The sequence below is a fragment of the Nyctereutes procyonoides genome, unplaced genomic scaffold (assembly GCF_905146905.1).
Source record: "Nyctereutes procyonoides isolate TBG_1078 unplaced genomic scaffold, NYPRO_anot_genome, whole genome shotgun sequence".
Classification (NCBI taxonomy): Eukaryota; Metazoa; Chordata; class Mammalia; order Carnivora; family Canidae; genus Nyctereutes; species Nyctereutes procyonoides.
The window spans coordinates 196,684-452,046 of record NW_026575033.1 but is presented as its reverse complement, the minus strand read 5'-3'; the positions used below and the strand labels follow the sequence as shown (position 1 = coordinate 452,046).

The window sequence follows — 255,363 nt, the reverse complement described above, 5'->3', positions numbered from 1 at the left end:
CATAGGACATGCTGTTATTGGATTAACCAAGTAACTGTACTTCAAAGGCAATCCAGCATCTTTGGCAATATGCCATCCTACTCAGACATTGTGATGGCTGCTCTTTCTAATGCACCCAACCTGCTGTATCTACTGATGAGCTGGTAATAGGGCTTGTACTTGAGCATCCTGATTACCAAGAGGTGTAAGTGACCTATGAGCTAGAGCATGAAAAACAGTGAGAGCTATCTTAGGCTGTTGCAGGTGGACCCAAATGTCTTTCCACATATTTTGCTTCCACAAGGGTTTATGTACGATCATCTACCCCTTAGCTTTCCATTGTCCAAGCCACAGGGGTTAATCCCTATAGAACAAACTAATCGTCGATGCAAAGGGTTAATGGCCAGAGGTCATGTGTGATCACCAGCCAGATCATTCTGCATCAACCCCACTGGCTGATGCACTGGCTGCTATGTGGGAGGTTTACCACATGTACACTGCTAGGAGCTGATATTCTGTGAGGATATATTGGGCCTCTGCCCCCTAGGGGCATTCTCCCGTTCTGTGGTCTCTGCCATAATGTTTGACAAATACCTTCCAGAGTAGTATTTTTGCTTTCTCAAAGGCAATTGCTACTTTGATCCCCAGTCCTACACATGCCCTTTCTTTACCAGGTGGCATAAGGGATGGAGGTACTGTGCCAGGTATGCAATTGAAGTTCTCCAAACCCCCAAAATCCCTACAAGGGTTTACACCTTATTAATCACAGCTTACCATCCCAAACAACTCCCAAAACCTTACAGCAGTGTCTGGGCCTTGAGCTTTCTGTAGGGTCATTGCCCATCTTCTCCCTCATAAGTGTTCCAGCAAAGCCTGTAGGGTGTCCTGCAGCAAAGGCAAATCTTTACAGGTTAACGTGATACCATCAATGCAATGGGCCCATTGTACTGATGTGGGGAAGGAGAACAGGGACAAGTCTCAGACTACCATCCCATGACATACTGTGGGACTATGAAGGTAGACTTGGGAAAGTACTTAAAAGGTTCATTATTATCTCTCCCACAAGAAGGTAAATCAATGTTAGTTATCAGAAACCTGTACCTGTCAGAAATATTTTTCATGAATTTCCTTGAAGTGAAGCACTTTTGTAGGAACAATTTTGCCAAAGCCTCAGAGCAAAATAACTGTCTGTAAATGACAAAAGCCTTTAAATGGCCATGGTTAAAGATCTAATGAAGACTTACTATTTATGACAGTTGACAAGGGAACTCCTACAGCAGTCTATATTTTAAAAAGCCTTCCTTCTCTCCTTTTTTTTTTCAGTGTCCCAGGGCAATGTTTTGGTTATCCTCTAGAATGTTTACATTTCAAAAACATGATAAGATTTCCAATTTTCAAGAGATAGAGAAAGAATTCAAGTTTTCTCCTAGGAGTTTTGGGGTACTTGCCAGGTAAATTTTTCTTCATAATAGGGGCCAGAAGACATTAGGTATTTTATCTGTTTTCTCATCAATTACCATAACATCCTCCTCTTCATTTTCATCACTTTGTCAGAGATTCTACCTCTTAGCATCCTAACTTTGTCACAGTATCCAGATCTTCATCTGAAGAATCAATCTTAGGCCCTCCTAGCTTTGTAGAACACATGCCAAGGCCTCCAACTTCTTATCCTGCTCTCCCACCTGTCTGCTAGCTGTGAAGCTAGCAGAGTATTAGACACTCACACATCCTTCTCTAATCTCGGCTATTCTAATTTTCTTTTGTTTATTTTTATCTTTAGAGAGAGAGCATGCATGCTACCGGGGGAGGGAGGGGGAGAGGGAGGGACCGAGGGAAAGAGAATCTTAAGCAGACTCCACTCTCACCATGGAGCATGACCCCAAACTTGATCTCACAACCCTGAGATCATGACCTGAGCTGAAATCAAGAGTCAGACGCTTAACTGACTGAGCCACCCAGGCACCCCTCTGCTGTTCTAATTTTCTACTTCAAGTCTAGCCTCTAGTTGGGCATTGGTAGCCACCAAACTCCCCACAGTAGAAACCAACCCACTGTAGCAACTTTGAACTTCCTTTCTCTTCTGCATTTTTCAGGTATCCCCATACTTACATGGTGGTCCACAAGCATCTGACATATACACTACCCTTCCTCCCATAAAGACCCATGCCCAAGTTGAGACTTCCTCACAGATGCCTCACTCTCAAGGCTCATTTCTTCTGTCTTCTGACTGGCTAACCAATTATTGTGGTCACAATTAGCTCAGAGCTTTCTGCATGTAATATGAAATTGTCCCCATATATAGGAGGCAGAGAGAGACCAAAGAAAGAGGAGGCCACTCCAGGTTAGTAGGTTGATAAGCAAAGGAAGTTAGGCTTGTCTTGGATGGCATTAAGATAAGTGGATCCCCAATGCCTGCCAAATTTTTAAAGTTTATTAAGAAGCCCTAACTAAAGAAAGAACCCAGATGTTCATCAATAGATGAGTGGATAAAGAAGATGTGGTCTATATATAGAATGGAATATTACTCAGCCATCGAAAAGAATGAAATCTTACCATTTGCAACAATGTGTATAGAACTAAAGGGTATTATGCTAAGCGAATTAAGTCAGAAAGACAAGTACCATATGATTTCATTTATACGTGGAATTTAAGAAATCAAACAGATGAACAGGGCAGCCCGGGTGGCTCAGCAGTTTAGCACTGCCTTCAGCCCAGGGCATGACCCTGGAGTCCTGTGATCAAGTCCCACATCAGGCTCCCTGCATGGAGCCTGCTTCTCCCTCTGCCTGTGTCTCTGCCTCTCTCTCTGTCTCTCTCATGAATAAATAAATAAAATATTAAAAAAAAACAGATGAACATGGGGGGAGGGAAGGAAAGATAAAATGAGATAAAAACAGAGAGGGAGGCAAACCAAAAGAGATTCTTAACTCCAGGAAACAAACTGAGGGTTGCTGGATGGAAGGTTGGGGGTGGGGGGCAGAATGTGATCACTGGGTGATGGCATTAAGGAGAGTACTTGATGTAATGAGCACTGGATGTTATATGCAAATGATGAGTCATGAAATTCTACCCCTGAAACTAATAGTACGGTATATTTTAAATAAATAAAATTTAAATAATTTTTTAAAAGATGCCCTAACTGGGTTCAGTCATGTGTACAGTACAGGTAAGCTCAGTACCACATCATATCTCAATGTTATGTCCTTGGAGCAGCGTCTGGGATCAGGAAAGGCAAGCAGAACCCACATTCCAAGGACAGGGGAGGGGATGAGGAGTCTCTGAGTGCTGTGAGTGAAGTCCAGCTCACAGGTGAACCGGCAGCCACTACTTTTGGATGACTTTCCCTATCACCCTCTGAGGTAGGGATCCTAGTACCTCCTGAATGCTAATAGCATGGCAATTCTCCAAGGATGAGAAGATCTTACAATAAAACATTTTTTAGAGTATTTGTCCTTATAACCATGTTGCAGAACTAAGACTCCATGGCACACATTTGGGGAACTACAAATAAGTAGAATTGTCAAAAAATCACCTTTCTGTGTTTCCTCTTCTCATACATTAATAATCATAGTTGAATAATCTGATTCTATGTGGCTAAGTCCAAAGAAGCCAAGAAAATAAGGATATTTAGGCAGCTATTTGGATCTTTCCAGTTCCCAAAACCTCCAAACCTAAGTGATCCTCTGAGCTGCAGACTTGATGTCTATTGCTTTTCAAATTCACCAGAAAGTTACTGAGTGCCTTATTTCCTATTATTCTGTAGAAATAGTTTACATGTTGCATTTAAAACAGAGCTTATAACCAACATGAGATTTAGTAGAAATAGCTTGACTTCTCTGAGTTCCTAAGAAAATTAAGAATTCAAATCAGTTCCTGCAGCCTCTCAAATTTTTTACAACTAGAGCCTCTGCTTCATGCTTCTCTTACCTGAAGGTGACTACTCATTGTCTGCCTCCCCACTGCTACCCAGATACCCCAACATTAATAAAATGGCTTTAGAACAAATCACAAGGAAATCTGGTTCTAAATAGTGCTTATGAAAATGGAGCAGTTGATGGTAATATTCAATTAAGAGAACATCAATAAATTTTTTATATAAACCCCATCCCAAAAGGTGGTCAATCATACAGGTCTCCTTTAGGTTGTAGAAAAATGATAGAAAACTGCCTTTGGCAACTGATTTCTTTTCCATATGCTAAAAGTTATCTGTTTGGTTTACTGGACTGATGAGCTTAAAGAGCTTGCATTAGCTCATATTAGCTCAGGATTCTCCAGAGACACAGAACCCATAGGATGTTTAAATATAGAGAGATTTATTTTAAAGAATTAGCTTACAGAGTTGTCAGGACCGGCAAGTCCAAAATCTACATACAAAGCAGACCAACAGGCTGGAGACCCAGGGAAGACTTGATATTACAGCTTGAGTCCAAAGAGGTCTGGAGACAGAATTCCCTCTTCCTTGGGGGACCTCAGTCTGTTTTCTCTTCAACCAATTGAATAAGGCTCACCCGCATTATGGAAGGCAATCTACTTAAAGTCTATTGGTTTAACTGTTAATCATGATGGAAAAAAAATGCTTTCACAGCAACATCTAGACTGGTGTTTGATAAAAAACTGGGTAGCATGACCTAGCCAAGTTGACACATAAAGTCAACCATCACAGACCTTTCAGAATTTTCTAAGAGCTAAAAGCTTGCATCAGAAATAAGATGGAGTGATTGAAATGAGACCAGCTTTTTTTTTTCTTCTATGTGGCATGTCTTTCATTGCTTGCTGAAGTGGAGCTGAAGGATGCCCCTGGCAGAAGATCTGGTTCACAACCCGTGTCAGACCCAGCCCCTCGTGAAAGCAGAGGCTCCAGGCCACAGCCCAGGGTCTGTCTACTCTATTCTAAACTCAACCCCAGTTCATCTTTCCTGCCCACATAGGGAGGGAGAGAAGTAGAAGAAAGGTGCTTCTAAGTTGCCACATAGGTGTTGATAAGCTCCCACAGACATTCTGAGAAGAGGCGGTTGGTATTAGAGATTCAAACCACCTATAATCATCTAGACTAGTAGGATTTCCAGTCACTTGCTCACCATAGAAGCAATGCTATTCTTCTTTCAAATGAACCACCTCTTACATACTCTTGATGATAGCAACAAGACCAAGTAACTCATCACAGAGGACTGGAGACCATCGATAAAGCCTACCATTTGTTGAACTGAACTAGAAAATTTCCCAAAGAGATCACAGGTGTTTGGGTCCTAGAATGGGTTTCTGGGAGTTAGAAACTGGCATTATGATGTCAACTCTGTTCTGTTGAACAGTCTCTCATTCCACTTAGCTAATTCAGAATCCTGGCATCTACAGGGGTCCTCCTGCAGGCCTGGGGTGCTGGGAGAGATCAAGTCTCCCTCCTTCCCTTTCTCTGCTCTAGCCCTGTCACACTCTGCTGCTAACTCCCCATCTATCAGGCACCAAAGGTCATCACCACTTCCTGCAAGTTCCTGCTGAACCTCAGTTTTTATGAAGCATGGCCACTGTGAATATACAGAACCTAGAGGTGCCAAACCCCAGAGTTTCAGAGAGGCATGGGGGGATAGGCTTTTGAGCTTTTACTCTCAGTCCTTTCTCTTCCTTGGGCCGGAGGTGTATCGATGAGCTGGGTTAAGAGACAGATGAGAATGACGACACATTGTACTGTCCTTCCAATGACTAAGATTTTTGTACTGGACCAACCTTTGCACACTTCACTCTTTTTTGCCTGAAAGGAGATGCCTCCACCCAACCTTCCTTTTGGCCTGCCCCACCAGTTAACCAGACATGCCCAGGCAGGTCCTACTGCTGAACACAATTTAGGTTCAAGCTGGAAGCCCTGTCATGTTCTCAATGTGTTCCTCTCTCCTTGTGTAAACACAACACACACAGCAGCTACATTTTAAAATACAGAAATAATTAGGAATGTGGTTACCTTGAGGGGATCACAATTCAATACATTGTTTGTAGAATGAATTTACATCCCTGTTCATAAAAAGCTCTATTCAGCTGTCAATACTTCTATATTACTAGAAGCCAGCAGTTGGCTGGGACATTCAACTTTCTGTCGGTAAACGTGCACTTCAGGTGGTCTGCCTTATAGCATACCTGGCCTGTGCTGACCCATCCACACTCCCACATCCCCTTCTTCCCAGGAACAAGAGTGATCCTTTGTCAAGGGGTAGCTATGAGACATTTGCCCTTTAATCTACAGATCTGAGCCACAAGAGCAAGGCACCCATTTTAATAAATGTAATAAAACTACCACATAAGTACTTATAAAGACAAGGTAAAAGTTCTTGGACCATAAAGTGTTAGAGTCAGAGGGATCTTAATGAACACCTTGTCCAGGGCCTTGACCTTCATTGCACGTTAGACCCACCTGGGAACCCAGATCACAGTAGACCACTGGAGTCACTCTCTGGAGGCCTGGAAATGGGTATGCACAGGAGGGCTAGTGATCTGGTCAAATGGTTCTCAAGCCCACTTGTTCTTTTTTTTTTTTAATACATTTATTTTTTATTGGTGTTCAATTTACCAACATACAGAATAACACCCAGTGCTCATCCTGTCAAGTGCCCCCCCCAGTGCCCGTCACCCATTCACCCCCACCCCCCACCCCCCTCCCCTTCCACCACCCCTAGTTCGTTTCCCAGAGTTAGGAGTCTTTATGTTCTGTCTCCCTTTCTGATATTTCCCACACATTTCTTCTCCCTTCCCTTCTATTCCCTTTCACTATTATTTATATTCCCCAAATGAATGAGAATATACACTGTTTGTCCTTCTCCGATTGACTTATTTCACTCAGCATAATACCCTCCAGTTCCATCCACGTTGAAGCAAATGGTGGGTATTTGTCATTTCTAAAAAGTCCACTTGTTCTTAAGAATCACCTGAGGAGCTTAAAAAAAAAAATTAACTTCTAGGACCTATCCCAGACTTATTTGGGTGTGAGGTTTTTAAAGCTTCCAGGATATTTGGCAATCAGTCAGGTTTGGAAACCATTGCTCTACCCAGCTCTAACACTGTCCTGAGGCCACAGATACGTTAAATGTCTTTGCCCCAGCAAATACAGTCAAAAGATAAGAAAGCCAGGACTAGAATTCAGTTTTACAGTTCTCAGTTTGGCATTATTTATGAAGAAACTATTAAGCCTTTCTCTCTTTCAACCTGGAAAGAAATATCTACTTTTATATTTTAGGTTTCACAAAAATGTTGAACTATGTTTTGTTTCATTTTTTTTCCATTTCATCAAAACCTCCTTACACCTAGAAAATGCTTCAAAATGAGTTTTTTTCAGTAGTTCATAAGGAAAGTGCTTTCCTAATTGCAAGAGTCAATCACTAAAATCAAGGGCAGTGAAGGAGGATTGCGGACTCTCCTTTTAAAATGATATTTTAAAAATATTTCTTCTGGGGCACCTGGGTGACTCAGTTAGTTAAGTGCCAGCTCTTGCTCTCAGCTCAGGTCTTGATCTCAGGGTCACAAAGTCAAGCCCCACATTGGACTCCATACTGGGCATGGAGTTTACTTAAAAAAATTTTTTTTAAAATATTCTTTCATTTTTCAAGAGAATTAAGGTATGGAGGCACCTACTACATGCCAATCACCATGGCCATATTTTTGAGAGACTTAAAGTATAAAACATGGCAACAAAGGGCATATTTATTTCATGGGGAAACAAGCAAATGAAAGGAAGCAATCAGGGGCTATGGCGTCAGGACTATGATAGTCCTTTGGAGTAGGTAGAGTGTGAAGTGGACTGTTATCAGAGAATGCCTCGCAGAAGAAGCAAGTCTTGAGAGGTGAACATGATGTTTCCAAATCCCATCCAGTCCTAGGAGTAGGGAAAAAAACACCTGTTTTTTGTTTTGTTTTGTTTTGTTTTGTTTTTCTTATAATCCTGTAGTTTGGGGATCTCTGGGTGGTTCAGTGGTTTTAGGCACAGATCCTGATCCTGGAGTCCTGGGAACAAGTCCCACATCAGGCTCCCTGCATGGAACCTGTCTGTGTTTCTGCCTCTCTCTCTCTCTCTCTCTCTCTCTCTCTCTCTCTGTGTGTGTGTGTGTGTGTCTATCATGAATAAATAAAATCTTTTTAAAAAAAATCTTGTAGTTTGCTGTTTCTTTACACTAATTGGGGTTTTTGTTGCTTCTTTTCCATGGTGTTTTTTTCCCCTGATTTGTTTGTTCGGGATTTGTCTTTTACCCAAGTTGTCCTTTGCTCAGTCAGAAGCGAAACATTTGGCACACAGTTGCAAAGCCTGCGGGGGTTCCATAAATTCTTGGTGCCTGAGTGATGCCAGGTGGCCTTGACAGTGATGATCTCATCTAGGTAGCCTGAGCCCAGTGTGTCCTTTTGGAATGTGCTCCCCCTGCTGGTCACCTCTAAAAGTTGAAAATTGGTTTTGCGACAGCACTGCATTCCCACAGTCGAGTGCACTTCGCAGACCCAAGAATGTGAGCTTGGCAGAGTAGTAAGAATTTGGGAGCTGAAGAGCCATCTGGCTTAAAAAATAAAACTTATTCACACACTCATTCAAGTTGACTGCCTTAAAGCAAATCTAGTTCACGTGGGCTCTGGGAAGGAATGGGCAAAAAGAGAAAAATCTGAGTCTTTTTATTTTCATGTTTGCCCTCACAATAAGACCAGTAGAAGGATCCCTGGGTGGCGCAGCGGTTTAGCGCCTGCCTTTGGCCCAGGGTGTGGTCCTGTAGACCCGGGATCGAGTCCCACGTTGGGCTCCCAGTGCATGGAGCCTGTGCCAGTGTCTCTGCCTCTCTCCCTGCCAGTGTCTCTGCCCCTCTCTCTCTGTGACCATCATAAAAAATTAAAAATTTAAAAAAAAATTTAAAAAAAAAGAAGGCCAGTAGAGTTTAAGTCAATTTCCCAAAATGTGCCTGCTTATGAGCAATAAAGGATTGACCCCCACGGCATCTACAGGGAATAGTATTGCCAGAGTTAGCAAATATCCAATTAAATTCGCATTTCAACTAAAAAATGAATCATTTTTTAAGTGAGTATGTCCTATGCAATATTTAAGACATACAAAAAAATGATTCATTTTTTTTTAATCTGAAATACAACACTAGTGCGAGCCCTGTGTTTTATCTGGCAACCCTAAGCAGGAGGAGAAAGCAAGATGACGAGAAACGTCCGTCCAGAGGCAAAGAAGTCTCTTAGATGAATACTGCCCGCGGTCCCTGGGTGGCGCAGCGGTTTGGCGTTTGCCTTTGGCCCAGGGCGCGATCCTGGAGACCCGGGATCGAATCCCACATCGGGCTCCTGGTGCATGGAGCCTGCTTCTCCTTCTCTCTCTGCCTGTGCCTCTGCCTCTCTCTCTCTGTGTGTGTGTGTGACTATCATGAATAAAGAAAAAAAGGTGAATACTGCCCAAATGTAGTAGTGGACCAAGACCCTTTAATTTCATTCTCTTTCCTTAGAGCTGGAGACAGGCCCCACACTATCGTATCTGTCAATTAACTAAATGCAGCTTGTCCTGTTTTTCTGACTCTGCCTGTTTCTCAGGCTGTAATCAAGCGGGTCTCTTGTTAATTAACACATTTCACTTCAGCGGCCAGTGGCTTTATTTCCTAAGGGGACACTTCAGCAGCCACAGTAAGACGGCCTATAAATATACTAAGTGCTTTCTCTTGCCATTCTCATTTCTGGCCTCCCCAAGCACCCAGCTGCCCTTTACTGAGCAGATCTGACCCTTTGCTGTCTCCCCGGAGTGAGGGCAGACAAAACTCCAGAATCTCCACTACCGATTCACCTCTTAGGGGAGCTTCCCAGTAGAATTTGCAGGCAAGCATTTGCCAGTTTTCTCCTAAATGTCCCTTGAAAGCAGTTTTTCATTCCTTTACTCATTGTTTACATCCCCTTATTTATATACAAAATGCTGAAAGTCTCAAGCCATGCTTTGAGCTCCTCACTGGGTTGTGGCATGGTTCACTCTTGTACACCTTTCTGGATCAGCAAGAACTAAGTCGGCCCTGCTGTAAATGAGATCAGGAATTCAGGCTGTTCCTTTTCTTTCTTTCCTATTTGTTTCTTCAGTGAATTTTTGTTATTTTGAAGTGCTGATCCCAGACAGATATGTTCATAGTCATGCTGACTTAAGATGTTGGGTTTCATAATTATGTAAAATACATCAGATAGAAAGAGACACATGACCAAGCATATAAATAGAACACTTACACCATAAGGACAAGGTCATTCTCATGTACCCAAACACCAAACCTGGCATCTCACAAGACCTGAAAATTGGGGGAGATGAACACAGTTGTATTAATTTCACTGAAAAAAGATCAAACTCTACATTTTTTCACAAACTCAGATCATCATTATTACTAACTTGAAGCCGTTCTTTGTGGATGAGACAGACTGTGTCACCTGTAATGTCTTTTAAATCCATAGCTCCCCTTCCTAGAAAACAGCTCAATTCACCCTGGAAACACAGGATAAATATAAATGTATTGGGGCATGGAGAGGGCAGAGTCCTATAAGCTTCCCTAACATAGATTGTGTGACTACCATTTGCTCTCTCTCTGGTTTCATTCCAAAGGCTCTTGATAGAACAAATAAATTCTGTCTAAAATAACAGTTGCTTAGAGACTAGACATGCTTAGGGCATTGGGATGCGAAAGCACATTTGACAAAAGCAGCAAGACACCTTGTTTAGAACCTGCTCACTGACAGGATCTAGGATAAAGAGAACTGGGTTCGAGACTCATGTTGGGATAGTTGCAAACCCAGTAACTTCAGAATCAGGAGGGCTTTCAGTTTTTGCTCTAGAACTGCTCATTTTTCCCAAAATGTTGTTTCCATTAGACTACCCTCATCATCAAGGGCTCCCTAAGGCATATTGATAAAGTCCAGCCCCTGTACAATCCCACCTTGACAACTGGAGTGCTGGCTACTCCCTGAGAGAACCTGTCTGCTTTGGCTACCAGGCTTCTTTCTCTCCCTGGAACACTGCCAAAGGAACTCCTTTGGTCATTGCAGGAGCTCTTGCCTTCCTCTTTCCTCCTCTCACATTGCACACATTGCCCTACTCCTCCATAGTTGTCCCAGGTTACACAGCCTTCAAAATCTACTTGCACTTGCTCCCCTCAAGAGGCACCCATCATTCCACTGCCTAGAGCTCACTTCTTCCTTGGTTCCTCTGGTGTCTGCCCACTGACTCAGTGGTGGACCAGGTATAGCCTTTGACATGGCTTTACATTAATATTCTAACCTGGGGTGATGTATTTCACCTCCTCAACCAGGTCGAAAGCTCTTTCAGAGGAAGGACCTGGTATGGCCCTACACATATATCACAGGCCTCCAGTAAATATTTCAGAGTAAATAAAATATTGGAGTATCTGCTTTTGGCTCCCTAACTGAAGACTGAGGAAGCTGGTGACCAAGAGAGTAGTACTTCACTCTTGAGAAGAGGTAAAGTCCCACAAAGTTAACCAAGCATATTTGTATGAATAATATCCTTCATGGCATACATGTTATATGTCATATATGTTATGCTATATGTGGTATAACTTTCATGATAAAGGTGAAGATGACTCAAATGGAAAAATCTGTCTCACCCTAAGATTCAAAAACAAATGTAAGAACTTCAGAATGCAATAATTTTTTTTCAATCACCTATTAAAAGGAAAATGGTATTTTTTTAAAAAAGATTTATTTATTCATTCATTCAGAGAGAGCGAAGAGAGAGGCAGAGACACAGGCGGAGGGAGAAGCAGGCTCCACGCAGGAAGCCCGACGTGGGACTCAATCCCGGGTCTCCAGGATCACACCCCAGGCTGCAGGCGGCGCTAAACCGCTCTGCCACCAGGGCTGCCTGGTATTATTATTATTTTTTTAAAGGATCTATTACCCAAGATAAGCCACAGAGAATAAACGCTGTAGTAACCTAACATTTTGGGGAGCTATATCCACAAGGGGAGAAAACATGCCCTGTGGCATATCCCCATGGCCTGATCTAAGCCTCATGCAGGCCTTTTATCTACTTCTGGAATCACCCTGATCCACTCTGGTCATGGCCTCTAACAGCCTCAGGCAGGGCCAATATTGTGGTATTGGGGCTTATTTCTGAAAGCAGATTTCCTTTTTGCAGGTTGTTCATATGCCAACCTCAGGGTTTCTTATATATGAAGAAATGAGGAAACAGTGTAGCGGTGTGCTTGGCTGAAGTCTTGTTTTGTTTTTGTTTTTTTCATTTTGACTCTGATCCAGGCGCCCTTGTAGGTGGAGAAATGCAGCCTCGTCATAGCCTGGCGTGATGAGTGGATACAGGTGTGTGGGGACTGCCCGTGTGCGTAGGATAAGAATCCAGGGAGAGGAAGAAGACAGTGGGCAGAAGTGGCACTAGTTGACCCAGATGGGAGGCAGGAAGTGAACCTTCCTCTATCCATTGGCACCTGGATCCACTTTGCTGGATCCATTCTTATTCATATCCTTGAGCCAGCTGGTGGGAGTCCCTTTACGGAGAATTTTATCTGCAGCAGGAGGGGGACCTTCAGGGCAGCAAGAGTGATCCGTAAAAAAGGCCCTAACTCAGCCACTCTTTCTGCTTCCCTCCCACGTTTCACGGAGAGTGAAAATTGATAGGAAAATAATCTGAATAATTAATCCTAAGAAATAAAAATCTTGCCATCTTTTCTTTAAACTTTTAAAGCACTTAGAGCCTATACCATTTAGTGCTAAATTCTTTTCTGGCTTGGGTCATTTACTCTGGTCTATTCATTAATTTTGCCTTTCCAACTCAAGTGTAACTTTCTTGAGGGCAGAGAATGACACAATTTTAGTACCACTTCTTCCCATCACCCTATGTCTAGTACAGTTTCACGTTCATTGTGTGCATTAATCAATTACAGTGAGCTAGGAATAGTTATATGTATTATGACAGCCTATCCCAAATATGTAATATTTACCAATGAGAACAATCCTACAAGAGATTCTTGGCATGGATAAGGCTTTTTTGAAAGACAGGAAAATCCAGCCTCAAGCGGAAGCTGCTACCAGAGTATTTGACTTGAGAAGGTGTCCTTTATGGCTAGTTCAAGAGAAGTCATAGAATTGGGTGAAGTTCAGAGTACATGGCCTGGAACAGGACGGGTGATAGTGTCTGGGGCCAAAAAGAAATGAGTTTGTGTTTCTGAGGGGAAATCCAGTCCATAGTTCTATCAGGTGGGGACTACTCCAGGGGCCTGCCTCACAGATACCTGGAGGACATTCTCCTCAAGAAATATAGGGATGTCTGGACTTTGGGGCAAGGTGATGAGCAACAGCAAAGCAGCACCTGGAGTTAGGGTGGGTGGGTGTGGAGCGGCCCCATTCGTCCTCTTTGGTAGAAATCACACTCCAGGATACCTGATAGCATCAGAAGCTGCCACATGGGCCAAGACTGGCCCCTGACAGGAACCAGGAACTCTGCAGGACCAGAGAGATGCTAGAGTATCTGCCAATGTTCTCTTTTGTCCAATTTGGTAGTGACTAACACCACTCCAAGCTTGACACCAACAAGAATAAACAGCAATCTTCTCTAGGAGGAGTTGTTAATAATTTACTGATTTTAAACTCTATGCTATCATCTCTCCATAAGCCCATTCCTCGCCTATTCCCCTAATCAAGTAAGTATGAATCTGAGTTTGCTTTGGAAGCTTGAACTAGACTTGAGGTTGGGGGTATTTCTGTAGCTGTCCTGCTTCTCTATTCTCTACCTGTTCAAAAAGGTAGAGCAGGAGCTAAAAGAGGTGAAGGTGAGCAAGCAGCCACTTGTAAACCCTCCCTCTTGGATTCCCAGCAAACAGTGGGAATTTCAGCTGCAGGCAGATTTTGTTTCTCCTTAGCCCTATCTTCAAATTTTTCCTCTTAAGAGCATTCTCCAGGGGAGAAGGAGAGGGAAAGGACACCACACAGCCTTTGCCAGGGGTTCACAGTTACTTGAGTTTGGACTAGAATTTAATGTCCCCTCCAACTCCAAAGAACCTGTGATGTGTATCTGCAAACCAGATGTCACCCCGAATTCTCCTGTCCCTTGCCGCTTAGAACTCCTTGGTGCTGCCCAGCCCCACAGCGGAAGTGTTGGGGGGTGGTAGGAATCTGACTTCAGAGTGTGCCGTTTTGGAAAAAAAAGAAGGCAGGAAGGAGGGGAGGATGGAAAGCAAGAGGGAAGGAAGGGAGGAGGGATTCCCAGCATTGGCCAGACACGGAGAAGGGGATGCAGGTGTTGATGTGACCCCGGCCTGCGGCCTCTGTCCAGCCAGGCCGCCCCCGACGGACCCGGCACCGCGTCCTCGCGTCTCTCCTCTGCACTCCCGCCCCACAGCGTTTCCGGACCTCGGTTTTCTATCCAGACCCCGAAGCGCTTCAGCCACTCCTCACAGCTGTCTGGGCCATTCCCGAGGTCCCTCTGCCCACGTCGGCCACGGGGGCCTCATCGGCGCGCACCCCCAGCCTCCCACCCTCAAGCTGCCTTTTACAAAAGGCCGGGGCCCCGCAGGGAGCACCAGCTGCCGGGGCCGCCGCCCGCCCGCGCCGGTCCTCCGGCCGCCGGCGGAGTCGTCCAGCCCCGCGGGTGAGGGGCGGCGCGGCTCGTCCAGCGCAGGCCGCGCCCGGGGACCGCACGGCCGGCCCGCGCCTGCCGGACTCCCGCCTCCCGGGGCGGCGGACCGGTAGGATCGGGGGCGGGGCGGGCGGCATTTAAGGCGGGTGCCGCCTCCCGGGGCAGCGGCTGGCGCTCGGCCGCGGGAGGTGCGCCTGGGCTCGAGGAGCCGCCGCCGCCGGACGCCCGCCCTGCCCCGCCCTGCCCTGCCCCGCCCTGCGCGCCCCCGAAGACCCCGGAGCCCCGGAGCCCCGGAGCCCGCCCGCCGCCGCCGGCAGCCTCGCCATGGGCAAGGTGCGTGCGGCCCTCCGCCTGCCGGGGACGTGCGGACCGGGGCGCCGGGGGAAAGAGGAAGGCCCGGCGGTCTTTATTCTGCGCTCCCTCTGCCTCCTGCTTGGCTCCCCGCCCGCCCCGGGGCTGGCCGGGGTGAAGACCCAAATCCGGGGGTCCAAGGCCGGCTCCGATCCGGCGAGGGTTACCCGGCTGCGTGAGGGTCGGTAAAGCCCGCTCTGCCGGAGACTGAGGCTCACCGAGCGCAGGGGGCACGCCCCATCCCAGCAGGGGCGCCCACGCCGGCGTGCGCGGTGGGTAGCGAGGTCCCAGGGAGACCCTGGGGCTGCTGGAGGGGGGGCTTGTCTCCAGCTGCAGGAGGGCACTGCCCACCTTCCCTGGAGGAGAGGCCCGCAGGACTGTGGTGAAGAAAGGAGAGGGCTTGGGTGCTGCTATTTGGAAATGGGGAGCACCTCTCCACAATCCACAATCCCGAGCGGAGAGAATGCAAGCACCCAGGAGACTCCCTTCCCCGTAGGCCCTGACTCACAGACAGAAGCACTCCGCACCTTTTCAGAAAACCCATCTTGGATCAATATTGCACCTCTGCTTTTCCTTTCAGAAAACATTGGAAATTTACTCCGTGGAGCTCAGTGGAACAAAAGACGTTGAGCAAACAGACAAGGAGGATGGCAAGGAGAGGTACAGAGGCCTGAAGAACTGCTTCCACTCCAAAAAGGATCACCATACGGAGAAGCTGAACAAAGAATTGGATCTGGTCAGTTGATGTGGTCTTTTAGCCAAATGGTTGCACTGAGTCCTGACCTTTCCCCTGGAGAACTTGCCCCTATAACCTACCTCTTAACAAAAGTAAGATCAGTCTCAAGGATTTGAAAATCCCTGTGAGATTTGTTTCCTTGTTTAAAACAAATGGTGTGATAATATCTGCCCAGGGGTCAGGCCTTCTGTGGGATTCCTGCATTCTGGTTGTAGGCACTCCCAGCTGGAACTCTAAGGAAAGAGCCTCTGATTCCAGTCTCCACAGGCACAGCCCAGACCTTTCTCCTTTCCTGGCTGCTTTGTGAAGATACCAGTAGCCAACTGCCAGTTTTTAGCTGATAAGGTAAAACTATTGGAGCTGGAACCATGCGGCAGGAAAACCAAAACCACTAACCCTTGCTAGGTGTGTGGCTATGTATGCCCCGTGAGAAAGAATCCTTTCACTAGTAAGAATACTGGGCTTGGATTCACAGGACCATAGGCTCAATTAAGTTCCGCCTCAGGGGTTGGTAACTAGGAGCAAACTACCAGCTTCAGTTCCTTGATGCAAGCTCCATTTTCTTTATGTAAAGTGGGAAATAAACAGTTTGCATGGGTGAGGGAGAAAAGTGAGGAAAGAGTAAGAATATTTTGTAATTTGTGCATTTTGTGATTTAAGTTATAATTCATAATTTTGTGATTTATGGAAGCCTGATGTTATTCCTGTTAAGGAAGAACTTTGGAGCTATTAAAGCTGGTTACAGGTTCAGTTCTGCCTCAGAACTGAAATGTGACAGGTTATGTTTTAGGAATGTCAGGGGAAAACTTTTACACTCAGCTCAAAGTCTTACTAGATTGTCCCTGCAGTTCATTGCAGACTTTGAAACTCTGTTATTGTTGGAGCAGATAGTAGTAATATGGGTTCATGGGAGCTAAGAGAGCCAATTGTTAAATATTCAGGAATTTGGCAAGTTGATTGACATTGGGTTAGCAGCTTGGAATTTGGCTATGGTGAGAAATCAGTAAATGCTACAGATCAGAGCTTTTCATTTATTTTCCCTGAAGAGCTTGTTAAACGTTTAGCAGCACAACACTGGGCATTTGCCCGTGTATGTTCTGAGAAACATCTAAGAACACAGCCCTGAAATTGGACAGACCTGAAATCCAGTTTTATTGACATTCATTTCCAATTTCGAAAAATAGGAATTAAAAGTGGTGCCTACTTGTTGGAGTTGTTAAGAGGGTTAAATGACATAAAGCAGGAGAAATAGCACCGGATAATAGATAGTGGTTCTTATTTCCTACGTATCTCTATCATTTAGGATTGAAGACATATTTAGTCTTCCTTGAAATTGCCACTTATAACACGAACATATATCCATTCTATCATATGCCTATTTATTATGAGGAGACTCTCCCTTCTTTGAGCATTTTGTGAAGATGTATAATATAGACAAATAAATTTCATAGTGTTAGCCAGTGTTACCTTGCTTCTGTGCTGAGGGAGGAACATCTGTCATTCTTTCCCAACATTTGCACAAGAATCCTGTAATTTAATTCGTGACAGCAAACTGGGATGCCCTCTGGTACATTCGAACCTCGAGGAGAACTAAAGGGTCCCTGGCTGCAGAATGACCATGACCATGCCTGGCCACAGGGTGATACCTTGAGCTATTGTACCGCTGGCCAGCAGAGTGCGCCACAGGCCCCCACCACACCCACCAGCCTCTCCCCCCATGTTCTCATCCCCAAAGATAGGGCTAACGGAGGAGGACCCTCTGCCTCTCAGTACAGGCCCCTTCAAGTCTGAGCCCCTGTTTGGTATTGCTCATCACCCTCAACTAACCCCCGAACTCAGATCTGAACTATCCAGATCACTAGTAGGTGGAGAGCAGACAGGTGTGCTAGAACTTGCCTGTGTTGGAGATCAGTTTGAGATGAAATGCATTGCTTTGTTTGTAAAAACTAAAGACAGCTAATATGTGGTAAATGGCAAATTAAGTCTGAACTCAAGGGATGGCCAGGAAATCCCCTGGCTGGTGAATCAGAAGAGCAAGCCTCTTCTGTAGCAAGGCTCTCTCTTCTCTCACTGTAATAACCAGCTGGCACAGAAAGTTTTCTCTTTCCCTTACTCTCTGGCCCCCTCCTATCCTTAGTGCTACTCTCAGTTTTCATGGGCTGGTCAAAGCTTAGAGTTCAGTGTTTTGGAGTTATTAATGCACTCTCTTCTTCCTTTCATGGACTCTAGGATGACCACAAACTCAGCATTAAGGAACTGGAAAAGAAATATGGTACAAACATCATTACAGTAAGTCATCAGGGGCCTGGGGATTGGGAGGAGAAGCCCTGGGACTATGCCAAGGGCTGTACAAAGCCATGTGCTTAGGGTGTATGGACAAGTAGATAGCATCTTTAGGATGAAGCAACAACTTTGAGAATGCCAGTCACCCACACACCCAGCATGGGAGAGACCCATGTGTGAACCAAGGCCCAGAGTCAAGCCCCTCTGCTGAGCTGGACACCTGGCTATGAACATTTATTTTGATTGTAACTTCAGGAAAGCTGTGGTTTCCCCAGAAAGGCTCAGAAACTTCCTTATGGTCATGGTCAGAGGTTACTTTTAATCCCTGTGTCCAAGAAGTATAATGGTCTTATCAAAGAATGGGGAAAACCAGTGTTAAAAAGTGAGTATCCAGAGTCACAGTCTAGAACCCTGCTTGTCCACCTCTTCCTCTGAGAAGGAACAATGACTCTGGGGCATACTGTTGTGTTCTCAGGCATCTAGCAAATTCCCCTACCACAGGAAGACTGCTTCCTTATGTGAATTTGAACTCAAATTAAATTTCACAAGTTTTGGTGTCTTGACATCAGGAGATTTGGATACATCTGTTCAACTCAGCAAAAAGACATACCATGTGCAACGCACAAGACTAGCAGTGAGGGCCAAAGAGGGACAGGTGATCCCTGGTCTTAAGGAGTAAGCAGTTCAGCAGGGGAGGCAGGTGTATAAGGGAGTATTATAACATCCAGTCTGTTCAACTTATATGGCAAAGAGAGGTTTAAATGGTGTGCTGAGTGAGTGATAGATTCTGACCAGAGGAACCAGAACAGGCTCTCTGGATGGTGCAGCATTTGAATCAGGACATAGGAGGAGGATTTGGACTTACGTGAGCAGAGTGCCCAGGCGACAAGAGAGGACAGAGTACATTTGGAGAGCAGTATGGGATTTCTAGGAGCTAATGTGTGTGGAAAGGGCAGAGAAGGGGGAGAAAAGGAGATTGGGGAGAGGTAGTTTGGGTGAAACCATCAAGCGCTTCCATATCAAACTAAGGAGTAAGGACTACATTAGTTATATACAATTTCTAAACAGGCAAGTGATTTTAAATAAGATTGGCTTTCAAAAGGTAAGATATACAGATATAAGTAGGTAGGTATATGCAGGTATAGGTAGGTAGAAGAGATAGATAGATATAGGTAGGCAGGTAGGTAGGTGGATAGATTTTTTTTTAACCTAAGGTAGAAGATGGAAGGGTCTAGAAGAATGAGACAATAACCTGGGAATATAAAATGAGGAACTAAAATAGGATAGCAGCAGTAAGATAGGAAGGGAAAGGGACAGATTCAAGAGACATTTCAGTGAAATAACTGATAGGACTTTGTTTCACTGGGTTTTTTTTTTTTGTCCACCAGTCCACCCCCACCGCAACCTCCGACACTATCCTCTACTAAGACACCTCGTTAAAAAACTCTGTATGTCTCGATCCTAGATCGCCATTGGTGTAGAGAGAAATTGGGGTATTAGAGATGGTGCACATCAATATAAATAGCGCAATAACACATAAACAATCACACAACTATCTACATAAAAAAAATGAGTGGATGATTCATCGCGCTATATATATCCGTGATTACAATTCGCAGCTTCAAATCACTACTAATACACACACACACACATCATGCGCCAAAAAATCAATCACAGTACTACTCTATACAGACAACACATTGCACATCTTCCATAGTGATCTCTCAATCGTCTCTCACCTAGTAAACCTCCTCTATTATCAAACTTACATTTCGATCAAAAATAGCTTTACCATTTCTTCTCTACTGCGACGCTACAGAAAAAACATCAAAAAACGATAGATGTTCTAGATATATAAGCACATTTCTGTAATAGCTTTACAACACACAACACCGCTCACCCAACTACATATCGACGATCTAATGCGACCACAATCTTATATTTATATATATATAAGTATTGGGGTAAAATTGAAAAGAGAGATGGTAAAGTTTATTTAAGTGATATGATTTGTTGATGTTAAATGTCAAAATTTCATTTGTGTTAGAAGGGTAGTGTTCTTTATTATGTATTTTTGTTTATTTAGTAGAATTTTTGAGTGGGGTGGATTTTATAAAGGTGGTTGAATGTATTGGGATTATGTGACGAGTAAAGGATGAAGAGTAATGTATGAGTATTTTTTTGTATATGGTGATATTGGGGTTTGGTATAAAGATTGGTGTTTTAGGTTTAGGGGTTTATTAATTATTGTTAGTTTGATTTTTATTTTTATATTTTAGGTTTAGTATATGTGAAATGAATTTTGTTTGAGTTAGTGAGATGATTTTTCTGGATAGTTACCGCATTGCCCTTAACTGTAGCAATTAGCTTTTTTTTTTTAAGATTTTATTTATTTATTCATGAGAAACACACACACACACACACACAGAGGCAGAGACATAGATAGAGGGAGAACCAGGCTTCCTGTGGGGACCCAGTGTGGGACTTGATCCCAGGACCCTGGGATCATGACCTGAGTCAAAGGCAGGTGCTTAACCACTAAGCCACCCAGGCGCCCCGGTGATTAGCTTTTATATTTCAAATCCTCCTTAGCCAAGTTACATATCTGGATAAATCTCCAAGAAATTAAAATGCCTTAGCAGAGTATAATATAGTGGCTCTGGAGCCAGGTTGCCTGGTACCATTTATTAGCTGGATGATTTAACCTCCCTGTGCCTCAAATTCCACATCTGTAAAATGAGGCTAATAATAGCACTTTCTTCAGAGGGTTATTTTGAAGAGTAAATAGCAAATCGATGGAGTACATTGCCTAGCTGATATTAAGCATTAATATTAAATATTCTTTTTAAAAAGGTGAGAGTTGAGGGAGGTGGGGCATCATCCACTTTTCCCAGGCCCTCCTACCCTCAACCTGCAGAAAAATGATGTCCAATCTGAGGGAAGAGAAATGTCTAATTTCTATGTGTTTTTGTCTGGCTTTCTCAGGGTCTCTCCAGCACCCAAGCTGCTGAGCTCCTGGCTCAGAATGGGCCCAATGCCCTCACTCCTCCGAAGGAAACACCAGAGATCATCAAGTTCCTCAAGCAGATGGTGGGGGGGTTCTCCATCCTTCTGTGGATAGGAGCCATCCTGTGCTGGATTGCGTATGGGATCCAGTACTCCATGAATAAGTCCTCATCCCTAGATGATGTAAGGGGGTCTTCTTCCAGGGTTTGCTAAACTAGTAATGGGAAATAACCATAAAATAAGGCTGTTAGTGGGCAGAGTGGTGGGCTGTAATCAGGAGTCTACATTGACCAATCCCTGTGCAGGTTTGGGAAAATCAATAATTTTACCAGCTGTAAAATAGAAATTATACCTGACTTTTGACGTCTCAGAGGCAGCATAAGCATGAATTTTAAAGAGAGAGAGAGAGAGAGAGAGAGAGAGAGAGAGAGACAAACTATAAGTTCCTAAGGGAAAAAAAGGTCTATATCCATGTGAAATATTTTGGGGTTCTCTCTTCTCGAAGCTACTTGTGTCCCTTTAACATGGGGAGCATCTGTGACTACTGATAACTTAGTACCAAAACAAAAAAACTGAGCTGACCAACATGATGCCAAGAAAAAGAAGCCAGATGCAAAAGGCCACATACTTTATGATTCTTTTGGTCTGATATGTCCAGAACAGGCACACCCTAGAGACCAAAGGCAGGTCAGAGGTTGCCAGCACTGGTGGGAGTGGGGAATAATTGCCACTGGGCAGTAGTGGTCTTATTGGGATAATGGAAATGTTCTAAAACTGGATCGTGGTGATTGTTGCAAAATTATATGAATTCATAAAAAATCATTGACTTACATACTTTAAAATGGGTAAATTTTGTGGCCTGTAAATGACACCAGCATACCACTGCCATGTCTCTCCTTCCCATGGAGAGCTCTAGCCCAAGGACCTGGCCCATTCCTCATGCCTAATGTTTTTCTGATTGATGCTCTCCTCCTTACCCAGGTATACTTGGGCTGTGTGCTTGCCTTGGTCGTTATTTTAACTGGAATCTTTGCTTACTACCAAGAGGCAAAAAGCACCAACATCATGTCCACCTTCAACAAGATGATCCCACAGGTGAGTGGCAGCCATCCCTCTCTGGTCTCCACATCACTTCAAATGAAGAAGCATTGGATAAGGAGGAGAGTGGGGCCTCTGAGGCAGAAGGTCTGTGCTCCACCCCCTATGCTATCTGAGAAGTCTTAGACCATCCTTTTGAAGCCCTATTTCTGCACAGAGTTTTGAGATGATCAGAGAAATAAGATACAGGAAAATGCTTAGTCGAGCAAAATAGGACAAACATCAGTCGCTGCACAATATTTTCTATTACTGCTCTTGAGCTTTGGTGAACTATTCAAACAAAAGTAATTCAGGTGCTTCCAAGAGTGACCTGTAGAAGTTTGGGAATATTCCCTGGTAGCCAAGGAGGTCAACTTGCAATTTGTTATCTGTGACCATTTTTGCACCCATTTTGGAGCGTCTTGGCATGTTGCCTCAAATTACAGTCAGGGACGCCCCCCACTGCTCTTGTCTTCCTGCCAGACCCCATGAAGGAGGCCTCTAGGGAGATCTTGCACCACTGTCAGCACAGTGCAAACACCATACTGCCCTGGCCCATAGAGCTGCCTGCTGGAGAGGGTTCTGGATGGAATCATCCATGCTAAGAAGTGGGAGATCAGCCTCCTACTCCACGAAAGTTTTCCTGACCCGAGCAAGAGTATTAAAACCCTTTGGCTCAGCCATCAGGGTTCTTCCTCAACATCCCAGCCAAGATCACTCATGCTTAATTGTCTGTCTGTCATGCTCAGGACTGTCAATTTGCTGTATCGGCCCACAGAGTTTTCTGGTTTGAAGAATATCTCCAAGAGTTCTTCCTCAAAAAGGAGATAGTACTTAGTGTCTTCTGTCCCCAAGTAAAAGTTTTTTGTCACATTGTTGCCATTCTGACAGCTGTGGCTTCCATCCCTGAGATGTGGGGGTGTGTGGAGGAGGGTTGGGGTCATTCCAGGATCTGAGGCCACCGTCACTGTTTTCTTTTGCAGCAAGCTTTTGTCATTCGAGATTCGGAGAAGAGGACAATCCCTGCAGAGCAACTGGTGGTGGGGGACATAGTGGAGATTAAAGGGGGAGACCGGGTCCCTGCAGACATCAGGTTGTTGTCTGCTCAGGGGTGTAAGGTAAGCATCATCATGGGGTGCCCCAAAGAGCATGCTGATAACTAGTTGATGTTCTGTTGTCCTTTTAGATCTCAGTGTAACTGGGACAGGGAACAAGATGCCAGATCTGGAGCTTTTTTTTCAAAATTTCTTCTAGGTAGATAACTCATCTCTCACTGGAGAATCTGAGCCCCAGGCCCGCTCCTCTGAGTTTACCCATGATAGTCTCCTGGAAACAAAGAACATTGCCTTCTATTCTACAACCTGTCTTGAAGGTAAGTCCAGCTGGTTCTCAGGACCGTATGCCCCACCCATATCACTTCTCCCCCCACAGGTTCTTGTCTCTTTACCATCTCTTGCTATAAAGCTTTGCAAGGACAAAACGTGGAACTAAAGAGTCCAGAGAACTTTGTAATGTGTACTAATTGATCATGTAAACCAGCAAAGAGAGGATTGGAAGCAGATCCTCGTAGCTGAGGATCCCCAGAATAAAATGTCTACTTCACCTGTAGGCACAGCAACTGGCATGGTCATCAACACAGGCGACCGCACCATCATTGGTCAGATCGCCTCACTGGCTTCAGGAGTTGGAAATGAGAAGACACCCATTGCCATTGAGATTGAGCACTTTGTCCATATTGTGGCAGGAGTGGCTGTCTCCATCGGCATCCTTTTCTTCATCATCGCAGTGTCCCTGAAGTATCAGGTTCTGGACGCCATCATCTTCCTCATTGGCATCATTGTGGCCAATGTGCCTGAGGGTCTCCTGGCCACTGTCACTGTGAGTCCATGATGCCAGGTGGCCTGTCCCTTGACCCTGTGAACACGTGGCATTCTGCTGTGCTGGGTAGCACTCACCCATACACTTCAAATCTCCTCCATCTTCAAAGGGACAGTGCCTCACTGTCATGGGACACAATGGGACATCCTGAATAGATTGTTCCTTAGAGAGACAAAAGACATTGTGATATTGCTAACATTTTTAACTCTGTCCTAGAAAACTTTATATTTTCATTTTTAGGGGTTCCATCTGCAAATTGCATGTTATCTTTCTCATTAGGAGCTAGAAAAGACCAAAAAAAAAAAAAAAAGGAACTATATAAGACAGACTCAAACCACCACTTACAGATTTTTAGGAAGTCTGACACCTTCTCTACATTTTCACATTCTTTGTTTTTTTTTAAAGATTTATTTATTTATTAATGAGAGAGAGAGAGAGAGAGAGAGAGAGAGAGGCAGAGATATAGGCAGAGAGAGAAGCAGGCTCCTCGCAGGGAGCGCGATGTGGGACTCGATCCCCAGATCCCGGGATCATGCCCTGAGCCAAAGGCAGATGCTCGACTGCTGAGCCACCCAGGAGTCCCAAATTCTCACATTCCTTAAAAAGAAAAAAGAATCCTTGGCCATTTATACAATGGAGGAACTTGGGCGCATTGTTTACCTCCTACATTTTTTAAAATATTTTATTTATTTATTCACAAGAGACACAGAGAGAGAGGCAGAAGCAGGCTCCATGCAGGAAGCCTGATATGGGACTCGATCCTGGGACTCCAGGATCATGCCCTGAGCCAAAGACAGACGCTCAACCACTGAGCCACCCACGCATCCCAGCCTCCTACATTTAATAAAAGGATTACGACATATGGATAGGGCTTTATGTGGTTTATCAGCCACTGGGTGAGCTTCACTGTATCTGTAACTATACCTTTGTCCTGAAACTAGTTTGGCTTCTGCTGCTTCTTTGTTATGGAGCCTGAGTTCAAAATGTTGGTTTTTCTCAAAGCTTCATCCTCTCCCTCTCTCTCTAGGTGACTCTGTCACTGACAGCTAAACGGATGGCCAAGAAGAACTGCCTGGTGAAGAACCTGGAAGCGGTGGAGACCCTTGGCTCCACCTCTATCATCTGCTCAGACAAAACTGGGACTCTGACCCAGAATAGGATGACCGTGGCCCATCTGTGGTTCGACAACCAGATCTTCATAGCTGACACCAGTGAAGACCATTCAAGTAAGTCTTCTGGAACATTCAGTGTGGCCTGAAGCTGTGGACTCGAGCAGAGGGGGCCAAGGAGAACATGGCAGCTTTAGTCTGCAATCCCAGAGAATTGTTTGAATAGTATAGATATTAGGCCCAGCATCCACAGCATCCACTGTTCTGTTTTCCAGACCAAGTCTTTGATCAAAGCTCTGGGACCTGGGCCTCCTTATCAAAGATAATAACATTGTGTAACAGAGCTGAGTTCAAACCAGGACAAGAAAGTGTCCCCATCATGAAGGTAAAGCTTCAGTATCACTCGGTCTTAAATCACAGCCAGTTTGAAATTACTTTCTTTGTTCTGATTTGATGCTTGATTGAAATCTCTCCAACTGAGTAAAGTGTGTTCTAGTAAGAGCAAGTCTGACTCACAAGACCTGCAGAAAATTTTCTTCACTCTGCCTAGCTTTGAGAAATCACAGAGATGTCTACAAGTCCTCAGAACATTGATTGAGGTCTATTGAAAATTTTGTCTCATTCCTGAAAATGAATGTACCTTTAAGTTACTTTCCTTACAAGCTAAGTAGATATAATCAAAGTTTCTCTATTACATAAATTCCATTCACTGAAGTTTAAAATATAACTGGAAGGAAATAGAAGGATTGACCTTAGAATATATTCCTCTTGGCAGCAGATGCAGTTCTAAGGGGCCCTGGAATGTTAGAATATACAAAAACAAACTTTTCTTCCTTCTCTCCTTCCCTCCTCCCCTTCCTCCCTCCTCCCCTCCCCTCCTTCTCCTTCTGAGTCACTGAATCTATCTTCTCCTAGCTTTTCTATATGCCATCTGTTTCCTTCATTGACTTTTTCTCTTTTTTATACTTTTTGTTTGGTTTTCTTTCTTTGACAGCTCATCAATTCTCTTCTTGGCCCATCACTTCTCTGTCCATATCGTTTAAATCCTTCTCTCTAGTCCTGATTTTTTCACCCAAACTCCTTGGATCTCCAATTAGCTGTGTGTTCCCACTTGAAAGTTTTGCCATGTTAGACTCTTAAATCATATTTGCCACCTTCCACCTGTACGCAACCTGGCTCTAAATCACTATCTTGTCCCTTTTCTATTTTCCTATGACATAACCACTTTATGGTCATCCCAGCCAAAACTTTTGGGAGTAATCTTTAACTTTCTTCATTCCTAATATCTAGTGAATCACCGAGTCCTTTTATTCTTGCTTCAAATAACTATATAATTTTACTTTTATGTTATTGCCAGTACCTTACATCTAACTAATTATACCAACCTCTTGATTGTCCTCTATGATTCCAGTCTTTCCTGCATACCAGTAATTTTCCTTAAATACTTTATTAGAGGAACTGCTTCACCTAACTTTGCTCAAAAACTTTCCATGCATCTGTTTTATGCTTCTCGAGTTTTAGACCTTACCTGACTTTCAGAGCATCCCCCAAGTCCACCCATATGTCCAGCACTTACAGTGGAACACTTCCACTTCATGTCTTCATTCATAGCATTCTAATTTCCAGAAGGCTTTCTTCTGTTCCTTTGTCTGTCTTACCCATCTTTCAAGACTAATTCATAGCTAGTATTTTCATGCAACCCTCCAGGTCTCATAGAGCTCTATGTGTTTTGAATTTCCTTAATGCCAATAGGCAGCACCATTCAGTTTAACACCTCCACCATGGTTCAGTCAGTGGCTAATTGTGGTGTGGTTGCTTTTTGAGTTTAGGCTACATGCTGGCTCATTGAAAATAATTATAAAAGAACAGATTATATTGCTACAAATATTTGTTATCTCTTGATTCTCAGAGAATTGTGGTTGGAGATGCCTCAGAAACTGCTCTTCTGAAGTTCTCAGAGGTCATTCTGGGTGATGTGATGGAAATTAGAAAAAGAAACCACAAAGTAGCTGAAATTCCTTTTAACTCGACCAACAAATTTCAGGTGAGTTTTCCCTCACAACCAAATCTTTGTTATCAAAGAATGGCATTTCTACCTCTAAGTGTTCTTTTAGTATGTATTTTGAATGATATTTGACTCCAAAAATACAGGAATACAGGGACTGGGCATCTGGTATGCCCAGAACAAGTTTCCTTTGCTGGCCTCTTTCCTTTGCCAGAAGTAGGTAAAGAAAAACGAGAAGTGAAGACCTTGTCAGGGCCTGGCTATTCCTATGAATGATTGATTTATATTACACCCTCCAAACACACACACACACACACACACACACACACACACATACACACATGCCACCTCCACCCCCACAGGTAACTTTTGCACAGGTGAGGGGCAAAAGCCACATCCCAAAGGATAAATGAAAAGTAAGAGAATGGGGAGAACTAACATTTACTGCTCCCTTAGTCTGTATCCAGCACTTTACATACATTCTCTTTTAATCCTCATGATAAGCCTGAGGTAGGACTAATTAATCTCAATTTCTAGGTGAGGAAACAGGCCCTTAGGAAATGTTGATGTGACCAGAGTTATCCAAGCATCTAAGTGGCACAACCAATTTTCACATTATCTCTTCAACTCCCAAGGCCATGCTTTCTCTACCACAACACAGAAGAACAGTTTAGCTTGGGCCTTGTGAGTAAACATTGCCCTTTGTGAAGACCAATGAATAGCCTCTCAGGTGACTGTTACCAGCCACATTGCTTTCTAGTTCTTCCCCATGTAGTTGACAGGGACCTCCTTTCTACCCATTGCTCAGAGGGAAAATGGCCATCATTGCCTAGCTGTCTTCCCTCATTCTAGGCTGACCAACAGTCAAATAGCTCCATCCTCCTCTCATTTGTCCATGATGGGACAAATGAGAGCTTGTAGCCCAGTTTATTGCTGCAGGTAAGACTTCCCAAAGACTCCAAAGCTGAGAGCAGGATGTTGTGACTTGGTCTTTGCATAACAGGAAAGTATATAAATAAGGTAACCATGCTTGTGTAAAACTTTCCTGTGTTTACTGACACATTTTGTTTGGATGGCATTTAGGATTGGGAAATAACTGTATTGCAAACATCTTTGTGGATAACAAGCCAATGAAGAATTATAGTTAGCCAAATAGACAACTAAAAAACGTATGAAGTCAAATATTAAAGCCAATAAATCAGAAGTCTTACTCAAAACAGAAGTGAAAATAGATTGAGTAACGATCCTAAAATAACAACAGTAATGTTAGTTATTATATGCTAATTTCCACATGTAATCCATCACTCAATTCTCTCAACTCTACAAAGTAAGGAATGAGGAACTGACGTACAGAGCATTATCACACAGCTAGTAAGGGCCAGAGCCAGGATTCAAACAGACCCAGGGAGTCTGTGCTCTTAAGAGGTAGATTGAATGGTCTTCTAATCAAGACTAAGATTCAGAATCCTAGAAGTAGGGTTCCATCTACTCTAGTAGAGACTTTCCTCATCATGTGAGAATGAGAAAAAAGTAGGTTCCATGAGGCCTCATGTACTAAATGCTGAGGGAGAAAGTAGGCTACCCAGATTTGGGACTAGATAGAAGGATTTGTGTGGGTTACTACAGAAGAGGTCAAAGAGCCTCTTTGAAAGCTGTCACTGCCATTTTATATCTACATATGAGCAACATTCAAAAAAGAGTCTTAGAGGTCATGGCCTTGGAAGATCCCTGGGGTATCATTCAACCAAAGGAAACAAAATAGAAAGAGGAATAGCAATTCCCCAAACTGAGACCGGCCCATAGAAATATTTCCAATAGTGTGTGATAAACTGGAAAATTAGGACAGTATTTTATAAAGTTTTATGTAAGGATGAATGTATTTAATTTAAAAGATTATCCTTTATATGCTACCAGATTAAGGCAGGGACTCTGGAACCTACTAGCCTAAATTCAAATCCCAGCTCAGCCACCTATTATGGCATAACCTTGCACATGCCAGTTAACCTCTCTGCACCTCAGTTTCCTTCCTTGTAAAAGGTGATAATAATAATACCCACAGCCTTAGGGTAGTTTTGAGAATTAAATGAGTCATATGTGAAGCACTTAAAAGAATATGCACTATAAAAATGTTTATTATTCTTACTTTTTAAGTGTTCAAATAATCTATCTTTGAGAAAATGATAGTGATAATAGATGGAAAGTTTTGGTTTGATTTTAGTTAGTTGGGGTTTTTTAATGTGCTTACATGGCCATAAAAAAAAAAAACAAGCTATGTTTGCCCTCTACTTTTTAATTTTTTATTGTGCTCCTGTCTGGTATCCAGAAGGCTGAGAACTACTGATTTAGAATCAACTGATAGGCCCAAAATGGTAGTGTTGTTTTTTGTTTTTGTTTTTTTGTTCAGTAACTGAGTTACTAAAACTCAGTTTCTCTTTTAAACACTCCAGCTTCCCGAAATTCCTTTTGAAGGCTTAGAAGAGCACCTGGTATATGAAAATGGTTTCCATAAGACTCGGCCATTTTATATGTTTTTTGTTTTGTTTTGTTTTTTTCAGATTTTTTTCTCATTACCTTATTAGGATGATTCTGGAAGTAGAATCAGTAGGTGAGAGGATATTGATGTTAAAATTGTGTTATTTACTTTGTAACTGTCCTGAAAGCCTGTGAGAGTGTCCACTTCCTACCCCTGCCTGAGCTCAAAATAGCCTGGGACTGAAAGGGTGCTATCCATGACAGGGAGGTGGAGAAAAGAAGTGAGATGAGGTGCCTCACGGCCCCCTGACCCCCACAGGCATCCTCAGGAGATCTGGTTCAATACACATGACTTCACAGGGTGACAACCATATCTGGCCTCCCCAAAAGCAATGAGTTTCTGTTTGAGAGATGAGATTTACTTACTTTGTATTCAAATTCAGGGTGCCTCTCTGAGCTGGACCGAGTCTAGATCTCTGCATATTACTTGACCTCAAAACAAAAAGGATAGAATACGCCTATAGTGAACTCTCCTCTTCATGTCAAGGATAAGTAGCCGCATGAGAGAAAGGATGTCTTTAAGTTTCTTGTAATATTGCTAATTAAGAGGTCTGTCTGGTTCAGGCCCCTGTAAGTAAGGATGGCGTCATTATCTGATGGCAGGGAGTACCTAACACGCTCAATTCCTTCCCTCTCAGCTCTCCATACACAAAACGGATGACCCCAACGACAAGCGCTTCCTCATGGTGATGAAAGGGGCCCCTGAGAGGATCTTAGAGAAGTGCAGCACCATCATGGTCAATGGCCAGGAGCAGCCTCTAGACAAGAGCACAGCCGAGGCCTTCCACACAGCATACATGGAGCTGGGAGGCCTAGGGGAGCGTGTGCTGGGTGAGCTCTTGGTTGCAGAACCCTTATCTGTTACCTTGGGTGTAAGGCTCTAGAGCCTTATGCCAGGTCAGGGCACGAGAGGAGACAGGCTTGTTATCTAGCAGAGTGGCTACGGCATCCCTGTGAATCATAGGAAGAAGAATATCGTAAACAAACATATGAGGATAAACTGGGCCTTGCACGATAATTCTTGAAGGGAGGTGAGGGAAAATATTGGCAATAGAGGGAACAGCATAGGCCAAAGCACAGAGTTAGAAGTGGATGGGATGTGTGCACACATTATAAGTGGGGCAGTCTGTTGAGTTTTACAGGTAGATGAGATGGCATAGTCCCAGGAAATGAGCAGGAAAGAGATTGGAGGGCATGCATGATGAGGAGTGCCTTGTGTGGGTGAGGAACTGGGGTTCCATCCCATAGTCAGAGAGAGTCACTAAAGACTTTGTGGTGAGTGGACCAGTCAGAATTACAGTGTTTTCTAAAGGATAATTCTTGGCAGCAGCAAGGAGAGGAGAGGCATGGGTCTCAGGAGGAGGTGGTTGCCCTCATTCAGGTAAAAGAGGTTGGGAATCTGATCCAAGGCACTAGGAATGTGAAGGAGGGGGTCAGACACAACAGACTTCGTGGAAGCAGAACTGGTAAGATTTAGCCACTAGTCAGAGGAGAAAAATAAGTTTAAAATAATATGGAAGTTTCTCACTTGCTTAGTAGGGACAGTACTACCAGTAATAGAGACAGGGGTTGTCAGAGGTGGAAGGAACCACAGAAATGCTGCCATGGTGGTAGGAGCCTAATTGTGATAACTTTAGTGATCTCAGAGGGTATGTTCTGTCATGAAAACCCAATCCTGGGTTGACAGAATGGGACCTGTGAACTACAGAATATGAATTCTAGGTAACAGAAGTTCACAGTTGATGATAAGGCTCATTAAACATGATAAAGGTTCTTGCCAATAGAGATGGAATCTGTGGAATGTGTTTCTAAAGGATATTTCAGCTTGTAAGGCAAATGAAATAATTAAATGAGGTGATAATGCTTTAAGCATGCCTTAAATAACCCACAGCACCAGCTCGTGTTTTCAATGCAGGATTGATACCCATCTGACAAGAATTGCTCTAGGAACCTGGTGTTTGACCTCTCAGACTCTGCCCTGTGCTTTACTGAAGTGTGTAAGGCAGTGGGACATGCTGATAATAAATTTGATATAAAAGCTGATGAAAAAGTCATGTGATCTTGGGAGTCCCACCAGACAGAGGAATCCCATCCACCTTAACCTGTTTGAAGCAGATCCCTTCTGAATTACAAAAAGTTCTCCATTCCAAATGGCCTTTCTCTCATACTTACCTTGATTAAAGACAGCTTCGCACCATCCCCCTGGTACCCTGGATTCTTCCCTTGTTTTTGCAGTAGCACATGCTGTTTTCTGTGCCTCAAATGGCCTTCCCATCCCCAACCCTCCCTCCCTTCTCCCTAGAAAATGTCTAACTCTTCTCTCAAGAGTCAACTCATACGTGACCTCCTCGCAGAAGTCTTTCTTGATTACCCAGGTGGCTCTACTCTGTGACACTCACTGTGCTTTTTTATGCTTTACTTCTTTATGTCTTTGTTGTCACACTAAACTGAGATATCTTCAGAAGCAAAGGCTATCCCTTCTTGGTCTCTATATCCCCAGAACATAACAGAGAATCCAGTGGACACACAGTAAATTACTTTTGGATGAAATATGTCCTTCCTAATTATAGCATGCATTATGGAATTGAAAGAATTAAACAATTCTGGAATACTCTCAAGTATTAGTAAAATAGTAAAGGAGTATGTGAAAATGTTTTTCCTTTTCTTTTGTTATTTCTTATCCTAACTTCATTGACTCTCAAATTCACATGCATTCCAGGTTTCTGTCATCTCTACCTGCCAGCAGATGAGTTTCCAGAAACTTACACATTTGATGTAGATGCCATGAACTTTCCCACATCTAACCTCTGTTTTGTGGGGCTCTTATCAATGATTGATCCCCCTCGGTCCACTGTACCTGATGCAGTCACCAAATGTCGGAGTGCGGGGATCAAGGTGGGAGTTATTTTCCTCTCTTAAGAAGTCCTCCATCTATGTTGTATCCTTCTCTAAAAATATCATAGGAGATAGTCAGTATTTAAGTCTCAGGTAAATATCATAATCCCCCACCCCCTTTTAACTCTACTTTCACTATACTAAAATCCTACTAACTGACCAATAAAGGCAAAATGTGTCTATGTGGAACAAACCACAATAGTAACTGCAGTGAAAATGCCATGAGTTGACTTAATCTTGCCCTAGATATGATAGATAATAAAAGGTTTTATTACTTAATCTCAAGGTTCAACCTTCAAAATCCATTTGTCTTTATAATACCAAAGCCAAAATATTGATTCCAGTCCATGTTAATATGAAGACTGTTGAAGCAATATGGGGCTGTCTCAAGTATACATCCACTAGCCCTTTCACAGGGAAAGAGCCTCCTCTAATGTCAGAGGAAGAGATATAAGCAGCTCGGAAGTAAGGATAGATCCAATGAGGTACTTCTGTCTTTGATCTAAAGATCAAGAACTGCCCATAAGGGCAAACCACAATGATTCACCAATCACATTCTACCAGGTCACAATAGAGTAGGTGATACTGAACTATCCCTGCTCTGTCTGGCCAGCCGAGTTTCTCATTGTCCACATGTCTTTCTCATTGTTTGCATTCTAGGTTATTATGGTTACAGGTGATCATCCAATCACAGCCAAAGCTATTGCCAAGAGTGTGGGTATCATTTCAGCCAACAGTGAGACAGTGGAAGACATTGCAAAACGCCTCCACATTGCTGTGGAGCAAGTTAACAAACGGTAAGCACAGAACCAATGTAGCAGAAATTAAAGTCTTACCCAAGTCCTTATCCTTGTTGGCCCTAAAGAGCTGTGCTGTTTGGAGCAAATCTCCTTTTTGCCAGGCACTCTCTCAGGGTAACGCTAAACTGTATTTGTACCATGAAAGTTACCCATGATGTATTCTGTATATGAAATTTAAAAACCCAATGGAGTAGATCTGAAAACTTCAGCACCAAATTTAGAGTGAGGAAAAACTGAAACAAAATTTATAAGAAATTACTTGTCATTGATCCAGTTGTATAATTAGAAATATTAAAAACCCTCTGTGTTTGGTGCACTCCCCTAGTGCACTCAAAATATTATTTATTCAGTTGCTTCATGATGTATAGCTATGTGAACATGCACTTCTCTTTTTTTATTTTGTAGTAAATAGAATGAAAGCTTCCTGAGGAGAGATTCAGTTTTTCCTTTTGTCTCCTGATTCTTGTAATCATGTCCACCCTTTAGTCCATTCATCCATTCATTCACTCATGTATTAATTCTTTCAACAATTAATTATGTTTTTCTTGTTGTTTTAAAGAGTTTATGTATTTGAGAGAAAGAGAGAGAGCACAAGCAGGGGGAGCTGCAGAGGGAGAGAAAGAGAGAAACAGGGATCTTGACCTGAGCCGAAGGCAGATATTTAACTGACTGAGCCCCCTGCCCCCGTGCCCCTCAACAATTACTTGTTGAGTGCCAACAATATGCCAGGCACTGTCCTGGACACTGGAACTATAGTAGCAAACAGACCAGACACAATCCCTGATCTTTGGGAGCTTTCCATCTAGGCAAAGGAAAAGAAAAAATAAAAACTAATCGTGATATGATAAGTACAGTGAAATACAATGAAGGACACACAGAGAACGAGGGTTCAAGCAGTCAAAGGAGTCCAGAGTCACCTGGACTCTTGACAACATAAATGATAAAGACTCCAAAATCTCAGTGTAAAAATAAATGTCATTGGCTTTATTATAATTTCTTGAATGCAGGGAAAAAAGGAGAGACCAATGAACCTCTTGTAGTTTACCCCAAGCATTTATGCCTTTTAGAATACGGAGCTGTCAGTCAATAAGTTATTAGCAGGACAGCAAATTACCAGTTAAGACAACCAAACAGAGTTATATCATAGCCTCTGAAAACAACAACATCTGAAGTCTAAGAGTATTCCAACACTCCTTTGTGTAAACAACACTCCTCAACAAAAACTTTTTGGAACTTTTAAAATTCGTTTTGTTTTTACAAATAATAGGGTAATACATTTTTGTGCAACTCACCTAACTGAACAAGAGATGGCATAGATTCTTTTGTGAATATTTTCAGTTATCTACTTTATCAACTGTAGCTTCGTGATCATACAATAACTGTACTTTTTGCCACTGTGGGGAGAAAGGACACACCCTTTTCTTCTTATCTTACTTTTATAATTTTTTTTACCAGAACACAGGGATACCTATAGTTTGAGTCAAGTGCTAGGATTCTGGTTTTTAGCACCAACAGGAAAACACATACCTAAAAAAGCTTAAGACAAACAAATGTAAAGAAAAAGCCATGCAGTGTGTTTTAAGTATAGTCTATAAGTTAAGATTTGAAAGCTAAAATGTAGAGTGTTAGTCAGGGGAGGTAAGGTGAGATATGCCCATTCCTGGCAAAGGTGGAAGACCTATGAAGACCTGAGGGCAATGGAGGGCATGAAGGGCTGCAGGGGAGAGCCAAAGAGGAGGGGAAGCCCAGCAGCACCAGCTGCACCTGGCCTTGCAGACCAAGTTAGGAACTCTGGGGTCTGCTCCAAGTGCAACGGAAAACCTCTGAAAATGTTCTAGCAGGGAACGACACAATCAGATCTGCATTATCAGTAGTTTCTAGAACCTTACTTTTATCGGCAGCAGACAGTAGTTCTCATCAAAGAGGACCTCAGTAATAAGTTGTTCTCCCTACACAGCATATTGTGCAATAGACACTACAAATCTGAAATAAGCAACATCAAAGACTTGTTTACCCATGTGTGTTGGCATAAGCTGGTTCTAAGACCCAAAACATGAACAGGAAGGTTTTTTTACCCTCCTTTTACATCTTGAGTAAAATATTGCCCCAGGAATGTTCCCACCCATTCCTGCAAGCAAAAGGCTACTTGGCTTATTCCTATCATACAATATCAGGAAATGGCCTTACTGTTTAGCTTCAGTGTTCTGTGTCTTGAAATGGAGACCAGTGTCCCCAGAACTCACAACCCCTATTATCCCACTAGAGTATTAGGTGTCAAGGACTGTGGGTGCCAGGTAAAGTCAAAGAGGCTTCAGCCCACTTCCTGCCCAGAACAGTGTTTTAGCCTAAGATCCGACATTTGGCCTCACTCAGTCCCTTCTGGCCCTTCTAGGGATGCTAAAGCTGCTGTGGTGACTGGCGCAGAGCTGAAGGACATGAGCCCAGAGCAGCTGGATGAGCTTCTAACCAACTACTCAGAGATTGTCTTTGCCCGGACATCCCCCCAGCAGAAGCTGATCATCGTAGAAGGGTGTCAAAGGCAGGTAGGTGGACAGCAGTGCCCAGAGAACCTTCCAGGTCTGTCACTATCCTATGGGGGAAATGCAGGGCTGAGATCTGGATCCCAGATCAGGGCTAAATCACTTTTTAAACCTCTCATGAGGGGCACCTGGATGGCTCAGTGGTTGAGCATCTGCCTTTGGCTCAGGGCATGGTCCCAGGATCCTGGGATCAAGCCCTACATCAGACTCCCTGCAGGGAGTCTGCTTCTGCCTCTGCCTATATCTCTGCCTTTCTCTGTGTCTCTCATAAATAAATAAATAAAATCTTAAAAAAAAAAAACACCTCAAGACAATTCTTTGCCTGTCTTCATCACCTTATGTTTTTACCCTCTCAGGGGGCTGACCCTTTACTCTCCTTTTAGAGAGCCCCTCCTGCATGCAGGGCTTTCTGACAGTGAAACTTTTGGTACTATGGTAGGTGTGGGTATAGAAAGATCTGAAAATGTAAGATATAGAAAAAAAAATGTAAAGACATACAAGATATAAGAGATCCACTTTACTTTTTTTTCCTGGTTAGAAAGCCTCTTTCAACTAGCATCTTCTTTGTTTTGTTTTGTTTTTTAATTTAAATTCAGTTTGCCAACATATAGTCTGACACCCAGTGCTCCACTTTAGCCTGCTGTACACAATGGTTTTAATGGAGCACATCTTTGGAGTTCATTGTACTTATTTCTGGGATTTCCCAGCTTTATCTTTTCCCCCAAACAGGCCCTTGTTTCAGCTCCAATTTTCCCTACATCCTCCAGAGGGAAGGGAGACTGTGTTGATCTTGCACTACCTGTGACCCCTTGGACCTGCTGACTCCTAGTGTCTCATGTGTCCCCACAGAATGCAGTTGTCGCCGTGACAGGGGATGGAGTTAATGACTCTCCAGCCCTAAAGAAGGCAGATATTGGGATCGCCATGGGGATAGCAGGCTCTGATGCAGCCAAAAATGCAGCTGATATGGTCTTGCTGGATGACAACTTCGCATCCATAGTCACAGGGGTGGAGGAAGGTGAGTGAGGTCTCTAGGGGTCTAACCAAGACAGGGGTCACCTGAGAGACCAAAAGCAAGTCCTATGGCAGCAACATTTTTGCCTAGGTCGTCTGATCTTCGACAACCTGAAGAAGACTATCGCTTACACCCTGACCAAGAACATTGCCGAGCTGTGCCCTTTTCTGATCTACATCATTGTTGGGCTTCCCCTGCCCATTGGCACCATTACTATCTTGTTCATCGACTTGGGCACAGACATAGTAAGTAGCTCTAAAGGGAACAGGACCTGATAACTGTCCCAGGTGATGTAAACTTCCAGGGCATTACCTTCAAGGGCAAGGAGTTAGGCGAAATCAGTGCTCCTCAAACTTTGATGTGATGGGCCCAGAAGTCCTGCATTTCTAACACACTTTTAAGTGATGCCAATTCTGCTGGTCCACCAGCCACACATCAAAGCAAAGGACCAGAGAGATCTGTCAAATGTTTGGAAGTTAAAACCACTTCACTTAGTGTAAGAGCTTTTCAAGACAAGAGTTCTTTGCCCTCCCCCCAAAACGTGCTGTTGGTCAGTTTCAGCTTCCATGCCTCCCTCTCCTTTGAGAACATAGAACTATCCATGAATAGCCCCTGTAACGCTGGGGCCCAGTGGCCAATGTGATAACCTACAACTGCCCCCTTGTCAAGTAGAAGAATCTGTGACCTGAAAGCCCCTCACCAAAATGCAATTAGAAGTAGCAGTTATTAAGACCTGATCAGGCCTCACACTGATGTACAATAATGTCACCTAAGCCCTCCCTCTTCTGGTATGTATCCATTTAGGAAACTATCCACATGGCAAAGGGGAAAAAGGCAACAGGGACGGAACTGAATTCACAATGAGAATGCTGCAAATGGCCGCCTCCTACTCTCTTGTTTTGTATAATACCCAGGCCATCAACACATTGCAGAGAGGCCAAAGATATTCTTATTTAGAGGGGAACTGCAGTCCTCATGGTTTACAGTCAAATCATTTTCGGGCTCTTTCAAGTCACTTCTTTTTCTCCACAGCAGTGCTTCTTGCAGTGTGGTCCAGGCATCACCTGGGAACTTGTTACAAATGCAGATTCTCTGAGCCCAGCCCAGACCTTGCGAAGGACTGGAGGTGGGGGGTGGGGCCCAGCCATCTGTCCTTTAACAAGCCTTCCAGGCAGGAGGATCTGTGCAGGAACTGGTATGATCCAGTGGCATGCCTAAGAAAACATCTGCCCCAGAAGGGAAAAGTGTTTTATAGCTAGCATCTTTAAAACTGCCAGCACATGGTGATAATAAAAAAGCAGATTGATTTTGAAAGCCAACTGTTTTTAAATTCTTTAGAAGCAATGCACCCCTATTGCATACACCCTAGATAGACCAGTTCCATAACCTGCCCCACCCCTCACCACAATCCACCAGCCTCACTGCCCAACCTGAGGCCTCCTGTCTATGCCACTGTCATTTTCACTCAGCTGATACAACACAGTGTTCCAGGGCTAAGTCTCATGGACTGTCTCCTCCTCTAGATCCCTTCCATTGCCTTGGCCTATGAGAAAGCTGAAAGTGACATTATGAACAGGAAGCCTCGCCACAAGAAGAAAGATAGACTGGTGAACGAGCAACTTGCCATATACTCTTACCTGCACATCGGTACGATGAGAGCATCTCTGACCTATCAGACAAGGGACCACCCCAAGAATTCATTCCAGTCCATCAGAAACTGTGTTTCTCCTCGTGGGGCAGGGTTGGAGATGGGAGGAGGAACTGAGAGGAGAGTGAGCACAGGGGCAATTCCTAAGTCCTGATAGAACCTCTGCCTTTATCTTTCTTGTTCTTTTAGGCCTCATACAAGCCGTGGGAGGTTTTGTTGTGTATTTCACTGTGTATGCACAAGAGGGGTTTAAACCCAGTATTCTCATTAACCTCCGGGTGGAATGGGAAGACAGCAACGTGAATGACTTGGAAGACAGCTATGGACAACAGTGGGTAAGAGAAGGAGACTCTGCCTTCAGCATCCCCCATTTCTGCCCTACTCTCACTGCTTTGCCCAGACTGATACAGAACTTTCACGCCCTGGACAGCCTTAATGAGAGAGGATGTGAAAGTTTTCTCAGTTAATAGGGCTGTGTGCCCCTTTGTTACGTAGGTTTGGCCTTTGCCAGGACTCAGTCTCTGCTTTCAAATTTGATGCCTTGAGTTCACTTTCTTACATTGGCTTTGCAGTTGTGTGGAAGAGTAACCAGTCCAACAACACCCACAGTAGGGCCAGATCAATTAAGTTAGCATCTTTCCCGACTCAACTGAGTAAAGAAAAAAAAAATTCTTTTCAGACACTAGAAGGTGAACTTTTGTCAATCTTGGTGAGGTGGGGAGAGAGTAAAACTTTACAGAACTACATTGAAATCTTTCTGCAGTTTTCCCTTTGGGGTCTCATGGTCTCCTTTTTGTCTGTTGACAGACATGGTACCAGAGGAAATACTTAGAATGGACGGGCTATACAGCTTTCTTTGTTGGCATCATGGTCCAGCAAATAGCAGATCTAATCATCAGGAAAACCAGGAGGAACTCCATCTTCCAGCAGGGTCTCTTCAGGTACTGCTCACATCTAATATCCTGGGTTGAATCCTGGGCCTTCTGCAGGAATGGTTGGGTATATAACACACAAGGCTTTGACTACACTGGGTGTGTGGTCCTGTGACTGTGTGAGTTCAGAATCTGTTTGCTTTTATGTTTCTTGTAGAAATAAAGTCATCTGGGTGGGAATTGCCTCGCAGATCATCATTGCATTAATCCTGTCCTATGGACTTGGAAGTATCACAGCCCTGAATTTCACAATGCTCCGGTGAGTTCTCCTTCAACAATGAATAGGAAAGAGCTAGCCCTGTTGTGAGCTGTCACAGCTTAAATAAACATCAGGATTCCAGAGGGTCTTTCCTCTCCAGACTTTCAAAAGAGGTAAAACCAAGTCAGTTCTAGTTTAGTCAGATTTTGACCCGCTAGTTTTGTCAGAAGAGGAAATGGATTTTCTAAACCTCACCGTCCCATTTCTATCTTCATCCACTAGGCTGCTTTAAAGGCAGATGTTGCTTCTACCAGTCCCAGTCCAGTTTAAATAGAAGCTTTCCAGTTTTACGTTGTGTGACCCAAGGGATGTACTTTTCTTTCCAATAGAGCAGAGAAAATGAACAAGAAGCCCTCTGCCCATTGGCAGGGGCTCGGCCCTTTCTTTGGATCCATTCAGACTTACTGTCCTCCCTTCTGCTTCCAGGCCTCAGTACTGGTTTGTGGCTGTGCCATATGCCATTCTGATTTGGGTGTATGATGAGGTGCGAAAACTTTTCATCAGACTCTACCCTGGAAGTAAGTAGTAATAGGACTTTTTGAGACTCTGTTTATCTACTTCAACAGACTCCTGATTTCTCATTGACTTTTTTCTACCTCTACAGGTTGGTGGGAAAAGAACATGTATTATTAAGACCACCTTACTTCCCAGGCCTCCCAGTTGCACATTGGGAATGTCTTTCGTCTTCTGGCTGCATCTGAGAGACTGCTGCAGTAGAGACATATCAAAATGCAGAAAGAGAAGGCAGAGAATAGTATGAAAGATACTCACTGAGCTTTTGTACTTTCAAACAAATTCAATTGTTGATATATGATTTGCATCTCTCTATTCATCTCCTTGTTTAAAAATATGTGAATTTCACAGGAAGAATGACATATTTATATGTATATAAAGTTCACTCACGTTAAAGAGTTTTGGGTAATCCAGCCACCTGCTCAGACCTCCCTGCTAGATAAGATTGCTCAAACCTCCATTCCATACCCTATTAAAAGTCCAGTAACCTTCCTAGATTTCTGTGAATTCCCAGAGAGCTTATAATTTCATGGTCACCTTGCTTATACAAGGTGAATTCAATGGAAGGTTTGCAGGAGGTGGAAGTGATGGCAGGTTTACATCACAGCAACACGGATGACCTGTTCTGACTCTCAGACATCTTTCTTAACGGTCCTCAGTCACCCAGTTCCACCCCTACCCATCCTCCCCTCACCACCTTGTCAGTCCCTTGGTGGTGCCCTCTCTCCTCCCAGCTAGACACCTCCCTCCCTCCCTCCACCCCTGCCACCAACTCCAAAACTGAGCCCCACGTCCATTTTGCACATCCCAGCTCCAAATGCTCTCCCAACCCAAAGGGGTTTTCATTTACCAGGATTCAAGCTCAGTAGGGATGCACTGGGGTTTAAAAGAGTAATATTTATTAGTGTAAAATGGTTGCAAAGCACTCTTCACCAATTTTATGTCAGTTATGTTTCATGCTTTAACTTCGCTTTATTCACAGGTGACACATCCATGTTAATAGTGCCCAGGAGGCCTCATTTTTAAGTAAAAGATGTTTTATAAAATCTAGTCTGATTGTGGTATTTTAATCAGAGTTTTTCTAGAATGCAGAGCATAGGCCACAAAAAATGAGACATGATTTCAATTTTGTTGTTGTTGTTGCTTCTTGCAGCCATTTTCTGTGGAAGGTCTAAATATACAGGATTTACCTTCTGGACACCCCTCTCCAACATCCCCACTATGTGTCCTAAGTCTGATGTGCCCACATTGTTAAGTCAGGATTTCTGGGGGAAGATACACCTCTCAGCTGCAGCACTGGGGAAAGCAGTCAACACAAAAGTTGACTTGACAGAACCTGAAAGTTGCATTTGGTTTAACTTTTCCGTTCATTCCCTGGCCTACCCCATCACCTCTCCTCCATTACACCTTTAGGCCAGGTCGGTCTGCTGCTGGTGGCTCTAGGCTGGCATCTCTGGGACAGGAAGAGGGGAACACAGAGCCACAGTTCTCTGCCATTTTCTCAGGGGTCACACTGAGAAGCATGAAAGAGGTCAGGGGCCACTACTGTAACTTTATGTGAATAGATGATAATGTACAATGTGTGTTGTAAGCAAAAATCGTATTGGTGTGTCCTCAAGGTCTTTCATCTCTATTTTCAGCCACAATTATCACAGGGCTAATCTCACATCAGTAGTAGCAGTGAACTGGGAACCCCTTCCAGGCAGTGACATCATGGCCTTCTCATTCCAGTCCTGACAAAGCAGCTAATGTGTTCTAAACTTAAACTAGGAATAATTTGTCCTCACCCTGTTTCCTGCCAGGCTGTCTGAGTGCTCCTGGCTGTGACGGTTGGCAGCTCTTGGTCCTGCCAGAGCCAGCCAGGGGAGGTTATGAATATAACACAAAGCTCTGAGGGGCTGAAAAGAGTAACATTTGAAATGGAATTTTCTTCACAGAAGGAATCTTGTCTGTAATAACTTTCATATTGTATATACATACTCTTGCAAGAAATTGACACTCAAACATTTATAAAAATGAACACATAACTAATTTAAGGAATCTTATACATGAGACTCATATATCAAGTAGCTTTATTAAATTATAGAAAGAATAAGGCCCTAAAGTCCCATATCAGAGGTTGTTTTGTGTTTTGAAGGGACTACTTCATTGACCCATTAAGGAAGGTCTAGACACATTTTAGAAATAATAACAGAGTTAACTTTAATTGCTATGGCACAGTAACTCAGGGATATGAAGATGAGGCCAGATTTATTGAGTCTTTTTTTTTTAAGATTTTATTTATTTATTAGAGAGAGAGAGAGAGCAAGAGCAAGGGGAGGGGCAGAGGGAAAGGGATGAGTAGGCTCCTCTCTGAGCCTGACACGGGCTCCATCCCAGGACCCTAGGATCATGACCTGATCTGAAGGCAGATGCTTAAGCCACTGAGCTACCCAGGTGCCCTGAGGCTTTATTTTTTTTAAATAATCTATGTTTTATTCTGATCATAAAACTGCCGCTGGTTTTAGAAAATTTGGAATATGCAAGAGTAAAAAGAAAATTTAAATCACCCTAAATTTCACTACCTAGTAATATAACTAAAAAAAAGAATAGCTATTTCCCTGGGGCTTTTCTAAACATTTATTTCTTTTTAGGCAAAATTGAAATATAAAGTTTTCCAGTCTGCCTTTTTTACTTACCACAGAATATGTGATTAATGAATGCACAGTATTCCACATTGAAAGCATTTTAACCATATCCCCATTGTCAGGTGGTTTGTTTATTTCTGACTATTCATCTTTTTTTTTTTTTTTAAATTTTTTTTTATTTATTTATGATAGTCACAGAGAGAGAGAGAGAGGCAGAGACACAGGCAGAGGGAGAAGCAGGTTCCATGCACCGGGAGCCCGACGTGGGATTCGATCCCGGGTCTCCAGGATCGCGCCCTGGGCCAAAGGCAAGCGCCAAACCGCTGCGCCACCCAGGGATCCCCCTGACTATTCATCTTTTTATTTAAAAAAAGCTGCATTTTGTCATTAAACCTTACACTACATCTCTGATTATTTTATATTGATTCCTCAAAATGGGATGGAAGGTTAAGAGCATTTTTAAGGCTCTTGATACACATTACCAAGTTTATTTTCAGATAAGCTGTATCAATTTACATTCCTATCAGCAATAATAAAATAAATATTTATTTTGCCTGTCATAAAGATATGAAAGATCCGGCAACTAGAGATTTTTATTCCTTCAACAAAGATGTACAGAGTGACTGCTGTGTAGTCTGAGCACCCAGAGGGGGACGAGACAGAACCATGGATCTGATATTCTAATGAAGGGGCAGAAAAACAATGTAAATGGTAAAAAGGCTTTAAAAGACATAATGAGGCTTAGATAGTAAGCTAGAAGGTGGGCAGGTGCGGTGAGCCTACTTTAAGTGGAGTGGTCAGGAAAGTCCTTTTTGAAGAGATGAGTGAGAAGGAGAAGCCATTGTCACAAGCAGAGAGAAAAGAATTCTGGGAGAGGGGGCACAGTGAGGTGTGCAGGGACACAGAGGACACAGACAACAGGTTCATTGCACAGCTGGAGAAATAGGCAAGAATCTTATCAGATAGGGTCTCATAGTTCCTGTGAAAGAGGTTGAATTTCACTACAAATACAATGTCACATTATTGAAAATTATTTTTTTGAAAATTATTAATAAGGGCAGTGGCTCACTCCAGTTTACATGTTATAATCACTTTGGCTTCTGCATAGAGGACAGGAGGAGAGGAAGCCAGGCAAGAATGGATGCAAGGAGATGAGATAGGCAAGAAAAGCTATGGTTTAGACTAGGCAGGTGGCAACAGGTAGGAGGACAGTGTGTGAAGCACCTGGCTCTTGTGAATATGTGTACGTACCTTCAACTAGAAAAATAGACTTCCACGGAAGAATTTTCTAAGGGAGGTTACTTGTAGATGATCCAAATCAGGCCACTAGAAAGGCTGATTGACTCTGTGATTATCAAGATGAGGGAAAGGAAAGATATTGAGGCAAGGACCTTCCTCCCAGGAGACTTCTTAAATAGAACAAGATATACACCTAAATGCACATATGCTAGTTGCTCCTGACTCTACATTTATAAAGAGTATGTAAGGTTTCTACATTCCTTCATTCTGCCATCATCATTCTACTTGTGGAGTTTAATGTCTCTCAACAGGAAAGTAACAACAGCTGATATTTATTAAATACCTATTACGTTTGGGCACAGTGATAGCCTCCTAAAAGCATTATTTCATTAATGCTCACAACGACCAGACCAGTGAGTAGTGTCAACCTCACCTTACAAATAAAGGCACTGAGACTCAGGGTAACTTGCCCAGCACTGTGGATTTCTTCTGCTCTACTGAACAGCTCAATTTTAGGATCTGTGAAGTGATGTAGGAGGAATTTGTGCTTCCATAGCAAACATAGCTTCCAGCCTTCAGTGGTTATATAAGGTTACCAAGAACCAACAGCAATTCAAAATATTCCTTGTCTATAGGTATGTAAATGAACTCCATCCCATGAGGTACAGTGCTGCTTCCCCTGGAACGGCCTGGTTTATTCCTTTTGCACAATCTTCTGACATTCCATGTGTGATTTTTTTTTTTTTGTCCTCTGAACCAATTCTAACAAGTTCCCGCATCTAAATAATGAGCCAATAAAATCTTTAACACTAAGATGGCAGAAGAGTGGGGTCCCCAAGTCACCTGTCCCCACCAACTTACCTGGATAACTTCCAAATCATCCCGAATACCTACGAATTTGACCTGAGATTTAAAGAGAAAACAGCCAGAAAGCTACAGAGAGAAGGGTTTTTGCTTCTAGCAAGGTAGGAAGGTGGGAAAAAATAAAATAAAAAAGAATCAAATGGGGGAGGGGCCCTGCGAGGAGCCAGGCTAAGGCTGGGTGGTGAAAGCCTCTGGGACAGGAGAGCCCCGCCCCGGAGAAGCGGGAACTTTAAAAAATCCGCCCCAGATTCTTCCCGGACAGAAAGGCGCTTAGCAGGGAACTCGGGCGGGATCCCAGGAGGGGCAGTGGAGCTCCTGGGTTCCCCAGGGACACTAATAGAGGGAGCGCGCCCCGAGGAGAGCGCCCCAAACACCGCGGGCTGAGCACGGTAAAGGGCTGGAGCTCACAGCTCGGACGGCTGCTCCGGGGGAGGGGGCTGCGCCCTGCTGCCTTCGGGAGCCCCGGCCCGGGAGCGCGATTCCAGCGGCGCAGGCCCCAGAGCCCAGGGTGCCGGGGACACAGCCCAGGATCCTGCACTCCCCCGGGACAGGCGGAGGCGGGGAGGGCACAGGACAGCGAGGACACTCCTGCTGCCGGGCGCCCCCGAACTGTGCAGATGAACCCCCCCCGCCCCGGGAGCATCCAGGCCAGTGAGGACTGGTAGCTGCAGTAGTCACTGCGGGAGCTGACTCCAGGGCTGGAGAGCTGACCACCGCCAGTGGTGTTGTTCCTCCTGCTGTCACCCTGTGCCTGGGAGGGTCGGGGTTGCCAGGGAACAGGGACCTCCCGGGATAAACAGCTCCCACTGAACCCGGCACCTAGCGGGGGGCAGGGCAGCTCCCCTAGGTGCACACACCTGGGAATCAGCACAGCAGGCCCCTCCCCCAGAAGACCAGGGGAAGAGAAGGTTCTTGACCAAGCAGCGCTGGAAAGCTCCAGGGAAAGTCGAGAGATTTAGGGTATATAAAACTAGAGGGTACTCCTCCCACTTCCCCCCTTTTTCCAGTACAACTCGTTTTTACATCAGACTAAAAATTTCCAATATTTTTTCTCTTTTCCCACCTTAACTATGATATTTTACCAGTCCCTTTAGACTTACATATTTCTACAATTACATGTCTTAGATATATTTTCCACTTCTAGATTCCCTTCAACATACTCAGTTTAATTTTGGGAGATATACGAGATATATTTTTTTGTTTTGTGTCTTTGTTTTCTCTGCCTCATTTTGTTCTACAATGGTGGAAGTTAATACCTTCTAAAACATGACCAGCATGCACCCAGAACCAAGTGGTATTACCCTGCTGGTTCATTCTGTAAGATTATATTCTCTCTTCCTTCCCATTCTTCCCCTCTCTTTTATCTTGTTTATGTTGTGGTGGTCAGTGTTGAGGCTCTCTACAAGTATTGCTGGTTTATATAAATTTGGGACTGAGCATCTTCTAACATACAGAAATTAATACACTCAGAATCAAGAGGATCACCCTCTAGGACCCCTCAGGTAGACTACATTCTCCCTTGGCTACAACTTTTTCACTACCACCATTTCCCAGTCCCCCCTCCCCTTTTTTCTTCTCTCTCTCTCTTTTTTTTCTTTTCTCTTTTTTTCCTCTTTACTTTTGCTTTTTTATCCTCTTTTTTGGGGGATTATTGGCCTTTTATTATTTACTACTTTGTTTTAAAATTTGTTTTTCACTTTAGTGGTCCTTTTGTTTTATTTTGTTCTGATCTTTGTTTTCATTTTCTGGTTTCTGACCTCATCAGAATAATCTCGGGTGAAATTTACTTAGCTCATGGTTGATATTCTTGACTCAGCCCACTCATACAGTCACTCTGCACTGAGCAAAATGACTAGAAGGAAGAACTCACCACAAATGAAAGAATCAGAAACAGTACTCTCTGCCACAGAGTTACAGAATATGGATTACAATTCAATGTCAGAAAGCCAATTCAGAAGCACAATTATAAAGCTACTGGTGGCTCTGGAAAAAAGCATAAAGGATTCAAGAGACTTCATGACTACAGAATTTAGATCTAATCAGGCCGAATTAAAAATCAATTAAATGAAATGCAATCCAAACTGGAGGTCCTAACGATGAGGGTTAATGAGGTGGAAGAAAGAGTGAACGACATAGAAGACAAGTTGATGGGCAAGGAAGGAAGCTGAGGAAAAAAGAGAAAAACAATTAAAAGACATGAGGAAAGATTAAGGGAAATAAATGACAGCCTCGGAAGGAAAAATCTACATTTAATTGGGGTTCCAGAAAACACCGAGAGGGACAGAGGTCCAGAAAGCATATTTGAACAAATCATAGCTGAGAACTCCCTAATTTAGGGAGGGAAACAGGCATTCAGATCCAGGAGATAGAGAGATCCCTCCCCCCAAAATCAATAAAAATCATTCAACACCTCAACATTTAATAGTGAAACTTGCAAATTCCAAGATAAAGAGAAAATCCTTAAAGCAGCACTGAGACAGGAGATTCTTAACTTATATGGGGAGAAATATTAGATTACCAGCAGACCTGTCCACAGAGACCTGGCAGGCCAGAAAGGGCTGGCAGGATATATTCAGGGTACTAAATGAGAAGAACATGCAGTCAAGAATACTTTATCCAGCAAGGCTCTCATTCAGAATAGAAGGAGAGATAAAGAGCTTCCAAGATAGGCAGAAACTGAAAGAATGTGTGACCACCAAACCATCTCTACAAGAAATATTAATGGGGACCCTGTAAAAGAAATAGGAAGCCCAAAGAAATAATCCACAAAAATAGGGACTGAATAGGTATTACAATGACACTAAATCAATACCTTTCAATAGTAGCTCTGAACGTGAATGGGCTAAATGATCCCATCAAAAGACACAGGGTTTCAGACTGAATAAAAAAGCAAGACCCATCTATTTGCTGTCTACAAGAGACTCATTTTAGACCTAATGATGCCTCCAGCCTGAAAATGAAAAGTTGGAGAACAATTTACCATGCAAATGGTCCTCAAAAGAAAGCTGGGGTAGCAATCCTCATAACAGATAAATTAAAATTTATCCCAAAGACTGTAGAAAGAGATGAAGAGGGACACTATATAATACTTCAATGATCTATCCAACAAGAAGACCTAACAATCATGAATATTTATGCCCCCAATGTGGAAGCTGCCTAGTATATCAATCAATTAATAACCAAAGTGAAGACATACTTAGAAAATAATACACTAATAGTAGGAGACTTCAACACAGCACTTTCTGCAAATGACAGATATTCTAAGCATAACATTACCAAAGAAACAAGGGTCTTAAATGATACACTGGACCAGATGGATTTCACATACAGAACTTTCCATCCAAATGCAATTGAATACACATTCTTCTCAAGTGCACATGAAACTTTCTCCAGAATAGACCAGGTACTGGGTCACAAATCAGGTCTTAACTGATACCAAAAGATTGGGAACATCCCCTGCATATTTTCAGACCATAATGCTTTGAAACTAGAACTAAATCACAAGAAGAGATTTGGAAGGATTTCAAACACATGGAGGTTAAGGATCATCCTGCTAAAAGATGAAAGGGTCAACCAGGAAATTAGGGAAGAAATAAAAAGATTCATGGAAACGAATGAGAATGAAGATACAACCATTCAAAATCTTTGGGATACAGCAAAAGCAGTCCTGAGGGGGAAATATATCGCAATACAAGCATCCATCCAAAAACTGGAAAGAACTCAAATACAAAAGCTAACCTTGCACCTAAAGGAGCTGGAGAAAAAACAGCAAATAGATCCTACACCCAGCAGAAGAAGAGAATTAATAAAGATTAGAGCAGAACTCAATGAATTAGAGACCAGAGGAACTGTTGAACAGATTAACAAAACCAGGAGTTGGTTCTTTGAAAGAATTAATAAGATAGATAAACCATTAGCCAGCCTTATTAAAAATAAGAGAGAAAAGACTCAGATTAATAAAATCATGAATGAGAAAGGAGAGATCGCCGCCAACACCAAGGAAATACAAATGATTTTCAAAACTTATTATGAGCAGCTGTATGCCAATAAATTAGGCAATCTAGAAGAATTGGATGCATTTCTGGAAAACCACAAATTACCAAAACTGGAACAGGAAGAAATAGAAAACCTGAACAGGCCGATAACCAGGGAGGAAATTGAAGCAGTCATCAAAAACCTCTCAAGACACAAAAGTCCAGGGCTAGATGGCTTCCCAGAGGAATTCTATCAAATGTTTAAAGAAGAAACCATACCTATTCTACTAAAGCTGTTCGGAAAGATAGAAAGAGATGGAGTACTTCCAAACTTGTTCTATGAGGCCAGCATCACCTTAATTCCAAAACCAGACAAAGACCCCACCAAAAAGGAGAATTATAGACCAATATCCCTGATGAACACAGATGCAAATATTCTCAACAAGATACTAGCCAATAGGACCCAACAGTACATTAAGAAGATTATTCACCATGACCAAGTGGGATTTATCCCCGGGATGGAAGGCTGGTTCAACACTCATAAAACAATCAATGTGATTGATCATATCAGCAAGAGAAAAACCAAGAACCATATGATCCTCTCAATAGATGCAGAGAAAGCACTTGACAAAATACAGCATCCATTCCTGATCAAAACTCTTGAGTGTGTAGGGATAGAGGGAACATTCCTCAGCATCTTAAAAGCCATCTACGAAAAGCCCACAGCAAATATCATTCTCAATGGGGAAGCACTGGGAGCCTTTCCCCTAAGATCAGGAACAAGACAAGGATGTCCACTCTCACCACTGCTATTCAGCATAGTACTGGAAGTCCTAGCCTCAGCAATCAGGCAACAAAAAGAAATAAAAGGCATTCAAATTGGCAAAGAAGAAGTCAAACTCTCCCTCTTTGCAGATGACATGATACTGTACATAGAAAACCCAAAGGACTCCACCCCAAGATTGCTAGAACTCATACAGCAATTTGGCAGTGTGGCAGGATACAAAATCAATGCCCAGAAATAGTGGCATTTCTATACACTAACAATGAGACTGAAGAAAGAGAAATTAAGGAGTCAATCCCATTTACAATTGCACCCAAAAGCATAAGATACCTAGGAATAAACCTAACCAAAGAGGTAAAGGATCTATACCCTAAAAACTATAGAACACTTCTGAAAGAAATTGAGGAAGGCACAAAGAGATGGAAAAATATTCCATGCTCATGGATTGGAAGAATTAATATTGTGAAAATGTCCATGCTACCCAGGGCAATTTACACATTTAATGCAATCCCTATCAAAATGCCATGGACTTTCTTCAGAGGGTTGGAACAAACCATCTTAAGATTTGTGTGGAATCAGAAAAGACCCCGAATAGCCAGGGGAATTTTAAAAAAGAAAACCATAGCTGGGGGCATCACAATGCCAGATTTCAGGTTGTCCTACAAAGCTGTGGTCATCAAGACAGTGTGGTACTGGCACAAAAACAGACACATAGATCAATGGAACAGAATAGAGAATCCAGAAGTGGACCCTCAACTGTATGGTCAACAAATATTCAACAAAGCAGTAAAGTCTGTCCACTGGAAAAAAAAAGACAGTCTTTTCAATAAATGGTGCGGGGAAAATTGGACATCCACATGGCAGAAGAATGAAACTGGACCATTCTCTTACACCATACACAAAGATAAACTCAAAATGGATGAAAGATCTAAATGTGAGACAAGAATCCATCAAAATCCTAGAGGAGAAGAAAGGTAACAGCCTGTTTGAACTTGGCCACAGCAGCTTCTTGCAAGATATATCCATGAAGGCAAGAGAAACAAAAGCAAAAATGAATTATTGGGACTTCATCAAGATAAGAAGCTTCTGCACAGCTAAAGAAACAGTCAACAAAACTAAAAGACAACCTATAGAATGGGAGACGATATTTGCAAATGACCTATTAGATAAAGGGCTAGTATCTATCTAAAAATAGATCTGCCCTATGACCCAGCAATTGCACTGCTGGGGTTTACCCCAAAGATACAGATGCAGTGAAACGCCGGGACACCTGCACCCCGATGTTTATAGCAGCAATGTCCACAATAGCCAAACTGTGGAAGGGGCCTTATTGTCCATCGAAAGATGAATGGATAAAGAAGATGTGGTCTCGGGCAGCCTGGGTGGCTCAGCGGTTTAGTGCCCCCTTCAGCCCAGGGTGTGATCCTGGAGACCCAGGATCAAGTCCCATGTCAGGCTCCCTGCATGGAGCCTGCTTCTCCCTCTGCCTCTCTCTCTCTCTGTTTCTCATGAATAAATAAATAAAATCTTAAAAAAAGATATGGTCTATATATACAACAGAATATTACTCAGCCATTAGAAACGATGAATACCCATCATTTGCTTCTACATGGATGGAACTGGAGGGCATTATGCTGAGTGAAGTAAGTCAATCAGAGAAGGACAATTTATGTGGTTTCACTCATATGGGGAATATAAAAAAAAGTGAAAGGGATTATAGGGGAAAGGAGAGAAAATAAGTGGGAAAAATCAGAGAGGACAACAGAACATGAGAGACTCCTAACTCTGGGAAACGAACAAGGGGTAGTCGATAGGGAGGTGGGCGGGGGGTTGGGGTGACTGGATGACAGGCACTGAGGGGGGCACCTGACAGGATGAGCACTGGGTGTTATAGTATATGTTGGCAAATTGAACTCCAATAAAAAATATACAAAAACAAATAAATGCATATATAGAAAAAAGAAAAAAATCTTTAATAGTTGTTCATTCTATAGCTGTAGGCAAGCCATAATTTTACCTTTTCTTTGAAAAATATCCTTTCACAGTGAAAAGAGTGGAAGAAAACCGCCATTTGCTCCTTCCAGGGGCTCTTAGCCTTGGTGCAGTTCAACATCTTCAGACTCCAGGTATGCTAATCTCACCCAGCTAGCTGCCCAAACAAGCTCCAGGACCTGTCTTCCACTTTTGCCTCATTGGTGCTGTTTTCTCCGCTTCAGACCAGATCTCTGGGCAGACTCCTTCCTCCCCTCTGACATACCAGAACCCAACTCAGGGAATTTTATCTTCTTGGTCCAGAGGCTCTAAGATAAAGTTTAATGGAAATTTAAGAGGAAAGCCTGATTCACCTTAAAGGGATCAAAGCTCCCCTCTACAGGGTTGTAAAGATAAATTGAGATAGTGTGGAGAAAAGCACATGGTAAGCCTGAAAGTACAGACATTAGGTTTTTTTTTTCTTTCCTTTTTTGCATTTTATAGTTATAACATGGAATTTCTTCCTCTTGCTTTCATTTTTCAACAAAATCAAGCACCTGCTAGGTAGACAGCACCACGCTAAACCCTGGGAGGAAACTAGGATTGATCAGTGTGGTGCTAGCCTCAGAGGAGCAAAGAATACAATAGGAAAGGCATGTCTGTAAACAACCAGTGGCTCAAGGGCAGGGTTTGAGGCAGGCAGCAGAGGCACATGGTGTCGGTGTCATAAGTATTCAGGAGACCACCCTCGGCAGGCTCACTGAGGCTTCAGCAGGTAGGATTTCAATGACAGAGGTGAGGGAGAGCATCACAGGTAGGGAAAGGAAGGAGCAGGGGTGAGAGGTGGGTCCCAGTGGGTCCTGGAAGCCAGCTCCCTACGAGGTAGATTTCAAGCTACCTGGGTGTAGTAACTAGAGGGTAGAGAGACACATGTCTCCTGGCCCCTGTGAGCCTGAGTCTAGTATTTTGCCTGTTAGCACCTCTAGGGTCTGCAGTATCTGTGACCAAATCCCCACGAGACAGAAAAAAAGATTGCCTACGAGAGTAAAACTCAAATGAACACATCCAGGGCCAAAGCAGAGATGATAGGCTTACCTTAAGTAAGAAAACCCATGCTAAAGCCTGTCAGTCAGAAAGCAGCTGTCCACAACAGAGACAAAGAAAAGGAACATTGAGGCCTGGTTGCTATGTGCTCTCATGCCTGTCGGGAGGAAGGGGCCTGGTTCCATTGAGCCAGGCAATGGCATCCCTGGCAAGTCTCGTCCTAACATGGGGACAGGCATGTCAGGCCCACATTGTGTCACAAAGCCACATCTTCTTCTTCTAATTCCATGCTCACCTATCGATTTTCTGACTTCTGATGCAACCAGAGGAAGGCCTGGCTGGGGAATATGGAGACCTCATGCCCCCAGCAGTTATTTCATAATGTAAGTTCATTAAATCAGCACCTGGTTTACATACTTGAGCCTCTAGGACAACAGTCATGCTGGAATGAGACTCTGAAGCTGTCAACTCCCCAGGTAAGATTAAGGGGGCATTTGCCCCTGACTGATCCCTGATCATTCCCTTTAATGTCTAGGGTGGGAAAGCAGAGACTGGTCCCAGAGGGGAGTGGAAGGTGAGTCAGGTAGGCAGACAGTGGAGCCCTTGAGTGCCTACCTCTGGAGTCAGGACTTCATTCAATAGGCAGTGAAGGATGAAGAAGGCCAAACTCTTAGGGATCATAAGGATTAAATAAGCCCACGTGTGTAAAGTGCCTGGAAGAGTTCCGAGCACCTACTAGCAGATCAAAAGCTATTGGTTGACCCCATTAGAACTTCACAAGTCCTTATTGGCCTACAAGGCCCTATGCAATGTACCTTTTACTTCTATACTGAGATCTGTTAACCTGTTGATCTGGCTCCTTCAGGATGCCAAGTGGTCACCAAAGGCAGGCCCTTGAGTTAGCTGCTCCCTCTCCTGGAAATGCCTTCTCCTAAACACCCTAGACTTCTTTCCCCCCCACCCTTCCCAGATCTGCCTGATGACTATAAACACCCCTCACAACCTTACCCAAACACTCCCTTCCCCTTTCCATGCTTCATCTTTCTCCATAGCAATTTTCAGCATCTGTCATGCTCCATGTTTCACATGCTGATCTGTTTGATTACTTATGTCCCATGGACAAGCCCTGGGATGTAAGCTCCTGGTCTCCTTGGTTCATTGCTAAGGCCTAGAAGAGTGCCTGGCAAATAGTACATGCTTAATAAATATTTGAGGAATTAATGAATGGAGGAGCTTGCAATCAACAAGGGAATGAGTCAAGAAAACAGGCTTAGAAACAGAGCATGAGAAGGCCTGTATTCAGAAGATAGGAGAAAAGGGGAGGGATTCAGAAGGTAGGGAGAAAAGGAGATTGTTCACACTGGAACAGTATCCTGGGCTATGGCATCAGATAGAGCTAGTGTAGATGTTCCCTGCCATTTGTTACATTACATGGCATTCTTTGAGTCTTCATTTGTCATCTCTAGAATAGGGATAATGATAAGTGCCTCGTGGGGCAGCTGAGGGAATTACCTGTGAAACACAATGCCTATGAGGCCCTCAATATCTTTCAGTTGCTACTCCTCCTTTTTTCACTTTACAGTCACCAGATGTAGATCTATTTTTTCATTAACACTCACATACATATATAATTTAAATAAATCGGGTCATATTATGCCTTGCATATTATACTTTTTATATGTAATCTTTTTTTCTCATTTTAACCATTAAGCATAGCTGGCACACAATGTTACATAGTTTCAGGTGCAACTTAGTGATTTGACAAGCTTATTCATCATGCTATGTTCACTGTAAGTATAAGCTACCCTCTGTCCCATTACATGATTATTACATCATTGACTGTATTCTTTATACTCTGCTTTTTATTCCCGTGACTTATTCATTCCATAACTGGAGACCTGTATCTCCCTCTTTCCTTTACTCATTTTGCCCAATCTCCTTCCCCACCCATCCCTCTGGGAACCATCATTTTGTTCTTTGTATTTATAGTTCTGATTCTGCTTTTTTGTTTATTCATTTTTTAGACTCCATTTATGTGTGGACACATAGTATTTGTCTTTCTCAGTTTGACTTATTTCACTTAGCATAATACCCTCTGGGTCCATCCATGTTGTCTCACATGGCAAGATCTCATCCTTTTTATGACTATGTAATATCCCGTTGTAAATTTATACCATTTTCCTTATCCATTTGTTTGTTGATAGACAGTTAGGTTGCTTCCATGTCTTGGCTATTGTAAATAATGCCACAGTAAACATATGGGTGCATTTACCTTTTTGAATTCGTATTTTCATTTTCCCTGGGTATCCAGTAGTAGAATTAATGGATCATATGGTATTTCTATTTTTTTAGTATCTCCATACTATTTTCCACAGTGGCTACACCAATTCTCATTCCCACCAACAGTGCACAAGAGTTCCTTTTTTCCCCACACCCTCACCAGTACTTATTGTTTCATGTGTTTTTTATTCTAACCATTCTAACAGGCATGAGGTGATATCTCATTGTGGTTTTGATTTACATTTCCCTGATAGTGATGTTGAGCATCCTTTCATGTGTATGTTGGTCATCTATATGTCTTCTTTGGGAAAATGTCTATTCAGGCCCTCTGCCCTTTTTTAAACCAGATAGTTCAGGTGTTTTTGCATTGAATTGCATAGTTCTTTATACATTTTATATATTAACCCCTTATCAGATATATCATTCGCAAATATTTTATCCCATTCAGTAGGTTGTCTTTTTGTTTTGTTGATGGTTTCCTTTGCTGTGTGAAAGCTTTTTATTTTTATGGCATCCCAAAAGTTTATCTTTGCTTTCATTCCCCTTGCCTTAGAAGACATGTCTAAAAAAATGTTGCTGTGGCTGATGTCAGAGAAATTACTACCTGGGTTGTCTTCTAGGATTTTTATAGTTTCAGGTCTCACATTTAGGTCTTTCAACCATTTGAGTCTATTTTTGTGTATGTTGTGCAATCTTTTTTTCTTTTTTGCTTGCTTCTCCTTTACCTGCACTCCAGGTGACCTATATTATCAAAATGGTATGGAGTCTTTCTCACTTTTCTCCATGCTTATATAACCATAAAGAAATAAAAGTAGTAATAACATAGTATTAACTTGAAAGTACTCAGAATGGAGTAAAAGTAAACTTTACAAATGTAAAAAGTAGCAAATATAGGTAATGCCCTAATTTCTGCATTCATTTGACTTCTTGGCCTTTGAGAAAATCTTCTGTAGGCTATCCCAGGGGTAGCAATCTGCACATGCTTTCCTTTAAGAGAATAGAAGATTTCTCTAACTATTCATAGCCATAGACATGTCCTCTAGTCCTTTTTGGGGGGTGGGGAGAGAGGTAGTATTTTAATTCCAGTGTAATTAACATACAGTGTTCTATTAGTGTCAGTTGTATGTCCTCTAGTTCTTTTACATTCCTCATGGAGCTTATTCTAATTTTAGACAAATAACAGGATCGCAATGCTTACCAAATAGTGAACAAATCAGAAAAGAAACTGGCTGAGTCCAGGAGTGTGTTAATTGATTGATGAGTAGCTAGTAGTCATTAATGGCCATTATAATTTGTAATTTGAGCAGAGAAATTATCTCTCTCCTCTTCATTCTCAAACTTTGTAAAAAGCAGTCTCCCCTAGAAGAATATAGACTTCAAAATTTTACTTCCAGGTATGACTCCCATTTTTCCCCTGCAAAGAAAGTATTTGTAATGCCTTTCATTTATAATTTTATGAAAGTTTCCATTGAACATGCAAAGAAAGTGAAAAAAATCTAAGGTGCCATAAATGTTTGGTATTTTTTTCACTCTGTTAAAATACACCTTTTCTCTAACATATTCCAATAAAAGAATGGGAGGCTGTCTTGGGTCAGTCTTCATAAAATACTTGTGAATTTTCATTATTTGAGTACACTCTGCTTATATTTTCACACTATTTCAGTCAGTTCCCTTTGTTAAAAGGCAGCTCTCTTGCATTTCATTATGCTTATACCTTTTGGAAATGGACACTTGCACATTTTATCTTGTTTTACCAATGGATCTACAAAAGGATCCTTTGTTTAGGCTGGTTTGTTTGTTTTATATACTGTTTTTATTTTTCAGCTTTCTGAAAAGAGGAAAATACTCAAAAATAAAATGACAGTGATTAAAAAAAAATCTCTCACTGCTTCTGCTTGCCCTATCCTAAGTTCCTTGAGGTCTGACTTTTTCTCCACTGGGACAGCTCTCATCAGGTCTGGTGACCCCTTCTCAGTCCTCATTGTACTCAGTCTAGCATTTCATACCATATTCTAGAAATTCCTTTCTTTTTTATTTCCCTGGCTCTGTGTTCTTCCCTGAGCAGGGTGGAAAGGGGACATGTGGATGTGATATCACCGAACAATTGTGACATAAAATTGGAAGTCAAAAAGCATTTAAAAAGGCAGTTTGTAATAGTGCTAATAGATATAGGCCCTGGAGTCAGCCTACTTGGGCATCATCAAAGCCCACCAACTAGAGAGCACCAGGAACACGCTTGCAGTCAAACAAGCAGGGTTAAGTTAACTTTGCTGCTTCAAAAGAAAGAGCATACTAAGAAAATCATGGGGCTCTCAGTGAAGTAGAACTTGGAGGGTCTCATTTTAGGACCTGGTTCATCCTGGGAGAGTCTAAGGAGGGTCTGGGGGAGCAAAAGTCAGTTTTGATCGGATGCCTTCAAGAAGCAAGGGCAAATTGGTATTTAGGTATCTTGATAATTTTTATCTAGGAGAAGGGAGAATTAAAGGGGACTAAAGCCATCATGGATAAAGAAACTCATGTTAGCTGGAAGAGAGGGATATATTTAGTTATTTGTAGTTGCAGAGCATCCTTGTCTCTTTATAGGATCGCACATGAACCAAGTAGTTTATTTCCTCCCTGTTCCACCCTAGGCACAGAGTGGATGCATCTGAGTCTTGGTTAGAGTCTATGAAAATTGTTCATATTCAGTTGGGAACATTGTGGCCTGGTTGTCAGTTGCCAGAGCTGTTTCCTTACCTACTCAGTTTGAATTGATTTAGCTTTCTCTCTCTGTACTTCAGTTTCCTCCTCTATAAAATGGTAATAATATTATCTCACCTAATATTATTTTTTTAAAGATCAGAAGAGTTAATACACATACAGTGATAAGTATTGTTCATCGCACATAGTAAGCACTGAATAATTCGTAACTACTATTATCAATGTCATTCTCATGGTGATTATTATCACAACTTTCCACTAGCTTAGAGATGACTTTTCCAAAGGAAAATATTTCCAAGCTGGAATGATTAACTCATGTGAGCATGCACATACACACACACGATGACCAGAGCAGGATTTTTCTGATTCAGCTCTCTCAAGAAGCTGCTAAAAAGGCAATGTTGGTTTAGATCTGTTAAATAAGAAAGTTATTCAACAACCTTGACAAGAGTTACATTACTCATAAAGTTCAACCCTGAAGCAAGGGGAAGAAGGCCAAGGAGTCCTTTTGGGCCCTGAAATCCTCTAACCATCTTTGCAAAGTACCAGTCTCCCCAAATCAACATGATCTGAACCTAATAAGAACAATAATAAGCACTAGTGCAAATTGCTGCAGACTGTTAGTCATCTAAATATATGCCAGGATCTTCTGTATTAGGAGGTAATCATATAATTTATCACTCAAACTGGGGCACTTATGAAAATAAAATGAAGTACTATTAATACTTGTGCTGAGATAAGAGGCATAAACTAGGATGTTCTCAACTAACTGTGATGCATGGTCACCCTGTGCATCAGGTGGTATGACCTGGCAGAAAAAGCACAGGTCTGGGGCCCAGGACTCTCCATCCAAACATATTCATGGACAACTCATTTGATCACTCTATACTGCAATTCCTTCAAATGTAAGAGAGCTATGATGATGAGCCCTCTTCCCAGAAGGATGACTTGATGATACCTCATTAAGTGTGTGATAACACATTTTTAATGTTATTAAACATTTTATATAGGAGTTCTGAGAATCTGGCCTCTAAATAAATTCCTGAAAAAATGACTTATTCTCAGAACCAGCAACCTTGCCATCCTTAGCAAGTTGGGATCAAATAAGGACAGAATGTAGGGCTTTCTCAGGAGAAAGGCACCTCCTCTAACCACCAACTGTTCAAACAGCTCCCATGGGGGCCAGTCTAGAAAGCTGCTCCAATCTTCAGATACTAAACCAAATACTCAGACTATCCCCAGAATGGTTAGATTCTCAATATGTGTTCTGTTTTTATCACCTAAAAGTGACAGATTTGGGGCAACAGGGCAAATCTGTACTGTTTATTCCTTAAAAAAAAACAAGATTTATTTATGAGAGAGAGAGAACATGTGCAAGCAGGGAAAAGAGCATAGGTAGAAAGAAAGGCAGATTCCAAGCTGAGTGTGAGCCTAATGTAGGGCTCCATCTCACAACCCTGAGATCAGGACCTGAGAAGAAATCAAGAGTAGGCTGCCCAACCAACTGAGCCACCAAGGTGCCCCTGTCTTGCCCTTTTAATTAATCTAAATTCTCCAGAAGGTAGCAGCTCTTCTACCTATATATTATTCATTTAGCTCTTTCATAAGTAATAATTGACTATTTCACAGTGCATGATTAGAGAAAAGGTGTTGAAGGGTGTTGCAGTCACTCTGATTATTAAACAGAATGGACCCAACCCAAAATTTGTGATGTAAAAACTGTTGATTCTATACACACACCAAGAGGGTATGTAAGGGTTTGTTACTCATGTAATGAGACTTCTGGTCCCAAGCAAGTCCAAAAATAGCTTTTGAGAGCAGAGAAAGGATAGTAGCTTGGGCTCGTACTGTGGTAGGGGTGGGGATAAGTCAAGGGTTCCAAAAGAGAGAACATTCAAGCTTTCTTATTATTTTTTCCAAATCTGGGACAGAAAGAAAAGATATGAGTGAAGCTTAAAAGTTGTCAGCAAACATCAAAAGGAGTCTGACTCCTAACTACATTGTCTGAGTCAAGTCAGCTCAGTGGAACAAGGAGAACAAGCATAAAGAAACAACAGGGACACATCTGATCAAGGACTCTTATCCAAGCAAACAAAGAACTCTTAAATTCAACAATAAGAAAATAATCCAATTAAAAAGTGGGCCAAAGATCTTAACAGACACCTCACCAAAGATACATGGATGGCAAATAAACACATGAAAAGTTGCTCCATGTAACACATCATCAGGGAAACGCAAATTAAAATAATAAGAACCACTATATACCTATTAGAATGGCTAAATTCTAAAACACTGACACCAGTGAAGATGTGAGCAATCGGAACTCTCATTCGTTGCTGTACCATATTGGAAGACTGTTTGTCAGTTTCTCAAAAATTAAACATACCCTTACTATGTGATTCAGCAATTACGCTTTTTGGTATTTACCCAAAGGAGTTGAAGATTTATGTCCACACAAAAACCTGCACATAGCTGCTTGCAGCAGCTTTATTCATAATTGCCAAAACTTGGAAACAACCAAGATGTCCTTCAGTAGATGAATGGATAAACTGTGGTACCTCCAGACAACTGAATATATTATTCAGTGCTAATAAGAAATGAGCTATCAATCCATGAAAAGATAGAAATTTAAGTACATATTATTAAATGAAATAAGCCAATCTGAGATTACATATTGTATGATTCCAATCACCTAACATTCTGGAAAAGGCAAAACTATGGAGACAGTAAAATGATCTGTGGTTGCTATTGAATGAGGATGGGGAAGAGACAAATACGCAAAGCACAGAGGAATTTTATGGACAGTGAACATATTCTATGATATAATGATAGATGTATATCGTTATACATTTGTCCAAACCGATTGAATATGTAACACCGAGAGTGAATCCTATGGTTAACTATGGATGATAATAATGTGTCAATGTAGGTTCAATCTTGGTTGAAAAGAAAAAATGTGCCATTTGGTGAATGATGTTGATAATGAAGGAAGTTATGTGTAGGGGAGGAGGTGGTATATGGGGAACCTTTCTCTTTCTCTCAATTGTATTGTAAACCTAAGACTACTTTCAAAAAAGAAAAAAAAAAGAAGCAGTATTGCAGACAACACAATTCTAGAAGCTCTATATGGTGCTGAAAACTGTGCTAGGCACTGACTACAGGATTTTCTTTAGTGTTTATTATTTGCCAGACACTGTTCTAAACACTTTTATATACCTTGAGAGGGAGATACTATTATTATCATCCCATTTTGTAGATGGGAAAACTGAAGCAGAGATGGTAAGTATGTTGCCCAGGTACACATAAGTAGCAGAGACAGGAATCAGACCCAACCAGTCTGGGTCCACAGTCTGTGCTCTTAACTACTGTGTGATACTCTCATAAATGAGGGATCAGTCAACACCTATGAAATACAAAGATATTTATTCCAATTTCTTCTACTTGAAGAGAACACACTTTCCAAGAATACTTTCCATAGTGACTTTTATATATTAACCTAAAAACCTCAAAAATATGTGAATAGGCTTATATAATTTTTACAATTCCATTCAGTTTTGTAGCATCAGAGAGAATTAAATGGGGGGTGGAGTATGTTTACTACTACATTTCTACTTTGTAGGAAGGAAAACCATGGCTCTAAGAAGTTAGGTCTGGACTACATACAAAGCACTGCAGCCAGACCTCTCCAGAACCTCTCATGCTTCACCTGGACCAACCTCTGAAAGGTAATTTCAGGTTCAATCAAAGAGCAGAGCTGGCAAAATTGTGAATGGATGGAGCGCTCATTTGCCATATCTTACTCGTGTAATGTGAATGCTAACACAGTCTGGCCAAGGGATTTTAGGAAGCAAAGTATAATGAGAAGGCTACTGTAGTTTCCAACACACATTCATCTTTACAAATGCTTACATGCTTACGAATGCTGCCCTTGGCTACAGCCCCAGATTCTTTCCACTCAGTAACATCCCCAGGAACATGGGAGGTCAAGTGTTATTTAAGAACAGCATTAGTATCTGACACTTGTTAACAGTCGACTGTTAACAAAGCCCTTTCTCACTTAATTCTCATCATAAACCTGAGAAATGATCTGGGTATTTTAGAGATGAGGGGAATGAATCTCAAATAGATTCCCTTGCCTAATGTTACACAGCCTTCTGGTATAAAATATTTTTCATTACCCCAGTGAATTCCTCATTCAAAATTCTTTTTTTAAGATTTTATTTATTCATTCATGAGAGAGGCAGAGACATAGGCAGAGAGAGGAGTAGGCTCCATGCAGGGACCCCAATGTGGGACTCAATCCCAGGACTCAGGATCATGCCCTGAGCTAAAGGCAGACCTTCAACCGCTGAGCCACCCAGGTGTCCCCTCATTCAAAATTCTTGAAAGATGGAGAGACTAAAATAGAAACCTTGGGAGTCAATGAGAGCCCATCTTAGTTCATGTGCCTTAGTTCAGAGATCCCTCTGTGTGTCAGGCATTGTGGGAGCCTCCTGCATGCATTATTTCAGTGAACCCTGTAAGCAGCTCTGCAAGGTAGGGACTATTATCATGCTCATTTTCAGATGAGGAAAAAGAACTTGAAAAAGTAACATAACTTCCTCCAAGGTCACATGGGCAGTAAGTGTCCACAGAGCCCTTTGGCCAACCTAAGCCTTTCTACTATCCCTCTCTGCTTATGTGGTGTACAGACCCATTTCCTTGGTAAATAATATCCTGGATAGGAAAATCTCCAGGCTATGAGGATAATAGCTCCTTATTCGGGAGCTAAAATCAACAACTGAAGCTCTTCTATCCGTTGCTACCAACTCCTCCCCAAAAAGTAAAAGAGAGAGAAAGCAGTTATATCATTTCTCTGATTAACAAAATTCAACGTTTTAGCATAGCCTACAATGCTGTGAATGATCTGCCTTTGCCCACCTCTCCGGCTTCCTTTTGTACCATCTTCCTCACCCACTACCACTAATAGGAAGGGTGTCAACACACGTTTCAGGGGATAATATGGGGGCCATCTTTAGGAAAATGCAGTCTGCCTCAAAAAAGGAAGACTAGGGGCACCTGGGTGGCTCAGTCGGTTAAGCATCTGCCTTTGGTTCAGGTCATGATCCCAGCGTCCTGGGATAGAGCCCCAGGTCAGGCTCCCTGCTCAGTGGGGTGTCTGCTTGTCCTTCTCCCTGAGTTTCCCCCCACCCCCGCTTGTGCACACTCTCTCAAATAAATAAAACCATTTTTAAAAAGCAAGACTAATCCATGTGAAACAATTAAAGACCAATAAAAAAGAGAGCAGAAACAGACATTTCTTCATCCAGATGGCCAATAGACACATGAAAAAAGTGTTTAACATCACTCATCATCAGGGAAATTCAAATCAAAACTACAATGTGATTATCACCTCATACCTGTCAGAATGGCTAAAATCAACAACACAAGAAACAAGTGTTGGTGATGATGTGGAGAAAAAGCAACCCTCTTGCACTGTCCCTGGAAATGCAAACTGGTGCAGCCACTCTGCAAAAGAGTATGGAAGTTCCTCAAAAGGTTAAAAATAGAACTACCCTATAATCCAGTAATTGCACTACTAGGTATTTACCCCCCAAAAATAAAAACACTAATTCAAAGGGATACATGCACCCTGATGTTCATAGCAGCATTACTTACAATAGCCAAATTATGGAAGCAGCCCAAATGTTCATCGATTGATGAATGGATAAAGATGTGGTATACATGTAAACAATGTAATATTACTCAGCCATAAAAAAGAATGAAATCTTGCCATTTGTAACAACATGGATGGAGCTAGAGAGTATAATGCTAAGCAAAATAAGTCAGTCAGAGATGGACAAATAACATATGATATCACTCATGTAGAATTTAAGAAACAAATGAGCAAAAGAAAAAAGAGAGAAAGGCAAGAGACAGACTCTTAACTACAAAAGACAAACTGTTGGTTACTAGAGAGGAGGTGGGGGGGATGCATTAAATAGGTGATGAGGATTAAGGAATACACTTGGGTTTTTTTTCTTTTTTTAAAAAAAATTATTCATGAGAGACACAGAGACAGAGGCGGAGACAGGCAGAGGGAGAAGCAAGTTCCTCACAGGGAGCCTGAATGCAAGACTCGATCCTAGGACTTGGGATTATGCCCTGAGCCAAAGGCAGATGCTCAACTACTGAACCAGCCATGCGTTCCAAGGAGTATACTTATGATGAACACTGGGTGATGTATGGAAGTGTTGAATCATTATATTGTACACCTGTAACTAATATAATAACACTGTATGTTAACTATACTGGAATTAAAATAAAATAAAAGAGGGCATAATTGAGTGTTAAAATGGATGGTTCAGACAACTGCAGAGATCTTGATGTTGGTGGGAAACTGGATTCAGCCCTGGTGGGGAATGTTTGAAGGAAGTACTGAGGTTTTGAGAGCAACTTTATATAAAAATACAAGGATGAATTATGACATTTAATACACTGTTTTCACTAAAATGAGATAGGGCAGTGAATATAGGAATGAGTACATTGGTTTCTAAAAACTTTGGGATGCCTGGGTGGCTCAGCGGTTGGGCACCTGCCTTCAACTCAGGTCATGATCCCAGGATCCGGGATCAACTCTTGTATCCGGGCTCCCTGCATGGAGCCTGCTTCTCCCTCTGCCTATGTCTCTCCTTCTCTCTCAGTCTGTGTCTCATGAATAAATAAATAAATCTTAAAAAACAAAACAAAAAAACTTCCATCAATTCTGATGTGAATTTTATTTGCCCTTAAGATGAAAGGTGAGGGGTAAAATATAAGATAAAAAGAGGACCCCTGAAAGGAAACAGGAGAATTAAATTTCCTGATGAGAAAAGGGTGATAAGTGTGACCATATTGTGACTCAGGCTACACCACCACAGCCTCCACTGCCATTCTTCCATAGTTTCCAAATATTCCTTTATCACAGCGAGCTTAAACATCCCTTCATTTATTTATCTGTCCTCTGAAGTAATAATTGAAACTGATGTCATGTGTTAGAATCATACCCAGTGTTGTGAATTGCATCAAAGACATATCTGACTTGAGTATGGAGAGGATGGATGGCATTTAGAACACAGAATGGCATCCATAAAATACCATAATGAGACAACATGAAACTAGAGAAGAGTCACTGCTTCTTGAGCTTTGTATGAAATATAAATATTTCATATTTTATTGTATTGTATATTTACATATTTCATATTGTAAAATTCTTTTACAATATCTGAGAGGAGGGATACAGAGCCTTCTATCCATGAGAAATGACCAGGTAAGGGTTTGGAAGAGCAGAGGCTACAGGCATGTGCCTATCTATCCCTCTGGCCAGGGCTCCTGAGGAAAGGCTCAAGGGGCAAGACTGTCTTAGAGCTAATAGTATAGTGTACACAATCAGCAACTATTAGAGTCTGAAACACCAGGTCCTATTTTTCTATTTAAAGTCATCTGCAAATGCAGTTCCCTTAAAAAAAAAAATGCAGTTCCCTTCATCTGCTTCACCACAGAGTAGACACAGATCTTAACTTGGACTGACTGCCCCTTGGAGATTTTCTAATCGTAACAACATCCATCAATGCAAACAAACAAAACCACTATAAACATGGGTGTTGCTTCTCCCTCGGTGTCTATAGCTTTATGTTTCCAAAAGAAAAGTGCAGATGCATATAGCAAGAAATGTAGGTCTTGGAGTGGAAGGAACTAGGGAAATATACATAAATCACTAAGTCGTAAGTAGTGTCAGCTATGTAAGGCAATCTATCTCTTTGTGAGCTTCACTTTGACCTCCTATCAGAACTTCTAGGGCTTGCGCCTCTGCATTCCCCTAACCTCTCCAAGGGATTCTTAAGCACACTTAAGTCTGAGAATTACCAGATAACCTCTGCTGGCTAAATTTGGGCTAGTGGTGTCTAACCCAAACAAACTCAGTCAGAAAAGTAGCCACTTACCCTGACAAATGCAGATGGAGAATTCTCCCAATTAACGAGTAGAGTCCTGAACAGAGCATAGGAGGAAGGAAGAAACCAAACTGCAAATTCTGTTTGTTATGGGCTTAGTGCCATCTAGTGCATTTTGAGACTATGTCAAGCTGGTTATTGCTACGTTGGTGTGTTCTCCCTATTGCCAGCTTGTGTTCTGACATGCCACGTGAGCATTTACTACTATATTTCTACTGAGCACATACTGTGTATGGGGCTCTGTGAATGTTGTATAATAAATTATTTTAATGAAAATATGATACTTTCAGAAAGTCTAGAAGAAAATGTTAAATCCAATGTTTTATTGAAACAAAAGTCGAATCAAAGTTAAAATATACTTGATAATTTTAAAAATTATAAAAATAAATTTAAAAATAATAAAATGTAGAATATCTATCTCTGTATCTGTGTTCTGAGATGGCACTATACCAGTGGTGTATACATAGAGATAAACATGTAATGAGTAAATCAAGGTTCATGATCCTATTCATCCAAATTACTGGGATCTCATGTTTTCTTTGCACCTCACTTTCTCCCATTCCTATGCGATTAACAACAACAAAGCTGAATTTTAAAATAGAAAAGAAGGTAATAAAGGTTATGGAAAATAATGAATAAAATAAAAATTTAGCTTGAGGAAAGATTTTTAACCAATACTCAAAAATTGCAAGTCTTAATGAAAATTCCATAGCAAATAAAATGCTTTGGGACAATAAGAGATATCATAAACAAAGTAAAAACAAAACAACAACAACAAAAAATCATAGCCTAGAAAAGGATATTTGCAATGGAATCTAGAATAAAGAATTGCTATAAATCAATTAAGAAACAACCCAAAATGCAAAAAAAGTCCAAATGACAGATAAATATGAAAACTCATTAGTCATTAGAGAAATGTAAATTAAGGCCACAAGAAGATAACGTGGTACAGCCACTGAATTAGCAAAAAAACAAAACAGCTGCTAATCCAAGCATTTGCATAGGACATTCATACACTGATGGTGGGAGTGAATAGGTAGGCTAAGAGACAAAGAATTCTGTTTATCTTGTATACCTTTGGGTGGAGAAAATATCTCCCCAAGTTACCCAGAGTACATATGTGCTTTCAGGTAGGCATGGGATTAAAAATGTGCTATCAAAGTAGTCTAGGAAGCCAAGACATTAAATTAAAGTGGTCCTAGATCATCATGACTTGGGATACCTAAAGGAAGCAAAAATGAAATCTGAAGAAATGTATCCTAATACAGGCCTCACAAAATTCCCATAGATAAACACTTTCCAACACGAGCTTAAAAATCCAAAATTACAAAACACGTGAGGAAACATATCACCATGAATAAGAATCAGTAAAAATTTTAAAACTGCATATTTATATCTTTCAAGAATATCAGAGAAAGGAATTTTGGGGTTACATAACAGAATAATTGTGCTTAAAATATTCAAGTAATAAAAGATGGAATAAAAACATGAGAAAGAAACATAATACTATCCAAAAAGATCAGGCAATTTTTGAAATAAGATATATATATATATCTAGAATTGGATAAAACAGGTATTGAAAACTTAAAACTCAGCAGTCATGTAAAATAGCAGATTAGATCCAGTTGAAGAGAGAATTGATTAACAGGGATAGATATTTGAAGAGAGTTCCCAGAATGCAGCAAAGAGATAAAGAAATGGAGAATATGAAAAAAAAAGTTAAGAAAGGTATAGAATGAAAAGGCCTATTTACTATCTAATACAAGTTCCAGAAAAAAAAAATAAGGAAGATATAATACACAAAGAGATAAACAACCAAAAATTTTCCAGACCAGTAAGATAATACTCAGATTGAGGAATTACAATCCCAAACAATAAATATATATCTACACTTTGATATTATAATAAATATATAGAATGCCAGGGGCACCCGACGAGCTCAGTCAGTTGAGCATCCAATGCTTCATTTTGACTCAGGACATGATCACAGAGTCATGGGACTGAGCCCCTTCTCAGGCTCCATGCTTGGCAGGTGTCTGCTTGAGACTCTTTCCCTCTGCACACCCTCTCCCAGATTGCATGCTCTCTCTCTCTTCCTCTAAAAGAAAGGAATATATCTTTAAAAAAACAAAAGTAAAAATATATAGAATGCCCCCAAAAAACCCAACTTACCCATAAAAAATGATAACTGGATTTACAGAAAACTTCTCAATAACAATATAAGTCAGAAATAAGCATGTTATCTTCATAGTCTGAGAAAAAAACTGTCAATTTAGGATTTTATGTTACTAAATGATCATTCAAGAACGAAAATGAAATAAAAATACATTTTAAACCAAATAAAACCTGAAAGCATTTGCCACTAATATATCTCCTCTAAAGACATTTCTTCAGGGTGTCCTTAAAGAAGAAAAATCCTAAAAGGAAGTATGAGGAGGAATAATCAAGGAATTGCCCAATATGTGAATAAGTGGCCAAAATAACATAGTAAAACTAGATTATCCAGATTAAATTAGATTGTTTGTTAAAGTAGTTGGAGGATACATGGACATTCATAATTCACTCTTCATTCCTTTTTTGGGACTAAAATATTGTATAACAATTTTTTTAATAGTGAAAGGAAGAGAGTTCCAGGCAGAGGTCCTGAGAGTAGAAAGAGTCTAATCTACTTATAGAACTGAAAAAGGCCTGTGTATCTGGGACATGATGAGAAGTGGTACAACATGAAGCTAGAGAGGTAAGCAAAAGCCAAATCACAAAGGCCTCAAAGGCCATGTTAAGGATTTGTCAGAGCCAACAGGAAGCCATTAAAGGAATCCAATCAAAGGATTTAAACAACCTAAATTGTTAAAAAGATAATTCTGCCTGCTGTATTTGAGAGGTCATGGTAAGTATTAAGTAAGCATGTATCACTGTATTTTTCAGTGGTCCTGAATTATCCAAAATTTATTCAACTTCTGAGATTATCAAAGGCAAAATTCTCTCCAGCATATCTGGTAACATTCAGAGATGACTCCTCTGTACTGCATCACATTATACTCATAGTGTAACCCACTAAGAACCCCTATGCAATGAGGTTATTATTCAAATTACAGTATTGTTAGTGGAAAAGAAGATTGCCACTACATAGTAGAACAGTATTGAATGCAGGGAGAAATGTAAAGGTTTCAAGGAAGAGCAGCTGGTTTTGAGGATGATTCATGGAAGATAAGACTGTAAGTTAACAAAGAGGCAGGAGCGGGTATTCTAGATGAGACTATAAAACATTATTCACAAAACTGTGTAAGAATCAGCATGTTCCAGGGCAACTTGTGCCTCCATTGGTTGAACACCTCTTGATTTCCACTCAGGTCATGATCTCCAGGTTGTGGGATCCAGCCCAGTCACTGGCTCCACACTCAGTGGGGAGTGTACTTGAGATCCTCTCCATCTCCCTGTGCCCCTCCCTCAGGCTTGAGTGCACACACTCTCTCTCTCTCCAATAAATAAATAAATCTTAAAAAAAAATCAGTATGTTCCATGGGAATTTTGGCTTGATCAGTACTTTAAATTCCATTATGGATTAGTAGTAGAAACCACTGGATGAATAGTATGGGGATAGATTAAGAAACTAATACTTTCTCCTGAGGGCAACAAAGCACAAACATTTTTGAGCAGTGATGAACTTTTGAACATATTTCTATTTTTCTAAATGTATACGGTAAAGAGGGGCTGTATGCAACCTTTCACTCTTCTCCGCTTAAGGCAGCCTGCCATCTCCAGGTGCCTCCTCTACAATATATCTGCCACACTGCTACCAGACAACTTCACCCGCAGTCTACTGCTTAAAGGGTACAATCCAAACTCCTTAATACAGCGTCCAAGAAATGTTTCACCCTAATATTGACCCCCAAATGCCTCTCTGTAAAGCTCACTTTAAGGAAATTAAGAATCTGAGAGCGCGAGAGAGCACAGCAGGGTTGGGGGCATGGAGAAGGGACCTCTAGGGTCATGACCTGACACAGAGGCAGACCCCTAATCCACTGAGCTACCCAGGTGCACCACTTTAAGGACATTAACGCTCTGACCAACTGGCCAACACATTACATTATGAAGAGGCTACTGCACCTCCCAAGTACTCTCCTTGGTTTATGCCATCCTTTCTCCCCAGAATGCCCGATTTTCTGTTTCACTCCTTAGTCCTGCCCAGGTTTTAAGGTCTAGGGAGGCTTTTCCTAGCATGGTAGGTCATACTGATATCTCTCAGACTGAAGAAATCTTGCCGTCTCCATCCCTCCTCTGCAGGAACAGAGACCTCTGCACCCCTCAAGCAGGAGCTGTCAGTGAGCGCATTCTCAGCACCCCCACTGCTCCCGGCTGTGCCTTGTAGACCATCATGCTCAACAATGTCAAGGACAACCAGACCTTAGTCTGACATTATGAATAGGCTCTCGGCAACGGTGGGTACTGATGAGCTACCCTCCCCCGCCTCCCACCCGCCCGAAGGTCACGGTTACTGAGCCCTCTAGGGCTCTAGGCTTCAGGCCCAGATACACCAAGACGGATTACTTCAGTATAAAGCATTGTTTGCTACCTGTGAACCCAACAACAGTGTACACAATAATATGCGAAATCTTAATGTCTATGCGAAGGGCTGAGGTGGTGGGCTTTCGGAAAACGGCAAAGTAAAAAGTTTCCCCCCCACCCCGCGGCGTCCTTTCTGAACCTGCGCAGTGCAAGGCAAACCGCAAACGCCCAGCCCCGCCCCCCGGAAGACCCGAGGGCAGCCTGCAGTGGAGGCGGGGCTCACTTCTGATTGGCTACTGGGAGCCGCCAGCCTCTGATGATTGGTGGCTGCCACAAAGGATGCCGGGACTGGCACGTGGTACCGGCCCTCGGAGCCTAAAGGGGCAGACATGGCCGCAGAAGGTTCCACGGGTTGGTTCCCCCTGTCTTCCTATCGACAGATGGGGAAGAAGAGTCGGCCCTGGGGTGCTGCTGAGATTCAGTGCACTCGGTGTGGAAGACGGGTGTCCAGAGTGTCCGGTGAGGACGTTGAGGGTGAGCCCCTCGGGCCCTGCCCCGCTTTGGCCACCGGCCCTTCACCAGCTCCATCCCCGTCAGGCTGCTGGGTGTGGAGAGTGAGCGAGGCCTACCTGAGGACTGAGAGCCGAGGGAGCTGCAGTGTCGGGGGCTGTTCGGTTGTAGCAAGATTGGGCGGGAACAACTATCTCGTCTCTCAGGGCTACCCTCAGGGCAGCAGAGACACCCACTGCGGTCGGTCGAGTGGGCTTCGTGCCTCCCCAGAGCTCTCTCTACTTTGCACCTGCTTCTCTCTTTTCGTTGATTCTTTTAGGGGATGGTGTAGGAGCTCTCTTGAGCACTATTTCAAAGACTTCCCAAGGTTCACGGGTTTGTGAAAGAGTAGATTAAAAATGTAGCACATTGTCTTGTGATCCAGAGGTAATAGAATTTGATTTCTTGTGTAGTTTTTGTTGTGAGAGTAACAAGCAGACGACTTTAAAATCTGGATTAAGAACAGATGTTTGGGATTGGGAGGGAGGCATTATTGCTCAGTTTGGCTTAAGACCTCATTTGAGAAACAATTCGTTCCTTCTGTGCGTCTTGTGTTTTTCTTTGTAGTCAAGGGGAAAAATCCACTGAAGTCCTATTGATCTAATTTAAAATCTACTCAAGTGAAAACACATTCAAGTTACTTTGATTTAAAATGCCTTAGAGTGCTGAGTCTCCGACCAAGAGTTGTTGAATTTCTAACTGCAGCTGCTGAAGTCCTATTACCACCCCTGCAACTGGTTAATGTTCATACTTTCAAAGTGAAAGTTAATTTCCTCAGTCCCTCCAAGAGACACGAACCTTTGTAGAGAAAGTTAATTGGTTGTGTTTTAGGGTGGAGAGCCAAGTTTCTCCTATCCTTTTTTTTAAATCACTGCTGTTATATAGAAAATCTCTATTGTTTGAATGAAATAAGTTGTTTAGAACAGAATTTTTTTTTTTAGAACAAGATTTTTAAAAATCACTCTGGTTTTTCCATATATTTGTATTACCATGTTCAGAAATACTCTAGATTGGTGCTAATGCATATAAAATTGTGAAAGTGCTTTGTAAGCTATTCACCACAAATTAGATTTGAACAGTATCAGAAATCTTATAAAGATAAAACAGCTAGATAATTTTTATTTCTTTGGTAATATCTCTGGAATTTAAGTAGAACTTTATTTTTTTTTAAGATTTATTTATTCATTCATGATAGAGAGGCAGAGACACCAGGCAGAGGGAGAAGCAGGCCCCATGCAGGGAGCCCGATGCAGGACTTGATCCGGGACTCCAGGATTGCGCCCTGGGCCAACGGCGGGCGCCAAACTGCTGAGCCACCCAGGGATCCCCAAAGTAGAACTTTAAAATTTAGCTTGGTCATAAGCAAGTCAGATATTTCACTTGGCTTGAAAACTAAAGCTTTTTGATCAAAATAATGTATTTCTTACAGATCAGCAAGAACACTAATATTTTTGCCAATAAAAGATGACATTTAATAGTTTTCCTTTTTTCTTGCAAAGTGTTTTAAAGTGACAATTTTTTTAATTTTTTTAAATTTATTATTTATGATAGAGAGAGAGAGAGGCAGAGACACAGGCAGAGGGAGAAGCAGGCTCCATGCACCGGGAGCCTGACGTGGGATTCGATCCCGGGTCTCCAGGATCGCGCCCTGGGCCAAAGGCAGGCGCCAAACCGCTGCGCCATCCAGAGATCCCTAAAGTGACAATTTTTTAAGTTACATACTTAAATATGTTCATTACAATAAACTTCAAATTCTACTTAGAGCATTAAAATCTTGATACTAGGTTTTCACTCAAGATTATGATATTTCCCCTCGTAAATGCTAGGTTTGTGACAGTGATCTTTATGTGGGTCATTGTGTATGTGTGACAGTAGTAGCGTCTGACTTTTCTCCTTGCCAGAGAAGGGTCTTGCCAGTGTCTCATATCTTCCCTTCTTGCTGTCTTCACAGGATTGGAAATATAAATTAGTAGAGGCAATAGGATCAAGTAGAAAGAATTTGGGACTTGGAAAGAGAGCTGAGGAGATCCTTGGGTGGCTCAGCGGTTTAATGCCTGCCTTCGGCCCAGGGTGTGATCCTGGAGTCCCGGGATAGAGTCTCACATCAGGCTCCCTGCCTGGAGCCTGTTTCTCCCTCTACTTATGCTTCTGCCTCTCTCTCTCTCTCTCTCTCATGAATAAATAAAATCTTTAAAAATAATAAAAAATAATAAAATCTAAAAAGAAAAGGAAAGAGAACTGGGCTGGAGTCTGGATTATACCGTTTACTTACCCATATCACCAAAATGTTTATTCATTTCTAAGCTGAATATAACCTTCCCAAGCTTACTTAGCTGAGATATTTACAAACATCAAGTGAAGTATGTCAGAGCATTTTGTATGATTATAAGATATGGCAAATTCAAAGTTTTATAGGCACCAAACGCCAAGTTAATGCAAACAATATTACATAGTACTGCCTGGTTTTTGATATTTTTTTTTCCTTCTCACTTAACATAGTTTCTCCTGACTTTTGTTTAATAATTCCTACATTTCTTTGGGGTATTTTTAAAGATTTTATTTATTTATTTGAGAGAGCGAGTACGAGCCAGGGGGAAAGGCAGAGGGAGAGAAAGAAAGGGAGAAGCAGACTCTGCACTGAGCAGGGAGCCTGATATGGGACTTGATTCCAGGCCTGTAGGAGCATGACCTGAGCTGAAGGCAGCTGATTAACCAGGCGCTCCTAATTCCTACATTTCTAATGAAACTTGACATCTTTTCCCATACTTGAGAGTCCTCTTAAACTTTCCTCTCTGATTAATGCTTCACATTCAGTGCTAACAAAATGTTAAAAGTTTCATTCACAACAGAATTTCATCAATAGGTCACCACCATGAACTTCAGTGTGGACATACTTTTTGTGAACTGTGCTTGTTAATAACTGAAGAATACAGCACAGTTATATGCCCTGATTGTGAGGTAAGTTTTATCATCTTTCATCTTCAATACATTACAACCTAATGTTAAAGGTAAAAATGTTAGAAAACATACTTCTAGTTAGAACCTAAAAACTTTCATTTTTGTTGCTCTTAAAGCAAAAAAGCTTAACAAGAGATAAAGCTTTTCTGATTTATTGTGTAATTGCTCAGAATGATCAAGAAGAGTACTGAGTTGAAGTTCTATACTAATCAGCCTACATATTTTTTGACTCTTTAGAGACTTCTGTGGAAAATTGCCTCTTTTTTATTTTTAATGAAGTATATTCCTTTTAAATCCACACACTTCTTTACCACACCAATACCATGCAAAGAAATTTCGAACTCCCCTGACCCTCAATCTTTGTCATCAAATCTACATTTGTAGGGATGCCGTAGTTTAAAAAGAGAAGGAAAACAGTGGCCTAAAGATAGCTTCAGAGGCACTAAAAAAATACAGTTGCTCTATAGACCCATAATAATGAGAACAGATCAAAGATTTAAAGTAAAATTTAATGAACATCCTTTGCATTTGCTACAAATACAAATGTAGTTCAATTTCTATAGCATGTCCCTGAAAAGTTATCTTAATCTCTAAATTCTTAATATTCCACTTGAGATATCAGATGATGATTTGTATGTATCCATTGTCTGCTGTGTCAGTGAGAAACAATACAGAGGCAGAAGACCTGGAATGCCATCCTTGTTCTGTCACACTAAGCCTGAATTCTCTCATTTGTGAGAAGGAAACAATACCCGCTTTTCTTATAGGATTTGAGTCAAATTTGAATTATTTAGAAGTTCTTCTACAGGCTTCAGGACCATTAAAATGAGTATTGACCCATGATTATTTAGGTGTGGATTAATTGGTTTGTAGGTTAAACATGGTAAAAATACATATGCACACATTTATATGAATTTGTTAAGGTTTTATTATAGCAGAAGCATTTATATATTAAAAGATGTCTGTTTTGGAATTACATACTTTACAAATAGTGTCCTTTATTATGGAAGATTCCCTTCTCCTGTATTTTTTTTTTCTTTTTTTTTGGTCTGTGGATTCCTCAGATGTGGCTTGACTACATAGTTAAAGAGGGGGCCTTGTCTCCTGTGGTTGTAATGGAAGATCCCTGACCGATCAGGACTTGTGGTGGGTAGAGAATAAGGAAAGGGGAATAGGCAGGAAGGTAGAACTGTCTCTGTACCTATCCTGTTCTAATACCCCCCAATACAGACAAATTTATTAGAATAGTAACTTTTACCATTTTTGGCAAATGATTTCATGTTTAGTGGTCTTAAATCATCATACTTGTATTATTTTGGAAAACATCCATACAAATGCCTATGGTATGTATACAAATACTGGTTTTGATTTTAGAGTTGTGATACATCTTTTGTATCATTTTGACTAGGTCTGACTCTTTGGAGGATCTGTGATTCGTCTTATCCTTCCCTCCTCTCTCCCTATTAGCCCAGGGAATTGACAAGGGACTCTAATTGGATACTTTAGATACACTAAAGCTGATCACTATTTTTTTAAAAGATTTATTTGAGAAAGAGATCGGGAGGGCACATGAGTGGGGATTGGGGGAGTGGGAGAATTAGGCTCCCCCATGAGCAGGGAGGCAATGTGGGGCTCAGTCCCAGGCCCCAGAGATCATGACCTGAACCAAAGGCAGACATTTAACTGACTGAGCTATCTAGGCACCTCTGCTGATCACTGTTTCAAGAAACCTCACTAAAGTTGTTACCACTCTTTTATTTTTAAAATTTAGGATTTTTGCTGTTATCTAATATTTATTTGAAATAAGAGCAAATAGAAGTCTAAATTAGAATGAATTTATAGAATATTTCAGTAATGTAGTTTATTTTTTTTATATTATGTGCTCCTTTCTAAAAAGATTTAATACCTATATTCACATTAGACTTAGGTTTGTAATTATCTTTAATGTTGAGGACGTACATAATGTTGTTTATTTCAAATTTAAGCCTAAATGATTCCATTCAGAATTAATGGATGTACTTTGTTCTTATTTCTCAGGTTAGGTGAATATGGATTTATCTGTCAGTATTTATCTTTTGTAGTTGTAGGGTCTTTGAGAACATCTGTTCTGTGCTTTTGATTGATATTGTTACTAAATAATAGCCATTCTGCATTTTGCACAGCAAAATGGCAGATTTTGTTCAGAGGATCATACTTAGGTATCATTCCAGAAATACTGATACTGATTTTTTGGACCTGAGTCCAAAATATACCGTGTGAAGAGGGAATCTAATCAATAGGTAATATATATTAAAATCCCATGTGGATTGGAAATGTTTTAAACATGTGAATTAAAATGTAAACTAGAAAATAATTGTATAATCTTGGATGAGGAAGCCTTACTAAACATATCTGTCTAAACTTGACCACATTTTTTCATTAGCAGTTAACAAAAACAAGCAGAAAAACCACCAGGAAAAACTTAGATGACAAGCTGTGAGGGTTGGGGAGAGAACCTTAATTTTGTATACTACATGTTAAGAATCTTTTAAGTCCATTGTATTTAATATTTTCTTAAATTTTTTGGAAGAGATGTTCTATATTAAATCTGTTGTTGGTAACATTAATCTCTTACTGTGAAATGCCAAAACAAAGGGGTATAAATGAATAGGCATATAGAAATTAAGGTTTTAGCCCCCAATTTTTGGGGGGCATTCTTTAAAATAGCATTTGGTCCAATGTGATTGGTTAAAAGTAACACTTTCCCCCTAATTAATAATGCATGACCATCTTTGGTATGTTATACTTAAAACCTTGACAGAATATCCTCTCCTTCACCAAAAATGTGTATTTAAATGGGAGGCTGTAACATTTAGTAGTCTGCTTTATTTTTCTTAGCAACATTAACGTTAATTAACTTATTTTCCTGAGTCTCCTAGAGTTGCTTTTTAAAAAATTTTGTATGTGCAATTTTAAATTAGATCAGTTGATAGTACTACACAGAAGAAAAAAAGATGCATTTTTAACTCAAAATTGAGTTCACATTAAATAACAATTAATATGCCTAATGTATATTAGGTGAACTTAGCTGACTTTTAAACATTGGCTAATATCCTAAAATTACTTTTTCCTACAATTTAATGTCTACATAATAAACATTGTACATTAAAAAAAATAAACATTGTACATAATGCTCTAATTCTTAACTGATCCCTTAACTAAAAACATTTGATGGTTTTCAAAATTTTTCGCTCTGTCTTTATGTAATCCTCAAAACCACTCCGATGAAAAACATTTTGTGAGCAAGTTCTGTTAATTTCTAACTCTAAAATGAAATCCATGTTTGAATTTGTCATATTTATTTTTATGTTTGGCAATTTGATGGGCAAGAAGTAGGAATCTCCTTGCTTTAAACTGCAATTCCCTGATTACTAGTGAAATTGAGCACTTTCACATGTTGTCTTATCAGCTTCCTTATCTTTAGTAGATCTCTTCAAATCCTTTGCGCATTTTCCTTTTGAATTGTCTTTTACCTAATTTGTAAGAATACTTCATGTGGTAGGGATATTCATACTTTGTCCTGTATATCTTAACTATTTTCTTCTAGTCTTTCACTTTTAATTTTAGCCATTCAGAAATTTTTTTTTTAGTTATTTTCCCCCCTTCATGGTTTCTAGGCTTTCTTTGATTAGGCAGACATTCCCATCTCAGTTATATATTATTTTCCATATTTGTATCATGTTAAAGATATATATATATATTTTTAATCATATTGTAATCTATTTTCTATGATGTCAGGTGGGTGTGTAACTTTATTCTTTAGAATGATTAGCTGCCTTTCTCATACTGTATTGAATAACCCTTCCTCTGTTTTAGTTGAAATACCCCTTGTCTTCTCTGTTAAGTTCCCATATATATGTGGCTCTGTTCTACTCATTTATTGTCCCAGTACCCTAGTATTTTAACTATATTAGCTTCATTATCAGATGGGATAAATCTCTACTGAATGGTATGTTAAAATTTTTATAATTTTTCCATAGTATACTTTCATATGAACTGTAGAATTGCATTAAAATTTTTGTATTTCATATTAGATGTATTTTAGGATATTAAATCTTTGTCCCTAGGAACTTGACATGATTCTCCATTTATTCTCTTTTCGTTATGTGGTCCCAATAAATTATTTGGTTTTCTTTTCTTAGAACTTCTATTTTTCTTATTAAATTTATTCCTAAGTTTTGAACATAACTTAAGATGTCATTGTGAACATTTTATAGATTTTTAAAGTATTATTACAAGTATTTCCTTGAGAATGGTGGTAGAATGTTTTTTTTAGAATGTTTTAATTAATGTTCTATTTAATAGTTGCCAAATTAGATTTCTTCAAAAATTAAAATAGGGTAAGAGCATCATACGTGTTCAGTTTTTCTTTGATTTAAAAAGAATTTATCTCTGAATGGCACATTAGTTGTTTGAATCCTGGGTAAACAATTTATTGAATGACTTTGTTTTTATTCTTATTTTGTCCTAAGGTTGCTACAACTATAAATATGAGACAAGGATACTACCCAACAGATGGATGTATTAAAGAAGATTCTTTTATGGAAAAACTGCAGCCAAAAAAGTATGTTCTGTGTGTACTTTATTTTAGTATTTGAAGCTCAGTGTATTCTGAAAGGATAATTTTAGCACCATTGATAAAATGTTATTCAGAGATCAATGTTTCTAGCCCATTGTTTATAGAACGCTCTTTATTTTATAAATTTTAAGTGTAGTTGACGTACTATTACATTATTTTCAGGTATACACCATAGTGATTCATCTTCTCTGTACGTTATGCTGTGCTCACAAGTGTAGCTACCATCTTTCACCATACACTATTACAGTATTGTTGATTATATTCCCTAATCGGTACTTCTTATTCCAGTGACTTATTATTCTGGAAGCCTATATCTCCCATTATAAAGTGCTCTTTTATAATTTATCTGTTAATGAAATGGAGAATCCAGCTCCTAAAGAAGCATTAGTTTGTCCTTAATTTAAATGAGGGAAAATGCAAGATAAAGCTGACAAGGTCATTCCAGCATAAGTTATTGGTGCTGGCTAAGAGTAAGGTGTAGCTTAAGAAAGGTATTGATTCTGGGATCCCTGGGTGGCGCAGCGGTTTGGCGCCTTTGGCCCAGGGCGTGATCCTGGAGACCCAGGATCGAATCCCACGTCGGGCTCCCAGTGCATGGAGCCTGCTTCTCCCTCTGCCTGTGTCTCTGCCTCTCTCTCTCTCTCTGTGTGTGACTATCATAAATAATAAATAAAAATTAAAAAAAAGGTATTGATTCTCAAGAGTATCATGAGCATGATGCAGTAGAGTACTTTGGAAAGAGGTGGTTTGTGAGGTGACTGGATTGATGAAAAGTGATAATTTTGGGATTCTTTTATTCATTTTTCCTTTCTTAATAGGACTTTGTATATGTATATATTAATAAAGCTCTTTTTGAATTAGTAATGCAAACTTTTTTTTTAAATTATCACAGCTAGAAACCAGCACCTGTGTTATATTTTATTGCACTTACTTATTTATATATGTCTCCTTCTGCTAGTCTATAAGCAAGCCCCTGTAAGGGCATAGACCACATTTTACTGCTTTCTACATTTCTGGTGTTAGACACAATAAATATGTAATAAGTGCTTGTTAGATGAATTACTATGATGTTTTGACATTTGCTATGGTTTTTCTGAAATCGTGTTTCAGTCCTAGGTAAATTTAAATTTAGAGTTGGCTATGGGATGGATGGCTAATAGTAAAAAAATATATAGTTTTACTTTGCAACTTAATAAGAGTTAAAGAAACTTTTGATTAATTCATTGAGGCCCTACTCAGAAGACAATTATATTTTTGTGTAGCCTTAACTTTTTAAAGCATATTTAATATAGTAATAAATTATGTGGGAGATATGGGAGACTTTCAAGGAAAAATCTCATTCGAAACCTTTCAGTTTTGTTAATGGCTCTGAGCATCTGTAAATCACCCCATTTCCTCATATCTCCTTTAATTTGCATGCTGCATGCAGACTATAATTTCCACAATATCTTCCATATCCATAATTTATCTTCCATTTCTACTACCCTATTAATTTATTCCTTTTGACTACTTCCTTAGCACTTCCCTACTCTTCCCTGCTCCATGCTTCTTCATTGCCTACCTAAATTCCAAAAAATTTTTAGATTAAAATTCAGTGGCTTTTCACATTACTGCTACAGCTTCTCTTTCCACACTTAAAACAGATGCTTAGAAACTGAAAGAATAGTTACAGTTCTGTTTAGGTAATAAGCTACTTAGCTAAAGTCTGGCAACTGGTTATTGACAGAACCAGTGGAACTCAGACTTAATTGAATGCTAATCCCTATATTTGTATTACACCAGACATTTCCTCCATAAGCTCTGTATTAAATGATTAGAATAAATCTTTAGAAATCTTTTTGGCTCCATGTAAGTCAGTCAACAGATTTGAGTACCTACAGGAGTCCAGCAGATGACTTACTGGATAAGGTACGGTTTAAACAATGAGTGGTATGAATTGTGGCAGACGAAAGAAGGTTCACCCTCTCCAAAGGAGGTTGCTCCTTTTCAGCTCCAGCCAGTTATTGCTGTATATTAAGACCAACCCAGTGTTGCCAATCTTACTTTTTATTCCCCCAAGAGAATCTAGAGGTCTGCACTTCTACGTGCAATTTTCTGCTTATTTAAATCTTACACAACTTAAACCTGATTGTGTTCTTGTCTAAATATATATAATATCTAGTGTGGTTATAAAGTGAGATTTCACTTTCATAAGTAGATGAATCCATCTGAAATACCCATTATTTTACAAATTACTCGTTTTTAAAATTTTTTCCATGTCAAGTATACTTATGTTAGAAGCTCCTGTTCCCTAATTTCAATAGAGTTTGGTGGGGTTTTTTTTTTAGAGTTTGGTTTAAAATAGTTGTTTAGGAGGTGGGGCAAGATGGCAGAAGAGTAAGGTTCCCAAGTCACCTGTCCCCACCAGCTTACCTAGATAACTTTCAAATCATCCTGAAAACCTACGAATTCGGTCTGAGATTTAAAGAGAGAACAGCTGGAATGCTACAGTGAGAAGAGTTTGCACTTCTATCAAGTACAAGTTGTTTTTGGCCACTCTGAACTAAGCAAAATGACTAGAAGGAAAAACTCCCCACAAAAAAACCAGAAACAGTCTTCTCTCCCACAGAGTTACAAAATTTGGATTACACTTCAGTGTCAGAAAGCCAATTCAGAAGCACAATTATAAAGCTACTGGTGGCTCTAGAAAAAAGCATAAAGAATTCAAGAGACTTCATGACTGTAGAATTTAGATCTAATCAGGGTGAAATTAAAAATCAATTAAATGAGATGCAATCCAAACTGGAGGTCCTAACAAGGGTTAACGAGGTAGAAGAATGAGTGAGTGACATAGAAGACAAGTTGATGGCAAGGATGGAAACTGAGGAAAAAAGAGAAAAACAAAAGATCATGAGGATAGGTTAAGGGAAATAAATGACAGCCTCAGAGGGAAAAATCTACGTCTAATTGGGGTTCCCGAGGGCGCCAAAAGGGCCAGAGGGCCAGAATATGTATTTGAACAAATAAAGCTGAGAACTTCCCTAACTTGGGAAGGGAAACAGGCATTCAGACCCAGGAGATAGAGAGTTGCACCCCTAAATCAATAAAAACCGCTCAACACCTCGGCATTTAATAGTGAAACTTGCAAATTCCAAAGATAAAGAGAAGATCCTTAAAGCAGCAAGAGACAAGAAATCCATAACCTTTATGGGGAGAAGCATTAGAATAACAGCAGACCTCTCCACAGAGACCTGGCAGGCCAGAAAGGGCTGGCAGGATATATTCAGGGTACTAAATGAGAAGAACATGCAGCCAAGAATACTTCATCCAGCAAGGCTCTCATTCAGAATAGAAGGAGAGATAAAGAGCTTCCAAGATAGGCAGAAACGGAAAGAATATGTGACCTCCAAACCACCTCTACAAGAAATATTAAGGGGGACCCTGTAAAAGAAAGAGGAAGTCCAAGGAAACAATCCACAAAAACAGGGACTGAATAGGTATCATGATGACACTAAATTCATATCTTTCAATAGTAGCTCTGAACGTGAATGGGCTTAATGACCCCATCAAAAGGTGCAGGGTTTCAGACTGGATAAAAAAATAAGACCCATCTATTTGCTGTTTACAAGAGACCCATTTTAGACATAAGGACACCTACAGCCTGAATATAAAAGGTTGGAGAACTATTTACCATTCAAATGGTCCTCAAAAGAAAGCAGGGGTAGCCATCCTTATATCAGATAAATTAAAGTTTATCCCAAAGACTATATATAGTAAGAGATGAAGAGGGACACTATATCATACTTAAAGGATCTATCCAACAAGAGGACCTAACAATCATGAATATTTATGCCCTGAATGTGGGAGCTGCCAAGTATATCAATCAATTAATAACCAAAGTTAAGACATACTTGGATAATAATACACTTATACTTGGTGACTTGAATATAGTGCTTTCTACAATTGACAGGTCTTCTAAGCACAACATCTCCAAGGAAACAAGAGCTTTAAATGATACACTGGACCAGATGGATTTCACAGATATTTACATAACTTTACATCCAAACACAACTGAATACACATTCTTCTTAAGTGCACTTGGAACTTTCTCCAAATAGACCTCATACTGGGTCACAAATCAGGTCTTAACTGATACCAAAAGATTGGGATCATCCCCTGCATATTTTCAGACCATAATGCTTTGAAACTAGAACTAAATCACAAGAAGTTTGGAAGGATTTCAAACACATGGAGGTTAAGGACCATCCTGCTAAAAGATGAAAGGGTCAACCAGGAAATTAGGGAAGAAATAAAAAGATTCATGGAAACGAATGAGAATGAAGATACAACCATTCAAAATCTTTGGGATACAGCAAAAGCAGTCCTGAGGGGGAAATACATCGCAATACAAGCATCCATCCAAAAACTGGAAAGAACTCAAATACAAAAGCTAACCTTGCACCTAAAGGAGCTGGAGAAAAAACAGCAAATAGATCCTACATCCAGCAGAAGAAGAGAATTTTAGAGCAGAACTCAATGAATTAGAGACCAGAGGAACTGTTGAACAGATTAACAAAACCAGGAGTTGGTTCTTTGAAAGAATTAATAAGATAGGTAAACCATTAGCCAGCCTTATTAAAAATAAGAGAGAAAAGACTCAGATTAATAAAATCATGAATGAGAAAGGAGAGATCGCCGCCAACACCAAGGAAATACAAATGATTTTCAAAACTTATTATGAGCAGCTGTATGCCAATAAGTTAGGCAATCTAGAAGAATTGGATGCATTTCTGGAAAACCACAAATTACCAAAACTGGAACAGGAAGAAATAGAAAACCTGAACAGGCCGATAACCAGGGAGGAAATTGAAGCAGTCATCAAAAACCTCTCAAGACACAAAAGTCCAAGGCTAGATGGCTTCCCAGAGGAATTCTATCAAATGTTTAAAGAAGAAACCATACCTATTCTACTAAAGCTGTTCGGAAAGATAGAAAGAGATGGAGTACTTCCAAACTTGTTCTATGAGGCCAGCATCACCTTAATTCCAAAACCAGACAAAGACCCCACCAAAAAGGAGAATTACAGACCAATATCCCTGATGAACACAGATGCAAATATTCTCAACAAGATACTAGCCAATAGGACCCAACAGTACATTAAGAAGATTATTCACCATGACCAAGTGGGATTTATCCCCGGGATGGAAGGCTGGTTCAACACTCATAAAACAATCAATGTGATTGATCATATCAGCAAGAGAAAAACCAAGAACCATATGATCCTCTCAATAGATGCAGAGAAAGCACTTGACAAAATACAGCATCCATTCCTGATCAAAACTCTTGAGTGTGTAGGGATAGAGGGAACATTCCTCAGCATCTTAAAAGCCATCTACGAAAAGCCCACAGCAAATATCATTCTCAATGGGGAAGCACTGGGAGCCTTTCCCCTAAGATCAGGAACAAGACAAGGATGTCCACTCTCACCACTGCTATTCAGCATAGTACTGGAAGTCCTAGCCTCAGCAATCAGGCAACAAAAAGAAATAAAAGGCATTCAAATTGGCAAAGAAGAAGTCAAACTCTCCCTCTTTGCAGATGACATGATACTGTACAAAGAAAACCCAAAGGACTCCACCCCAAGATTGCTAGAACTCATACAGCAATTTGGCAGTGTGGCAGGATACAAAATCAATGCCCAGAAATAGTGGCATTTCTATACACTAACAATGAGACTGAAGAAAGAGAAATTAAGGAGTCAATCCCATTTACAATTGCACCCAAAAGCATAAGATACCTAGGAATAAACCTAACCAAAGAGGTAAAGGATCTATACCCTAAAAACTATAGAACACTTCTGAAAGAAATTGAGGAAGGCACAAAGAGATGGAAAAATATTCCATGCTCATGGATTGGAAGAATTAATATTGTGAAAATGTCCATGCTACCCAGGGCAATTTACACATTTAATGCAATCCCTATCAAAATGCCATGGACTTTCTTCAGAGGGTTGGAACAAACCATCTTAAGATTTGTGTGGAATCAGAAAAGACCCCGAATAGCCAGGGGAATTTTAAAAAAGAAAACCATAGCTGGGGGCATCACAATGCCAGATTTCAGGTTGTCCTACAAAGCTGTGGTCATCAAGACAGTGTGGTACTGGCACAAAAACAGACACATAGATCAATGGAACAGAATAGAGAATCCAGAAGTGGACCCTCAACTGTATGGTCAACAAATATTCAACAAAGCAGTAAAGTCTGTCCACTGGAAAAAAAAAGACAGTCTTTTCAATAAATGGTGCGGGGAAAATTGGACATCCACATGGCAGAAGAATGAAACTGGACCATTCTCTTATACCATACACAAAGATAAACTCAAAATGGATGAAAGATCTAAATGTGAGACAAGAATCCATCAAAATCCTAGAGGAGAAGAAAGGTAACAGCCTGTTTGAACTTGGCCACAGCAGCTTCTTGCAAGATATATCCATGAAGGCAAGAGAAACAAAAGCAAAAATGAATTATTGGGACTTCATCAAGATAAGAAGCTTCTGCACAGCAAAATAAATAGTCAACAAAACTAAAAGACAACCTATAGAATGGGAGATGATATTTGCAAATGACCTATTAGATAAAGGGCTAGTATCCAAGATGTATAAAGAACTTATTAAACTCAACACCCAAGAAACAAACAGTCCAATCATGAAATGGGCAAAAGACAGGAACAGAAATTTCACAGAGGAAGACATGGCCAACAAGCACATGAGAAAATGCTCCGCATCACTGGCCATCAGGGAAATACAAATCAAAACCACAATGAGATACCACCTCCCACCAGTGAGAATGGGGAAAATCAACAAGACCGGAAACAACAAATGTTGGAGAGGATGCGGAGAAAGGGGAACCCTCTTGCACTGTTGGTGGAATGTGAACTGGTGCAGCCACTCTGGAGAACTGTGTGGAGGTTCCTCAAAGAGTTAAAAATAGATCTGCCCTACAACCCAGCAATTGCACTGCTGGGGATTTACCCCAAAGATTCAGATGCAGTGAAACGCTGGGACACCTGCACCCCAATGTTTATAGCAGCCATGTCCACAGTAGCCAAACTGTGGAAGGAGCCTCGGTGTCCATCGAAAGATGAATGGATAAAGAAGATGTGGTATGTGTATACAATGCAATATTACTCAGCCATTAGAAACAACAAATACCCACTGTTTGCTTCAACGTGGAGGGTCCTGGAGGGTATTATGCTGAGTGAAATAAGTCAGTCGGAAAAGGACAAACATTATATGATCTCATTCATTTGGGGAATATAAAAATTAGTGAAAGGGAATGAAGGGAAAGGAGAAAAAATGAGTGAAAATATCAGTGAGGGTGACAAAACATGAAAGACACCTAACTCTAGGAAATGAACAAGGGGTGGGGGGAGTGGGTGGGGGGGTTGGGGTGACTGGGTGATGGACAATGAGGAAGGCTCTTGGCTGGATGAGCACTGGGTGTTATAGTATATGTTGGCAAATTGAACTCCAATAAAAAAATTTAAAATAGTTGTTTATGTGTCAAGGGATAAGTCTGTTTTAAAATAATATATTTTCTTCCTGATTTAATATTTGGAATAGGAATTGAATAATGGACTCCTAAGGGCTTATGCATTGACATGTTTTCAAGAACACGAATATTCATGTTCCAAAGGAATTGAACGTTTAAAAATTTAACTTGTCAGTTTTCTTTTTCTCTATAAAGGTAACATGGGACCTGAGTGGCTCAGTGGTTGAGTGTCTGCCTTTGGCTCAGGGCATGATCCGGGATTCTGGGATTGAGTCCCACGTGGGGCTTCCCACAGGGAGCCTACTTCTCCCCCTGCCTATGTCTCTGCCTCTCTCCATGTGTCTCTCATGAATAAATAAAACCTTTAAAAAACAAAAAGGTAGCATTCAAACATCATAGTTCCTTTTATAAACTCTTACAGGCTTATGATTAACTTATTCAGCAAACACTTATTAAGAGCTTACTGTTAGCCAATATGGGGATATAAAAATAGGCAAAAACTCTAGCATGGGTAGGTAAGAAATAAAACTAATTTTTTTCTTTGCAAGTTAACTTTCCTAGTAAGTTCATTACCTTTTTGTAAATTATCCAGGCCTATGAGCACATTTTTTAAAATAGCTGGCATTTGTGTGTAAGTAATTGAGCTTAAAGACAGTTCGGTGACTGTCAACATCTCTACCAAAAAATATCAATCGGGTAAGGAGAGGTAATGAGATTAAAGACAATTTATACTGTGGGATAAATTTTTATTTATTTTTAGGGATTTGCTAAGAAGCTGAATTTGTGGTAAAATAAATTTATATGGCAGTATATTTAGCCATAGTTTCCCTCTCATTGCATTCATAGATGACTGAGAACCCACTATACATGTATGTTACTATATGTCATCACAGGAATTATTTTTGATAGAGTAAAAATCAGAATAGAAGGTTAAAACTTATATTAATGTGGTATTTAAAATAATGTACTTGACACTTTTCAGGACAAAGAATTGCTCTCAGGACTTTAAAAAGACTTCTGATCAGCTAACTATTGGTTTAGAACATGCAACATCCACACATGGAACTATTTTGAACTCATCATCTATAATGGCGGTATGAAAAATGTTATTCATGAAGTAAGGTGAAACCAAACATTTTTACTTGTGTCTTGTAGCTTAACTCTTCTCTCCTCTCCTCTCATGGTCCCTATAACTGTAGTTTTTTTTTTTTTTTTGGAAGCATAAAGGTAAGAGGTAGACCTACACTCTTTATTTGAATCTCTTGTTTTCTAAATATGCGAATAATCCTTATTTCTTCCTAAGGCAGCCCATTTTCCCTTTGACCAACTGTGTTAGTGTTCTTAACATTTAATCATACGTAGCTTCTTCCCTTTAGGAAGGGAAACTTAGGAAACTTCCCTGAACCTAGTTATTGAATCTAGATTATGTGAAACTTGTGTGAAGTACAAGTTTCTAAATTCTGAATGCAATTTTCCCATTTTAATCGCAGCCAAAAGGCCTAATGACATTCACTGTGAGGATGATGATGTTATTGTTGGAAGATTGAATTTTACCTGTTACTATAACTTTAAATAATGTATTATTTTAAGATTAGAAATAGAACAAATTCCAAAATGCTGTTATTAAAGAGACTTTTAGTGAGCTAAGGGAGAAGGGAGAAAGTGCTTAATCTTGCTTTTACTTCAAATTTAAATTTTAACATAGCCAAATTATAATCTTCTTTTAAAACTTAAATTTTACATGTATGTGCATTTACTCCCATGATAAATTTTTCAAGATAGTTTTAAGTTGGAAAATGGTTATACAGAACATTCTATTTTTTCTAAAAGACCTCTTAAAAAATCTGGAATACTATAATCTATAATCAAAACTCTAAAGTGTTAATGGTTTTTAATTTCTTGATAAATAGAACTAAGTGTCATTTTTGTTTTCAGACTTCTGTGGTGGTCTGTGTTACTTTTGTAGTCAAAATTGTAGCTTGATATTTTTGCAACTGATGTATGTAAGCATCTATTTTTATGTTTTATGTTTGTATGTGGACTCTCTTCCCCTTCTTAGGAAACTAAAACTGCAGAAGAAATTGATGAAGCGTTGAAGATAGCAGGCTATAATTTTGAACAATTAAATGTTGCTGTAAAAGTAAGCATTTTAAATGACTCAATTCTATAGTAAATTAAGGCATGTTCTTTTTAAATGTGCATATTTAGATGTATATCACTGAAGTTAGAGTTTAGCACTAGGTTATTGAGCATGATAATCCAATGACAGAGAAACATACAAAAGAATGGAAAACTCCTATAGCCTGCTAGGATTGGTCTTGCAGCATTGTTTTGCTAGCAGCCTACTGAAATTGGAGCACTAGTAAAGAACCATGATTTTTTTCTTTCTGTGAGCTGAATTTTGTTTGGAAGTATCGCAGATCATCTTTCTAACAGTGCTCATTATTTGGCTGTATACCCTTACACAAAGAATCTTACTTTCTTTCTTCCTTTAGTTCATCTCCCAAAAGAGAGACTCATTTAGTGACAAAGAACAACCTCCTAAGCACCCAGCAACAACAAATTTACAACAAAGGCAATCAAAAGATTATAGCTGACATAGGAGTTAAGACCCCAACATATGAATTTGGGAGAGGGGTGGACAAAATACAACCCATAACAGTCTGTTCTCTAACCCTTCCCCCACCCCCGCCAGATTCATGTCCTTTTTTTTTATTGTGTTTATTTATTTATTTTTTATTGGAGTTCAATTTGCCAGCATATAGCATAACACCCAGTGCTCATCCCATCAAGTACCCCCCTCAGTGCCTGCCACCCAGTCACCCCCACCCCCCGCCCACCTCCCCTTCCATCACCCCTTGTTCGTTTCCAAGAGTTAGGAGTCTTTCATGTTCTGTTTCCCTTTCTGATATTTCCCACTCATTTTTTCCCCTCCCCTTTATTCCCTTTCACTATTTTTCATATTCCCCAAATGAATGAGACCATACAATGCCTGTCCTTCTCCGATTGACTTATTTCACTCAGCATAATACCCTCTAGTTCCATCCACGTTGAAGCAAATGGTGGGTATTTGTCATTTCTAATGGCTGAGTAATATTCCATTGTATACATATGCCACATCTTCTTTACCCATTCATGTCCTTCTTATATGCAAAATACATTCACCCCATCCCAACCTAGTCTTAAATCTATTCCAGCATCAACTGTAAGTCCAAAAATCTCATCTAAGTATCTTCTGTATATCAGGTATGGCTGAGACTCAGGGTATGATCTATTTTGGGACAAAATTCCTCTCCAGCCCTGAACCTGTGAAACTAGATAATCTGTTTCTAAAATACATTGATTGGATAGGTATAGGATAGACATTCCTATTCTAAAAGGGAGAAGATGGAAGGAAAAAAGGGTCACAGATCTCAAGCAACAGTTCTTTGTCATAAAATGCAAAGATGTGGAATAGTTAACATTTTAATTCAAGTATGTTTAATATTACATATTAAGGTTTTTTTTCAATTAAGGAATACAGCCAGAGAGAAATTCAGCTCTCCAGAATGACTCTTCTTGTAATGATAAAAAGAAATAAGTTTAGAAGACTTAGTGGACTTTCTAGGCCTTTTCGCCAGTTTATCAGTGCACAGTGCCAACAAAGATGTGATCTTCCTGACAAATACTGTGATTTAATGTTGAACCTTGTAACTTTATTCCATTTTTATCACCTAATCTCCTTTTGTGTGGTTACTTTGAAAATTCCAAAAAGTACCTTTTACTTTTAAAATCATTTGGACAGTACAATTTCTATAAAATAAAAATACCAATTTAGATCTTTGTATTATGTTCTTTCCAGATGCTTGAACACATACACAACCAAACAAAAGAGGAAACGGTCAGTCTTATAGAGGTTCTGGAGAAACAATTTGATCAGCTTTTTACTTCTCTTGATTCCAGGTAATAAAAATACAGACTCAGTGAAACTGAAGTTTTTAACATGAACTTGTCACTTTGTTTCTTTGTGTAGATTGAGTACTAAGTAGCTTTTAAATAAGTTTGGAAAGTAATGGGTAATCCCCACAGACTGATGTCTACAACTTGAAAATGAAGAACAATTTGTACATTTTCAAAAAATTTTGGCTATTTGCCATCTGGTCCTATAGCTAACTGTTATTTAAGCTTCTTTCCTAAACAGCACAGAAAAATTATTTTCAAAATCTGCATGTTGTAGAATTTTGCTTACTTGGGAAAATGCAAACGTGCTTTTTCTTACACATCATTCCATCATTTTTTCATGTGTTTAATTTGCATCAAAGCAAATAATACTCTAATACTTTCTAACACTCATTTCTAAACAAATACCACATAATTGCATATATATCACCTTAAAATTATTTGATATATTTGATCTTTAATAATTTTTAATTGTATTTTCAATTCAAGAAACATCATAAAAGTTTTGACATGACAAAAGCAATATATTTAGTAGTGGTAACTTGTCCATTTGACTCTTAGTTCTTTTTCTTTTAATCCCATTAGGATTCTGCCAGTGAATTGGTTGATACTCTTTATCTTCCATATTGATACCATCTCACATATGGTCTTTAATTATAACGCTTAAGTTAAAAGTTATGTGCATGCATTTTAAACATTTTTTATAGCAGTAAAATATGCATAACAAAAATTATTTTAAGTGTCCAGCGTAGTGGCATATGATAATTTTATGTTTAACTTTTTGAGGGAGCACCAAAGTTTTCTACTGTAGCTCTACATTTTACATTCTCACCAGTAGTGCATGCATATCCTTACCAACGTTTCCTGGAGTTTTTATATAATCCTGTCCTAATGGGTATGATAGAATCTTGTGATTTTGATTTGTGTTTTCTTTTATGTTGAATATTTTTTCATGTGCTTATTTATTGCTTATTTACATATCCTCTTTGAAGAAAAGTCTTTTCAAGTCCTTTGGATTGAATTATTTATTTTATTCTGGGATTGGAGTTCTTTATATGTTAATGGATATTAATCCTTTATCAAATGTGTCATTTTCAGATATTTTCTCCCTTTCTGTGGGTGCCTTTTCACACTTTTGATAGCATTCTTTGATCCATAAGTTATTGATAAAGCTCTGTTTATTTTTTCTTTTGTCTGTGCTTTTGGTATCCTTGTCAAGAAATCATTACTGAATCTAATATTATGAAGCTTTTCCCCCTATTTTTTCTTCTAAGAGTTTTACAGTTTTAGCACTTACACTTAGGTCTTTGATTAATTTTGAGTTAATTTTTGTATGTCATGAGAGAAGGGTCCAATTTCATTCTTTCCCATAGGGATGTCCAATTTTCTCAGTACCGTTTGATGAAAAGATGGTCTTTTCTCAATGGAAAGGTCTTGGCATGATTGTCCATACTCAGTTAACCACCTAAGTGAAGGTTTTTCTCTGGGATCTCAATTGTATTCTGTTGATCTATAGATCTGTCTCCTTAAAGTTTTAAACATATAAGATCATGTCATCTGCAAAAATAAATAATATTACTTCTTTTCAAAAAATAAAAAAAAAATAAAATAAATATTCTTTTCAATTTGGATGTCATTTATTTCTTTTTCTTTCCTAATTACTCTGGCTAGAACTTAGAATTGTATGTTAAATAGCAATGGCAAAAGCACACATCCTGATCTTGTCTCTGGTCTTAGTGAAGACCTAACAGCTTTTCCTCTACCTAGTGTACTGTTAGCTGTGGGTTTTTCACATGTGGCCTTTGTGTTGATAGAGTTTCCCTAAATTCCTAGTACATTGAGTGTTTTTATAATGAAAGGGTATTGAAATATGTCAGATCTTTTTTTCTGCGTTGATTGAGGGCATCATGTAGGGACTTTTACTTCTTTCTGCTGTGGTATATAACATTAATTGATTTTAATGTGTTGAATCATCCTTGCATTCTAGGAATAAATCCCACTTGGTCATTATGTATTATCCTTTTAATATGCTGCTGAATTTGATTTGCTAATCTTCTGTTGAGGATTTTGTATTGATACTCATAAGAGATACTTATTTGTAGTTATCTTGTAGTGTCTTCATATGGCTTTCGTAATGCTGGCTTCATAGAATGAGTTAGGAAGTATTCCCAACCTTCAGTTTTTTAAAAAGATTTCAGGAAAGTCACCATTAACTCTTCATTAAAGTTTTGGTAGAATTAATGAGTGAAGCCATCTGGCCTAGGGCTTTTCTTTTTTGGGAGGTTTTTGATTGCTGATATAATCACCTCGTTATTGATCTGTTCAGATTTTCTGTGTCTTCCTTACTCAGTCTTGGTAGGTAGTGTGTTTCTATGAATTTGTCCATTTCATCTAGGTTATCCAATTTCTTGGCGTACAATTGTCCATAGTACTCTCTTCTAATCCTCTTCACTTCTGTAAAATCGATCATCATGTGCCTACTTTCTTCCTGGTTTTAAGGAAGAAAGTCATTTCTTCTCTTTTTGTTAGTGTAAATAATTCTCAGTTTTGATTAATTCAAAGAACTAACCTTTTAGAAGCCAACTATAAGAAAAAAATTGGAAAGGCTACAAATACATGGAGATTAAACAACATGCTATTAAACAACCAGGAAATCAAAGAGGAAATAAAACAATATATGGAAACAAATGAAAATTAATACACAGTGCTCTAAAACCTTTGGAATGTAGCAAAAGCAAGTCCTCAGAGGGAAGTATATAGTAATACAGACCTACCTCAAGAAGTAAAAAAAATCTCAGGGTGCCCAGCTGGCTCAGTCATTGGAGCATGCAACTCTTGATCTTGAGGTTCTAAGTTCAAACCTCACATTGGGTATAGAGATTACATAAATATAATATCTTTTTAAAAAACAAGAATTTGAGAACTGAGAAAAATCTCAAACTAACCTTTTTTTATTCTAGAAGTCATTTATTGAAAAGATTTTATTTATTTTATTTATTATGTACTGTTGGATCCTGTTAGCTAATATCTTGGTGAGAATTTTTGCATCCATGTTCATCAGGGATATTGATCTATGATTCTCCTTTTTGTTGGAGTCTTTATCTGGTATTGGGATCAAGGTAATGCTGGCCTCATAGAATGATTTTGGAAAATTTCCTTCCATTTCTATTTTTTGATACAGTTTCATAAAAAAAAGTTTCATAAGAGAAAGAATACCTAAAAATAGGTATTATTTAAATTTTTTGTAGAATTCTATGTGGAAGCCATTTGGCCTTGGACTCTTGTTATTGGGAGATTTTTGATAACTGCTTCAATTTCTTTGCTGGTTATGGATCTGTTTAGGTTTTCTGTTTCTTCCTGTTTCAGTTTTGGTAGTTGAAGTGGTTCTAGGAATGTATTCATTTCTTCCAGATTGCCTCACTTGTTAGCATATACCTGCTCATAATACTCTTACAATTTTATTTCTGTGGTATTCATTGAGATCTCTCCTCTTTCATTGGTGATTTTGTTTGAGTCCTTTCTCTTTTTGTTGAGTCTGGCTAGGGGTTTATTGATCTTAATTCAAAGAACCAGCTCCTAGGTGATTTATCTGTTTTACTGTTTTTTTTTGTTTGTTTCTTTTTCATTGATTTCTGCTCTAATCTTTATTATTTCCCTTCTGCTGGATTTAGGCTTTATTTACTATTCCTTTTACAGCTTTTTTAGATGTAATACTAGGTTGTATATTTGAGACTTTTCTTGTTTCTTGAGAAAGGCCTGTATTGCAATATACTTCCCTCTTAGGATCTCCTTTGCTGCATCCCAAAGGTTCTGAACTATCATGTTTTCATTTGCATTTGCTTCCATGTATTTTTTAAATTCTTCATTAATTTCCTGCTTGACCCATTCATTCTTTAGTAAGATGCTCTTTAACCTCCATGTGTTTGTGGTCCTTCCAAATTTTTTCTTGTAGTTGAATTCAAGTTTTAAAGCATTATGGTCTTAAAATATGCATGGTATAATCTAAGTCTTTTTGTACTGGTTAAGACCTGATTTATGACCCAGTACATGATCTCTTATGGAGAATGTTCTGTGTATGCTTGAGAAGAATGTATATTGTGATGCTGTAGGATGAAATGCTCTGAATATACCTGTGAAGACCATCTAGTTCAGTGTGTCATTCAAAAGCCTTGTTTCCTTCTGGATCTTCTGCTTAGATGATCTGTTCATTCCTATGAGTGGGGTGTTAAAGTCCCCTACTATTAGTGTATTATTATCAATTAGTTTGTTTAATTTTGTTATTGGTTTATATATTTAGCTGTTCCCAAGTTAGGAGCATAAATATAGTGTCTTTCATCTCTTGTTACAGTCTTCTGTTTAAAATCTAGTTTGTCTGACAAGGATGGCCATGCCAGCTTTCTTTTAATGTCCATTGGCATGATAAATGGTTCTCTACCCCCTCACTTTCAATCTAGAGGTGTCTTTGGGTCTAAAATGAGTCTCTTGTAAATGCCCCATATTGCTGGGTCTTGTTTTTTTAGTCTATTCTGATACCTTCTATCATTTGGTAGGAGCATTTAGTCCATTTACATTCCAAGTAATTACTGAAGGATGAATTTAGTGCCATTTGATCAGCAACCTGTAAAGTTGCTGTTCCTGTATATTGTCTCTGTTCCTTTTTGGTCTTTGTTACTTTTGGGCTCTCTCTTCACTCAAAGGATCACCTTTAATATTTCTTGCAGGGCTGGTTTAGTGTTCAGAAATTCCTTTTAATTTTTGTTTGTCTGGAACTTTTTATCTCTCCTCTATAGTCTGAATGACAGCATTGCTGAATAAAGTATTCTTGGCTGTATATTTTCCCATTTATCATATTGAATATATCATGCCAGTCCTTTCTGGCCTGCTAGGTGTCTGTGAGCAGATCTGCTGATAGTCTTATGTGTCTACCATTATAGGTTAAGGACCTCTTGTCCCGAGCTGCTTTCAGGATTTTCTCTTTATCTGTGAAATTTGCAAGCTTCATTAATTCTGTGTTGAGGTGTTGACCTATTTTTATTGGTTTGAGGAGGGTCTGTGCCTCCTGGACTTGAATGCCTGTTTCCTTCCCTAGATTAGGGAAGTTCTCAGCTATAATTTGTTCAAATAAACCTCTTTTCCTTGTCCCTCTTCATCTTCTGCGACCCCCATTATCCAGCTATTTTATATTATGAAATTGCTGAGTTCAGTAAGTCACCATTCATAATCCAGTAGTTTTCTTTCTCTCTTCTTTTCAGCTTCTTTATTTTCCATAATTTTATATTCTATATCATTGACTCTCTTCTGCCTCATTTATCCTTGTTTTTAGAACTTCTGTTTGGGACTCCGTCTTGGTAATACCATTTTAAACTTCAGCCTGACTTGATTTTTGTCCTTTTATTTCTATAATAAGGAATTCTTTAGTGTGTTCTATGCTTTTTTTCAAGGTTACTAGTATCTTTATAATCGTTGTTTTAAGTCCTGGTTCAGATGTCTAACTTACATCCATATTGATTAAATCCCTGGAAGTGAATATGCATCCTATTCTTTGTTTTGGGGTGAATTTCTCCATGTCATCATTTTGTCCAGAGAAGAATAGAAGAAAGAAAAGATGACAATTAAAAAAAAAAAAAAAAAACAGAAACAAAACCATACAAATCAAGGAAAAAAAAAAAAAAAGGAACCAAACCAACAAACATTAAAACTAGATCCTGGATGTGTTTTGTTGGATCCTGCTTGTTAAATGAAAATAAGAAAATAAGAGAGAAAAACTATTTTTTAAACGTGTGTGTATGTATATATAATAAAATACAATGGAAAGGAACAATTTAAAAAATACGTATAGCATATATATAAAAATTTTTAAATAGTAAGAGAAATTGAAAAAATAACTCAAAAAATAATAATGAAAAACTTAAGAATAAAAAAAATACCATGAATGCTATATACTTCTCCCAGAGCTGAAGTTTTACAGCCCTCTATGATCAGTAAACTTGGTGCAGGCCAGTTGTTCCTGCTGGTATTCTGGAGGGACCTATGCACTGATTCTCAGGTGCCCTCACCCTGGTGGATATGCTCCTCCCTTGCCAGGGGGCCTGGCTTAGTGTATGTAAGTGGCTCCGGATTCCCCTGAGTAATGCTGTTTCATTCCCTGAAGGCTTTCTGCACTGATGGGAGGGACAAAAATGGCAGTGCCCCAATCTCTAGCCCTGGAGCTGAACATTCATGCCCTTTACTCTTCAGTGAGCTGTCATTGAAAAGCACTCAGTTACTCTTGCCTCCCTGGTTTCCATCAGATCTCTGTGTTCACCCAGACTATGAGCATTTTTATCTCAGGCACTTGAGTTTCAAAACTCAAATTTTACAGACACCTGTGCCACAGACTCATGGTGTTCCTCCTGGTGAGGTAAAGGAGGGTTCCTGCCACGCTTCTGCCTTTTGCTGGACCCCTGCCAGGAAACTGGTTACAAGACTGTGCAGTAGTTTGCAGTTTATGGTAACAGAGAACAGAAATCCAGCACCTAGACTCACCTTTTCAAAACCAGCTTTCATGCTCCTATGCCTGCAAATTCTGCACACTCAGACACCCCGATTCTTTTTGTAACCCAAGGGATCCTGAGATAATGCTATTCCACCTGGGATTCTGTCTCACCTGAGCACTTTTAAGCCAGCGATGTACATAGCAGACTTCTGAAAGTTACATTTTGTGCTCTGCTGCTTTTAATACTTTGCAGTAGCCTCCTTAAGCATGCTCCCTCCCCTCTGCCATATCCTCCAGTATAACACCCCATATTCAAGTCTCTGCACCTCTTACCTTCCAAAAAGTGGTTGCTTTTCTTTTTTCTCTTTGTAGAATTGCAGCATTTCTTTTCTCAGATCTCTGATTTCATAGGTATTCAGAAGGATTTGATAACTGTCTAGCTGTGTTTGAGAGAGTAGAGATACTTAGGGCCCCCTACTCCTCCACTGTCTTAAGTCCTCTCCCATGTCAATTTTTAAAATTTTTGCTTTTCATTTGCTTCAATATATTTTCCTAGTGATTTTTTTTGTTTGACACACCCATTTGTGTTTAGGAGTATGTTATTGAATTTCTACATATTTGTGAATTTTCCAGTTTCCTTCTGTTAATGTTTTCTAGTTTCTTTCCATTGTGACCAGAAAAGATATTTTATAAGCTTTCAGTTTTTTAAAATTTAGGTTTTAAAAGACGTGGTTTTTGACATATGATCTAACCTGGTGAGTGTTCCTTATATGCTTGAGGAAAATGTGTATTCTCAGTTGTTGGGTGGATTTTTCTCTTTATGTCTGTTAGGTACAATTGATCTGTAATGTTGTTTAGTCTATTTTTTTATTGATATTCTATATGGTTTTTCTATCTGTTATTGGAAGTAGGAAGTAGGATATTGAAGTCTCCACCTACTATTGTAGTGCGTTTCTCCCTTTAATTGTATATTTTTGGTGTTCTCTCAATAGGTAATTTTTTTCTCTTGTAACAGTTTTTGACTTAAAGTGTATTTCATCTAATATTAGTATAGTTCTCTTTTGATTACTGTTGGCACAGGATGTATTTTTCCATCTTTTCACTTTCATTCTATATATATCTGTATATCTAATGTGAGTATCTTATAAACCCTAAATATATGTTGTCATTTTTTGAACTCTAGTCCTCGACTCTGTGCCTTTTGATTCTGAAGTTTAATCCATTTAGTTTTAAAGTAATTGTCAATAATGAAGGACTTTTGTCATATTGTTTTCACTATGTTATAGGACTTTTTTATCATTTGGTTCCTCTATTACTACCTTCTGTTCACTTTTTTGTAGTGACATCTTTTAACTCCCTTCTGATTTCTTTTTTTGCATATTCTGTAGTTTCTTTATGATTATCATGGGTGGATTTTTAGGGGGATTACATATATTAAGTTATACCAGTCTATTTTGAATTGATACCAACTTAACTGAATTGCATGTAAAAACTCCTTTTTATCTCCTCCTCCTCTGTTTTGTTTTCACAATTACATCTTTTTTATTTATTTATTTATTCATGATAGTCACACAGAGAGAGAGAGAGAGGCAGAGACATAGGCAGAGGGAGAAGCAGGCTCCATGCACCGGGAGCCCGACGTGGGATTCGATCCCGGGTCTCCAGGATTGCGCCCTGGGCCAAAGGCAGGCGCCAAACCGCTGCGCCGTCCAGGGATCCCCCATTAACATAGATTTAAAGTCATTTTATGTATTTGTCTTCTAAATCCTGTAGAAAATAAAAAGTGGAGTTATAAACCAAAATTACAATAATACTAGATTTTATATTTGCCCGTGTATTTACCTTTACCAAGTACAAGTTACTTTTTCTCCTTTCATTTAACCTGAAGGACTTTGTTTAGCATTTCTTAAAGGACAGATATATTGATTATGAACTCCCTCAGCTTTTCTTTAAGTTTTCCCTTATTGTTTGATGAACAGTTTTGGTAATTTTAAAAGTCTCAGTTGGCAGGTTTTTCCCTTTCAGCACTTTATATTTTATTTTAATTTCTTTAGAGAGAGAGTGATCAGGGAAGGGGAAGAGAGGGAGAGGGAGAGAGAGAGAGAGAAAGAGAAAAAGGGACAATCCTAAGCAGGCTCCACACCCAGTGCAGGGCCCAACATGGGGCTCAATCTCATGACCCTGAGCCAAAATCGAGAGTCAGACACTGAACTGACTGAGCCGTCCAAGCACCCATTAATATTTTAAGTATGTCATCCTGTTGCCTTCTGACCCCCAAGGTTTCTGCTGAGAAATTAACTGATAATCTTACTAAGGATTCCTTGTGAGTGACAAATTGCATTTCTCATACTGCTTTCAAGATTCTCTATTTGTCTTCCAAGAGTTTGATTATATTATTTCTCTATGAGGGTCTCAAGTTCATTCTACTTAAATTTCTTTGAGTTCTTACACTTGTAAGTTTATGTATTTTATCTAATTTTGGAAGTTTTTAGCTATTGGGTCTGCAAATAATTTCTGTGTACCTTTCTTTCTCTCCTGTTTTAAGAACCTCCCATAATATATATGTTGTTTTTCTTGAGGGAACCCCTCAAGTATCTTAGGCTCTGTTCTATTCATTATTTTTTCTTTCTGTTCCTCAGACTCTGTAATTTCAGTTGTCCTAGCTTCAGATTTACTAATTCTTTTTTATTCCTGCTCTGATCTGCAGGTGAATCCCTCTAGCGAATTTTTCATTTTAGTTATCGTTCTTTTGAACACCAGAATTTGTTTCATTTTTATAATTTCTGTGTCTGTTGATATTCACATTTTGGTCCTTCATTGTTTTCCTAATTTCCTCTAGGTTATTTTGCATGTTTTCCTTTAGTTCTTTGAGCATACTTTAAGCTGTTGTTTTAAAGTCTTTAAGGCCTATATCCCTGCTTCTTCAGGGATGGTTTCTGCTACTCTTGTTTTTTTTTTCCTTTGAATGGATCATGTTTTCCCATGTCTTTGAATACCTTTGGTGTTTTGTTGAAAATTGGGCATTTGAAAACACAGCCACCTCTCAATCATTGCCGACTGGCTCTCTCCAGGGGCAGTCTTTCATTGAGTGAGCATGCTCTTGAGCCTTAGAATCAGCCTCAGGTGAAGACTTAAGGTGTTCTTGAATCTTTTCTGAACATGCATCTTCCCTGGGCTTGAGTATGGTTTTCTTGAGTATGTTTTTTTTTTTAATTCCCTTATATACACAGCTACTTTTAAATTTATTCATTTCCGAAAGAGTCTCACCCAAGCTTTTGGAAGCCTTGGATATTCTACAATATGTCTTTATGATATCTTACCCAGGGATCTATTGCTTTTAGTTTTCTACAACCTTCCCAAGTACTGCATGTTGCTTTTTGCTGCCAGAGCTCCAAGTTAGGTGAAACAGAGTAGTTCCTCAGACATCCCAGAGACAAGTGAGAACACTGCAGATAAAGTCTGCTATGCTCCCTCTGGTTTGACAGAAGGAATTAAACCAAGATTATAGCATGCTAAGGAGAGGGCTGGACAAGAACAAAATACTGTGGAATTTCCTACTGTTTTGAATGTGGCTTTTTCTTGATTTTGCATTTGCTTGGTTGTATGCCTTTGTTTATTGTCCAGAGTTTCTATAAGATTATTTTAACCAATTTTTGCTTTTTTTTTTTTTTTTTTGACATCTCCACTGGGTAACAAGGCCTTAGAGTTACCTAGTTTTGCCATTTTGCTGACTTCAATCCGTAAGCATAAGTTTTTAGAAACCATACTAGAACTTAACAAAATAACCATTTTCTCACCTAAAGAATGCTTTCAGATTATTTACACGGTTACTAAAATGGTTTTTGGAATATCTCTTCGCCTTCAGAGCCTATGTCACATTCTTGTTACTCTTCAGTATGGCAGGCAAACGCTCCTTTTTTTTTTTTTTTTGAGACAAGATTGGATTTTGAGGAAATAATAAAGTCATTTGTTTGATAATGAAATGAGTAAGTTACACACTGAAATTTTTGGTACAATTTTTTTTAGTTGCCTTAATAAGGTAATTCCATCAGAGGCCCAGAAAATATTTTGAGGAATGAGGTACAAGTAATGAAGGAGTTGCTAATTGCCTAAGTGATTACTTTAAAGATTATAGGTAATTGATACTTATGTTCTGGTTTGGTGAAATCTTATTTTAAAATCTCATATTTATGTAATTTGTATCCGTTGATAGAATTTTAAAATGTGAAGGCACATCTTTATGGGAAATGAATACAAATTGTCTTTGAAATGGCATAAGTGATTACAAGATAGGATTTCTCTTTTAGGTGGAATCATCTAGAATCTGTCTGCTGTAATCTATGACAGCTTAATCTGTGACAAACTTATATCCTTGTGCTTTTTCTCTAGTTATCATTGACTTGAATGACTTTTTAAACCATGTTCATAAGCTAGTGAAATTACTCTTGATATCACTCAGTTGCTATAAACTCACTTTCATATGAGTATTTATGAAATTCTGTAAAATAATTTTGGGATCTTATATGAAGGAAAAAGAACCTGTGTGAAGAAGTAGTAAGAAATACAGATGATTATCTATCAAGTGTAATAATGGCTAAAAGCTACATTGAAGAGAAAAAAAATGATTTGGCTGCAGCTATGAAGATAGCAAGAGAGTTAAAATCAACTCCTTCTTTAAGGACTTATTGTGACCTGAATCAGGTAATTTTGATCATAATGTGAATTATTTCTGAGGTCTGTTATTTTACATGGCTTTGGAATATGATGTTTTAAGACATAAAATTTTTTTAAGATTTATTTATTCATGAGAGACACACACACAGAGAGAGAGAGAGGCAGAGACACAGGCAGAGGGAGAAGCAGGCCCCATGCAGGGAGCCCGATGTGGGACTCAACCGCAAGTCTCCAGGATCAGGCTCTGGGCCGAAGGTGGCGCTAAATGGCTCAGCCACACAGGCTGCCCAAGATATAAGAATGTGTTTTCAGATTATCCTAATTTATCTTGGCCTCAATTTATTTATTTATTTATTTATTTATTTATTTATTTATTTATTTATTTATTTATTGGTTTTTTTTGGCCTCAATATAGAGTCCTTAGTTGTTTGAATTCTAAGACAAACATTAATAAATTTGTTTAGCCTTTTATTATTTACCAGTTAGGGAAATGGCACAGTAATAAGGTCTTTATAACAGATGATCTAAGAGCAAGTAGGATGACATTGAGTTGGAATTTGATGTTCCTAGGGCATTTGAATAAAACTAAATGGAATTCTCTTTTTATAAACAATTATATATGTCTCATTTAAGATTTCATGCAAGGTGTTTTTTTTTTCTCTTCTCTTTCTGCTTCTCCAAATGTGCAGGTCAAGAGATAGAGTGCTTCCCCTATGTTCTATCACCTAATCATGTGCCTAGGGAGCACATATGGGAAAAATAAAAACATGTTTCTGATGAGACCATTTGGCATGACAGTGTTAACCATCAATCTTTTTTTGCTGATTTCTACCTTGCTCCCTTGGGTTATAGATCCTGCTCTATTGTCTTTAAGTCCTCATGGCCTTTTCCCATAGATAATCAGGTGTTTGGGCTGAACTGAAGTATAAAATAGAAGCCATTGGTATATCTACTTCCAAAGTCTCCAAGTAAAGAGAGAAGAGTTGGCTACCATCTTACTTGGTCAGACTTCTCTCCAACCATAGTTCTAAAAACAATAGTCATTTCCTGTGTATTACATATGAGACATTAGGAGGTGTAAGAAAGTAATAAGATTTGGTATTCACCCTAGTTAGGTTTATTAATATGAAGCAAAAAGACGATGGAGGATAGCAATGCAGGTACAGAGTGAATCTGATCAGAATTTTCTCCTATTACATAAATATATCCCATTTGTTAACTAGACAACAGTCTATTAATTTTGTTATCAATTTTTATCTCTAAAAGATTTTAAATTTCTTTGGGGGGAAAATCATAACTTACTTGTATCCCTTCCTTTGGGTGCCTAAAATTAAACCTTAAACACAATAATTAGTGAGACACCTAAAGGCTGTAGTTTCCTTCTTAAATTTTATTTTGTTTCGACATTTATTTTTTAAAAATTCCCATCTGAGTAATGCCTCTCTTTTGATTCTAGATTATCTGTACTTTGAAATTAACATTTGAGAGTGAATTGTTACAAGTTAACTCTCTAAAACTAAGGAACTCTCCCAGGTAAGTAAATTGTAATTCAGGAGAACCTAACAATTAAGTATAAAAGTGTATTAGAGGCTAGATTTATTAAATAATAAGCAATTATAAATTGAAAATTTATGTCACAAATGTGTCCCAAATTAGCAACCATGTAAAGTAAGAATAATTTATGATAAATTAGAAAAGAATGTTGTCAGCTGACTTTTAGAGAAAGTAATAAACTTCTATTAGAGCACTTAAAAATATTCTTTTAGAGTTTTTAATGTTAGCAACTTTTATTTAGAAAAAGTAATAAAGTGGTATTAGAACATTGACTTATATGCTCGTGTTTTAGGTTGAATATGAATTGTAGTGAGATCATCTGTATGTTCAACAATATGGGAAAGATTGAATTTGAGCGCTTAACAAAGTAAGTATAAGTATGGCAGAATGGGCGGGGGGCACCCAGGTGCACAGTCACTTAAGCATCCAGCTCTTAGTTTTGACTCAGGTCCTGATCTCAGGGTTTTGGGATCAAGCCCCAAATAGAGCTCTGCATTCAGCTTGGAGTCTGCTTAAGACTCTCTGCCCTTCCTCCCTGCATGCACACTCTTGCTCTCTTAAATAAATAAATCTTAAAAAAAAAAGGCAACATGCCATTAATTTCTGACAAGGTCTGAGAGAAAAATTACCTAAGAGACAGGAAAATTGATGTGTAGTATAGTATGTATGATTCAAAAACTGAAATAACAAAAAGGGCAAAGTTTTCTTTCATTTAAGTTTGTGTAAAATATTTAAGAATGAGAATATCTAGAAAGAATCAGTATTAACAAATATATATGTGAAAGTTATCTTTGAGATTCATTCATTCAGCCAGCGTTGAACACTGATTTTGTGCTCGGTACCAATAACCTTAACATTGTGATGTGTGTCAGAGAAGTTGTGATATGTAGAGGATGATACATGTAAACAGTAAGATGCATAATTGCTATGATAATTTATGCAGAATTTAGTGGAGATATAAAGAAGGGATTAGACAGTTCTTTTGGGGGTAATAGGAGACTTGGAAAAAGGAGAATTTTATTTTATCTATGAAAAATGAGTAACAATTGGAAAGGAGGCCAAAAGGGAGGTAGGCATCATAGCAGAAAGAAAGGTATGGGCAGTGAGATAACATGCTACATTCAGTGAACTGCATTTATAATTCCACTTGGCAGAGGATGCATATAGGTTAATCCTAAAGATTTTGTGTGCTGTGCAGCAGCCTTTGAACATTTATTTTCTAGATCATGTTATCCAGTGTGGTAGCCAGTAACCACATGTACCCATTTAAATTTAAGCATCAATCAATTAAAACAAAATTAAAAGGAAAAATTAGAGGGGTGCCTGTCTCAATTAGTTGGTAGAGTGTGTGACTCTTGATCTCAGGGTCATGAGTTCAAGCCCCATATTGAGCATAGAGATTACTTTTAAAAAAAGGAAAAAATCAGGTTCTTTGGTTGCTCTAGCTACATTCCAAGTGCTCAGTAGCCACATGTGGTTAGTAGCTATCATATTAGTGCCCCACATTTTCACTATTGGACAGCACAGCTGTACGCAGTAGAAACCACTAAATGACTTTCAACATGAAAATGATAATAATTAGGTTACATTTTAAAAAGATAACTCTGGTGACCTTTTAGAGGATTGTTTGGAAGAGTATGAGGCTAGAGGCTGAAGGATCAGTTGGGCTTTTGTATCAATAGTCTTAGCAAATGATGAGAAACCAAACATAGGTAGTAGCACTAGAGAGTAACAGATACAACAAATGCTAAATAGGGAAAACTGATAAAGCTTATTAGTTGTTTGAGCATGATGAATGAGGAAAAGGAAAGTATCCTCAATGATTTGCAGGTCTGGCTTTGGTGATTAAGTTGATGGATTGTGTTATTATTCACTAAGATTGAGAATACAAGAAGAAAATTTAGGAGTGGAGGAATAGTGGACCTGTTGGTTTATTGTTGTTTACCACGTATCTGGGGAAAAATGTACAGAGAGCAGTTAGCTGTAAGTACTAAAACTGAAGAAGAGGTCTTGAACTTGATTCTGGGCTTAGGAGTATACTGTCAGAATATAGATGCTTTAGAAACCCTCAAAAAGAAAGTAAATTCATTCACTTGTAGGTGGTATGTCTCTAGGGGAAATCATCCCTCAAGAAGCATCCACATTCATTTCCTTAGGTGACTGACTAACCTGAGTTTGGCCCAGTGTCTTAAAAGGTCAAGAATAGACATGAGCAGATGTACTCTTAGCCAGGTAAACTATAAGGCAAGTTTATAAAACTGAATGCCAGAATTCCAGTTTAGTCAGAATGCCAGGCCATTAATAGACAAATGTAATTGCTGTATGGACTGGAATTCTTGTGTTGGCATTCTTTTCCAGTATCCAAACAGGCCTAAGAAACCAAATTATAAGAAATTGCTTTGTTGGGCAGCCCTGGTGGTGTGGCGGTTTAGCGCCGCCTGCAGCCCAGGGTGTGATCCTGGAGACCTGGGATCGAGTCCCGTGTTGGGTTCCCTGCGTGGAGCCTGCTTCTCCCTCTGTCTGTCTGTCTGTCTGTCTGTCTCTCTCTCTCTCTGTCTCTATGAATAAATAAATAAATACTAAAAAGAAAAAAAGAAATTGCTTTGTTTGCAGTGTTGTTTGCAATAAAGGGAATAAGGTTAGTCAAATAGCTTAGTAGCATTAGGCCTAGATAGTACATTCCAAATATGTTTCTTACCTCCAGAGGACTAGAGTACCAGTCCTTTGGCTCAAGTCATTTTCCCCTAAATATGGAGCCCTGTACCATATTCATCTTTGTTACTTTTGTGCTTCCATGGATAATCATGAGCCTTCCCAATGAGTATATCCTTTTAGATATTTTGATAACTTGAATATGATTACTATCAAATATTTTTATTATCAAAAGCTATTCTCTCTTTTAGACTGCATTGATCTTGTCTTGATTTTAAGGTTAATTTATAGTAGTCTTAAGTTTTTTCCTAGTTTTAAGGGAATGTATCACTCCAATCTACTTCTACTTATTATATGTGGTACTTAAACAACAGATTTGCCCAGTAAGAGCAGGTATTGACATATGTCAAGGACAGTACCCTGGAGAAATACTAAATTTTAAGATTGAGAAAGGGTAACCTGCAAAACACAACTGAGAATGGAGTAGGCAAAGGTTGAAAAACAAACAGGAAAAAGTGGTGTTCTAGAAGTCAAAGGAGGAGTTTATGAGACTGGAGTCAGTTGATAGTGTTAAATGTCCCAAATCTTGGGCAGCCCGGGTGGCTCAGTGGTTTGGTGCCACCTTCAGCCCAGGGCATGATCCTGGAGACCTGGGATTGAGTCCCATGTCAGGCTTCCTGCATGGAGCCTGCTTTTCCCTCTGCCTGCGCTTCTCTCTCTCTCTCTCTCTCTCTCTCTGGCTTTCTCATGAATAAATAAATGAAATCTTTTTTTTAAAAAAAATGTCCCATATCAAATAAGAACTATTATAAAAAGAAATGTTTAGTTTGCAAAGTTGGGTACATATATGTATCCTCAGAAAGTGGATTCAACGTGTATTTTACTTATATTCAAAGCATACCTTTTCTTGGAAGAGAGAGAATATGTATCATTGCTAAATATAATTGGCTTTGTTGGCTATTTCTAAAACACTTCTTAAATGATCTGTGATGGGGCAGCCCCGGTGGCGCAGCGGTTTAGCGCCGCCTGCAGCCCAGGGCGTGATCCTGGAGACCCGGGACCGAGTCCCATGTCGGGCTTCCTGCATGGAACTGGCTGTGTCTTTGCCTCTCTCTCTCTCTCTGTGTGTGTCTCTATGAATAAATAAATAAATAAATAAATAAATAAATAAATAAATAAATAAATAAATAAATAAATAAATAAATCTTTAAAAAAAATGATCTGTGATGAAGCTAAACCCAAAATGGGTTAAAAAAGCCAAGCTTTTTGAGACTCAGTCTCATATCTTTAGTAGAATTTCTGTACTTGTAGATTGATAGCCTAAATCTGTGTTGATATGTGAAGAAGGTAAAAAAAATATGGAGTAAACTTCATAAATAATCAACTGTGGGTTAGTGGCTACTGAATAATACCCAAAGGATTGACTAATGGTGATTTTTAGGTGAGGCAGAGATTTTAACGATTTGCTCAGGACTACCCTTCACTGTTTTCTATATTTTTAAGCCAGTGAATTAAAAAAATAATCATAAAATAATTTAAAATGAGATAGCTGAGCCAAATAAAAGTGCTTTTGAAAATCTGTAGTCACTGTTCTTTAGGACTAGAAGACTGTGACATGATTGTATCTTTCTTCAGCTTCATTGATTATACCTCTTGTTGACCTTTTAGAACTCTTGGCTTGCTTAGGGCTGGGAATGGGCAACAGTTTCTTTCTGGGTAGTGGAAATGTTCTAAAATTAGATTGTAGTGATGGCTGCACAACTGTAAATTCAGTCAAAATTAATGAATTTTATGCTGTGTAAATTATACATCAATAAAGCTATTTTAGGGTACCCGGGTGGTACAGTCAGTTGAGTGTCCGACTCTTGGTTTTGGCTGAGGTCATGATCTCAAGGCCCTGAGACTGAGTCTAGCATGGAGTCTGCTTGAGATTCTCTCTCTCTCTCTCTCTCTCTCTCTCTCTCTCTCTCTCTCTCTCTCTCTCTCTCTCTCTCCCCCTCCTGCTCATACTCTCTCAAAATCTTTAAAAACAATAAAGCTATTTGGGATGCCTGGGTAGCTAAGTGGTTGAGTGTCTGCCTTCAGCTCAGGGCATAGTTCTCAGTCCGGGGATCGAGTCCCACATCAGGCTCCCTGCGAGGAACCTGCTTCTTCCTCTACCTATGTCTCTGCCTCCCTCCCTCTCTCTCTCTCTCGAATAAATAAAATCTTTTAAAAAGTAATAAAGCTATTTTAAAAATACATCTGAGGCACCTATACAATAATTTTACCACTTTATATGTGTCACAGTATTAACTATCATGTGGGAAGAAAATGGCTTGAAGGTAGATATTAAAAATTTATGAAACAACTTAAAGTAGCCATATGCCTGTTTTTTTTTCTTGCAAATTTTTGTTTAAATGTCAGTTAGTTAACCTGCAGTGTAATATTGGTTTCTGGTGTAGAATTTAGTGATTCATCACTTACGTACTATGCCCAGTACTCATCACAAGTGCCCTCCTTAATCCCATCTATTTTTTAAACAGATGTGATCCCCAAAAAAATGAAGTGGGACAGAATGTTCAAAAGAAATATAATCATAAAAAGGAATTTTCTTGTCATGATACATACCCATTGCGAGAAAAGAAAAAGGTTGACATGTCTGTTCTAAGTAATGAAGCCTCAGCCCCTTCTTTGCAATGGGAAGCCAGTGATGTGCATTTAGAAGCAGAAGACTTCCAGCCACAGAAAGAGGTTGTTGCAGCACCATCCCCTAAAACCATTGCTGTTCTGCCTCAAATGGAATCTACCCCTGATGTGATAATTGAAGAAATTATTAAAGAAAACCTGGAAAGTGAGTGAAAATACAAAAGCAAGGAAACAATATATCTGTAATTAGAAACTAAATTAGTCCCTGTACTTAACAGAAACCTACTGCTGTTGTCTTATACCTCATTATGAGTTAACACCTATTGGTCCCTTGCCCCTACTTTCATATTTTCCAAAATTAGGATAATTTTGTAATCTAACCTCTGAGATGTAAATTTAGTATTTGGTTTAATTGAGGTATTTGATTTTTTGGTGTTCCACACATAAGCCTTGTAAAAAAAAAAGACAAAAATACAAATAGAGATATTTGTAGAGCAATCTCATGGCTTTGTCCTTAAATTTAAGAACAGATTCTCCTAAATCTTCATTCTGAGATATGATCTGTTATAAAGTGAATTAACATGAATATAATAGCATCTGTTTTGTAACATTTCAATGTATTCCTAGCAGTTGATTAACGACCGATTCCAGTATTCTCCCCATTAACTACTGCTGTGTAGTTAGTGTACTGCCAACCTTAAGAACATGTTCAAGTTCTGTTTTAGGATTCTTCCACCCACTTCCCAACCTGTTTCAATGGTTGATTCTCCAGAATGACCTTTTGAATGCAAAAAAAAAAAAAAAAGGACATGTTTTCAGTTGTTTCCATTGTATTATTATTGCTGATATCTCAGTGAGTTAAAAAGTATGTCATATCTACTGATAAAAGGAGTCTTACCATTCCAGTGTTTTGTCAACTCAAGTACAGCTTTTTAAACAATAGTGTGCCATTGTCAACCTAATAAAACTAGTACGTTTGCCTTTATTTCCTATTTCGATGAAGCATGCTTCACACATTATCTTGTGGAAACACCTAGAGATCCAAAAAAGCCTTTTTCAGAAAAAATAGTCTTTCCCTTTTGGATCAAAAGCAGGTACTTTAACAACTCTGAACTTGATGTTGTGGAGTTTGCTGTATGTAAATAACTGTCATGTGTGAAGGCAGTGAGTAAAATGAACTTTACTGCTAACTAACACTTCTTCCTTTTTTAATGTTAAAAGTTTTAGCTGTTACTGGCAAAAATATTTCTGAAATCTGTAACACTTCTTTCAGCTGTTTCCCCACTTACACATATTTATCTCTTCACACCATCCTCAATATGGGTATTTTTCTTTGTGATCTGTATTGGATAGTTAAAATGATCCATTTGTTCAGTTTTTATCATCTGTTTTTACTTGATTGTCTCCAATTCCACTCCCCCTATTCTTTGTGTTTTAAACATTTTTACTAAATAAAACATCTACATCATTCAAAAATTATATATTAAAATACTGTGAATTCTTCCCTGACCTGTCCAATTTCATTCAGTCTCTCCCTCCCTTCCACAGTTTCTTTATGCTTATACAAATATATACATCATTTTTCTGTTTCTGTACACAAAACATAGCATACCATATATATTGTTTTGTTCTTTTAATTACCTTTTAAACATTGTATTCTGGACATCTTTTCAGTAGCTACATTTAGCTTCATTACTGCTATATACAAAACATTTTTCTCTTTTATTTGACCCCCACAACCCTACAGCCTCCACCAAAACACACACATCTTCCTCTAGGTGGTGCTCAATATATTGGCTTTGCCTAGACATTTTTTCACACTTCTCTAGCCAGGTAAGATTTATGCTTCCGAGTGTCTATGAGCTAATTATTGGTTCTTTGGATATAGTATAAGCAGGATTTTTGGGATATGCAAGAGACCTACTTATTATCAATAGAGCTCTGAGTTCCAAAATGTTCATAAATAAACTCTGATGTTTTGTTATGATAGAGTTACAGCATATCTTGACTGCTACTCCATGTAACATACTGGGAAGTAAAATATTTGCAGTTCAATTTGCTAAAGAGTTTAACGTTGAAAGTGGGATCTATTTGTTTTATTGGTCTGGTTATTATTTTGAGTTTGGACTCTTGTGAGACTTAAGTATTCTAGAGTTTTCAATGCCACAGGACACTTAATATTCTTTTTCCAGGATTTTGCATTCAGTTTTCATGAATTCTTTCCTAACTTAAAATATATTAATGTGGTTTAAATATTCTCATCTAGGTTCTCCAGAGCTAGTTTTTGTAAGCCATGTAATACATCCTTGCCACTTTTACATCCGGAAGTATTCACAAATTAAAGATGCAACAGTATTGGAAAAGAAGGTGAATCAGTTTTGCAATAAGAGTTTACACCTTGATCCTTCAGACATTTTGGAGCTAGGTAATGAAATATTACTCCAAGCTACAATATCAAGTTTATTTAAGTATTACAGTATTTGGCCAACCCACATAGACCTTTTATAATACAGACTTGTATTCCAAGCATAAAAGTTTTAAAGTTATATAACATAATTTTATTTAGGTAATTTAGCTAAATATTGACTGCTGAGTGAGGTATATACAAAAACTCCCATAATGGAGTGAAAGGAGTTATTTTTAAATTACAAAATCCTTCATAGGTTATGTAGTTTGTTTCTTCGTCTCCAGGGAAAATTGACCTGTAAGATGGTTCCTTGTAGTGTGACTACAGTCCCCTGCTACCCTGCTATCCACATGTGAATACTGAAGATGTCATTAAGCACTTAGATGCAGGAGGACAGTGGTGTCTGTTTCCTAGGGCCACTCAGAAGGTAGTTGGTAAACTTAGTCCACCCTAATTCTTAGGGTATGCCCAATTTGCCATAATTTAGGCTTTTATTGCAAATGCTTTCCTTATAACACATTGAATAAATTCAGTTATACTCTATAATAAGATAAAGCTATGTGTTTTATTTATTAATGGAGTGAGAAAACTGGTTTTTTTTTAAAGATTTTATTTATTCATGAGAAAAAGAGAGAGGCAGAGACATAGGCAGAGGGAGAAGCAGACTTCCTGCAGGGAGTCCAATACAGGACTCCTAAGACCTCAGGATCACTCCCTGAGCCCAAGGCAGACTTTCAACCACTGAGCCATCCAGGTGTCCTGAGAAGTGTAGTAGTAAACTTTTATGTCTACAAATATTTCTCTTAAAATTTAATACATGCCCTAGGGAGTTCAGCCTAGATTCAGAAAATGTTATAAAAAGCCAAAAAGTCATCCTTTGTTAAATTAAGAATAATTATTATTTCAAGGTAAATGACTTAAATACTCATTTATATTTTGAAAAAAATGATAAGGGAAGAAATGTGATGTGATGCTTTAGGAGGATATCCTCTTGTTCCCTTTTCATACCTATGCTCTTCATTATAAAGAACAGCAAATGTTTTCCATAGGCCTTTCTCTTACCTATTGCAAAAAAGAATGGTTTAATAGCATGTAGTTTAAAACTCAGAGTATTGCTTATGTGGTATATCAACATAAGCGAAAAGTTGATGACAATCTTTAGACCACATAAACATTTTCACAGAGCTAAAAATTAAAAGGCTGCCCTAATGCACCTCTCTCAGCAATCCTGTTTTTATTAGCATATATAGAGGGGATTTATACAACATCCCTCTGTATATAATCAGTGGTCAGGTCTACCAATTTATTTCTGATAGGTAGCTTAGTTATTAAGAGGGTGGACTCTAAGACAGCCTGGATTCTCCTCCTGCCTCTTTGCCTACCTGCGTGATGGAAGCCCTATCTCCATAGTGTTGTTGTAGGGAGTAAGTAAATTCAAACATAAAATACTGAGAACATTACTGAGCTCATAGTAAGCATTCAATTCAGGCCTCTTTCTTCCTTGACCTTTTTTTCCTGATTATTAATTTTTAACTCATCTGATATGTCCTCTGCTGCTAGGTCCTTGGTTCATCTTCACCTTCTCTGAATATTAATTCTCTGTATATTAATGTAACTTTGGCATGTCATATACTGCCTCTCATTATTTCTTTACTTTGATTCCTCTTTATCAAGAGAAAGTAATTGAAAGTAATTGTTTCTTCCTTTATGCTACTAAAGTATGTACAAATTTCAGCATGTATATATCTGTATGCATATATGTGTATATGAATGGGATAGAAAGTCTTTATTGTAAGTACAGTCATTTACTTGCCTATTTTCCTTTCTTGAGCTTCCTTTATGGCAAGGTGGTCTCATTCATCTTTGTTATAGTTCATAAAATATAGGTCCTCAATAAGAGACTGCTAACTTTGTTTTTACCTCCCTGTTTACCTATATAACAGGAACTGCCACAATATCCTACCTTTATATTTTTCATAGCACTTGATATGTACTGTGTCATCAGTAAATGGATGAATTAAAACTTCTTAGTGATGTAACTAATATACATGTTCATAGATTAGAGCTTATTAGATACTTTTCTCCGTAAATACTGATAATGATTTGTCTTCCTCATTAGGTGCAAGAATATTTGTCAACAGTATTGAAAATGGAATGTGGTGCCGCGGAACTATCACTGAATTAATTCCGATAGAAAGTGAAAATATTAGTAAACTTTGTAGTTCAACCAGATTCTCAGTCCATGAAGTTGCACTAATACAGATATTCATGGTAGATTTTGGAAATTCTGAAGTCCTAATTGTTGCAGGGTATGATATTTTATAGTTATTACATTTTTCTGGCCTGTTTGGAAATATTTGTTATTAGATGAGTGGGATACTAAAGAATAAAGGAAATTGGGAAGGGGTAGAGAGGAATAATTTATCATTCTTCTAAGGTATATAGTTCTATTTTTTATTTTGCTCTATTATTTATTTTACTAATTACTAAATTAGTAAAGTATTATCATTTATCAATATTACTACATGAGGAGCTTGGAAAAGTAGTGGATCTTTGGAGGTTTTTTTGGAAAAGAAGCTTTTTGATATGTCCAAACTCAAGTACTTTTCTATGTTGCTTCAAAACTAGGAATGATGCACAAAAATACTCTTTTAAATAAAGTTTACAGTTAGCTGCAGTATGATTGAGTAGAATTTTAAATCAGATTTCTGTAATTTCATTAGTGCATATTAAAGTGGGATAATGTCTAACCCTAGGTACTCAAAAATATTTCTCTCAGTCTTCTAGGAATATAAAACAAAAATCATAAATAATAAAAATAAAAATATTTCTGCAATAAGGACCAGTAATAACTATAGAATGGTCACTAACTAATGGGCATAGCTTTATAAATAGATTTCTGTTTGGGGCCATCATTATCCCCCTTAAGTCTAGACTTGAGTAGATACATAAAAGACAATTCAGATAAAGTCGATTGAGATTTAATTCTATAGATAAAATAGGGTCTGTGCTTATAAAACATGGATTAAATCTATGTAATAGGAAAGTATGAATTAGAATACAACTTTCTAGAAGATTTAGCTTGAGAGTATCCTTAGAAATGCATACCTTTTATGGGGAAAGCAAGTTTGGGTTTCAAGTATTATTTTCAATAAATATTACTTGAATTCTTCTAGAGTTGGTGATACCTATGCAAGATCAGAACACATTGCTGAGCAGCATATAGTACTAAATGACTTATGCTTAGTTCTAAGGAAGTCTGAACCATATATTGAAAGGCTGCTGAAAGACATCCACCCATTAGCACTGCCATGCTCATTGAAAGACATTGTTCCACAGAATTCAGTAAGTGAGACTTAAATTATTTCTTCTTTGGGGGCTAAATGTCCCAATTTTAGCTATGTATTGCCAGTCAGATTGCAAAGTGTAGGTTTAAGGCACCAATTGTTTTTGCATAATAAATAATCCATGCCAGTAAAAAAGGAAATTAACTTCAGTTTTCATAATTGTAAACATTCTTAATGAGAAATTTTTTTTTTATAAATTAATTTTTATTGGTGTTCAATTTACCAACATACAGAATAACACCCAGTGCTCATCCCGTCAAGTGTCCCCCTCCGTGCCCGTCACCCATTCACCCCCAACCCCCGCCCTCCTCCCCTTCCACCACCCCTAGTTCATTTCCCAGAGTTAGAAGTCTTTATGTTCTGTGTCCCTTTCTGATATCTCCCACACATTTCTTCTCCCTTCCCTTATATTCCCCTTCACTATTATTCATATTCCCCAAATGAGTGAGAACATACACTGTTTGTCCTTCTCCGATTGACTTACTTCACTCAGCATAATACCCTCCAGTTCCATCCACGTTGAAGCAAATGGTGGGTATTTGTCGTTTCTAATGGCTGAGTAATATTCCATTGTATACATAAACCACATCTTCTTTATCCATTCATCTTTCGATGGGCACCGAGGCTCCTTCCACAGTTTGGCTATTGTGGACATGGCTGCTAGAAACATCGGGGTGCAGGTGCCCCGGCGTTTCATTGCATCTGAATCTTCGGGGTAAATCCCTAACAGTGCAATTGCTGGGTCGTAGGGCAGGTCTATTTTTAATTCTTTGAGGAACCTCCACACAGTTTTCCAGAGTGGCTGCACCAGTTCACATTCCCACCAACAGTGTAAGAGGGTTCCCTTTTCTCCGCATCCTCTCCAACATTTGTTGTTTCCTGCCTTATTAATTTTCCCCATTCTCACTGGTGTGAGGTGGTATCTCATTGTGGTTTTGATTTGTATTTCCCTGATGGCAAGTGATGCAGAGCATTTTCTCATGTGCATGTTGGCCATGTCTATGTCTTCCTCTGTGAGATTTCTCTTCATGTCTTTTGCCCATTTCATGATTGGATTGTTTGTTTCTTTGGTGTTGAGTTTAATAAGTTCTTTATAGATTTTGGAAACTAGCCCTTTATCTGATATGTTATTTGCAAATATCTTCTCCCATTCTGTAGGTTGTCTTTGAGTTTTGTTGACTGTATCCTTTGCTGTGCAAAAGCTTCTTATCTTGATGAAGTCCCAATAGTTCATTTTTGCTTTTGTTTCTTTTGTTTTCGTGGATGTATCTTGCAAGAAGTTACTGTGGCCAAGTTCAAAAAGGGTGTTGCCTGTGTTCTCCTCTAGGATTTTGATGGAGTCTTGACTCACATTTAAATCTTTCATCCATTTTGAGTTTATCTTTGTGTATGGTGCAAGAGAGTGGTCTAGTTTCATTCTTCTGCATGTGGATGACCAATTTTCCCAGCACCATTTATTGAAGAGACTGTCTTTCTTCCAGTGGATCGTCTTTCCTCCTTTGTCGAATATTAGTTGACCATAAAGTTCAGGGTCCATTTCTGGATTCTCTATTCTGTTCCATTGGTCTATGTGTCTGTTTTTGTGCCAGTACCACACTGTCTTGATGACCACAGCTTTGTAGTACAACCTGAAATCTGGCATTGTGATGCCCCCAGCTATGGTTTTCTTTTTTAAAATTCCCCTGGCTATTCGGGGTCTTTTCTGATTCCACACAAATCTTAAAATAATTTGTTCTAAGTCTCTGAAAAAAGTCCATGGTATTTTGATAGGGATTGCATTGAACGTGTAAATTGCCCTGGGTAGCATTGACATTTTCACAATATTAATTCTGCCAATCCATGAGCATGGAATATTTTTCCATCTCTTTGTGTCTTCCTCAATTTCTTTCAGAAGTGTTCTATAGTTTTTAGGGTATAGATCCTTTACCTCTTTGGTTAGGTTTATTCCTAGGTATCTTATGCTTTTGGGTGCAATTGTAAATGGGATTGACTCCTTAATTTCTCTTTCTTCAGTCTCATTGTTAGTGTATAGGAATGCCATTGATTTCTGGGCATTGATTTTGTATCCAGCCACGCTACCAAATTGCTGTATGAGTTCTAGCAATCTTGGGGTGGAGGCTTTTGGGTTTTCTATGTAGAGTATCATGTCATCGGCGAAGAGGGAGAGTTTGACTTCTTCTTTGCCAATTTGAATGCCTTTAATGTCTTTTTGTTGTCTGATTGCTGAGGCTAGGACTTCCAATACTATGTTGAATAGCAGTGGTGAGAGTGGACATCCCTGTCTGGTTCCTGATCTTAGGGGAAAGGCTCCCAGTGCTTCCCCATTGAGAATGATATTTGCTGTGGGCTTTTCGTAGATGGCTTTTAAGATATCGAGGAAAGTTCCCCCTATCCCTACACTCTGAAGGGTTTTGATCAGGAATGGATGCTGTATTTTGTCAAATGCTTTCTCTGCATCTAATGAGAGGATCATATGGTTCTTGGTTTTTCTCTTGCTGATATGATGAATCACATTGATTGTTTTACGAGTGTTGAACCAGCCTTGCATCCCGGGGATAAATCCTACTTGGTCATGGTGAATAATTTTCTTAATGTGTTGTTGGATCCTATTGGCTAGTATCTTGTTGAGAATTTTTGCATCCATGTTCATCAGGGATATTGGTCTGTAATTCTCCTTTTTGGTGGGGTCTTTGTCTGGTTTTGGAATTAAGGTGATGCTGGCCTCATAGAATGAGTTTGGAAGTACTCCATCTCTTTCTATCTTTCCAAACAGCTTTAGTAGAATAGGTATGATTTCTTCTTTAAACGTTTGATAGAATTCCCCTGGGAAGCCATCTGGCCCTGGACTCTTGTGTCTTGGGAGGTTTTTGAATTGAAGCAGTCATCTTAATGAGAAATTGAGTCGAGTAAACATATGAATGAATGATAGATGAAATATCGAAGTAAACCATTAAATTGAGTCACATGGAGAGAATAAATTTTACAATATGATGTGGTGTGTGTGTTTCTATACATTTCTTCACTTTTTTGTTTCACTTTGTTCATTAGTTGTAGCCCATATTGCATTCTGCTTTATATTATTTATGAATACTTAATCCCCAGTGAGACAAAAACTCTATAAGACAGGAATTGTATTTAAGAGTATATGTTAAATTAAATTATATTAGCTGTTATATCATGAAATTTGAATGCAGGAATCTGTGTCTTTGCCCATCATTGTATTCCCAGTGCTTAGCAGATTACCTCACACATAGTTGGCATTTAATAGATGTTTGAAAGAATGAGTAAATGAATAAAAAATGTAAAAGGAAACATAAATATCAGTGCTATTGTTTTCCTCAAAATGGTAAAATTGGTTTAATTTTTATCTTTTATACTTTTTTGCATTTTCTGAGTAAACTTTATAAAAGAGGTTTTATTTTTTGTTTTTAAGAAACTGTAGCTTTTGGGATGCCTGGGTGGCTCAATGGTTGAGTCTGCCTTCGGCTCAGGGCATGATCCCGGGATCCTGAGATGGAGCTCCACATTGGCCTCCTTGCAGGGAGCCTGCTTCTCCCGCTGCCTAAGTCTCTGCCTCTCTCTGTGTGTCTCTAATGAATAAAAAAATGAAATCTTTAAAAAAAAACCCAAACTTGTAGCTTTTAAAAAATTTGAATATAGTTGGGACACGCTGTTAAATTAGTTTCAGGTATACAACATAGTGATTCACTAACTCTGCTGGATGTATCACAGTTCCAGATTTCAAAATATACTACAAAGCCAAAGTAATCAAAATGGTATGATACTGGCACAAAAATAGACTCCTAGATCAATGGAACAGGATAAAGAGCCCAGAAATAAACCCATGCTTATATGTTCAATTAATCTATGACACTGGAGTTTTGGTCTTTTTCCCTATTGTATATCCTTATCTTTAGTAAATGGTGCTGGGGAAACTGGACAGCTGCATGCAGAAGAATGTAACTGGACCACTTTCTTATACTATACACAAAAAAAGACAAATTTCTAAATGTGAGACCTGAAACTATAGAAGTCCTAGATAAAACATAGGTAGTAACCTCTTTGACATCAGCTTTGGCAATATTTTCTAGATATGTCTCTTCAAGCGAAGGAAACAAAAGCAAAAATAAGGTATGTGAGACTACACTAAAATAAAAAACTTTTGCATAATGAAGGATATCATCAACAAAACAAAAAGGCAACCTGCTGAATGGAAGAAGATAGTTACAAATGATATATCTGATGAGGGGTTCATATTCAAAATATATAAAGAACGTAACACCAGAAATACATAGTTTTAACCCTTGAAATATAGTTATAGGATCTTAAAGGTTCAAAGATCAATTAAAAGTTTTTTAAAGGGTGAATATTTTTCCTTATTGTTTAAGTAGCATATGCCTCATATATTCCTAGTTAAAGGAAACTAAGTTAACTGATGAATATAAATATCTTGATTGCATTACATGGCTTCCATTATGCTTTCTAAATTACCTTCTTTTTTTAATTTGAGAGAGAGAGAAAGCACAAGCAGTGGGGAAGGGCAGAGGGAGAGGGAGAAGCAGACTCCCACTGAGTAGGGAGCCCAATGTGGGACTCAATCCCAGGACCTTGGAATCATGATCTGAGCCGAAGGTAGACGTTTCACCAACTGAGCCACCCAGGTGCCCCAAAATTATCTTTTGAATGTGTGTCATTAAAATGGAAAAATAGTATGTTTTATTTTAGAATATTTATAATCTTCATATTAATATTCAGAAGTGAAACTAAATTCTAAAATACAACAGCTTATGGACAACTTGAGACTGTTCATAAAATCAAAGATCTAAAGATACCCGGCTGGCTCAGTTGATAAAGCATGTGACTCTTGTTCTTGGGGTCATGAGTTCAAACCCACATTGGGCATAGAATTCACTAAAAATAAATCCATATATTGTAAATATATAAACACTGATCTTGGGTTTCTGGCCCTAGTTGTTTAGTATCTGTGGTTGAGTACCTTTCCTCAAGTTTGCAGACTGGTTGTATTTTGGATTTATAAAACAAAAGCTAAATCCAGAGCATTGTACCATTAGTTATTACTAAATACGTTGGAATTTTACTTTTTCCACAGGATGAAGGCTGGGGAGAAGAAGCTAAAGTAGAATTTTTGAAAATGGTAAATAACAAGGCTGTTTTAATGAAAGTTTTTAGAGAAGAAGATGGTGTGCTAATTGTAGATCTGCAGAAACCACCAACAAATAAAATAAGCAGTGATATGCCTGTATCTCTTAGAGATGCGTTAGTTTTTATGGAGTTAGCAAGGTAGGTAACTTATTAAAACAAATACTTTTGAAATTATAGTTATAAACTGGAATAGCAAATTTTAACTTTAAAAGTTATGTACTGACTCTAAAGTGAATGTAATCCAAGAGGTTAAAAATATTGCTATCAGAGTTTTCTAAGTACAGTTTGAAAACTGCATTCAGATAATTTAAGTCGAAAAATTAAGGTAGCTCAAAATAGAAACTATTTATAGATACTGAGTATTTTTTAGACTTTTGATAACTTCAGAAACAGCTCCACTAGGGTTTTAAGAATTATTAGTTTAACAGTTCCTGATTTAAATTTTCTAATCTTTGGAATAAGTTCATGATCACCACTCTGTGTTTAATGTATGAATCTAGAATAGATGAAGTTTCTTCCTATACCCCCATCACTGATGAACAAAGTAAGCTGACTAACAATGGACATAGTGAAAGATACTTTTTGTCCTGAGTGATGAGATGACTCTGGAAGTGACTCCAATAGGTCTCATTGTGGAAAAATAAAAGTAGTCATAGAGATGGAGGGGATCACAGAGATCCCTCAGGTGGTCTTACTGAGTGCCACCATAGTCTGTGGTTGTCAGTTCCTGAAAGAGAAAAGACTAAGTAGAAGATACAAGCCTGGCTTAGAAATGTCCTGAAACAAATTCAAAGGTCAATTATTGATTTTTGAGAGTTGACTTTTAACCCGGCTTGATAATTGGAGACAATATCAAGAAATGTATCAGAAAAGAAATTGAAAAGGGAATACCCTTGGTAGATAAATCAGTATATGTGTAAGTCCTTTCTTCAGACCAAGTTGCTGAAAAATACTTTTTAAGAAAATGGGTTGCTTATGGTTTTGATTGTGCTTTTAATCAGGTTTAGGTCGCAATCACCAAGAAGCCTCTCTGAAAAAAATATGACTCTACACTATCACCCACCTATTTTGCCTAACGAAATGACAGATGTTTCAGTTATGGTTTGTCATATAAATAGTCCTACTGATTTCTATCTTCAGTTGGTAAGTATTTAATATTCCTTTGAGACAAGTATTTTTTCAAATTTTAGTAGAAATGTATAATGGAAATGAGTACCCAGTGTGAATTTTAGAGCAAACCACTGTCAACCTTCTGTAAATTTAAGTTACTTAGCTGCAACTTTAAATGAGAAAATCACGTGATTTATAGTAAATTGAAGGAACTCTTCATCATGCTAATTAGTGAAATGTGGAGGGAAAGGACAGTGAATGATGCTTAATAAATGTGTTTCTTGCTACCTTATGAAATCTTGGGAATAGGAAATCACATAGACCTGACATCAGAGTATTATGAGAAAACCTGTTTCTGACAGTGGACATCTGAGAATTTTTACTAGGTAATTTCCTGAATTTAAATACCAAAATAAATTCAGATCAAAGGCATTTCATACTAAATTTTGAATGTGGACTGATGGGTTTGTTTGGATAGCTACTAACAAAGAGTTCATCCTTACCAATCTCTCTGTGTCCGTGTTTCATATGAGTTAACTCATTCTATGGGCCATAATGAATGAATAATCTGTTAATCTTCACAACAATCCTGTGAGAAAGATACTAGTATTTTCATTTATATATGGAGACTCTAACCAAAGGGATGAAGCAACTTGCCTGAGGTCACACAGATCAGAAGGGATGAGCCAGGATTTTTATTTTTATTTTTATTTTTTTTTAAATTTTTTTTATAAATTAATTTTTATTGGTGTTCAATTTACCAACATACAGAATAACACCCAGTGCTCATCCCGTCAAGTGTCCCCCTCAGTGCCCGTCACCCATTCACCCCCACCCCCCGCCCTCCTCACCCTCCACCACCCCTAGTTCATTTCCCAGAGTTAGAAGTCTTTATGTTCTGTCTCCCTTTCTGATATTTCTCACACATTTCTTCTCCCTTCCCTTATATTCCCTTTCACTATTATTCATATTCCCCAAATGAATGAGAACATACACTGTTTGTCCTTCTCCGGTTACTGTGGCCAAGTTCAAAAAGGGTGTTGCCTGAGTTCTCCTCTGGGATTTTGATGGAATCTTGTCTCACATTTAGATCGTTCATCTATTTTGAGTTTATCTTTGTGTATGGTGCAAGAGAGTGGTCCAGTTTCATTCTTCTGCATGTGGATGTCCAATTTTCCCAGCACCATTTATTGAAGAGACTGTCTTTCTTCCAGTGGATCGTCTTTCCTCCTTTATCGTATATTAGTTGACCATAAAGTTCAGGGTCCACTTCTGGGTTCTCTATTCTGTTCCATTGATCTATGTGTCTGTTTTTGTGCCAGTACCACACTGTCTTGATGAACACAGCTTTGTAGTACAACCTGAAATCTGGCATTGTGATGCCCCCAGATACGGTTTTCTTTTTTAAAATTCCCCTGGCTGTTTGGGGTTTTTTCTGATTCCACACAAATCTTAAAATAATTTGTTCTAAGTCTCTGAAGAAAGTCCATGGTATTTTGATAGGGATTGCATTATACGTGTAGATTGCCCTGGGTAACATTGACATTTTCACAATATTAATTCTGCCAATCCATGAGCATGGAATATTTTTCCATCTCTTTGTGTCTTCCTCAATTTCTTTCAGAAGTGTTCTATAGTTTTTAGAGTATATTTTGAGAACCATTTGAATGGTAAATGGTTCTCTAACCTTTTATTTTCAGGTTGTAGGTGTCCTTCTGTCTAAAATGAGTCTCTTGTAGACAGCAAATAGATGGGTCCTGCTTTTTTATCCAGTCTGAAACCCTGCGCCTTTTGATGGGGTCATTAAGCCCATTCACGTTCAGAGTTACTATTGACAGATATGAGTTTAGTGTCATCATGATATCTATTTAGTCCTTGTTTTTGTGGATTGTTCCACTGAACTTCTTCTTAAAGGGGAGTTTTAAGAGTCCCCCTTAAAATTTCTTGCAGAGCTGGTTTGGAGGTCACATATTCTTTCAGTTCCTGCCTGTCTTGGAAGCTCTTTATCTCTCCTTCCATTTTGAATGAGAGCCTTGCTGGATAAAGTATTCTTGGTTGCATGTTCTTCTCATTTAGGACCCTGAATATATCCTGCCAGCCCTTTCTGGCCTGCCAGGTCTCTGTGGAGAGGTCTGCTGTTACCCTAATATTCCTCCCCATGAAAGTCAGGGACTTCTTGTCTCTTGCTGCTTTAAGGATCTTCTCTTTATCTTTGGAATTTGCAAGCTTCACTATTAAATGTCGAGGTGTTGAACGGTTTTTATTGATTTTAGGGGGGATCTCTCTATTTCCTGGATCTGAATGCCAGTTTCCCTTCCCAGATTGGGAAAGTTTTCAGCTAGGATTTGTTCAAATACATAGGGATGAGCCAGGATTGAACTGGGCAGTGTAACTGCATTCAGAGACTGCCATCTCAAGCACTGCAGCACACGATAAGGGCTCCCTAGATGAGTTGTAGAAGTCTGCTTATTTGGTACTAAGCTAGGACTTACATATATTTCTTACACTGAATATTCTATATTGTCTTTTATTTAAATGGAAGTAAAACAAATATACCATTTTAGCCATTAAATGTACAGTTCAGTGCCATTAAATATGTTTTGTGCAACCATTGCCATTATTCATCTCCAGACCTGTTTGATCATCCCAAACAGCTCTGTAATCCTTAAACAGTAACTCTCCATTTTTCCTTCCCCCAGCTTCTGATAACCTGTACTACTATATTTTTTATGAATGTATTTATTCTAGGTACCTCTTAAGTGGAAACAATATTTTTACTTTGTGTCTGCCTTATTTCACTTAGCATAGTGTTTACCAGTTGTGCATGTATCAGAATTTCATTCTTTTTCATGACTAATATTTCATTGTATGTATATACTACATTTTGTTTATCTATTCATCTGTTGATGGACACTTGGATTGTTTCAACATTTTGGCTATTGTGAATAATGCTGCTATAAGCATGGAGGTACAAATTCTATTTGGGTCTCTGCTTTCAGTTCTTTTAAGTATATACCTAGCTCTGGAATTGCTGGATTATTAAAGTTCTGTTTAACTTTTTGAAGAACTACCAAACTATTTTCCACAGTGCCACACTATTTTGTATTTCTATTAGCAATGCATAAAGGTTGCAGTATTTCTATCACCAACACTCATTAAAAAAAAAAAAAAAGCCAGGCAGCCTGAGTGGCTTCAGCCAGGGCGTGATCCTGGAGACCCGGGATCAAGTCCCACGTCGGGCTCCATGTATGGAGCCTGCTTCGCTCTCTGCCTGTGTCTCGCCTCTCTTTTTCTCTCTGTGTCTCTCATGAATAAATAAAACATTTTTTAAAAAAATAAAAGCCATTTTAAGGGCATGAAGTTACATCTCATTATGGATTTGATTTGCATTTCCCATATGGCTAGTATTGAATACATTTTTTCATGTGTGTATTTATTGGTCATTTATATATTTTCTCTGGAGAAATACCTATTCCAGTCCTCTGACCATTTTTGAAATCAGGATGTGTCAGCACTCCAACTTTGTCCTTTTTAAGATTGTTTTGGCAATTTGAGGTCCCTTGAGATTCCATATGACTTTTAGAATGAGTTTTTCTATTCTGTCTGAACCATCTGAAAATTTGCTAGTGATACCATTGAATTGTAGATTGCTTTGGGAAATATTGTCAGTAATACTAGATCTTCCAGGCCATGAATGTGGAGTGCCTTTTCTCTTATTTTTGTCATCTTTCATTTCTTTTAGCAGTCTGGTATGGTATATAAGTATACAAGTCTCTTCCTTCCTTGTTTAAGTTTGTTCCTAAGTGTATTCTTTTTTTTTAATGATATTATAGAAGGAATTATTACTTTCCTTTTTAGATTGTTCATTACTGATTTATACAACTGGTTTTTCTATCTGGATTTTAGGTCCTGTAACTTCACTAACAGGTTTTTTTGGTGGGCTCTTTACAGTTTTCTATGTTATGAAATTATGTCAGCTGCAAAGAGATAATTTTATTTCTGACAATTGGAATGCCTTTTGTTTCTTTTTCTTATTTAATGGCTCTGGTTAGAAATTCCAATATCTTGTTGAATACAAATAGAAAAAGCAGACATCTTTTTCTTCTGAGGAGAAAAAGCATTTGTCTTTTACCATTGACTGTGGTATCTGGGTTTTTCCATATGGCCTTTATCATGTTGTCCTTCCATTGTGCTTAGGAAAGATACTTTGTATGTTTTCAGTCTTTTAAAACTTATTAAGGCTTGTTTTGTAGCCTAACATATTGTCTATCCTGAGAATGTTTCATGTATACTTGAGGAAAAATGTGCATTCTGCTCTTGGCTTGAATGTTCTGTATATGTCTGTTAGGTGTAGCTGGTTTGTACTGTTCAAGTAATTTGTTTTCTTCTTGACATTCTTTGTAGTTCCGTTTTTGAAAGTGGAGCATTGAAGTCTCCTTTTATTGAAGGTCTGTCTCCTTTCAATTCTGTCAATGTTTGCATCATATATTTTGGGGCTCTGATATAATTATTACATCTTATTGGTGAATTGACCCCTTTTATCAATGTGTAATGTCATTCTTTGTATCTTGTAATATTATCTGACTTAAAGTCTGTTTTCTGTGATAGTAACATAGCCACCCCAGCTCTCTTTTAGCTACTGTTTGCATGGAATACATTTTCTAATTTTTAACTTTCAACCTATGTATGTTTTTGGATTTAAAGCAAGTATCTTATAGATAGCATATAGTTGGGCCATTTTTTAAAACCATTCTGCAAATCTTTGCCTTTTAGTTAGGGAGTTTAATCCATTTAAAATACCTATTAGTAGGAAAAACTCCCACCAGTTTACTATTTTCTGTATATATTATACCTTTTTTGTCTCTCATTTCCTCTATTATTTCCCTCTATTGTGTTTAGTTTTCTTGCAATGTCATTTTTTAATATTTTTGAAAAACATTCTCATAAAAAAACAGAATTTACCATATAACCATATTTAAGTGTACAGTTCAGTAGTGTTAACTATACTCTCACATTATTGTGAAACAGATCTCTAGAACTGTTTCATCTTGCAGAACTGAACTCTACACTTCCTAAACAATCACTGTCCATTTTCCCCTATCCCTAACCACTTACAGCCACAATTCTATGAATTTCATTATTTTGATGCTTCGTGTAAGTGGAATCATAGTGTTTGTCTTTTGGTGGCTGGCTTCACTTAATCTAATTTTCTTAAGTTTCATTCATACTGTTGTGTGAGATTTTCTTCTTTAAGGCTAATATTCCATTGTATGTATATATATCACATTTTATTAATCTATTAATCCATTGGGTTTGCTTCTACCTCTTGGCTCTTGTGAATAATGCTGCAGGGAACATGGGTGTGCAAATATTGTAGTTTCATGTTTTGATTACCTTATTTCCTTTTGTATGTATCTGTATTTTTTATCATTACCTTGGGGATTACATATAATATCCTAAAGTAACAATTAATATAGGTTTATACCAACTTTAATTGCACAAAAACCTTACTCCTGTGCAGCTCCATTCCCCTTTTATATTATTGATGTCACAAATTAATCTTGTGTGCTCAATAACACAAATTTATAATTTTATGCATTTATCTTTTAAGTTCTATAGAAATAGATACTATCCTGTAGAAATAAAGAAATAAAAATGGAGTTGCAAACCAAGATTAAAATAATACTGGCTTTCATATTTGTCCTTGTACTTACCTGAACCACAGATCTTCATATCTTCATGTGACTCTGAGTTACACTCTAGCATCCGTTTATTTCTACCTAGAGGATTCCCTTTAATGGCAGCAAACTCCCTCACCTCTTGTTTCTCTGTGACTGGCTTAATTTTTCCCTCATTTTTTGAAGGGTAGTTTTGCTGGGTATGTAATTCTCAGTTGATAGGGTTTTTTGCCCAGCACTTTAAATATATCTACCTATTCTCATCTGTCCCCAAAGGTTTCTTAGGAGAGATCAACCAGTAATCTTGTTGATGACCCCTAGTACATAACAACTTGCTTCTCTTGCTGCTTTCAAGATTCTATTGTGTATTAGCTTTGTAGGGCCATTGTAACAAAGTACCCTGAATTGGATAGCTTAAACAACAAAACTTTATGGTTTTACAGTGATGGACTCTGGAAGTCTAAAATCAAGATGTTGACAGGATTCATTCCTTCTGAGGTCTTAGAGGTAAAATCTATTCCATGTCTGTCCCCTAGATTTTGGTGGTATGCTGACAGTCTTTACCACTCATTGGCTTCTGCTTCCTCTTCCTAGTCTCATCCTCTTTCTTCACATGGCATTTTCTCTGTGCTTGTTCATCTCAATTTTTCAGTAAGGATACCAGTCGTATTGAATTAGTTCCCTCCTAAGAATTTATTTTACTTTGATAACCTCTGTAAAACCTTGTCTTCAAGTAAGGTTACATTATGAGGTACTGAAGGGTTATAACTCCAAAATATTTATTTTGGGGGGTGAGGACACAGTTCCCAAAGCAGTCTTCTTTCTGCTCCATCAGAAATTCATGTACTTTCCACATGCAAAATACATTCATCCCATCCCAGTCATTCCAGCATCAGTGGTAAGTCTAAAATCTTCTATATAAATTTCATCAACCAAAGTCTCAAATCTTATCATCTAATTCATCTAATTCAAGTAGAGGTTCAAGCTGGAGCAAAAATCTCCATGTCTGAATATGTGAGACCAGACAAATCTAAAACCTAGCAGGGAAAATTCTATTAGATTCTTATGACTTGAGAATAACCTTCATTGGCTGGATGCTCTACCCTCTAGTCACACTAGGGTGGTGGCTTTGCCACCTTAGCCCTGGGAGCAGCCTCACCTGTTGGAATTGAGAGGTTGCCCTCATGCTCTGGAACCCAGGAGGCCTCCTGGAACAGAGAATGAGATAGATGTTCCTGCCTCTCAGACATCTGCCCACTGGGCTCCTGGTGACAGTGGCAGACATGCCAGCCTCTGAATCACCTTCAGGGTCATTATTTCTCTTGAAAGATAATACATGTTCAGGGACACCTGGGTGGCTCAGTGGTTGAGCATCTGCCTTTGGCTCAGGGTGTGATCCCAGGATCACACGGTGTGAGTGCTGCATCAAGCTCCTTGTAAGGAGCCTGCCTCTCCCTCTGCCTATATCTCTGCCTCTCTGTGTCTTTCATGAATAAATAAATAAAATCTTAAAAAAAATATAACACATGTTCAGGGTTGAATTAGCCCTGTCAGCTCACTTCCTGCCTGTATAATCCCAACAGCCTTTCTTTCTTCTTCCCATCTCTGTCCCCATAAATTCAAGCAGGCAGTGTTTCTGCTGAGATGATTGATTAGATCCATATTTCACATGCCCATAATCTCTTTAGCAGTATCCAGCCACATCTTTGGTGTCCTCTCTAAGCACATAATCTCATTGTTTACAATATGGATAGACTGAGAATATTCTAAATTCTTCAAGTTTTGGTTTCTTTATGTTTGACAATTCCTTATCTCTGTCTTCTCCTGTTTTATTATGAGCAAAGAGAAACCAATCTGCATTCAATGTTTGTTCTTAGAGATCTCCTCAGCTAAATATTAAAGTTCTACTTTCTGTCTCGCAGAACACAATTCAGCTAAGTTCTCTACCACTTTATATCAAGGATTGCCTTTCTTCCAGTTTCCAATAATATGTTCTTCATTTCTCTCTGAGATCTTGCCAGAAGCGCCTTTAACATTCCTATTTCTACCAAAATTCTTTCCAGGGCAATCTGGACTTCTTCATTCAAGCACTTCAGAAGTTCTCCTCCTCAATCCATTACCTAATTCCAAAGTCACACCCACATTTTAGGTATTTGTTACTGCAATACCCTACTTCTCAAAACCAAAACCTGTATTCATTTCCTAGGGCTGCAACAACAAAGTTACATAAATTAAGTGGATTAAAGAACATAAATTTATTGTCTCATAGTTCTGGAGTTTCAAAGTATGAGATCAGGGTATCAGTAGGGTCGGTTCTTTCTTAGGGCTGTAAGTGATAATGTATTGCATTCCTTTCTCCTAGTTTCTGGTGATTAATTGGAACTTTTTGGTTGTCTCTGATTTCTACATCACCCTAATCACTGCCATAATCTTCACAAGCCTTCTCCTGTATTTGTCTCTGTACTAAATTTTCCCCTTTTAATAACACCAATCAGATTAAGGCCTACCATAATGACCTCATTTTAACTTGATTATCACTGTTAAGACTGTTTCTAAATAATGTCACATTCTCATGTCTTGAATATATCTTTCTTGGAGATACAAATGACCTTCTTAGATTTGTAGATTCATGTATGTCATCAAATTTGGGGAGTTTTCAGCCATTATATCCTCAAATAATCTTTCTACTTCTTTCTTTCTTTCTCCTTCTGAGACTCCCATAATGTGTATATTAATATGTCTTATGGTGCCCTTGGTCTCTGTTCAAGTCACTTAGTTTCTGTTCCGTTCACTCTTTTTTTTTTCTTTTCTCACCACTTAATGATTTCAGTTGTCCTATCTTCAAGTTCACTGATCCTTTCTTATGATTGTTCAAATATGCTGTTGAATCCCTCTCGTGTATTTTTTCACTTTAGTTATTGTACTTTTCAACTCCAGAATTTGATTCCTTTTTATAATTTCTCTTTGTTGGCATTTTCATTTTGGTCCTTTATTGTTTTCCTGGTTTCCTTTAATTCTTTATCCATGTGTTCCTTTATTCTTTGAACATATTTAAGGCAGTTTTAAAGTCTTTGTCGAGTAAGTCCTTTATCTGGGCTTCTTTGTGAGTGGTTTCTATTTTGTTCCTATGAATGAGCCATGTTTTTCTTTTTCTTTGTATTTCTTCTATTTTTGTTGAAAACGGCATTTGAAACTCTGAAAATCAGAGTCTCAGTTCCTTTAGCTTGTGTTCAGAAAATGTTTTGGCAGATTTCTTTGAATGTCAGGAGTCTGGGTGTTTGCTTGGTTGTTGTAAACCTTTGACTTTTCCATAGTTTGACAAAGTTTGTATGATGTCTCTCTCTGTCTCTCTGCCTCTCTTCCTTGTTTTTTGTTTTATTTCTGTGGGAGAATGAGAACTTGGAACTTCCTAGTCTCCTATTTTGCTGATGTCATTTCTCTGTTGAATTTTTTACTACCCACTATGGATAACCTGTTAATGAAAGAATGTGAATAATATCTACTTAGAAATAAAAGTTTAGAAAATGTAAAGTTTTTAAAGTAATATAAATGGAACAACAAGAAAACACAGATTCACAAAATTTCCACTTGCATTATAATACTTAAGAGAAAAATTTCATTTTTTGCCATTTGAAGTGAATTTTAAAATATTTTTTTAACCTTAAGAATTAGCATTTGGAGAGATAATAAGGCATTTCTTGGTGTTTTGGAATTTGGGAGGGTACTGTGTTTTAGGTATTATAGGAACTTTAAGAACTAAAGTAACCAAATGTTAAATATTATTTAATAAGAGAAATCTCTAGTTTACTCAATGCAGTTATTTCATAAACCTTACTGAAATTACTGATTTAAAGAATGATCAATTCACTTTAAAACCATAAGATGGAAGGTTGATGGGAAATTGGAAGTTCATATAATGTCAAAGTATTTGTATACATGAGTATATAATGTCAAAGTACATGAATTACGTGGTGGATCCAATGGTAAAAACATAACTGTACAGTAGAGGGATCATCACCCTAAGCTGTAGGTGAATCTTAGCATGTTAATATTGAGACAATAATGTTATATCTTTTGATATATTGCAGCTTAAGTACACTTAAGATGTATTCTGGCCACAAAAGGTTTGAATCCACCAAACCTATACACACAACTTCTAGGTTTGGGGAAATTTCAGGAGACAGACCCCACTTAATGGAGAAACAAGCTAATTGATAGCATGAGGATATAACCTTGTAAATCCATAAGATGGAGCATTCTGCAGAAAAATAGCAGGCTCTTTTCAGCAAGACCTAAAAAGAGGACTACACTAGATTCTAAAAGATTTATTGAAATAACTAGTTATAACGTGTCTTGAATTTGATACTGGTTTGGGTCAGTTAGGGATATCTAAATGTGGTCTAGAAGTACTGATAGAAATAGAAAAGTGAGAATTGATGGAAAATACAAATAAACTGTAATCAAATTGCATGTAAGGGATCATCTCATTTTTGTTTTAAAAAATATGGGAAGTTTGTGTATAAGGGATCTGGGAGGATAGACACTTAAGATACCTGGAGAAACATGATTTCTAAAAATTTTTGTTATGTCCATATTTTCTAATTTTATATACTGCTTCTGTAATAAAATATCTCAAGTATAAATTATGTAATAATTTGTGTAATTCCAACATTTCATAATTTTATAGCCAGTGCTTATAATACATTGCCATATTTAAATTTTGCTTCTTTGAAACTACAGTGTTTTAATACCTTTATTTCTCAGATAGAGAGCCTGGATTTTTTATTTTTACTAAAGACAATTGAGGAATTCTATAAAAGTGAAGATGGAGAAAATCTGGAAATCCTCTGTCCAGTTCAAGGTCAAGCCTGTGTAGCTAAATTTGAAGATGGAGTTTGGTACCGAGCAAAAGTCATTGGTAGGAAATTTACAGAGTTTCCACAGGGAAATGTTATGCTTAAAATTGACATAATTTGAGTTGGTACAAATTAAATCATGGAAGTGGTGGTATTTGCTCAATTATCTATCTTTAAAAAGCTAGTGGTAATGTTTGGAGGTGAATCTCTCAGCCCTTAGATTTTGATTTGCCTGGGACTTAACTGGTTTTTTTTTTGTTTGTTTTCTAATGTCTGCCTTATTTAAAAATTTAAATGGTAATAAACAACTTATACTCCATTCCTCAAAGGCAAATATTTTAGGGTTGCCTGGCTGACTCACTTGGAAAAGCATGCAACTCTTGATCTCAGGGTCATGAATTTGAGCTTTATGTGGAGTGTAGAGATTATTTTTAAAAATACCTTAAATTCTTTCAGCTGTTTCTTTTGATATTTGTGTTATTTATTCTAAACATATAATACTTTGTTGATAGTTTTAGGTATTATCTATTCTTATTATGGTAGATAGCAGTTTTAGATTTCTTGTAGCTCTCTTGTGCTCTCCCGAGCCCACCCCTATAATTGTATCACAATTTTTAGTTAACCCATATTTTATATAAATGTTTTCACTAAGTCATAAAGAATACTTTATTTCTATTTCAACTTAATGCATCAAATTTTCACTTTGTTTCCTTTAAACCTATGGCTACATTTTCCTAATAGTTCAGAAACAGTTTTCCACATGTTAAGCTTTTCAGGTAATGTTAGTTTAATTTTTTCTCTAATGGTGAAAACATCCTTCTATCTCCCCAATTAGACTACTAGTCTTCTAAGCTTATTACACTTTTGTTATTCAGAGAATTTATTTCACTTGGCAGTATACTTCTTGGTTTTCCTGTATTGGATCCCTCATTTTATAAATCCCATGTTTACCTCTTCAGTTTACTCCTCCTTTTTTTTTTTTTTTTTTGAGCATTTTCTAATTGTTTCCTCAGGATAAATGGAGGTAAATTTTGAGATCTTCATGTCTCCTGACTCTACTCTCATACATGATTGATAATTTGAATAAAAAATGTTCTTTAAATTTTATCTCCTGTCCATTTGTTTGTGTTGTCTAAAACTACATCTCCATTTGGAGACTTAAGGAATCTAATAGCATTGGTACAGTTGAGAATATCCTTCTAGCGAGAGGATTCCTGCAGAAATATGGAGGGATTCTCTCACCTTCTTACACCTATGGTAACATGTGTCTTTTCAATTACTGTGGATGCAAATTACCATAGGGCCTAAGTAGTTTGAAATTTCCTCTCCAGTACCAGTGTTGTTCCATATGCTTCCACTTCTACTAAGGAGCAGAGAATGCTTATACTTTTTCCATTTTTGAAATTATATATACTGTACTACCCTTTAAATTTGGAAATGATGGCAACCAATTTATAGAACTATACATAGGTGTGTTAAGAGAAGCTAAAGTCAACCATATATTTTGAGTATTTTCAAAAAGGCCAGTGTATGATAGGTTTTTATTCAAACTTGCATGTGTTTGAACTTTTTAGGGGCTTCATTGGTATCCTGTAAAATATAGAGACTAGATTGACATGGAGGTCTGTCTCTGCTTATTTCTTACAGTATCTCCCCAAATAATTTTTTTAAATTTCAGTTAGGAAAAAAGAATTTCAGTTAGGTATCATTATATGAATGAATCTTTAGTTTATTAAATCTCTTGCCTTAATCACCTGTGTTGACTAACAGTAAACATTTATTAAGTGCTTACTTTGATGCTTTGCTAATTATTTTAAATACATGAATCCTCAAAAAAGTCTTATGAGGTTGGATTCTGTTGGTATATCCATTTTACAATGAAATAATGAGGCTTAGAGAGAAAAAGGAACTTGCTCAAAGTCACGTGGAATTTGGATTCTAACCCAGTCAGTTTTAACATCTAATTTTTAACCTAGCATCTGATAGCCATGTTGTTATCCTGATTTTGATTGTCCTTTAGATATCTTAAAATTGTTAATTTCTTTTCACCAAGTCTGAAGACTATGCATTATGGTTGTTTTTTTTAAGTTCACATATTAGAAATATTTTTTATATTAAAAAAGTATGTTTATGTATTAATCATAAAAGTATTCTAGGATAGTTGACTGTAGATTAACCTAAATTTTGCTAGATAATTCTGTTTTCTTTGCAAGTTTGATTTCTAATTTCATAATTTTTGAAGGATTGCCTGGACATCGTGAAGTTGAAGTTAAATATGTGGACTTTGGCAATACTGCAAAAATAACACTTAAAGAAATGCGTAAAATAAAGGATGAGTTTCTAAATCCCCCAGAGAAGGTAATCTACTTATTGTGAGTCATAGGTGCTGGTAACAATTTATCTTTTATTTGGAAACATCATTCTGACCTGCAGCTATCAGCTGCTATTGTATAGAAATCATTTTTATCATAGAAATGTTCTGTTAACTGACGTTTTTGTCCATAAATAATTTGATACATGGAATATAGAAAAGAGTTGCTGTCATTACTGTAATTTCCTATGTAGCAACTTTAAATTGTTTAAATGTCTGTATATCTTAGCAAATAAGAACTAATTATAAGTGTATATGTGTATGTATGTTTGTGTCTAAGTATTTACTGTTTACAGCTTTTAATATTATTTTAAAATATCTGTATAATGTGGTAGGAAGATGATGTATTTTATGAAAAAAACTCATCATAGAAGTATTTTTACTGCAATTCCAGTTATGTTTAAGTATACATAACCTGTGCAAGAAAAAGAAAGATGTCTGGAAAAATATCCTTTTCTTGGAATCCTACTCCCCAGAGATAGGGAAGGTTAATGGGGCTTATTGTTAAACAATATTTTTCATTTTAAAAATGGATAAAATATTGTAGGAAAAAACTTGAAAATACAGATAAAATAATCATTCAGAACTATTGATTATTTTTGATAAATATAATTCTAAGATGCATCTTTATCATTTTTAACAATTATAGGATTAAGCAAATAGTCCTATAACCCACGTTTTTCATTTAACAGCATATCATTAGTATCTGTAATTCTTTCAGTAGATGCTTGTTATATCGGCGTCTAAATGTGCAGTAATTCATTCAACCAAATGTTCTATTGATTCTAATTATTGGTATTTATAAATTATTTTATAGATAGCTTTTGTGCATTTATTTTTTAAATATATGTTAAATTCAAACAGTGTTTTGTATGCAAAATTTTAATTCTAGAATAACTAGAAATTACATTTACTTTTTCTTAATGGTGCAATTTTGTTTGACACAGGCAATTAAATGTAGGCTGGCCTATATTGAACCATGTATAAGGACAAAGCAGTGGCCCAAAAAAGCTAAGGAAAATTTTGAAGAAAAGACTCAAGATAAATTTATGACATGTTCAGTCGTTAGTAAGCTGTTTCCATTTTTATTTGTTGATATGTAATTGTATATAATTTTGAATAACATTATAATACAACATTTATCAGATCTAAGAACAAATTCAGTGTGTCATCAGTAAGAGTGGTGAGAGAGAACATTTGTTGAGAATTAGGTATAGTGGATATAGAGGCAGGCTCTAGAGTCTAAAATCAGTACAAAGCAAAAATTATCATTAAAGATCAAGTTATCCCAAGGGTGCCTGGCTGACTTAGTTGGTGGAGTATATGACAGTTAATCTTGGGGATGTAGGTTCAAGCCCCATGTTGAAGGTAGAGATTACTTAAAATCTTAAAAAAAAAAAAAAAAAAAAAAAAAAAAAAAATCCAGGGCAGCCCCAGTGGTGCAGTGGTTTAGCACCACCTGCAGCCCAGGGCGTGATCCTGGAGACCGGGGATGTCGGGCTCCCTGCATGGAGCCTGCTTCTCCTTCTGCCTGTGTCTCTGCCTCTCTCTCTCTCTCTGTGTCTCTATGAATAAATAAATAAAATAAAATAAAATAATAGTATAAAAAATCCAGTCATCCTGGACATGGCCTCTTGAAAGCCCTAAAGCCAGGAATTAACTTCTTGTATTTTAGTTTGCATTTTTGCAAGGGCACTATCCTGATTTTGATGTGATGGATGCTAAAGTTTAACGTGCAGGGAAGTGAGGGGAGGTGAGACATAACTGGTAGTTTTTTTTTTTTTCTCATTTCATTTGACTTAAGTAAATTCAACTGTAGGCTCTCCATATTTTGAAAAAAATCACTTCTTTTTTGGAGTGGTCTGGGTCCAGGATACAGGCTGACCACTAACTCACAATTTTGTAACCCAGCATGTTCTGAAAAAGAAGTGTTGAGTAGCAAAACCTGACCTGAATTGACATGAAGTATATATAGTCTTTATTTCTGGAGGAGGGGCAAGATGGCGGAAGAGTAGGGTCCCCAAATCACCTGTCCCCACCAAATTACCTAGATAACCTTCAAATCATCCTGAAAATCTAGTCTTTATTTCCTATATAGTAAATATTCATATATTCCATTCCAGGATAGTAATGTATGCTTGTGGGCTGCTGCCTCAGAATCTGCTGGGGATATTTTACAAAATATATAATATATGTTTTATGTAGCTTTTCTTAATTTGAAGTTCTGAAACTTATCTGGCTGGAGGGGGTTTGGATGCAGGGGTGGGGGGAGGTGAGAGTCTTATTTATTTAGCTGTGTTGGTCTTAATAAGTACTAGTGCAGGACACACAAGATCATGTTTACTTAGGGTTGATTTATAGGAATTTCCAAGGTAATTTTTACTATATCTGTTCGTTCACATTTCTCAACTCTCATTAAGTGAATCCAACCACCAGAAGAGGAGACTGAGGCTTAGCAATCAGTTATATAATCTGGAACTGAGGGCAGCCCTGGTGGTGCAGCGGTTTAGCGCTGCCTGCAGCCCAGAGCGTGATCCTGGAGACCCTGGATCGAGTCCCACGTCTGGCTCTCTGCATGGAGCCTGCTTCTCCCTCTGCCTGTATCTCTGCCTCTCTCTCTCTCTGTGTGTGTGTCTCTATGAATAAATAAAATCTTAAAAAAATAATAATAACTTGGAACTGATGGCATATCAGTGGTAATTTATCCACATTGTTGATATGAGAAATTGTTCTGAAGAAATAGTTTCTTTGGGGAGGAATGTGGTTATATATATTGCATCCTCAGTCAATAACATTTTTGTACCTGGCTTCCCTGATGTGAGCAGTAAGGACTAAGAAGCCCTTAATTTACTGCTCACATCAGAGAAGCCAGATATTTAATATAGAATAGTCCTCCCTCTTGTGGACTACCCATCAAGACCTGACTTTCTTTCTTGACTCCTTCTTTTTCTTATCCACTTAATTACTTGTTAGACATATAACATCCAACACCAGTCACAACATAGTTATTAGGCTAGATCATTCATTTGAGCAGGGCCTCGTGGCACTCCTTAAATCTAAAAGATCTCACCCCATTAATCTGCACAATGATGAGATTGAGAGTTTAAGACATTAATAGTAAAATGAACTACCATAGATGAGAAGGGGAGTCTTCCATTAATATGCATTGTTACCTTATAAAGCAAGGGATATTTAAATTTTAATTAGCAGAGCAGGGAAGGTGGTATAGGTACAGAACATGGAAAGTTGGCCCTGTTGGAATAAATGACCTCATGTATGGGAAATATGAAGTCAAAGAACTAAAGGGAGCACAAGAGATGGAAAAGTAAGGAGATGAAAATTTATTGAGACTCAGCATTGCTTAGCTTTTTATTTTTAGATATGTCTGGCCCATTGAAAAGTAGGAATTATTTTTAGGATCTTGACAGAAGTTTACTAAAATGTATTTTTATGACTAGATAATAAATACAGGGTGCTGGTAACAATTTATCTTTTATTTGGAAACATCATTCTGAACTGCAGCTACCAGCTGCTATTGTATAGAAGGTGGTGTAAGCATAAACTACAGTGAAGTATGTGTTTCCTAAAAAAATTCCTTAGTTGTTTATTCAGATACATATTAGGCAAGTTCTCTGTGCTATGTACCATAAGTAAGTAAACAGACATATGAGATATAAACTTTACCCATAGGTAGACTGTCAGTTTGGTTTAAGAAATAGATCTAAATAGTCTATTGAAGTAACCAACATATTTCCTAAAAAAAATTAAAAGTTAAATGGTTTGTCCTAAAAATACAGGGATGGGGGAAAAAATCCAGGTTCCAATCTGTAGTTGAGGAATCTATATTGAGTTTTTGTTGTTTTAAACCTTAAGAATGGTTTAAACCATTCTTACAAAAGCTATAAACGTTTGCAGATAATCATTGACCTAAATTTCATTCTTATGTCCTCTGGAACTTGGTTGAATTGAATAAAATGGTTTAAAAATGCATCAGAACACCTCTCCAATGAATATATGTCAATTTATATTTTTCTGAATTTAAAATCTTTAAATTGTTTTTTGACTTGTTATAGAACAGTACACAATCATCTAAAATGAAAATTTTGTCAATTTGCATATGCTACAGATAACATGGACACTTGTTTTATGTTTGCAAAATGCTACTTTTATCCCTAAAATTACACATCTGCAAAATGAAATTGTTTCTAGTTTTTTTTAATTGCCTCATTTAGTATGTTTTATGACGTATTTATTTTTCTCCAAACTCCTCTTAATATTTTACAGAAATTCTGGAAGATAATGTGCTCTTAGTTGAGCTTTTTGATTCTCTTGGTGCTCCAGGAATGACTCCTACTAGTGTAAATGACCAGCTTGTCAAAGAGGGCCTAGCATCTTATGAAGTAGGGTAAGTAAGCCTGTAAACCTTTGTTAGTCCATATATAACAGTTTATTTGCAAGAAGGGAAACTGGTATAGCATTCCCTTTAGGATATCTGCTTAGCTTTGGGAGTATTCCCCTGCTCTTGGGTTAGGAAAAATAATTGTAGTCATTAATCTAATGGAAAGTAGAAGGCCTTTTCCCTCCCTCCTTAAGGGACCCCAAAACCAAGATTTGCTCCTAGGGATTGAAGGTACTTCTAAGAAAAGAGGAATGGCATCTTATTTCTAGGTGGAACATCTGCTTTGGCAGCCCTTTGTGCTTTTTTGAGAAGGGAATTAGGTGGAGAAATGGCACAATAGGGTAGTTAGTGGTAGAATTAGCCCACATTCCCATTTGGAGAAATGTAAATTTTTCCTGGGTTCAAGTGGATACTTTGAATAAAAACAAGAGTTGAGTCATTGTGCCTAGTACTCAAGACAGACTAGTGGTTGAAGCAACCCTGAAGCAAAACAGCAGAGTGGTGGTTAAGACCAGAGTTAAGACAAAACAATTCTTTCACAATACAAACTTGTGCAGTAAGGGTGTCCCTGGAAGGACCTTCTGATGAATTCCCACATACCCCTCTCAAGAAAGCAAATATTTGATAGCACTCACACATAAGGTCTGTCAGGGTAAGCCAGAGAAGCAGAAACCTGTAGGCACATGCTGAGCATATGGTCCTGCTGTCCCTCCCCGCCCTATCACTGGAGGAGCTGTAAGCTAGAGAGGGCCTGTCGTTTTCCCACTGTAGGCCCTAAGTAAGGAAAGAGAAAGAGATGAGAGGAAACATTTAAATATATTGGACTGAGGGACACCTGGGTGGCTCCTTGGTGAAGTGTCTGACTCCTGATTTCAGCTCAGGTCATGATCTCAGTTGTGAGATTGAACCCCACATCAGACTTCATGCTCCATGCTAGGTATGGAGCCTGCTGAAGATTCTCTCTCTCCCTTTGCTCTCTGTATCTCTCTCCCTCTGCCCCACCCTGCCTTCTCTTTCTCCCTCTCTTTACAAAAAAAAAAAAAAAAATATATATATATATATATATATATATATATATATATATGAGAGAGTTGGGGGGGAGTTCTTTTTTAAAAAGTCAGGGTTATTGAGGTGAATACAATAAAATTCACCTTTTTATATATACAGTCATTTAACCATTATCACAGTCAAAATACAGAATATTTCTATCACCACAAAAAGCTCCTTGGACATCTTTGTAGTTATTTCTCTTCCTCCACACCCAGATCTTGGGAATTACTGATATAATTTGTATTTCTATAATTTTTACTTTTCCACCACTTCTTATAGAGTTGTAGTGTATTTTGCCTTTTGTGTATGGCATGTTTCATTTAGCTTAATGCTTTTGAGATGCATCCATGTTGCACACATCAGTAGTTTTTATTGCTCACTACTGTCCTGTTGTCTGGGTATACCACAATATTATACATTCCCTACTGGTGAAATGTACATTCCCAGTGTTAGACACTGGTGAAATCTTACACGTCCCTAATTTGAGCTATTTCCAGTTGGAGAGATTTAATGAATAAAGGTGTTGTAAAGGACCTGCATACAAGTCCTTGTATGTAGACATATGTATGTATTTTCTCTTGAGTGTATATACACACACACACACACACACACACACACACACCTAGGAGCAATTGCTGCTTGTAAGGTAAGTGGGTTATTTTTTCTATATTTAATCTAATGCCCCACCTACATTATCGCCTTCATAATTTTGGCACAAATCTGACACCATATAACTTTATCCATTTAATATTTTGATATGTATACCTAAAATAAAATAAGAATGTAATTTAAAAAATCGTTTTCTTGTTTTTTTTTTTTAAAGATTTTATTTATTCATGAGAGACAGAGAGAGGCAGAAACAGGTAGAGGGAGAAGCAGGCTTCATGCAGGGAGCCTGATGTGGGACTCGATCCCGGATCTCCAGGATCACGCCCTGGGCTGAAGGCGGCGCTAAACCGCTAAGCCACCTGGGCTGCCCAGAAAATTTTTTTTTAAAAAAAAAAGACATTTTTTTTTAACTTTATAAGAAACTGCCACATGTTTTCTAAATTGGCTGTATCATTTTGGGTTTCCACCAGCAATTTTGAGAGTTCTGTTTGTTCTGTGGCCTTGCCAGCACTTGATTTAATCATTTTGTGTTTACATTGGCCCTTCTAAAAGAAATATAGTGGTTTTTCATAGTGGTTTGATTTTAATGACACTAAGGATCTTTTCATATGCTTATTTGCCATCTATGTCTCTTCTCTGATGAGGTTTCTTTTCAAATGTTTTATGTTTTTGTAAAATCATGTTGCTTATTCTTGAAATGTGAAAGTTCTTTAATACATATTCCAGATACAAATTCATCAGATCTTTTTGCTTTGCAAATACTTTTTTTCCAATCTGTGGCTTCTTAACAGTGTCTTTCAAAGAGAAGTTTCTGGCTTTGAAGTCAACTTTGGCAATTTTTCCTTTCATAATTCAGGCACTTCGCACTGTAAGATCTCTTTACCCAACTCAAGGTCATAAAGATTTTCTCGTATGTATTCTTCCAAAGTTTTATAGTTTTAGATTTCATATGTAAGTCTGTCATCCTTTTTATTTTGTTAAATAAACTTTATTTTTTACAACAGTTTTAAGTTCTCAACACTGAGCAGAAAGCACAGGGATTTCTCACCTCCTGGCTCCCGCAATGGGCACAATCTCCCCACAGCCCCAAAATGGTACATTTATTAATATCAGTGAAACTACATTCACATATCATAATCCAAAATCCGTAATTTACTCACTGTACATTCTGTGGATTTTGACTAAATGTATGATGACATGATCCCCCATTATAACATCAGAGTATTTTCACTGTCCTAAAAAATCCCTTGTGTTTTGTCTTTTCATCCTTCCCTCCCCTCTAATTCCTGAGAACCACTGATTTTTTTTTACTGCCTCTATCATTTTGCCTTTTCCAGAACATCATATAATTGGAGTCATATAGTATATAGTCTCAGATTGGCTTATTATTTCACTTAGTAGTAGGCATTCAAATTTCCCCCTATCTTTTCATGGTTTTGATAACTCATTTCTTTCTAGCACTGCATAATAATCCATTGTCTGGATGTACCACAGTTTGTTTATCCATTCACCTACTAAAGGACATCTTGGTTGCTAACAGATTTTGGTAATTTTTAATACAGCTGCTATAAACATCCACGTGCAGGTTTTTATGTAGACAGAATCTTTCGATCAATACCAAGGAATGTGATTGCTGGGTTGTGTGGTACAATGTATTTAGTTGTGTAAGAAACTGCCAAACTGTCTTCCAAAGCAGTTGTACCATTTTGCATTCACACAAGTAATGAGTGAGTATTCCTGTTGCCTCAAATCCTCACCAGCACTTGGTGGTGTAAGCATTTTAGATTTTGGTTATTTGATTATATGTGTAGTGATAGTATTTCATTTTTGTTTTAATTTGTGTTTCCATGATGACATATGATGTGAAGCATCTTTTTACATGCTTATTTGCTATCTTTATATCTTCTTTGGTGAGGTTCCTCTCAATGTTTTGGAGCCATTTTTTAAGTGAGTAACTTTCTTATTGAATTTTAAGTGTTCTTTGTATATTTTGGATAATAGTACTTTATGATGTATATCTTTTGCAGATATTTTCTCCAAGTACGTGGTTTTCTTTTCATACTCTTGATAGTGTCTTTCAAAGCGTAGATATTTTTAATTTCAGTGAAATTCAACTTCTCAGCTCATTCTTTTATGAGTCATGGAATAAAGCTATTTTTAAACTTTAAATTTTTCCCCTTTGTTTTAAGCAGCTTTAGAGAATAAGGCATTTATTAGATGAATAATCCAAGAAAACATCATAGGATCAGAGGAAAACAGCAAGCACCCATCACCTCACTTTGATAAGCCATTGTTATAGGGGAGCACTAAAGCTAAAACAAAACTCTCTTCCACAGTAAGCAAAATAAATTTTGGAAAGAAGAGTTCTTTGTGACAGTGTAGCAACTTTCCTGGAGGAGTAGCATTCTATAAAATACATAAGGAGCTCTCTGGCTTTTAAAATAAAATTTCCCTGCCTTTTGCACCTCTCCATATATATTCATTCTCCTTACATGTAAATTCAAATATTGAGAATTTTCTAGTTACAAATTATACATTTAGTTACTAAATTGACTAAAGATAGTAGTAATAACATTCATTGACTTGAGAAGCTTCCCATTCCTCCAGTTTGTTTTAATTAAAATCATGAAATATTTTCTTACCTCTCATTTATCCAAACTGTTTTTTAAAAAAATCAAAGTCATACAGTTTTAACTAAGTTTTTTTTCCAGTGCACATTAATTTAATAAGCCACCAGATTTGGGCATATAATCAATTATGGATGTTTAGTTTTTGTAACCAAAAAAGTATTAAATACATGTATATGTATTGTTTCTCTGGAAAGAGTCATAAAATTCAAATTTTTAAATTTTAGACCTTATATATAATACATTCTCAAAAATTAATATTTATCTTTTAAAAGCCTATTAATGTACCACTGTACACACACACCAAAATGACTGTTAAAAAAAAAGAAAAAAATAACATGTATTGGTGAGAATATAGAGAAATTTGACCCTTGCACATTGTTGGGAATATAAATAGTGAAGCAAGTGTGGAAAACAGCTTGAAGATTCCTCAAAAACTTAAATATAGAATTACCACATTACCTAGAAATTCCATTCCTGGATATATATACCCAAAAGAATTGAAAACAGGTATTCAAACAAACACATGTACATATATATTCATAGCAGCCAGAAGGTGGAACCACCCTGTATGTCTATCAGCAGTTAGATAAACAAATTGTGGTAGATAGCCATACAATGGAATATTATCCAGCCTTTAAAAAGGAATTAAATTTTGGGATAGCTGGGTGGCTCAGTAAGTTAAGCATCCTATTCTTGATTTTGACTCAGCTCATGATCTCAGGATTGTGTGATTGAGCCCTGCATTGGACTCCATACTGAGTGTGGAACCTGTGTAAGATTCTTTCTCTTCTTGTCCTTTTGCCCCTCGCCCCTAAATGAATGAATGAATGAATTTTTAATTAATTAAATTTTGATATGTCATAATATTGATACACCTGGAAAATTTTATGCTAAGTGAAATAAGCCAAATACAAAAGGTGGCATACTGTATGATTCCCCCTATATGAAATATCCAAAATAGTTAAATCCATGGAGGCAGAACATAGAGTGGTGGTCAACAGGGGTTGAGGGGAGAGGATTATGGGTAGCAACTGCTTTAGGGAGATTTTGTTTTGGAGTGATAGAAATGCTTTGGAACTAGAGATGTAATGGTTGTGCAACATTGTGAATGTACTAAATGCTACTAGATTGCTCACTTCAAAATACTTTTATGTGAATTTCATCTCACTTTTTAAAATGTTTTTAAGTCTATTAGCTATAGATTCCGTTCAAACTAGGGACACCTGGGTGGCTCAGCAGTTGAGCGTCTGTCTGCTTTTGACATAGGGCATGATCATGGGTCTGGGGATCGAGTCTGCATCGGGCTTCCTGCATGGACCCTGCTTCTCTGCCTATGTCTCTGCCTCTCTGTGTGTCTCTCATGAATAAATAAATAAAATCTTTAAAAAAAAGTTCAATTCAAGCTATGTGAAAATTCCAGCAGACCTTTTTTAGAAATTGACAAGATTTCAAATTTTGTATGTAAACGCAAAATGCATAAAATAAACAATTTTGAAAACAAAGTTAAAGGACTTCCACTTGCCAGTTTCAGAATTTAATATAAAGAAAGCTAGGACTACCAAGACAGTGTGATAACAACATAGACATCTATAGATGAATGAATAGAATTGACTGTTGAGAAATAAATCCTTAATTTATAATTAATTGACTTTTTAAACAAAGGCACAAAGGCAATTCATTAGAAAAAAGATAAGTGTTTTCAACAAATGATGCTATGGCAATTGGATATCCAGCAGCAAAAACAGATGAACATAGCCCTTATCTCACACCATGCACAAAGTTCACTCAAAATGAATTATACTCTTAAGAGCTAAAACAAAACTTCTAGGAGGAAATCTTTAGGAATGTAAATTGGGTAAAGATTTCTTAGTTATGACACCAGAAGCACAATTCATCAAAATTCAAAACTAGTGTACTTTGAAAGACAGTATTAAGGGAAAGACAGTGACAGAGTGAGAGAAAATATTTGCCAAACATGGCCCATAAAGGACTTAAGAACCTCCTACAACTTTAGAAGACAAATAATTCAACCCTCTAATAAATGGGCACAAGATATAAGCAGATATTTACCAAAGATGGTATATAATTGGCTAAGTACATGAAAAGATGTGTAACAATTTTAATCATTAGGGAAATGCAAATTAAAACCACCATGAGATATCCTTTCTCACCCACTAGAGTAGCTATTACTTATAAGACAATTATAGATGTTGGTGAAGATGTGTAGTAACCCTTAGAACTGTCAGGGACGTAAAAGGTATATATAGGGATGTATAGCTTCTTTGGAAAATGGTTTACAAATTTCTCAAAAAGCTATACATAAAATTACCACACAACCCACCAATTCCACTCCTCGGTACCTATCCAGGAGAAATGACAACATATGTTTATATACAAATGTATAAGCAAATGTTCATAGCAGCATCATTCAGAATAGCCAAATACTGGAAATTATGTAAATATCCAGGGAGTGGTGAATAGACAAAATACTATATATTCATATAATGGAATACTATTTGGCCATTAAAAGGAATAAACTACCGACGCATCTACATCATAGATAAACTTCAAATTTTAAGCTAAGTAAAAGAAGTCAGATACAAGAGATTGTATATTGTATGATTCCATCTATATGGTATGCCCAGAAAAGACAAGTTTATACACATAAAAAGTTTATTAGGGGATGCCTTGGCCTAGGGGTGAGAGATTTCACTGTAAATGGAAATGAAGGATCTTTCTGGAGAGGTGAGAATCTTGTAAAACTACATATAATGATGGTTACACCATTTGATAAAGTTAACTAAAAATCGTTGAACCATACAATTTAAATGGGTGAACTTTTTTTTTGCGTGGAAAATATACCTCAGTGAAGTTTTTAAAAGCCCATTAGCGAGTTTTCTCTTTCTGTTATTTGGTTATATAAACAAGAGATGTTTATATGCCTACTTGTTACATTGTAGCAAATGCTATACCTAGTGATGAATAAGAGTTGTTTGTGCCCTCAAAGAGCTGAGTATGTAGTAGGAAAGTGAGATGGTCAAGCTTACCATTTCAGTGTGATAAGGACTCTGCTAAGGGTAGTTACACTATTGCGGGATTTCTAGAGGGTTTACCACTGGAGATTTTACCTAAACTGAATTCTGTAGTACAACTGGGAGTAAAAGTCTATACACGAGTTCAACAGCAAACTTGGCATTTTAAACTGTTTTGAAAATAGAAGTTTGGTTTTTAGGGGGGTTTTTTTTTGTGTGTGTGTGTGTGTGTGTGTACTTTGGTAGCGTTTAACCCTTTTTTTTTCTTTAACCCTTTTTTAAAGAAAGAAACTAAAACTATTAATATCAAAACTGGGAAACTGAATTGTAGCTAAAATTTGTTCATCTCTAGATCTAAGTAAATACAAATATTTTGCAAACTACTCTTTTTTGCTAATGGGTTTTTATTTTTTATTTTTTAGATACACCGTCAAGGATAATTCCAGAAAGCATATTGAAGTATGGGATCCTTCTCCAGAAGAAATTATTTCAAATGAAGTAAACAGCTTAAATCCTGTGTCTGTAAAATCTCTACCCAATGAGAATCTCCAATCACTTTATAATAAGGAACTGCCTGTACATATCTGTAATGTGATATCTCCTGAGAAGATTTATGTTCAGTGGTTATTAACAGAAAACTTACTTAATAGGTATAACATATAAGGAAACTATGTATTACCCATGGGCTCTTTTCTATATTTTATAATTTTTAGATCTTTGAAACAAATGTAGAATTTTAAAAGTAAAATTATTTCAGCTAAACAGTCATTTAAAAACTAGTTAAAAGTATACATAGTATCTTTACTGGTTATTTTCACTGTATTGGAATTAGTCGTTCGACAAATACTTATTGAGCACCTATTATTTGACAACCAGTACTCTAGGTCTTGGGTATATAGTGGTAAAAACATTTCAAGTCTTTGCTATCATGAAGCTTAAGTTCTAGTAGAGGGAGGGACAATGGACAAATAAAAAATATATATTACATATGACAAAGACAATAGAGAACAAGCAGTTGAGGAGGAAGTCAATTTGGATAATCAGGGAAGACCTCAAGAAGACAGTGACATTTGAAATAAATCCTGATGGAAGGGAGGGAATAAGCCATGAGGATATCTGGAGGAAGATCATCTCACATAGAGGGAAGAGCTAGTTAAAGACCTTGCGGTGGAAATATACTTGGGTATTCAAGCAAGAACAGGGTACCCAGTTTGGCTGGAGTAGAATGGGTAAGGAGGGACAGTAGAAAATAACTTGGTCAGAGAATTATATAAGAAAAAATTTGAAAGTTAATTTTTTTCTTTAGTTTAGAAGAGAAGATGGTAGCTGCATATGAAAACTCAAAATGGGAACCTATTAAATGGGAAAATGATATGCACTGTGCTGTTAAGATCCCAGATAAAAATCAGTGGCGAAGAGGCCAGATCATCAGAATGGCTACAGACACTTTGGTAGAGGTAAATGAAGAGTTAAAAATAGCAATCGTGAAGGTGAATGCATTTAGTGTTTTTATCCTGAAATTTTTTAAATTGAATTTTAATTATGCTATTCAGTTGGCAAAATATATTTTGAATATTGTTTTTCCACAGACTCAAAGTTCTTGCTTTCATAGGTCTTACTGTATGACGTGGGTGTTGAACTAGTCGTGAATATTACATGTTTACGAGAACTTCAAGAAAACTTAAGGACAATAGGAAGATTATCTTTGGAATGCGCTCTTGTTGATATAAGGTAGTTACTTGCTGAATAAATTTTCTCACTGTTGAATAATTATAAATCTTTTTCTTTTTGGATGGGTTCTTGTCAATTTTCATTTTACTAACATTCTGAAATTTCATAAATCTAGTTAATTTTGAGGTCTTAAGAGAGAAAGATAAAAGTTCAGAAGCACATAAAGTACTTTTAGTGGTACTAAAGAATAGAGATAAGTCAGTATGATTGGTATTTAGGTAGAATTCAAAGTGTTAAATATTAAAAAAACTTGAAGGACATAGGCAGATAGAAATAATATGTATTTCACAAGCGTAGCATTGCATGGAAAGCTAAAAATGCATAAATTACCAAAAAAGTGAATTAGGATTCTGAGAAAGTGGCATGAAATAGTTTTTGAGGGATCCCTGAGTGGCGCAGCAGTTTAGTGCCTGCCTTTGGCCCAGGGCGCGATCCTGGAGACCCGGGATCGAATCCCTCATTGGGCTCCCGGTGCATGGAGCCTGCTTCTCCCTCTGCCTATGTCTCTGCCTCTCTCTCTGTGTGTGACTATCATAAATAAAAATTTAAAAAAAAATAGTTTTTGAGTCTAGTAGAATTCTACCATAAACACAGAGCAACTTCGATAGCAAAACTAAAGACTGCACAATCTCTACAACAAAAGTAGACAACTAGGCGGTTTCCCTCTAAGCCTCCAGATACACAGGTGTGGCAAACCATGCCCTAATGGATCCTTATGGTTATCAGCATTTGTATGGAATGAAAGCTGACTGGGAATGATATTTCCCTGGAGCATGCAAGCCAATCTGAGAACAGCAACTAAGACTGAGAAGGGAGTAATGCAAGATGCTTTTCATAATTAGATGCTAAAATCTAAAATGTGCCACAGTTTCATGGTACTGGAGCCTTAGCCATAAAACTTTTGGAAGTAAAATGATACTCTCTCTTCCATGACCTCATACTGAGTAGAAACTGTTGGGAATAGAGCCTAATTTGAGCGAGACAGACAATGGGGCAAACGAAAGAAAAGATCCAGACAAAAGTAGGAGAGAGGAGCAAGATCTCAGAATATGAGGCCATATTATCTGTCATTTTGGGAAAACATCACCAGAGAATTCTAGAGCCATGAAGCTAAGAAAGCAATTGTGATTCACTTCTTCCTTCTAAAAGCATAGGAAATTTTATTACACTTAAAGCATGAGCAAAAGAAAGAATTACAGTCAAATTCTATACAAACTGCTATGAGAAAAAAAAATTAAGAGCCAATATATCCCTAAAGGTAATGGATACCCACCAAAAAGGCATGCTAACAAAACAATAAAACTGTAAATCTCAAAATGAACTAAAAATTTAGAAAATGATACTGAAGAACAACATAAAATTATAAAAACTCAGAAATAAGATTGATTATAGAAAAAGGAATATTTGAAATGAGAAATGACAACATTCAAGAATAGAAATAAAATCATATCAGAAATAGACTAAACTAGAAAAAACACAAAAGCAAATACACAATAGATAATGCCTTAAGGGAAATGGAAAGGCAAAAAGGGGGATCCCTGGGTGGCGCAGCGATTTGGCGCCTGCCTTTGGCCCAGGGCGCGATCCTGGAGACCCGGGATCGAGTCCCACATCGGGCTCCTGGTGCATGGAGCCTGCTTCTCCCTCTGCCTTTGTCTCTGCCTTTCTCTCTCTCTCTGTGTGACTATCATAAATAAATTTTAAAAAAAATTAAAAAAAAAGGAAAGGCAAAAAGGATGGTTTGAAAATTAAAAAAAAAAAGAACAAAAATCCAAAAGATTTAAAAGATCCCTAAAATCAAAAAAGGCTCAACATATGTGTGCTAGGAATCTCAAGAAAATTAAAAGAAATAGAACAAAACAAATACTAAAAACTACAAGAAAGTGTTCCTAAAAGACGATTTAAAACTATATATTGAAGGGGCACATTGCATATCTTGAAAATTAATTCAGCAATGCTGACACTCAGAGATTATCTAATAAAATTATTAATTTATAAGAGAAAGAAGATCACACTGTCATCACCAGCACTTGATGCCAGATGGCAATAAAGTTACATTTTAAAATACTCCAAAGAGAGACGCCTAGGTGTCTCAGCGGTTGAGCGCCTACCTTCAGCCCAGGGCATGATCCTGGAGTCCTGGGATTGAGTCCCACGTTGGGCTCCCTGCATGTTTCTCTCTCTGCCTATGTCTCTGCCTCTCTGTGTGTGTGTGTCTTTCATGAATAAATAAATTAAAATCGTTAAATAAAAATAAAATACTCGAAGAAAATGGCAAGGTATGGGTTTTATATCCCCTCACACTGACCTTCTGTATAAAGACTACAGACAGAGTAGGAACCACTCCTGAGAAATCTGTAAAAGAACAAACTTTAGTTAATCAACAGTGAGAGGATTTGATGTAAGAACTGGTGGTGAGTGTTACATTTATTTTACCTAAAGAACAAAGATAAAAAGATCATTGTAAGGAAGCAGTATGGTTTGGAAGGTAGATATGGCACAATTTTTAAAATGTACCAAGAAAGGAAAGTATGAAAAGAGGAATAAGCCTGCCTTTTTGCCTTATTGTTATTAGCTAGGAGTAAGTACTTCCAGTAAGATACTGGGGAGAAGAGGCTGCTAACAATATTGATTTTAACATGGGAACTATGTTAATATTTTATATGAACAAATTAGTAAAGCTAGTGAGGAAAATGAAATTACAGTCTCTCAGAGATACTTCTTCAAATGACCTTTTTTTTTTTTTTTTTTAAATGGAGGGAGAGAGATGAGATGGAGGGTGGGAGTGGAGGGGCAGAGGGAAAGAGAAAATCTCAAGCAGGCTCCATGCCCAGTGCAGAGCTTGACTCAGCCAGATCTCACAACCCTGAGATCATGACCTCAGCTGAAATCAAGAGTCAGATGCTTAATTGACTGAGCCACCGAGGCACCCCTTCTTCAAATGACTTTAAAACATAATAAGTTGGTTGTACGTCCTTACCAGAATATATCCTAAGGACAAGAAAAAATATGTGCCCCTCAAAAAAATTTTTTTTTCATTAATCCCAAAGTTGGTTGTAATGTTACTGAAACTACAGTGTGTGTATTGCAGGATAAGTCAAAATAATAATTTTGTGTGTAACATTGAGACCTGGTATGGTTGATCCATGATAAAGATAGTAAGATTAATTTACCTTGTACTCTTGATTTGGAATCCGAATTATCACTAGAAATTCATGGGTATTTTAATTGTAAAAAATACATGTCTTTTAGTCTTATAACAAATTGTGGTTTCCAAATACCATTTCCCAATAAAAGAGATTAGAGCTCTTTGGGAAACTGATTCTGATCTTGGACAGAAAATGTACAGTATGAACCTAGAATATCTTGTCATAGCGAAAAACAAGAACACTATAAAAAACTGAGGTTATGGGCAGCTGGGTGGCTCAGCGGTTTAGTGCTGCCTTCACCCCAGGGCCTGATCCTGGAGACCTGGGATCGAGTCCCGCATCGGGCTCCCTGCATGGAGCCTGCTTCTCCCTCTGCCTGTGTCTCTGCCTCTCTTGCTCTCACTCTCTCTGTGTATCTCTCATGGATAAAATTAAAAATTTTAAAAAAAACTGAGGTTATGACAAAAAGACTCCATAGCCAATCTGAATAAACTTCCACTGACCAAATATGGGACAACTTTAGCATCAGTAGGATAATTGTAATAAAGCATTTGGTATATTTAAATCCCTAAATTCATAACGCAATTTTAAAAATCTTATTGGTCACCTTCATAGGATTCTAGGGAACTGCCTCATTATTCTGAAACTGGTCAATAAGGAAAATGAAAATTTGTCTTTTCCTATATTATCTGTATCTCAGGATAATCAAATAGTTGATAAGAGGAAGTTGTTCTTTGTAAGTATTCCAGCTTACAAAGGAAGAATTATATCATTAGAATTTTACCGTTTTACAACCTTAATAAACTAATGAGTCTAGACAATGATTGTCCATGGCTGCTAACACCACAAAAAGAGAATTGGGCATTATGTGCTTCCTGATAGAGGTACACAAACAAAGCCTAGGAATAGTTTTGCTGAAAAAGAAAAATAGAAACCTGAATCTGATCAATACTGCAGACCTATCTATGAATCTAAAGGAAATTCAAGGGTCAGAGGAACATATTAAATACCATGGAAATGCTATCAGTTAAACCCAGTCATGGAACCTGTAGAACGAATGACTCAGTTTCTTTATTTTTGTAATATTTTATTTATTTATTCATGAGAGAGAGAGGCAGAGACATATGCAGAAGGAGAAGCAGGCTCCCTGTAAGGACCCCAGTGTGGGACTCAATCCAGGGATTCCGGGATCACACCCGGAGCCAAAGGCAGATGCTCAACTGCTGAGCCACCCAGGCATCCCATACTCAGTTTCTTTAACAAAAAATCATTAAGGGAAAGAATTCAAATTAATGGTTTGAAACATCTGAAAATGTGAACACCATTTAATTATTGATATCAAGGAATTTTTTAGGTAGATTAATAGTACTGTGGTTCTGTTTGTTTAAAAGAACTTATTGAAGTGTTATTGGTGTACAATATTAAATTCATTTCAGGTATGCCATATAGTGATTCAATATTTATATACATTATAAAATCACCACAATAAGTCTACTTACCATTTCTTACCATACAGAGTTGTTACAGCCTCCGTCTTATTTATTTTTATAACTGTAAAATTGTTCCTCTTAATCCCCTTCACCTATTTCATACATTTCCCCACATCTCTCACCTCTGGCAGCCACCGGTTTGTTCTGTGTATCTATGAGTCTGTATATATTCATTTTTATTTTTTAGAGTCCATATATAAGTGGAATCATATGGGATTTGTCTTTCACTGTCTGACTTATTTCACTGAGCATAATACCCTCTAGGTCTGCCCATGTTGTTGCAGATTCTTTTTTATGGCTGAGTAATTTTCCATTGTACATATACAGCTCATTTTTATCCATCAGTCAGTATATCCCTAGGGTATTTCCACATTTTGACTATTATAAACAATGTTGTCATAAACATAGGGGCACATATATCTTTTTAAATTAGTGTTTTTGGATTCTTTGGGTAACTAATAGTGGAATTACTGTACCATATGGTAATTTTATTTTTAAATTAAGGAACCTCTGTACTGTTGTCCACATTACCTGTATCAGTTTGCATTCCTACCATCAGTGTGGAAGGTTTCCTTTTTCTCCACATCCTCACCAACACATTATTTCTTGTGGGGTTTTTTGTATGTTTTTTAGGCTTTTTTTTTAAGTTTTTGTTCAAATCCTAGTTAGCATACAGTGTAATATTACTTTCAGGTGTACAGTATAGTGATTCAGCATCTGGTGCTCATCACAGTGCTTTTATTTTTGTAGCCTGACAGGAGTGAGGTGATATCTCATTGTGATTTTGATTTTCATTTCTCTAATGATAAGTGATGTTGCCCATCTTTTCATGTCTGTTCACCATCTGGATGTTGTCTTTGAAAGTCTCCCTGCATGGAGCCTGCTTCTCCCTCTGCCTGTGTCTCTGCCTCTCTCTCTGTCTCTGTGTCTCTCGTAAATAAATAAAAATAAAAATCTTTAAAGAAAAAAAAAAAGAAATAGCTTGAGAGTATTTTCCTTTCCTTTCCTTAAATGTTTGGTAGAATTCACCTGTGAGGCCATCTGGTCCTGGACTTCTGTTTGTTGGGAATTGTTTTTTTTTTTTTTTAATTATTGCTTCACTTTCATTACTACCAATTGTCTATTCAAATTATTTCTTTCTGATTATGTCTTGGAAGATTTTGTGTTTATGAGAATTATGTGTTCTATCCATTTGTCTCATTTGTTGATGTATAATTGTTCATAATACATTCTTATGATACTTAATATGGATATATATTATCCTTGGATTTCTGTTTGAAAAATATAGAAGTGGCAATTTCTTGCTTCTAGGGGACCTTTTTTCATTGGTAAATCCATGGAAATCTAATTCTTTATAACAAGAAGTATAGAATTTTATAAGACAGTATTAGGAGATACAAATTTCCCATTATAAAATAAAGTCATGAGCTGAAAAGTTGTCAGCATATCATAACAATAATGTTATCATAATGTTGTATGGTGACAAACTTACCCTGGTGAGCACTGAGTAATGTATGGAATTCTTGAATCAATATATTGTACAATTGAAACTAGTATAACATTGTGTGTTAATTATACATTAATAAAAATAAAAGAATTAAAGAATCTTAGACTTGGAACTCAAAGATATTAGAGGCATCATGACAGTAATTTTTTGTATACCAGCCCTAATAAATGAGCATTCAAGGTCTGCTGAATTCACTGCTGTGGAGCATCTCTCTCAATGGAGGTTGTTTCTTTTTCAGGCAGCTTCAGTCACCAGTATTTCCTTACATGGCATTAAAATTGGTCTCCCCCCAAAAATACCTTGTTCTCATGACCCCTTTCCATTCTAATTGCTGGAGACCATTTATTTTATGTCCTTGAGGAGCTTATCTATAATCCACCTGTTTGCACAGATCATTTCTCTAATCTTACAGGTGCCTCTCCCACCATCTGTGATTACCAGTAGTGACTGCGAGACCATATTTACAAGTTTGTTCTATAAATTGAAAGAATTTCATGCCCTGGAATGGAAATCTCAGGCTGACATACTATAAAAATCTTATCCTAGTTTTTATTTCTCCCTTGAACAGTTCAGTCAGAACAATTGAACAGAAGTGTATCGGTCCTTTAATTGTATCCAATAATGTAGAGAATGTGTTCCTGTCCACACCTTGGATTATATCTTTTAGACTCTAATGGAATACCATTATTTCAAGAATTTAATAATAGCTAACCTTAACCACTTCTGAACCCTGTATTAATTCCCTTACAGGCATTTCTTTAGTCCTCACAATAAATCTTAAAGCTATACATAAAGTATTATTTATAGATAAGGAAATTGAGTCTTCAAGAGGTTAAGTAATTATCCAGCGTAATACATCCATTAACTTTTGAGCTAGGATTATAAACAAGGTCTGAATTCAGAATCAGAGCTCTAATCACTATGTTTTATCACCCTTTTGTGAAATCTTTGTCTTATTTTAGGAAGATATACCTATCATATAATTTGCTATTTTTAGTGTACACTTTAGTGGTATTAAATACATTCAGAATGTTTTGCAACATTTATCACTATCCATTTCCAGAACTTTTTCATCTTTCACAATAAAACATACAGTTTTATGAATACAAACCAAAAATTTTTTAAATGTTGTAAATACTTCCAGATGTTTAAAAATTGATGTTTACAAAAGATATTCATAATCTAGTAAAATCTTAATGTTGACACTGATTTTTATCTGAATGCCATCATAATAAAAACCCATAACTAATTCTAGGAGTCACTGACAATTTGAGTTTCTTAACTCATAAGAACAGTATCTGGGTTTCTTGATAAATAGTATAGCATATACACTAACTCTTACTTGGTCAAACTAAATGCACAGTTGATTTTATTAGTTTACTCATATAAACTATTTAACATGAAAAGATTGTCCAGATTAGTTACTCAGTGGGTCAGCTCCAATGGAACTCCAGATCTAGAAACCATGTCTGGAGAGCCTTCAGAGCTTGCATTATGATACTTGTAATCTCTTTAGTAATATTAGTTCTTATTCTTTGGAGGTAAATGTGATGGTTAGAAGGTCAGGTCACTCAGTTTCAGTTCAAACTAAAATAGATGATGAAGTTGGATATTCTGATTTTCGTTGATCTGTCAGTATTTATTGAGCATTTTTACCATGAATATAGAAAGTAAATTTCCTATAAATTAGGCTTTTATTCATGGGTAGCAATTCATATTAGATTTAAATTCCAGAAAGAAACTTCCAAAAGTGTTTGGGCAGTGGAATCATCATTGCAAAGGAACTGTTCTTTTTAAATTTCCATTAAATAATTGTGAAGTGCCTACTGTGTGCCAGACACTATCCTAGCCATTAGGGATATGATAATAGACATAATACATAATACATTATCCCTGCTCTCTCAGAGTTTATAGTTTAGTCAGCATGTGTGAATGTTCATCATAGGTAAAAAATACTTAAAATGGACCTTTTTAAGTGTTCTCAAGTATAGTTCAGAACAGTTATACATAAGTTAGCCTATGATATGGTCCAGAGGTAGAAGAAAGGAATAAACAAAAGGCTATGAAAACGGGGAAGAAAATTGTGAAAATAACACAGGAAGAAAATTGTGAAAATAACACAAAGTCCTGTTAACACAAAGTTAAATTGATTTCTCACTATGTATGTAGTTTGTTTATATATATATGTATATATATATAATATAGTGAATATATTCACTTTTATGCTTTTGTAATGCTGTTATTGTTTTTTTGTTTTAGACCAACTGGTGGGAGTGACAAGTGGACAGCTACAGCTTGTGACTGTCTTTCATTGTACCTGACTGGAGCTGTAGCAACTATAATCTTACAGGTGTGTAGTGAGGTAAACAATTATAATAGATATATATAAGGAATAGTTCATTCATGTTTTCTATAATTTATTGAGAAAATAACAGCAAACTTTTTGGCAGCCCTTTTTTGTCAAGTTATAACACCTATTTGATAATAGATGTCCCATAATGATTGTATGAATTAAAACATTTCTAAAGTATCATTCTTGAATTGATAATTTGCATGTTAAAAAACAGAATGTATGTATACTATAATGCACTGTGGAAGCCTTTTGCTCTTTACAAATTGGGGAGTTAGGCTTCTGGTTATTAATTGTATATAATATGTAGGAATATGGGTTTGAGAAAAGGGGATATATTTTTTCAGAACACTTAAAAATATTCCCTTTTATTCTAATTTGATACTTTTATTGCATTTACAACTAGAATTTTCTTAAATGAGAAAATTTCTTAGAATTTCTTAATTTTTTCCATGTTACTTTTTGTGTGTGTACATTCTCCATTTTCATAATTCCGTTTGAATATAGGTCTTGCAGTTCTTTCCTTTATTTTCACACACACACACATACACTACACACATGAGACACACCTGGGAAAATACATTTCAGTTTTGTAATTTACAAAAAGTTTAGGAAAATAGAGAAATTTGTAAGTGATGTTTCCCCAGCCTATTATGGGCTGAAAAAAAAAAGTTTTTGGTCTGCCTCTCCCTACACACACCCACTTTTTTGGTAAATTTCACCTTGACAGTGAGATCTTCCTGACACATTTCACAAATCATCTGTCTGTCCGCCTTGACTCTGTCCCCTGTTATTTTCTGTCTGATAGGGTGAGATATCAAAATAACTTTACTTGGCTGGAGATTTATTTTTCTGGCTTGGATAAATGTGGAAGAAATGCCTATAAGAAGTATGTTGTTGGGCAGCCCGGGTGGCTCAGCGGTTTAGTGCTGCCTTCAGCCCAGAGTGTGATTCTGGAGTCTTAGGATCGAGTCCCACGTCAGGCTCCCTGCATGGAGGGAGCCTGCTTCTCCCTCTGCCTGTGTCTCTGCCTCTCTCCACCCCCTTCTCTCTTCTCTCTGTCTCTCATTAATAAATAAATAAAATTCTTTAAGAAAAGAAAAGTATGTTTATAACAAGGTTTCCTTTTAGTATTTCATATTTACTCTGCTCTTAAATCACTGCAGGAAAACAATACAACATGGCCATTACCTGTGAAAATTTTCTGCAGAGATGAAAAAGGAGAGCATGTTGATGTTTCTAAATATTTGATTAAAAAGGGTTTGGCTTTGAGAGAAAGGAGGTATAGACTTTTTTAACATTAGTTTGTAATGAAAGTGTCTTATTTGCCTATTTATGTCTTCATATCTGTGCTTTCAAACCTGAAATTCATCTTGTTTGCTCCTAATGATTTATAAACTAACCTTGAGGAACCAGTTCAGAGATAAATTTATTCAGGATTACTAATTACTTTATTCAGGCTCATTAGCTCTTGCATATTTAAACCCCTACTGACATTTCTGCTTTTATATTTTCCCTTTTGCTTTGCCATTTACACTCTAAACCAAAGGAAAAGAAAATTACATAGTGGTGACCAGATCTGAGCCCTTTGACATCATTTGCTTAATGACAAATATTTAAGCTTTATGTTGGAAATGTGGTAGACATATACCAAACTGTGTTTATGTGAAACAGAAATGGATAGACGAAAAGTAATTGAATACTATTTACATTTAAAGACCGTTTAGATACTAAGTCTATGGTTTAAGGTGGTGCCACTGGTCAAAGGGGCAAAGGTTTAGGATGTTGTTATAGCCCTAGCTTCCTCTTCTTCTTTCCTTCTAGTTGTAATGTATACTGGAATTGCAAACACATGTTCCAAGTAGCCACTTTGTACCATACATGGCCAGATTTCTTTTTTTATCTTGCATTATTATATCTTACCTTATTTGGACCAGGACCCCAGTCCTGATGGACTGGAAGGAGAATGAGAAATCAGAAATAAAATATAACATGAAGTAGTTAGTGAGGCATGGTGGTATGCTGGCTTAACTGCCTAGGTATTGGCATTCAGCTAGGCTCTGTGTAGAGATGCCCTGTATGTGTCTTTTTTTAGGCTCACTGGCTTTAGGTTAAAGCAGTTACTTGATAAATGTTGAAGTGAAAAATGCTAGGCAAGTTAAAACAGTTAACATTTGCCACTGTGATATTTTTTACTGCTTTTACAGCACTAAAACTACTAGCTATCTCAAGGCTGAGGACCACATGGGAGCAATCTTAGTTGAATAATTATGCAGCTATTTCATAAAGGCTTATCTCATTTGAAAGAAAATAGAATAATTTAAAATAATTTTTATTATAACTTAAATTATACTCATTTTATGTAACAAATTTGCTCATGTGTAGATATATTATTTTTTGGATGTTACAGAATTAAAAAATTAAGTAACAGCCAGTCATCATCTGAGAAGTCTCTGGAAATCTCCCTGGAACAAGAAGATTCAATGGTTACTAAGATTAACTTTGACCCTGACAAAAAAGTTGCTGATGTTATTAGTGAACACAAAGTGTCTGAATTTCAGCAGAAAATTCCAAAACCAAGAACTACTGGATGCTATAAACCACCAGCTATTCCTAACATGAAAGTATTTGAGGCAATTGTCAGCTGCATTGGTGATGATGGAACTATATTTGTAGTACCGAAATTGTCAGGTAATATCTTTTATGTTATGTAGGACTAATCAGTAAAAGTAGTAGCTAGCAGCTCCAGTTCTCTCTACTCTAGTAAGATATAGATTGAAATACCTAGGGCAAGATTTAACCTCATTTTCACAGGTTTGCTGTAAGGTTAAGTGAAATAACTCATGCATAGTGCTTTTCACATTTAGATCATTTATGGAAATGTTGGGAATAGACACTGAGCCAAAATAAGCATGGGGGTGGTTCCCAGTTTGTGAGACCTGGCACTTGCACAGCTTTGGAGGCTTTCTAAGAAAAAAGATACAGAATATATTCATTTAGAATGAGGAAAGATACCATAGTAAATGAGTGGAGATTTGGGGCCTTTTGAGAATACTCAGATCCTTCCTGAGATCTCCTAAGTCACCTGTCTCCTTACTACAACCTGGGTGCATCCAGAACACTTGATAACTGATAGTATCTCTAGCACTCATGGGTCTTTAAGCAACTTTAACTCCATAGTAAGTCCACTTATGAGTAGGTGGCTGTGAATTTGTTGAAGTTTGTTGATCTCTTGAATACTATTTTTTAATTCAAAAATAAAATCTGTGCAATTGGCTATTCTGGATGTGAACAGTGTTTGAGACCTCTAGCAGTAGTACTTAATCCAGAAACTTTGCTTGATCTTTATATATAGTCTTTGCTAAAACTGGCTGACTGTTATGTTGTCAAGTGGTGTGCTGGATGTTTTACATTTAGTCCCCTGTATTGGAGCTATTGATAATGGAGGTAAGTTCTCTTATACCAGGTTTGTAGAATAAACCGAAGCTTATGGAACTGAAGGAACAACCAGAATCAACAATGGTAGAACTGATGTGAGAGCTGACCCCACACCTGCCTTCAGTGATATCTGTTATGGGGATATGTATTCACTGTGGTAATGATGATCTCAGGCTCCTGAGGTCAAGCCCCATGTTGGGCTGTGCTCAGCAAGGAGCCTGCCACACCCCCTCCTGCTCCCTCTGCTGCTCCCCCTGCTTGTGCACTCATGCTCACTCGCTCGCTCTCTGTTGAATAAATAAAATCTTTAAAAAATAAAATAAATGATGATCCAATTATCAGTAAGTAGCAACATTAGAATTTTAATTTTGGGGATCCCTGGGTGGCGCAGCAGTTTGGCGCCTGCCTTTGGCCCAGGGCGCCATCCTGGAGACCCGGGATCGAATCCCACGTCAGGCTCCCGGTGCATAGAGCCTGCTTCTCCCTCTGCCTATGTCTCTGCCTCTCTCTCTCTCTATCATAAATAAATAAAAATTTAAAAAAAAAGAAAAAAAAAGATTTTAATTTTGTATCCCAACATTATGCTGTATCTGTCGAAGCATCAAGAAATACCTGGCTTGTGTTCTACTTTATTTAGATATGCTGGCAAAATGGCATTATCTTAAAGTGGTAGTTCTTTTATATTAGACTATCTGATGTGTGTTCAGAGCTTTTAATGATGCTTTATTCCCAAATAATGCTTGCATTTGTAACCAGAGATCAGAATAATTGTTTACATGTTACCAGTTAATAGTATGTTTTGAAACATATAGAAACTACCCACTGAATTAGAATTTTTTTAACATTTATTTTACAAAGGAGAGAGTTCACACTTGAGTTGGGGGGGGAGGGGCAGAGGGAGAGAAAGAGAATCTCAAGAAGACTCCATGCTGAGCATAACCTCATGACCCATGAGATCATGACCTGAGCCAAAACCAAGAGTCAGATGCTTAACTTACTGAGCTACCCAGGTGCCCTGACAGAATTAGATTTTTATTAAAGCTCTATTAGTTCCTTATACTATTGTATAGGTGGTGAAATTATTAAAGGTTATTGATGATTTCATATTGAAAATAGTAGTAAATTCTTCCTAAATGCTTTGTTTTTAATAATTTCTTCAGAATTCGAGCTAATAAAAATGATGAATGAAATTCAAAGTAATTTAAAATGCCTTGGTCTTTTGGAGCCTTATTTCTGGAAAAAGGGAGAAGCCTGTGCAGTAAGAGGATCAGATACTATGTGGTATCGAGGCAAGGTAATGGAAGTTGTTGGCGGCACTATTAAGGTGAGTCTAATACTCTTGTGACTAAGGCTAGATACCGTAATGTAAGTGGTCTTTAGAGACTAAATATATGAAAGTTTGATTAGAACATGTATTAATGAGATCAATCTTGTAGGAAGCTTGGTCAGATACATTATACATTTATTTGTAATAATTTTTATTTTGGGGGCACCCTGGCTGGCTCAGTTTAAGCAGAGTGTGCAACTCTTAATCTTAGATTTGAGCCCTACAAATCTAAGGGCTCTTATCTAAATAAGAATTATTAAGAATCTAAACTTCTGGGTATAGAGATTACTTAAAAATAAATAAATATATAATTTTTGGGGCACCTGGATGGCTCAGTTAGTTAAGCATCTGGCTCAGGTCATGATCCCAGGGTCCTGAGATGAAGCCCCATGTCAGGCTCCATGTTCAGGGAATCTGCTTCTCCTTCTCCTCCCTCACTCCCTGTACTCATGAACACATACATACACATGTGCTTTCTCTCTCTCAAAATCTTTTTAAAAATGCAATGTTTAATAAGTAAATAAATAAGATTTTTTTATCTTCAAGTATATTTGTTAACTTGAATAACCAAAAAACATTTCCAGGTAGGGATTTGAGCTCTGGTACTTTAATGGTACCACTTATCCGTATGCATAGTATTAAATAAAGCAACTTGTTTTTCAATATATTTTAAGTTTCCTTAGCAAATTTGGTTACAGCCAAGTTTAGCTTTTCACAATAATGGTTAATTTACCTTTCCAGGGTCCTGAGATAATACTTGAGTTTCCTATAAGATCTTCAGAAAGAATTATGTATTTTGAAAAGCTGTATATAAAAATATAGATGAAAATACCTCCATTTGCAGTGAATTAAATAATGAAATTGATAAAGTACTTCATAAGACATTCAGCACTTGAGACTTAGGAGAGGAGGAAAAATTAAGAAAAGTCTTTTGTTTCTACTTGCACAAGAATTTAATTACCTACTTGATGATGATACCTAACAATTACATAGCACTTTACGTTTTTAAGCTTCTTTCACACGTGTGCATTCATAATTTATAATTTGTTTCCAACTATCATAGAAGTAGATTATTCCCATTTTACTGATAAGAAAATTAACATTTAGATCCAGTGACATGCCCAAGGTCACTGTATCAGTGGGTGGTGATGCTGGAATCATATCCGTGTATCTGAATCCTAAACCTCTGGTCTAAGTCATTCTTTTCCTGCTGGATTACAAACTTTAACTGATTTTGATAGAAGTCAAATGGTTTCAAATTTTCAATATATAAGCATATGGATACTTAAAGATTCATGGGTTACAAATGAGTCTGGTTTCACATACATTTGATTGTTCAGGTAACCAACCAATTTTAATATAAAAGTAAACTAAAATCCAATTTTTCTTACTAAACATTTTCCAGTTATCTCTGGCCTTCCACGTGGAATAAAGGATATACCCAAATTCAGCTCACTTTATCCATCCTCTCCCATGCCTAAAAGAGAAGAACAAAAATGAGACACACTTATGAAATTTATAGACTGGAGTCATAGGCCCACTAAGGGACTAAGACCTATTTATAGGGCTACAGAACACCTCTCCTTCCTTTACACTTTACTACCACATTACTAAAAGCCTATTTATAGCAATTTTTTTACACAGTCCATCATATCCAACTTCCAAGAAAAAAATTACAGTCAAAAGAGTATGGTATTAACATAAAAACAGACACATAGATCAGTGGAACAGAATAGAAAGCTCAGAAATAAACCCATGCATAAATGGTCAATTTATGACTAAGGAGCAAAGAATATACACTGGGGAAAGGACAGTCACTTCAATAAATGGTATTAGGAAAACCGGACGGCCACATGCAAAAGAATGAAATTAGATTATATCTTATACTGTACACAAAAATTAAAGTGGATCAAAGATTTGAATGTAAGACCTAAAATCATAAAACTCCTGGAAGAAAACACAAGCAATAACTCCTTGTAGCCAAAGCAAAAATAAACAACCGAGACTACATCAAATGAAAAAGAGTCTCCACAGCAAAGGAAACCATCAATAAAATGAAAGGCAACTTACCAAATGGGAGAAAATATTTGCAAATCACATATCTGATATGGTGCTAATATTCAAAATATATAGAAACCCATACAATACAGTAGCAAAAAACAATCCAATTAAAAAATGGATAGGGGATCTGAATGGACATTTTTGCAAAGAAGACATACAGATGACCAGCACATGCATGAAAATGTGCTCAAAATCACTAATCTTTAGGGAAGTGCAAATCAAAACCACGATACCTCATACCTGTTAGAATGACTTATCAAAAAGTAAGCAATAAAAGTTAGAACATGGAGAAAAGGGAACCCTTGTGCACTGTTGTTGGCATGTGAATTGGTACAGCCATGATGGAAAACACTACGGAATTTCCTCAAAAAAATAAAATGGAACTATCATATCCAGAAATTCCACTTCTGAGTATTTAGCTGAAGGAAATGAAAACACTAACTGAAAAAGATATATGCAACCCCATGTTCATTGTAGCATTATTTTTAATAGCTATAATATGGAAGCAATCTAAGTGTCTATTGATGAATGAATAAGGAAAATGGAATATGCATACAATGGGAAATTATTCAGTCATTAAAAAATCTTGCCATTTGCAATAGCACGAATGGACCTATAGGGCATTATGCTAAGTGAAATAAGTCAGACAAATACGTATGATTTCATTTATTTGTGGAATATAAAAAAATACGATCAATAAAAAAAAATACAGGTAATAGATCAGTGGTTGCCAGAAGTGGAGGGTTGTGGGCATGCAAAATGAGTGAAAGGATCAACTAGGTCAAACTTCTAGCTATAAAATAAATCATGAGGATCTAATGAACAGCATGGGGACTATAGTTAATGATATATATTTGAAAGCTGCTAAGACTAAATCTTAGTTTTCCTCACACAAAAATAATTATGTATTGCAATGGATGTTAACTAGATTTATTGTGGTGATCATTTCACAGTATATACAAATATCAAGTCATGTTGTATACCTAAAACTAATGTCAATTAAATTTTTAAAAAGGAAAAAAATCACAACTGGAAGAGACAGATACATCAGAACAAAACATGACAGGGATGATGGAATTATCGGAATGAGAATTTAAGATAACTATGATTAATATATGCTAAGACTTCTCATACAGTAGACCATGTGCAAGACAATGGGCAGTGTAAGCAAAGACATAAAAATGCTAAGAAAAAGTAGAGATCAAAAATAAAAATGAACGCATTTGATGGGCTTACTAGGAAACTGTACACAGATGACATGTATCAATAGAGACTTCTAAAATTGAAAAATAGAACAAAGACTGAAAAAACATAACCAAATACCCGAGGATTGTGAGACAACTACAAAAGGATATGGGATATTTATAGTGGGAATACCAGTAGGAGAAGAATGAAGGGATTGAAAGAAGTAATATTTTAAACAATTATGACTAAGAATTTCCCCCAAATTAATGTCAGACACAAGCAGAGATCCAGGAGCCAAGGGCATACCAACCAGGATAAATGCAAAAACAAAAACAAATTTAAAAAATTACACCTGGGCATATCGTTTCAAACTAAAGAAAATGGGGAAACTACAGAAAAAAAAATTCTGAAATAAGCCAGAGGGAAAAAGCACCTCACCTATAGAGGAACAAAGATAAGAATTACATCCAACTTCTCCTCAGACACCATACAAAGAAGAATGTAGATTGGAATATTTAAAATCTTGAGAACAACACCCCATCCCACCAACCTAGAATACTGTACCCTGTAAAAGTATCCTTCAAACTGAATGAGAAACACAAATTGAACTTGCGGCTAGTAGACCTGGCTTTCAAGAAATGCTAAAAGAAATCTTTGGGGTGCCTTGGTGGTTCAGTCTATTAAATGCCTGCCTTCAACCTGCCCTACGACCCAGCAATTGCACTTTTGGGGATTTACCCCAAAGATTCAGATGCAATGAAATGCCAGGACACCTGCACCCCAATGTTTATAGCAGCAATGTCCACAATAGCCAAACTGTGGAAGGAGCCTTGGTGTCCATCGAAAGATGAATGGATAAAGAAGCTGTGGTTTATGTATACAATGGAATATTAATCAGCCATTAGAAATGACAAATACCCACCATTTGCTTCAACGTGGATGGAACTGAGGGTATTATGCTGAGTGAAGTAAGTCAATCGGAGAAGGACAAACATATGTTTTCATTCATTTGGGGAATATAAATAATAGTGAAAGGGAATATAAGGGAAGGGAGAAGAAATGTGTGGGAAATATCAGAAAGGGAGACAGAATATAGACTCCTAACTCTGGGAAATGAACTAGGGGTGGTGGAAGGGGAGGAGGGCGGGGGGTGCGGGTGAATGGGAGGGGGGCACTTGAGGGGATGAGCACTGGGTGTTATTCTGTATGTTGGCAAAGTGAACACCAATAAAAAATTTATTATAAAAAAATAAATACCTGCCTTCAGCTCAGATTATAATCCCAGGGTCCTGAGATCGAGCCCTGCATCAGGATTCCTGCTCAGTGGAGAGCCTGCTTCACCTTCTCCCTTTGCCCCTCCACCCTAATCGTGCTTGCTGTCTCTCACTGTATCTCAAATCTTAAAAAAATAAAAAAGTATTTAAAAAGAAGGAAGATAATAAAGTAGGTCTGAGTTTCTGAAGAAGGAATAATAAAGATAAAACTTATAGTGGGGCCCCTGGGTGGCTCAGTAGGTTAAGTGCCTGACTCTTGATTTCAGTTCAGGTCATAATCTCAAGGTCATGAGATTGAGCCTCATGTCAGGCTCCACACTGAGTGTGCAACCTCCTTAAAGTTCTCTCTCCTCCCTCTGCCCCTCCCTGCATATGCTCTCTAAAAAGATAAAAAATAAAACTTGTAGTTTTCTTATTCTTAATAGATGTAGCATAATAGTTCATAGAAATAGCAACAGTGTATTCAACTACATATGTATATGCCATATACATAAACCATATGCACACTTAAGTACTACATATGTATATGCCATATACATAAACCATATGCACACTTAAGTATAAGTGAAATGAATGACCATGGTACAAGGAATGGAAGAGGAATTTGGGTTGTTTTCTTATTGTATGCCACAATACCTGTAAAGTGGTATGATGTTATGTGAAAGTAGACTTGGATTCAGTGTAAATGTTTAATAATAATAATAATTCAGTATTATAGTAAATGGAAACCACTAAAAATGCTTTTTAAAAAGTATAATTGATACACTAGGAAACAAAATGCAATCATATAAAATGCTCAGTTTACAAGAGACACAAAAATGAAGAAAATAGCAAAGAACAAAAGCAACAAATAGAAAACAGTAGCAAATATATTGGATATTAATCCAGCCATATCAGTAATGCTTTGAAGATCAGTGCTTTAAATGCACCAATTTACTATATGTTTAAATGCACCAACATACTATATATGTTGTCTATAAGAAACTCACTTGAAATATAAGACATATATAGATTAAAAATAAATGGATAGAGGAAAATATTTTATGTCAACACTTATTAAAAGAGTGCAGAGTAGCTATAATAATTTCAGAGTAGATTTCAAAGCAGGAAAGACCTCAGGGATAAAGAAGGGCTTTACTTAAAGGGATCAGTTCTCTATGTGCCTAACAACAGAGTCAACCTACATCTGGCAAAAACTAATAGAATTACAAGAAGAAATAGATGTACCCACTATCATATTTGTGGACTTCCAACACCCCTCTATCAGAAATTGGAAAGTCTAGCAAGCAGAAAATCAGTAAGGACATAGTTGAACTCAAAACACCATCAATCAACTGGATAGAATTGGCATCCTTGGACTAATTCATCAAACAACAGCAGAATACGTATTCTCAAGCTCATATGGAACATTTACCAAGATATACCACGTTAGAGCCATAAAACACACCGTAAGTTTAAAAGGGTAGAAATCAAATGTTTTCAGTCCACAATGTAATTAAACTAGAAATCAGTAACAGATGGATAACTGGAAAATCCCAAAATACATAAGAGATTTAATAACAAACTTCTAAATAACACATGAGTCAAGGAAGAAATCTCGAGAAATTTAAAGATATTTTGAACTAAAAAATGAAGACACAATTATCAAAACTTATGAGGGGCACCTGGGTGGCTCAGTCATTTAAGTGTCTGACTCTTGATTTCAGCTCAGGTCATGATCTCAGGGTCATGAGGTCAAGCCCTGCATCAGGCTCTGCACTGAACATGGAGCCTGCTTAACATTCTGTCTCTGCCTCTCCCTTACACTCTCTCCTTTTCTCTCAAATAAAATGCCAAAACTTATTAGATGCAGTAAAAGCAGTGCTTAGAGGGAAATTAATAGCACTGAGTACATAGATCAGAAAAGAACAAAGATTAAAATCAATTTTTCAGGGACATCTGAGTGGCTCAGTAGTTGAGCATCTGCCTTTGGCTCAAGTCGTTATCCCAGGGTCCTGGGATTGAGTTCTGCATTGTGCTCCCCATAGGGAGCCTGCTTCTCCCTCTGCCTATGTCTCTGCCTCTCTGTGTTTGTCATGAATAAATAAAATCTTTAAAAAGATAAAATCAATTTTCCAAGTTTTCACCTTAGAAAATTACAAAAAGACATCCAAAGTAAGCTGAAAAAATAAGAATTTGAGCAGAAATCAATGAAATTGAAAACAAAAGAAAATCTTTGAGATTAAAAGTGGTTTCACTTTCCAAAAAAAAAAAAGTGGTTTCACTGAAAACATCAGTGCAGTCAATAAGCCTCCAGCCAGGCTAAGAAAAAAGAGGACGCAAATTACTACTATCAGAAATGAAAGAGGAGATACTAATAGATTCTAAGCACATCAAAAGATAATGAAGGAATACTATGAATAGCTTTGTGCTCACAAATTTGATAAGCTAGATGAAATGAACAAATTCCTTAAATGACACAATCTGCCAAAATTCACACAAGAAGAAGTAGGAAGACTGAATAGGCCTATATCTAATAAAGAAATTGAATTTCGAAGGTAATTGATAACCTTCCCCAAAAAACTCACCTGGCTCACATGGATTAATTGGTGAATTCTTCCAAATATATAAGGATGATATTTTACCTCTCTACAATCTCTTTCAGGGGATACAAACAGAGGAAAGACTTCCTGATTCATTCTGTGAGGCCAGCATTACCATAATACAAAAACCAGATGATAACATTAAAAGAAAGCTGCAGACCAGTATCTCTCAGGAACATATGCAAAAATCCTCAACAAAATATTAGCAGATCAAATCCACAATGTATAAAAATAATTATGTATATATCATGACCAAATGGGAGTTATCCCAGGTATTTAAGGCTGAGTCAACATTTGAATATCAGGTAATGTAACCTATCACATTAATAGGCTAAAGAAGAAAAATCACACGATCATATCAGTAGATGCCAAAGAAGCATTTGAGAGGATCTACACTCTTTCATGCTAAAAACTCTGTAATAGGAATAGAGGGGAACTTCCTCCCCTGATAAAGGCTAACTACAAAAAACCTACAGCTGATATCATACTTAAAGAGAACCTCAAGACTTTCCCACTAGGATGAGGAGCAAGGCAAAGATGTTCCCTCTTAAAACTCCTTTTCAACGTTACACTAGAAGTACTAGCTAATGCAATAAGATCAAAGAAAAGATAGACTGGGAAGGAAGAAATAACACTTTGTTCACAAATGACATGTTTATCTGTATAAAAAATGCAAAAGAATCGTCAAGAAAATTCCTGGAACTATAAGCAATTATAACAAAGTTGCAGGATACAGGGTTAACATACAAAAGTCAATCACTTTCCTGTAGGCCAGCTATGAACAAGTAGAATTTGAAATTAAGAACACAATACCATTTACACTAGCAACCCCCAAAACAAAATACTTAGGTACAACTGTAACAGAGTATGTCGATCTATATGAGGAAATTGCAAAACTCTGTTGAATAAAATCAAAATAAGCGAGGTTTATTCCGTGTTCATGAATAGGAGGACTCAATATCATCAAAATGTCAGTTCTTCCCAACTTGATCTATACAGTCAATGCAGTCTCAACCAAAATTCCAGCAGGTTATTTTGTGGATATCAAAAAATTGATTAAAGAGCTTATATGGAGAGGCAAAAGACCCAGAGGCACCAACAAAATATTAAAGGAGAAGAAGAAAAAACACTGATGCTATCCGACCTCAAGACTTACTATAAGGTTATAGTTATTGAGACATTGTGGTATTAGCAAAATAATAAATGGATCAATGGAATAGAATAGAGAGCCTAGAAATAGACCCATGGAAATGTCAACTGATACTTGACGAAGGAGTAAAGGCAATACAACTAAGCAAGATTATTTTTGCAACAAATGCTGCTGGAACAAGTGGACATCCACATGCAAAAACTGGATCTAGACTTTTACACCCATTTATACCCTTCACAAAAATTAATTCAAAATAGATCACAGATCTAAATGTAAAACACAAAACTATAAAACTCCTAGAAAATAGCAGAGAAAATCTCAGTGATCTTGAGTATGGTAATGACTTCTTAGATACAGCACCAAAGGCATGACCCACAAAAGAAATAAGGGATAATAAGCTGGGGGTGCCTGGGTGGCTCAGTTAAGTGTCTGCCTTCAGCTCACGTCATGATCCAGGGTTCTGGGATTGGTCCCCGCATAGGGTTCCCTGGTCAGCGGGGAGTCTGCTTCTCCTTTCTTTGCCTCTTCCCTGGCTTATGCGTGCTTGCCCGGCGCTCTCTCAGTCACTCTCAAGTAAAAAAAAAAAAAAAAAAAAAAAATTGAAGGATAAGTTGGACTTCATTTAAATTAAAAGCTTCCCCTCTGTGAAAGCCAGTATGAAAAGAATGGGAAGACATGAGAAGATAAGTCACACACTGGAAGAAAATATTTGCAAAAGACACATCCAATAAAGACTGTTTTCCAAAATGTACAAAGAAATCTTAAAATTCAACAAGAAAACCAATATATTTATTTATTAAATGTAAATCAGTGCTCCTAAAATACTTAGAAAAACTAAATTATCTTCAAAAATAATCAAGGAATTTGTAAATCTAATAAGACTGGTTTTTAAAAACACAGGTTTGTGGATAAAGAAACTTGACAATTAAATTTAATACACTAGGATGAAAGAATAGGGTTTCTTTTTTCTAGAAATTTTTCAGATTCAGATACAGATATTTTTCTAGGATGTCTTTGTTTTATACACCAAAGAGTCCCTTCTGGCCCCTAGTTTTTAATAGTAAATTTAAATTATAAATTTGTCCTATTTCAGGTACAATATTTAGATCATGGATTCACCGAGAAGATTCCACAGTGTCATCTTTACCCTATTTTACTATATCCTGATACACCCCAATTTTGTATTCCATGTCAGCTCTGTAATACCAAACCTGTGAGTAAATTGCAGTTTGTGGGATGATTAATTTTAAATATTGTCCTTTTTATTAACAGTATTTTCTAAAAGTTAGAATGTAAATGAAATCCCTTTTAGTTGCAGCAAAAATAATAAAATACTTAGAAGTAAGTTTAATAAGACAGCTAAAAGGCCTTTATGAAGAGCACTACTGTGTTTCATAAAGGCCACAGATCAACTGAAGGATATAAAAAAATCATCTGAATAAGTGAAGAGACCTATTATCTTCATAGATGAGAAAGTGTAAGATTGTTAAAATTTAGTAATTTCTTCACATAAAATCATAACCGATTTAAAGCTGGAAATTAGATAAAGGAATGGTATTTTATCTTTCGCTACATAACAAATTAAGCTAAAACTTAGTGGTATTAATTAACAAATTTTCTTTCCCTCATTCAGTTTCTGCGGGTCAGGGATTGGGAGCAGTTTAGCTGGGTGATTTTGGCTCAGGGTCCCTACTAATGCTGCAATGATTGTCATCTGAAGGATTCACTAAGATAGAGGAGGCTCCTCAGTAGCTTTTGGCAGGAGGCCCCAATTCTTTGCTATGTGAACCTCTTAACATAAAAACACAATCACAGCTCCTTAATAAATATATACTATAGGCATTAGACAAGCAGCACATTGTCATATTGATGTTTTAAGAAAAAGTTTTGTGATGCTTTGTTTTTAATGTAGGTTTATATTTTTAAAGCATAAAATGTTTCAAGAGAACTATGGGGGAAGCTCAGGTAAATTATTAGTTCCTTCAGATCATTTTTATCATATACTCATGATATTCTCTTAAAACTGCTTGTATATTTTATACTACTGTCTACTGTTATCTGTTTATGCCTACTTTTATATTTCTTCATTTGCCTTCTGTCATATTTTTTGTAAGTGTGAAAGAATCTGAGTTTATTAATCCCAAATAGGTTGGGAATGTCTGGCAACCAGATGCAGTAGAACTCCTTCAGGAACTGCTTTCAAAGAGAGAGGTGGAAATTCACATTATGGTAATTTATATTTAAAGCATATATTGTTGATTTAAATTATTTGCTATAAAGTGTTGTAGATAACGTAATTTGAGGGATATTTTTATGACAAGCCATGTTCCTTGTGAATATACTTATTAACACAGAAAAGTCACTACTTTGGTTTCTAGGATTGTTTTAAATAAACCTAAATTTGAGCAAGTTCCTAAGAACTTCTGTAAGCACTAAAGTCAGTACCTGATTCTTTATTAACAACTCACCAGGAAGCATTATCAAAGATTTGGAGATGTTTTTAAATACATGTAGTAGTTTTCAGGATATTACCATGTATGTAGCACTGTGTTGGGTGCAGGTAATCCCTGTCCTCAATTTACCTTGTTAGTGAAACAACTAGATACAAGTTATAAACCTAAAAATTTCACACTACAAAGTAACATGCCAAGAGCCAAGGAAGGGGCATGCCCAGAGTGTGGAGTGTTGAAGGACTGGCAGAGAAGCCACTAGGGCTAGAGCAGAAGGAGCAAGACAGAACAGTCGGAGGTGGGAGATCTGTGAAAGTTTCAGCTGTCAAGCGGACACAGGCAGCCACTTGAGGACTTGAGCAAAGGCGTGACATGACTTACCCTTATATTCCAGTATTTTCACTCTGCTATGCTGAGAAAAACTGGAGAATATAAAAGATAGGAGCAGGGAGATCTACTGGAAAGCAATTACAGTAACTCACTAGAGACAATAGGACTAAGGTAGTACCAAGTGTAGTTAAAGAGAAATGATCAGCGTGTCAGCTGTGTACATGTTCATTACCTAATAACTGTTACGGGGACTTAAGAATTTTATTTTATTTTTTATTTTTTTAAAGATTTATTTATTTATTTATGATAGAGAGGCAGAGACACAGGAGGAGGGAGAAGCAGGCTCCATGCCGGGAGCCCAATGCGGGACTTGATCCCGGGACTCCAGGATCGCGCCCTGGGCCAAAGGCAGGCGCTAAACCGCCGAGCCTCCCAGGGATCCCCGACTTAAGAATTTTAAAGCTAGGGATGTCTGAGTGGCTCAGAAGTTGAGCATCTGCCTTTGGCTTAGGGCATGATCACGGGTCCGGGGATCAAGTCCCGCATCGGGGTCCCTGTGAGGAGCCCGCTTCTCCCTCTGCCTGTGTCTCTGCCCCTCTCTGTCTCTCATGAATAAATAAATAAAATCTTTTAAAAAAATAATTTTAAAGCCATTACCATAACTCCTTCTAGACTGTCGTTAATTTCTTTGGATTCTTGCCAATTCTGGATTTTTAACAAAACTTCATTTCTTTACCTCTGAATATATCTTTTCAAACTTATCCTTCTGCTTAGTATAAGATGATGTAATTTTTTAGTAAATAACCAGAAAATTCCCTACCTTGTGGATATGTAGGTATACTTTACAGAAACCATGACAGTAGTATTACTGTTTTATAATCTGCCAAAATACCAAGAAGAAAATTTTATGAAATGAGCCACTAGTCAAACTGGTAAACTGCGGTCATCAGAAATCTAATTTCATATCTCCCTACTCTAAAATTTTAATCTTCAGACTTTTTTATAGTAATAATCTTGTTTATTGAATTTAAATAGGAATTACCTGAAAACCCATGGGAGAAAGTATCTATTCATCTCTATTTTGATGGAATGTCACTTTCTTATTTTATGGCATACCATAAATATTGTACTTTTGAGCATTCTGAAGAAATACTGAAAGAAGTAAGTGAGCAATTTTTCTATAAAAATCTAAAGTGTAAAAAAAATCTAAACTGTAGAAAACAATCTGGATAAAACGTCATGCTTTGCCTTACACTTCAAGTCTTCAGTATGATTCTGGGTGTCTGATATGTTGAGTAAAGAGAATTGTAAATTATTTGTTGAGAAAGCAATATACTGTTTAATGCTTTGTAAATGTCCTGAGAAAGACTTTAATTGCACTAAGATTCAGTTAATGTTTATGTGTCTCCAAACCTAGTGGAAAGGCCATATGGTGTCGAATGTTGTTTGAATATGGAAATGTAAATTAAAAAATGTTAATAAGATTCACAGTCAGAAAAGGATTCTCTCAGCAGATAAAATGTTTTTTCCTTTTATTTGACATTGTAACATTTCCTCTATTTTGCCTTCCTACAGGAAACTCAGAGCTGGATTTTAAGCTTAGCTTCAATAAAAATCCCTTTCCATTTTCCCAGTGCTTCTCTTTTTTAATATTTTAAAAAACATAATTAGCATGTTATAGATAGGTTTTTCACATTGCAAGATGCCATAAATACTTAATGGAAATAGAGAATCATCATAAGCAATAACATTAATGTTTTATAAAGCAAGATATTTTTATTTCTAGATTTACAGTTATTAGATTTTTAAATATTCATTTTCCCAACAGTACACAATCATTAATGTTCAGTTATATAGAGAAAACTACTTTCTTCTCTCACATAGAAACTGTGATAATATTTTGTACACATAATTCTCACTGCTAGTTTTTTATAAGCAGAGGGATATGTGTGTGGGGATGGGTGTGCATGTGTATGTATACCCATATATTTGTATAAAAGATATACCATTTGTTAAACTGGTTTTATAAAGATTACTAAGTCCCTCGCTTCCAGCTGTACTCTTCAGTGTGAACCTTTAAAAGAAAAGGTAAGAACTCCTACTCTCTCTTAATAATCTGCAGTGGTCCTTAAATAGCTCAGGTTTGAACGGCTTGGGTCCACTTACATGTGAATTTTTTTACAGTACTGTGAAGGTATATTCTCTTCCTTATGATTTTTCTTAACATTTTCTTTTCTCCAGCTTACTTTATTGTAAGAATACAGTATATAATACATATAACTTACAAAATATGTGTTAACTGTTTTTGTTATTAGTAATTAAGTTTTTAGGAAGTCAAAAATTATATGTGGATTTTCACCTGTGCGGGAGTGTTGGTACACCTAACTCTCATGTTGTTCAAGGGTTAACTGTAATTACCATTGACATGTGTTTAACATAATTTTGAAGCTTCTTATTGCAATATTAAGATTACTCTCAAAACATTAGATTTTCCCATAGTTAAAACAACCAAATGAATGCCAGCAAGGACATGCACTCAGTTTTTGTGGGGATGAAATATGAAAGTGCCTTAAAAAGTACTATATAGTTGACAATGGTTTATTTATTAACAATACTATATTATTTCAGAAACTAACAGAGTACAATAAAAAGTACGAGGATGAACGATGGGAAATAAAATTTGAGGTAAGTTTCGTTCCAAATATTTTGGCATCTTTGGACACTTCCTCAATACAAAGGATCTAATATAAGATCAGGAAGTAAGCATTTTCTTTTATAATGGATTTATTGAGATATAATTTAAATACTATAAAATTTACCTTTTTAAAGTGTATAAATTCACTTGGTTTTTAGTATATTCAGAGTTGTGCGATCATCACAGCTATTTATTTTACTTTTTTATTTTTTTTAAATTTTATTTATTTATGATAGTCACACAGAGAGAGAGAGAGGGGCAGAGACATAGGCAGAGAGAGAAGCAGGCTCCATGCACCGGGAGCCCGACATGGGATTCGATCCCGAGTCTCCGGGATCACGTCCTGGGCCAGAGGCAGGTGCTAAACCGCTGCGCCACCCAGGGATCCCTCATCACAGCTATTTAATTCCACAACACTTCATCATCCCAAATAGAAGCCCCATACCAACAGGAGTCACTTCCCATTTTTCCCTTTCCCAGTGTCCTGGAAACCACTAATTTTGGATTTCTGGATTTTCCTGTCTTTCTTGATTTTCCTATTTTGGACATTTATATAAAGAGAATCATATAATACATAGCCCTTTGTAACCAGCTTCTTTAACTGAATAACATTTTCAAGTTTCATTCATGTTATAGTATGTATCCTTTTTATTGCTGAATAATATCCCATTGTATGGATGTACCACATTTTATCCGTTCATCTATTGATGGACAGTTGGGTTTCTACCTTTATGCAATTGTGAATAAAGCTTTGAACATTTGCATACAAGTTTTTATATAGACATCTGTTTTCCCCTCTCTTTTGGTATGGACCCAATTCTTACTAGTGGAATTGGTAAGTCATATGGTGACTCTGTTTACCAGTTTGAGGAAATACAAGACTGTATTCCAAAAGAGATGCACCATTTTACTTTTATACTAGGAATGTACAAGGTTCCATTTTCCCCATATCCTTATCAACACTTATTATCTGACTTTTTTTTCCTGATATCCTTATCAACACTTGTTTTCTGACTTTTTTCCCAGCCATCCTAGGATAGGTATGAAGTGGTATCTCATTGTGGTTATGATTTGCTTTTCTCTTGTGACTGGTAATTACGAACATCTTTTCATGTGCTCTTTGGCCATTTATATATATAATATATATATATATAGAGAGAGAATATATATACATTTATATATATTTATATATATTTAATAATATAAATATAATTTATAATAATATAATAATATATATAATAATATATAATTTATATATATATATAAATATTATAATTATATTTTATATATATAATATATATAAATAATATATAATAATATTATATAATAATAATATATAATTTATAATTATATATAATAATAATATATAACTTATAATAATATAAAATTAATATTTTATATATATAATAATATATATATATAGAGAGAGAATATATATACATTTATATATATTTATATATATATATATATTTTAAGAAATCTCTGCTTAAATACTTTGCCCAGGATTTGACACCAAAAGCAAAGCCAGCAGAAACAAAATTTAACAAGTGGGACTACCTCAAACCAAGAAGCTTCTGCACAGCAGAGGAAACCAACAAAATAAAAAGACAGCCTACAGATGGGAGGAGATATTTGTAAATCATATATCTGATAAGGCATTAATATCCAAAACATATAAAGAAATTATACAGCTCAATAGTAAAAAAAATAAGCCATCTAATTAAAAAGTGGGCAGAGGAACTGAATAGACATTTTTTCAAAGAAGACATACAAATAATGAAGAGGTACATGTAAAGGTGCTCAGCATCCTTAATTATCAGGAAAATGCAAATTAAAACCACAATGCAGTATCACCCTACACATGGTAGAATGGCCATCATCAAAAAGACAAGAGATAAGAAGTGCTGGCAAGAACATGGAGAAAAGAGAACCATGTGCGCCATTAGTGGGAATGTAAACTGGTACAACCATTGTGGAAGACAGTATGGAAGTTCCTTAAAAAATTAAAAATAGGATTATTATTCTAAATTTCACTTCTAGGTATATATCCAAAGGATACAAAATCACTATCTCAAAGAAACATCTGTACCTCTATGTCCATTGCAGCATTATTTTCAATAGACATGGAAACAACCTAAGTGTCCATCAGTGGATGAATGGATAAAGATGTGGGGTGTGTGTGTATGTGTAATCACACATATATATCTTTACATGGTGAAATTGTGTTCTATTCAGACATAAAAAGAAAATCTTGCCATTTCTGACAACATGGATGGACCTTGAAGGCATTATGCAAAGTGAAATAAATCAAATACTGTATGATCTCACTAATATGTGGAATCTAAAAAACTGAACTCATACAGAGAAGAGATCGGTGTTTGCCAGGGATGGGGAAAGGGGAATGGGTGAGGGCAATCAAAAGATACGGATTTCCAGTTATACATAAGTCCTGGGATGGAATGTACAACATGATGACTATCCTTAACACTATTGTATATTTGAAAGTTGCTAAGAGAACAGATCTTAAATATTTTCATCAGAAAAAAAGTTCTGTAACTATTATGAGATGATTATTATATTTCTATTATATTATTGTCTATATTTAATATATTAAACTTGTGATGATCATTTCACAGTATAAACATATACTAAATTATGCTGTATACCTTGCATAAATACAGTGTTCTATGTCAATTATATCTCAATAAAACCAGAAAAAATAGAAAATAAAAATAGAAAAGAATGGAAAAAATCCTCTTCCCACTTTTAGTTGAGTTGATTTTGTTAAATTCTAAGAGTTCTTTATATACTCTGTATCCATGTCCCTTATCAGATACATGATTGCAGATATTTTCTTCCATTCTGTGAGTGGTCTTTTTACTTTCTTAATGGTGTCCTTTAAAGCGCCAAACTTTCTGGTTTTTTTTTTTTTTTAGCTTGTATTTATTTATTTGAAAGAGAGAAAGAGCGAGCATGAGTAGGGCAGAGGGAGAGGGAGAAGCAGACTCTCTGCTGAGCAGGGGGTCCATCTAGGACCCTGAGATATGACCTGAGCTGAAGGCAGATGCTTCACCCACTGAACCACCCAGATGCCCCTAAAAGCACCAATGTTTTAAATCTTGTAAAGTCTATCCAGCTTTGGTTTTGATTTTTGTTTTTGTCATTTGTGCTTTTTGGTGCAGGAAGTGAGAGTTTTAATGAAAGCTTCAGTTACTTATCAGTAGAATTTTATTCCTGTGATTATAAAAATAACAAATGTGTTATAAAGTGCTTTGTAACAAATCAGCAAAATTTAGCGGTTGTAGTCACTTTTTGCTGAATTTTATTAAGTGGTTCAGACAGGTTTTGTTCTATTTTGCCACCAGTTTGGAAATGCTAAATAGTAATAAAGTAATCTAATTTGAATGTGATTATTTTTGTCTTTTATGCTAATTACCATATTTAAGAATCTTTTAAAACTTAAACACCACCCACATTATTATAATACTTTTGCTTTGACAACTGCTGACTGCCAGAATCCTCTTGGGAATCACATAATTTTTTATTATTGTGTTTTTGGGAGTTTAGAGGGAGCACACTTTTTTTTGATGATTTTTAACTTAAATCATCTTTGGCATTTCATATATTATTTTCATTTTTACTATAAAATACGTACTTATTCTAAAAACAAATGAAATACTAAAGAAATATAAATAGAAAAAAGCCCCCCTTTCTGTACCTCAAATAACTCAGTCCCACTAAGCAGTGGCAATTACTACTAACTGTTCATTAGCCATTCTTCTAGAGTTTTATGTGTATATGTAAATACGTATACATAAATATATGACTGTTTTAACACAAATTTTTTTTAATTGGGGAAACAAAAGAATATTAAAGATCTTTACTCACATTTTGGACCTACTAAAACAAAATCATTTTGTGGTATTCATTTTCTAAGATAGCTTGCTTTCTGCTAATTGAAAATAAATTGGCAGTGTATTGAATTTTAATGTATTGGATTTCTGTAATAGTCATTCTGAAATTTGAATTTATTTGTGGTGCTTTAGGATTTCTGTAATAGTCATTCTGAAATTTGAATTTATTTGTGGTGCTTTAGGATTTCTGTAATAGTCATTCTGAAATTTGAATTTATTTGTGGTGCTTTAGGAATTACTTTTGTCTGAAACAGAGACTCCTATTTTACCACCATATTTGCCTTCATCTCTGCCTCCTCCAGAAGAACTCTATGCTGTTCAAGTTAAACATGTTGTCTCACCTAATGAAGTATGTAACCTAAATTATTAGTTGTTGGTTAAAAATATAACAGGAAATATTGATCTTAAACTTTAGGATTGACTCTTCACACTTCCATCTTCCATTTTTTTTTCAAATTTTATTTAAATTCTAATTAGTTGCCCGCCTCCTCCCCAGCTGGCCTGGGGCGGGGGGAGGGGGCGCTAAAAAAAATAAATAATTTAAAAAAATTAAAAAAATTCTAATTAGTTAACATACAGTGTAGGAGTAGAATTTTAGTGATTCATCATAGAATTTTAGTGCTCATCATTTTAGTGCAAGTGCCCATCACCCATTTAACACATCCACCACCCACCTCCCTTCATCAACCATCATTTTGTTCTCTATAGTTATGAGTCTATTATGGTTTACCTACCTCCTTCACTTATTTTTTTTCCTCTTCCCTTATGTTCATCTGTTTGGTTTCTTAAATTCCACATGTGAGTGAAATCATATGGTATTTGTCTTTCTCTGACTGATTTATTTCACTTAACACACTCTGACTCCATCCACGTCATTGCAAATGGCGATAGTTCACTCTTTTTGATGGCTAAGTAATATTCCATTGTATATATGTATCACATCTTCTTTATCCATTCATCAGTCAGTGGACATTTGGTCTCTCTCCATAGTTTGGCTATTGTTGATAATGCTGCTATAAACATCAAAGTGCATGTACCCCTTCAAGTCAGCATTTTTATATTCTTTGGGTAAATACCTAGTAGTGCAATTGCTAGATCCCCTTTCTCAACATCTTTGCCAACATCTGTTATTTCCTATGCAGTTAATTTTAGCTGTTCTGACAGGTGTGAGGTAATATCTCATTGGGATTTTGATTTGTATTTCGCTGATGATGAGTCATGTTTAGCCTCTTTTTATGTGTCAGTTAGCCATCTGTATGTGTTCTTTGGAAAAATACCTATTCATGTCTCTGCCCATTTCTTACCTGGACTATTTGGTTTTTTGGGTGTTGAGTTTGATGAAGTTCTTTATGAATTTTGCATACTAAACCTTTTATTAGATGTCATTTGCAAATATATTCTCCCATTCTGTAGGCTGCCTTTTAGGTTTGTTGATCATTTCTTTCACTGTCCAGAAGATTTTATCTTGATGAAGCCCCAGTAGTTCAGTTTTGCTTTTGTTCTCTTGCCTCCAGAGATGTATGTAATAAGGAGTTGCTACAGCCGAGGTCAGAGAGGTTGTTGCCTGTGTTCTCATCTAGGATTTTTATGGTTTCCTGTCTCACATTTAGGTGTTTCATCCATTTTGAATTTATTTTTGTGTGTTGTGTAAGAGAATGGTCCAGTTTCATTCTTCTGCATATTGCTATCCAGTTTCCCCAAAACCGTTTGTTGAAGAGATTGTTTTCATTCCATACAACATTCTTTCCTGCTTTGTCAAAGATTAACTGACCATACAGTTGTGGATCCATTTCTGGATTTTCTGTTCTGTTCCATTGATCTATGTGTCTGTTTTTATGCCAGAACCATACTATCTTGATCACAGCTTTGTAATACAGCTTGAACTCCAGAATCATGATGCCCAAGGCTTTGCTTTTCTTTTTTACCTTTTTTTTGTTTTAATATTTTTAAATAAGAGAGAGACATAGAGTAGAGCAAGACATGAGTAGGGGGAGAGAGGCAGAAGGAGAGGGAGAAGTAGGCTCCCTGCTCAGGACCCTAGGAGCCAAAGGCAGACGCTTAACCAACTGAGCCACCCAGGTACCCTACGCTTTGCTTTTTCAGGATTGCTTTGGTTATTTGAGGTCTTTGGTCTTGGTTCCATTCAAATTTTAGGATTGTTTGTTCTAGCTTTGTGAAAAATGCTGATAGGGATTACTTTGAATGTGTAGATTGCTTTGGGTAGTATAGACATTTTAACAATGTTCTTTTAATATATGAGCATGGAATGTTTTTCCTTTTTTGTGTGTGTCATCTTCAATTACTTCATAAGTGTTCTATAGTTTTCAAAGTACAGATCTTTTACTTCTTTGGCTAGGTTTATTCCTCGGTATCTTATGGGTTTAGGTGCAGTTGTAAATGGGATTGGTTCCTTGAGTTCTTTTTCTGCTCCTTCATTATTGGTGTATAGAAATGCAACAGATTTCTGTGCATTGATTTTATATACTGAAACTTTGCTGAATGCATATAAGTTCTAACAATGTTTTGGTGTGGATTCTTTTAGGTTTCCTACAAGGAGTATTATGTTGCCTGCAAATGGTGAAAGTTTGATTTCTTTGCCAATTTGGATGCCTTTTATTACTTTTTGTTGTTTGATTGCTGAGGCAAAAACTTCCAGTACTATGTTAAATAGCAGTGGTGAGAGTGGACATCTCCTTTTGTTCCTGACAGTGGAGGAAAAGCTCTCAGTTTTTTCCCATTGAGGATGATATTAGCTGTAGGTGTTTTGTATGTGGCCTTTATGATATTGAGGTATGTTGCACCTAACCTTACTTTGTTGAGGATTTTTAGCAAGAAAGGATCCTATATTTTGTCAAATGCTTTTTCTACATCTGTTGAGAGGATCATATGGTTCTTATTCTTTCTTTTATGTGGTGTATCATGTTGTTTCATTTGCATATATTGAACCATCCCTGTAGCCCAAGAATAAATCCCACTTAATTGTGGTGAATAGTTCTTTTAATAAACTGTTGGGTTCATTTTGCTAGTATCTTGTTGATAATTTTTCCTTCCATGTTCATCAGGGATATTGGGCTATGATTCTCCTGTTTAGTAGCATCTTTGTCTGGTTTTGGAATCAGGGTAATGCTGGCCTCAGAGCTTTGGAAGTTTCCCTTCCATTTCTGTTTTTTGAAACACTTTAAAAAGAATAGGTATTAATTTTTCTTTAAATATCTGGTGGAATTCTGGGAATTCTGGTCCTGGACTTTGGTTTGTTAGGATGTTTTTTATTACTGATTTAATTTCTTTGCTAGTATGGGTCTGTTCAAATTTTCTATTTCTTCCTGTTTCAGTTTTGGTAGTTCAATATGTTTCTGGGAATTTATTTCCTAGAAAGAGATTGCCCAGTTATTGGCATGTAATTTTTCATAATATTCTGTTATATTTTAAATTTTTTTTTTATTTATTCATGAGAGACACAGAGAGAGAGGCAGAGACATAGGCAGAGGGAGAAGTGGGCTCCTCACAGGGATCCTGATGCGGGACCCAATCCCCAGACCCGGGACCAGGCCCTGAGCCAAAGATAGACGCCCAACCACTGAGCAACCCAGGTGTCCCTATTATAATTATTTGTAGTTCTGTGGTGTTGGTTGTGATCTGTCCTCTTTCATTCATTATTTTATTTATTTGGGTTCTTTCTCTTTTTTGATAAGTCTGGCTAGGGGTTTATATATTTTATTCTTTCAGAGAATCTGCTCTTACTTTTGTTGATCTGTTCTTTTGTTGTTTCAATATCATTTATTTCTGCTCTAATCTTAATTATATCCCTTTTCTACTGGCTTGAGGCTTATTTGCTGTTCCTTTTCTTGTTCCTTTAGGTGTATGGTTAGGTTTTCTATTGGAGACTTTTCTTGCTTCTTGAGGTAGACTTGTATTACAATATACTTCCTTTTTAGAACTGCCTTTACTTCTCCCAAAGGTTTTGGATTGTCATGTTTTTATTTTCATTTGATTCCATCTATTTTTTTTCTTAATTTCCTGGTTAGCCCATTTATTCTTTAGTAGAATGTTCTTTAATCTTCATGTATTTGTGATCTTTCCATTTCTGTAGTTTACTTTGTCATAGTGTTGTGGTCTGAAAATATGCATGGTATGATCCCAGTCTTTTTGTACTTATTGAAGACTAATTTGTGACTCAGTAAGTGATCTCTTCTGGAGAATGTTCCAAGTGAAACATTGAAAAAAAAATGTGTACTCCGCTGTTTTAGGATGAAATGCTCTGAATATATCTGTTAAGTCCATGTGGTCCAGGGTGTCATTCAAAGCCATTGTTTTCTTCTTGATTTTCTGCTTAGATGATCTGTCCTTTGCAGTAAGTGGGGTGTTAAAGTCCCCTACTATTAGTGTATTATTATCAATAAATTTCTTTACGTTTGTTTTTAATTGATTTATATATTTGTGTGCTCCCAAGTGGGGGCATAAATATTTATAATTGTTAGATCTTCTTGATGGATATACCCCTTAATTATGATAGTGCCCTTCTTCATCTCCTGTTACAGTCTTTGGTTTAAAATCTAGTTTGTCTGATATAAGTATGGCTACTCTGGCTTTCTTTTGGCATGTTTTAACATGGTAGATGATTCTCCATTCACCATCTCACTTTAAATGTGTAGGTGTCTTTAGGTGTAAAATGAGTCTTTTATAGGCAGCATATAGATGGGTCTTGTTCTTTAATCCATTCTGATGCCCTGTCTTTGGGGCATTTAGTCCATTTACATTCAGAGTGAATATTGATACGAATTTAGTGCCATTGTGTTACCTGTAAAGTTGGTATTTCCGGTGATGATCTCTTTCCTTTCTGGTCTTTGTTGCTTTTGATCCTTTTTTCCCCCCAAAGAATCCCCTTTAATATTCTTGTGGGACTGGTTTAGTCGTCCTGAATTCCTTTAGTTTTTGTTTGTCTGAGAAACTCTTATCTCTCCTTCCTTTCTGAATAACAGCATTGCTGAATAAAATATCTTGGCTGTATAGTTTTCCCATTCAGCATGTTGAATATACCCTGTCACTGTCTTGCCAAGTTTCTGTGGACAGATCTGCTGTGAACCTCATCCATCTTCCCTTATAGGTTAAGGACTTTTTTCCTTGCTGCTTTCTGGATTCTTTCCTTGTCTTTTTGTGAATTTGACTATTATATGTCTTGGTGATGGCTATTATTTGTTGAACTTATTGGGAGTTCTCTGTGCTTCTTGAATTTCATTGTCTGTTTCCTTCCCAGCTTAGGGAAATTTTCAACTATAATTTGCTCAAATACACCTTCTTCCCCCTTTTCCCTCTTCTTCTGGGACTCTTGTGATATGAATGTTATTAAGCTTTAAGGAGTTGCCAGGTTCTTTAACTCTTTGTGATCCAATACCTTTCATTCCCTGTTCTTTTAGCTTTATTATTTTCCATAATTTTATCTTCTGTATCACTGATTCATTCCTCTGCTTGTTCTATCCTCTATGTCATGGTATCCAGTCAGTAATAGCATTTTAAATGTCAGCCTGACTAGTTTTTATTTCTTTTATCTCTGCAGTAAGGAATTCTCTCAAGCCCCACTAATATCCTTATAATTGTCATTTTAATTTCTGTTTCAAACAGCTTACTTATATCTATATTGATTAAATCCCTCGCCATCAGTTCTTCCTATTCTTTCTTTTGGAGTGAATTCCTCCATCTTGTCATTTTGTCTAGGTCACTGTTTTTTTTGTGTGATGTTAGGAAAGCCTGTCAAACTCCTGCTTTTGAAAGTAATGGCTATATTAAGAAGTCCAAAAATGAGGGGGGATCCTATATGCATTATGCTGTTGTGTTTTGACGGCTCCTACCCTCTCATCAGTCCTCTGCAGTTTCTCCTTGCCTGCAGTGGTGGGTGTTTGGACCTTGTCCACTGTGGCAAATTTTAACTAGGTGTGTCTTGATCTGCTTATAAAAAGAAGCTAGATTCCCCTCCCCCCCCAAAAAAAAGAAGAAGAAGAAGCTAAATCCTATTTCCCCTAGAGCTGAAGCTTTTAGCACTCTATGATCAGTACACTTGGTGCATGTGAGGGGTTTATGCTGGTTTTCCAGGGGAGGAGCCTGCTGCACTGATTCTCAGGATGACTTGCCCTAGTGGGTGCACCTACAGGGCACAGGGGGGTGGGGGTTGGTGTAAGCAGCTCTGGTCTCCACTGTGGGAGTGCTGTGTCGCTCCCTGAGGTCACTCAATGCTGATGGGAGGTGAAGAGGGGGAATGATGTCACCCTGCTCTCTCATCCCTGTAGTGGGGAATTCAAGCTGCTTCTGGAAGCCCTCACAGAAGAGCAATCACCCCTCTTGTGCCCCCAGCTTATGTCAGTACTGGCTCAGGATTTCACACTAATAGGCTCAGTCAAGATGTTGAGGGTGGAGAGGGAGCTGTAGGACCCACTTCCAAAAAGTCTCTCATGGATGTTGCCCAGAAGCTCAGTTATTTTCCCTGTGGGCCTGCCCACTGGCCTGCTAAGAACATAGCTGCATGCTTCCCTGAGAGCGAACAGTTGTAGAAAGAGCACACCACCAAGGAGGAGGCCACATGTCTTTAATGATCTATCTCAGGAGCCATATGTCATCACTTATGTTCTTTTGATTATAAAGATCAACTCTGGTATCATGTGGGATCATAGGGGCCATTATTAGAGGCTATCATAATAACTTTGTCAATATAAATGAATACTAAAAATTACAGAATTTGAAAGGTTTTTCCTTCCCTTTCTCCCACTTAGGTGTATATTTGCCTTGATTCTGTAGAAAGTTGTAATCTGTTTAACCAGCATAGTGATACAGATGACAGCGGAGTCAGCTGGGAATCTGAGTCTGAGAGCCTTAATGAAGCACTGCGGAGGTTTAATAAGAATGTGGAGACATTTCCTCCTCTGACGGATTTTAGAACAGGTATACTAAATTTTCTGAGTAAAATGGGATTCTTAATAAACCGTTGATTTGCTTTAATGAGCTTTTGAGGTTTGGCTATTTCTAATGTTAATGCATATATTTTTTATTTTTTAAATTAAATTCAATTTAGCATATAGTGTATTATTAGTTTCAGAGGTAGAATTTAGTGATTCATCAGTTGTATATAACATCTAGTGCTCATTACATCGCATGCCCTCCTTAATGCCCATCACTCAGTTACCCCATCCCCCCACTTACCTACCCTCAGGGAACCCTCAGTATGTTCCCTAGAATTAAGAGTCTCTTATGGTTTGTCTCCCTCTCTGTTTTTGTCTTATTTTATTTCTCCTTCCCTTCCCTATGTTCATCTGTTTTGTTTCTTAAATTCCACATATGAGTGAAATCATGATATTTTTATACACTTTATATGCATGATCTCTCCGAATCCTAAGGACACTCTATAGATGATCTTTCTCATTTTCTAAATGAGTAAAGTAAGAGAAGGGAAGTAACAGCCTTGGGTCACTTCCATTTTCCAAAACTCAGCTGCATTGGAAAATTGACTTCATAAAGGTGATTTTTCTAAGCTTGAGGTTTTGCCAAAGCTCAAATTGTTAGAGTTGTCATTCATACCTAAATGGCAGTAATTTTAATTACAAACCACCTAAGTTGATAATTTTGAAGTACAGTAGGGGAGCCCAGGCTGTGTCCTGTCCTGTCAAGATAGGTCAAGTTGTGCCATCTCTTTTTTTCTAATCCATTCCTACCCATATTTAGATAACATATGTGACTCTTCTATGAGTAGAGTATCTTATGTAACAAATGTATCTTGTTACTGCTGTTGACAATTTCTGAAAACCAGGAGTGGTGTCCATACATTTTTACCAGTATGCAATATATAGAAATGTATTTATTCATAGCATTTTGTACAAATCGGAAGATATACTAAAGCAAAGGAAAACATCAGCCTAAAGTTTTACCTGATTTTACTCAATGATATTTTAATGGGTTGTGACTCATGTTTGGCTGATAAAGACCACTTGCTATTCCCTCTGCCTGGAATGTTCTTCACCCAAATTGTATAGCAGTTTAGATTGTTGCTCAACTGTCCCCCTATTGCAGGTGTTGCCTGTCCTCCCCATGTAAAGTAGCACTGCTTGTCACTCTCCCTTACCCGATTTTTCTCCATGCTTCTATTTCTTTTTTAAATAGCACTGTGAGGGCAGCCCAGGTGGCTCAGCGGTTTAGCACCACCTTCAGCCCAGGGTCTGATCCTGGAGACCTGGGATGGAGTCCCATATTGGGCTCCCTGCGTGGGGCCTGCTTCTCCCTCTGCCTGTGTCTCTGCCTCTCTCTCTCTCCTCTCTGTGTATTCTCATGAATGAATGAATGAATGAATGAATGAATGATAAATATAAAATAAAATAAAATAAATAGCACTGTGAGCAGGAACTCTTTGTACTGCTGTGTCACCAGTAGTTAGAAGGGCATCTTTCACAAGTTAGGTGCTCATGAACATTTGTTGAATGAGTAAAAGAATAAATTCATGATTTTTTCTTTTTATAAACTCAGATTTATAGTCTGGAAGAAACCGTTCCTTCCTCATTGTCTTCTTGTCTCAAGAGAAGTCACAGAAACATTCTGTGCGTAATGTGATCATTCATGGAGTTATATATAGCTCCATTTTCTGTGGGTATTTTTTTATTCCTCAATAAAGGGTTTTTTATAAGTATGCACATGTACAAGTTGATTCATAGGCAAGTGCCTATTAAGTTGTTTTGTAGGTTAAAATAACATGACAACTAGGGTTGGGTTTTTGGTTTTTGGGTTTTTTTTTAGTTGTGTTTTGAGAGGAACCTTCAGCCATGTTTCTAAGGCTGGAAATGGTTGAGACTGTTAACAGTGATTCAGTCCATTGCTTACTATGCAGACAGCTCTATTAGAGGAGATTTTTTTTTTACTGTTCTATTGATAATCTTTTCTATAAACACAAGAAATCGTTTAAAACTCTGTAATAAAAATCTTGTACATTAGAGTCCTGTATTATTTAAATATCACTTTCCCACAAGTACACTTCTGTGGAGATTATGTAGAAAAGAAATTGATGACATACAAGGGATGGAAGTAGAGCAAGACAAGGGCCTAAAGTATGTTCCATTTGCTCTGAAATCTAAAAGTGTATGGAGAGAAGTACATACTATATTAATTTTTTCAGTTTTACTCAAGCCTAGCATTCATTCATTTATCAAGCAATTGCTTGTACCAGGTACCATATCAGGAATACATATACGGTTCGGCACATAAGAACTAGTGGACTAGTTGAGGGGGACATGAAAAACATGTTCAATATGAAAATAACAGCTCATAGCAAAGGTAGATGCACAGTACCATAGGATCACAGAGAAACCAGTGACTAGAAGTAGTAAGGGCTTTTTAAAAGTCATGTCGGAGCTAATCTTTGAGAGATTTTTCAGAAAAAGTATATGGGGGAGCCATCTAGATAAGGGGAACAGCCACAGCCATGAGCTGAAGTAGAGGCTCGGGTAATTCTAGCTAGGTAACACTTGAGAATATGGGGTAGAAGTTGGTTGGGAGTAGATTGTGAAGAACCCTATAATTGCAGTTGATATTGCAGATGGTTATAATGCCACCGAAGAAACAAGGGCAATTGAGTTTTTTAAATTTAATTTTGGTGTTTTTAGAATGGATTGGAGGGGACAAAATTGAAAGGAATAGCAGAAACCATTTTATATCTTTTGCAGAAGATGATGGCTTAAAATAAAAGAAATTTCAGGAGTCTAACAAGTGGGGGCATTGGAAGGATAGTCTAAGCCATGGGCAGAACTAGGAACTATGAGAATGGGAGAAGTGCTTTTCTTCAGAGCTTAATTCTTAGGAATTAGGAAAAACAAAGTGTATAAACTGTAAACAGAAAAAAAAAACAGATTCTAACATATGACAGACTGTTGAATGTTTAAACCTGAATGGTGGGTTTATGGTGATTACTTTTTCTTTGTACTTTTCTGAATTCAAGAAAAAAAAAAAACTGTTGTTTAACAAGGCAATGTGATTGTTCTTTTTTCTGTCTTTCCAGAAATGCCTTGCCTTGCAGAATATGATGATGGCTTATGGTATAGAGCAAAGATTGTGTCTGTTAAAGAATTTAATCCTCTAGCTGTCCTGGTACAATTTGTTGATTACGGATCAACTGAAAAGCTGACAATAAACAGGTTGTTTTTTTTTTTTTTTAAGTCAACTTAGTTGAATTAGAATTTAAGTTTTATTGGTTTTTTTGTTTTTTTTTTTTAATTTTTATTTATTTATGATAGTCACACAGAGAGAGAGAGAGAGAGGCAGAGACACAGGCAGAAGGAGAAGCAGGCTCCATGCACCGGGAGCCCGATGTGGGACTCGATCCCGGGTCTCCCGGATCGTCCCCTGGGCCAAAGGCAGGCGCTAAACCGCTGCGCCACCCAGGGATCCCAGAATTTAAGTTTTAAAAATAATAATTTTAATAATAATAAAAAGTTTTGGTTTTCTTTTAAAGAAAAACTTTTAAAGCGACTTATTAGGATTTTTTTTAAAATCTAAGTCTTTTTATTGTGGTAAAATAGAAAATTTACCTCGTTAGCCATTTTTAAGTATACATTTGATTAATATTAAATATATTCTGGATGTTGTACAGCTATTGCCACTGTCCATTTTCAGGACTTTTTCCTAATCCTAAACAAATTCTGTACCCATTGAACAATAACATTCCATTCCCTTTTCCTCACCTCCTGGTAACCTTTTTCTACTGTCTCTGAATTTGTCCTATTTTAAGTACCTTACATAATTACTGTCAGACAGTATTTGTCCTTTTATGTCTGGTTTATTTTACTTAGGATAATGTTTTCCGGGTACACTCAATTGTAGCATGTATCAGAATTTCATTATTTTTATGGCTAAATAACACTCCTTTGTGTATTTGTATATATACACACAATGTTTTATGTATTCAAATGTTGACGGACACTTCAGTTGTTTCCATCCTTCAGCTGTTGTGAATGCTGCTGCTATGAACATTAATGTGCAAGTAGCTGTTTGAACCCCTTTCAGTTGTTTGGTATGTACACCTAGAAATGGAATTGCTACATTATATGGTGCTTTTGTTTAACTTTTCGAAGAACTGCCAAACTTTTCTGCGGTGTCTGTACCATTTTACATTCCCACCAGCAATGCACAAGGATTCCAGTTTCTCCACATCCTTACCAACGCTTGTCATTTTCCATTTTTTTGTTTGTATTATTTGTGGTTAAATACATGTATCATAAAATTCGCCATCTTAACCATTTTATTTTTTTAATTTTTAAAAATATTTTATTTATTTATGATAGAGAGAGGCAGAGACATAGGCAGAGGGAGAGACAGGCTCCATGCTGGGAGCCCAATGTGGGACTCGATCCCGGGGCTCCAGGATCGCACCCTGGGCCAAAGACAGGCACTAAACTGCTGAGCCACCCAGGGGTCCCCCCACTTTATTTTTTTAAAGACTTTATTTATTTATTAGACAGAGGGTGGGGGCAGAGGAGCCTGACATGGGACTCAATCCCGGGTCTCCAGGATCACCCTTCACCCTGGGCCAAAGGTGGCACTAAACCGCTAAGCCACCGGGGCTGCCCCATCTTAACCATTTTAAATGTACACTTAAGTAGTGTCAACTATACCCACATTGTTATGTAGCCAACCTCCAGAACTCTTTTCATTTTGCAAAACTGAAAAGTCTGTACCCTTTAAACAACATCCCCCAGTCATTTCCCCCTCTTCCAGCCCCTTGCAGCCACCATTCTTTCTTTGCCTATGAATTTAACTATTGTAGGTATCCCACCCATATAAGTGTAATCATACAGTATTTGTCCTTTTGTAACTGGCTTATTTTACTTAGCATAGTTTCCTTAAGGTTCACCATGTTGTAGCGTGTGTCAAAATTTCCTTCCTCCTTAAGGCTGAATAATATTCCATCATATGTATATACTACCTTTTACTTATCCATTCATCCATGGATAAATGGATATTTGGGGTGATTCCCTTTTGTGACTGCTTTCACTTCATTAGGGCTATATACTGGGAAGTGGAATTGCTAGGTCACATACTCATGCTATTATTAGTATTTGGAGAAACCAGCAAACTATTTGTTTCCATAGCAGCTGTACCATTGTGCACTGAGTGTCCAGGGGTTCCAGTCTCTCTCCACATTCTCACCACGCTTGCTGTTTTCTGGTGTTTTGATAGTAGCCACCCTAATGGATGTGAGGTTGTATCTCACTATGGCTTTGCATTTGCATTTGATGATTAGTGATGTTGAACACCTTATCATGTGCTTGTTGGCCATTTATGTATTTTCCTTGGAGAAATGCCTACTCTTTAGTGTATATTTTTCTCATTCTGTAGGTTGCTTTTTCACTGATTATGTCCTTTGCACAGCTTTTAATTTTGATGTAGTCCAATTTATTTTTTTTCTTCCATTGTTTGTGCTTTGGTATTACCTAAGATTCGTCACCAAATCCAATGCCATAAACTTTTCCCATATATTACAGCTTTAGCTGTTAGAGAATTTTAATTGTGACATTCTGAACATCTTAAGAATTTCTTTTGTGACAGACTGCGTCAAATTCCACTTCACCTTATGCAGTATCCAGCCCGAGCCATAAAGGTTCTCTTGGCAGGATTTAAACCTCCCTTAAGAGATCCAGGAAAGACAAGAATACCATATTGTCCCAAATGGAGCATGGAAGCATTGTGGGCTATGATAGACTGTCTTCAAGGAAAACAACTGTATGCTTCTTCCATGGTAACTATCTCAATTAGCCAAAATCTTATTGAAGCTATTTCTAATGTCCCTATGTTCACTTTCTAAAGTGCTTTCTATCAATGCAAATCTAGATGTAAAAAAATGCTTTAAAGCATATAAAGCTGTAAATACTATAAGATTAATTTTAAGGCTTGTTAAAATTGTTTTAGTTTATATTTAGCAAAATGTATTAGCCCTACAATAATATATCACTGATGTAAAGAATAAGATGAAAATGACCAAGCTCTGAGTATCCTATAATCAACTCATAAATTGAGGGAAATGAAACATTTGTAAACCATTAATATTATGAAGTAGAATGAGGTATGTTCTACAAAAAAAAAAAGTATAGGAAAAAAAAAGTATAGGTGCAAGGACTGATTATTTCCATCTAGAGAGATGAGGATATGATACGGTATTTGCCTCGTCAGCAGGCCAAATAATCAGTGAACAGGTAGGTCTGGGAAGTGACATTGGGCTGCATCCTAAAAATAGGAAACCCCAGAATGGGAATTCGGGTCAAAGCCATGGAATGAATTGAACTGTACTAATTTTGAGTTAATGCCGTAGAACCTGTATCAAAAGGTTTAAATAAACACAGCACTTACATTCGACACATAGCACATGCAAATAAATATACAACGCACACTATACTTAAAGAATATAGTGTGCACAATATACAGCACACAAACACCCCTACATCACATTCTCACCACACATACAACATATACCAAACATATGCCACATAAGAAGCCACACACAGCACACAGGTACCAAAAACCTTTTACACATATACCACAAACAGTCAGAGAACACATACCATACACACAGTACATTGAACACTCTAAACACACACAACAAACAAGAATTACATAAAATGTACAAGACACACAAACACCTCATGTAACACACACTATACATATCCCACTACAGAAATCACATATTCACTATAGATCCCAAACAAAACCAACATGACATAATTCAAAAATATACACCATACATACACCACTCATGACCCACACAGTGATCACAAAGCACTCACACCCTGCACATAAGAGAAACATACAACACACAACACATATAAAACATACAAAATACATTGCAACCAAAACACCCAAACACAATATACTCACCCATTCAACACATACCAAACATATAACACACACAAATCATTCGGCATTCAGACATCACACACACCTAACATCATTTGTACTACAGACTACACACACACAACACATATTCATCACATATATCGCATCACCCAGTACTTACCCCACATATCACACACCACACACCAAACATAGCATGCGCATATCACATGCAACCACGGTACACATACCACACACTCCAAATATACAACATACACTAATATATAGCACACACACCACACAAAAACACCACACACATATAAAAATAGACAATTCACACTACAGAAATTTCATTCACACACTACATATATACCACATAGGCACCACATGTAACCAACACCACAAAAACATGCAACACTGGAACACACATACCACTCACAACAGACACTAGCATACACCATACACTAAAGCAGATAGCATACACACAAATATACCACACACAAAACACATATGGAACATAAACACACCAAACACACACTGCACACATGAAACCAACACACCATTTATACCACATACCATATATATACACCACACAAACATCACACATACACCACGTAAGCATCATGCATACCATACACTACATACAACACTTACACTACACAAATACCACATACATTAAACATACATGTTTGACACCATATGCCTCACACACAACACATACAACTACACCATGCACCAGTCAAAACTACACTCACATTGCTCATATACCAGGCACAACACACATACCACACACACTCCATACATACAGCACAAACTACACATAACACAACACAAAAACCACACATGAAAATATACCACACACTACAGAAATACCATTCACACACATTTACACCACACTCACCTCACAAACCTACACCACATCATACACATCACACATACACCACTCAACACCACATATAACACACAAAGACAAAATGCACAACATATACAGAGTACACACACACCTGGAGTGCCTGGGTGGCTCAGTTGGTTAAATGCCTCACTGTGATTTTAGCTCAGGTCATGGGATTGAGCCCTGCATGAGGCTCTGCACTCAGCACGGAGTCTGCTGAGATTCTCTCTCCCGTTCCTCCTACCCTCACTCATGCACACTATTTCTCAAATACATAAATCATTGAAAAAAATACACACACACAGGGGCACCTGGGTGGCTCAGTTGGTTAAGCATCTGCCTTTGGCTCAGGTCATAATCCCAAGGTCCTAGAATCGAGTCCTGCATTGGGCTTCCTGCTCCCTCTCCTCCCTTGTGCTCTATGAGTAACATTCAAAATTTCATCAGTTTATGCATAAAAGAATAATGCCCTAGGGTTAGAATATAAATGAATTTTAACAGGGATGGTACTATTAAAGCACATTGGCTTAATCTAGAAAAACTTTGGGGAGGAGTTATATTTTAAATAAACTATAAGAATGGGAAGAATAGGATTTAATAGGAAACCATTACAAAGACCTTTTTAAAAGACAGATGATTAATAAGTTTGGAGAATGCCCTTTCCTTCTTATGTGATGTAGGCCAAATGTAGGAGGGAAAAAGCAGCAAAGATATTACTGTATTTTCCTGACAACTATGTTTTAATTTTAGGCTCAGGCACCAGAACAAATAGTGACCTTATATGAAGATGAACAGTATCCAGTTCATATGTCACTTGTAGAAATGGGGCTGGCAGACCGAGATGAATGATGTAAGCATCATGACTTCTTGTTCCCCTTTATAATCAGCATAAGGCATGCTAATATAGTGGAGATTAAATATACATTAAATATTTATATTGCCTGTAAAAGCACCTCTTCAGACTCTCCTTGATTTCTCAAAGAATGACGACAAAGCTCAACAAGAATCTTTCTTCTAGACTCTTCTTCATAGGCCCTTTCACCTACTGAATACCAGGATCAAAGAGGATATGCATCTGTAAGAATGCTTGGAATGGTTATCATGACTGTTATAGTGCCAGAGAGTGGTTGGGGATGGGCAGAAGAGCAGAAGGAAGTGGGCACATAAGACTGTGGTATGCACAGAACATATTGGACAATCCATGACCTAATCGCAAAGCTATCAAAGTACCTGGGTAACCAGCTGTTTATTCATCCACATAAATGTAACAAGTGATGATTCAGCAACTAATTTGAACATGTAATTAAGCAAAGGTTTTAAATAACATGCATTTTGTTTTTCAGGTATACAGTGCAGAACATCTATACGGCAGCCCAGAAGAAAGTTTTCTGTTATATGTAGGCCATTTCAGGCTTATTTTTCTTGACTTGTTCTGCAGTAGTGCTGGCCTTTTTCCTTACATGTTAAACTGTCAGGAATTGTTTGAAAAAATAGTTAATAAATATTTGCTTTCAAATATTTTCTGGTTTTATTTTACAATAATTTCAAAATCAGATATTTTAGGCACATAAAAATATAGTTCATTTTATAACGAATGTGAATTAAGTTTAAGAAGGACTCAGTACGGTTGGAGACTCCTGTAGGGTGCTTCCCTAGTCATTCTCCTCCCTGCAGAGGTGAACACTGCTGTGAATTTGATGTTTTTTATTCTGACATTTTACTACACGTGAATGGAACCATAAGCAAGATATACTACTGCTGTGTATATTTTTTAATGAGTGTGCTATACTGTACCTTTCATTTACTATTTGTACTGTTCATCAATGTTGGTATGCAGAGCTCTATTTTACTCACTTTCACTCTTCTGTTTGTCTCTGCACATAATTCTGTTGCTAAATATTTAGATTGTTACCAGTTTTTTCCCCAATTACAAATATTCTTCTGAAGCACCTTTTGTGTACGTGGTATGGGTTTTCTAGTATATATACTTAGTACTGGAACTTACTAAATCATGAGGTATTTGCTTTCCAAAAAGTGGATTGACTCAATTTACTACCATCAGTAGTATGAATTCCTTGGCAATGTGTGGTGTGGCCAGACCATTACTTGCCAGTATATGATACTAGTGTAAAAAGGTATCTCATTATTTCAATATGCATTCACTGGTTTAATAGTCACTTGTTTGCTTATTCATATCCTTTGTCCATTTTTCTATTGGACAAAGAAATAGAGCTGAGCTGTTGTAATTATCTTACTGATTTGGAGGAATATTTGGAGGAATATTAATCCTTTGTCAAGAGTATGTATCTTTTAATTTGTGGCTTATGTTTTCTCCTTTCATTGATTTCTCAACATTTTAAGTTTGTGCTGTATCCCATTTAAAAATCCTTCACTAGCCTGAAGTAATATGTATAACTCCTTATTTTGAGAAGTTTGCAACTTTTTTCAGATTCAGTTCTTAAATTATCTGGAATTTAAATTACATTTAGCTTTTTTAAAAAAATGGAGTCATTGCTAATATTATTGTATATTGCACTGACTCTACCAACTTGTAATTATTATGTAAATTCATAAGTAGATGATGTGCCCTTTCTAGTTTTATGGGTTATAACGTCAAGGTATGTGTGCTTGATGAGTTAACACCAGCTGTAGTTACTTTTCCCACCCCCTTCTTTCTCAAGTCTCCATCAAAACCAGTTTATTTACCTTCACAGTAACTATTTTCTCCTCGCCTTTTTTTTTTTTTTTTTTTTTTAATCTGTACTCACAGAATGAATTCTTTGACCTGTTTTGGTGTTTGACCTACTTGTATTTATTCAGTTTTAACTTCCCATTCTATTAGTACTAATTAATTGAACACAGTATATTCTGACTGGAGACATTATCTTACTACCTGAATAAACTTTCCATGCAAGTCCTTATTCTGTAACTGATGTGCTCATGGAAAATCTGTGCTATTTTATTTCTCGTATTTCTTGATTTTTATAACCATCTTCAACCAGCAAAAGTGCATCGTTATTTTTGCAGTCCACAGTTTATAGGAATAATGCTTTCCTTAGTTATGCATTTAACTGTAGAAAGACTGGTGAATTAAAAATGAAAGCTGGGCAGCCCGGGTGGCTCAGTGGTTTAGCGCCGCCTTCCACCCAGGGCCTGATCCTGCAGTCCCGGGTTCGAGTCCCACGTCAGGCTCCCTGCATGGAGCCTGCTTCTCCCTCTGCCTGGGTCTCTGCCTCTCTCTCTCTCTGTCTCTCATGAATAAATAAAATCTTTAAAAAAATAAAATAAAATAAAAATAAAAATGAAAGCTGTTCTTGTACAGTTCAAACAATATAAAAAGCTATGGTGTTGTTTTATTTTATAATCCAAACATAATTTTTTCCATGTATATATGGAATATATATATATATGTATATACACACACACAGTATAAATTAAAACACAGAATCCACAAGAAATGTATACTTTTTAACAAGAAATCAAGTTAGTGTTATTTCATGATTAGTCACAGCACAGGGTCATTACAATTTTGTATCCATTAGAACATTACCATCCTTGTCTTTAACCCTTATTCGACCGGATGTATATTTTGTTTCTTGATGACCATTTGTATATACGGTTTTAACAGTGCCATCTGGATATTCCCGTCTCTTGAACTGGGCTGTGTGTAGTTCTCTTTGGCCATTATTAAACTCTATGATTTTGTTGCCATCTCTGTAAATTTAAAATACAATTTAAAATACTAAATATATAACAGGAAAATGACCTAAAAGTAGCCTTTTGATTCTGGCCATTCTCTCCTCTCCTAGAACCCCACTGTTCTTCTCCTTGCACAATACCTTCTTTGCAAATTCTTTCCACCATGTTTCTGCTTCAGGTTGATTGTTCTGATCAGATTAGCACTTAAATGTGCCCATGAAAAGTTTTTAGTAAGTTTATGTGTATTGTGCCTCTAAGAAAAATTGGGCATTGTATTGATATGGCTGAATTTCAGTTTTGACCTTTTACTCTTAGTATATGTGCTGCCGAAGCGAGCACTGACCTTTTACTCTTTTCACTAAAGTTATAAGCAGTCTAAGTGCTCCTTATCAGGTTGGAGAGGAGTGTTTATGTCCCTGGAAAGGGCCATAAATCAGACTTCACACCTGTTCTGAAGCAGTGGGACAAAGAAGCAGTTAATCCCAAAAGGACTACTTGATGTGCCTGCAGGACATTCAAACTGAACCCCTAAACAGATCTGTAATATGCCCTTAGAAACACAAAGCTAGCCTATAGATGGTGAATCACCACTTCTTAACACAATGGTTTTTTTCTATTTTGGTTATTTCTCAAACTTTATGTGAATGGAAGGCTTTGTGCCACATGTATTAGACTTACAAGCCATCCTGAGAACCACTGTTTATCAAGTGCAGCCAGGACCAGGGATGACAGGGTCACCCGAGACATTAGAAATGCAAATTGTTGGCCTAGGGCTCAGCAATCTGCAACTGAACAATCTGCCAAGTAGTTTTAATGCACAGTGAAGTTGAAGAACCACAATGAAGTTCAAAAATGCCAAAATTATCCTGAACGATCTAGTATCTGGGATTTGGCTGAGTGCAGATCAGATGCAAAAAAGATGGCCATGAATTAATACATGTTGAAGCTGGACAGATGGGTACATTGAATTTTTCATATTGTTTTCTCTACCTCTTACCACAGAAAATTTCAAACATAAGATTTAAAAAGGTAAAGTTTCTGAAATTGCTCAAAGTATAATGTACACATTAAGATTTTTCTCAAATTTTAGGAGAGATTGGTATTTATTTAGCAGAGCACCAGAGGAAGTTTCAAACCATGTTAAGGAAAAACACTACCAAAACCATAAAAAGTTCCTACAGTATTTGCACGAAGTGTTTTTTCCATTTTCTTTCTCTCTTTTTTTTTTTTTTGCTAACTTTTATCACAGAACTAAAGTTAGTTAAATGCATGCACACTGTAAGAGAGGAGAAAGTGAAAAACTAAAGACAGTGGATTTGACAAACCTTCACCGTGGTTTTAATTAAAATGGTGATTACAAGAAGCTCTGTACTGTGGACTGAAGAAGTCACTAAGAAGTTGTCGCTAACTTTAAGAAATGTAACACCCAGAAGGGCTAAAAAAGTGGCTATTTTAAGGAATTGAGTCAGGGAGGTCAGAGGAATAAAAGGCTTATCAGGCGGGGACAGGGAGATCCAGCAAATCAAAATCTAAGAAGAGATATAGTCTTATTCAAATAACTGCAACCATTGTTTGGTTATTCTTAAAAACTGATAGGGCATGGGCACCTGGGTGGCTCAGTGGCTGAGCATCTACCTTTGGCTCAGGTCATGATCTTGGGGTCCCGGGATTGAGACCCAAAGCAGGCACCCTGACTTATGTCTCCCTCTGCCTAATGTCTCAGCAGGCTCCCTGCTTCTCCCTCTGCCTAGGTCTCTGCCTTTCTCTCTGTGTCTCTCATGAATAAATAAATAAAATCTTTAAAAAACCTGATAGGGCAGTTTCCTTCTTTGTGTCTTATTCACCATTTTCACATTTCACCAAATTTTTGTTGTTTAAAGGATTTATTCAAGATTGATAGAGCAGGAGCAGTGGGGAGGGGCAAAGGCAGAGGGAGAAGCAAAGAGCCTAACGGGAGCTCCATCTCAGGACCCTGGGGTCATGACCTGAGCCAGAGGCACTTAACCGACTGAGCCACCCAGGCGCCTCACCAAATTTATTTCTATACAAATACTTGCCATCCTCCTTTTGGGAAGTACTCTACAGACTATATATTAGAACCTGTATGTCTCTAGTTCTAAACTCCAAAATGCTGCTCTCAAAGTGCATATTTTGTATTCAATACTGCTAACTCACTGAAATTCTGAATGACTTCTACAAATGTTACAAGATTTTAAAAAGTTACTTGGAAACAGAAGTTAAAAATTGGCAAATCTAGAAACAAATTTAACAGATATACCTTTGTACTCTTACAATTGTACCATCTGGAAAAATGCTTTCTTCTTGTCCATCAGGAAATAGGTTTTTGATAGTCTGGTCAGGAAATGTGATTTCTTTTCTCCCATCTGGGAAATGTTTTTCTGTTTACAAAAGGTCACTATTAGTGTTTTATTTTTAAAGAAAAGAATGTATTTAGGACAGGGCAAAGCAAGTTTTTACCTATTTGTCCACTTGAAAAATGTAAGATTTCAAGTCCTTCCGGATAAGTAGTATGAGTGGTCTGGGCAGATGCGTAGTAGTAGATCTGTAGAGACATAAAGTCAGTATATGTTTTCTCTAGAGATGTTTAAGCCATGGAGAAAAATACTCCTAGGGAAACTTACAACTCTCTCATCTGGCATGACCTGCTTCACATCACCATTAAAGAAAGTGACGGTGACAGTCTTCCCATCTGCACTCACTTCCTTTCGAGTTCCATTTGGAAACAATATAACATGGCACCCATTCTTATAAACCTTTTCTATCTACAGAAGAAGAGAAACAAGATTATCAATAGAAGAGATTTCATCCTGATACATGACAAAAATATCTCTTCCGAATTACTTACTTTGAAATCTTTCATAATAAAAAGCAAAAACATTGTCTCCAAGTATCAACACACCATCATTCTTATGTCACCTATTCCCTATGCCGTACCCCTTATCCCCATGACTTACTCATCCATAACTGGAAATCTATATCCCCCATTCCCCTTGACCCATTTTGTCCATAACCCCACCGTCTCCCCTCTGGCAACCATCAGTTTGTTCTCTATTTATGGGTCTGATTCTGCTTTTGGTGTATACATTTGATCTTTTAAATTCCACATGCATGAAATCATATGGTACTTATTCTGACTTATTTCCCTTAGCATACTCCCATCTAGGTACAATCATGTTCTAGCAAATGGCAAGTTCTCATCCTTTTTTTATGGCTGTGTAATGTTTCCATGTATGTGTGTGTCTATGTGTGTATACACCACATCTTCCTTATCCATTTGTCTATACAGCAATGTACACTTAGGTTCCTTCCATATCTTGACGATTGTAAATAATGCTGCACTAAACATAGGGGCACACAGATCTTTTCAAATCAGTGTTTTTGTTTTCTTTGGGTAAATACCCAAATACCCAGTAGTGAAATTACTGAATTATGGTATTTCTATTTTAACTTTTTGAGGAACCCCCATACTGTTTCCAAGTGGCTGCATCCTACCAAGAGTGCACAAGGGTTCCTTTCCCCCCACATCCTAACAATTGTTATTTCTTTTTTATTTTGCCATTCTGACAGGTATGATGTGATAGCTCATTGTGGCTTTGATTTGCATTTTCCTGATTAGTGATGTTGAGCATCTTTTCATGTATCTGTTGGTCACCTGTATATCTTTTTGGAAAAACATCTTTTCAGGTCCTCTGCCCTTTTCTAAATTGAATCATTAATTTCTTGGTTGTTGAGTCATGTAAGTTCTTCATATATTTTGATAGTAACACCTTAACAGATATGTCATTTGCAAATATCTTCTCCCATTCAGTAAGTTGCCTTTTTATTTCATTGATGGGTTTCCTTTGCTGTACACAGAAGTTTTTTATTTTGGTGTTGTCCCAATAGTTCTGTTTCTGTCTTAGAAGACCTATCTGGAAAAATGTTGGATAGCCAATGTCACAGAGGTTACTGCCTGTGCTCTCTTCTAGCATTTTTGTAGTTTCAGGTGTCACTTTTAGGTCTTTAATCCATTTTGAGTGGATTGGAGAACTGTCATTTTTCCCATTGTAAATTCTTGCCTCCTTAGTCATAGATTAATTAACCATAAAAGCATGGGTTTATTTCTGAGGTCTCTATTCTGTCCCATTGATCTATGTATCTCTTTTTGTGTCAGGACCACACTGTTTCATTACTATAGCTTTGTAACATAACTCGAAGTCTGGGATTATTTCTTTCTCAATTGCTTTCAGTATTCAGGATCTTCTGCGATTCCATACAAATTTTAGTATTATTCTAGTTTTGTGAAAAATGCTGTTGGCATTTTGATATGGATTACACTGAATCTGTACATAGCTTTGGGTAGTATGGTCATTGTAACAATATTAATTCTTCCAATCCATGAGCATGTAGTATCTTTCCATTTGTTTGTGTCATCTTCAATTTCTTTTTTGCTGAGTTTTCTTTTTTTTAAAGCAAACTGTAGGTATCATTTCACATGTAAAACACTACAATTAAAGGATGGGTTTTAACATAACCAAATCATGACTGCCCCTAACAAACTGTATAATTCCTTCATTATATTGTAATTTTTTATAGTTTACTTGAATCAGGATCAAAACAAGGTCCACATACAACACTTGATGACATGTCTCTTAAATCTCAACCTTTAACAGTCCCCTCTCTGCCCCCTTTTTAATGACAATTACTTGTTGAAAGAACTCAGTCATTGAACATGTAAAATTTCCCACATCTTGCATTTTTTTGACTGCTTTCCCATCATGGCATCATTTAACATGTTCTCATGCACCCTATACTTCCTGGAAAAACCCTAGGAGTTACATCTAGAGGTGTGAATAAAGTCTGGTTGAATTATTCTGGCAAGAATATTTTCTACAAACTGCCGAGAGCTTCTTATGGCTACATATTCAGAAGTGCAATATATGACTGTCCTTGTGACCTCAAGACTGACTGGGTCACATCAGCTAGACTTGCCATGAAGCTGCATCAACCTCTCATCTAGGAGTTCAGGGCTTATTGATGACTGCTACTTAGATCCCTTATTTCATTAGAGACTACCCAATGATGGTTCTCAAATTTTCTCATTCCTTTTCCATTGATCAGCGGAATTCTTCTAAAAAAGAAAACCTTTTCCCACCAACAATTTGTTACACTAAAGCAGAGTTTGTACAGGAAAAGTCTAACTACTTTCTTAGACTGCTGTTCTTTTGTCCTTCCTCACTCCTCAAGACTAGCAGTAAACTTTCGCCTTATAATCTGATTAAAATGGATCAAATTAGCATATTTGGAAAAGCAAATTTTCTATAAACCTGAGGAAAAATGACCTCATCTCCACCCTGCTAACAAACCCTGTTTATGTCCCTTCTTTTTGCATTCATATTTCTAGCTGGAACACCTAGCCAGGCAGTATCCTACTCAAAACCCTTTCCTAAGCACAAAAATAAAACCATGCAGCTGGAGATGGACAGAAGGGCTGCAGGGAGGGTTAAGGTCTTGAATGGAGGCTTTTAAGAATTATAAAGGATGACAAAGTCTTTGCAGCTGTGTTCAAAGAAGAACAGTATAAACAAAGGAAGGGTATTCCTTCCTCTGCTGGATCTCTAAACTAGAAATGGCAACTAAATGCACATGTGTGTCAAGCATTTTTAGAGGAGTCCAAAGGTTCAAACCAAGGTCACACTCCAAAGAACTATAGTTCTTAAGCCCCCTCAAACAGCCTTAAAGATCAATTAATTTAGGATTGAAGTGTTCTAACTCTATTTTAACCTATATTTATTTATTTAAAAAAATTTTTAACCTTTCCATCCGGATGACTGATTTCTTCCTGAATTTCTTCTTTTTCTTCTTTTTTGTTGTCCTTTTTACACTCAGAATCTGGGAAGTCCACTGGTTCAGGGGGGTCTCTGGGTGAGGCAGTCTGTAAGGACAAGAGGCTCTCTTTCATCTGTCCTAAAGGACATGTAATCACATTTCAAGCAGCTAAAACCTACATTTATTTCCAAATGCCAGATTCTCCATACTCTACCATTACATGATTCGATGACTAGCATTTGGTGTTATATAAAAAACATTTCCGGGCAGCCCTGGTAGCTCAGCGGTTTAGCGCCGTCTTCAGCCCAGGATTAAGTCCCATGTCGTGCTCCCTGCATGGAGCCTGCTTCTCCCTCTACCTGTGTCTCTGCCTCTATCTCTCTCTGTGTGTCTCTCGTGAATAAATAAATAAATAAATAAAATCTTAAAAAAAAAAAAACATTTACAATGTTAAGTAAAAAACCTCCTTTATTAGGGGCACCTGGGTGGCTCAGTCAGTCAAGCATCTCACTTAGTTTCAACTAAGATCGTGAGATCGAGCCCTGGGTCAGATTCCAAGCTCAGTGCAGAGTCTACTTGAGATTCAATCTCTCCCTCTGCCCCTCTCCTTACATGCACAAGCACTCTTGAATAAATGAATAGAATCTTTAAAAAAAAAAAAAAAAGAAAGAAACCCTCCTTTAAAAATGGTTTAGAAACTTAAATCAGTTAACTAAGCAATTTCAAGCCTGAGTAACCCGTGATTAAGTACATAAAAATATAAAGAGATTTACTTGTCCCTTATCCGAACTGCCTAAATCACGAGGAAGTGTAGGCTTCGATCTTCGAGATGGATTGCCTGTTAGAATATAATTGTCAAGAATTAAATTTCATGTTTAATTTTAAGTTTTAAATTTACTTAATATTACGGTCAAACTTTCCTTAGTTCATATCTTTTTATGAACTACTTTAAGAATTCTTAATATTTTTCTTTACCAATTCACCGGAGTTTATTGTGTAAGTTCAAATATTTATTAGGCACTTAAATCTGTGTGACCAAGAAAGACAAGGAGAATATCTATTTTTTGAGGGTTTACAATCTGGAGGAAGAGAGGTACTCATCTAACTTAACAGATGAACCCAAAGGTATTTTGGAAATAATCACAAGGACTTTAGTTAGAGACTTAGGTGGAAAGTAGATATAATAGAGGCATCTAAGAATACAAACAATGGAGTTTTGCTTGACAAAATAACTGGTATTTAATTAAAGTCTAGACCTAATTGCTATGATTTAAACTTTTTAGATTATGACCAGCACACCAATAATATGCTGCATTAGTAATACACAGATAGATTATAAAAGAAGCACACACACACACACCAACAACAACAAATTAAGTGAATGTTAAAAAAAATACATTGAAGTTCCAATATCTTTTTCCTATATGCCAATGGGGCATTTTATGAACACTCCTGAATTTGCAAGTTTTCATGCATGTGCCACTGGATGCTACATGAAGAACACACTTGAGAAGAAGAATAAATGCAGAGTCCATTCAGGAGGCTGGCAAGCATCTGAGAAGGATTGTGTGGCATCCAGTGATACAGAAATGTTTTAACTGCACTGTTATTAAATCACTGAGGTCTCAGCCAAATATCAGCAATTTCATATGATTCAACATACTTAATCGATTCAGAAAATATCAACATCAGGAGGATTAGTTTAGAAATCCCTGGGAGTGTGTTTTGGCTTCGACAAATACGTGGACAGGAGACAAGTTCTGGAGATGAATGGAGTGCTTGGTTTTGTTTTTTCGTTTGTTTGTTTAAAGATTTTATTTATTTATTCATGAGAGACACTGAGAGAGACAGAGGCAGAGCGAGAAGCAGGCTCCATGCGATATGGGCCTCGATCCTAGGTCTCCAGGATCAAGTGCTGGGCTAAAGGTGGCACCAAACCACTAAGCCACTCAGGCTGCTCAGGAGTGCTCTATTTTGATGTAATAAATGAAGAACAATTGCCTCCACCTCACATGTAAAAAACTAAGCTATTACCTTACTTCTAAATCTTATAACCACCCTCCGTAGAAAAGACTAATATCCCCATTTTACAGGTGAGGAAGCCAAGGCTGAGGAAATTACATGCCAAAGTTGTCAATTAATAAAGCAAAACCAGGATTCAGTCCCGTCAAGCTTAATTCTCTCAAGTTGTTGATGAACAATAACTTGCAGCCTCTAAGCAGACACTGTGAGGTTCAGGAAATGTGAGCAGCATGGAGCTCAGACTCCTAAGTCTGTGTTTACCATTTTGAGCACTATATAAACATACCTTATAAAATTCATATAACATTAAAGTTGGGAAACATTAAATTATTTAAATTATTTAAGAAACAGTGCAGGAGGGCGCCTGGGTGGCTCAGTGGTTGAGCGTCTGGGCATGATCCCAAGGTCCTGGGATCGAGTCCTGCATCAGGCTCCCTGCAGGGAGTCTGCTTCTGTCTATCATGAATAAATAAAAATTTTTAAAAATAAAAGATAAAGAGTGCATGAATAGCTAGATATAGATAATATAGGAGGATATGTTTATGACTTCAAGATAGGGAAGACTTAAGGGGCACTACCCATAAAGGAAAAAAACCAGAATTCACAACATTAAGTAAGAATTTGGGGAATCTGGGAGAACCATCAAGTATTACAGCAGCATAAGCCATTCCTTTTCTCCTCCCATTTTTAAACTAATTAGACATCCAAAACAGAATGAAAGTGTCTCAGCACCTTACACCAAGGAATCCAGGAGGATTCTTGCCCATCTGAGCATCCAAAAATAAGACCTTAGTAAGGGATGTAGATTCAAGAGAGTCAGTGAATCTGCCTCCACAACTGGAAAAGACACCCAGAGATAACAAATCTTGGGAGATACCCACAGGTGAGAGAGAATATGCAGAAGTCTAGACTGCCTAAGGGGAGATTCCAGCAAGCCATTAGAACAGGATAGAGATGAGTTTGCACACAGAGAGGGAAGAACTTGCCAGAGCTGCTACCCTCCCCAGGGAGACACTGCACAGCTAAGTTGTTTGGCAGTGGCAGTAACAACCTCTCCAAAGGAAGTGATAGAAAGCAAAAGCAATGAGCAACTGCCCAGCTAGCCCAGTTAAATGAGTTGCGGCTTAAGAAACCTCCATCTCCAGCAGCACCCAGATTTGTGAGGAGGGACCCCCAGGACTTGGGGAAGGAAACAGAAAGGGAAGAAAACATATTAGAATATCCAAGAGCACTAAAGGTACATGATTCCTGCTTCAGCACTTCTACAGGATGTCCACCCACAAGTCTCTGGTAGTACCCCACTTAAGGATCTTCCCACAAGCCCAAGGGCACCCTCAAAGCACAAGTGCTAAACCCACACCTCCCCCAACTCTGCTCCTTAGGTGTTCTCCCATCTACTTCCAAGACAGTGAGATCCAGTAGGCAGAGAGCATGCTCAGAAAAACAGACCACAGTTGGTGGGCAGGGGAGAAAACTACAAATTGGAGCTATTGTACCACTTTCTGGAATACAGAAGAAAGTAGCCAGCCTAGTGAACTGTAAAGATCAAACAAGTCATAAAAACTAAGGAGGTATCTGCTTGTTTGAATGTGAAAGCAAAAATCCATAGCTACAAATATTATTTAAAAATCAAGGAAAAATGGCATCACAAAAATAATAATTCTCCAGCAACCAAACTCAAAGTCATGAAATACTGCAATCTAACTGATAAAGAATCCAAAATTGTTCTTATAAAGAAATCCAACAAGTTACAAGAAAACCCAAGACAGTTCCATTAAATCAGGAATAAATTAATGAACAGGAGTTCTTTACAAGAGACTGAAATTATAAAAAAGAACCAAATTCTGGAACTGAAGAATTCAATGAATGAGATAAAGAATGTAATACAGAGCATCTGGATCAAAGCAGATGACATGGAAGAAAAAAAAAGTGACTTGGAGAACAGGAATACAGAAATAATATGGTTAGAAGAGGAGCAGGAACTAAGATTTAAAGACTGAAGAAAGCCAACAAGAGCTATGAGATTCCATTAGAAAGGCAAATATTTGAAGAACGGGGGTTCCAGAAGAAGAGAGGGAAAAGGGAGCAGAGAGTTTATTTAAAGAAATCATAAGCTGAGAACCTCCCAAACCTGAAGGACTTGAACAAACAAGTCCATGAAACTAACAGGACACCCTGTTATCTCCATGTAAAAAGATCTTCTCCAAGACACATTATAATGAAACTGTCAAAAATTAATCAGAAAGAATCTTGAAAGGGGCCTGGGTGTCTCAGGTCATGATCCCAGGGTCTTGGGATTGGGCCCCAGGTAAGATTCCCTGCTCAGCAGGGAGACTGCTTCTCCCAGTCCCTCTGCCCCTCCCCCTGCCTGTGCACATGCACTCTCTTCTCTCAAGTAAATAAAATCTTAAAAAAAAAAAAAAAAAAAGAATCTTAAGGGCAGCTAGAAGAAAAATAACCTACAAAAAGAAAAAAAACAAACAAAAAGCCAAAAAACACATGAGTCTATCAGTGGATTTCTCAGCAGAAACTCTAGAGGCCAGGAGACAGTGCAATGTCATATTCAAAGTGGTAAGACATAAAATTGCCAGCCAAGAATATGTTATCCAGTAAAGTTATCCTCAGATATGAAGAAGAAATAAAGATTTTCTCAGCTAAAAGCAGAGGGAGTTTAATCACTTGTCTTGCAAGAAATGCTGAAACAAAAAGATGCTAATCAGCAGCATGAAACCATACAAGAGCACACAATGCAATGGTAAAGATGAAAAATTTATAATCAAATACAGAAAACTCCAATTCTACAATAAGATATTGTATTAACTACTTACCCATAGTATAAAGGTTAAAAGAAAAGAACATTAAAATAACTATCACTTAGTGGTAAAAAGCTGAAAGTTTTTCCTCTGAGATTAGAACAAGGCAAAGACGCCTACTCCTGCCACTTTCACTCAACATAAAATCAGAAGTCCTAGCCATAACCATTAGACAAGAAAAAGAAATAAAAGGCATCCAAATTGGGTAGGAAGAAGCAAAAGTGTCACTATTTGCAGATGACAGGATACTAAATATCAAAAACCCTAAAGACCCAACCAAAAAATCTATCAGAATAAATGAAGTCAGTAAAGTCATAGGATAGAAAATTAACATAAAGAAATAAATTGAGGTGGCTCAGTTGGTTAAGTGCCCAACTGTTGATTTCAGCTCTCTGGTCATGATTTCAGGTGAGATCATGCCCTGCATTGGACTCTGCACGGAGCTTGGAGATTCTCTTCCTCTCCCTCTGCCCCTCACCACATCCCCCACTCATACAGTCTTTCTCTCTAAAAAAACAAAACAAAACAAAAACCAGTTGAGTTTTTACACTAATAACAAGCTATCAGAAAGAGAAATTAAGAAAACAATCACATTTACAATTACAGCAACAAGAATGAAATATCTAGGAGTAAGTTTAACCAAAGAGGTGAAAGACCTATACCCTGAAAACTGTAAGACACTGATAAAAGAAAGCAAAGATGACACAAATAAATGGAAAGATACACTGTGCTCATAGAAATAATTAAAATGTACATACTGCCTAAAGCAATCTACAGATTTAGTGCAATCCCCATCAAAATACCAATGACATTTTTCATACAACTAGAACAAAGAATCTTCAAACTTGTATGGAACCACAAAAGACCCCAAATAGCCAAAGCAATCCTGAGGAAAAAAGAACAAAGCTGAAAGCATCACAATTCCTGATTTTAAACTATACTGTAAAACTACAGTAATTAAAACTATGGTAGTGGCATAAAACAGTACCAGTATAGACTCATGGAACAGAACAGAAAGCCCAGAATTCAACCTTCACATGTACAATCAATTAATATTCAACAATGGAACCAAGAACATTCAATGAGGAAAGGATAGTCTCCTCAATAAATGATGTTATGAAAACTGAACACATGCAGAAAAATGACACTGGATCTCTATTTTAGACTACTCAGAAAAATTAATTTGAAATGGACTAAAGACTTAAACATAAAACATGATACCAGAAAACTTCTAGAGAAACAGAGAGAAGGAGTTTCTTGACACTGGTCTTGGCAATAGCTTCTTGATACCAAAAGCACAAGCAACAAAACCAAAAATAAAAATCAAAAGCTTCTGGTATAACAAAAGAATCAACAAAATGAAAAGGCAACCTATAGAGTAAGAAAACTTTTGTAGACCATTTGTCAGATTAATATCCAAAATACAGAAAGAACTCCTCTACCTCAGTGACAACAAAAAATATGATTGAAAGATGAGCAAAGGAACTCCAGAGACATTTTTTCCAAATACATCCAAATGGCCAGCAGTACGCGTAAAGATGCTCAACATCGCTATCATCTAGGAAATGCAAATCAAAACCACAAGATATCACTTCGCACCTGCCAGAAAGGCTATCATCAAGAAAACGAGAGATCCAGAAAGGCTATCATCAAGAAAACGAGAGATAACAAGTATTAGCAAGGAGGTGGAAAAAAGGAAATCCTCATGTACTTTTGGCGGGCACGTTAAACTGCTTCATCCACTATGGAAAACAATAGGGAGGTTCCTCAAAAAATTGAAAATAGATCTGCCATATGATCCAGCAATGCCACTTCTGAGTACACACCCAAAGGAGATGAAAACCGGGGTATGGAAGCCTGTGTTCACTGCAGCATTACTCATAGTAGTCAAGATATGGAAACAACCAAAGTGTCCCTCCCTGTATGAATGGGATAAAGAAGATGTGATATACATACATAATGGAAGATTATTTTGCCATGAGAAAGGACATACAGTCATTTACAATAACATGGGTGGACCCTGAGGACATTATGCTAAGTGAGGTAATCAGACAGAGAAAGACAAATACTGTATGATATCACTTATATTTGGAATCTAAAGAAGCCAAACTTTAAAAAAGAGTGAAATGGTGATTATGAGGGGGTGAAAGTCTGGGGAACAGGGGAGATGTTGTTTAAGGGTAGAAACTTGGAACAAGTAGTAAGTACATCCTAGAGAACTAATGTATAGTGAATACAAATAATATTGTATTATAATCAACAAATTTTCTAAGAAACTAGATCTTAAATCTCCAACCACTAAAAAGATACAATTATGTGATATAATAGAGGTGCTAGTCATCACTACATCACTACATCACTACATATGATTGCCATCACTACATTGGCAGTCATAATATGTAAATACATCAAATCCACATATTATACACCTTAAATTTGCACAATGTTATACATCAAATATATTTTAATAAAAAAGGTCAAGAGTTTTGTTCATCAAAAGATAAAAGAGTAAAAAGGCAGGCTACAGACTGTAAGAAGATATTTTCAATGTATAACTCTTAAATGATTATGATGGGGGAAGGGGAAATGCTCCCACAAACCAATAATGAAAAAGACAAACCATGGCACAGAATGAGTAGAAGGCCTGATTCATTTTTCTCAAAAGAGGGAATCTAAATAGCTAATAAATACCAGCAAAGGTATTCTCAACTCTATCAAAACTATAATAATAATGTTGCATCCCTACCAGACTGGCAAAAATTGAAGTCTGACAATGCCAAGTATCAACATGGTGTAGAACAATGCAAGCGCTTACGCTAAGCAATGTAGTCATTGCTAGGTAGAAAGTAAAATCATTCTGGAAAATGTTTTGACAAAATCTATGAGTGTTAAAGATATTCTTACTGATTACCCAGTAATTTCAGTACATGCCCTAGAAAAATGAATGTTTATACCAGAAATGTTTAAGAATATTCACAGGATCACTGTTTAACATCCCTAACTTAAAAAAAGATTTAACCATCAACAGAAGTCAAATGTACATACTCATAAACATTCAAACTGCCTTGCAGTGAAAACCAGAATTGCAAATCAACATGACTCTCAAAAACAATGTAGAATAAAAGAAGACAATGGAATACATACAGTGTAATTGTTCAGAAAGTTAAAAAACAATGCATGTTTTTAGGGCTGCACCTATGAGAGTAGAAACTACAAACAGAAGCAATGTAATATGATCATGGAGGGGACAGCTCTGGGGTGCTGCTACTCTATTTATCCAGCTGGTAGTTATCTAAGTATTTCCTTTTTATTATCAAAATGCATATATTTTTTTTTCTAAATTTAATTCATGAAAATAATTTCTAAAAATTCCAGGTAGATTAAAGACCCAGTTGTGAAAACAAAAGTTCGTAAGAGAAAATAGTACATTTGTGATCTCAGGATTAGAAAGATTTCTTAAAGTCATGAAAATAGATTGATAAATTCAATATTAAAAGGAAAAACAGGTGCTCCTGGGTGGCTCAGTTGGGTAAGTCTTCAACTCTTGATCTCCCCTCAGGTCATCATCTCAGGATCTTGAAATGGAGCCCACATTGGGCTCCCTGCTCAATGGGGAGTCTGCTTCCTCTTCCTCTGCTCCTTCCCAGCTTGTACGCGCGCGCGCGCGCGCGCGCACACACACACACTCTCTCTCTCTCTCTCCAAAATAAATAAATAAATCTTTTTTAAAAAGGGAAAAACATGCATAAAAAAAAAAAAAAAACCCAGATTGGAGAAGACATTGGCAGTGCTTGTAACTGAGAAAGGATTAGTATGCAGAATAACTTCAATAAGAACAAATCTCCCCTCTCGAAAAAGTTTTAAATAGGCAAAAGAAATGAACAGGCAATTCACAAAAGAGGAAACCCAAATGCCTATATACAAAAAGATGCTCACATCACCTTACCGGTAATCAGGGAAATACATATTAAAATTACACTAACTATAACCATTTCACATCCATCTGGCCACAATTTCAGTCTGACCAGGTCAAGAGTAAGCACAAAGAGTAAGCACATCTGCTGATGGCAAAAAAAATAACAAAACAACTCTGCAGAACAAAGTGAAAACTTCCTACAGCACAAACCTGGTATGATCGACCCAGCATCTTACTCTGGATATGTGTCTTAAAGAAACTCACATGACAGACATATTCTGCAGCGCTAATTATTCTACTGACAAACAGGAAAAACATGAAGTCCATCAACCTGAAAACTCAACTGTAGCAAATATACATAGAACCTGTACAACTATTAAAATCAATAAACTAAAAAAAATTTTTTAAATAAAATCAATAAACTAGAGTTTATATGCACTGATGTGGGTATCAAAATACTGAGAGAAAAAAACAAACTGTAGAGGGATACACAGAAACAATACTATATTGATTTATGTACATAGTGTAGCAAAAGAATGAAAAACAAGCAAAGGAATATTGTCAGGGTGTAAGTAAGTGGGGGAGCAGAATATGCAGGGGCTTCGTGATATTTACAATGTCTTATTTCTTAAATTGGGTGTAAATTCTCTGTTCTTTAAATTCCTGAAATATTTATAAAAAGATCATGCAACTTCTTACCTTGTGTCAGCAAATGATTTTTCTTGTATTTTTCTACCTGAGTTCCTGAAGAAATCTGACTCTTCTGTAATCGAACTGATGAATTCTACAGTATGAGATAATTTTGAATATAAAATTAGTGTTAGGCTACATATTAGTACAATGAATGAAACTAACACTCAGCTTGCAGTAAGAATGGTTTGTTTGTTCATTTATGTTGTTTTCATTTAACACTACAGGTCAGAGGGAACAAGATATTATTTAGAACTGAATTACACACACACACCCCACCTTTAAAAGAAACACAGCTGACCCTGAACAAACGTTGGTAAGGGGTACTGACAACCCCGCATTTGAAAATCCATGTATAACTTTGACTCCCCCCAAATTTGACAACTAATAGTCTACTGGTGTCTGGAAGCCTTACCAACATGAACAGCAGATTAATATATATCTTGTATGTCATGTATTATGTACTGTATCCTTACATTAAAGTAAATTAAGCAAAGAAAATGTTATTAAAATCTTAGGGAAGGGAAAATATATTTACGGGGCTGTATTGTATTTATTGAAAAAAATCTGCATACAAATGAACCCACCTGGTTCAAAGGTCAACTGTATATTCATTCTTCAAGTGAGGGCATAATAGACAACACAGTGAAACACTCTTCTGTGACTATTATCAGATTCGCCAGAGAAAAGGGCAGGAACTCAATACCACTAAACCCCTTTATCTCACCTCCTATGAACACCTAACCATCTTGCTCTCACTTTGAGCCCTAGCTCCTCACAAAGCCCTAGCCCTGTGGCTCCTCACCACAGCCTCTTCTGGGGACAGAACTTTCTCACCCTCAGCACTCACACCCCTAGGTTTAGGGTAGGGTAAAGGTCTTCCTTGCTCCCCATCACCACTTCCAACAAATCATTCTTCTCCCTAACCACCCCTGCCCCCAACTCTGTGTCTCATATCCATGACTCACCTACCATGAATCCCCTTGCCAGGAGGTAACTCCAGTGTTACCTTCTGTTTCCTGACCTACTCTTGTCTACCTCAGCCATGCATGCAAACTCTAGAACTAGTCATTATCAATTTATCTGCAATTATCAATAACTGCAAAAATCTCAATTTCAAAGCCCTCAGAGCCAGAATGTGAGGGCATTCCACAAAGTAATGAGCCAGGTTTATTCAAAAAGGCAATGCTATTTAATAAAATACTAAAGTAGTTAGGAGTAAGATGCCACGATTTCTGCAATTAGCCTCAAATGGTCCAGCAAAATACATATACACAAGTGGTCAAATATTAACAGTGTTTGAATCTAGGTGACTATGCAGATGTTCATATTATTCTTTCAAATTTCTCTATTTGGGGATGCTGTTATAATAAAACGTTTGGGGAAGACAGGTGAATTCCACTTTTTTCCGACTGCCGTATCCTATCCTTCCAGCTCATTCCTCTAACACCCTCACTCCACCAATGTGTACAGCCCACAAGGTCCTACAATTCACTGACCCATAGAGATTTTCTATGTCCCTCAAACCTCATAGCTTATGCCCTTCTCATGCAACTTAAAGCATGGTTCCCTGAAGTTGCTCTGGCTGCATATACTGTTGACTTCCATGCCCCTCACTCACTCAGTAGTATTCACCTGGATGACCATCTCTCTTCTAAAATACAACTCTCCACCACGCTACAACCAAAAAGCTGAACAAGAAAATAATACAAACAATTCTCACTTGAAGTGTATGATCTCTAACCTACGTTAGCCTCCACAGCAGCCCAGGAATCAGACTGCACTTCCCCAGTCCCTCTGCTTTCCACTCCTCTAAACCTCTATGTCACACTTTCTTTCCTCTCCTCAAACCTCCTACACTTCTCCCTCCTCACTCTGAGGATGACTGAGCTTCCTACTTCACTGACAATATTAAGGCATCAGGAGGGAACCTCCTACCAGTGGGCACCGCCCACTGAGCCCAGGGCCCACACATTAGATATTCTGCTACCAGGTATGTGCTGTCTGTCCTCCTGGCCAAGTCTTACCCCTCCCTTCACCCCTAAATCCACCGCCATTCATGAACACTGCTTCAGCCATTCTCCCACCTGCTCCTGCATCAGTATCTTGCTCTTTACTGAATCAATCCTACCAAGACAAAACACTGTTAATTTTCCCATTAAAACACACACACACACCCCTTTCCTTACAGCCACTACCCCATCTCTTTATATTTATTGCAAAACCTTTCCACCAGGCTGTTATACTGTCTAAAACTTCTCCTTGTTCTCTTTTATCCAGTTAGACTTTTATTTTCAACATAGCCCCATTTGGTAAATCTAATGACTAATTTTCAGCCCTTATCTGATTTAGCAGCAGCTTCTGACAACGCTGGTCACTCTCTCTTCCTAGAAGTCCTTTCTTTTCTTGACTCTCAGGACGCCACGCTGGCCTCCTCTACTCCATTCTCTCTGGTTATCTGTTCTTCTCATCCCTCACCTTCTCATGGTCTGGCTCAGTGTATGGATCTCTTCACCACCCACATTTTCAGCACTGGTGATCTTTGCCAGCCCAAAGCTTTACCACACCTCCCAATGACCCCCAAACTTCAAGCTCCAACTTGACTTCCTGATAGGTGTGTAACTGCCCAGTTAACATCTCCACCTTTTCAAACTTCTCCAGTTAACTTCTTCACAGGTATTTCAAACTTACCCTGTCTAAATCTGAGTTCTAATATCCATGCCCCCAGAAATACATGCTCTCTTCTCATGGTGCTTGTCAAATCTTATCCACTTCTCAGCCCTCCATGGCTGCTCTCCTAGTCTTGAGCCTCTGTTATCTCTGGTGTGAATTACTGCAACAGTCTCCTAACTGGTATTCCCAAGTATGTCTATACCCCTCCACTCCCAACCTGTGCAGTCTACAGTTGGCAGTTGACAAAGTAAACTTACTAAAACAAAAGATTAAGTCAACTCCAATCATAGTCCTCCAAGGGTTCCTATTCTCAGAGGAAACACCCAAGGGCTCACAGGAATCAATGAAGGCCTGGTGAACTCTGCACCCACTTCCCTCCGTCACATCTCTGATCACATCCCCTACCATTCTCCCCACTTATTCTGCTCCAGTTCCACCAGCCTCAGACCATGCTCATACTCAGGCCCACGAAGCAGAGAGACTCCAGGCCTCGGGTTCCTCTGATGGCTCTGCTCTCTCCCAGATTTGTACCCCTATTCGGGCCATTATTCAAACGCCACTTTCTAGGTAAGATTTTCTTTGGCCATCTTGTCTAAAATAGCAACACCCCTCACCCCAACAGTTATTGTCCCCCTTCCTTGCTTTTTTCTCCTTGGTTCTTGTCACTATGTCACACACCATAATTTTATTATCTGTCTTATTTATAAGACCTCCCACTGCTAGAATATAAATTTCAAGAGGGCAAGGAAGTTTATCTGTTTTGTTAATTGCTTTATCCCCGGTGCATGAAAGTGTCTGGCACATCAAAATCATAATTATAGATGAATGAAAGACCAATTACTCAATTCAAAAGGATCATATGCATGTGACTCTGCAAGAAAAAAAAAAAAACTTCACTTGGCCTGTTATTTATTTATTTATTTATTTATTTATTTATTTATTTTTTATTTATGATAGTCACAGAGAGAGAGAGGCAGAGACATAGGCAGAGGGAGAAGCAGGCTCCATGCACCGGGAGCCCGATATGGGATTCGATCCCGGGTCTCCAGGATCGCGCCCTGAGCCAAAGGCAGGCGCCAAACCACTGCGCCACCCAGGGATCCCCACTTGGCCTGTTTTAACTAAGATTATCTGCCCATTGTGCTGTAATTCTTTAAAAGAATTCTAAAAATGAATTTGAAAACTACATAACAATGCTCAAAAGAATTTTTCAATTATGGTAAAAAAACACATAAAATTCACCATGTTAACTGCTGTTAAGTGTACTGTTCAGTGGCATTAAGCACATCCTCACTGCTGTGCAGCCCTCGTATCCATCCATCACTAGCACTAATTCCTCTTGCAAAACTGAAACTTTGTCCCCATTAAACCACAACTCCCCATTTCTCCCCCCGCCCAGCCCTGGCAATCATCCTCTACTTTTTGGCTCTATAAATTTGAGCACTCAAATATTTAACATCTCCCTGCCTTGACGAAGCCAGCTCCAAACCTACCATGGACCCATCTTTTTTTGTGGCAGTCACACAGGGACCCGTCCTGATGCTGCTCTCAGTAGCTTCTGCTTTCTTCCATGCATCTAGTCGGAATCTTTCCATCACTTTTATTTCTTCCCTGAGGTCTGTGTTCTCTCTGACCAACATTTCTATCTGGCTTCTAAGACGGCCATGTGTACTTGACCATTTTGCTTCCTTTCTTTTCAAATCTTCCTGTAAATCTGCTATCTGCTGTTTCAAAGCCTCTCGAAAAAAAAAAATTACTAGGATTAAAACAATGCACTAGAAGAAAGAGACACAGCAACAAAACAGAAGTGCTGCCCTAGCATAGACAGCAGAAAAGGGAAGGCTTGGTCAATCACATTTCAAAAATATGAAGTTTTTCATGAAAGGGATTAAGGGTTCAGGTTAGAGCTTCACCTTATACCATTAACAAAACTGATTCCGCTTAGGAGTTCATTGCAATAACACTGCCATGAGGTAATAAAGGTCTATACTAAACTATTAATTGAAATAGAAAAATGGAAGATTATCTGGTAAAGAAAAAATTAATAGGAATTCATGACTATTTTAAGGAAGCGTGAAGATAAAGGGATGAATAAAAGATTCGAAGTCAAAACCATCAGTCCTGAAAACAGTTTCTACTTGGAATTCATGAGAAGAAACAGGTTTTAAGAAAATGCTTTGTTTCAGATGTACTAAATGACATAGGCGAAGAAACTCCTGGAAATGTCTAGAAGCAATTTGCAATTATACAAACAAATATCAAAATTAATGTCCGAACTAAGGAAAATTTAGTCACCTACACAGCTTATGTGGATATAAGATATGGGGAGTGCCTGAGAGCTGAGGCAGAGAGCAAGGGTGGAAACAAGACCTAACTGCCCACCACCTGAGAACTTACCTGATGTGAGCCTAAAGGTAGTGAGGAGCCCTAGGCAGCTCATTAATATGCATGTAGAACTTGATGTCTATCCATTCTCATGTAAGCCTCATGACTGCCAACAAAGCAACCACGTGACAGGAAGAGACTAGGGCTCAAAGGATCTCCCCCTTGGGGAGTGGTCATATCACAGGAAGCATGGACTCTAGGTTTGGGTGAGATTAAGGCTCAAACCTCAGTTCTTTCTTAAAAGCTCTTGAAACAAGGTCATTGACCTCCCAAAACATAAGCCTCCCTATATGTGTAAAAGTGTGGAGTATAACCAATAAATGAGCAATTTCTAACTGGTAAGCATTGTTATCACATGGACAAAAAGACTTATTAATACTAAAATCATAACACAAAGTCTAAACAGGTTAAGAATTCAAAGGCAAATAAGCCAAACATAGAAAGACAAATACTGTATGGTATCACTTGTATGTGGAATCTTAGAGAAAAAAAGAAAAAAGCCTATTTCATAAAAACAATAGAATGGTGGCTGCTAAGGGCTGGGGGAAAGGGAAATGGGGAGATGAAAGTCAAACAAAGAGTACAAGCCTTCAGTTATATGACGAATATGTTCTGAGGAGCAGCATACAATAGGGAGACTATAGTAATAATACGGTGATATGCACTGAGAGCAGATGTTGTTCCTGAGAGCATATTCTTAAGCATTCTCAGCACACATACCCACACAAAGAGTTAACTAGGTAAGGTGAGGGGTGTGTTATCATCTTGATCTTGCTAATCATTCCACAAGGTATATGTATATAAAATCATCACACTGTACATTTAAATATATATGCTTATATTTTTCAATTATTCCTCAATAACGTTAAAAAATGATTAATATTTATAAAACATCTACCATCAGGTACTGTTCTGGGTCCTTGCAATACAAAGAACAAAACAAAGATTGCAGGGAGAGCTGTGTTGAAGGTGATAGGGCCTAGGGAAGAAAAGGCAGGTAGCCAGGAGAAAGCAGTGCTGCAGGGAAGGACAGGTATGCAGGGAAGGGAAGCTGCGCAGTACGCAATGAACCACATGGTTGTTCGGGGGAAGAACACTCCCAGAAGCACCAGCAAATACACCAGGGAGGAGTGGTCCTGGCACGGTCACAGAACAGCAAGCAGGCCAGTGAGCTGGGGCAGAATGAATGACACAGAGGAGGAGAAGACGGTGTGAAAAAGGTGAAAGAACACCGAATCATCTAGGAACTTGAGGCCACTGTAAGGATTGAGGCTCTTATTATAAGAAAAAAGTAGTCATTAAAGGGGCCATGGGCAGAGAGGGGACAAGACCCAGCACCTTTCCAGAAGAATCACTGGCTGTTACATGGAAAACAACCCATGGAAAAGACAGGGTGGGAGCAGAGGCTATCTGGACAGTCCTTTAACTCAGAGATGGCAACTCAAGACTGGGTACATTTTCTGACAGAAGAGCATGCAGTATAAGAGAAAGAGAAGAGAACAATCCTTGTTTCTGGCCTGAGCACACGCAAGGTCAGGGATGCTGCCACCTGAGATGGAGAAGGCTGGGAAGGGAAATGCAGAAGTTCACCTGGAGACATGTGTAGCTAGTCAGACAAAGCAGACTAGCACATTGAGCAGGTCCAGGCCAGGATTTAAATTTGGGAGTCTTTAGCATATAAATCCTAACTGAAGGCATGAAACTAGAGGAGCTCATCAAGGGAAGACAGATGCTCCTTTCTGCTGGGAACCTTCACCATTTGGTTAAAGAGGAGGAAAAAGTGAAAGAGGACGAGGTAAGGCACTAGCCAAATAAGGGGAAAACCCAGAGGTATCCTGGGAGTCAAATGAACAAAGGCTCTGATGAGGAGTCATGTGTGCTGACAGCCAAGTCACATGAGGACTGAGTGGCTACTGCGCGACCATCAGGAAGAAGGTGGTGACCACAACAAGAGCAGTTTTGGAGCAGTGGTGTGTACAGAAGTAGAAAGAGACACCACTTTCAAGGAGTTTTGCTATGAAGAAACAGGGTTGTGGCTGAGGGAGTATGGAGGCAAGAGAGATTTTAAAAAGTAACAGCCAGTGTGTACACTGACGGCAAGATTCAGTAGAGTGGAAAATGGATGCTGTTAGAGAAACAAGAAATGCTGGAGTAGGGCCATAGATGGTACCAGGAGACCTGGTATATAAGCAGAAGAGTCTCATAAGGAACGGAGGCAGAGCACACAGGCTCGGACACCAGGGCAGCATCACCGGTTGGATCAAGGGGACGTTCTCAGCTGTGTAGAGTAGGGTCTTTCTTCAGAGGGAAGTGAGGCCACACGTGGGAAGTTTGAGAAGGCAGGGGAGTGAAATGGAATTGAAGAGTGGGAGAGAAGAGAGCATGGAAACAACACAGGCCCATTCGTGGTTTGTGCTTGTGACTTTTAAAATGGACCTGTTAAAAAATAAAATAAAATAAAATGGCTTTGTTCTCCATTAAATGTTTCTTCCCATTAAATGTTATGGGCACAAAGATAAAGTAGGCAAGAAAAGCCAGTCTTGCCAACAAAATATGACTTGAGAAAAGGGAGTAAAGAATGTATTTATAGAAATGATTAGAGCAACTGATACTAGGATTTAGAACATAAGAGGGTGAGGAAAATAAATGAACTGGAAAGTCCTAATGGGACTGAAAGATTAGAGTAATAGAGGGAATGGAAAATATTAATAATACCTGGTCACAATGGGCTAATTAAAAAATAGGATTTAAAATAACAACTAGAATATGTGTGACAATTTTTTTCTTTGAATTCTATAAAACTTTTTGATTTGCATAAATACATAAATAAGTAAATAAAGTAACAGAGTTTTTAAGTTTTATTTTTTATTTATTTTATTTTTTTATTTATTTATGATAGTCACAGAAAGAGAGAGAGAGGCAGAGACACAGGCAGAGGGAGAAGCAGGCTCCACGCACCGGGAGCCTGACGTGGGACTCGATCCCGGGTCTCCAGGATCGCGCCCTGGGCCAAAGGCAGGCGCTAAACCGCTGCGCCACCCAGGGATCCCGAGTTTTTAAGTTTTAATATCTGGGAGATAAGAGGTCTTCTAGTCCTAAAGCATGGGGATGGGAATCCTCAAAATCCATTTATCTGTATTCTTTATCCTCTTCTTTATCTATTTATCTGTCGATGGACATCTGGGCTCTTTCCATATTTTGGCTATTATGGACATTCCTGCCACAAGTACTGTGGTGCATGTACCCTTTCGAATCACTATGTTTGTATCCTTTGAATAAATACCTAGCAGTGCAACTGCTGGGTGATAGGGTAGCTCTCCTTTTAACTTCTTGAGGAACCTCCATACTGTTCTCCAGAGTGGCTGCATCAGCTTGCATTCCCACCAACAGTGTAAGAGGGTCCCCTTTCTCTGCATCCTCGCCAACATCTGTTGTTTCCTGATGTGATAATTTTAGCCATTCTGACTGCTGTGAGGTGGCATCCCATTGTGGTTTTGATTTGTATTTCCCTGATGCCGAGGAATATGGACCATTCTTTCATGTGTCTGTTGACCATTTGTATAAAGACAAGCTTATTGATGCAGATTGCCACTACAAGACTAGTAAATCAGACCAATAACCAAAAAAGAAAAGTAACTGTTAGAGAAAAACAACATACAGATGTAGAGCTGGGAAAGAAAGAGTGAGCAAGTGCTCTAAGGGAAGAATATGAGATTTTGAAAGAGGAAGGAACATGATTATGAAGGGTCCTACATGGCATGCTAAGGAGTTTGCATTTTATCTAGGAAGAAAGTCAACTGAAGGATTTTAAGCAGAAGAACATCAGATTTCATGTGGAAAGATCACTTTGACAGCAAGGGGAGGACAGAGTGGGGAGGAAAGGAAGAAAGACAGAAACTGAGGCTGACTGACTACACAGAAGAGAAACACAGGTGGGACATGAGAGTTGAGAGGAAGAGAAAGAGTCAGGACAACAGGGAATCCCTGGGTGGCTCAGCGGTTTAGTGCCTGCCTTTGGCCCAGGGTGCGATTCTGGAGTCCCGGGATCGAGTCCCACGTCAGGCTCCCAGCATGGAGCCTGCTTCTCCCTCCACCTGTGTCTCTGCCTCTCTCTCTCTCTCTCTATGTCTGTCATAAATAAATAAATCTTTAAAAAAAAAAAGAGTCAGGACAACAAAGATATGCAGAAGATAAAGTCAAAAGAAGTTATTATTGATGGAATTCAAAGGTGGAAGAGATCTCTTTTTATCCCAAGTGTGAATGTGTAAAAAGTCAGAAGGAAAGGCAGATTTAGTAGCAAGAGGATAAGGTAAGTCTGAAACATCCAAACAGAGCTAAGCAGCTCATTACATAGCACCTCATAGATCCTGGACCCTCAAATATTTTCTGAATGAAGAAACAAATACACAGGTCAGTAAATGCAGAGATCTGACTGACCCTCAGTATGTAAATGATCAATGAAAACTCACTGTATGAAAATTAGAAGTTACTTGATTAAGAAAGAAAAATCAGTGTGAACTTATGACTTCAAAGACATCCCCCCTTCCCCAGCAGTGACACTACGATAGGCACCAAGAGCAAGGACACCACTGTGGCTGACCGCCAGTCCTCAGATAACGCCCTAGTAGTAAGATAAGAAATACGGCTCCTTGGACAATGGCTGATTTCAGATCAGGGGTAAGCTGAAGAAAAACAAAAAGCAAAAAACCAGATGGTCTGAAATAACCACTAGTGAGAGAAAGCAGGAATAATCTCAGACTTCTAAGGGCAATGGCAAAGCTGAAGGACAAGGAAGCTGATGTACCTACAGGGCTCCCACAGGCCAAGCTGGGGCCACTTGATTATCAAAAAGGAAAATTTGTAATTAATTAGAATAACTTGAGTCTATGAAAAGCTGTAAATCAATAATGATGAATGTAAATCCCAGGAAGACAGAAATGTCTTCATCAATAATTCCACAGTGGTTGTCATAAAGGTTCTCAAATATATGGGTTGAAGGAATGAACACCCAAAAGAAAATAATATATGTTTTTTTAAAAATTTTATTTGACAGAGAGAGAGAGAGAGAGAATGAGAGAAAGAGAGAGAACAAGCAGGGGAAGCAGCAGGCAGAGGGAGAGGAAGAAGTAGGCTCCCTGCAGAGCAGGAAGCCCCATGAAGGGCTTGGTCCCAAGACCTTAAGAACATGACCTGAGCTGAAGGCAGACATTTCACCAACTGAGCCACCCAGGCGCCCCTGCAGTAATTATTTTTAACTACTACATTCCTCTGATTATGTCCATTCTAACTTTGAAATGAAAAGGACTGATTATTTGGCCTATCAGTTAATAAGTTTTGGAATTAAACACCTAGTCAGTATAGGAGCCTTAGATTTGTATAAATGAATAGAAGTAACAGTATTTGGTATAAGGAATGTCAAACTGATCAACACAACATGGTTGTGTGTTTTGGTTTCCAACTCTTAGCTTATTAATTCATCCATGGTACTACTGTAGTCTTTTTTGGGATGGGGGGGCAGACTTTAGTAACAAAAGAACTGATATATTTTACTCTCTCAAAGTCAGACTACAAAAAATGTTCTTTGTGCAGTGTCTCAGATTCCTTATCGAGTCAATGGATGATTAATAAAATGATACCCAGGGGCACCTGGTAGCTCAGCTGGTTAAGCATCTGACTCTGAATTTCAGCTCAGGTTATATTCTCAGGGTCCTGAAATCAAGTTCTACGGCAGGCTCCACACTCAGCAGGGAGTCTCCTTAAGGAATCTCTTTCTCACTCACTGCCCCTCCCCCAGCTCTCTCTCTAATAAATAAATAAATCTTTTAAACAAATTTTTAAATTGACACCCAATTTCTCTTTGACACATCATATAACTGAGATTCTTACAAGACTGTCATCCTTACCAACTTACGTAAGTATAACATAAAGAACTGGCATACCTGTATTTCTTCACGTTCTTTTTTATCTGGAAAAGTTCTTGCAACTGTAGTATACTTTTCAAAAACTTTGCGTTCCTTTTGTAGCTTCCTCGTTTCCTCCTTTTTAAACTCTTCTATTCGAGCCAATTCTTTTGCTTTCTGTTGTTCAAAGTCTGTAATTTCTTTCCTAAAATGACCAAACCATGTTATTAAAGGGACGATCTTAATGGTGTAATCCACATGTGGTACAAAATGAAACACTAGTGACTGCCTGGGATGGAGGAGCTGCTGGTCTTGGTGAATCCAGCTTCAAGCCATAGTACTGAAGTAACTCAGTTAACTCCATTAAGCATTCCTCCAACAAATATTCACTGAGCACCTATTATGAATCATGCACTACCCTGGGTACTGGAGAAACCACAGAGAAAAAAATCAACATCCTTACTTCCATGGAGCTTCTCATTCTAATGGAAGAGACAAACAATAACAAGATAAATAAAATACATGGCACAGGGCAACCCCAGTGGCTCAGCGATTTGGCGCCACCTTCAGCCGGGGGAATGATCCCGGAGACCGAGGATCAAATCCCACATTGGGCTCCCTGCGTGGGGCCTGCTCCTCCCTCTGCCTGTGTCTCTCTCTCCCTCTCTCTCTGTGTGTGTGTGTGTGTGTGTGTCTCATGAATAATAAAATATTTTTAAAAAAATAAAAATAAAAATAAAATACATGGCACATTCAAAGTGTTAATGAGAAAAATAATGTAAGGAATGAGGGTAGAAAATATCATGGAAATTAAAATTATGGATGGAGTCATCTTGCTGAGATAATATTTTAAGTAAAATCTGAACAAACTAAGAGAACAGCATTAAGGATATCGGGACAAAACAGCTCCAGAGGAGGGAACACTACATGCAAAAGCCCTGAGGTAGGAATATGGCTGTTGTGGTCAAAGATCAGCCAGGAGGGCAGGGTGGCTAAAATCTGAGAGAAAATATAAGATAGAAAGGTAGAAAAAGGTATCAAAAAACAAATAAAACAGAGGGCCAAATGTTGATCAGAGGAACTATCATAACCCAGGTGCATGCTGATGCTCTTAAGAGCATAGGAAAAGTGACATCATCAAGATGGTAAAATAGTTCACCAGCCCATATCTCCTTACACAAACAACAACCTGACAGCCACACACAGATTAAAGTACTTTCGTGGGATCTCTACCATCCACGAAGGCAGATGAGAAATCCTAGGCTCACCTGCCAAAGGACCCAGGAGGAACCACACCCATCTGTCCCTGGTAAGGGACCTCATGACCTCAGTCATGACTATGAAATCTGAAACAGCCCTGTACCCTACTGTTTTAAGCCACGTAGTTTGTGTGTACAATTGATCCTTGAACAACATGGGTTTGAATTGCATGGATCCACTTATACACAAATTTTTACCAGTACAGTACTGTAAATGTATTTTCTCTTCCTTACAACTTTCTTAACATTTTCTTTACTTTATTGTAATACATGTATAACACATGTAACAAACCATGTGTTTTTTTTTTTTTTTTTCAAACCATGTGTTAATCAGCTGTTCTCAGTAAGGCTTCCAGGCAACAGTACAGTATTAGTATTATTAATTTTTAGGGAGTCAAAATATATGTGGATTTTTGGCTGTACAGGGGGATAGAGCCCTCAACCCCCACACTGTTCAAGAATCAACTGTACTTTGTTGCAGTAGCCCTAGAAAATTAATGCACCGGCAAAGGTAGCACTTGAATTCACAGCTTCAAAATGCTTTTCAAAATTCAATGTACAATGTCCTCATTAAGAGAATTCCCCTTTTAACATTTCTGACTACACTGGGTCATTTTAACTAAAAAATTTTTATGTGGTTGAGATTTAAAAAAAAAAAAAAAAAGATTTCAAAAACAAAAAAAAAGATTTCACTTCCTTTTCCTTTACAGAAGGAAAAATTGGATTGACAAAAATTACTTGAAATATTTTATATATATATAATCTTAAAGAAACTGAATCATTATATTTTTTCCCCAACTTATAGAAGCAAACTTACCTAAGGTTTTCCAAAGCACTTTCTCGTTCAATGCGAAGTTTAGCTAAAGATGTGTTCTCAGCTTTAAATTTTTCTATTTCTGTTTCCAATTCAATAATTTTTTCTCTCAATACTTGAGATCGAGGACTGTCACCTATAAAATAGACCACATTATATTGAATTTCACAAAAGGTCTTCAGCAGCAAAAACATTAGCTAGTTATTAACAGTAAGAGCCAAAAATATTGTAAACATCAGTACTATTAAAATGCATGGGAAACAATGTTTCTAATAACAACAACAAAAATTATTTTGGCCTAACTTTCCAGAAGAAACCAATCTAAGGGCATTATTTAACCTCAAGAGTATCAGTCTGACAATGAATTAACATCACACATAAAAGGAATTCAAATACTTAAAAAAAAAAAAAAACGAATACATATATTTTTTGTCTTTTTGATAACAGCCAATATTGAAAACTTTATATGGTGATATATAGTAACTAGACTTTTCATGGGATCATTTTGTAATGTATAAAAATATTGAATCATTATGATGTACACCTGAAACTAACAGGATGTTATATATCAATTATACTTCCATTTACGTATGCCTGGCTCAGTTGGTTAAACGACTGACTCTTGGTTTCAGTTCAGGTATGATCTCACGTTCCTGAGATGGAACTATGTGTTGGGCTCTGAGCTCAGCAGGGAGTCAGTCTGCTTCTTTCTCTTCCCCTCTTCCCCCCTTCCCTACCCCAGCTCCCATGCTCTTTCCCTTTCTTTCAATTATAAATAAATAGGGATGCTTGGGTGGCTCAGTCAGTTGAATGACCGACTCTTGATTCCTCAGGTCATGATCTTGAGATCCTGGGATCAAGCCCCATGTCAGGCTCCCCACCCTGCAAGGAGTCTGCTAAAGGATTCTCCCTCTCTCTCTGCCCCTCTCCATTCACACATGGTCTCTCCCTCTCCAAAAAAAATAAATGTCTTTAAAAAGAAATTTTTTAAAAATGAATAAATATATACACATATATGAATAGCTTAAGAATATGAATAAGTAATTCACAAGACAGCTAAAGCACTAACCAACACCAAAATCAAAGCTTACCCCCAATAGTCACAAAAGTACAAAATAAGACTTTTTCCATACCAAATTTCCTACTGAAAGAGTAAATAGCCGATACTTGTCCTTCCACTACCCTTTTGAAAAACTTATTTTTGCACAAAACTATGCATTGTACTGTTATTCCTAATAGTAAAAAATAACAAGTATCCAACATTAAGGAAATTACTGAATAAAATAATGTGTTCATATAATGTTCTGCATCCATTTTTAAAATACAAAGTTTTTTTTTTTTATTAATTTTTATTTATTTATGATAGTCACAGAGAGAGAGAGAGAGAGAGGCAGAGACACAGGCAGAGGGAGAAGCAGGCTCCATGCACCGGGAGCCCGACGTGGGATTCGATCCCGGGTCTCCAGGATCACGCCCTGGGCCAAAGGCAGGCGCCAAACCGCTGCGCCACCCAGGGATCCCAAAATACACAAAGTTTTAAAGACAACGTATATTATACACTTGGTCAAAAAAGAAAGGTAAGTATTTTTTTAAGATTTTATTTATTTATTTATTTGAGAGAGAGAATGAGCAGGAAGAGTGGCAGAGGGAGAAGCAGACTCCCCACTGAGCAGAGAGCCCAATGCAGGGATTAATCCCAGGACGCTGGGATCATGACCTCAGCCTAAGGCAGATGCTTAACCAACTAAGCCATCCAGGTGCCCCAGATAAGGTAAGTTTTAACAAATACCTGTACCATATTAAAAATACATGGGAAAAATGACTAGAAGGAAATATCTCAAAATGATATCACATCAACTTTGGATAGTTGTAAACACTTTTTATTCTATAAGCTTCCAAACTTTCTGCAAAAAGAACTATTTTTAAAATCAGAGTATTAGCTTAAGCTATAATTTGTATTTTAAAGCACTTATGCCTTCCTAGGCATTCAGAGTTTATAATATGATATAATGGAAAGGAGTTTTTCAACATGAGTTTTAAAAGCCCATCATCAGGGGCAGCCCAGGTGGCTCATCAGTTTAGCACCGCCTTCAGCTCAGGGCCTGATCCTGGAGACCTGGGATCGAGTCCCATGTCGGGCTCCCTGCGTGGGGCCTGCTTCTCCCTCTGCCTGTGTCTCTGCCTTTCTCTCTCGCTCTCTCTCATGAATAAATAAATAAATTCTTTAAAAAAAAATGCCCATCAGGGATGCCTGGGTGTCTCAGTGGTTGAGGGTCTGCCTTTGGCTCAGGTCATGATCTCAGGGTCTGAGTTTGAAACCTGTGTTGGGTTCTACACTCAACAGGAAGTCTGCTTCTCCCTCTCCCTGCATCCCTCATCTCCCCTCCTCCCCATCCTTGTCATATGCTCTCTCAAATAAATGAAATGAATAAAATCTTTTTAAAAAAAGGTGAAGAATGGTATATAAAAAAAAGTGTTTTCATTTGTATAGAAAGATTATATACCCATCCCCCCCGTATATGCTTTCATATGCACAGAATCTTTCTAGAATACACAAATGAAATGGGAATGTAAGTTCCTCTAGGAAAGGGAACTAGGAGTCCATGTCCAGGGAAGAAAGGACACTTCAATTTCACTGTGTTTCTTCTTGGTCCTATTTAGCATGTCAGTGCATGAGGTATCAAAAAAATTAAGTAAAAACATAGTCATTTTAAAAAGTGCACACACAAAAGTTCACCGTAACACAAACCATAAATTGGGTACTCTCTGGTTATAAAAGTATTATCTCACTTTACAATAAATTAATTAATTCTAAAGCCTTAAGAGGGGCACCTGGGTGGCTCAGTGGTTGACCATCTGCCTTTGGCTCAGGTTGTGATCCCAGGGTCCTGGGATCGAGGCCCACATCAGGCTCCCTACAGGGAGTCTGCTTCTCCCTCTGCCTATGTCTGCCTCTCTCTGTGTCTCTCGTGAATAATAAATAAGATTTTTAAAAATAAAATTGAATAAATAAATAAATCCTTAAGAATAAGGCATAGGCTTAAATTTGAAAAATCTGAAATCACAATGCATCCCAACCTTTTATTCTAGTGACTATTATTTAGATCTACAAAACAAATCAAATCACCTAATTACGCTACTGAGCAATGAGAAAGATTAGGATTTTAAGCATTCTGACAGCAGACTGATAAGGTAAATGTGAAATTTATAACATCCCAATACCTATTTTATAATGCTGCTTACCAGGTGGTTGGTCTTGACTTGGGTTTAACTTGGGTTCATTTCCTAAGTGTGAACCTGCTTTTGGTTTCAATTTCAAAGCAGGGAAGAATTTCATCATGAGATCCGATGTAGGAGGAGGGCTTGTGCTCCTACTGGGTTTGTTCAAGTCTTCTCCCTTTTTGACTGGTGCAACTTTCCTTTTTATTGTTTTGTCCAATACACATATTTCATCCTTAGGGTAGGCTGCTTGAGGAGTCCCATAAATGGCCTCATTCCCAAGAACAGCATCCTGTTTAAATGAATTCTCTTCCAGGTCAGTCCAAGTTCTTTCATCGTCAAAGTCAATTTCACTTGTACTTATGGATGAAGGTCTTCTTGAGGACTCAGAAACTTTGTTTTTCAAGCTTTCTATAATGACAGACTCATCGCTACTGTAATCTTTATCTGACAGATCTAAATCAACATCTCTCTTTTTATCATCTTCTTGAGTCCCAGCATCCCTAAAAGGCCCCTTACCATCACAGACTTGTGGACTATCTTCCCTGCTGCTGAAACCCCTCTCTTTATCCTCAGTTGATGGCTTTATGGTAACGTCAAGTTGCTCCTCAGAGTCTGTGCTACTGTCACTCTCCATGACACCTTCATCATTGCTCACATTCCACTGAGTCTGGTTTTCAGAAGTGCTCATTTGGAATACTCTCCTACTGACTTCACAGGACTGTTCCCTGTATCCTTCAGGTGAGAATGCTGAATCAGGTTGGTCAGGTGTGATTTCACATTCATCCTCATTTCCAGGTTCTGTACAGTCTGGGGCCTCACTGTGGTTACACTGAGTAACAGGATCCAGTGTCCCCATCTCCTGCTGTAGTACAGCTTTGACAGGGGTGGAAGACAGCTGGTGACCTTTGCAGATCTGCTGGTCCCTCTCTAAGATCTTCAGTACAAATGAGGAATTACTGGAAAACGATATTTCATCAGCAGCTTGTTCCAAAAACAAAAATTCATCTAACTCCAAATTTTCCTTTTCCTTTTCTCTTTCCCAATTCTCTAACTTTTTCTGAAGAGAAATATCAAGAGAAGATTCTGACTTTTTCAAGGTCTCATTTTTGGGGCTACTAGAAGACTTGCAGCTGACCAGTCCTGCCGAAAGAGGAAGTTTGTCTTTACCTTGTGTCTTATTCCAGACTTTGCAACCAATATCATAAGGTTTTGCACACTCGGGTACATTTTCTCTATTATTAGACTCAACTTTTTTTTCTTGTTTGATCTGGTCTCTAAACTGCCCATCACATTTCTTCCCTCCTGGTATTTTCAATCCTGATGGAGGAAGACTTCTCCTGTTACTATTCTTAAGCACTTTTGGCTTCTGATTGAGTGTGACAAAACCACTCTTGGCTCTACCTTTATTGCTCTTTTTAATGGGAGGGTTCTCTGTACACAGTTCCTTATTTATAAGAGCAGTTTTCCGCTGGAATTGTTGTCTATCCATTTTAAACAGAGGTTGGTCCTCTGAAATGCTCTGATTAGTCACTAGTTTACTTTCTCTCCCTTTCTGAGACTTAGATTTAGCATTAGTAAATCTAGCTAAACCTTCTCCTCGTTTCAAGAATGGTTGTTTTGGTTTTGCTTTGATTAGGAATGACCCTTCTGCTTCCTAAAATAGAGAAAAATATTTGAATTAATTCTGTATATCCAAGTTATCTCAAAGTTATTTTTAACACAAACTATAAACAAATCTCTAAAGCCTTAGCTAACTTAATCAGAATAGTGGAAATGCCTACCCTTAGCTGTTTTCGTTTCAGTTCTTGCTCTTCCAGTCGAATTTGTTCTTCTAAGTAGTCTTCAAATGTCTGTTTCCTTTCTCTGATAGCAGCTTTAATAGGTCTAATCATAAAAATAAAATTATTGAATATGCAAATAAAGATGTGAATATCTGACAGTTAGTGTGCCTGACACAGACACCCTTAACTACACTACGAACTAACCTTTATCAAAGTCACAGACCCCCCCTCTAAGAATCCAATGAAAGCTATAATCCCACTCCATCTCCCAAAATACATAAACATACAACACTCTACACATGATTTAAAAAAAAATCTTCTGAAGTCCATACAATGCCTGTAAACTAACTTTTGAAATAACATATTCATTGTATCACTTTAAAATAATTTTTAATAGTTCATCAAATATCCACCTTTAAGAAGCCTTGACAATCTAAATAGAGCAATAATCAGAAATCATTTGCCTATCCATAACATATATTAAAATATTTCAAATATCTAAGAAAATAATAAACCTCAGTATTATTTTATGTGTTATAAGATTTTTAAATTCTGTAACCAAACTTACCTAATTATAATTTATAGGTGACAACAAAAGTGAGATTCAATATTAATTTGTTTCTGTCTTTGCCAAAACGGGATTTGCTTAACTATTTGAGAGAAGACTAATTTTATCCAGATTTTTTCTCTTTGGTGAAAAAACTGCTCAGTTCTTCCAATACAATGTCAAAGGTACTTGAACTAATGTATCTCCCCAACCGTTATCTGTTGCTAACAATGTGATAAGTCGTATCTTCAACATTATACTTAAAAGCATATTCAAACAAAAACAATAAAACCATGAGTATTTCAAAAAAAAATGTTCTATCTTAATAGCTGGCTATTACATTAAACTGTCACTTTTCTTATTCCTTCCAACATAGATGATACCTTTCTTCAATATTAGCCACTTCTGAAGAACCACCAATTTTTTTTACATTCTCATCATTCCCTTCCTGAATCGGTTCGGTCACTTTCTCCCAACATGGTAAAATATCTTCTCCTAGGATAAAAATTAGGAAAATTCAGTTCCAAAAGATAAAGAATAAAATCTTAAAACTTGAGAATTTTACAAGTTACTATGCTAAAAAAATATTTCTCAAAAGTAATGTTATACCAGGGTACCTGGGTGGCTCAGTCAGGTGGACAACCAACTCTTGATTTCAGCTCAGATCATGGTCTCAGGGTTGTAGGAGTGAGCCCCACAATGGGCTCCGTGCTTAGCAGGGAGTTGACCTCTCTCCCACTCTCTCTGTCCTTCCTTCCACCCCTTCACCCATACTCCCTCTCTGAAATAAATCAATCTTAAAAAAAAAAAAAGTAACATATGCCAAAGATTTTAGAACACTCAAGGATTTAATATGAGAAAAATAAACTATAAAACCCTAATTACATGACATTCTCCAAAAGGTTAATGTTATGAAAGTGTGGTCTTTTCTAAATTAAAAATGACTACAGAGCCCTAACAACAAAATGTAATAGATGAATTTGACTGGAACTTATTAAAAAAAAACCTTTAAAAGATATTTTTGGGATAATAGGAATTCTAAAATGGATTTGAGTATTACAGAATAGTATTGGGGCTGTACAGAAGGATGTTCTAATTTTTTACTTGATGCATGCTGAAATATTTAAAATGATATGTCTGCATGTTACTTGCAATGAAATGACTGAGCAAATCACATACAAATGTAGACAGAGATACAGAGGTAAGTATAAATATATATACACAATACAAATATATACAGAAAGTAAATATGGCAAAATATTAACTGTTGAATCAAGGTCTACTGCTAATCATTGCAGTGGACTTTTAAGTTTTCCGGATGTTCATCATTTTCCAAAATAAAAGATTAAGAGAGTATACTGTTTAAAAATATTTTGAAGGCATCAGATCTTCCATTCTAAGGAACTATTCTAAATTAGAAATAAATTATGCACAAAAGTGCTCAATCCTAAGTATAAGTAGTAAGTGTAGATACCTTGTCATATTTATATTTTTTATTACTCCACAAAGAACATATTCATGAAAACACCATTAAAATTGAAAATTAAATTTAAATTCAAAATATGAGAAACAACTCAGCCCTACTGCAGAGAATATTAAATACTGGTACATTACTTGACGACTAGCATAATGATGACAACATTAATATTATGGTTAGGGGGCAGCCTGGGTGGCTCAGCGGTTTAGCGCCACTTTCAGCCCAGGGCCTGATCCTGCATACCCAGGATCGAGTCCCACATCAGGGTCCCGGCATGGAGCCTGCTTCTCCCTCTGCCTGTGTCTCTGCCTCTCTCAGTCTCTAATGAATAAATAAATAAAATCTTAAAAAAAAAATTATGGTTATGAAGACTACAGAATGTACCATAACCATTTTCCATTTTCCATGTTGAGAGGGCAAAGAACACAATTATACAATATTCAGTTACAAAATGTAAAAAAAAAAAAAAAAGTGGAGGGGGGAGTGGGGCATAGAAAAAGCAGTTAAAAAAAAAAAAAAGAGACCAGAGGCAAATGCCCTGAGAGCTCCATGAGTTCAGATCATCAGACACTGCCAGTACTCTGGCAGGAACATGCTAGGTACTGGGATTACAGAGATGCAGTGAGGACAAATGGAATGTCCGGGGTTGGAGGGGATTTCTTTTCTGAATAATTAACTGCCATCACGAACCTATTTCCTACATTTCACATCTTCTATCATGTCCTCCTACCACCATCACCATGCACATTTTAAATTAACCTCAAACTATTTCTAAGCTCTCAAATTAAAATGGCATACAAGGAACTCACTACCTTGAAGACCCTGCACTATCCTGTGAGGTATGAAGTCAGCATGAGTACTGCAATTGTTCTTAGAAAAGTCACAAATTCTATGTCCAGTTCTATATCCAATCCAGGATCAGTGACTGTGCAACATGTAGGGGCTCAGAATTAAAGACACAGGGGACAAGAAAAAAAATGCAGAAAGGACTTATCTTAGCACACCTTGATAACACTGCTAATTAGATACAGAAGAGAGAAATAACTTACCTATAGAATGGTTATGGTTTTCTTCCTTCAGATCATTTTTTTTCACAAGTGCTTCTTGATACTGTGCCTCACAAAACAAACTGAGAGAAGCACCACTTTTTGAAGTTAAAACAAAATCTGGATGAGTAGTTCTACAGAAGTTGTTTTGTTCATCAGCTAAAACACTGGAAGTGTGCATTTTTTCTTGGGTTTGATTCTGATGGATATATGATGGTAAGAAGGGTGTGTTTTTCTCTAGGGTGGTTGGACTTCCTGGAGATGTGTACTTCTGGCTCTGATCATCAGGCAGTAGGGTTAAACCTTGCAATTAAAAAAGTCATTAAAACTATTAACTTTCTAGAATATTTTCTTTTCTGTTAGTGATCCCTACTCACCAGGTTTTCTCCAAAGTGAAAAAAGTGTTTTTTTTCTTTATTAGGAAACACTCTCCAACAAAATCATGACATTTTAAAAGTCTAAAAATGACTCTTGCATAATTTTAATTAAGGGTATATTTATACTACAATTCATGTGCAGACAGCGGATACCTGGCAGAGCTGCAGTACTGCAAATTCTGGAAGGCATCATTCATGTTCCATCTATAAGAAACACTGCTGGAATTGTCAACTCTGCAACCCCATGACAAACACAGAGAGCACCAATGCAGATGGCTACAAATGATCTGAATAGTTCCTAATGACAACTGCCCTGTGTCACAGCCTTGAAAAACAACTTTCCTCTAGATTACTGTTAACATTTTGGTATCTTCAGGTGGTAGAATTATGGATGACTTTTCTGTTTTGTACATTTCTGTAGTTTCTAAATTTCCTGTATTACTTCTAGACTGTTTTTTTTTTTTAGTCTCTGCTTTTGAAATAAACAGAGATTCTTCTTCTATATATCTCTAATTTCTTTATATATATATATATATATATATATAATTTTTAATTCTTGAATGGTAGATGGCAAATCTCCATCCTACCTGCTGTACCATCCCCTTGAAATCCTGCCACTATACCTCTCTCATCCTAGAATGTCTCAACAAAATTTAGAAGTGAGGGCAACCTGGCTGGCTCAGGCAGTAGAGCATGTGACTCTTGCTCTCAGGATTGGGAGTTCAACCCCACATGATTGTAGATATTACTTAAAAATAAAACCTTTAGCAGCGCCTGGATGGCTCATACCCATCTGCCTCACCTCCAGCCCACAAATAAAACTGGAAATCAGGTAGGTCCTGATTATCAGGTTTGACCTCCTTTCCTTTACAATAATACTCTCCCTATCCAAATATTTTTGACTAATAGTCATCCCACTTCAGACTGAAGATGGCTTTGATAAAAGTGCAATAGCCCAAGGTAGCAGTTCTCAAACTGTATGGTCTGCAAACCCCTGAAGGTTTCTAAGATTCTTTCACAGCATCTACCAGGTCAAATCTATTTTCATAAAATATAAAGATAGTATTTGCCTTTTTCACTTTGCCAACACATGCACTGATGATTCAAGAACAAAATGGAAGTTCCTGGTGTCTTCACTCAAAAGCAGGACAGCAGCACCCAACTGTGCTAGCAGTCACTGTGTGAGTCACCACCAGGCACTTGCAGTTAAAAACAAAGAAAGAAAAGAAAAAACAGTTTTCCTTAAGAATGTCCTAGGTAAAGTTACAAAAATTATTAATTTTTTAATTGAATTTTAACTTGAGTACACATCTTTTGAACATTGTATTGGGCAAAACAAAAAGTATACATAAATCACTTCTGCTACAAACCAAGACATGGCTGTGTCATTTTTTGAGTTGTAAGCTCAACTAACAACTTCTCTCAAAGAACATCATTTTTACTTGAAACTTGGTACTTGGCAGATAGATATTTCCACAAAAATGAAACAAGTGAGCTAGTTACTTCAAGGAAAATAACTGACAGTATTTGTTAAGAACGGTAAAATTTGAACTTTCAAGTACAAATGAGAACTCATTAAATATGTCTACCACTATGGGCTTAACAGCTTCATAATACTTCAGGCCTTTTATGATGAGATCTGTAGTGTACTAATGGATATAATTTTTTTGATATTACAGTATTTTAAAGACCCAAATAACTCAGTGAACCACTATTTTCCATGTAACCAAAGCACAATTTTATCAGATCATGCATGATAAAAGAATCATTCAAAATGCCAAGATATAAAAAAAAAAAAAGCCAAGATATTCAATGTATTTTATGTAACAGAGTATAAAAAAGTGCGTTAGTATTGTTTCAGACTCTATACTGTGAATCACCACTAAGAAACGGCCACTTGTTAGATTTGGGTGTACCATCAAAGAAATAACCACAAGTACCTGAAAAGGCTATTACAGTACTCCTCTTTCCTTTTTCCAATTAAACACCCATGTGAAGCTGAATTTTTTTTTCACATACTTCAAGCAAAACAATGTAACTTAAGAGGTTGAACACAGAAGCAGATAGAAGCTGAGCTCTTTTAAGACAGAAGTTAAAAAGAGATTTTCAAAAATATAAAACTCTGCCATTCTTCTAATTTTTTAGAGAAGCCTTTTCATTAAAAAATGTTAACCAAAGAGTTAAAGGATCTATACCCTAAAAACTACAGAACACTTCTGAAAGAAATTGAGGAAGACACAAAGAGATGGAAAAATATTCCATGCTCATGGACTGGAAGAATTAATATTGGAAAAATGTCCATGTTATCCAGGGCAATTTACACATTTAATGCAATCCCTATCAAAATACCATGGACTTTCTTCAGAGGGTTGGAACAAATCACCTTAAGATTTGTGTGGAATTAGAAAAGACCCCGAATAGCGAGGGGAATATTAAAAAAGAAAACCAGAGCTGGGGGCATCACAATGCCAGATTTCAGGTTGTACTACAAAGCTGTGGTCATCAAGACAGTGTGGTACTGGCACAAAAACAGACACATAGATCAATGGAACAGAATAGAGAACCCAGAAGTGGACCCTGAACTTTATGGTCAACTAATATTCAACAAAGCAGGAAAAACTATCTACTGGAAAAAAAAGACACTCTCTTCAATAAATGGTGTTGGGAAAATTGGACATCCACATGCAGAAGAATGAAACTAGACCATTCTCTTACACCATACACAAAGATAAACTCAAAATGGATGAAAGATCTAAATGTGAGACAAGAATCCATCAAAATCCTAGAGGAGAACACAGGCAACACCCTTTTTGAACTTGGCCACAGCAACTTCTTGCAAGATACATCTATGAAGGCAAGGGAAACAAAAGCAAAAATGAATTATTGGGACTTCATCAAGATAAAAAGCTTCTGCAAAGCAAAATAGTTAACAACACTAAAAGACAACCTACAGAATGGGAGACGATATTTGCAAATGACATATCAGTAAAGGGCTAGTATCCAAGATCTATAAAGAACTTACTAAATTCAACATCCAAGAAACAAACAATCCAATCATGAAATGGGCAAAGACATGAACAGAAATCTCACAGAGGAAGACATAGACATGGCCAACATGCACATGAGAAAATGCTCTGCATCACTTGCCATCAGGGAAATACAAATCAAAACCACAATGAGATACCACCTCACACCAGTGAGAATGGGGAAAATTAACAAGACAGGAAACAACAAATGTTGGAGAGGATGTGGAGAAAGGGGAACCCTCCTGCACTGTTGCTGGGAATGTGAACTGGTGCAGCCACTCTGGAAAACTGTGTGGAGGTTCTTCAAAGAGTTAAAAATAGATCTGCCCTATGACACAGCAATCGCACTGCTGGGGATTTACCCCAAAGATTCAGATACAGTGAAACGCTGAACACCTGCATGCACCCCAATGTTTATAGCAGCAATGTCCACAATAGCCAAACTGTGGAAGGAGCCTCAGTGTCCATCAAAAGATGAATGGATAAAGAAGATGTGGTTTATGTATACAATGGAATATTACTCAGCCATTAGAAACGACAAATACCCACCATTTGCTTTGACGTGGATGGAACTGGAGGGTATTATGCTGAGTGAAATAAGTTAATTGGAGAAGGACAAACATTATATGGCCTCATTCATTTGGGGAATATAAAAAATAGTGAAAGGGAATAAAGGGGAAAGGAGAAGAAATAAGTGGGAAATATCAGAAAGGGACACAGAACATGGAAGACTCCTAACTCTGGGAAACGAACAAGGGGTGGTGGAAGGGGAGGTGGGCAGGGGGTGGGGGTGACTGGGTGGCAGGCACTGAGGTGGACACTTGACAGGATAGCACTGGCAATGTTATTCTGTATGTTGACAAATTGAACACCAATAAAAAATGTATTAAAAAAATAAAAATAAATAAAAAATGAAGGGAATAAAATGAAAGGAGAAAAAAAATGAGTGAAAATAGCAGTGAGGGTGACAAAACATGAAAGACACCTAACTCTGGCAAACGAGCAAGGGGTAGTGGAAAGGGAGGTGGGCAGAGGGTTGGGGTGACTCGGTGATGGGCACTGAGGGGGACACTTGGCGGGATGAGCACTGGGTGTTATGCTCTATATTGGCAAATTGAATTCCAATAAAAAAAAAAATTTTGAAAAAAAAAATGTTAGCTATGGCAGCCCGGGTGGCTCAGCAGTTTAGCACCGCCTTCAGCCCAGGGCATGATCCTGGAGTCCGGGGATTGAGTCCCACATCGGGCTCCCTGCAGAGAGCCTGCTTCTCCCTCTGCCCCTCTCTCTCTCTGAATAAATAAATAAAATCATGAATAAATAAATAAAATCTTAAAAAAAAATGTTATGAAAAACTCCTAACTCTGGGAAACGAGCTAGGGGTGGTGGAAGGGGTGGTGGGCAGGGGGTGGGGGTGACTGGGTGACAGGCACTGAGGTGGGCACTTGACGGGATGAGCACTGGGTGTTATTCTATATGTTGGCAAATTGAACACCAATAAAAAATAAATTTATAAGATTAAAAAAATAATAAAATAAAATAAAAAATTTTTAAAAAAATGTTAGCTATGGAGTGCCTGGGTGGCTCAGTAGTTGAGCATCTGCCTTTGGCTCAGGTAGTGATCCCAGGTTCCTGGGATAGAGTCCCACAGTGCTCAGCAGGGAGTCTGCTTCTCCCTCTCCCTCTGTCTGCCACTCCCTCTGCTTGTGCTGTCTCTGCCAAATAAATAAAATCTTAAAAAAAAAATGTTAGTTATGATAACATGTAACTGGTTATTATTTTAAGTGAATTAGTTCTTAAATTTCTCCATTTTAATTTCTGATACAGTAAATATCAACAGCTATAGCCCATATAACAAATGCTCTCTGGGGTCCTTAGTAATATAAGAGTATTAAGTGGTCCTGAGACCAAACTATGAAAACCACTGCCCTAAAAGCAATGTTCTATAACTGATTAGGGTTAGTTGTTATATTAAGAACACTGAAATCTGCTTTCCTATTGCTCTACCATAGTGCTATATCTATCACAGGTTGTTATTTAAATGATCCTGATTATCCTCTTTATGTATTACATAGGAACCCTGAACCATTCAACTAGTTCAAGACACACACTATGTTCTCTATATTTGCTTAGATAAACATCCTATTCTCTAAACCATTCTTCATTTGGTACATTTCTCATTACTACTACTACTACCAATCCCCAAATCCCATCCAGCTACACTTCACACACTCCTCTGCCAATGTCTTTTCTTCTCTGTATTCTCAATTCCCAGTGCAACCTCTGAACAGAACAGGCACTTTTCCTAAATCAGTAGTGTGTCTCTTAAAGGTTGCCCTGAGAAGCAAACACACTGCTCCAGATCTAAACTGTGGGACACAATCCATTAGTAATTTTATCATCAGAATCACAACTGGCATTTTTTTTAATGACCAAGAATAGGATAAAATAAATAGAAAATATCCTTGCTACATGCCAGGCTCACCAATAAGGACTGATTTATGAAATTTCTTTGAAATTATGAGTTTAAATGTTTTTGTTATAATGTGGGATGGTCAAACAACTTTTAAAACCACTGTTCTAGATCACATTCAACAGGTTTATTTTCTCCTGATAATCCTGTCATTCTATCTTGTAATTGATCTAGCATACAACAAAACAATTCTGTCATCTACCACCATAGAAAACATCTTTGGTGTGGTTCTTCTGCTCAGCAGAGTGGCTTCTATACATATTTAATTTATAAAAACCCCAAGGAGTTTTTTATTCTTCAGGCAAAGATTGTAAGCCAGGAACTCTGGGCCAAATTTGGCTGTAGATCTTTTATGCTGCTACATCTTCTTAAAATTTTAATATAAATAAATATGAATGCCTTTAAGCAGGACACACATGCTCCAGAATGGCACGGTTCCCACTTATCTCAATTATACAACACAACCACTATTTCACAATTCTCTACAAGGCCCCTAAAAAAACTGGAATTTACAGTATATGAGAGAGAAATGGTAGTAATAACCTGCCAAACATCTAAAGGTGAGAAATGTATGTAACTGTCCCCTGTTGTACTTAGTGAAGGCTCTAACTAAGCAAAAAATACCTGGGAGTGTGTGTTGCCCAGACACCATAGTAAGCAGCTTCTCTTGTTCTTCCATGAGTCTTTGTAGTTGCTCTAACTGCTGCCTCTTCAGCTGTTCCTGCTTCTTCTGTTGTACTTCTTTCAGCTTTTCAAACATAAAATTAATTTGATTAAACTCACTTTATATTTCTTTATGGATCTTTGCTCCTTATATTTATCTTAATCCCTCTACTCTTCCTTTTCATATCATCTCTGATAAAGAGTTTCAAAGAGAGATTACTAAGTAATATGCTACCAAAACTCCAAAATGCTATTTCTTTTGAAGGAAACCGTATCGACTGTCCCAATTAAGAAACAGAAAAAATCATTTGAATCCAAGGATTCTTAAAATAGGAAGGTATCCATACATTTATGATCAATTTTGTCCCCCTAATATTTGATCAACCATTTCTAATTTAGTTTTTACCAAATAAAACAGAAACTTAAAGACGTTGTGACCTCAAGTGTTGTATCTTACATATCAAACCTGTGATAATGTTCACATTAGACAAAAGGCAACATTTAGTATTTTGAGGATTTTACAGTAAAGGGAAAGAAATGAGAGGCTCTGAACAGGTGACTTTTCATCATCAACAGAAACTTGAAATAACGCAAATACATATTAGGCTGAATCTTGTTGTACCTGTTCAAGCTTTTTAAAAAGTGGGTCTTTATAGGCCACTTCTTTGCATTCACTCGAAAGATCTGAGATAAAGTCATTTTTGTTGTCTTCCCAGTGTCCAGGAGCATCTTGACATGCCACTATTTGTGGTCCTTCTTTAGTTAAAGGAAATACTGTATGTGTTTCAGGTTTATCTGACTGTTGTTTATAAGGGCTGTTAGACTCCAACTTCTGTTCTTCATGAAGTGAATCTTCTTCACTTATAAAGCTGAAGCTATTTGAAAAACATGAGGCTTTAACAGGAAACCTGGTAGAAATATTCACATTTGCTCGCTTTTCTTCATCTGCTTCCAAAATAGGAAATCCACGATTTAATATGACCCCAGCCCGAGAAGGATTGGTCATCCACTGGGTTAAGAAGCTCTGCCCACTGTTTAACTCGGAAGAGGTTGGCATCAGGAACATTTTAGTTCAATGACACTATTATATTTAAATGATGTAAAAGCTAGAAGAGCTATTAATTTCCAAAACCTGTAGAAAGAAGATTCCAACAAAAAGCAATGGTTAAAGCTATTCTATGAAAACTTGAACTAGCACAAAAATCTACTGAATATTTCAAATACAAAGACTGCAACCAGTTAGGCATTAAGCTATGTGGTTTCTTTTAAGTCTTAAAAACATCCAAATTGAGTGAATCAAAAACCCAAGTTCCCTTCTAATCATTTGATTACTGATGATTTTATATAAGTACTAAATCAGTTGACCTAACACTCTGGGAGTTAAAGTACCTTCTAAGTTGTTTGATTACCAAAAGCCACAATCACTATCAAATGTTACCCATATTAAACACTTCCATGCTTTGGGCCCTAGTCCAACATGGCTTCTTTGTCCAACTGGGGAACCCATGTTTTCTCTAGTTACAAAGGTCACCACCGTCCCCACTGCTTCACTGGCACGGTTTCTCACTTTGTCTTACTGCCTCATTCCCCTTCTAACCCCTTGCCCACCAAGCAGTCCCTCATCTGTATTCCCAGAGGTCTCTGACATCACTATTTTGGCATTCATCTCAGTATTAGTGGTACTTTGCTTTTGTGTTTATAATCTACCAAGCTGTCAGTTCTTTGAAGATATAGTCACCTGCATTTTCATCTATGCCTAGCACCATCCATTCCTGACAAACAGAAGAAATTTTATAGATGTTTGTTAATATTAAGTTATAATTAAATCAGAACTAAGGTTGTATTATTGAAAATAAATTCAGTATTATAAAGTATTTGTGCTCATTCAATGTTCAACAGTAAAAATTACATTGGTTCATATCATAGGACAACTACTGTCTATGAATCACACCCTAAAATAACCAAATTCCTCATGTAAGTCAGTCACTGTGCAATAAACTTAAATGGCCACCACACAGAAGATAAGCTCTTCCTCCTCTGTATGATTGATTTTACTCAATGAATATTCATTGAGTTCTTACTTTGTGCCACTTTAGTCACTAGGCATATAGCAGTTAATAAGTCAGAATCTAGTGGAGAAAATACATGCATATAAAAGTAAATTATACAGTATGTTATACAGTAATAACTGTTAAGGAGTTAAAACTACGTGGAGGAAGGAGATTTGCAAGTCCAGATAAGGTAGACAGGGAGCCCTCCTTTAGGAGATAAACTTAAAGACCTGGTGGAGGAAGGACAAGGAGCAGCTATGAGAGGCAGAGTAAGACCCAGCCTTCACATTGAAAACCTTCATTTGCAGGATGCCCCTACCTATTCTTACAGCCCCATTACTGCCAACTACCTTGAATTCTTCAGCATTTATCTCTTTGTGTTTAAACTTATTTACATCAGTCACCATGAGAAGGACCTGGCTCCTAAGCCACCCTTTACCTTTACCTCTAATACTCTGATGTCCATGCACATGCCTATTCCATCTCCATCCCTAAAGTCCATCACTAGCAAAATCTCCTATTATCGTCAACCTCATCTCAACTTCCTGAGAACACTTCTTCCGACAGAGCCCATACTCTGTACCATGGGCCTGGAAGTAGATATGTGTTTTCCTTATTGCCCTTTTTTGCCTCTAGAGGATTCTCCTTCCCCCACCATAAACACCAACAAATTTTGAACCTGATATGATCTAACTATATCATCTACTAGTTCTCCTTTATCATCTACCAAAACTCCTTAGGTCACCAGGGTCCTCCCCTTCATTCCTTAACATTTTCTGGCTGAGCAAATGGAAGAACAATGTTGCCATTAACCGAAATGGAAAAAACTGGGGATGAAACAGGTTTGGGGGAATGAAAGATCAGAGTTGAATTTCAGACATTTTAAGACATTCTAGTCACCACCATATAGGCAGCGGGACACACAAGAATGGGATTCATGGATGAAGCCAACGCTGTGAAGTATAAATATGAGTATCCTTAGGATACAGAAGATAGTTAAAGCCTTGACACTGGGTGAGGTCATTAAGTGACTAAGGGTAGACAAAAGAGAGAAGATGCAGAAAGTACAGCGTCCTTGCGGCTAAGTGAAAAAAATGTTTGTTTTTTTTTTTAAATTTTATTTATTTATGATAGGCACACAGTGTGAGAGAGAGAGAGGCAGAGACATAGGCAGAGGGAGAAGCAGGCTCCATGCACTGGGAGCCCGACGTGGGATTCGATCCCAGGTCTTCAGGATCGCGCCCTGCACCAAAGGCAGGCGCTAAACCGCTGCGCCACCCAGGGATCCCCTGAAAAAGATGTTTTAAGGAAAAAAGAGATGTGTTAAATGCTGTTAAGAGATGAAGGGTGAGGAGAACTGAGAACAGACTATGGAATTGAGCAAAGTAAAGGTCATAACTTCAATGAGAGCAGCCTGGGGGAAGAGGAAGGCTGCAAAAGCTTGAATGGAGGGAATACATACAAGAATGAGAAACTGAGGACAACTAACTCTTTCCAGGAGTTTTGTTATAAAGGGAAGGAAATAAATATGACAGTAGCTGAACAGGGAAGCATGGTGAAGAAAGATTTTTTAAGACAAGAGAAATAAAAGCATGTCTGTAGGTTGAGGAGGATGGAGAAAGGAAAGAATTACTATAACCATGTCTCTAAGGGGAGAAATGAGAAAGAACCAAAAGACAGTGTCATATGCCTGTAAATTGTTTTAAATACTTGAGCCTTTTTCTTGGTGGGGGGTGGGGAGGGTGCGAAGACAAGATGAAGAAAAAGCCTTACATTTCCGTTTCTTCATTGGGTGGATTGGATGCTTACAGGGTTTTTCTTGTAACATTTATAAGTGCTGCTTACATCACTGAACAACAACAACAAAAATAATAATGGAGTAGCTGTTGCCCTTCTCGGGTTGTGTGTACAGTACATGTGGAATAAAAAAGGGAACTGTTTTCACAAGCTGTTCTTTGTTTCGTAATTGGATCCACCAGGCCCGTAGCTACCCCTGTTGCACTGAGCTTGCCAGTGGGACTGTCAGGAGCGTCCTGTGATACACTTTGTTGGTTGTTGTTGCAGAAGACTGAACTGTTTTTGGAATATTTAACAATTACATAAACAGAGTCAAGTGTTTTCCAATGTGGTTGTCCGGTTTTTATGGCCTTGCTGTGTACTTTCCCTCTTTTTGACAGTAAACTTCTGCCTATGGCTTACAGTTTGACATTTAATTTAATAATAATTCATTATTAATTAATTAATTTATTTATTTAACTAAGTTTGACATATTAATTTATTACAGTTTGAACTTCCTTCCCGCGGGAGGGAAGACTTCATGTTGTTTATTGCCAGTTTTTTGTTTACTTTTCAGGTTTGTACAAGGTTTAATAATAAAAACAAAGTTTTTTGGCTAAAAAAACAAAAACAAACAAAAAAAGTGTCATTTTATTAAAACTGGATTCAATGGAATTTTAAAACAAGAGACTGCTGATTCCCTTGTTGCTTTGTTGCGTATAATGGCATACATAACTGTGCTCCATTTTCTGAAGTAGAATCCTGAAATAGTGTCACGGGTACAGTTGTTAAAACTGTTCAATTCAAAAAAAAAAAAACCGTTCAATTCGTATATGCAAATACTATGAATCATCAGTTTGTAGAACTGCTCAGAGAAAAACATGACAAAAGGAATGCTCGCAAAACTATTCAATAAACAAAGACCAAAGTGACAGCGTGATTTTTCTCACTGCTGTCCCAGTCTGAGAACCACAGCTGTTCACTTATTTTTAAAAACTGCTACTACAAAAAACATGGATGAGTAATGTTGAGCCCAAGTCTCAACAAATTCATACTGTCTCCCTTTAATACGAAGTTCAAGAATAGGCAAAATAAATTTCTAAGAACAGAAGTCAGACTCATGGTTATCTAGCTTGCTGGGGTTAGCACTGACTGAGAAGAGGCTTCTGCCCTCAGGATTGATAGGGAGTGTTATTATCTTTACCTGCTGGTGATTACACCGGGGTATACACTTGGGTAGTACACTTAAGATCAGGGCAGTTTACTGAGTATCTGTCTTTGCTGAATAATTTTTAGAAATCTGTTCTCGGCAAATTAATTCTAATTATTTTTTAGTTGAAACCCTGTCTAAAAGGTAACAACTTTTCACCAAAATCAACTTAGTAATGTATGTTAAATTCAAAAGACTTCAGCAGGAAAATTTGAAATCCAGATTTAGGAAGGACACAAGCTACAAGGTTATCTTGTGACATCAAAAACTAGACAAGTTCCCTACTAGGCTAAAAAGTCCAAGTATGGTTGTGTTGCAGAGCTCAAGACATCTTCATCTTAAAACAAACCACTTAAAAACAAGCAGCTCTATTCCTTCAATTTCATGAATATGATTCTCAAAGTGTATTTACTGTCAGCATGAAGAATAAAAATACTGTTTCACTTTAACCCGCTTATTATTAATATTAAGGCCTTGCTAATAGGAACACATATATACAGCAAAATGCCTCGAGAGGATTAGGATGCGGACTCGGATTTTTTAGATACGAAGATGTGTGTGAAACCAAGTCACAGCCTCGCTACCCCAGAGCGCTACGTAAACATTCTTAGAGCAGTCTGGAGGGATTAATGCTCTGCATCCTGGCAGGAAAAAGAGGACTCGAGCAATTAATTCCAAGTCACCCTTCGACCGTTTAACTAGCCGGTTTAGGAGATGACTTGTCAGTCTCCCAAAACGCAGGTCCTCGAAAACCGCGAATCCACAGTAAACCCTTAAAAGACTGCTCTTGCCTGATGGCCATCGGTGACCGCCGGGCCCGACGACGGAAAGCAACGGCCCTCCGCACTGTGTGCCCGAGCCGGCCGTGCCCCCAGCGATCCTGGACAGCACACCTGAAGGCGGCGAGAGCCCCTGAAGGGCGGCGAGAGCCCCTGAAGGCGGCGAGAGCCGAGAGCCCCTGAAGGGCGGCGAGAGCCCCTGAAGGCGGCGAGAGCCGAGAGCCCCTGAAGGGCGGCGAGAGCCCCTGAAGGGCGGCGAGAGCCCCTGAAAGGCAGGCTCCGCACAAACTGCGCCGAGCTGGGCCGCACACCGACCCGGCGCGGGCCGCCGCCGCCCTCGTCCCGCCGGCCAGCCCTCCCACACACAGCCGGCACACAGGGACGCCATGCTGCAAACACACCCCCCCGCGCCCCCCGGGCTCCTTCCATCCACAAATTACCGCTCCGCCGTCCCTCGGCCTCTCAGTCCACTCAAACCACAGTAAGAACCACCACTGCACTTACGAACGAGCCGCCACAATCGCCGCCTCGGGCTGGAGTCCCGCCCCCAAGGCCGGCTCCGCCCCCGGCGCGAGGGCTCCTGGGAAATGTAGTCTCCACCCCCCCCTCTGCACTTGCGCGCGGGCCCCGGAGGACTCACGCAAACTACCATTCCCAGCTGGGTCACCGCGGCGGACATTACGTAAGGGATTCACGGCGAGGCGCCTTCCGCCTGGGCGGCGGGCTTGTGGCTGGAGTCTGCGGGCGGCTGGGCGGGCGGGAAAAACCGTCCCTGGAGCGAGCTTCCGTGACAGAGCGGAGCTGTTCCCTGCGCGGCTCCCGCCCCGCCCTGAGGACCGAGGAGCGCGCCTCTGCGAGAAGGCGGTCTCCGTGTTCCTAGGAGAGCAGGGGACGCCGAGACGCAGGGCTGACAGTACGGACCGGCCCTGGCGGCTGTGGCGGGGTCGGACGGCCCCGCGCGCCTTCCGGCAGAGGTAGCCGGTGAGAATGCGCCCCCCTCCTCGTGCGGACGGTGCGTGGTCGGGCTCTGCCTGCCCGCTCCCTGTTTGAACTCCTCGGACGCTGCAAGTGCGCAGTTCGGGGGCTGTGTCCTTGATTGGCCCACAGAGAAGTGGGGCTGGACGAGGCTCCGCGGCTTACGGATAACTGAAAAGCGCTTTCACAGAGATGTGCCCCGCCCCCAAAACTGCTGTGCTAACTACTTAAAAAACACTTTCCCTAAAGGTTTTGAATTTGCTTTTTTAAAAAATTTCCCTTATGAACAAGGAAACCAAAGCCCAAGACTTTCGAGATCACACAACTATTTAAGATGCTTTATGAGGGTCCATGTGCTCTTCTTCCTTTTTACTGTCTTTTGGCTTGAAAAGGCATGCCCAAAAGTTTCACTGCTTCTCCTAAAACCTGTATCTTTTCCGATAGTCACCATATCCTCTATTTCATGCCCGTATTTTCCTACTGTATTTCTATTCTAACGTGGCATGTGGTACCATACTGGTTGTTGTTAATGAATGAGTCTCTTACCGCACCCAAGTCTTAACTGGTTGTTGAATCAAGGTACTAATATAGAAGTGTTCACCTGTAGCCCAGGTAATTCTCAAAACTGCTCACTAAATGTGAAGGGTCCTCAAAATCCATCACAAGGTAGAAGGGGTAGGAGGGAGGGACTTCCAGCTTCTGTTTCGCCAGACTATCAAAGATTCAGCATCATCAGCTGCTCCTATCCTGCTGCATCTTCAAGTACTGCTGTAGAGAAAATTAGGCTAAGAGTTCCCATCCCATGGGTTTCAACCACAGATCACCCATTCTGATAAAATCCTTTATGCCATCACAGGAGGCAGGTTAAGAGCCCCTGCTCTGGAGTCAGGCAATCCTGAGGTCGAACCCTACCTTGGTGACTTACAAAACACTTTTTAATCTTTAGCACTCAACAAAACGGGGATGATAACAACAATACCCACCTCATAGAATCGTCAAGAAGATTAAAGATATATAAAAACAGCATAACACCTGCCTTGTAAAAAATTAAGCAACAGGAGGTGTTTTCACTTTTTAAAAAAGCACTTTAATGAGGTATGACTGACATGCCAAAAGCTATACACAGTTAATTTGACAACTTTTGGAGATAAGTATTCACCCATGAAACCATTATCACAATTTATACCATAAACCTATCCATCAAGGTGCTTTCATTTTTGTCATGACTTCAACTGTTGTTGAACTCATTTTGTCTATTAAAGCCCAGCTCTACAGGTCATGTCAAATGGTTTTGAAGACACAAAATAATGTCGTATTATTATCAAATTGTTTGGTAATAATATTATTTTAACATAGTTCATCTGGCTATAAAAGATGTTCAGAGAGTTAACAACTTTCCACTGTTGGGCTGTGGTGATAGTAGTGACTGCTCTGTTAAGAGAAGACAGAGTTGTAGGCCTGGTCAAAGAATGGTCCCCATGCTAGCATCACCCAGGCTAGAAAGGACGACACAGAGATTCAAGTATCCAGCCTCTAGGCAAAAGCAAGAAAACCTACAGCCCACTTTACCTATGGGGAAGAGAGGGAGTTCTTCACTAAGGCCCCAAACTCAGATTTCTAGAATTTTATCGCAGTAAAGTAGTTTCTATCAACCATGTTGGATGCTGGAAGACAGCTTGTTTAAAATCTTGTTTTAGGGACGCGTGGGTGGCCTTCAGCCCAGGGCGTGATCCTGGAGACCCGGGATCGAGTTCCACGTCGGGGCTCCCTGCATGGAGCCTGCTTCTCCCTCTGCCTGTGTCTCTGCCTCTCTCTCTCTTTCTCTCTGTGTGTGTCTCTCATTAATAAATAAATAAAATCGGGATCCCTGGGTGGCGCAGCGGTTTGGCGCCTGCCTTTGGCCCAGGGCGTGATCCTGAAGACCCGGGATCGAATCCCACGTCGGGCTCCCGGTGCATGGAGCCTGCTTCTCCCTCTGCCTGTGTCTCTGCCTCTCTCTCTCTGTATGACTATCATAAATAAATTTTAAAAATTTTATTTAAATTAAATAAATAAATAAATAAAATCTTTTTAAAAAATAAATCCTGTTTTAATAAAGATAAAACTATTGCTGGTGCATTGGACTTGCAGCAAAATATCATGGAAACCTGTAAGTCTAAATAACAAAGGGATTATCACATCCATTACATTCTAGAATGAGCAATAATGTCGAATACACAAAGTAGAATTCTACCCTGAATCATTGCTATGATCACAGCAGAGCAATACTATACTTGTCACACCTCCTATATTGTTACCATAAATAAATAAATTTTTTAAAGAACATTTATAAATATATACACATCTAACAACAGAACCCCAAAATATCTGAAGCAAACATTGACAGAATTGAAGGAGGAAATAAGATTAGTTCTACAATAATAGCTGGAGACTTCAATATCCAATTTCAATATTTGATAGAACTAGAAATAATATTAATAAAGAAATAGACACTATAAATCAATAAGAACTAAAAGACAAATATAGAACATATAATAATTGCATAACACATGTTCACTTAATTCTTTTAAGTGAACATGAAAGTACTATAGGGTAGACCATATATCACGAATTTTCAGTAAATTTAAATAATTGAAATCATACAAAGTACTTTCTCTGACCTCAGGGGAATAAAGCTAGAAGTCCGTGACAGAGAAAAACTGGAAAAATAGCAAATATGTGGAAATTAAACAAAACCCACTTAACCTGTGGGTCAAAGAAAAAAAATCACAAGGGTAATCAGAAAATACTTTGAGATAAATTAAAACAAAAACACATTATACCAAAACCTAGGGGATGCAATGAAACTGCTCAGAGGAAATTTATAACTGGTCAATGTCTATATATTAAAAAAGAAGGAAGATCCCAAATTAACTCAAATTACACCCCAAAGGACTAGAAAAAGAAGAATAAATTAAACTCAAAGCCAGCATAAGGAAATAATAATGATTAGAGCAAGGTATATGAAATAGTGAATAGAAAAGTAGAATTAATGAAATCAAAAGTTGGTTTTTGAAAAGATCAACAAAACTGACAAAATTTTAGATAGACTGACAAAGATAAAAGAGGAAAGGCTCTGGGATCCCTGGGTGGCGCAGCGGTTTGGCGCCTGCCTTTGGCCCAGGGCGCGATCCTGGAGACCCGGGATCGAATCCCACGTCGGGCTCCTGGTGCATGGAGCCTGCTTCTCCCTCTGCCTGTGTCTCTGCCTCTCTCTCTCTCTCACTGTGTGCCTATCATAAATAAATAAAAATTTAAAAAAAAAAGAGGAAAGGCTCAAATTGATAAAATCAGAAATGTAAGCGGGGGTCATTATTACTGGTCTTCTGGAAATAAGGTTTATAAGATAATCTATGAACAATCATAAACAAATTAGATAACCTAGATGAAATGGAGAAACTCCTAGAAACACAAACTACTACTATTTGCTTAGGAAGAAATATAAAATATGAATAAAATATGAATAAATAAAATATGAATAAATAAATAATATGCTTCTCTCTCTATCATGAATGAATGAATAAATAAATAAATAAATAAATAAATAAATAAATAAATAAATAAATAAATAAATATCTTTAAAAAAATAAAAATGTGTAATAAAAGCAGGGGTGCCTGAGTGGCTCGGTTGGTTAAGTAGCTGACTCTTGATTTTGCTTCAGGTCATGATCTTGGGGTCCAGGGATCAAGCCTTGCTTTGGGCTCTGTGCTCTGTGGGGAGTAGGCTTAAGCATACTCCCTTTCCCACTGCCCCTCTCCCTACTTGTGCTCTCTCTCAAGTAAATCTCTTTTTTTTAAAAAAAGCATCTTATTTATTTGTTTGTTTTTTTTTTTCCGTCTTATTTATTTGAAAGAGAGAATGAGTGGGGGCAGGGGGAGGCAGAGTTGAGAGGGAGAAGCAGACTTCCACAGTACAGGGAGCTAGACATAGGGCTTGATACCAGGATCCTGAAACCATACCTGATCTGAAGGCAGAGGCTCAACTAACTGAGCTACCCAAGGGCCTTGACAAAGAAATCTTTTTTTTCTTAGATTTTATTTATTCATGAGAGGCAGAGAGAGAGAGAGAGAGAGAGAGAGAGAGAGAGGCAGAGACACAGGCAGAGGGAGAAGCAGGCTCCATGCAGGGAGTCCGATGTGGGACTCTATCCCGGGTCTCCAAGATCTCACCCCAGGCTGAAGGCAGCACTAAACCGCTTGACCACTGGGGCTGCCCAATAAAGAAATCTTTTAAAAAAATATGTAATAAAAACCTAGAGATTGCTTTGAAAACTATCAGGCAATTACATAAAAATCTCAATTATTATTTTCAAGAAGATGGATAGAATCTATAAAACCACTAAAAAGAATATTAAAATTGAATGAAATATAAAAATGACCTTGTTTTTGTTTTTTTTCCCCAGTGGGAGAGACTTAAGAGATTTGCCCAGAAGCCACTGATTTCTTGTGCCATGACAAGAAGTTTATTGCATCCCACCTTATCTGCGACTATAAACCAGACTGCTCTGATGGATCTGATGAGGCTCACTGTGGTAAATGGATTTGGCTGTTCTGATGCAAGCGTTCAGCACAGATTTCACTTTTTTAGGAAAGGAACACATTGGCATCGATGATGGGGAGGAAATGTTCTTTTCATGCACTACAGTATATTTAAAATAGCCAAAACAGGGATCCCTGGGTGGCGCAGCGGTTTGGCACCTGCCTTTGGCCCAGGGCGCGATCCTGGAGACCCGGGACCGAATCCCACATCGGGCTCCCTGCATGGAGCTTGCTTCTCCCTCTGCCTATGTCTTTGCCTCTCTCTCTCTCTCTCTCTCTCTCTCTCTCTCTCTCTCTATCATAAATAAAATAAATAAAAAATTTTTAAAAATCTAAAAAAATAAAATAGCCAAAACAGTTCCCACTATACACTATACACATAGCCAAATTGCAGCCCTGTCAACAGTTTTACTCCTATACTAAAAGCTGCAGCCCATCTTGTCACAAAAAAAGTTGCAATGTGTCATTGTGCAGAACTGCATGGGAGGGGGTGTCAGAATTTTAATTGCCAGAAACTGACCTAGCCGTTTACATTTCTTTATTGATTTTCATTTCCTTTTCCAGAAGATGGTTAGTTTTATAGATGAGGCTAAAAATGAACACTTCAAATGAATACTAGTTTAATGATTAATTTTGTCAACTATATTGCCCTACTGAGAACTAGATTGGGCACTTTCATTTCTTTATTCAAACTTTGATTCAAGTGATATCTCCAAGTCATGTTAAAAAACAAGTATGTAGTTTTAAAACATGAACATATATTTAAATCGAAAAACGTTTTTATTTCCTATTTCTTACTGATGAGCATTCATAGGGAACCTCGCTACCATTCAGGCTATCTGTTGCAGTTAGTGTTTGCTGGATAGCAAGTAGCAAACTATCCTAAAAGTTAGTAGCCTAAAATAGTTTCATTTTGCTCTCAATTTTGTAGATCAATAATTCAGAAAGGAATCAGCGAGACAAGTTGTTTCTCATCCACATGGCTCCAGCTGGTAGAGCTGAAACTGGAGGGTCACTTTCAAGATGGCTTCATCCCTTCCGTGCTTGGTGCATTGGTACTCCTTGGTATCTCTGTCTGGCTTAACATAACATCTCATCCTCCAGGGTAATCTAATGTGGCTTGGACTTTCCATAATGGAGCTGTCATACGACAGTCAGATATCTTGCATGGGATTGACTTTTAACAGAGTAAATGCCCTCTCAAGAGCAAGCATTCCAAAAATCACAGGAAAGACAAGAAGAATTCATATGATACAGCCTTGGAAAATCTAGAATGTCACTCTCGGCTCTTTCTAATGGTCAGGCAAATTAAAATGTCTAGCTTAGATTCAAAGAGATTAAGGGGATAGACTCCACCTTTGAGAAAATGTCATGTATGTACAGGAAGGGAGTACCACAGAAGTCATGTTTAAATTTTATTTTTAACTGAATGCCATTTTTATTCCTTAGGATCTTATAGTAATGATGCCTCAAAAGTTTATCTTTTTTGCAAATATTACATTTATAAAATTGTGGTAAAAAATACATATTATACAATTTACCATTTTAGCCATTCCTAACTGTATAGTTCGGTGGCATTAAATACATTTGCATTGTTGTACATACATCACCACCCTTCATCTCCAGAACATTTTTCATCTGGAAAAATTGAAACTTTATACCCATTAAATAGTAATCCTCCATCTTCCATCCTCACCCCTGAAAGCCACCGTTTGATTTTCTGTTTCTATGCATTTGACAATCTAGGTATCAAAGACAGTATTTGGAATCATACAGTATTTGTCTTTCTGTGATGGGCTTAAATTTCTTAACACATTAATGCTATATTTTAAATTTAAGTCAAAGTGTAAAAGGGAGTGAAATCACTGGCATTTCCTAAAACTACTATCAATGCCACAGTATTATAAACTTAATTTTATAAATTATTGTGTATTTCCTTATAATATATGTATTCTCAAATGAAATTTATAATACATTGAAAAATACTTTCTGGTGTTCTTTTTTAAAAAGCCTATATTTAATATAAGTTAGTTTTTCCCCCAACTGTTCTTTCTAGCTTTTTAAAAGTACATCAAAAAATACATTTTTGATACTGACTGTAGAGAACGGATTCCAATGGAGCTCTAAAAAAATGCTCCAAAACATTTGCGGAATCACTCTTTTTCCCACTAGGCATAACAAGTAGAATATTTAAAAATCACCATCAAAATAAAATGAAGATTCTAAAGGAAAAATAATTTGAACATAATAACATTGACATGCATAATCCAGTGAGTGGAAAGGACAGCTATCACATGCACATAGAAAAAGAGTTACAGAAAGTAAGTTTTCTTCCTCTCATTTTAAGATGCACATATATTGGAAATGTTTATATAAAAATACATTTTTCCATTTATTCCTATCCTTAGCATGGTCTAGGAACAACTTTCTAAATATTGAATATATAAAGATAAGACATTTTCTTAGACTTCAGAAACTAACTTTTTACTTTGGGAGGGAATTGGGAGATATATTAAAATATAGTTTCTTTGCTTTTTGAAAAAGTTGGTCATAAAAGAACTATGATTACTTTTGAAATGTAACCTGTGCCATTAATAAAAATGGCTATCACAGTTTATTTGGGGAGTCCTAATGAAGAATATAGTGTGTGTATGAGCTCACATGTGCATACGTGCATCCATATGCCCATGCAACATAAATATAGGCTTGTAAAACATAAAAAGTTACTAAGTATTTTGGTTTTTCAAATGTGAATGCTGCTTTTTTCCCCGTTGGCTTCACTCATTTTTTTCTCTCAGACTGCCGTATATGATTTTTATTTTTCCCACAGCTCTTTGTATTGATACAAAAATACACGAAGACAATTTTGATTTTCAGAACCTGAGTCAGTTGCATACTCATATTTGTTTGTGTTACCTACAGCTTTGGTGTCCAATTGCATGCAGTATTTTATTGTATTAAAATTAAAACAATATGTTGACAAATGAAATAGTCACTTTCCTTAAGACCTTTGATAGACTTTGTCCAAATCCAAAGGGAGCATTACAAAACACACATGGGTATACAGGTGACTTATTGATTCTGCAAATTGATTTCATCAGTATTTTTTGTTAGTAGTCTTTTGAATACATTAGGTTCCTGCAATCAGATAATCTGTTGTGGATGATGAAGTAAATTACAAAATGTTCAAAATGACCTTTGGAGAAATATAAAGGAAAAATGGACCTTTGGTTTATTAAACTGAAGTCTTCATTTTGATGTTGACCCTTCCATGTTGAGCAATTATTTAAATTCTGAGACTCATTTCCTTATCTTTATATTAGATATATTATAAATCACATCCATTCAATAGAACACTTTTAGAATTAAATGATGTAAAGAATATATTTGTTCAGTCTTCTGGGATTAATAATGTTAGCCTCTTCTATTTCATTATTTTTATACTCTTTAAATTTGTTAGTCATAGTGGATGTATTACGTGTAATTTATATAAGTTCAGGAATTCTTCATAAGTAAACTTTTACTATAAGTTATAAACAAAGATAAATATTTTCTTTGCATCCCTAACTCCTGTTGCAAAAATTTGTGGTTTAGAATGAATGAAATTGATTCTTTTTCAAAGAAACAGTTAAGTAAAAAAAAATGTGTTATTTTCTGACATGGAAGAAAATTATTCCCTCAAGCCTGTATTAAGTGTGCCTTGTATTCTAGGCTAGGGATGTGCAGGGTGTGGGTGGGTGTATTCTGTATTCTCTGCTGCCTTTTACAACAGTTGCAAACATCATTATCCATAGCCTTCTTTCCCACTGAACCCAGATTTTTCAAAATTGTTCTCAGTGCAGCACTCTATGAGGCCATTTCATGCTGAAGAGAAAGTATTAAATATCCCTGTCTAAACCATTGTGGTATAGCAAACTAAGGCAGATATGTGAATATGATGAATTAAAAATAATTAATTATAGGGTCAGTTCTTAAAAATATATGAGTAAGTTGATCAGTATTTACATTAATCATACCACTGGGAAAATGCTATTTGTTTAAACATTGTTGGTAATGCTTTGAATCTATTTGAGAAATTATGGCAAATATCACAATTTAGAAAATATTTTATCAAAAGCAATAACCATTTGGAAAATACTGACCACAATAATCATCATCAAGAAATAGTACAAAGTTCCTTGTATCATTTACCATTTAATAGTTATATATAGAACTACTTATGGATGTAACAGTTCAGTAGTGATACTGCCCACATGGAAACATTTATAGTGATTCAATGGTAAACATAACAATGACAATCCACAATAAAGAAGTAATGAATTTCCAAATGAATAGAAATTATAATCACTGTTAAGTGCCATAAAACACACATGCACATATACTCTGTTATGGGCTAGAAAGGGAAAAATAGGATGTAAGTTGAACATTCGAATATAAGTATGATTTGCTAGATCGCATGAAGGAGATAAATTAATTAATATACTTGTAGCAGAAACTTCAAACTCAATCAGTTAACATCATGGTAGTTCCTATTGGTTGCCTGTACCCCTTTGTTTCTTAAAAACAGAACTCACAATTTTATTTGGGGTGCCATTGTGACCAACTACAAATACCATCTTCTCCAGACTTCCTTGTAGCCACCAGAGACCAATGAGATAATGTGGCAATTTGAAAGAAAAACACCAGACTAGGGGAAAAAAGTCTTTTCTCCTTTCCTCTTCCCACTTCTTTCAATTCCTTGAATAGCATGTGATACTAGGAAGTACCAAAGTCATCTTGCAACCATGAATGAGCTTGAGAATGACAAGATGACAGAGAGAACAGATGGAAAATATGTGCTTCACAACCACATAGTTGAACCACAATACCAACCTTAAATGGACAACATCCTGGCTTCTTTTTAATTGAGATGAATTAATTCCTGTCTGTTTCAGCTCCTCGTACTTGGGTTTTCAGTTGCTTGGAACCAACTGCATTTTTAACTAATACAATAAGGAAAATGTATTATCTCACATAGAAAGAGGTCAAAAGCAAGGAGCCCTAGAGCTGGTTAATTTTAGCAACTTCTGTTATAAAAAGATTAGAACCATGTGGACTGCTCCTTCCGTTATCCTGTGCCATCTTCATATAACTAACTTTGAAATAAGGTCAGCGACTCATATAAATCTCTTCAATCCCAAGGATTATGTCTTTACAGTGATATCCTGAGGAAGAATAAATGGTTTTTCTTTCTTTTGATTTGTTTTTAACTGCAAGACAAACTTTTCCTACTTACTTTTTCCAGAATAAGACTCGTCTAGAATTGTATCCCAAGGACTATGGCTAAACTAATCAAGATGAGGAAAAAGAGAACACTGCACATCATGATTGCTTAGATAAATTATAAGTCATCTCTGGCTATCTGAGTGAAAAAAATTGAAGAGTCAAACAAAATACAGTTCTGTCCTCCACAAGAGAGAGAAGGAATGACTGATAAATGAATACCCAGCTGCTAGAGAAGCATTCAAAAAGAGAGGAAACATAAAAGTTGGGGAAAAAATCAGTTTTTATTTAAGAAAAAATTTTCTGAAAAATTTGGTTGGCATAGAGGCAATTTTAAGATTCCATTTCAAAAACATTCTGCATCAAAGGAACAGTTCTTGTATGCAATACAAGGGGTTTAGCAGATTATATTCAAACG

At 37.9% G+C, this 255,363-nt stretch overlaps 3 protein-coding genes across 6 annotated transcripts; 2 read left to right on the top strand and 1 right to left on the bottom strand.

Moving 5' to 3' along the window:
* Window positions 1–14,747: 14,747 nt before the first annotated feature.
* On the top strand, window positions 14,748–41,209 carry ATP12A (ATPase H+/K+ transporting non-gastric alpha2 subunit). Its single transcript, XM_055317382.1, has 23 exons — window positions 14,748–14,899; window positions 15,498–15,653; window positions 17,883–17,942; window positions 20,922–21,125; window positions 21,924–22,037; window positions 23,003–23,137; window positions 23,274–23,391; window positions 23,629–23,897; window positions 24,925–25,123; window positions 25,282–25,391; window positions 26,916–27,050; window positions 30,182–30,374; window positions 32,263–32,438; window positions 33,099–33,235; window positions 35,631–35,781; window positions 36,628–36,796; window positions 36,884–37,038; window positions 38,317–38,440; window positions 38,631–38,776; window positions 39,249–39,382; window positions 39,531–39,632; window positions 40,059–40,150; window positions 40,237–41,209. The coding sequence occupies exons 1-23, from the start codon at window positions 14,891–14,893 to the stop codon at window positions 40,263–40,265; spliced, it is 3,117 nt and encodes a 1,038-aa protein (XP_055173357.1). The 5' UTR covers window positions 14,748–14,890; the 3' UTR covers window positions 40,266–41,209.
* Window positions 41,210–70,493: 29,284 nt separating this feature from the next.
* RNF17 (ring finger protein 17) lies at window positions 70,494–192,575 on the top strand. The gene is made up of 35 exons (XM_055317208.1): window positions 70,494–70,623; window positions 73,517–73,611; window positions 78,123–78,214; window positions 86,741–86,852; window positions 87,818–87,898; window positions 89,600–89,700; window positions 100,702–100,873; window positions 102,303–102,379; window positions 102,693–102,767; window positions 107,578–107,885; window positions 109,947–110,105; window positions 112,207–112,396; window positions 113,264–113,432; window positions 118,545–118,735; window positions 119,599–119,740; window positions 130,150–130,303; window positions 132,484–132,599; window positions 133,560–133,680; window positions 136,897–137,017; window positions 144,755–144,982; window positions 145,639–145,789; window positions 145,945–146,063; window positions 154,469–154,559; window positions 155,726–155,841; window positions 156,970–157,250; window positions 159,158–159,321; window positions 168,670–168,789; window positions 169,725–169,805; window positions 171,392–171,517; window positions 172,985–173,041; window positions 177,198–177,314; window positions 183,727–183,895; window positions 186,990–187,125; window positions 189,536–189,725; window positions 192,456–192,575. The coding sequence occupies exons 1-35, from the start codon at window positions 70,494–70,496 to the stop codon at window positions 192,552–192,554; spliced, it is 4,851 nt and encodes a 1,616-aa protein (XP_055173183.1). The 3' UTR covers window positions 192,555–192,575.
* A 2,592-nt stretch (window positions 192,576–195,167) lies between these two features.
* Window positions 195,168–244,674, bottom strand: CENPJ (centromere protein J). Of its 4 annotated transcripts, none has more exons than XM_055317316.1 (17): window positions 244,635–244,674; window positions 238,937–239,446; window positions 238,276–238,399; window positions 231,782–232,081; window positions 229,639–229,750; window positions 228,709–228,811; window positions 226,949–228,581; window positions 223,709–223,841; window positions 221,672–221,837; window positions 214,841–215,083; window positions 210,684–210,768; window positions 202,007–202,071; window positions 201,220–201,339; window positions 198,047–198,187; window positions 197,883–197,967; window positions 197,683–197,803; window positions 195,168–195,419 (listed from the first exon to the last, which is right to left on the bottom strand). In XM_055317316.1, the coding sequence occupies exons 2-17, from the start codon at window positions 239,378–239,380 to the stop codon at window positions 195,227–195,229; spliced, it is 4,068 nt and encodes a 1,355-aa protein (XP_055173291.1). In that variant the 5' UTR covers window positions 239,381–239,446; window positions 244,635–244,674; the 3' UTR covers window positions 195,168–195,226. The 4 variants fall into 4 exon arrangements, with proteins under 4 accessions (XP_055173291.1, XP_055173290.1, XP_055173292.1 ...); XM_055317315.1 differs by having other exon boundaries at window positions 244,571–244,643; XM_055317317.1 differs by lacking the exon at window positions 214,841–215,083 and having other exon boundaries at window positions 244,571–244,643.
* Between the last annotated feature and the right edge of the window lie 10,689 nt (window positions 244,675–255,363).

What these genes read in the sequence shown, in the direction of transcription:
- RNF17 (XM_055317208.1), top strand. Translation starts at nt 70,494, where the DNA reads ATGGCCGCAGAAGGTTCCACGGGTTGGTTCCCCCTGTCTTCCTATCGA. An exon ending in GAAAAACTGCAGCCAAAAAA is followed by an intron (nt 78,215 to 86,740) that starts GTATGTTCTGTG and finishes GACACTTTTCAG; the next exon opens with GACAAAGAATTGCTCTCAGG. An exon ending in GAAAAGCTGACAATAAACAG is followed by an intron (nt 187,126 to 189,535) that starts GTTGTTTTTTTT and finishes CTTTTGTGACAG; the next exon opens with ACTGCGTCAAATTCCACTTC.
- CENPJ (XM_055317316.1), bottom strand. Translation starts at nt 239,380, where the DNA reads ATGTTCCTGATGCCAACCTCTTCCGAGTTAAACAGTGGGCAGAGCTTC. An exon ending in CAAAAAAAGATGGGTCCATG is followed by an intron (nt 210,769 to 214,840) that starts GTAGGTTTGGAG and finishes CTCATACTGTAG; the next exon opens with AATTCATCAGTTCGATTACA. An exon ending in TCAGTCATCCGGATGGAAAG is followed by an intron (nt 198,188 to 201,219) that starts GTTAAAAATTTT and finishes CTTCTTCTGTAG; the next exon opens with ATAGAAAAGGTTTATAAGAA.
- ATP12A (XM_055317382.1), top strand. An exon ending in TTCTACAACCTGTCTTGAAG is followed by an intron (nt 23,392 to 23,628) that starts GTAAGTCCAGCT and finishes CTTCACCTGTAG; the next exon opens with GCACAGCAACTGGCATGGTC. An exon ending in ATACTCTTACCTGCACATCG is followed by an intron (nt 38,441 to 38,630) that starts GTACGATGAGAG and finishes TTGTTCTTTTAG; the next exon opens with GCCTCATACAAGCCGTGGGA.